The sequence below is a fragment of the Epinephelus fuscoguttatus genome, linkage group LG4 (genome assembly GCF_011397635.1).
Source record: "Epinephelus fuscoguttatus linkage group LG4, E.fuscoguttatus.final_Chr_v1".
Lineage (NCBI taxonomy): Eukaryota > Metazoa > Chordata > Actinopteri > Perciformes > Serranidae > Epinephelus > Epinephelus fuscoguttatus.
Genome location: NC_064755.1, coordinates 32280467 through 32568824, shown reverse-complemented (window position 1 = coordinate 32568824; position 288358 = coordinate 32280467). Strand labels below are relative to the sequence as shown.

Below are 288358 nucleotides of genomic sequence, written 5' to 3'. Positions count from 1 at the left end.
TTCGCTTCAAGATGCCCTTTCTCCCCATCACTCTCTTTGGTGGAGATGTGGCGAGCAGAGACATGCTGGCACCCCCTAAAAGCTCGGAGGACTCGCTGCGCTCTGGTGAGGAGTAGTACCCTGATTCCCGCTGTTGGTTGTTCTTCAAGATGCCTTTCTTTGGCAGGGAGGGCACCATCTTAGCTGGTGAACCTCCTCCCAGACTCGGCTCCTCCTCCTCTTGATCTGGGCTCGAGGCTTCCTCCCCCACTTCTGCTTGTTGAGGCAGCGCTGCTTGGCCCAACTCCACCTCGTCCAGACTGGCAGACCTCTGCTCCTCAGTAACCCTGGTCTTTAGGATCCCCTTGGGTCTCTTCAGACCTGGCTTGTCCTCTGCTCCACAGTGGGCCTGTCCTGCCTCCACATTTTCCTTCTTGGACTTTTTGGGCCTCTGGCGCAAAATCTGGGGCATGGCTGCAGCCTTGGCTCCAGAACCACGTGGCTCAGTGCGGTTCTGCCAGTCGATGAAGCGGGCCAGCATGGGCGAGCCTCCGTGGTCACGTTGGGTCTCGCAGTCACACACACTGTTCTTCCAGCCCCAGTTTACCCACCAGTGGTTGGCTATGTCCTCCACTGTGGCCCGGCGCTCAGGGTTCACCATCAGCATCCAGCGGATCAGTCCACGAGCGTCTGGCAGGAAACAGAACGAGAACAATCTGTAAGCCATCTCATACCACACACCTAGGGTTGCAGCAGTATACCGGTGATATAAAAATTGATGGTTATCATACTGTGTACATTTGCATTTCTTCGATATTGGAAAAAAATACAACTGGAGAGAGAATCTCAACTTTATTTTAGGTATTTTTTAAAGGGAGACTTTTGACACAAACGTGTGTTTTTATAAAATGGTTTCAAGTACGTTTGCTGTGGTCAGTCTCAACTTCATTTTACTTTTTACACAGACTTCCATCAAAAAACTGGTTTCAGGTTTCAATTACAGTAATAGAACATGTCGAACCAAAAATCACCCATCTCTTTTAATTCTGTTAGGAGTAATTTTGATTTAAAATAATAACTGTAAAACCGTGATATTTTCTGAGATGATTATCACACCGTACACACCACTTGGCATAAAAATCTTTATGATAACATCATATACTGTTACAGGGTTGGGCAACATATCAACATTATATTGATATCTTGACATGTGACTAGATATACCATACAATATTTTCACAATACTTTAATCACAATACAACAGTATTGCGATATATTCCTATTTATTATGGTTTTTCAACTGCAAATCATGTCACAGAAGGAAAACTTTGTCAACATCTGTATTATCTAATATAATAAAGTTTTCAATCGGTTCATCTCACTTCAGTTATTTTTATTGCATCACAAGTGGGCTGAAAAAGCAATTGAATTCATTGTTCTATTAGGCTACCAAAAGTTTCATTTGTATTTGTAAAATTAATAATTTACGCAACAAAAAATTCAATTTCAATTCAATTCAATTTATTTTGAAAGCCCACTGTCACAAATCACAATTTGCCTCAGAGATTTTTTTTACAGCATACAACATCTCTTTGTCCTTGGACCCTGACAACGGATAAGGAACAACTCCCCCCCAAAAACTCTGTAACAGGGAAAAAAGGGGTAGGTGATGGCTGTTTTTCGATACAGTACTGCCATGCAAAATATCACAACACTATGCAGTATTGTTAATTTCCCCCACCCCTTCTGGATATCGTCTTTTGGGTATCGTAACATCATGAGTGTTGTCTTTTCCTGGTTTTAAAGGCTGCTTTGCCGTAAAGTGGTGTAATTTTAACTGTTCTATTATTTGCCTTCACCCGCTTAGTCATTACATCCACATTATTTATGATTATGTATCAAAAATCTCAATGTGTAAATATTTTGAGAGAGCACCGATATAGTCACAATACTGATAGAAGTATTTGGTCCAAAATATCGTGACAGTGAATTCCCCTGTTATGAGCACTAATGAGAAATGCATTAAGAATTAAACTGTCTGGGTCTGTCCACATTCACAGATGCTTGAAGTGGCCCTGGCCCTGATGTGGTTTTTCATCAAATAATGGAATAATTAGAGATACATGTAAACATGTGGTGTTATAATTTTTTCGACATGCTACTTTTTTTTAAGCATAAGTTGCAATTATTCAATCTGGAGGCGTTTTATTTTTCTATTGTTCAATGTAAACCACAGTAATGTATCCTCAGTTAAATAACACCGCAAAAAATGACAGTGACAAAATTCACACCATGTGAGCATCTTAAGTTGACAATGAGAACTCAATAATAATGGGAATAAAAACTAATTTTTTCCAACTTCATTTCTGCATTCGATTTTTTCATTTTTAAATTGAGTCCTTAAACCAATTCGACTTCAGATTAATAAACAATGAATAGGCTGATATGTAACAAATCAGATGTATGATAGGTTTGTAGCTTAGGCGATAAAATTTACTTTCTTTAAAATGTCAAAACAAGAAGAACATCATCCGTAATGGATCGTGCAGATTCTACGATATCTGTTCACTGAGAGCACTCTGATCCATATTCCATTAAACAGTTTATGGACCAATGTCTCAAAGACTTTCGAGTATTTTCTGGAATTCAGATAAAGAAGTGAGTCCTGTACAATTTATAGACAGAGAGACAGGGGTCAATGGTTTCAGTTTCTGACAAACGGCGTACCTCGCTGACTCTATCTGCACTCCAGCTGAACGAGATTTGCCAGGTGTAGTTTATGATATAAAAGGTAGTTGGATCAGGTTTGTTTTCCTAGCGTGACAAAAAGCAGTAGAAATACAAACAGAGGTTTACAAACAGGAGTACCTGAGGACTGAGTGGGCTCTTTGTACTCGCCGTTGCTAATCTGGCGAATGAGGTTCTTGTGGTCTCCCCCATCAAATGGCATGGTTCCATAGACCAGGGTATACAGCAGCACCCCCAGAGCCCAGCTGTCCACCTGCGCAAAACAACAAAAAAAGGTTATTAACGGTTTCATTCAGTCAGCACACACACTGCCTATCAAATAAGGCATGTGGGCTGTATGCAGCTGGCCAATAAAACAAAATATCGAGGTGTGTTAGATCGGGTGTTATGTAATAGAAACACAGTCTTCCCAGTCCTGTTTTGATTAGTGATTCATGGCATTAAAATGAATGTTGTGGAATGAGCTCAGCTCTGCTCAGCATCAGGCCTGAGTTGAGTTATACTCTTTAAGTTTGACATTAAGAAGCACCATATCACTTCTTCACGCCAACATCACACAAGAACATCTCTGTTAAAGAGATTGTGATGCTGCGGTGCTTCTCTGGCGAGCTTTTCATAGAAATAATGGCAAATGCCGGCACTCTGGGAAATGGCTAGTTTCCACACAGATAAATCCTTTTCCTCCAACCTCCCCCCGAGTCGCTCCTGCTCTGTCAAGCAGAAGCAAGCACTTTCTGACCACCAACCTAATGCAATGTGGCTTCCTAAGTAAGCGGTTACATAAGATTTTGTGTCTGGGGCATGAGGAGGTGCACAGCCACGTGGGAAGTGGTGGGAGTGGAAGAGGGTAATGAGTCCAACAGAGATGGCAGAGTCGTGATATCCTGGCCCCTGATGACTCGCCGGAGACACGCTGCCATTCAGTGATCAGCAGATGACCGCTCTCAGCGTGTGTCTGCGTGTACGTGAGAGTGTGACAAAGACAAAAATGTGATGTGTGTGTGTCGACTGTGGTTAGGAAAGGATGAGATGTCCAGAGGAATGTGGCTCTGATGGCGGTGGCTGAAGCTTTGAGACACAGTCTGGGAAGAGGAAATCAGATAGGGCCAGTTAAGGAGCTAGTGTACTTCCTCAAAGGATCTGGACCCACATCAAGAATGCTTCTCTCGCCTGTTGCCATTGGTCCGTTCCCGAGGGCGAGACAGGGCACGCACTATTGTTTTGTTCTATTTTTGTTGCCTGTGTTTGCTGTAATTTGTGGCCTCACCCCAACCGGGGTTCTGTAATTTCGATTGCAATCGGACTGCTGTAGTTTTTAGCACTCTGGAGTAAATTATAGTGAATTACGCTAAATTGAACGGTTGGACTTGAATATCTAAAAATGCAAGTTTTTCCCCCTCTGTTGCTTTGTTTTATGTAACTGATGCAATTTTAGAGACGACGCCCTTCAGAGTGAGTCTGGAATTGCCAGATAAGTGGCTTTGGGGAGACATTTTCACTCTTTCTTTCACCAAAACTATTTGACTTTGACCATGAGCGTCTCTTTGAGGCTGTGGAGGCTCATTCCGATCCCATTAAGATGAAGAGAAAGTGAGGAAAAACTATCCTCCAGTTCCTCACTTCAAAGGAGCCAGACATGGTAGGCAGGGGAGGACAGGGGAGGGATGCAGACAGTATCTGAGCTGACCTACTGTGGAGTTGCAAGAGAGACCTCCCTTTGACTGGAGACTAACAGTAATCCCATCAAAGAAACAGAAATAAAGCCTATCCACTTCTTTGTGTAGGGCCTACATGGTGATGATAATCACTAGTGAGATAATAAGGATGAAAGCTATATAAGGTGAGAAATAACAGCCAGGGAGGACAATGATGATAATGATGGATACATAGAAGGAAAACATATCCTGGAAATTAAGTTCACACACAAACAGCTGGGGCTTGAGTCATTGTCATTGTTTGGTTCAGTGGGCCTCACCTCTGGGCCACGGTAAGGTCTCCCATTGACAATCTCTGGTGAAGCGTAGAGTGGACTGCCACAGAAGGTTTGCAGCAGCTTGTCCTTGTGGTAGAGGTTGGAAAGCCCGAAATCAGCAATCTGTGGAAACAGGGGTACGTGTGGAACTTACGTCAGCCATGTGACTGTTAACCCTTCACATACAGATCACTTGGGACAGGATTAGGCCTGTTTAATGGTACAAAATTTCACCTCCAAGCTCAAATCTTTAATTCAAAATTTGGCCAATAAAAACAGTCTAAGTGATGCCTCTTGCGCCTAACAGACGAGGTAAGCAAAGCTTCTAACCGCAGCTAACTCCATAATCCTGGGGATGGACAGCAAGGCAGCCAGGTGGTTTGTTGTTGGATTTACAGAGTTGAGGGTGAAGTTGTTGGGGGGTAACACTACAAATGACAGACTTTCTGGCTTGTTGCTAAGGGTTGGCAAGCTAACGCCTATCAGGACCGCGTTTCTTCCACTCCGAAAGCACAGCTGCAAGCTTCCGATAAACTACGTTGTGCCGTGTTTGAAGTGTTTTATTTTTCTTCAGACTCATGCAAGTAGGCAGGAACGGAGAGAAAAAAAAAGGAGGAATCATTGCGTCCAGGTTTTATGATGGTGGGGAAAACCCTGCTGTTTATGGCATCATGCTGACTAAAATGTTGGTGACATTCTCATGTAAACACAACAGGCAATATTAAGGTCAGCAAATTGATTGAGCTCATGTCCATATATTGTACGATAACTTGATAAAATAATTATCATGACAGGCCCAGGTGGGGTATGACAGTCCTGTGGGTTTAACAGATCAAAGGCCAGACTTACCTTAATATTACAGTTTTCATCCAGTAGCACATTTTCCAGTTTCAGATCCCTGTGCACCACTCCATTCTGAAAGACAATAAGGAAAAAAACAAACTCATGATTGATGTATCTATTGATGCATTATTTACCAGAGATGGATCCAAGTCATAAACAGCCCATTGTACTGAGAGATGATTTACTCTGACAAAGCCAGCCTGTGGCTCTCGGGGGAAATCAAGGCAGCCTGTTGGTCTAGTACTCTTTAATTGGTCCTGTCCCCTCTGGGGTCTTCACGCTGACATCTGCTGTGATTTTGCTTTTTAAATCGGCTCACATGTGTCACATAAACATGAGCCTGTAATTACCACATTGTATGACTGATGTTCTCACAACATCATAGGATTAAAAAACAACTATGCCATTAATGCTTAGGTTTAAAAAAAAAACACCCTGGAATTAACATGTGGAATGCAGACAGACAGACAGACAGACAGCTCAGATGCGGAGGAGTGACATCACCCGTCACTCCACCCCCCTCCGGGCTGCGCTCTGCGTGGCATTTCCCATTGGTTAGTGCCTGGCAGGCAGCTCATGTTCACATGATCCTGATTGGTGGATACAAGGAAGAAATGGTTGTTTGCTTGTTGTGTCAGTGACTCACACCACCCCACCCGGTGGGAGGTTGTGCTTGGTAGTGATGATTCATCATTCATGGCTGTCTGGGACTCTCCTATCTGAGGACCATGACATCATCCCCTATCTCCAGCTGGGAAGAGGATGACATGAGGGGAGCCCAATCCAAACAAGAGCTGAGACCTTGGGGTTTTGATGGGAGTTAGTGAGGTGTGGGACAGGGGGTTGACATGTCATGGGTGTGGCTGGAGCTAAATCTCCGGGGAAAAGCTTTGGGGGTATCTGGGGACATTCATCAGTGTGTCAACAGAGGAGGACCGAATTAATGCAGGGACTGTTTGGCGCACTGTAATCGGAGTGTAAGCCTGAATTAAACTGGCCTGTGTTCCATCTTCGCTCAGAAACAGATGACTCCCTTATACCGGCGCCAAGAAAAGCATACTGTGTAGGGCCTGCAGATTAACTGGCTATATGGATGACTGTGGAGGTGCATGGTTAATGTTACAATAAGCATGCTGTGGCCTGGAAAACAAAATCTGGATGCGTGTGAGAGAGGCAGAGAGAGATTTCAGGTGACCAAGAGAATGAATGTGCGTGTTTTTTCTCTCTATGTGCACAGCGTGGTATGGGTTTTCTCACCTTGTGGCAGTGGTGCACGGCGGAGACTATCTGTCTGAAGAAGTGTCGTGTCTCCCGCTCGCTCAGGCGCCGGCGCTCACTGATGTAGTCATACAGCTCGCCCTTGCTGGCATACTCCATCACGATCACGATCTTGTCCTTGTTCTCAAACACTGAGAAATGATAAGAAAACAATTGGAGTCCATTAATACTTCCAGAGATGGGAGGACAGCTTGTAAAGTCATTCCAGGTTCATTCGATCATGTTAAAATCACAAATGGACGTTGTTATGTAAAAAAGCAGAATAAACCAGTTCCCCCCCCCCTTTAGTTTTGGACCAAGTATATGAATTCCAGAGGAACACATAACATCTCTGCATTTCTCCCAGGGTTACATCACCCAAACCCCACCTCATGTGTCTGGCTCCTTCACAACATTGCAGGGAGGGGCTGTTAACTCAATCAAGCCCACTCCTCAGAGACCGGAGCGAGTGCAGAGCATCGAAAACAGAGAGGAAGCAGGAACCAAATCGGAGTTAGCTTTGCAGACAGAGAGTACACTGCAGGGTCAAACGATGCCCTTGACACATTACACTTCTACTTCACATGATGTCGACACATTTCACAACACACTCCCACATTCTTACCCCCCCGTACTGAGTGTCCATATCACATAAATTACTGCACAACAGTTTATTGCGGCAACACGGTGCAACTTCCCCTTCTCTCAGCAGAACTAGTCTCATATCTATATAAACTAATGCATGACTTAACTGTCTCATGTATTTCTGTGTTTGAATGATAATGGAAACCAAGTAATATTCATGTCAGTGTCTTCTGTTCAGTCACTTAAGTCATACACTGTAGCTACAGTTTTACATTGTTGGATTTTTATATGACCAAAACAAATCAAGATAAAAGCTAGGAAACAACGCTGGATGATTCATCTTCAATCTGACTTTTACAAGAAATGATTTAAACCTTTTTTTACATTAAAGGGAAACAACTAAATTTAGAAATCCATTAGGTTATTTCTGTGGCCAAGGAAAGTTTAATCAATACTTGTGAACATGAGCTTCTCTCTCTCAAAGCCAGTAATCAGAGAAGTGATGCTGCAATCTTCTACAAGACAGAAGTCAATAATGCCAAGTCACAAGTCTGGACTTCCAATCTAATGCGTCCCAGTGCGTCTGTTCGGGAAAACATGCAAACTAGTGGTTGTATGTCAAGTTAATGAGCTTTAAAAGCATTTACAGAGTAACTACCTCAAATACCACAGCGTCATCAGCAAAGAGAAATGGCGTATAAAATGAGTGAACTGTCTTGCTTGTCTTTGCTCATTACAATAACACATAACAGCTCAAAATTGTGTGAATGGGTGCTGAGTGTAATGGCATAAAGCTGTGTGCATTCGCTTGTGTAGACGGAGGCAGAGACACGCTTCTGGCGAAGACTTCCATCAAGTACAATTTAGCTGAATATGAGGTTGTTACAGCACGTCTCATAAAACAAACATTACATATAATACTAAGAAAAGGTAATTCTGCTTGTGCTTAACTGTGTACGCTGCCATGTTGCTGTGACTGTCAGGTTTCCGACTTTCATGACTGTCCATTGCACGTTTTGTTGTCAGAGGTTGTTTTTCTCCAAGTTCTTCCCACAATGGAGTGCAGGGTAAGCTTTAAACTTTGGATGTCATCAAGTATAAAGCCAGACAATGAATGGGAGCCTGATTTTATGGACCCAAAAAAATATTTGTTTCTTTTATATCCAAATAAGCTTTGCTCTATTGTAGTGTTCCCAGTTCTGAAATAGAAAATGCCCCCATGTACTCAGAACAATCCTCATGTGCTCTCAGTGTCATCTAGAACATCTTTCCCAATTCATTATGTAAGGAGCAGCTCCACACTTGATACTTGATGACATCACAAATTTGACTTTTAGATCTAGAAGAGAGTTAAGATAACTAATAGTCATGTATGAATTTTAAAAATGGGTGTACTTCTCCTTTAACTGACAATAACACGTGAATTAAAATGGCGACCTGTTACACATCTGGTGACCGGAGAAAGTAATGTTATTACAGTTGTACTGCTGTAATGCATTCCTGTCCAACTGGAGTCACCAAACATATCATTCTGTGTCAGTATTTAGCCTTCTGGTGTATACTTTCAACTTGGCAACATGCTTCTCTCCCAGCCAGCGCCTTGGCATGAAGGGAATGAAAATGGTTAGGGAGGGAGAAGGGGAGAGAGGGAACACTGAGTGGATGACAACAACACAGTCAACCATGTTGCTAAGTATTGTGTGGGCTGATTTTCCCACACAGCAGGGTCACCGGGGGTGAGGGCCTCTGCTTTTTGCACCCTTGAGTGAGCACCTTCATAGTTTGTCACACCACTTTCCTCACCCCCCTCCCTGGGTCCTTTTAAAGATATAATCCTCTACAAAAACACACAGTTGCTGAGTGATGGTAATGCTCCCTGATTGTGACTGTCTGGCTACTCTGGAAGTAACAGAGGGGATGGAAGCCAAGCACCCGGGAGGTCGGGATAGATCCAGCCCTCTGATGACATTCGGTGATCCGTGGTGGGGCTGTGCTTGGAGAGCCAATTCTCAGCTTGTGTTCGCATTTACCTTTGACCCCCGGTGGTGAAGTAATTACCTGGCTTACATAACTTGTGTTTGTTTCGGCCCGTTGGGTACGCCAGCCGCCACTACAGCCCTGCTGTCACTCATCAGGCTTTGTTCACAGGTCAGGCCCTCATATCTTGTCCTATTGCCTGCACTGATTATTGACAATGTTGCAAGCTTGTGGCAAGAAGAATATGATTACAAAGTGTAATACAGAAGAGAGGTGGAGTACTATTGATGCAGAAAATAAATAAGCAAGCACTCGAGACTTCACACCTCTTGATTTAGAAGGTTTTATGCGGATTACCTAACAGGTTATTTACTGAATTTGTTATTGACTGAACGGAGCTACCACAACAAAAAGATCCTCAGAGTTTAAATTACAATCTAGGCTTATGTCACCTTTAGAGAATGCAGTATAATGAATACAATAAAAAATTGTGGTTCTTCGCTCAGAGCAGGGTGAATGGTTTTATGTCTGGTCTAACTTAATATCTCCTTCTTATTTCCCTTTTTCTCCTAAAGTAAAACTTCAACATTTTAGGAAATATACTTATTCGCTTTCATGCTGAGAGTTAGATGGGGAGATGATAACACTCTCATACCTGTATGGCAAATATGATCCTGCAGCTAGCAGCCGATTTGTTTAACTTATAGGGAAACAGCTCTCCTGGCTCTATCCAGAGGCCACAAAATTTGTCTACCACCACTTCAAACACCCACTAATTAACATGTCATATGTTGTTTAGTTAATCCACAGAAAAACATGTAATAACAGCAATTTGTCTGACTATTTTTTTGCCTGGCGGTGTGAATTCTAAAAAGTCCCAGAGTTCAGCTGAGCTAACAGCTGTTGACTACAGCATCAAATTCACTTTACAGACATGAGAGTATTGTCATTTAGGTTTGGGTGACATCACAGTGTTACGGTTTGCCAGGGTATTGAGAAATCCTGACAGTGTAATTTCAATAATGTAAAAAATACAGACACTTCTATTTCTATTAAACTGATACAGAGATGCTGTATTGAGCTGATGCAGTGCACTGCGTAGGCCACCAGAGGTCAGTCTCTACTGGTAGGACAGGCAGGTGAGCTGCGAAGAACGGCGACTGGGAGTGGTGGGGTTAACGTTACAGGACTAGCAATAGCTGACCAGCTTCGTCACAGGAAGACTGTGTAGACAACAGCATATTTTCATATCTAACTCAGGGAATTGAGGGTTTATTTTGATCAAACAAGAGCTTGTGATTTTGGTGATTTTTTTTGACTAACTAAGGTGATTTTGGCAAGCTCTATTTTGTTTCTGTAAAGCTTGAATTAAGTGTGGTTTATGATGAGTTGCCATGGCAATTAATCTAGTCTTAATGTGGCAAATACTTTTCTGTTAAATAAGGAATAAATAGGTGCAAGAATATTTGTTTTCTTAACATTTGTTAGTTTATTTATTTTGTTTATTTATTAGACTTTATTTATTAGACAGCTTGTGGGACATAGGAACTTGCCTGATGTGGGGGTTGGGGTGGGTTACATCACAGGTACAGTATACTCCTGTGAAATGTCAGGAGGGTAGTATGAAGTAATGAAAAAAATTGATACGACCCAAGCCTAGCAGTAAATTTCTCTCGTAACTCTTGCAAAGGAAGCAAATGAGTGTACCTTGCGCATATACTGTGTATACTGTTTAAGTTATTGCTTTAACTTGTGTCAGTTTTGTCAGGCTTAGCTTTATAGCGTCAGTCACTTCTAACAATGTAGTTGGTTAGATGCATCATTTTTTGCACTGGCAGCATTCTTTGGGGTTGACTATTTGTTTTAAAAGGTGGGCGCTATGTTACCCAGTTAAGCCTGAGGAGTGAAGAGCGAAATCCGCTCTTAAATGCCCCGCACAGCATGCTGATGGATGCAGAATGAGAGGGAGTGGTGAAGACTCAATCTTCACACACACATCTGGTTCAGCTTTGCTTCACACAAGGCAGTTAGCAGGGGCTGTTGAAGAGGGTGTTGCCGGATACACAAATCTCGGGGCCTCCTATATATCTCTAAAGCAAGGCTGGGCGGAGGCCAGGCCACAACAGTAAACGCTGGGTTTGAGGAGAAACACCAAAGGGCGAGAGCAACGAGTCTGGTCGAGTTTGTTGGTGGAGCAGTCTGTTTTTAAAGGAAGGCGGCGCACAGAGGAACACCATACAGCCTCGTTGAAGTTTATAAAGCGGGGTGTTCTTTTAATCGCTCTCATACAAAACACTTAAAGCTTGGCTGCACTTCAGCCCTCCAGCTGACTACTGGCACGTTCCCATGACAAATAGTGATGTTTGTCACTTATTTACATTGCTGATAACAACCTGGGACTTTGACACTGAACAAAGGACAGTGGGTAAGCCAGTTTGGGCAGTGGCACACAACCGGCTGCCATTGTGCCAGAGCAGCTCTCCTGAAAAGGGCACTGAAACTGTTGCTTTGTTGACACGGGTGTAAAAATAGTCACAAGTCACAAATCATATGAACACCGCAGCGCCTTGTGACTTTAATTGCCTGCACATAGGCCCAGACTATATTATAAGAGATGATTTATTGCCAACGATATGTTGAAAGAATTCAATGGGAATTGTTTAACCTTTACACTGCCCATTAATTCTAATCTGTGTTTTCTCCCAGTAACGTTAAGGTCATTCAAAAGGACTCATATCAAAAAAAGGGGGCCATTTAAGCCTGACTTGAAGGCTTTGATAGTTAGAGTTGCTTCCTGGGGTAGATATATTGATGTTGCTCCAGGGAAGGCTTAAGGTCTTTCCTCCCTCTGCATAGAACTGGACCAGAGTCAGACACGGTGCAGGCCTGGGTCACTAGGGTCAATTCAGTGTCTCCTTGGCTACACACAATTGTGCACACAGGCTCATACATAGACACAAATATACAAAGACTCACATATGTGCAAACACACACATACACAAGTACAGTCTGGTTCCCAGCTGCAGTTCTCTCTAAGTATCAGCAGATGTCTGGCCCTGAGATCAAGACCAGAGAAGACAAGAGATGAGACCTCTTAGATGTGAGAGAGGCAATCCCTCCGAATACCACCGCTCTTACACACAAACGTTCAACGCACACACACACACGTGCACACACACATTCAGAGAGATCCAGACGCACACCGTCAAAGCCATCCAGACTTTTACTGGCCCAGGCAGCCAGACGGAGCAGAGAAGATGAATAACATCCCAGAGCTGTAGTCCAGGTCTTATTATGACATCTGCATGTCATAACATGACAATCCTGCAGCTTGGCCACAAGTGCTGAATGAGCTGAGGGAGGGGGTGGATATCGGACATGTGTGTTTTTGTTTATGTGTGTTCAAGGCGAACAAGTGTGTATGATTTGTCATGTGTGTGTTTCCAGGCATGCAGCAAACCCTCACCTTCATATATCGAGATGATGTGTGGGTGGCGGAGGGATGACATGATCTCAATCTCCCGGCGGATGTGAACCATGTCCTGCTCGTCCTTGATCTTCTCCTTCCGAATTGACTTGATAGCCACCTGGAGACAGAGGACAGAGGACGCTTTGATCAGCTGACTTATCGCAACGTAAAATTTAGATTTCACAGTCACAGATAGCTCGGGTGCATCATGTACAACAGTTCCACCTAAACTGATTACATAAATATGTTGATTTAATTTGGAGCTGTGAAATAAGACTGAGGCACATTCATGTCTCGTTCATTATCTTATCAGTGAACTTTAAAATGTGCTCGCAGAGTACATACTGCACACCATGTGACATCTGTCTGTCTCAGTTAAAACATGTGAGCCAACTCAGTGAGCATTGCTACATATCTTTCCCTAATAAACTCAGTGTACCTCATCAACCTCATTTACCTCCCCTCCGAGGGGTCTCTCTATAGCAACCTTCGACCTCCTCACCAGGCCTTCCTGTTATGACAGCCAGATGAGTCAAACAAGAAGGAGGCGTCATCTTAGTCTCACACTGTGTAATTTCCTCTCTCTCTTTTCTGTATGAAGCAAAATGAAGGTGAAAAACAACCTGACACATGATGCTATAATGGAGGCTTGCTTTGCACTCTTTCAGGGCCTGGGCCTACATTTAACCAGGTATTAGTCAGTGTTTGGGCTGAGTCTCTGACCTGGACTCTGAACCTGTCTCAAAAGGCTCTGACACACCAAACCGACATCAAAGAACTAGTGGAGATGAAGGCAGTCTGTTGTGTTGCCCCAGGTTGCTTGTGTCTCGATGAAAAGTTGCAGTTGAACACACCGCAAAGACTACAGCTAATGGCTAACTAGCGCCTGCATGAGAGGAAATACCTCTTAATACCAGCAGGGGGTGGTAATCTGTATTCGTCATTCAAAAAGGGAAACCAGAAGGCCATCAGGATTGACTCAAAATGCTAGTTAGCCCGGTTACGACACGTTTGTTTGATCTCACACCTTTTGACTTCAGCCATTTATTTGTTCTCCTTACTTCTGTTTCTCTTCTCATGCACTGAGTTCAACTGCCTATCAGAGTGATTTCCTTCACTGATGGGCTCCACCGTTTGAGACGCCGATTAAACACACTGAATCGGCTGAAAAAAAAAAGCCGACAGGGGCCGATGGTGTGGGGCACACCGCAAAAACTAGGACAACAGACGCTCATTGACAATGACCAACAGCCAGGGCCTTAACAGAGAGATCAGAAGTCAGATTCACACGGTGAAACATAGTGTTTCCATAGCAACCGTCTCTCTGGAAGCAGCTGAGGACGACGAGACTCATGATAAAGAGGTAAGCAAGGTGTTAAATGTTCACAGTCTCTGGAGGAAGACGGGGAGGTCAGAGTGTTCCTCCATTAATCATATGTCAGTATTAACCTATGCAGCCGTGTTTCCTCCCCTGTCAAAAAGTCCTCGAGGAGACACTTACATCACCGCCCGTTCTCTTATTTTTAGTCATTCTGATTAACAACAGCTAATGGCCTACTTTGAAATAGCCTGAAAAGCTGGCCTGCTGGGAGTTTTATAGAGGAATCAGGAGAATGGGCAAGGCTTGAGGAAGTGATTCAGTCTACTTGCATTTCAAACGGGCCTGCTACAGGAGGTTCAGCAGTCAACAACTACACTTGATTTGACAATTTTTCACTGTCATGGCAATGCCACCGGGGGTAAGAGTCCACCGCAACTGGATGCATTTAAACCTCTACCCTATGTGCTCCTTAAAATGAGAGGTTACTGGCCTTTTCCAAATAAAGCCATCGAGAGCACACAGTCTAGCACATGTCACTATAATTGTAGCCTAAACATTCTGGATTGAGTCCTGGGTTCGCTTTGATCAGGCCTCTATAGAGTCTGTTTCGCTCTGAATTCTGTTAGTTTAAACTTTTGTCCTCTCCTAGCTAAGCGGTAGTATTCTGAGGAGCCCAGCTTTATTCCATTCAGCACAAACCACAGGCAGTAGCGAGTGCCAAGCTAATTACCGTGTACATCAATAAAAATAACCCCAAACCGGAATAGTTCCCTTCCAGAGCGTGCCTTGATTACATAGAATTTAAAGAAATGATACCGTAATAAACAAGACGGGGTCCAGGGGGTCCACATGCTGGGCTCGTAATTGGTCAAAGTTGTTTGTGTCTTAACACTGATGTTTTCCTTTACCTCATCAGACTCATCAACATTTTATCACAGATCCCCAAACGGGAGTAACATTTCTGACTTTGGAGTCACCTCCTGGATTTAATGTAGTAATTAATTCAGGAATTCATTAATGTAGGCAACAACTGAGAAATGACCTATGCTGCAAAGGCAAGTACACTTTAACTGCTGCCTTAAAACAAATAGTCTTTTCTCCCCCCCAAAAAAAGGGTTGTAATCAATCTTTAACAGCCATGATCTTCATTCCACGCTGTAAGTTAACTCACTGAATGAGCCAGCTCTCCCACATTGGGCTTGAGACAAAGCCAGGTATCTCTTGTGTATCTCCTCATGTTCCCCTGCCCTGACCCCGATGTGGATCATTAAACAGGACTGCAGATCAGCCACTTGCCAGCTGGCGGGGCTGGCTGACACAGCTACGTTTGTCCTTAAGTGGATCCCTATTACTGTCACTCACAGTAAACAGGCGCTGCACGGCTGCCCACGCCGGCTCCTGCCAGGTATGGGGCCAGCCTTGTCTGGGACCCCCCGCCCCTCCCTCTGGTTCGCAACAGAGCTGTTTGAAGTGAAAGTCCATGTTTCGCTTCACTAGAGCCTGACATCTTCCTGCGCTTTCTCAGGCCATTAAAATAGATGAAGTATTCATCACAAGCTCACTCTTCTCTGTGTTCTCTGAAGATCATGATCATCTGCTGTGTTGAATATCTGTGTGTGTGTGTGTGTGTGTGTGTGTGTGAGTCAGAGTTAGGGGGGGAGAAAGAGAGAGTGAGTGGGAGGAAGAGGCCCGTCACTTTTCCAGAGAACTATATTCTCCAAACACAGCCAGGAATCATAATACCTCATCAGCGGCACCACATATAGCAGAGGAATGTCAGTGTTTTCCCCTCTCGCGTACCTCTCTAGTGAATCCATTGTTGGGGAATGATGTAATCTGGTGCTTTAAGCTCATATTAATATGACTCTCTAACCCCTCTCTTGTTTTGGTGGTGGGCTTCCCTGTGTCTCTGTGCTAACTACCCACCCCCCTCCCATCTGTGATGGATCCCCATACAGGATATTAACCTTCCCCTTCAATCTCATTTCCTGCTGTGGATGGCCTTTCATGTGTCACTGCCCATTGTGGGCCTGCCTGTCACCACAACCTTTTTACTACAGTCATCTAGATGGCAAATATTAAGACACACACAGTCTCTTTCTATCTCCCAGATGAGTATACAAACATGAAACCCATCTTTTTGAGCCTTGTGCACATGTCACATACCCGCACTATGATCTCTATGATCAATTGCACTCCATATAATGTTGGGTTTCCATTGAGCTGCCAAAGCACTACGACATATGGCTTTGCAGATTAAAGCAGACAGTCACTCAGTTCCACTTTCGCTGACACACTGAATGTGCCCACATCTAATCAATCTTCCTCAAGTGCCTTCAGCTCATTCCACACATGTGCATACAAACAGTCACACACATAACTTCTCTCTCAGTCTGTCTCCTCACTTTGCTCTCTCTGCTCTACTCATTTGTTTTGTGGGATGAACCAGGAAAAGGTGCAGGGATTGCATAACAGTCAACACACAGCTGCATCTGCTGCACGGACACAAGGGACTAACTTTGAGTCAGAGGTCAAGTAAACTCTGGCAACGCAGTGCCAGACACACGTGGCCCGTGAGGTGGCTGACAGTCATGCTCTGTCTGGACTCTGCTGGTACTCCATGTGCAGAGGCGTTGATTCTCAAAGGACTTCCCTAAGATATACCAACTCCCACGTGAAGCACAGCGGTGCAAGAAGTCCTATACTTTACTGAAATGCTATTTAAAGTTTCAATGCTATGCTCGGGACACTGCAGCAGATTACAGGAGAAAGGAAGCCACTGGGCCACTGAGTTTGACCTACAAAGAATTATTTGTTTACTGACAGGTGTTCCTATCATGGCAACCCTATTTATATCAGTGAAGGCGGGCTAAATAAGAGAAAGAGCTCTCTGTGTAATGCAGCACAGCTCAGTAGCACCACAAACTACATCCTACAAAAATGTCCATGCAGTTGAATTAACATCACTCTAAAAAAGTTTCAACAAAACCAATCAGTTTAACCCTTACAATGATAGGAGTTGTTGCAGGAGAGTTGTACTAGACCACATTAGTTTTAGATCTAATAAACCTGCAACTGAGTTTGGGAGTACCCCATGGAAGGATTACTTAACAGGCCTAATAGGCAAAAGAACAGGGGCCCAAAGTTGGAGGGGGACCCTCTTGCCCTAACCTGCAAAATATTCCTCAAATTAACACATACTGACCAGGAAGAGATACAAAATGACAACAAAGAGATGCAAAGGAACCGCAAAGAGACACAAAATAACTACAAAAAGGAGCAAAACAACCACAAAGAGACACTTAACGACCAAAAAAGACACTCAAAATACAAAAAAGAGACACAACATTGCCTGAAACAGACACAAAACTACAAAAACATGCATTGCAACTACAAAGAGATGCAAAGCAATGGCACAAAAACAGGCTAAACACTTATAAAGCGTGTGTATTGCACCCATGTAAGAAAGGTGAGGGGGCCTTTTGCACACCTGTGCCCGAGGGCCCATTGTCTGAATATCAGCCCCTGGTGTTCTTATGTACTTTCTTGAAGATTTTGGTTGAGAGATGTCTCAACAGAAGGGCAAGCTCTAGAGCTTTGCTTTAGAAACACTACACATGTGGAATCTTGGGTAATTGTCAAATACTCATTCAGACAATCCATTTTAGAACGAAAAAACCCATCTTCAATTAATTACCCAGAGCCAAAAATCTGAGCCAATTGCTTTGGGAAATAATATCTCAAACTCACTCTAGTCAAAGTAATTTATTCGAACCCTTCCAGACAATATGCATTGTGCAATTTTACAGTTCTAGTGAAAGTAAAACACTTCACATTAGAGCTGCTGCCATGGTAATAATAAACAGGGAAAACATACCGAAGAAAGGACAAGGAGCCAAGTGGGACAGGCCAGTAGAGAGTACCAGAGGGTTTATGGTCCCCCTATCAAGCAAGCATGCATTTGCCAGTAGCTATGAAACCACTGGGGGGACATTGTTGACCTATACTAAGTTTCCCCCTGGCATTCACAGTGCATGGAAAGTTCCTCATGGCCTGCCAGAATGGGCACAGGGGTCAAATTTTGCCACAGGAGGAAATATTTGGAGAGATTTGTTGGCCTGTAACAGCAGATGGTGAGTTTATAATGGCAGACAGCCAATGACTTTTTTATTGTTATAAAGAAACAGAAAGTGTTGGATTGACCCCTGCGAACACACCCACACAGCACAATAAAAACAAAACTGAAAGATGTGGCTTGTGTCTCAAACACTGTCTTAAAAAATGTAAGTGGTCCCTGGTAGTATCTCTGGGGGACAGTTAGTTGTTTTCCATGATGCTTTTACTGGAATCACTAGAGTCACATCAGTCAGTCAGTAGCCGGATTTGCACTCGAGCATCCGGTCGTGAGGCCCCGCATAGGACAAGGCGTGTGCAAGCCACAGCTCCCTGGCCCCATGGGCCCTTTTGAGCATGAAGGGGAATTCCCAGGGGACAGGAGATGCACACGCCTATTGGAGCAACAAAGCACTTATTTTTAAGACCAGTGCTTTACAGAATTGTGCATGTAAAACAGGCCCCACTAAAAGCATCATGACAGATGTTTACAGCTGCTTAAGTGGCTCACCTCTCTGCCGGAGTGTCGCTCAATGGCCTTCTTGACTTTGCCATAGGTGCCTCTTCCCAGCGTCTCCAGCAGCTCGTAGCGGTGTTTCAGGTTATGCTTGTGGTGGTGTTTCTTCACGCCCGAGTTCCTCCGTCCATCACTGCTTGCCGGGGTGTCTTCGGGTGAGTTGCCGGCAGGTAGGGATGGAGCTTGGGGCGGATGTGGAGGTGGAGGGGAGAGGTCACCCCCCGCCGGTTTGCCCGCTGAGGTTTGGCCCCTCTGGGCCTCGGGTCGGGTTGCCCCCCGGTGGGGCGATAAATAAGCGGTTTCCATCTCACTAGGGAAGTGTTTAAACAACCTTCCCACTGTTAAATATTTCAAACTACCTACCTAAAAAATAAATTGATAATATAATACTTATAGGTCTAATAATAGTAATAATAAATAAATAAATTACAAGGAATAACACGCAGCCTACTAGTCATATCATTACATGTGGAAACTAACATTTCCAGATTGTCTTGTTTGATCAATTGGCTTTGATCAAAGTGAACAAAGATCTCTCATCCTACCTATTCATGTTATTATCGCTATATAATCAATCTACTAATGGATTAAGCACATTATCGGTCCATAATTACCTGATACATAGTCCTGTATCACTGGATGTGAATTAATTCTAGTGCCAATATGATAATAAAATATGTATTCAGATTTCGACAGCAGGCAGCATGCCGGAAGCGGAACACACGTTGGATTTAAAGATGATATATTGGCTATAATGTATGTGCAAGCTGTATCCAAATAAAAGAAAAAAAAAGACTAAATCAATCTGTCTGCTCTCCTCACTCCTCAGTCGACTTGCATGATCTAGCTGTGGTTAATTGTAGCTCGTTCACCTCATCTATCGTCCTAAACGCTGCCAACATCACCGACTCACATCTAAAAGGCGAGAAAGCTGCGACGAAACCGGCGTTTTGGATGAAGATGACCCTCATTTTGTCCACGGCCCAGGTATAGCTCCTCATTCATCTGGACTCTGTCTATTGTGCGGCTGCATGCTCCGTGCAGTGGTCGACGGTGGTAGAGGTGCGCTGTGGTCGGACACTATCTCAGGCTGAGACGTTGTGGATATTGCCATGGTCGTTTTGCTGCTCCCCTCTCTTTTCTTCGTCCTCTTCGTCTTCGTGTGTGCCCTTCTTCTTGTTTCTCCCCTTTCTCTCTCTATCTCCAACGTGAGAGGCTGTGAATAAGACTTGCGAGAGGATCCGAGACCGGAGGCGGGGTTTACGCAGACCTCCTCCTCCCCTGTCTTTTCTCTGCCCTTCCTTCTTTGTGCTTTCACATCTCAGATATGACTGCCGCTGATCAGGGGCGTAGCTGGGAATCATGTGCACAGGAGGTGACACCCCCCCCCCCCTCCTCCTCTTCACTGTCTTATCCTCAGTCATCCATCACTGTCAAAACTGTCTAATCATTTACAGCTAAAATATGGATCCAAATATTTAGGCAATTAAACCCCTTTCCCATTGCACAAAAACCTGCTGACACTCACTAACATCTGGCTTTTTAATGCAATAGGAAAGGTTTTAATTGGTATTCACACCCAGGTCAAATGACTCCGCAGTAGTCGCGGGTATTTATGAGCTTTGGCTCCGATCAGCATCCATGGGAACACACCCAGGTGAATGTGCTAACGGACATTTCACCCCTTTGCAAAAGTCTGACAAGCTGTCGCAGTAAGCATGGAGCCCACACTGTAACTAACTGCACTCCCTGAAGAAATATTATCATATATTGGGAGAAATGAAACAGTGATTGCAGAGAGAAGCAGACAGAGGGGTCTACAGTCTGTGTTTGAAGGATATATCCAGGATGTCAAACTGACTCAGCAGCAACAACAGGTTAAAAAGACAAAGATAGTTAGAAGCTAAAGCCGAACTATAGGCTACAGATCACAGTGTAAAAGTGAACCAGCACATCGCTGCTGATCGCCACACAAGACAATGAATATAAAGGGAAACTTTGTTGATATTGAATCAGCTGTGTGGCATCACAGTGTGTGCATATGAGCGGCGTTTCGCTTCGCCCTTGTGTCATTGACAGCACCTGGATCTCTGCTGCCAGATGGGCAGGGATCTCTGAGGGAAGTCAAACAATGTTCATCTGCACACACTGCGATGACACACAGCTGGTTGAATGTCAGCAAAGTTTTCCTGCTTCCCTTCACTGGTTCCTGTACAGCAGGGTCGGTCTTTGTTTCACTGTTATAATCATAAAAAAGCAAAAGCAGCATGTGTATACATTCAGTAGGCTATATCTTCAGTAGCTAGCTAGCTAGCTAACCCTACACTTTACAGGTTTCTATTTTGGTTTTGGAACAGGAAAGAAACAACCTCTCCGATGTCAACAAAACCAGCCTGAAAATGAAGGATATCTGAAACGACTGCATTAGAGTCAATGGGGCACAGCTGTGTTGTTGTCGGACCCTGGTCTAAGCCGACCTGATGCTACGTTATATTTGGCTGGTCTGCTTCTGGGGGCGGGACTTAGCAAAGGGTCAATTAGTCTGCACTGAGTCTGAAAGAGAGACTGAGTAAGAGACATGTAAAGAGGTAACCATTGTAAGGTTTTCACAGGCCTCCATGCTCCTCTCTACTGTTTACCTGTTCTCCGGCCAGTCCATGATGTCAAACGCGACACACCAAGAAACCCACACACCCACAGAATGGCACTCTTGTTTGCTGCAGAGCCGTGTACACAGCTCCTGTCTACTGGCAATGGGAAAGGAGTCTACGGCCTATTTTTGGCAGGTTTACCCCTGTTTAAAAAAAAAAAAAAACATGTACACACATGAATTAGGGTGGATTAGGGGAATTACACACCCCTTTATACCCCATTATTTCCTTCACCAAAGAAGTGCATGTTTCTTTCACATTTGTTTAAACATTCACATCCTCAAAGGAATAGTGTGACTCTCACATGTCTGTCCAGTAGATATTAAGCCAAAGCCATCAGCTAATTAAATAAGCATATCAACTGGAAATAGCTAGCCTGGCTCTGTCTAAAGATACCACAATCTTTAAAGCTCACTAATAAAAAAAACTACATATTGTTTGCTATTCCATACAAAAACCTAAGTGAAAAAAAAACAGCATGTCGTTGTTGTGCAGGACTATTTCTTGGCATGGAGTCTTTTCTAAAAAAATTCTTAAATTAATTTGAAGTGTACTGAAAAAAATCCCACACACTGTTTTATGATCCTAAATATGTAGACAAAATTGCCAGTGGTTCCATCAAAGCAACATGATCTCATCCCAACTCATCGTATTTTGCCACTTGGGCAGAAGCCCTGGCCTTATTATAATGACACCATGCTTTTGCGTAGCATCTCGTTGCAGACAGAGTCAGCAGTAAACTATGTCAGCTGCTCTGATCGTCTAAGAGTGATGCAGGGTTTACACATAAAGCTCACTGTGTCTCACACAGATGCTAAATGGTGTCCCCCAGTGTCATTATAGTGCCTCAGAACATAATTTGATGCCCTGGGAGTAAGAAAAGACTGACTGAAGATGGTCTTTGTCAGGTAAAGTTGAGAGTGTGAGCACACCTGCACTTTTGACATTTTTTGGATGAAATTAATAGATAATTGACAATTAAGTTTCATGCCTAGTTTTCATTGTTCCACAAAAACAATTGGAAACAGCTACCCAAATGGGTCAGTAATACCACAAAGAAGAAAAGAGTTCAGACTGCTGGATGCAGAAAAATTAGAACATTTAATATGCTTAATATATGCACACAACAAACAAACACTTAACGGCATGAACACAAGAAAGCTCAGAGTGGCAGCTACTCTGGACTGCGAGGAAGGAAGTGATAAATGTTATAACAGAAAACTGCAAGGACAAAACAATAGTCGGATGCTGACACTATAGGTAGAGAGCATTGTAGGTATGACCCTCTTACATAATAATAAGTTAGACACATATATCGGTTATTTTCACCAGTGGTTCCCAAGTGGTGGGTCGCAGGTCAATTCAGAATGGACTACAAGTGACAAAAACACACTTTATTTTTAAATACAGTGGCTTTCAGGCACAAAGCTTTTATTTTGAAGTGTTGATTATTGATGTAGAGTGAGTGACCACTTGACGGGGAAAGCAAAGTAGAAGCTGAAGTATGTTGCCGAATGTATTAAAGTGGACCTGGAACTACTGACTAAGGAGAAGTCTGGACCCTGTGGCCTGACCAGTTGGGAATCACTGATTTACGCTATTCATGAGGATACTCTTCAATGCTCCACACACTAACAAATTTTGGGATTGTGTGATTATTCCTTAACTTTTTTTTTTTTTTGGTCTTTATTAATAGTTTGCAAAAATGTTATAAAAGTATAACATATTTCAACAAAATTTAGTGGAAATTTATGTAACACAAAATGTAAAAATGGTTTATTGTTGGTGCATATTCACTTAAAATAAACATTACATTTTAAACCAAATCCTAACAAAGTGGAAGTTAAATGCCAAAAACTGCAGTTCCTCAAATGGCCACTTGAGGCTTACACCAGAAGTGAGTCAATCCCCATAGACCCCCATATTAAAATGCCCAACTTTACAGCAGAAATAAACATGTTTACAGCCTGGTACCAAAACAGTTTTGGTCTCTATAGCTAATTTTAAAATTTATGACTACTGTACAGGGATTGAATTTTCATGTAACTCATCAATTTACATTTTATTAAGGCTTAAAAATATGCATATGCATAATTAAGGCCTTGGCTGCTTTGATAGGCTATCTGTAAGGCATCAGTACAGTCTGAGTCAGATCCACCACTCACTCCTCGACTGCACCACCCTCACATCCAAATATGGTCACTTCTGGCTCAGATAAAACAAGTTGGCAACAGCCAAAATGCCAAACTCAAGGCTTCAAAATGTGTGTCCAAAGGCCAATGGGTGACGTCATAGTGTCTGTGTCGATTATTTTATACAGTCTATGATCTTAACATTTTAAGACGTGGCATTTTTGAACATTTTTGCTGTCATGAGCTACTGCACATCTTCAAATGAAAAATCTAATTTCCATATTTCCCATTACTGTCAGTCTCTGTGTTTCTTTCAGTTCAGATCTGGGCTGAGATGCAGATAAAAACATCTTTATTATGAAAACAACAGAAGGGTTGTGCAACCGTGGTGAAGGAGTGGGCTCTCTGACTGCTTTAGCTGATAACACAGGACTTGGCAAATATACTGAAACCACTAACTGGATTGTTAGAGGCATCCATAGTTGCACAGTGATCTTCAGAAAAAGAATCTGCTTCCTGTCTCAAACAACAGCTGCTGTATTATACTTTAAAGGGAGCTTGCCTGCAGTTTTATCAAATCTAACCCAGGAAAAGTCAAAGCACTGTGAAACAAAAATATAAAACAAGTGAAATGTATACACTGCGAAAGACTTTGTAGGTATGTAATGCTATACGGTACACCGTTGTGCATTCATTCCATTATAATGAATAACAGACACTGACAAATATTGGCTCTGTTTGCTGTTGCAATGTTCCTACACTTCCCCTGTGTTTTATATACATGCATCATGCCAAATAAATTTCTATTTCCATCTGGTTTCCATACTGGGAGAGAACTGAGACGAATCTCAGAAGGGATTATCTAATTAATCCCATTTATTCATGTGGGCTGCACCGCAGACCACTGTAAACACAGATTTTGTTTGTTACCTGAACAAACAATATGCGTTTGATGGACTGTTAACTGAAGAAAAAAGTCCTGTTTAGAGTTTAATAACTCACAGTTAATTTTCTCTCTATACTTCTATCGGATTTATGGGGTGTCTGTGGTACTCATTTGAGTTTACAATAACCTGTCTGTACTTTAGGGCATTTTATAGTTTAAGGTGTACTATAATATAATGATAGTGTAATATAATTTGGTTGTAAGATTTTAATATCCTGTAATAATATAGGAGTAATATAAAATAATATATTTAAAATATTTAGGTTTTTTTTATCATTTAAAATTTGTCTGAAAGCACTTTATGGTGACCTGCTCATTCTCTGCAATTTGGGCAGGAAGCCAACACTTCTACAGGCATCCCAGGAAGATAACCTGCTGTGGCCAAACTCTGTCCAATAATCTAATTGTATTGATTATATTGGTACTTGTTCATATGCTTGTGTGTCTTAGCTGCTAATTACAGAGGGGGGGAGTCTAAGCTCATGTTAAGCACCTTCTGATTAAGGAGGGAATCTGTTTTTCCCGGTGCTCCTCAGAATAGCTGGCATCATTTCTGAACATTCGTGCCATTTGTTGTCATTAAACAGGGTAAGTAGAGTGTCCAGTTATAGCAACACTGACTCTGAGATTAGTTATCTGATCTGATTCCTCCCTTGGCCTCGATTGCTCTGAGCAGCAAAGACTGGAGTTGTTTAGGTGCAGAAAGAGTGCCGCCACTGCCCTCTTGTGGTGGAAGTAGCGTCACAACAACGTCAAGAAGAAAGTGTACAAAATTAAATTAAAAAAAATGTTTTTCACCCTTGTTATTAGTCATAACACACACACATGCACATGCATTGATGTGGAGCAGTGGTCCTCAACATTGTTCATGTCAAAGACCTCTAAATTGATACACATTAGGCCACGCCCCCCTGCATTTAATAAGCTTTTGCATCAGTGGCCTCCATCTGAAAAGACTTTGGTTATTAGATATGATTACAACCAGAATTCTATAGCTCTCAGTTCTGCAGTTGAGCCAGACGTTGTAAAAATTTGGGGCTCAGCCCAAACTTACAGGGGTCCAGGGGTATGCCCCCGTGGGGAGACTTTGTTCCATCCATGGCAGCTACATACACTGTTTTTCAAGCAATTTGAGATAATAAATGATGAAAAGTCTGTACATTATTTGAAAAAACAACAACATGATACTTAAATTAAAAAAATCCTATTTTGTATCTAACTGTTCTCCTACTGTCTTCATCATTCTGAGACCAAAATACAAGTGTTAAGGATGACTAATTTTCACTCCTGCCAACTATAAAAAACAGGCAAAATTGTCAGATGTACTATTTTAAAGTTACATTACATAGGTATGGTAGGAACTGGGCATAAACAGGGTATCTGTAGGTGTCAGACACTTTTTAAGATGATTTTAGCTAAATTAAATACAGATTTTTCTACAAATTATTTTTTCCTATTGAAGCACTGAATGAGGAAAAAAATACACAGTATAAAGCTAAGGAGTAGCCTATATATGTGGTCCCGTGCAGAGGTAGACAAGTTAGGTTAATCTACATTTTGCCAAAAGGTCAGCACAAGTATAAAGCTGGTTGAGTGGTATTTTTTTTTTTTTTTTTTTTTTTTTGGACTTTCAATCACACGAAAATCATGAATCATTTTGACAAATAGAAACTGAAAGATGGATAAATGAAATATATGTTTGTGGCAATTAAGACACCACAAATTAAAATTAATTAATTTTAATTCTTAATTAAAATGAGTAAGGCCGAGAATTTATAAAATTTAAGACTTTTTAAGGACCTGCAGACACCCTGATAAACAGCATTACTAATCGTGAAACATATTTTTGTTATACTATGCTGGAGTAGAGTTCACAAAATGAATGTTTAGCTGATAAATCTGCTTTATTTGAATCAATTTCCTTATAATCTGATTAACAACACCCCCAAGAATGCAAAGTAAATGTGGCCTTTAATACTCAGAGGAACATGTACATGCAGATTTTTAAGGGAATATCTTAGTAGGATTAATAGCCTCTGCAGCTGAGATCACCATGGTCAGAATAGTAACTTTTATGACTCTTACTCACATTGAGCTCACTTATATAGTGAATTAAATAGTAAAAATAAACTATTTCCCATTTTTCTCAAGGACCCCTGGGGATCCCCGGACCCATGGCTGAGAGCCACGGCTTCAGAGGGATGCGAGAGTGATGGGGCTGCCACATAGTCAGTGCTCCAAGCAGCGGTTCAGTTCCTTACTCAAGAGCACCTCAGCAGTCCATATAACATGGTCTGAGCTGGACTACAACCACCCAAATCAAGTCCCTATGGATGGAGCTACTAATGCCAAATACAAGACAATGCAAAACCAAAAGAGTCTTGATGAAGTTAAACAATGTATTGAGAGTGTCCTAAAATATATGACGAGATCATTAAGTTGTTGATTCTCTGTATAAACAGCTCTCATTCAGCACTCAGAGAGATAAACATTAAAGTGTGACTGCCTCAAGTACTCATGAATCTGGTGAATGATTCCAGGCAGCACCCGTTTAAATGGTTCAAATAGAAACTTGCAGTGATATTGTGCTATCTCTTGCCACCGTCTGCTGAAGGCACACAATTTTAAACCACCTGCATAAAATGCTTTTTGGGAACAGCAGTAAATCAACATAACTGCTCTGCCATATAGACCGTATCAGTGTTTTTGCATGTTTTACTGCTTTTGCAAGTCCATTAAGTACAAATCATACGTAGCCCTCACTTGACTGCAGCACAAGACAGATGATAAATCACAGTGAACACCGTGCCCAGGTTTGCTTTTGCCAAAGATATTGCTGCATGACAGTCAGGGCACTCATAATAGTAATATATACACTGATCAGCCACAACATTAAACACACTGACAGGTGAAGTGACTAACATCGATCATTTTGTTACAATGCAATATTCTGCAGGTACCCCAGAGCCAAGTCTGATCCACGGTGGGGGCTCCTTGGATCACACTTGGCTCTGACCTGTTGAGGCATGGACACAGGACCTCTGGGGTTGTCCTGTGGTGTCTGACACCAGGGCGTTGGTGGCAGATCCTTTGAGTCCTGTGGGTTGCAAAGTGGGGTATGGGAATGTCCCACAGATGCTGGATCAAATTGGGGTCTGGGGAAGGCCAGGCTTATAGTTGTTTATCTGTCTCTGTAGTCATTTTTGTTCCTCTGTGGTTGTTTTACCTCTTTTTGTAGTCTCTGTGAGTCTCTTTGCAGCTGTTTTGCATCTCTTTGTGGTTGTTTTGTGTGTCTTTTTGGTCATTTTGAATCTCTTCGAGTGACATTTTGCAGGTGAAGGTCAAGGGGACCCCTTCGACACCATCCTTGTTTTTAAATACAAGAGAGCACCATTCCATACAGATGTGAGGTTAATTAATAAAATGTAGAATTCTATTTTTTCTTTTATTAAAACCCTCAGAAAACTTTTGAGAGATTTTTCTGGTGTCTCGTCAATCATTTCTGAAGCTGCGCTGGGCCAATTTGGACTCAAGACCTCTGTATTTTTAAAATCCTGGCTACAGCCCTGGAGGCCGTAAAAGTTAATTCAAACATCTTAAAAATATGTGGTACAATTTGCGAGGTGGTTGGCAGTAATATAAAGTATGTGATGTGTAGTAAATAGGTACGGTCCTCAAACATACAGCATGTCTTAACTGACACTAACAGACATCACAAAGGAGCCTGTGCTTTCACTGTATGCTTGCATATCATTACATTCAGTTTAAGCTATGAAACTTAATATCAAGACACTTTTACAGCGCATGTCAACAACCCTGATGTGTATCTAAATAAGTTTTAGGAGACGTAAGTTATAACAGCTCTTAACATCTACAGAAAAGCTGCCAGGAGAAAGAATATTTAAAGTTTATAGTCAGTGATATAGTGTATGTTACACCTTGGCAGCGCTGCCCGACATAAATTTTCAAAGTCTTGAGTTCAGACACTGAAATGATTTATCCATGGAGAGTTAGAATCCCCTGGGCCATTGGCATTACTCGAAAAACCTACATATTTGGCAACCTTGGTGGGCACACTGTGAGAACCTGATGTGAAATATGGTTCTAATAACAAGACATAAGAGAGTGAAGGCTGTAGAGATCAAACTTGGCAGCAACAATATATTCAAAAGGTCAATGTGGCCAAAACTTGGTTTGATCTTACACTGGAATAATACGGAGTGGCACAAAGAGTTTTGTGTAGTTCACTTTGACAGTGTCAAAGGAGAGGAGGATAATGGTGGGGGATATTTCACACTATCAGATGAGCAGACTGATGACTCATGAGTACAGTTTGTCATAAATTCAGTAGATCAACAGGCAGGTGTGACTGTGATGGCACTAATGTGCAGTGGGGTGTTGCTGAAAAACAGTACAGTAAATGTTTTCCTTCCAGGTGTGAAATCTTCCTAAGATACACTAAGCGCCAAAATGCAGCCCATTTGAAAGAGCAGAGGGGTGAATGAGACATTTGGTGGCTACACAGATGGTGCTTTAATGCTCAAATGTGTTGAGAACATGAACTGGATAGCTGTAGTTTCTGATTAAAATTATACTGCAATGCATTCAGTAAATTTTTACAAAAGCACAAGGGTTCACAGTGGATTCTCTGTATGAATATGGATATACAGCATATGGTGTTTGCCATCTGTTAACAACTTCCAAATCTGTATGTAGGCCTGTGATTTATTTCATCTCACAGAATAAAATGTCAGACTGATTAAGCCAAAACAAACAACCGTGGAGAGTATGGCAAACTTAGAAGTTACTGATTTATACAGACATTTCAATGCCTCTCTGAATAACACTTTCAGGTGTTACAAAATATGTCCTTCAATGAAGAGACAGCAAAAGCAGACAATTTGTAAACTTTCATTTTATATTTAAAAGAGCAGTGTGTAAGATTTAGGGGGATTTAGTGGCATCCGGCGGTACGCATTGCAGATTCAGCTAAAACTAATCCCTGTTAGAATTCATTCAGGAGGTTTTTACCAGGAGCTGAATTATCTGCAGAGGCCTCTTTCTCTCCGAAACAAACAGACCAGGTGATTAAACCTGGTAAAAACACTAAGTAAAGCAGTTTCACGTTACAAATCAGTTCGCCTCGCTGGAGACAAGCCCAGCACCTGGTAACGTGTGCTCACCTTTTTTCTCTGATAACTTCAGATCCAGATGTTTAGGAGGTTTTAACCAGGAGACAGATAATCCGTAGAGGTCTCTTCCTGTCTAAAACAAACAGAGCTGGTGATTTAAAGCCTTGAAAAAAATGAACAAAGCGGTTTCAAGTTAAAGATACTCATGTTTTTCCAAGGCTGCTTGTCACAGCAGGGCTGCTGACTATGGTGGTCAACACAAGGACACTAATGGCCCTATCTTGAACCAGTGTTTGGTTTGTCCATTCTAGGCAACTGTAGAAACATGGCAGTGCAACATGGCAGACTATGATGAGGACCCCCTCTCTATGCAGATACAAACGGCTCATTGTAATGTGATGTTCAAAACACAACTATTATTATTTTCAAGTAATTATAAACTAAAGAAAACATACTACTGCCCCAAGAATTAAAACCTAGAAATGAGTTAGCATTTCAGCACCCCTGGTTCCTTCGTCTCAAAGTAAATGGGTTTTTGGTTAAATGCCTGACATAAGGTCGGTGGTTAACAGAGAGCTTTTATGTGTCTTAAAAAAGGTGGCTGCTTCCAATTTAGCCCCCTAAACCCTATAACCTGGACATTAAAATGATACCTAACATAAAAAGGGTTCTCTCACCTCATGTAGCCTACCTGGTGCGACCGAAGTGGTTTGGCGGTGAATTATAGGAAGCACAGCACACCTGTGGGAGGCTCACCAAATTCCTCTTGGCACCTGCCTTCATCATAGGCTGAACCCAGATGTCAGCACTTTACCCCACCTGCGGACTCGCGGGCTTTGCGGGCGCGTTTCCGGGAATTCCGGAAGTGCTGAGGGCTGTTAAGGGGTCTCAAGCAGACTTCCGCTCAGGGTGCAGACTTCAGCGGACTGTACCAAAGATACTGGATTACTGGTTTATCCGTCTTTGACTTTACTTATTTAATAACCCACAATTCATTGCAAGATATGTTAATACATTTTTATTTAGTCACAAAAAGGCTATATGGGATTTATGGCTTGTTATCTGCTGGGATAGATGAGTAGGCACTTTTAATCAACTCATGAAATATGAATGTGACAGCAGCGACAATTGAACGTTTCCATGGCAACGAATAAAACAGTCTTAGTGCCGTAGAAAGAAGTGCAGGTCCAGAGGGTGGACATCTGGATTCAGCAATTGGATATAGCCTAATCTATGCTGGTGATCCGTCCATAACAAATAGTGATATGCATATTTATGATAAATACATGAACAGCACTACAAAATGGCGAACTCACTATATAGTGGACTATCTAGTGAGCAGTGAGTTTGACTGTGTGACGCAGCGCTCCCGCGCACGTACGCGTACTTGTGAAGCGCTTTGCGTTCGGGTTGGTTGAAACAGTGAAGAGGTCTCCTCCCCAACACGTGAACTACAGCCTTAGTTCGGCTTATATTTGTGTTGAGAACGGCAACTCAAGAAATAACCTAACCTGCCCTTTGTTTTTAAAATAATGTTCTTCGTTACTTTCATCTTCACACTTCCTGTCGCGCTTTAGGTAAGGCAACTTGTAGCTAGCATTAGCATTCAGCTAACGTTGATTTGAGCTAACGAACTAGCGTTATGTTATGCAAGTTGAGGAACTTGATTATTTGGAGATGACTTTATCTTTTAATTAGCTATTTTCGCATCGTGGACGTGTTAGCCAGGAGGGAAACATTAGCAATGATACACAACAAGTAACTTAATCTAAATAATGTAATGTTTGTTGAAAAACTTGCTTTATTCTGTTATCCTAGTGTGGATAGCCATAGCCAGCAACTTCAGCATTTTGCAGACATGCTAACAGCTGTGAAGTGTATGCTGTCAAAGCTGGTGTCTCCATTGTGGAGGAATGTGGAGGTGGATGGAGAAGGCATTTTCTCCGGTACAGCAGGTAAATGCAACACTAAGTGTAACGTCATCTTGATAAAGTTGACTCATTTCCACATGACTGTAGCAACACACCAGCAGGACTGATGCCATGTCTTCTTTGGTCCAAATTTCTTATGCTTGTCAGACATGGAGGACATTCGCCACCTGCGGGGCAGTGTGGTAACCCAGCTGTGCCTCGATTATGGCATGATAGACGATGCAATCTACTTCACCAGTGGAGAGGTGCTGGGCGGGATGCCAGTGAAAGAAGGGGATGTGGTGAACTGCATAGCAGTACGAGGTGGTGCCCAAGGGGGATGGAAAGCTTTGAGGGTGAGAATCCTGTCTTTTGCTCCAGCATGAATTTGCAAACAATATGCAGTTTATATTCACCTTTTGTCAGTGAAGTTTGTTTTTTAGGGTTTGGTGAAACAGGAGATACAACACTTTGTATATAAGCCCTATATTTATCAAATAATCAGAGTCCAAATGTTGATACATCTCTTTAGCTGTCTTGTTATGGTACTAGGAGTTGCTAGACTGAGCAGTGACAGAGGCCTATGTTTAAATCTAACCCTGGGGTGTCAAACATATGGCCTAGGAGCCAGAACCAGCCCGCCAAGTGGTCCAATCTGACCCTCTAGATGACTTTGCATACCTAATGTTGATGCACATGTGAAGGCTGAGAGGCTTCAGGAGCAATTTAAACAGTGAGCAGATATGTCATGTAAAATACTGCTTTAGGGGCTTTTCCACTCTGACCAGAATACAGCTCTCTTTCTATGGCCATATTTAATGATATTGAACATAATATTATAACAAAATATTGTCAAGCAGCAGCTTTAGTACAAAAGAATCTGTCTCAGACTTCTGTCTTAAAACAATATTAGTGGAACCCTGCTGCTGAGGCACTGACAAAACTTGAGATTGTAAGGCAGTGGATGAATTAACCTGCTTCTTCAATAGCTTCCACCTAGTGGAAAATTATGAAGAAAGTCACATGTAATGACAGTGAGTAGTAGACTGACTGAAAGTGGAAAAACTTAGACATACTTTTGGATTTGCACATAATTTTTCTTCCTTCATTGTTTGTTAAACAGATGAACGTTTTCAGAATTTAAAAAAAATTGAAGGGGTTGATATTTTAGGTTCTTATGCAGTGGTTTCAGTGGTCTGGCCCACTTGAGATCAAATTGGGCTGTATGTGGCCCCCTGAGCTACAGTGAGATTGACACCACTGATTTAACTCATACTTGTTTATTGTTCCCTCTACTTCAGTGAATACTTAAGGAAAGTGATGAGCATTTGTCAGACATGCACCATTTAATCCTGTCATTTAGGTGGAGAAGAGCGCAGATGCCTGGGAGGAGGGAGGAAGAAACTCCCTAGAAGATGACACTATGCAGCTGCGACCACTCATTGGAACAGTCACATCATTTGATGGAGATGGCGGCTACATAAACCAGACAACATATTTCCCATGCAGCAGTCTATGGGAAGGTACTGATACTCACTCTACTTCACACACTAAAGTTGTGAGCCTCTTGACCCCATGATGCCTTGCACAGTGGTCTTTCAGTCCCAGAACTATTCAGTATTTTAGACAGATTTTACAGCTATATTTTTACAGTTGATGTTTGGTTAGCTCTCAGACTGAGTAGATTAGACAAAATAACAGCCACACTAAAATTTATGAGCACTTGGCTAAAGACTGATGTTAATGTTCCTGCCTGTTGGCACACTTTGTGTATTTTCTCTTCTTTTTTTTGTCAGGTTATGAGCCAATGAAAGGAGACTGGGTCCAAGCAAAATATTTTATCAATCCTAACCAGTGGACCACCCAGGCTTGTTCTGTGGCCCCTTTACGCTACTGCCGCCTAGACCAGGTAATTGCATCGTTGAACATTTCTGGCTGTACCAAATCATTACAACGACGTCCTTTCTTTAGTACTTAAGTTGCATTTGTGAAAGGCATTGTGCTTAATTCTGAGAAAGTGTTAATGCTTAAAAGCCTGTCAAATCCAATTGAGTAACATTAAAACCTCATTAAGTTATGAATCTAATGATTTTTTTCTCACTCCTCTGCTGTCCTCTGAATGATCTGATATCTCCAGGTGCAGGTAACTAGTGTGTATGGTAAAATTGGAGTGGTGGACGACAGTGTGTTCTTCAGCCTGGACTCTCTGCTGCTGCCTGCCCACTATCAGCCTTTACCAGGGCACCTGGTCAACCTGGTAATGGTGGAGAGCAGTCAGTCCTTCTACTGCTGGAGGGCCCTGTGCATGGCACCCTGCCTTCAGAGGTATTGGACTTAAATCTTTTATAGGGCTGCAATTAAGGATGGTTTTCAAATGACAGAAAAAGTAAAAAACAAAAAAGCTAGTCACAGCTCTGAAGAGCTGAAGAATATGTCTTGAGATGTCTTATGTAGTCTGAGTAAAGGTCCAAAACTGGCGAAGCTGGAACATGATGGATGGATGGATGGATGGATGGATGGATGGATGCAACTTTATTGATTTAACAGTGGTCAGCTGCTCTCACACACAATAAAAAACATATATTCAATAGAGATCAAAATATATGATTTATAAAACTTTTTTTCACTTTTTTAGCTTAATAAATGATCATAACCATTTCAGCTCTATTTCTTAATCAGAAGTGTAATCGTATTTTCCATATTTGTTAAAACTTTAGTGTGGGTGATACAGATCATAATGTTGATGGCTTTTTTTGTCATTATTATTGCAGTGGGAATTCTTCAGCTACATGTCTCCCAGAGGCTGAACTCCAGAGCATTTTGGAAAACAAAGGCGGTCTGGATGTAACAGACTATGGCCAGTTTGGGGATCTGATGCTTGGGGAGACACAAGAGCTGGTGCTCTGGATACAGTGAGTGACCAAAGAACCAAGAAAAAATATTCACATCCAGACTGAAGCTAAATTAAAGCACTAGTTACAAACCCCTGTAAAGTATAAGTATAGTTCTTGAGATAAGCATTGGTTATTGTCTAAGAACATTCTTTATACCTCGTCAATCTCAAGAGCTGTGGAGGCATTATGTTTTTGGGTTGTCTATCCACATGTTCCATTCTTGTGAATGCAATGTCATATGAAAGCCCTGAGGGGATTTTCAAATTTGTCACAAGTGTCCACTTGGACTCAAGGATGAACTGATAGGAATTTGGTGTTCACAGGTCACATGTTTTTGGCCAAGTCAAGAATTCATAAGCTAATTATGACAAAGTTTCACACAAATATCTAGTAGGATATAATGATGAAGTGATGACATTTTAGATTCAAAATATCAAAGGTCAACTTCACTGTGACGTCATGATGTTCTGCAAAAACCCTTTTCTGGCCATGATTCAACATCTTAACTCAGGGGCAGGAGGTTGGATACTGAAGTGGAAATACTAATCTTTGGTGTCGACCTTGAAATTGTGCTGATTGCATGGATCTCCTGTGCTGCTGGGTTGAAGATGTATGTTTAGAATTTGTAGCGTCTTTGCAGCATCATCCATATTTGAAGCATCATCTACTTTAATAGCCACAACTTGGTAATTCTAGTGTATCTTTGCAGCCTTCATTGGAATTCTAGACACTTTTTATACAAGTCTCTCAAATCAGAGAGAAAATGAGGACATGTTACAGAGCAAATCACTATTTCCCACATAGCACAATGTATTGTGTAATCTTGATCCTTTTTCTCGTCACAGAAACAAAAGTTCAGAGAGCCACAAGCTGAAGTGCTGTGACTTTGCTGGCTGGGACTCAGAGGAGCAGTTCAACCTGGTTACAGTCAAAGGCCCCACACCACTGACACGGACACGACAGCCTTCGCAAGAAAACTGCTCAGAGTCTGAAAACTGCTCTGAGTCCTCAATAAAACAAATCAGTGATGCAAAAGAGACAGACAATGAAAATGGTGAGGTGCTGAAGGAGACAATCCATCCCCCTGCTGTAAGGAGAGAGGAAAGAGAAGTGGATATTCCACCAGGAGAGAGGTTGTCTGTTGTAGTCGCCTGCCAAGCAAAGTAAGTTATTCTTTTAAAATGGTTTTAGTGATAACACAAGCAGATCAGAATAATTAGATCGATAAGAATCTTGCTATATAAAATAAGCTACAACGAGGTGGGAAGTGTAAGTGTGAAACTCGGTTTACTATGCTGTCTGTACAACTAAATTCCACGTGGGAAATTGCCCAGGAGTCTGGGAAGCTGTGCTGAGCTGCTGTTGCTGCACTTCTCCTCTTTCACCATCGGGAGGCGCCTGGATGTCACAGTGGGTAGTAAAGAGGAGGACCTGCTGCAGCCCTCAGTGCCCTACAGTCCCAGAGATGCTCGGCTGGAGCCTACAATGCCTGCTCATGTGATCACTGTCACTGCTCCAAAAGAAACAAGGTATCAAAACAACCTGTTTCATTAACACCTTAGGAACTGAATTGCTTACCAATCTACAATGCATAAATCTAACCCTAATATGAAATACCAGTATAACTTGTAGTGTCATTGTTGCTGCCATTAACAAAGATTTTTAATGTCATAGTTTGATTGACTTCTGTGTGCAATATTGTTTTGTTATCTCTAAAACAAAGAATGATATTTTATACAAAATGAATTCCTGATGTCAGCTCTTGTTTGAGAATGAGTTTCCCACCTGTAGGCTTACCAAGCGGCGGCTGCCAAACTTCCTACCTAACTACCCGTTGCCTCAGGCTCTCAGAGACTGTGTGGAGACACAGAGCGACGTGCTGGCAGTTCAGCCCTGCTTAGGAGAGGTGAGCATGCCTGTGATAAAGTTTAGTTGATTATGTAGAATAAGATAGTACAAGTTGCAGGTTAAGAATTGGATTAGGGCTACCTGCCAATATTAATTTACTCTTTAAATACACTGCTTTCTGAATCAGCAGCCTTAAAAAGCAGTGAATATCTGGGATATTTCATGAGCAGGATGATGTGTGATGTAAAAGATTATTTGGAGGACACAGATTGACAGAAAATTGGCTCAAGTGGCTGCTGTTTTGTGTCTTGTTTCCTGTAGTAATAGAGAAAAAAAAAATTGCCTCCAGGGATCAACTGAAGTAGCACATTTTCTTTCTGCTGATGTGCCTGTTTGCTCAGGTGCTGTCACCATCCAACATGCATTCGCGTTTCTCAGTCCTTCTGTGGCTGGAAGAGCTGAATGCAGAGAGGGAAATGAGAGAATTCACAATCAGCGGGGCCCTTCTCAGGAAAGGCGCGGTCTACCTGCACCTAGAGGTCCTTGGGTCGGCCGAAGGCAGACCCAGTCTCAGTATAGGTGAGGAGGCCTTAGGTGTCTTTTTTCAGCATTGTTGAATTGCAAAAGTTCTTGTTGGAAGTTTTTTGTGCAACACGAGGGGTTTTGACAAGTTTTTTTTTTCTCTGCAGGTGACAAAATAGTGTTGAAGAAACCACAAAGTAACAGTGTGGTAATGGAGTACGTTAGTTATATCACAGAGGTACGGAGATGTTTGATACTCTGAATCATCTTTTAAGCTATACGTTATCAAACAGAAACGTTATTTAGATCCAATCTAATGCTCTGCTTTGACTCAGATCAACGATGAGACTGTGAGTTTAAGGGTGAACTCAGAGTTTCAGCGCAGCTACCTTGGAGAGCCCCTTGATGTTGAGTTCTCTTACAACAGGTTAGAAAAGAGATTGTGTTTTTGATTTCATAAATGCAATTTACTCATGTTTTTCCCACAAATAATGTGTCAGACTTGTAATACAAGCATTTTGACTGCTTGCATTTCCAGATTGACCATGAGGCGCTGTCACAATGCACTTGATCAGACGAAACAGTTTGGGGAGAGTAAGTTAAGGTTTTATTCGTATTGCTTTAAATCTTTACAGAATGTGCTTCCTGTCATTTTAGACATGATAAGGAGGACAGAATGTCATTTTCATACATGATATGGCATGTTTTAATCGTTTGACAGCAACGACTTATTTAAAGGTGCAGAGACAATGACCCAAGTAGTGGTTGAAAGGTTTTTCATGATGGAGATGAGCTCACTATATAGTCCTCTATGTAAAACTATACACTATATTGAAAAATCATCCTTTAGTAGGAGAGCACACACTGCCACTGCCACAAACATGCCTCTAGAGGATGCTGTTTGTGTGTCACCTCAGTCTTTTTGTTGTCCCTAGTGAGAATGAGAGAATGTGATTGCCTCCAAGGATGAATTAATATCACATTTTACTCTTCCAGCTTCTCTGACTTCCTGCTCAGGTGCTCAGAATCATTTTGACAACCTAAAATTACATGCCTTGATAGCTACGGAGTTTAGTAGCCAAAATCCCAATTTAAAACTGACAAGGTTAATAAGTCTTTGTTTACACCTCTGTTTTTTTTAATACTGGAGAGCTTAACACAAGCTTTCATGGTGGTTAGTTTTGACAGAAGTCCATTAAGATTTAAATTGCTGTCACTTTCACATTGTCGTGCAGTTCTCTTCCCCTCCAAAGCGACTGTTCAGACCCCTCAGTGGACAGGAGAGTGGATAGACGAGCCAGACCGAGACAAAACAGTGGAGGACAATGAGGTAAAAGAAATAAAAATAAAAGGCATTAATGTCATTGAGTCTAATTTTAATTAACCCCAAAAGCCTCTGACCCATCTCTACACTGAGAGGACAAGGAGGAAAGTGAGGAGAATCCTGGCAGATAGCTCCCAGCCTCTCTTCAGCCAGTTTGAGCTCTTGAAGTCTGGGAGGCGCTACAGAGTTCCTTTGGCTAAACTCTACTAAGTGACTAAACAACAGATAATGACATGAACTGCTCTACTGTACTTTTATAGCACTGTATTTCATTTTATTTATTCATCTTTTAAAAATGTATCTATATGAATTTTTATCTTGTGTTTTGGCTTTGTTCATATTTTAGCTCTGTTATGTGTTATGTTATGCTACGTCCTGTATGTTGGTGAGCCGAAGACAATTTTCCACCCTGTTGGACAATAAAGATTTATTCTGTTCTATTCTATTCTAATTAAGTGTAATTGTATCCGAATAACAGGCTCCAGCCATGGAAAATGGACAGGCGTCAAGCATTTCCATCGACATGAAGTCAAAGGCCACACAGACGAAAGGTACGCATACAAAATGTTTGATTTGTTACAAGCTTTGTCTGCACATATCAGATAATACTGAGAGCACCAATGACAAATGTGTAATTGCTTCTAGATGGTAGAGTGCCATCCAAACCCATCCCCAGCCAAGGGCACTTTTTTAACCCGGACTTGAACCCACCTCAGAGAGAGGCAGTGAAGAGGATCCTGGCAGGGGAGTGTCGGCCCATTCCTTACGTTCTGTTTGGACCTCCAGGCACTGGAAAGACCATCACCCTCATAGAGGCCATACTACAGGTACATACAAATTCTCAAAGTTTAATTTTAAAACTCTGTTTGTGGCCACAGTTATAGGACACTGAATTCGTAAAGAAAACTTCACAACAACTTATTCGCCTGTCATGTGAATTCAAATTCTGGTCCCCTGCTTGTGTGACTTCATAAAATCTTTCCACCCTCAGGTTTACCACTTTGTGCCCAGTAGTCGGATACTCGTATGTACCCCTTCCAACAGCGCTGCTGACCTCATCTGCATCCGCCTCCATAATAGTGGTTTCCTGCATGCTGCAAGTTTGGCCCGTGTCAACGCATCCTCTCGGCAGGAAGAGGTACTTAACTGCATCAAGGAAAAGAAATTCACTGCAGTTTCTTTGGCAGCATTTACAGTGATTAATAATTTACAGTGTGTATGATCAAAGGGAAAATATGCATGCTCTTGTGTGCTGTAAGGTCGGTCCAGATGCCACTGCCATTCGGCACCGTGTTGGGTGGTACAGTTGCCAGTAATCCTTTTTAAATAATAGATGAGGTTGTGATAACATGCCTTGTCTGCATTTACCTTTCGCACATTGCTTTATCATCTAAAATTCATGTGCCATGTTGATGTTACTATTTTTATCTTAGTCTATCCCAGAAGTGCTTAGACTGTACTCGAAGGCAGGAGAGGACATCCGTCATGCCTCCTTTCACAGGATTGTGGTCAGCACCTGTTCCAGCGCCGGCATGTTCCATAATATCGGACTACAGTAAGGCCCACGCTGTAGTAGGGGAAGTTGTGCACAGTTTAAATGAGCAGCTTTTTTCTTCACCTCTATCTCCTTCTGTCTCAGTTCATTAACTGTGGATTTGTTTTTCCTCAGAGTGGGACATTTTACCCATGTGTTTCTGGATGAAGCCGGCCAGGCCACTGAACCAGAGTCCCTGATCCCCATGAGTTTTGTATCAGAGAGAGATGGACAGGTCAGCAGGAACACACATGCACTGACTACAGTCACACCTTAAAGGCTCTCTCCAGTGCCTCTGTCTTGTGTGCAGGCATGTCATCATTAGGTATCGGATGTAATTTACACCAGCCATGTTTCCGGTGTGGATCAAGTAGAGCCACGGTTGTACTTTTTAAAATTATTAAGTCTTTTCTCTAGTGAGCCATAACAGTCAGATTGTACATTTGTGTTTTCACACTTTGACTTTTTTTAGATGAAGAGTGGGTTGCAAGCCACAAACAGCTATTTCTTTGCCCCTTTCCAATCAGGCTCCTTAGATCAAATCACTGACTATATGGAGTCACCCCTAAACAAAACAACACAAAATTCATTATTGAAAACTTGCCTGAGATTTACAGATTTAATAATGACTTTTTTCCCCCTCACCTGCTTAGATAGTGTTGGCTGGAGACCCCTGCCAGTTGGGTCCAATAGTGAAGTCCAAGCTGGCAGCTGCCTTTGGCCTGGGGGTGTCTCTGTTGGAGAGGCTGATGGCCAACCCACTGTACTCCAGACACGAGTGGGGATACAACCCCAAGCTGGTTGGTGCACTGTGTCCAAAATCTATTTTTTTGGTTTGTTTTTTAAAGCTTATTTAAGGTGTTATTGGAATCAACTCATTACAGTGACATATATCAAGATAATAAAAATGTTTCACATGCATGTATAGCATTTTTACCTTTCTTAATATATTTTAGTGCCATTGTTGATAACAGTTAGTTTCCAGTGTAACAAGGTTAGCACAGTAGAAGTGCGTAGAGGAATGTTTCGGAGAATACTTGCATATACTATTTGCATAATTGTGGCTGATCAAGCTGCTCTCTTACTACCACAGGTGACAAAGCTGATCTACAACTACCGTTCCCACGAGGCCTTGATCACGCTGCCTTCCAAGCTCTTCTACAAGAATGAGCTGTGCTTTAAAGCTCAGAGGGCCGTAGTAGAGTCTCTCTGCCAGTGGACATCCCTTCCCAAAAAAGGCTTCCCGCTCCTCTTCCATGGAGTCAGGGTGAGTGGTCTTTACACTTAGAATGAATTATAAAAATTTGCATCCACACTGAGTCACCGGTTTATTAGGTAGGGCCCTATCTTACAGAAGACTTCCTAGTAAGAGGAGCTATGCAGCGTAACTTCATTGATTATTTCAGAAGCTAAAAGTTTAGCTCTTTTTCCTCTGTCAAGTTTATAACTGCACTAAGTTGTTTTTATTTTTGCTGCTTAAATGTCCCATGGTATTCACTGCAGTCACATTACTGCTCTTAAGGCAGAATCTCAGCAGAAAACTGCTTGCTACTCCAATTTGACGAATCTGCCATGTAATAGTGATGTAGGCACACTAGACTGTGTAAGCGAATGAGAGATGACAATTCATGTTACACCCTAAACACACCTATGATTAATTAAGGAACTAAATACAGCCTCTTTGCTGTGTTTAACTAGCGAAAGTAGAGTAGACGAGCCTAAACGCATGTGCGCCATGTACTTTATAGCACCATGCACTATACATAGTTTAAATAGGGCCCTAATCCTTAGGCTTATTAAATCACTTAAGTTACTTGGATATTTGGCTGCCACATTTATTCCAGTGATTTTGCTCTGCCCTAGGGCACAGAAATGAGGGAAGGTAACAACCCATCATGGTTCAACCCCATGGAGGCTGTACAGATCATGCTCTACTCCTGCCAGCTGGCCAAGAAGCTCTACAACCCTGTGGACGTCTCTGACATTGGCATCATTGCCCCCTACAAGAAACAGGTAAGACTGTACTGTACTGTGTGTTAGGTCAAGTCTCCTATTAAAGCTTTAACACACTTAGTTGCATCAGTAAGATATTCTTTATTTTTCCATCTTAGTAGAGTTAGAAAAAAGCTATTTCAGTGTCATTTCACATTCAACTCCAAGGAAGCTATAATGGCTTCAGATTTTTTAAATGCCCTTGAACATTGTAACTCAGTAGTGTCCTTGTTTTTTTTATTACTCTCCAGTGTGAGAAGATACGAGTGCTGCTGGGTAAGGTGGGCCTGTCTGACATCAAAGTGGGCACTGTGGAGGAGTTCCAAGGACAAGAGTTTCTCGTCATCATCATGTCTACGGTAGGCAACAACAGAGTTTGGTTAATACAAGTTACAAACATTAGAATGTGCTTTCTTCGAAATGAGAGATCCATTGTTTGACTTTGAGTGGCATCTACTTTATTTAAGTGCAGATTCTGTACAGCAGTACATCACTTTTTGTGATTACAAGTATCAAACTTACATCTAAATACATTTTTGGCTAAATCCAGATGTCTCAGATGTGGAGGAGATTGTGTTCTGAATGCTGTGAAAACGAATTGTGTTTAGTACAGACTTCAGGAATGGTGGTATATCGGGGCGACCTCTAGCTGGTACTGTGCACCCCAGTGTAGTCCTTTGCAGAGGCCTGGGTTCCATTCTGCCCAAGACAATGGTGGTACATTTTTAAATTGTTATAGCACCACCATGTGGTCAGTTCATGTATTTTTTTCTGGGGAGGGGATATTGAACCTACCTCTGCCAAATTTGGCCAATGTAGGTGTTGCAGTTTCTGAGATCCTGATAAATTTAGTGCAGAGGAAATGTTTTGTACTAATATCATACACAGATATCTTAGTTGTTGTGGTCAGATAAAAATCCATCTTTTGCTTTTGCCTAAATCACAGCTTGTCACTCTATTAAAAACGAGTTTGCTGAGTTTGGGAAATGAAATGACTTCAGCTATCCGTCCTGAGTGTTGGAATTTGTTGATTTGTCAGTGTTCCCCTTTTCCCTGTTTTAAACTCTCAAGAAAGATGTTAAGTGGGGTTGGGGTGTAGTGACTGTGGCGGTAGAGGGGAACAAGGCAGCACCTATCTCTGTTGCTTGTGCAGCCAAATGATGCGTAGGCTTGTTGCTTCACATACAGTACAATTTCATCCAATAATTTTTGTATATTTTCAGTATTCCTGAGAAATCACTCATCATCTTTGGCTAACTAAAACCAAAACTGTGCCTTTTTTATCATATTGGTAGTGTTTGCTTATATGCAAGATGGAAACTAATCTTGCAGGAAGTTGGTGGCTGGTGAGATGACTGAATTCCTTTATCGTGTGTTTTCTTCTTGGTCGACTTTGGTGTGGAGCAGCACACTCTGCACCATGCTGAAAACATTCAGAAAACATGTTGGGGTCAGGTTTTTCTTTTATTGACAATGCAAATGATGCCATCCATTTCAGATTTTAAAAAAAAAGTCTGTGGAGCACAAACATCAATCATAGTTTATTTCCTATTTTAGCAACTACTCAGGTCATTTCATTCTCTTATAATATAGGTGCGCTCTAACGAATCAATACAGAGCAATGATTTGCAGAGTTCGCTCGGCTTTCTGTCCAACCCCAAACGCTTCAACGTGGCCATCACTCGTCCTAAAGCCCTGCTGTTAATCGTTGGAAACCCCCACCTTCTCATCAGGGTGAGGGACAAACACTTCATTTGATCCTGCATTTTAGAGAATATATATTTTTATTGATATATGCATGTTATAAATCCAGCCTTTTAAATGTCCTAATGTCTTTTCAGGATGCATGCTTCAGGGCTCTACTGGAATACTGTTTCATCAACGGGGCCTATCTGGGCTGTGACCCCCCTCCCTCCCTAAGGGACTCTCAGATGTATGTAAACTGATCAGCCATCATAAAGTCTTTATTCATAATGGATATTTAAACTCAGAGGCTGCTTTAGTATCCCCACATGTACAAAGTAATGAAATCCAGTACAACTGTTCCACTAAAGTCTGCTACTATAATGTCCAGTCATGTTGACACTGTCACAGGTGTTAATAAATAATGTTTTAGCATTAGTTGATGTTGTACAGTACTGTACTGCATTATATCCAGAGTTTCTAATATTCTGTCCTCCTCATGTATGGACATCTGGAAGGACAACAAAGGGTAAATGTGTATCAATTTAATATAGTCCAGTATAACGCCACCTTCTAACTGTGACCTCAGTGATAAACATAATTGAATTTACACATTTCTGACAATGTCAACAAAAAAAATGAACATTAATCTTGACATTTGTAGCATTTATGGCAGAACTGTTCCAATGAATTGCAATGGATTGAAGGGGTGTTCCTAATAAAGTGGCCCCTGAATGTATGATTATAATGCTATACAGATTAGATCCTGATGTAATATTAATTGACCTTTTGCTAAGCCCCGCCCCTTTGCAATGGTCTGACAAGCTGTCACAGTAAGCATGGAGCCCACACTGTAACTAACTGCACTCCGTGAGGAAATATTATCATATTTTGGGAACAATGAAAGAGTGATTCCAGAGAGAAGCAGACAGAGGGGTCTACAGTCTGTGTTTGAAGGATATATCCAGGATGTAAAACCGACTCAGCAGCAACAACAGGTTAAAAAGCCAAAGATAGTTAGAAGCTAAAGCCGAACTATAGGCTACAGATCACAGTGTAAAAGTGAACCACCACATCACTGCTGATCACCACACAAGACAATGAATATAAAGGGAAACTTTATTGATACTGAAACAGCTGTGTGGCATCGCAGTGTGTGCAGATGAACAGCGTTTGGCTTCACCCTCGTACCGCTGCCAACACCCGGACCTCTGCTTCCGGATGGTCATACAGTGCTCATCTACGCACCCTGTGATGACACACAGCTGGTTTAATATCAGCAAAGTTTCCCTGCTTCCCTTCACTGGTTCCTGTACAGCAGGGTCGGTCTTTGTTTCACTGTTATAATCATTAAAAAGCAAAAGCAGCATGTGTATACGTTCAGTAGGCTATATCTTCAGTAGCTAGCTAGCTAACCCTACACTTTTCAGGGTCTGATTTTGGTTTTGTAACAGGGAAGAAACATATATCTTTTTCCAACCTCTCCAGGTAACAAGTATCATTAATACACGATGTGGACCAGGCACAACATTTAGCTTCAAATCCACAAAATCAGCCTGAGAGTTGCCAGCTATTTTCATAAACGGACATTTCACCGTCTCTGTTTTCAAAAAGATCTTTGTTTACACTTACCCGTGTATATATACACAAGAGCACGCCAAACCTGTAGGTGGCAGTGTAACGAGAAGCTCAAGCCTTCCATGTATCCATTGTCACCACAGCAACATAGGTCGCACTTTTGACACAGGTGCAAGTTACGGCGCATACTGTGATGTCAGCTGCCTATAACTCCGTTTATCTCCGTTTATCTCAGTTTACATGCAAACGTGCAACCGGAGTTTTCCAAAATCTCCACTCTGGCCGGAGTTTTTAGAAAGACTCGTTTTCAGAGGAGAAATCTCCGTTTGCGTGTAAACGAAGGGCACAAACGAAGGAAGATGTCTCCGTTTATCAAAATCACGGTGTATGTGTAAATGGCCTCTGAAGATGAAGGAAATTAGAGTCAATGGAGCACAGCTGTGATGTTGTCGGACCCTGGTCTGAGCCAACCCGATGCTACGTTATGATTGGCCAGTCTGTGTCTGGGGGTGGGACTTGGCAAGGGTCAATTGAAAGCATGAATTGCTGACAAACCAGTGTTTTGTAGGAACCAGGTTCCAGCCAGGTTCTGTACTTTTGGTGTTTTTAATTCCATTAACAACTAGATATACCGACTGTAAATATATTTTTGTTTCGGTGAAGTTAAATCTGCTTTAGGTTGTAAACATTTCCAAGACAAGCATTTATTTAGCATACTTTATGTGACCCAAGTAGTGATGAACCCACATCTTTATTTTCACCCACAGAGTTGCAGAGGAGCAAAGGACTGCATGAGAGGACGATGTAATCATGGATGGTGCACCCCGGCTCCGTCAGCCTGACTGTCTTATCGTGTTCTAAGTTTATTTTCCTGTCACATTTTGTTGCCTCTCTTTTGACTGTTTGCAAAGTGATCTGAAAGCTGTCTTAATCAGTGCTGACTGAACTGGTTTGAAAAGAGAAATTTCTTGTTTCAGTGAAAGCCAAACGCAGTTCCATTCGGGGGGGTGGGGTAGGAATAAAGATGACGCTCATGTACACTGCACAATTATTTCTGTGTCCTGTGATTATTAAGTTGATGTGCTTGACTGTGCGTAAGATTTTTTTCAATTAAACTGTCACAGATTATGGGTATATTATCGTGAATTGCGTCATAGCAGCTCTGCATTGTTCATCTGCCAAGGCTGCACAATAATGCTACTGAAATGATTTGAATGGCAGTGGCCTGGTTTTGAAGAGCAGCAGCAGTTTCCCAGTGCTTTAGAATGAGCTCTCTTGAGAGTTCAATATTAGTCACACAAGTCAACATTTTATGTAGATAAGAGACTTTTATTGAACCCATACTGGGGGGATTCACTTGATACAGCAGCACAAGAGACAAAAGCAAAGGAAAATGTGATTGGGTGAAATTGAAACAAGATAAAAACATGCCAGAAATAAGCTTAATATTAAAGCTACACACACTATATCCACATTTTGCTTATATAGACACTACACAGATACTATATGTCCATGATGAATGTCAGACTTATGTTCAGTGTGTTACCCAGGGTTAGCATATTGAGTCGATCCACAGATGTCTCTAGTTTCCGGGGGCAAGTTGTCTGCTCGCCTCGGCGTGGCAGCGTCTGCCCACAAGGCCCGGAGACTGGATGTGACAATTGAGTGCTACTGACAGTCTGCACAGGGACTGTCAGTCCTCCTGGAGCCCAGCAGGATGGAGAGAGGGGAGGGGGCGGGTTATAGGAGGAAGAGAAAAGAGGCAAACGGGGGTTCTACCTCTTAAGTTAATGAGTCTCTTATGTGCAAGGAGAGCTTTTATCTGAATTCACTGTGTTGTAAGGCAGGCCAGCTCAGACACCTTGTCCCCCCTCCTTTCCTTCCCAAACACACCTCTGTCTTTGATGTGTGTCTCAGGTGTTTGTTCTGCTGTCCTGCTCTGCCAGTGGAGACTACTGTAGAGGGAAAATGCTCCAAACAGAATTTATGTTATTCTTTTCAAGTGTTTTTGGCAATAACTTGCATCTCTACAGACATCCTTTTTTAGCTGGGTATTGGAGCAGTAAGAGTAGAATTGACAAGATCTTCAAGGGACATGTTTGAAGTTGGTCAAATGTCACTACTGTGGGGACTCACTCTGCGCTTTTAGAACCTTTTAATATAGCCCTTTCAAGGCTTTATTTTAATGTAAAATTACTACATGTCTCATGGTGTGCTTTTGTAGTTAAGATGACATTGTTTTGTAATTTACTATGTATGGAGCAGCCACAAGATTTCTCTCTAAATGAAAGCACCACATCTTGCCTCTCTATTTTCACCTTAAATGAAAAGTTTCTCAAAACTGAGCCATGATGGTGAATGATTAAGTCTTATTTACACCGTGCAAAAACAGACATTTTTGTTGTTGTAAATATGACCCATTTAGCAGCTATCTTTGCTAAAGATGACTGAATTTGGAAAGGATGACGTGCACCAGCAGAAAAGATCCCTGAATGTAGTGAATACATTGACTTTGCAGTTGCAGAGAGAAGCATAGACGTGTTTTGGTTCAGTGTTTGTGGCCTTAGTGTTTGCCCCGCCCTGACCTGTTCCCACTTTCCTACTGTCTTCTACCTATACCTGCCCAGTTCCTTTGTTCTTTGATCCAGATCAAACCCGAGACTGGATAATGTGATCTAACTGAATTTCAGAATCCTTTTTTTTCCCCTTCTTCTTCTTTTGAACAACCCATTTTCAGGATTTGATCCCATCCGATAGCTGAAATCCGATCAGATTGTTTCTGAACAACCATCTGCTTATGTGCACTTGTGGTTTCCCTAAATTCTTGGTTATTTCCCTGCTGATTGTTCCTGCCTGTTTGCCTGTCCATCTAATGTTCACCTCATCTACCTGTAAGCCTGCTAGCTTCACTATAAGTATCTTTTTTTTTTGCATCCACCTGCCTGTTGTTCTGCATTTGGGTCCTCCATGCCTGTGTTGCTCCAGTCAGCTGTGACAAAGATACACACCAACATGGAAATATGTTATATGATAATTAATTAATTTTAGGGTGGATTTCTTTTAAGTTAAAGTCCTGATGCAACTTCTGGCAGCGCTGAATCCAAAGAATTACTTCATATAGGGTTCCTTCCAATCATTAAGTAGTTTTAAAAAGCATTATATTAATTGATTATTATAAAAGTAAGGCCTTAATTCAGTGGTTCCCAACAAGTGGGTCACAGGCGGGCCCACTCTGAATGGACCGCAAGTGACTCACAATCGTGTCACATTTGTAAAAAACACTTTATTTTTTAAGTACAGTAAATTTCCAGCACATAGCTTTTATTTTGAAGTGCTGTTTTCTACTGTAAAGTGAGTGACTAACAGGCAGCTACTTGGCAGAGACAGCAACCTAGCTCGACAACACGGCCAAACGCAAGTATGACGCTAAATGTATTAAACCGTGGGACCATTAAAAAGTCTTAAGTCTGACTTGCCTTTAGCGGTAGCAGTCCTGTAAGTACAAAGTCTGTGAAAATTAGTGTCTTGTATGTATAGTGAAAAATGGCAGTGCAGTGTTGTGATTTCAATATAGATTTGGCCAGATTTTTAGCCCAAAATATACAGTTTTATAGCTATATGAATTGGAGCGGGATGACATTCAGTAGCAAAAAGGCCAACGCATAAATCTAATGTATATGTTGACTTTGAACCTGCAAAAACAATGTTTGATTCCGTGTTAAGTAAGATGCAGCAGTTCTGTCTGTCGTAGGGGTGAGGCATGTTTGACAGACAGGTGCCTGACCATTCATTTCATACTCCTATCACCTTCTCATTAACTGCGGCAGGGGCAGGCAACACATTACCAAGACAGACACAGTGTCTACAGGGCAGCCATTAGGCTCAACAACAGACCCCTGCTGGGCTCCTGGCAGGGGGAGCTTGTTAAATGTGTGGGCCTATTGTTCTCCTAAATTGGTCTGTGACTCTAATTGCCCAGTTAGTCCCCCACTTACAGGCTGCACTCGTCTACCCGAACTGGAACCAGCCTCCACTCATCAGATCAGGCTGTAAAAGTTGGCTTCGCTGGGGCCGATGGAGGGCTCTGGCTGGCTGCGAGAGCACAGACCCTGCTGCAGACAGGGCCGGTATACAGGCGCAGAAATGAGAGCAGGGCCAACTTGAATGGGGTTTACTTTGGCATGTCTGAATCCACAATAAGCACGGCAGGCTGGGTGGGATAGAGACCTCTGATTCATGAGGGATAGGTCTCAAAAGGCCCAGAGGCATTGGCCCCAGATACACATCTAAATCTGGAGACAGACGACATCCAAACAAATCCGATGATGCTGTAATGTAGTTCTATTGTTAAAGAGAGAGCGAGACAAACTAGCACTTAAGTCTGTGCCTCTGGTCTGCATCTCAGGACGAGATCTCTGGTGTCTTGCATGGGATGTTGGCATGTCATGACTGAGTGTGTATGCGTCTGCGTCACAGCAGACTGGCTATTTGTGGTGATAAGTACCATCCAGGTAATTGAAATCTCGTCTAAAGGACATTTATGTGTACATTACTGCATTAACTCATCACACAGATCTTTGTGTCGAGTGCCATGTGCAGTACAGTGGCTGATGATGCATCAAACAGATCAGCCTAAAAGGTAGCCTAATAGTATTTTGCATATGTTTGTGTTATTGGCAGATCAAAGCCAGGTGAGCCAAAAGAGACGCTGCTTTGCTAATGAGAACTGGAGGCTCTGCCGATAAGGTCCTCCAATTAGAAAGCAGGGACACATGAAAGAGACTAGCAATATGAAAGAGACTGCCTGTCTGTCTACAAAAACCTCAGATGCATTTTGTGACCCTCAGCAAAGCCTCTTCGTGGGATTTGGTTGTTTTTGAATGTCAGCCAATGTGAAAAAAGAATATTTCACTTATTGTGCTCAAAGCAGACATAATATAGGGAGTGGAGAAAATATCATTCACTTATGAGGTAACTGAGTCACTTTGAAAAACTGCAAAGATTGTGTGCCAAGTAGCAGCACTTAAGTTAGACACATATTATAGATACTTTGAACACCACGAGTTAGAGTTTTCAGTTTCTTTTCCATGAGGTGTTCACATTATAAGTCCTCCTGGACTTAGAAAAGCAAATGAAGCACATTCTGTGACTGTACTTCACTCAGTGAAAGCTCTGTTGTGATTGCCCATTGTCCCCCCTCCCTACCCACTCCTCACACACGCCCTCCATCTGCTTATTACCCCCCCGCTGTCTGCAGTCATCACAAAACAAGCCGTTGTCTCCAAACACATCGTCTCTGCGTCTTTGATAGGTAGTTGATAACAGACTTACAGACTGATGGGGCTGGCTGACCTTGCTGTATATAAAGCAGGGAGGGAGCTACACAGTCATTCAAGGACAGAAGACACTTCTGACAACAAGGCTCATCTGTCTACCTTGAGGACTCTGTGGATTTTGCGAACTCGTCAGCATGGCTGTGTTCTTCAGTGTGGCTCTCCTGGCTATGACATGTCCCTCGATTGCGTTCGACATGGGTCAGTCCACTCGTTGCGTCACCATCCCCAACCAGATGAAAGTCTGCAAAGATGTTGGATACTCTGAGATGAGGCTGCCTAACTTCTTGGGTCACAGCAACCTGGAAGGCGAGGTGGTGCCACGTTCGGAGGATTGGAGGCCCCTGCTGCAGACAGGCTGCCACCCTCAAGCCCAGGCCTTCCTCTGCTCCCTCATTGCTCCTGTCTGTCTCGACACGTAAGGAGATTCTACATTATATGTTCTTTTCACTCTCTTTATTTTCTGTGAACAAACTTTGCTTTTATTATTACAGAAATTTTGAGTACACTGTGTAACAGTCTGTCTTTCTTTCCTTCAGTTTCATCCAGCCATGCCGGAGTCTGTGTGTGGCAGTGAGGGACAGCTGTGCCCCGGTGCTCGCCTGCCAGGGTCACCCATGGCCCGAGGCACTTGATTGTGACCGCTTTCCTGCCGAGGAAGACATGTGCCTCTCTCCTCTTGCAAAGTTTAGCCACTTTGCCAAAGGTATGCATGGATCACAGACTAATTACTAGAACTCATTTTACTTTACTGCCTTGTCACTTCATTGCCAGAGAGAACTACCAAGTGCTTTCTCTGTTAGATTTTCTGTAATTACTCTGCCCTACAGTTTTGTTAAATTATGTTTAATTTGTTATCGCAGACTTACCCAAACCTGCCTGCCAAAACTGCCCGTCTGTGGAGGAGGCTCCGGCAATGAAAACAGTCTTGGATGCTTTTTGCCAGAATGACTTTGGTAAGTTTCTGAATTATTTCACTGTGCTGTGGTTTGGTGGTGTGGATTCTGTTTGTGCATGTTTTTTTTTTCACAATTGTATGTAATTTTCCAGGCGGATGATTAATTTGTTTTCCTCCTCTCCACAGCTGTGACTGCCAAACTTCATCGCCATCGCCTACCTGTGACAGAGCCAGAATTTGAGGTTGAGGGCCGTGTTGAGTTTATTCGCCAGGGACCTCTCCTGCCTTACGACACGCAGCACCTACTCCAGCAGTGGCTCCTCATCAACCTGCGATGCGCTAACGCCCTCGTGCGCCCTGGACGCTCACAGCTGTACGTGCTGACTGGTTCTGTGCAGCCTGATGGCACCCTCGCTATCAGCCAACTCTTCCCTTGGCACAAAAGAGACGCTAACATCGCAGTGGCCACTCGCAAGTGGAAGCACCATAGATGTTGAGTGAACTGATGCTTACATGTAAAAACTGGAGCTCTGAATCTGTGTTTGAAGTGTAGACTCGCACAAGAACAAATACGATTCCACACCTGAAACACAGTTGATTTAAGACAAAATCAAGCAGCAGTTTTGAGATGGAGAGTGTAAGCTAAATGGATATAAGAGCAGAGCTGGACATCATCATCCTTTGCCTCCCTCAGCAGCTCAACATCTCATCCCTGCTCTGACAGCACAGTAATAGAATGCACTCAAACCTGTACATAGTATTAATTAATGTAAATTGATTGCAGAATATATTTTCTATAAGAATATTGGTGTATTTATGACATCTTTGTATGTGTAAAGATGACAATAAATGTTTTTTTCTGCAAAATAATACCATTGTATGTGTCATGCTTAACAGTAACACTTTCGTTGACCCTACTGCTCAGCCCTCTATAGACCTGTGGCAACTCTGACATACTTTGTATACAGCAGACGGTAGGAGTGATGAGACTGTTATTACTCATTTCTCCACAAGGGGGCACACTAATGGAGAAGCATAGCATTGGCTCATTATAATAGTACCATGCCCCCTTTTCATTGCAGGTATTGAAAAGGTTCAGAGATAATGTATAATGCAGTATAAGAAAATTACAAAATGCATGCATTCATTCAAATGTGAATTAAACTCCCTTTTGCCTCGATACACTTTCATAATAATAGTAATACATTTTATTTATAGGCACCTTTCAAATCACTCAAGGTCACTTTACAGGCATAAACTGGTGGGACAGTGAGGGACATTTTCTGCTTTGCATTTACAAATTATTCATTCCATAATGTAGAAAGTGGCTCTGTATAAGAAGTAAACCTGTAGAGTGACTCATGACTGTATTCACTGTAGATGGCCTGTGGTCTTGGCCATTCTATGCAGCGCTAATGAGAAGATAAATCACCCACTTTACATTTGAATAGCCTCGTTTTCACTACTAGGCTGAACACTTCTACCATGGGTTGTTAAACAATGGGGTTATTCTATACCTTTGTGTGCTACTATTATTTTTATTGTTCTGTTTTGCTGCTGACGGATGAGCTGTCTTTTAGTTTACAATAAATGCTGAAGTGCTGAATGCTTTTAAGTGATTTAGATATTGTTAGTTGACCAAACTGGGCTACAGATTTCTCAGATATATGAGTTAGTAACAGCTTGATTTATCACATCCATTATGCAGGCATACTGGTAAAACAAGACAGGACTTCTATGCAAATAAATCAGGAGGTTTTTACTGGGTGCTGACACATGCGCAGATCTCTTCCTCTCCAGAAGAAACAGACCCAGTGATTTAAACCACTTTTTTTTAACACTGCTTATCATAGAGGGGCTGCTAAATACGGTGGCTGGCGTGAAAACATGAATGGGCGTATCGAGAGCCAGTGTTTGGTTGGTGTGTTTTGGGCTTCTGTAGAAACATGGCGTGCTCCATGGAGGAAGAGCAGCTCCCTGTGCAGATATAAATGGCTCATTCTGACATAACAAATCCACAATGATTCTTACTTTCAGATGACTATACACTAAAGAAAACATACATGACAACATATTCCATTCCTGCCAATACTTCTCCCTGAATCAGTGGTAGGCAATCTGCTGCTCTGGAGCTACATGCAGCTCTGAGGACCCTCTCCAGTGGCTCCCTGTGGCTTTGACATTATCTATATTTTTTAACATTCAGATTTTCATTTTTCATTGTCAAAGGCCTAAAGTGATTACTGCATTATACAGTTGTAAAAATGTGTGAATAGCCTTTACATAGAATAAAATACGTTTTAACGTTTCATCAACTAAAATGTGCATCACACCTCTACGACCTGGTGCCATTTACTCAAAAAAGGAAAAGTTGTGGATTTAATAATATGTGGACAGATTAACTTGCTTTCACCACCAATGCTGCACGGTTAAAGAACTAAATAATTATAAGTAGCTCACTGCAAAGTAGCCACCTTGTAGTAAATCGTATTAATGACTGCTCATTTAGACGTACTAGTAATATTGATGGGTTAATTTAGACTTCACAGGCTGTTACCTTTATTCAAATATGTTTTGCAGCTCCACACTGATTTTTTTCCTTCTTTTTTTTTAATCCAGTAATGGCTCTTTTAATAGTGAATGTTGAACACCCCTGCACTAAATCCTACACACTGGAGCCTGTATCTCCTTTTGTAGCAGATTTTATTACACTTAGAGAGAAGCACATTTGGACAAAGAGCTAAGCACAGTTATACAAGTTTTTGTTTATGTCATACACTGAAATGCTTATTACTTATTATTTCATTATTACCTACTACGCCTGTCTACAGTGTGTAGTATTTTTTGCGCCTGGGTTCGCTTTGACTGCTCATGACTGAGCAGTTAATTAAGCGAAGCATATGACGTACAAAGAGAAGAATTTATCCTGTATAAACCAATTTGTTTAATCAGCAACTCCTTCATTGTGTGAGTTGGCCTTGGCGATAGTACCTCTGGTGGGAAAGGAGCTCTACTCATCATCTGGTCCTCCACTGCAAGAAAGGAACCATGAAAAAAGGTAAGACATCAAAGTGACATATTAAATGCAAAGTTTTTATTTATATGTATTGCTATGATCTTAAGTGACTAAAAGTTTTTCCTTCCAGTTTGGCTTGCTGTTCTTTCGCTGGCGTACCTGGAGCTTTCCATGACTGTTGTCACTGCTCCGATCTGCGCCTACGGACAGGCTAGATGCCATGTTCCTTCCCTGGCAGATCTCTTTGACAGGGTCATACAACAGTCCTCAAGAATGCACGGCATCTCCAGTGATCTGCACTCTGAATATGTGAGTTCTTTTAATTCAGCCCTGACATTGACCATCCATCACCATCCATCAATCCTTTCGACCGCCATTCATCCATCATCATCAGTCACCCTTGTTTGTGTTTTCAAGCACTGATATCACCATGTGTGATTCGTGTGTCCGTCTTTGCAGGAGCAATATTTCTTTCCCAGGAAGAATCTCGTAGGAAAACACAAGTGCCACACATATGGCATCCTGACACCAGATGATAAGGAGAATGCTCAGAGGCTGGGGGTAAGCATTTGTCCTATTAATATTAGATATGATGATATCACTGCATGTTGTCAGAGATAATATAAACTTTACCGTCAGCTTATTCAAGCAACTCTTTCATGTGCAGCGAGAACAACTGACAGAGGTGATCCTGAGTCTGCTGGGGGCCTGGGGCGACCCCCTGTCCCAGCTCTACCGCAGCATGTCTCAGGATCAGAATCAAGACTTCAACCACCACAGCAACAACAAGGCACTGGAGATCAGTGATATGGTGCACGAGCTGAGGGAGGGAGTGGCAATAATGGCTGAAAAGGTAAGGATCCACTCATGGTTGTAGTGATTAAATGTTACATCTGCAGTTTGTAACATTTATAAAAATACACTTTTGTCATATCTAAGACAAGTGTCCCTATATCCTGACAGTATTATACGAGACAGGTAATCTGTAGAAAGAAATCATGCACCCTTGCCTCCTCCTAGTGCCTTTAACAGTATTTGTAAGTATCCACTGCAGCTGAAGGAAAACAACCAATCAGAGCTGACAAATCTCTAACCCATGTCAGTCACCTGCTGCCAAACTCTCAAACTAGGCAGTGCTGATCAAATTTGAATTAAGATTTTGTGACTGCATTGCCTATTTCTCAAATCAAATGTTTTCAGAAACTTATTTTAGTGTACTGTTTAACTGTAAAATGAGAAAGTTTGGTACCTGTAGCTAATCAGTACTAAAATACTGTATAGGCGAGAAACAGGCAATGCAGTAACAGAATCTCGATTCAAATTTGATCAGTGCTGCCTAGTTTGACAGTTTGACCGCATCTCATGTGCAGTGTCTGACGTGATTGATCGCTGGCTTAAGGATCAGGCACATTAAACTGACATCAGAGAATGAGCAGCAACTAAAGCGGGATTTATACTTCTCCCGCAAATCAACGCGAGCAATAACTCATGTAGTTACAAAACATTTCTGCTCAAGAGCTCAATGGCTTAAAAAAATCTGATAACAACTCTGTCTTGACTCAATCTGTTTGTTTAATTTCCTCACTTGATTTGTACTTATCATGCCTTGAGCTGAACTGCCAATCAAAGTGACTTCATTCACCAATGGGGTCTACCGTCTCTGGTGGGAAAAAAAAACTAACAAGGGTCGATGAGAGCCAGCAGTGCGGGACACACCTCAAAAACTACGGCGACAGGCTCTCACTGACGCCCTGACATTGATCAACAGCCGACCTTCAGCTTGGTGTGACAGGGACTGTCGGTTCTGATTGGTTGTTTTCATTCAGCTGTGTTGGGTTCTTGCAAATGCCATTAGAAGGACCAGAGGGAGGCAGAGGAGCATGATATTTTTTCACAGATTATCTGTGTCATGTACCATTGTGTGGATATAATGACAGTTTTAGCAAATATGACAAAAGCTATTTTTTATAAAAGTTACCAACTGCAGCATTAGGGCTTGTTTATTTGCAATGTATCTAATTTTAGTTGAAATATATCACTTTATTCAAGTTTGTTTTTTGTCCCACTGTGTGTCCTAATGCATTCCTTTAAAACATTAATTATGTACCTGCAATGTTTCCTCTGTCTGCCTCAGATGAAGCTATCGGGAGTGCTCAGTAACACTGTGGGATCCATCGCTCCTGAGAGTGCGGCCCCCTCCTCTGCCTTTTCCTTCTACAAACAAGGACAGCTCAACTCAGTGGACCATCATGACCTACTCCACTGCTTCCGCAGAGACTCCAACAAAATCAAAAATTATCTCCGTATCCTAAAATGCTCCATCCTTCCTGGACTGGACTGTTAATAATGATAGCAAAGCAGTCTAGTGTAGTATCTTCAAATATTAGCTGACTAGAAGAGAGGTTTTTTTTGTCATTTGCCTTTAACTACATGTCATGTTCTCACTGTCCTGTAATGTGTGCATTCATTATAGAGGATTGTCCGTGCCTCTTGCAGTATTATGTCTGTATTATATTTGTCATAGGTAATCAAACAATTTTGCATTGAAGCATTGAGCATGAAAAGGGCAAAAAATAAATTTGAAGCAAGCATTATCGTTTCTCGTCATTTTCTTTTTGATGGGGAGCACACGCTCTGTGTATTCATAGAAATGGTAGATGGTGTATACTGGAGTGTTCATCAACATGGAAATGTTTTTTTAAGCACAGTAAGAATAAGCAACATGGAAATGAGGATTCAGTGAAACACTTTATTTACAGTTGATCTAAGAATCCATGATCATGAAAAAATATATTTACAAAATATACCAAGTGAAATTTAACTTCACTTTTGGATCATGAGCAGAGCATTACTGTAAAGCTGACCATAACATGAAATAATAACATAACAGTCTGATATGCAGATGCTTGAAATGAAGTGACTCATTTGCACATTTAACTGATTGCAATTACAATCGAAGAGCGGGAATCTTTCCTGGAAAGACTTGTCAGTGTAATAACTAATAAATTGCTTACTGAAGCCAGCAAAACGCAATAAGATGATTGACCCAGCAGTTGAACCTAATTACATTTATGATGCAACAAGACGTCTACATGCATGGAAACGTTAATATCATCAGTGTTAGTCTTCATAGAAAGTGTATTCCATCCACATATTTTTAACACCCTCCCAGTATCGTAGCCTTTTTACTGGTTTTTGTGGATTTGAGGAAGTCCTTGGTTTACTTTCTGCTCATTACAGCCTCTCATGTGTCCCTGACACTCTTCTGTGATGGCGACCTCTCTGTTTTTACGTCAGCGTGATGCTGTGGTTCTTCCTCTTCCTGAGCAAGACCTCGAGCCATGAGCTCATCCATCGGGGAACGGGTGTTATGAACCTCCTTCTCCTTACAGTTCCTCCACTTCATTCGACGGTTCTGAAACCAGATCTTCACCTAAAGCAACAGGAGAATGGAAAAGCATTTAGTTCAGCTGTAAAATTAAAGGATGTATAGAGGTGTTTCTTTTTTCTGCTTAACATCTTTTAGAATCAGAGGTTAATCAGGCAAAAATGAGGTGATTCCTTCCCTCTTTGTCTAACCTGTGACTCTTTGAGACTGAGATCAGCTGCCAGTTTGTTCCGGTCTGTCTTGCTGATGTATTTCTGTCTCCGAAAAGTTCTCTCCAGCTCCTTCCGTTGTTCTTCAGAGAACACAGCCCTCCTGAGGATCCCTCTGCGTGACTTAGGACTTATATCGGCAGACCACATTCGAATATTTGCTCCCTCTGAAACATAAATCATATGTTAAAGTCATACCCTTTTCCACCAGAATTAGCAGGTGTACAAAGATTTTCTTTTTAAAATAGGAGGCTTGCTAAATATAGTCAGTAGACTGCAAGGCTCTGCAGCATACAAGCATGCCTTTCTGTTTTTTTTTTTTGTTTTGTTTTGTTTATTATTGTTTAGTAGTGTATTATGTTCAACATTTGGACAGGCCTGAAAATAGGTTAGTAAACAGCAGGAAGCAGTGTGGAGGCAGGTGAAAATGTGATAGTGGTTACTTCTTTTTATATTGTTTTCCTATTAATCTCTCTTTCAGACTTGGTCGATGTTTGAGTATTGCTTGGGGCGGAGATGGATGGTATTTTGTGGAGCAGTGTTTTGATCCAAGCTGCTATATTAATATCAGTGAGATATGGGTCTTTGATCAGAAGTTGTCATTTGTGGACTGCGCAAAGTGAAGTAATATATATAACAGGGGTACAAGTAGCAGTCAGGGGAATACAGAGGTTGTGTGTAGTGAATTGAGATGAGACAGCACATTACTGGCTAATCTGGCTATAGATCGTTTTGTCAAGGGTTTAATGATATAGACAATGTTTGACTTTGAGGCACAAATTTCAATTCTATCCACAATCAGTATGCACACTTTACCAACCATACCACATTTCCTACCTTTTCAACCCTAGATCATGCCTGTTATTGTCACACTCACTTTATCACTCACATTTGATTTCTCTTTTTCTATTTGTCCAATTTAACAAACTGGGGGTGACTAAAGAGAATAGAAAGCCTCTTCAACTGAGAAAAAGGGATTTGGTGAACTGTGAGGAGCAATCCCACGCTACTTCACTCACAGGTGCACGCACAACAAAAGTCAAGTGGAACAATTTATCTGATCCATTCAATGTTGCCTTTTTAATCTGTACGACAAATCTGCACATAGACCACCTCTGGGGAGCACATAACAGGTTTGGACATGCTTCTCACTTCTCTATTGGGACTCAATGGCTTTCACTTAAATAGCTGATTACCAGGTCATCCCTGGGCAACGTGTGTGTCTGCCCTAGTGGGCCAACCATAGAGCCCTGCAGGACACCAACAATAGAGCCGTTCAATGGAAATGCCATTACTCGATGGCTCAGTGGCCCAACACTAAATCTTTTCACTTGCAGGTATGAAGCCAGTTTGTATGTGAAGATGAGCTCGAATAAGTCTATAAAAGTCACTTTCATTGAATGCTTTATGTCCTAGTCAAGAAGTCTCCAATGGGCAGGAATGAGAGTTGAAGGACAGGAGAAAGGAGGGGGGTTGGCGGACCAAGCTCTTTAGCCACACAATGGCCAGGGGATGTTCCTGGTCCAGCCCTCTTCTGTAGAGAAATGGACAAGTTTTTTGTGCTCAGCGGAGTTCATTGCTGCAGTGAAAAATTGCAGTGAGGTCGCGTGTGGATGGTGGAGTGAAAGTGCCAATTGGTCACGGCCAGACTTGGCATTGTTGTGTTGCTGGGCACTGTGGGAAAGTGTCAGCCTACTAAGAGGACTCCAGGGACCTGGGGGATGAAGGCTTTCTGATTTGTGCTGTTTTCCACAACATTTGACAGTCATCATAGGTTGCAGAAACTAATAACTTCCAACTGCTGTGGAAGAGTGCCAAAATAAGACAGCTGCTTGTCTTAATTAATTAACACTACTAGAGTGCGATGTAGCACTCTACTCAAGTCTTGCGTTATATGAACTGAAACACTTCAAGCACAACTCAGAGGAAAATTGAAATATTTCACATGCACTTACAGGTTTTCTGAAAGTTTTCAAAATTCATGAGCCTGAAAATTAAACTTGAAGCTGTTGGGATTCTCAACCAAACTTATTAATGTGCTGAGGGAGTGAGCTTTGAAACAATCTGCCTTATTCAGCAGTAGGAATTCACACCTGGTAATTATAATCTTAATATGACAGAAGACAAGATGTTTATTAGCTCTGCATATTTGCGCTAGTAAAAGTGTGTATTTGCAAGTACAAAATAGGGGGCCCCGGGGACTCTTAAAAGCCTTGCAACCCACCCCTCTTCCCCATCCTAAACAGCCGTGAATGGTTATGAATAGAGCCGTGCAGAGTTGAGCGGAGAATTAGCTCTTTGGCATTGCATCAGTAATTAGCTGTGAAAAGCATGGGAGACCCTGCTGCTAATGCTTAGAGAGTAGCTGAGGCATTGCTGATGAGGCATAAAACACTCACTGGAGAAGACAGGAGGGGGGCTGGACCCACCGCAGCATGCCAGCAGATACTGCGGGCTCCGTAGGAAAACACTGCTCAGTACACCTGCAAAGAGAGATAGGGACAGTCGGATATGGTCGTGAAGTAACCAGGTGAGACCTTTATGATCCACAAGGGACTTGGACCTGGATCACCGCCCACTTCTGAAGACACTTGGAGTCCTGTCTTGTCTAACTTTTGTTATCTACATGTTTACAGCATGAGCTTTAAGTGATGTATACTGACACAACTATTTTTGTTTGATATTTATGTTTTTAAAACCGTGCAATCTAAAAGACAGACTCTATTTACAGATTCAGCTTGAAAATTAAATGTTTAAAAAATAACCCAACTCTGTCAATGAACACGCTATAATCTGAAAATTAATTTAATCACATAGCTTGCACAGGTTTATAGTAATTTAATTTTAAACATTTATCTTATTTTTCTTTGCAGTCATTATTTCTTATCAAGTATCATGAATAATTTTATATGTATAATCAAAGCATTTGATCTGTTATCAAATATCAAAGTTAGAAAATGTTATTTGTCACAGATTTTCTTTTATAAATTATATTTGATATATTTTACATTAAATTTCAATACATTTTGTTACATTTAGATGTACACAATCATATCAGAAGTTAGATTTCACAAAATTCTTATATCAGTGAATAAGATCTATATTCGCATTTGAAAATATAGTTCATAATGTAAGGTAAGTTTTTCTTACTTAAGTAGTACTCGGTAATATGTACAAGGAATTTTTGCAAATGCAATGGAGGGAAATTTCAGTGGTTAATCATTTTTTAAATCATCAAGTTATTTCATAAAAGTTGCAAAAATGGCAGCGTGTCTGTGACTTATGCTTATCTCTAACATCCTTTACAAAGATGCATATAATCTATCTAAATTCAGCTTTAGATCTATGAATATGAATTTCCAGCCTAAAACTGAAGAATTTATGAAATTTAACAAGTTGAACAATATTATCCTTTATATGAATATAACGAGTTAGAATGAAGAATTGTGGAAGAACAAAACCATAATTGCTATCAGCATGTCACACAGAGCAACTTTGTAACTTTTATCACATTTAAAATACCTGACATTATCTAAATATATTAGATTTAGTTTGAGGTCTGCTTGCATTAAAAAAAATTGTTTACCTGAGTGTGGCACAAGTGGTGCTCCTAAATCTTTCCCCTGCTGGGGACTGTGGGCCTGGCTTTGGTAGGCTCCATGCTCAGACACCCAGGTTCTCCTCGGACGTTCACACGCTGCTCGTCTCAGGTATCCACCTGCCGTCCCCTCTGGACGGGCTGAAGGTGTCTGTGACTGCAGCAGATTGTCAATAAGAAAACTCTTTCCAGAGTTCCCAAAGCCTGGTAAAGCAGGAGGAGAGCCAGCCATATTCCTCCTGGTACAGCTCTGAACTGAGACCATCGTGTTCACACAGTGACCCGAACACTTGAGTTCCCTCTTCAGCAGTCACAGCTCAGTGACACTAAATTCTCCTTTAATCCCTTCTTGAGTGACCAGGCCAACTTCATTAAACTCTGAGGAAAACAAAAGTTCTCTGCTCTTCCTCTTTCGGGCCTGCACTTTGCTACGGGGCTGCGTCGTGATTGGCTGAGAGGCTCTAATGTGCTTCTCAATTCAGATAAGGCTGGGGCCTTTCTGGAGTGGCAGAAGGTGGGTCTGGCTCATTCATTATGTCAACTAGCCTATTAAATGATAGACACCAGAGACAATGAACTGCTGGCCAAAGTTTAACATGCACCAAACAGTCTTCTCCAGTAGTAAATAGTTTTCTCTTTTCTCCTGCCTCCCATTGTGCCTCATTCAAACCCCTGAGCAGTTCATTTGCAATGTGCTTTTTTTCAGTTTCATTCCAGAAACATTGCTCTGTGAGGGTTTTCAAAATAATTAAAATACAGGCCGTGCTGGTGTGAATAAATATGGGGAGACAGGATAATGTAATTGAATTTCAAAACAGGACATTTTCTCCTGCATGAAGCTGATGAAAGGGAAAGTTTGACTTTCTTTTAAGAAATATGGCATTACACAGCCTTACAAGATGACTACATTATCTTTCAAGCAATTCTTCCCCCACAAAATGACCATTTGTATATCAGTTAATCACCCAGTGTTACCCTTAATTTGTAAAGAAAACTTTTTTTTCACCTGCCTCCATGGAAAACAGCACATGTATTGTATTATTGATTGATTTGGGACCATATTTAACAACAGCAAACTACATCAAACGTCCCTTTACAAAGTCTCACACAACTCGTGCAGTATAATCCAAGTATCGTTTCTCCAGTTGTGTACTCAGTACTTCCCAAACACATGCATTTTCACTTGCACTTTAGTACTTGAGTCAGGTGTTGAAGAAAACAGAGATAAGTTTCACTTTCAATTTGGTTTAAATAGTAGTGTTTAACAAAAATCTTATTTTATTTATTTATATTTAACCTTTATTTAACCAGAAAAAACCTCTTGAGATTAAAAATCTCCTTTTAAAGAGTGTCCTGGCCAAGACAGGCAGCAACATAAGACAATGTGGAAGTAAAATACAGAATAAAAATGTAAAGCTCTTAAAAAAGCAATATAAAACACAAAACCAAAAAGGGTTAATATATACTGGAAATAAACCATAAAAACGAGAGGAACCAAAGAGTGCAACTTTAAGCCCTTAGAGGATTCCACACATGAAGAGCTGCATACATAAATGCTCGCTTGCCAAACTCTGCATATACCCTCGGTACAGACAATAAAATCATGTTTTGTGAGCAGAGAGCAGCCATTTTCATTTTTTGCTTAATGTACACATAACTATGCTGGAAGTACGCCAAGAATAGCTTTGTGAACAAGAAAATGCCAATGAAAAAGTCTACGAAATTGTAAAGAGAGCCAGCCAACCTGAGCACACAGGATACAGTGATGAGTTAGGGGCTTACAGTTGGTAATGATCTCTGAGTCCAAATCATGCAAAAATTCCATAAATTTCATGCGTTTGGAAAGGACTGACCATACAATTGGATAAATTAGACTTGGATTATCCTGCAGGAGTTGTGTCAGAGTTTGTAAATGTATGTTTTGATACAGTTTTGCTGTTGTGAATGTGGTTCCCAATCAATCAATAAATCATAAGGTTCCGTGGAGGCATGCAAGAAACAGTTAAAAATTCTTCACAAATTCAAGGTAGCACAGCATGATGGATTTACAAATGGGCATTTTGTGAGTGAAGTATTCCTTGAAAGTTTAATTTCTCAATCAGTTTGGTGTAAACCTAGCATTTTTCACTTGTGTGCAATGGCCACATAGGAATGATATTTATAATTCCGTATGACATAAATTCTTTAAAATGAAAGTTATAAAATTGAACATTATATAGAAATTAAAATGTTTTTGTGGATGCAACTGTGCTTCACGTGATAGTCATAGACTCAGAGACAGTTTTGACATTTTGTGATGTTTCTATATCACAACAATATTATTGTATATTGAACAACACCATGTCACAAAAAGATCTATTTAGGAATTAAAAGCATAATTCATAATTGTGTTTCAATTTTGGAAACTTTTGGGCTACGTAGTTAAGTTTCCAGTCAGACAAAAGTTTTATTTTACCTTTACAGAGGTCTTTAAGTCCTGGTAGGATTCAGTTCTAGGTTGGCATTGAGAGATCCATGCAGCTCCACAGGCAGTGGACTCAACCACTTAGATATTCAGTGCCAGTCTTCAGTGTAGTGGGGGCATATGCTCAAGGGTGTAGGTTTTGTTTCCACTTTGGAGGGGCATATATGGAACAGGGGTTGGGGGTCCTCTGCCAGAAAAGTTTGAGCATCTTACACTTGATTTTCTGAATTCTGGTGAAATTTCATGCACTGATTTGTGCCTTTTCCCTACAGTGGCCCTGAAAGGTCACAGCACTGCAACTTAAGAAAACACATGCAAAAAGACAAAACACAAGCAAATTGAGAAAACATTTTCATCAATTTGACAACACGTGCACAGCATTTAGAAAACGCGCTGCAAAGACCACAACACAACACATTAGAAAAACGCGCTGTAAACACCACAACAAAACACATTAGAAAAACACGCTGCAAATAGACCGCAACACAACGGAAGTGTTTCCAGGGGACACTTAACCGGACAGGCTTGTTGTTGACGCGGATTTCGAGTCACAGCTCAGTCACCGTCTCTTTCTGTCAGTGGTGTTGGAAAATGAGATAAAAAGTAAGTGTTTTTTTATTTATTTTAACATCGTGATTGCATGATTCAGCCTATTGCAGTGATCTGCTGCTAAACTATCGTTAGCCTTTTGCTTGTAATTAGCCTGCCTTTATAGAATGGGTTGGTATACACCTTAAAATATTATTCCTGCTGTCAAACTGCATCTTTCGAATTTATTTTTGTCCTTGAATGTTACTTGGTGACAGTTCTGAGTAACTATAGTAAATAACTATAACCAGCTAACAGCGTGTTTCACACTATATACAGTCTGTGGTTTCACAATGAATTAACCGTGTGTATTTATTTTATCAGGTTATTAGAATTGGCAGGCTAATTACAAGCAAAAGGCTAACGATAGTTTAGTAGCAGATCACTGCAATAGGCTGAATCATGCGATCACGATGTTAAAATAAATAAAAAAACACTTAATTTTATCTCATTTTCCAACACCACTGACGGAAAGAGACGGTGACTGAGCTGTGACTTGAAATCCGCGTCAACAACAAGCCTGTCCGGACGTGTGCATCACATTTAAGTGTCCCGTGGAAACACTTCCGTTGTGTTGCGGCCTATTTCTAATGTGTTGTGTTGTGGTCTTTGCAGCGCGTTTTCTAAATGCTGCGCACGTGTTGTCAAATTGATGAAAATGTTTTCTCAATTTGCTTGTGTTTTGTCTTTTTGCATGTGTTTTCTTAAGTTGCAGTGCTGTGACCTTTCAGGGCCACCGTACTTTTCTGCATCAAATGTACTATTAATTGGGGAGAAACAAATGCACACATTCTAAATGTTGAGGAGGATGTGTCCCTGCAGGGCCCCCCGAAATCCACACATATACATATGCTGCATATTTGAGGTTTGCAACTGTAAAGTAAAACCGGTCACGTGAACTCACACACACATGCATGTAGTAATGTTTTGGTACAAACACGTCCAATGAGAGGCTTGTGTAACCTTTCACACTGCAACTAATGATCCTCAGCATCATAATAGAAAGTCCAACAAGAGGGGCGACAGACCCGGAGTTTAGGCACAGTAAACAGGCATATCCACGGTCGGGGGGGGGGGGGTGACAGGGAGCTCCAGTCTGCGCGTGTAGATACCTCATGCTGAGCATGGAAATTGGCCCAGACAGCTCGGCCTATTGTGCGATGGCCAGGGAGCCAAAGGTTGCTTGTAATCAAATTTGAGGTTTTATTCCTCAGACTGGTGGAGAAGGCATAGCACGCTGTCACATGATGAGTGTTAGCAAGACTGTGCGCTATCTACTTTTGTTTAGTGAGTGTGTGTGTGTTAACATGCTCCACATGGACCGGTGGCTGTGATAGTACCCCAGGGCTTTTTGTTTGGTGGAGAGTCATTTGTTTATATGACAGAGCAAACAGAAGGGAACCCCAGACTGCTCTCTGTGCCTTTATTTACTGTATTTGTTTACACTTTGAAAGCACCCTGATAGTGGTCAACATATGTTTTATGTGATAACACTGAGGATATTTGCTTAGTTCATTCTCACAGCCACAGTTTCTTTCCACTTCAGATAGCCTTTTAGCAACGAAAAGAATGTGTAGAAACTTTAAAAGTTGTAACAAGCACTTCAAAACCAGCTAAAAGCATAATTAATTCCTTGTAGAATCATATATTTCTCTGTGTTCATCGACAATTTAGGGAGAACCGGTCTCACACGACTTCTGTGCACATTTTAAAAGGCATCGCTAAGAGCGTATCATCATTAAGATTCACCACTTTGTAATTAGCCAGATTCCAATAGGGCTCTCCAGGAGAGGGAGGTATAATTAGGCTATTCTTAAACAGTGGGTCTTGGAAACACCCTGAAGCAAGTTCATGTGAATTTATTTGATGTCCGTCTCTTTTCAGAAATGGAGGGAAAAAAACAGGGGTCCCTTCATTCAGCATCCTCACAATGGCCCTGTTGAAAGCAAGCACTCTGCAGACCGGCTGAGATCCCTTTTCTCTCTTTTTTAACCCCACTAAAGCTCTTAAAAAGATACCGGCCCATTGCACACGCAATTGATATTCCACCACTCGAACTTAATATCGTGAATGGAGGGCCAAGCTCTATGAATCAGGAAGACAATGCGCTTAGCTTAGCAGCAAACTGGCACTTTGTGTGCGGTGTCTGTGCCTCAGAGGAGGAAGTTTCTAATGTGAGCCTCACAATTGTGTGTCTATAGAGTTCTAATGAGCTTCTGTATGCTGAGTGAATGGCTGCTGGCCATTCACCATGAGGGCCCAATGAGCCAGCTCACTGCACCCATTCACAATAGGATCCAGGGGGAATGGGAGTGGCTGTGTCGAGCAACTGCACTGCGTGGACAGTCTATAAAAGATCAACGTACGTATAACCATGCTTCGATTAAGAGTATGTCCATATTAAGACGCTTACATTTAAAAAAATCTTTTTAGCTCACTTGCAGCCCTCTGTCCGTGCTGAACTAGTGTTTTTCCTCACCCAAAAAGGGCGCCTTTCTGTAAAGTCAACCAGAGTGGGTAGTTGTTAAAATGCCAGCTTGTTCTTTTAGTGTGTGTGTGGGGAGAAAATGGAGCTTTTCCAAAACAATGACGTAAGCCTGCCCACTCACACTTTGGGGGGTTGTGCGATAGTAAAGTTGGGAAAAGTAAAAAAGTACATCAGCTTGTGGTTTTTGGAGCATGTTAACGTCAAGCTCATTAGTGATGTGAACTTTCAAGGAAATGTAACCATAATTACTGCACACATTATATTATGGGGTTATTTTTAATTACTTAAGTTACAGTACTATTAATAATGGGTACAATATTTAAGTAATACCTTCAGCATTATTGAGTTACTGGTAAATTATCATTTAATTGTCAGTGTTAAAGTGAAGTCATTGTGTTGGTTCCTACCTGCCCTTGTTTTGTGGGGACAGTTGCGAGACAGTGAAGAGAAGTTGCTATACCCCTAAGTTGGGATGTGCTAGCACTGTCTTGTCGTGTTGGTAAAAATTAAATGAAGAGGAGGAAACAAATGTTGTAGCCTCGCTAATTACCCACAGCCCGGAATAACTTGGGAACACCAACGATCAAGAAAAGAGGGTTACAGAAATATGGAGTTGATATTTTACTGGATATCTTTGGTTTATTTTCATTCATTTATTTTAAGAAAAATTGCTCCTTAACCAAGAGAAAACATTTTTAGAAAACTTCATCCATTGTCCCGGACCACAATTTTATTTTTTAAATTGAAACTGATTGATTGACAACATGAGGTTCTGCAAATTGCTCCACTGACATTTGCAAAGTGTTTGCTGTTACACAAAGACACATAACCATATATGAAAAGGCCGGTACATGGCATTCATCAGCAATGATATCCTTGTGTTCCAGCATGATACTGCACAAATGATGTCATCAGGGTAAAGGTAAACCTTCTCTTGAACCGGTCCAAGCATCATCTAACCTTTATGGGAGATCCTGGAGCACGCAGTCTAGTTCTTGTCATTCTCTCACTCTCTACCTCATCCCTGCAGTTACTTTGTGTTGCCGTATCTCAGGTCATCAAGTAGTTAGCCCTGGGATGGTCCAAGGGTGCCACTGTCTGTTTCACCTCAGTACTGCTCCACTCTGGTATCGTCACTGCAGTTCACCGCCATGCACACAAGATGGCACTGAGAGAATGAGAACCATGTGCATCTCAGTGGAGTGAATGACATGGCATAACATTGTTTTATATTGTGTATTTCTTATACTACGTCTTGTTTTAATCTTCCCACACTTATTTTAATATTATTAATGCAGTTGTTTGTATTGCATTGTTTTGTTGTTCTTGTAGTCTTGCAGTGACCACACAAAATTATATACAACTGGTGGCTGTGCAATGACATCACCCATGCTTAAAGATATACTATGCAGGATTGTCAGTCAGTGTTTGTAGACACGCTTGCCAGCAACAGTGAAGTAAAAGCCATCTTGTATTTGGCGTTTGGTCTCGCTATATTTGTGTTCTTTCGGTGCCGTGTCTCTCGTTTGCCTGCTGCTTACAGTCTGGCACCTGGTCACTACCTTTTTATAAACCCACACCTCACCTGAGCTCCATAAACGTCACACACACAGAAAATAAGGAGAAAATAAGACAATACAGGCAGAGGGGAGAGACTCTGCTGAACAATACACCGCCACAAGTGATGATTGAGAGGGATTACTGTTTGAATCTATACATTGTTCTTAGTGAAATCCAGCAAAGTATGTCTTAAACAATGAGTCGTAATGTAGTCAGTTGTTAAATGTACAGACTCTCTTTTGTCAGCAAAGTTATACTTTCATTTCCACTTAAACTGATCATAAAATGTCAAAATGGTGATGATGAATATGAAGCACTTTATTGAGCAGGCAGACGTAATGAACCATTAGAGCGTACAGTTTTTAATATGACTCATGAATGTCTGATTTGAAAGACAGGCAAGGTCAATATAACATGGAATTATGAAACCAGTGAATCCCAGGAGAGCCCTGTGGGAACAATAAGGCCAGTTTCTCTGCAGTTCATTCCAATTCTGGCACAGATACTGAAAGCAATTCCATTTTGTCTATGGCATTAGTGTGTCTATATAGCGCAGTCATGGCCAAAGTGAATAAGCCTTTGAGAGCTTTGCAATGCATCACCCATCTGGATCTTTTAGAAAAAAAAGACTTCCTCTATTCCACTGCCCTTGTCCTGGGAAATTCAGTGTGTGCGTGTCTGTGTGTGTGTGTGCGCGCACAAACAGCAGGAGAATAGGTGTGTGTTCATACTGTGTGCGTTTATTACTTTTCATTCTTGGCTGGGCACATGCTTTAATGACTCTTATTTTCCTGATGGCACTTTAGGAAATGACAACTTGTGGGTAATACAAAGTAATTACATTTCCTGTGTCTGTACCCAGAAGAAATCTAGTATTATTAATAATGAATAGAGGGTTGGAGGCCCTCTCACACACCAGATGTGACACTCTGCCACTGCAGAGCCATTGCCTGCCTTTGTTTTATTGACAACAACTGCCTATTAGCTGCACACTGTGGACCTATGAACAAGTATTGGAGACAGATAAGGGCCTATTTGTCAAAACATGTCCATTCTACATGAATCATTATTAAAACAAAACATGTTATTGGCATGAGTGAAAACCGGATCGAAGGGGAGGAAGGGAGGGGAGGACTGATATGGTGTTAATCTGGAGTCCTTGGGAAGGAGCTGAGCACCACACAGGATCTAGAGCTGTTCCTATAATCATATCTGCTGGCCTGCACTTGTTAGCCTACTTCAACAGCCCAGCACAGCCAACAAAAGACTTTCCCAGCAATCCAGGGATTGGCTGGGGTTTGTTATGGGATCGTCTCTGAACAGGCCATTACGAAGAGGCTTCGATTCATGTCCATCTGGCAGGAAATTTATTAGCATTCAGGGAAATGTAACTGTTCATCCTCCTCTTTTTTTTCTTATTTTTTTTAGGAAAAAACAAAATCATCACAAGCGTGGCATGGCCGCTGATAAAACGGTTATGTTTCAAAATGGTAATTGGTCCCTTGGATGAAGAAGATGCAAGACGCATAAACAAATATTCAAAGCACAAAGCATCTGTGCTCTATAAAAAGACATTAACAAGGCTGAGTCACACAGACAGCCAAGCACTTCATTTTAATTCATTTTCATGCCACCTGCCGAAAAGCCAAACTTCAGCTTTACTGGATGATTTAAGAAACTGAAAGAGCAAAACTGTACGCTTACAGTAGGTCATAACTCTGATCATAGGACAATTTAAATGTTCAGTGTGTAGGATTTAGAGGATATGTTGGCAGAAATGGAATATATTATAATAAGTATGTTGTTGTTTTAAGTGTATAATCACCTGAAAATAATCGTTGTGCTTTTGTTACCTCAGTATGAGCTGTTTATATCTACATAGGGAGCGGGTCCTCATCCACGTAGTCCGCATGTTGCATCGCCATGTTTTAACAGTAGCCCAAAACAGACAAACCAAACACTGGCTCTAATTAGGGCTATTTGCATTCTCACATTGGCCACTGTAGTTAGAGCACGGTCTCACTCCGAAGTCGTCGAAATCTGGCGCTTGGGCAGTGACTTGCCATGCCAGAAACCAAAGTAAAAAGGTGTCCTTTAACGTCAGCATTATACGCGGCCGGTTGCCTTTAAAGTTTAACGCTCCCCTGCATCAGGGGGAAACGCAGCAGGACAAGGACCAAAGTTAAGATGGCGAAAGTGTGGCTAGGGTGGGCGGGAGCGGTGGTGGATGGGTCCAACAAACACCGACTTTCACCCAAGAGAGCGGTGTTTGTGTCCTGTAAGATTCTAAAGCCAAATCCTGTTCTTTTTTCCTAAACCTAACCACTCGCTTTTGTTGTTGAGAAAAAAAACCCTGTCAATTTGCGGTGTTATACCAGCGTGGTGCGTTTATTTTGAAAGAGACTTTATGTAAACATTAAATTTCCTGTGAAAACGGAAGTGTATTTTAAAAAGAAGACAACGCATGTAACAGGCAGAACTTCACAGGGCGGCCCAGAAAGTCAACAACCAACGCACCCAGAGTATTTTACACGTCGTATGTGGACGTGGAAAGTCCATGACCAAACATCAATATGTGATGAGGTCGGAGTGAGAATGTGTTTGTAGTTAGCAGTTCCTCCATGACGAGCAGAACAGTCTTGAAAAAACACTGTTTTCTTAATGTGAAACTACTTTTTTGATGTTTTTACCACTTTAGATCACAAGGTCAATTTGTTTTTGGAAGGAAGAGACCTCTGTGGATATTTCGGCTTAGGGTAAAAACCTCCCGAACAGTTAACACTGGGAGAATCCTCTAAAAGGGAGTTCATGCTTGGCCCATGGGAGAAGTTTCAACTGACTGCAATCTGCAGTCCTCACCACTAGATGCCACTAAATCCTACACACTGCTCCTTTAAGCATTTATGGCACACTGGTAAACTTAATGCTTTAAGACAGTTGGTATTTTTGCTAACGATCTCTGTGCTTCATATGAAGACAGATGGTTGGAAAGATGAGTAAAGGAGGCCGTCTACATCAAGCTGGAACAACTATTCCTGAGCAGAGGAGGGGGTGCTGCAACACCACTTACCTCCTGCTCATAATACTGTCTCAACATTCCTTCCTTTTACAGCAAGTTCGAATTTCATTCATTAGACACAAGGCTATCATAATTGCCATTTGACTTTCACAACTTCCGTGACCTCATGTAACATCAATATGAACCCAACAGAGAGGTTTAAATGCTTGGCGGACTCTCCACCTGTTGGGAGAACAGGTGAAGCGTCTTGGATTAATGCTGCAACGTCTTCAAGAGACAGCAAACCCACCTATTTATCACACTGAAACATACTCCTAGAAAATAAAATGTGAATCAGAAAGACAGAACATTGTAGTGAAGGAGAACTGTGTGCTCTCCAATTAAAGGCCTTTTTGGTCTGCCTCTCCTTCAGCAACTGCACAAGGCGTTTCACATTTCTGCTTTACAAGACATGACTCCCAACCCATGTCCCCTTCAGTAGCCCGCTTTGCAGTATATTTATGCAACCCAAGAAAGCACCTCGTGGCTCGACTCTGGATAGTATTACTGTCAGGGGCATCCTTAAAACCTCATACTCCTGCAGCATAAAATAAGATTGAGCCAAGCCACTGAATCATGAAGGTTTGGAAGTGTTGAAAAAACCAAGGTCAGGGCAAAATTTAAATCAACATGCTTCCTGCTGACTCCAGTACTGCCAATTTTTTCTCTCTGGAAAGCTAATATTTTTTATTAACAACAAAATCAAGATATTTACTGAATGAATTGGTTTACTTAAAAGGCCTTGACTCCAACTGAAACAGGTGACATTTGAGCAAGTTGTTTCAGTTGCAATGCAGCAGCTGACAACTGATCTCTATGTGATAACTGTGTGGTCAGGCTAAATTTAACTCATGAACAAAAGCTTGTAACTTACACCCCTGGCTTCATAATGTTTGCCTTGTCTGTAATAAGTCTGTGCTTTTACCCCCTAAATTTATCATTTGAACTTTAAATATTGTCATGAATATTATGTTGTAGAGACATAATTCAGACTTCAAACTGTGCCAGTTGTTTTAAATACAGTACAGTGATGCCAAACAATTATTTTTAGGTCCCTACTTCCCTAATAACCTCCTAATATATATTTTTAAATATTACCCAAAAAAGGAATCTGGTACTAATGAAAGGAAAAGAGAAATTGTTATTTTAGTCACATAAAATTAGTTAGTTGTCTTGAGTTTAATAGAAATTGTTGCTATCCAGAAGATTTTATAATCGAAAGAACTTGATTTAAACCCAACTGAACGCTTTTCATAACTAATTTATTTTTGAAATGTGAGGATTTAATGGCATCTGGTGAGTTTACAGAACTGAAACCCTTCCTGTGTGCCAAGTGCAAATGTGTGAATCCTAGAATAGCAAAGGAATGACCCGCCCTACTCTCCCTCTGACTGGCTTGTACTCGTTGCCTTCATAGGTGGGATTGGTTAGGTTAAGGCCCCGTTCATTCCTATGAGAGTTGCTCAGTGGCACATGAAGCCAAAATAGTTCAACTGCAGTGTATAAAATTACCTGGATGATCGGTGCTTCTTCTGCATTGTGTGGCCCATAGAGCAGGCACACTAGAGACTTACGGTGGCCAAGTACAGCCCAGCATTATACTTTTGCTGGCTGAACAGCTAACCTCTGGTTAAGCGCTTTAGTAAGTTGAATAGGGATAGCATGATTTAATCTAAATCGACTCTTCTAGGCTTTAGAAATCTTATCGGACCAATCTGATCAAATCCTGATAGTGAAACGAGTCGAGAGAAAAAGTATTTTTGGGTCGCAGGGCATTATGTGACAGACCCCGGAAATTACAGTACCACTGTTTGGCCACAACAAAAATTGGCTTCAAAGCCCTGAAAATAGAAGCCCTGAAATTCTACACACTGGACCTTTAACTCTTCATATGTTGGATTACATTAGCTGTAGACAAATGGCACACTTATACCAGTGGCGTAAGGAGGTCACAACGGGCCTTAGTGCACACTATCATGCATCTATTGTCTTGACACAAGTAGAGACTTGACATTAGACATCATCAACATATATATTATCCAGCAGTCATTGTTGCATATCTGACAAACATATCAAAGAAAGTAGGAAATTAATCATTAAATGTAAAAGCTTTTATGGTATATTCATAGATTTTGAGCTTATATAGAAAAAGCATGTAATTTTGTTTTACTGACTTTATAAAAAAAAAAAGATCACTTGCAAGGGCCCGCTCTCTCTATGGGCCCCTCCACCCCAGGGGCCCCTGTGCAATGGCACTGACTGCACTGTCTGTCTACACCCCTGCCTACACACTCCTCTAACCTGCTGTGCACTGCATTTAACTGAAATTAATCTGTCTAGATGTTATCATTTTGCCAAATCACGTAGTTGTTTCCAGGAAACCATTAAGGAATTTATCAGGAATTTACCGACCCGAAAATTATTTTCCCCATCGGGGACTGAAGTGCCCTGTAAATATTTTCTCCTCTTGGCAACAGGCGTGGCTGCGATCAATACGAGCAGCATATTTTGGATTAATCAATGTTTTTCTCTTCTCAGGCCACAAGGGGGCTTCATTGTCCCTCTTTCTCTCTTCTTCCTCCTGTCTGACTCCTCGACAGGTTTCCCTCCCTTCCCCTCCTCCTCCCCTCCTCTCATCCTCTCCCTCCACTCCTCCTTCAGCGGCCGCAGCTCTTCATTCACGCTGCTGTAGGAGCGTCTGTTCAGCTGGTGAGGCAGCGGCAGCTCGCTTTGTGCATCCTCCGTTACCCACCTGTGCCGCGGACGGTGCTGATGGAGCAGACCCTGCGTTACATGGAATAATTTGCACACTGTTACACCTTTCTTCCTCTATCCGGATTTGCTTCCTGCATCATCGGGCATCTAAAGTTGTGATGATGCCTCCGCTCAGCATTTGGGATTGGTAATAGCCTTCTGCGCGAGGGTGATACATCATTCGCGTGTGACTGAACAATACTGTCTCTCGGAAGTGGACAAAACATGGACTAATTTTTTTTTTATACATTCACCATGGGATTATTACAGCTATTTCTGGTTCTCGGCATATTTTGCGCCTCCTCAGGTAGGACACAGGGCTGTCACTGTTTAACCATCTCTTGCAACATGTAGCTGATAAGATGAGATAATTGCATGATGTGTTGTTTTGGATAATTTGCCACCTAGGCTTCTTAGAAATAACCAGACCTACTTGATCTAGCAGCTTGTACACAGTACAGTAACCTCCCATCTCTTCCCCTGACACCACCAGGGGATCATTTTTATAGCATCACAGGTGTCCTTGCCTGCTAATAACAATGACAATCTTGTTTTTGTGTTTGCAAATTAGTTGTAGGCTTTGGGGTTGACCCTGCCCTGCGCATCAGCGTGTTTGATGAACTAACGCTTGGAGAAGGCTTTGATGGAGTTACTCAGGTCCAGGGCTTCCACAGCGAGTCTAGAGCTTTCCACTTCCAAGGTACAGTAACACACACTCCTTGTGTTTTTGTTCATAGATGGAGAGATAAAGCTATTCAGGTGAGGCAATGTGCATGTGAAGCAAAGCTGCTTTTAATGAAAAGTCACAAACACTGCTTTCCTTTTAATATGTCTGTTTAAACAACTTGTATGACTGACAGAATGCAACCCATTAATCCACAGATCAGCCCCTGTAGTGAGATGTTAAAATGTCACATCATCTGATAACACTGCAACCCTTATGCTTGTATTTAAGTCTTACTGTCTGTGGCACAACTGTGTAAGAGACTGTCAGCAGCAGCATGGATTTTCCTCTATAACGGGACTAAGCTCGGGGGCCCTCAGATTGCCACCTGCCTGAACAATAGGCAGTGTTATGTCTTCATGAAAAAGTGCGGGTGAGCAGGGCGAGCAGAGGGGGAGAGGCGGGTGAATCACGCAAAGAATCATTGACAGATTTAGCATAATCTGATTAGGCAGGGACAAAACCCTGCGTTCACGGAGACGCATGATGTGAGTGAATGGGCCCCTCGCTAGAATTTACCCACTGGTGATCTTCTGGAGTGTTAAAGCGGTCTGAACACTTACACTCTGTAACCAAAATATGAATGGGAAGAAGAGTGAGTCAGATGTCCGTGCTGTCAGTTGTAAGGCGGTGTGTAGGCTAAATATGTTATCTATGGCATTTAGTAAATGGCACTGTGCAAAATGGAGTTGTCAAAGCCGCGGTCGTGCTTGACTTTTCTATGCACTGTTTTTGCCAGTGTTACATCTCTGTCGCTTGATGTCAGAACTCTCATTACAGTCCAAATGAGACTGTTAACAGCTCCCATCACAGGGATGGAGATGTCTATCGTAACCCAGCCAAAAGTAGCGACAGAGGAAATTGCTTTTGGCTCCCCGGATCAGTGGCAAAACCAAAGACGTGGCAACATTCGAGTCTTCACAAGGAGGATCTCTCAACACGGATCACCAAAGTGACAGTGTTGTTGTGGGACAGAGAAACACCACAATCATTTGTCGACATTTTTTTTCTCCCTCCCTCCTCCTTCCTGATATCTTCTAATCTCCCCGCACAGCCGCTGAGACAGCAGCACTTCTGCATGGAGCAGCAACTCCAGCATCTCTGTGAAGGCAGGCCATTTGATGTCCTCTGTGTAGACAACACTCAGAAGTGCGCTACCCAGGCAGGTAGCAAGAGGGAGGGAGGGAGGCTACAAGGAAGAATTGGAGAAAGAGAGAAACAAAGACAGTTATAGGAAGAAGCTCCCACAGCTTTTGTCAGGAAATGGAAAAAAACACGACCGGCACCTCTCTGTCATTACGCTCTCTTATTTCCCTGCATTACCTTTGCTAAGTACATTCAGCCACCCCGTGCAGAGAAGGCGCCGTGTTATTTATGGCAGTGCTCGCCTCCATCCTTCATTTGGGATGTCTATGTTAAGTCAATGATGTTGGGTGAGGGGGAGGCGTACCGGCAAAGCAGACCTGGGCCTCTGCTTGTTTGTGATCAGAAATAGACGGGGAGAGGCATATACTGTAGAGGTGCGGAAAGAGTGAGGGAGATATATGGAAAGAGAATAAAAGGAAAAAAGAGAAATGGGGAGCAGAGCTGTCTACCAGCTGTTTGATAGACTGTGCTGATTCCACATGTATGGATGCTCGGCTGGCTGGGACCAGCAGACAGGCCCATGGTGACATTCCGACGCTCATTAGATAGCAGGCAGAACACATCCATGGCTGTCCCCTCCACTGCCTGCCTGCCTGCCTGCCTGCCCAAAGGGAAGGCTGTTATCTGTGGGTGCTGGGTGGAGGCAGGAGGAGGGGTAGCTGCTGAGAGCTGAAAGAGAAGAGGCAGGAGGAATATAGATATGTGTACATGTGCATGTGTGTGGATAAGCAATTGTGGTGTTCACGTTGCTGTATCTTTGTATCTCTGTCTGCCACAGTATGTTTTTGTGTATCTGAGAAAGAGGAGAGCAGTGAGCAGTGGGGGGATTGCTGTTTAGCGCCCCCCCTGCTGATGCTTTTGAAGGTAGCTGTCAGCGCTACATTTCATGGCATTAGGAGAGGTGGACCTCAGGGACGGGCGTAAAAGAGAGGGAGAAAAGCCCCCGGGCTATGCTCCTCTCATGTCCTGACGCCAGGTGATGCTCAGCCACACCACAGAATCATCAGATCATTAGCACTCCCCCCCTCACCTCCCACTGTTTTTAATATCTAGACATCCAGATATCTATCTGTCTCTGTATAAACAAGCACAGGGGCCACACCCAGAAGCACTCCCTTCCCCCAGCACACACACACCGATACTCTCTCCCCTCTCTGGCTACAAGCGTATGGACCAAACTCATTCGAAGTGCAAACAACACAATTGCTAGAAGCATCCTTTCAGCTGCAGAGCAAGACTCCCATGTAATTGTATCTCTGTATGTGTATGTGAGCCCTGTCAGAAGCATGTTCCCTGCTCAGACTGTTTGAACACTGCCAGCGAGGTGTTTCTGTGTATGTTGTGGTGATTATGTCCCTGGCTGCAGCGACACTGAAGTGTAACGGGATGGAAGAGACTCATTTATAATACAGCAACACTGTGTGTGCGAAGGAGGGAGGAAGACAGTGGGGAGTATGTGTGAATGTGAGTTTGTTATCCTGCATTAATGTGTGTGTAACAGATTGAATAGGAGAGACAATCGTGTGTTCCCACTGTAGGGGCTACACTTGCCAGCTGTTAGTAACTATACGATACACTGGAGTATTGGGCTGTATAGCAGGATGTAATGCAATGGGTGGGAGGGCAGCTTAGTCCTGCAGAGCCCAGATTTAAGCGTCTATATCAGAGAGAAGCTTCTGTACTCTGCTGAATTGTATTGAGCAGATACAGAGGGAGCTGTTTTGGAGCTAACTCAACACTAAAAGGAAGCACCAAAAAAAGCAGAATTAGCGTTTACGTACAGGAGTCAATAAGGTAATTAGCACTGACAAAAGCAGTTAGTGTAACATTCATGGTAAACTCTTTTTGTCCTGCAAGGTGCTTTGGATTAGAGCCACTACTGCCAAATGTCAGTGCACCTATGGTTCCCATGTTTAGTACATTTTGTCTTGTTGCAGTTCCTGTTGCACAGTGCACTTTGAATACACAGAAAAAACTCTCCTTATAGAAAGAAGCAAAACATAACTGAATGTGGATGTGTGCTAGTATCATGCAAATAAATATGTACATACAGCGAATAAGAAAAGATAAAGATAGCACAACACTCTAGGCCTTAAAACTACTGTGTTAAATGACTTACTGCTTAAGGGATTTGGTATCCAACCTCCATAAAATTGGGTGAGTTGCAACCAAGAAGTTAAAAAAAAATAGCAGGAAAGGCTGCTAGTTTGTAACAAAGGTTTTTATTTGTATTCTCCAAACCCAACTTTGACTTGTTCAAATAAACACAAGAAATTTGTGCTCTAGATAAAGGATCAGCGCTCAGGGAATAACCTCCTAAGCCCTATGATAAGCTATTATGGCAAGGCTTAACTATACAGACCAGTGAGCAGTGATAACTAACACGTCTTTGGGGTCATCAGGTGGGAACCTCCTTTCACCAGTGTTTCGCCTAGTTGGTCCCACGACACCTCCAGGAGGCTAGACAGGCTCTGGCGTCCCAGAGACACTCCCCTAATGCCAGCTGTCACTGCTCCCCGCACTGACCCAACAACCTCCTTTACTTTACTTACACATGGCTTTCTCAGCCCAAACAGCACTGCCACCTTCAACAGACCCAGGCTCCGTTTATGTGAGCTCCAGGTAGAGACAGTGCCGATACTACCTTTCCTAGCACATTCACCATACCCTATTTCACATGCTACATATCATGACTCCAATATAAGCTAAAGTTAAAGGAGATAGACACTCACAGGCTTTCTCAGGCTTTTAAACTTTCCCCTCCAAAACGACAGGCAGTGTTGTATTCACCATGACGAGTAATTGGCTTTGACTGTCGGAGATTTAGCGTCTTTTGTTCGATATGAGAAATACTCAAAACAGTACTGACATGCCCATGTTTACATCGAGGGATTGTTGATTGCTGATATTGTTCGTCCTGTCTATACTGTCTGCAAAGAGATCCATTCGATTTCAACACAGTAGATGGGAACGTCAAAACCTACAGCTGTGTGTAAAGATTCACTCCAAAGTTTAGCTGAAGATAATGTGAGGCGTCTGCACACTGCATCAGACAAATCAGTGATTTTTTTTTTCTCAAAGTTTCAGACTTCTTAGTATGAAATTCCCTCTATGTGCCTCCACAGACAGCATCTCCTTGCTGAGCTGCAGCAGAGGGATAGTAATACAAAGTGAGAATTTGCGAGTAAAAAGACGAACTTTTGAAAATACCCAACAGATTTGTGTAACTCATACTACTGAAGCCTTGCGTTAGTTTAAGCTGATCTGGAGGAATGTGGATTTTGTCCCCTATCTTTTACATTGAAATTAACTTTAATTGTTTTGTGGCTAGTATGGGCAGGACGAATGTTAATAGCGACTCATTTCTGTTTCAATGCACTTACAAGCATGTCAGTAATGTATTAAGATAGACTTGAAAAAATGGAAACAGGAGGGTCTAATGAGTGCAGAGGCTCATTGTTCCACAAATTGTAAGAATTAAATGGGACAGTGTGGCACAACTCAGTCGCCAGAATAAATGTTGGCAGTGTTTCTTTGATTAGTCGACAAATCATTTTATAGAAAAATGTGTTAAAATGTTGAAAAATGTCAGTCTGTCTCTTTCAAACCCCCAAATTATGTCATCTAATGTCTTGTTTCGTACTCACGCCAAAGGGTTTCAGTTCACCGTCATGGGAGAGTGTGTAAAGCTGCCAATATTTGAACGTAAGAAGCTGCAATAAGAGTATTTTGGGGTACCTTTATAGTACTGACAAATGACTCAAACCGATTAGTCGACTACTAAAATAGTCACTGAATATTTTAACAGTCGATAAGTCATCGATTAGTCGACTAATCGATCCAGCCCTAGTTATGTTTAGGCACAAAACCACTCGCTTGTGGTTGGGAAAAGATCGTGTTTTGGCTTAAATACCTGGTTTTGGTTACACAAGGAGGGCTAGAAATGCTGCCAGTGCCTTCCTGAAATAAATAAATAAATAATGTTTTGTTGTTTGTTGGTCCTGAACAGTGGTCTACCGTTATCTCTTCCTGTTGAGAAACTTAGCTAATATGCTTGTATTTATCGGTGAAGATTCTCAGTCATCCAGGTCATGGTAAGTGCTGTATCGTAGGCAACTCGACTTGCTTGCGTTTCTTGATGACTCACATTGTGACCTTAACGACTCTGAAGCTAAGAGCTCACGTGACCCCTATGACTCTGCAAGGGTTCCTACCCTCACAGGGTTTATAGCCTGCAATTTCATACCAGTCATTTAGAAGGGAAGAAGCTTCTTGGATGAGAGGCAAAACGTCTTCAAGAAACGCAAGCAAGTCCAGTTGCCTACGATACAGCACTTATGTTATGCTTGTATTTAGCACTACAGAACTTTAGAAACGCTGATATGATAGGTATAAAATGTAAAAATTTAACATATCTGTGGTCTGCAGCAACGTGCAATGCCTGGTGACTGGGCTGTGTAGTAATCTGCCTTACTCTGTCACCCATTTCCACAATATTCTTGTCAATTTGTCTTGGGAACATGTTGAAATAATGGCACAGCGTGGCAGATCCGTTCAATTGTTTTAGGAGAATAAGACTTTAAGGACTCAGGGGGAGACAAAATGGCTTGAGGTTTCTCTGTGTGAGCTTGTGGTGGATCTTTAGCAGACAGCACATTAATTATCTAGTTAAAAAAGATAAGGCAGGTAACATTTACCTGAATTAAATCAGGTGCTTAGTCAACACTAAATAATCCGGTCCACATGGATTTTTAAAAATCTAAATAAAGGATTATCCACCTTACTTCAATATATGCTGTAGTTTTAGCAGTGTATTCTTTTGCTTTGCCCAAAAAGTTACCCAACCTTTCCCAAACTGTTGACTGACATTATCCTCAACTCCCTGTGGTCAGAGTCTGCTTTGCTTGCTGCTTTCTGAGGCGAGCCTGATCCTACGCTCCACACAGGAGCACCGGTGACCATGGAGGGAGAGATATTTCTATCCCCCCCAGGGCAGTTATACAGTTGGGTGGCTGGAAGGCTGTCATTAGCTCTGTGTATGTGTGAATGTCAGACAGGCGGTCACTGGGGAGGTGATCTGAGAATTGGGGAGAAATTGCTGGCCAAAGCAGTCCTGGAGGTGCCCTTGGCTCGGTTTAGTATTTGTTCCAGGAGAGTGGAGACACAGTGGGGGGAGATGGTCCGCCGAATGCAGATTGACTGAGCGCGGCGGAATATTCAGGAGCTCTTAAGATCCAGCTTTTGGGGGTTGGCTTGTGTGTGTGTGTGTGTGTGCGTCCATCTTTGCGTTAGCCTATATTTCTGCATACCTTTGTAGCCGTCTCTTTGTATTGACTCAATGTTTGGAGCTGTAGGCTAGCCAAAATGTCTAGTGTCTGTGTGTGTGTCTGTCAGTGTTGCCGTCTACACCTGTTTGTGTGTGCGCATATGTTTTTGCGCGTGTGTTGACAGTAATGAAAGGTTTGGAGTTTGCTGCCGGTGGAGAGTTTATCATTACTCTAATCCCTCTGGAGAGATATTCTCTTGCCTAACCCTCCCACACATATCCTTTTCCGCGCTCAGGCCGGCAGATAAAATGTGTTGTTTGAAATATGCTCTGTCACTTTTTTTTTTTCAAATAAAAAAACATTACGCAATAAGAAAATAGTACACTTTTACTCGGTTTACCCTGGCATTGTGTTCCTTCTTCTGCTGATCGGATCACTGTGTTTATTCAGGCCCCTCTTGGCTCTGTGTGTTTAGTGCATCTCATGGCTCGCTCACTCTTAACCGGTCGTGAGATGGCTTATTTGCAAAATGTTGTTGAAGAGTTGTTGCAAAGACGTAGGAGGTGTTATTTTGTTCTGGCAATCCACTAGAGACCAAAGAATGAAAGTCTTCATTATTCATGTACAAAAGTGTCTATGATCTTCTTATCTAATATCCGTAATGCTGTTTTTAGTCACAGTTTCCTTTGGGAAATAATTAGATTAGAAGCCGAACATGTATTGAACATAGAAAATATACTTCTGCCTGTCCTTCAGAGTATGTTCTCTTTGCTGGGGGATAAAGGAGAAACTCTACCTCTTTCCAGTACAAGAACTTTCAGTAAATACAGGTAGAAGTGAAAGGAGTGTGTGAGAAAAGGATTGTTGCAAAGCTGGGTGTATCTGGACTCTCAGGCTGTGCTGCAGGGCACCTGTTCTAAATGCTGAATGTGTGAGCAAGTGATTGGTGCAGCACTGCCAATATACTTTGTGAGAATGCAGTGATGGGAGTGTGAGGGGATTACAGCTGTGTGGGTACCAGGGGTCAAACAAAATAAGACCACATTAGACAGTTTAAGATTAGAAATGAAGCCGAGGGATGGAAATCGTGGCCTGAGTGTAGCCATTAAAGCACAATGTACCCAGGAGATAAGATTAGGCTGTAGCCGAAAGCTACGCTTCCTAGGGATGCTACTGAGCCTGAGGCTTTTGGAGATCTCTAGTCAGCTGATAAAACTCTGTATGTCTCAAAAACAGTTTTCTCACAATCAGCCTCTCCTCATAGCCTGTAAACAACTAGGATGGATGACAAGAGCTGTGTTATTGTGCTGGAAAATGTGCTGATTGGAATTTTATGTGCTAGATCATCATTTTCAAGCTATTTTGTGTCAGTATCTCACATCAGAGTGGTAGTTAGGAGCAGGTGGCTGCCCCATCCAGGCGCCTGCCAATAGATAATCGACCAAAGGCCCCCACAGCAGGGCCACATTGATTTGGCAGAAGGGAAAACTGGCCCTCTCATCACAGCAAAAACTTCTCTTTCATGTATGTTTTTAGGAATGCAGAGATGTTACCGCTATAGCTGTCTCAATCTTCGTTTGAGTGCCTGTCAAGAGTGTTGGAGTCATCGTGCTTTTCGTACAGGCAACTCTACACAGACCAATCTCATCACTCCATCGAAATGAGGAGATGTCTCCTCCCTCCAATCCCCCAAAGCCCCATTTGAAGCAACCCCATTCCCCTCTAAGTATAAAGACTGGTGATGAGAGTCATCCACTCATAGATCAAAGCCTCATGGCTGCCAACATGGGGAGCAGCCCAGTGGTAGAGGTTCCACTGTCCTCACCATCCCCCCCCCTTTCCTCATCAGCCTCCTCTCAGTATGGACCCCGCCCTGACACCTGCTCCCACTGCGCTCATTTCGCTCATGATTGAGATGTCAGCGTACTCTCTGTTCAACACATGGCATGGCAGAAGACTGACCAGTGCATATTTCCATAAATGCTGTAAATCCTGCTTGGCTTGAAAATGACTAACTGCATTGAGCATTTTTCTAAAAAATAAAATAAAAGACACCCAATTCCAGTTTTAATTACTATTCAGCAATTTGGATCAAAACATCCCTAAAAACCAAACTAATTTCTGAGATTATAGTCAACAGTGGTCATTTGGATTTGGTTATTAAGTGGGATCTGTTGATGGCAGCAGATTATTGCTAGGCAGAACTCCTGTTGCAGTCATTGGACCATCTGTCCCACCTTAGCCAATGACACTGGAATGATACTCCGCTGGCAATGCAAAATGCATGAAACTGTGCCCTGTGCTTCTCCTCTGGTGAGCGTCGCATCTAGTGAGCAGTTTTGTTTAGAGAGAACTGACTCAGAATATGTTTTCCATCCGGAAAAGGCTAGCACGGCAGCAGCAGCACCGTAAGTCCACGGTGAAAGCAGACATATTAAAACATGCTCCTCTCTTCAACATGCCGTCATTGCGTCCTCTATAACCGATGAGTACACAGTGAGCGCCAGTTGTCGTCATGACATTTTGCTGTTTCACATTGCATTGTGTTAATTGGTTACTCCCACCAGCTGGAAGTAATGTTAATACACTGAGGAAAAGCTGCCACGCTAGCTTCCTGGAGCGCCTAAGTGTGCCAGGGCATCTTGCATGCATCCCGTAGCTGGAAGTGAACTCTTTGATGTGATTGCTTCTGAGAAACGTCATCATTTATTGATGCTTCCATTAAAGTAGCATAGACGTCTGTGTGGAGTTGAAGAGGGAGGAAGGGGGCACGGTGGTGCAAACAGGAGCATACGAGCTAACTACACAGAAAATGCCCTCCCATCCACACTGGCACCATTAGCCTTTCACTTCCTGTCCTCAAATCTGTAGCTCCATATCTGTAGTCCGACACCAAGCCAAGGAGAAAGTATCTGATCCACTGATCCAATTTTGGGATATCTGATACGAGTTACCACATGTTTGGTACAATGTTTGTTAGCATTAAGTTGTTATCTAATGATTTTAGCAAGTGGACGACTTCCAGTCTCATTTGAGCTGAATGATCTTGAAACCACTTAAGCTTCAAAGCAGCTCACTAGTTTCCTAATGCCTTAATTTGACAAACATCCTCATCATTATTTCAAGAAGTCTTGAGGCTACATCTACCATTTATCAAAACAAGTTGGAGATTAAAATGGTCAACCAACTTGCAAAACTGATTTTAATAACTTTAGTGCACAAAGTGTTTGGCCTGTAGCTGCCTAAAGTTTAAAGGGGACCTATATGCTCATTTTCAGGGTCAAACTTATATTTTGAGTTTCTACTCGAACATGTCTACATGCTTTAATGTTCAAAAAATACTTAATTTTCCTCTTACTGTCTGAGCTGGAACACCTGTAGCCACTCTCTTTCTCAGAGACTCCATTTTAGCACCTGTCTCTTTAAGCTCCCCGCCCAAAAAAGCTCTGTCTGCTCTGATTGGTCAGCATTTTGGGGTCTTCTGTATTTCTGCGTCTCTCCCAAGCCCCCGGGAACAGTGCCAGGCTTTAAAGCCATATTGACATAGTGGCCAAACTGTTGAATTACACCTTCAGGTAATGCCAAGGGGCCCAAAATGTTTTTTTTCCCATAGACTTACATTGTGAAAGTCACATCTGTAAATCAGTGGATACACTTTTTTGAGTACCGCCCCCCTAAAATGACTTATTTCACTATCAGAATTTGATCCATTAGGTCCCATAACATTTCTTAAGTCTAGAAAAACTGCATGATGAAATAATTGTATCCTAATTTGAAGTAGCAGAAGGCTAAAACTGAAGTTAGCTGTTCAGTCAGCGCACGTTTCTAGCGGCTTGCTCTTTGGGCCCACTGATGCGGAAGATCCAGGGATATTTATACCGGGAAGTTGAACTTGTTTGGTGTCACGTACCACTGAGCAACTTTCATAGGAATCAATGGGTCCCTGCCTCCAACACTGTGATTAAACTAAAATCTCTACAGCCCAGCATGTTGCAGCAGGATTATGATCCGAAATCAGAGAGAAATGACGTTAGCATGTAGCTACATACAGCAGTGTAGGCTACATATAGCACACTTTGCAGTAGCGTGCCTGGAGCAGATGACCATGTAAAGACATCAGTCACGATCTAACATCAGCTTATGTCCGTGTAAAAATAAAGTAGAAACAGAGTGTTCAGAACGGTCCGCAGCCTGAGGTATTTCTTACATATGTTTACCTCATTATTTGAAACTTGGGTCACGATTAATATGAACATAAGACATAATAATATTGTGGAAAAAAAGGAAAAGCATAATAGATCCCTTTTAAATGAACATTGATTCGAGTCTTATAAAATATGTCATTATATCAAATGTTCACTGAGGCTATAACATTTTTTAAAAGGACATATGAAACATTATGAAACATTAACATTGCATTTTTATGTAAGAATGTGCAGCGTCTTGTTTTATCATTCATAAATTAAATTTCATTAAGACTTTATGTGAATACATCAAATATTTACAGCCCATGGCCTGTGACATCCCAACTGAATAATTTTCTTGTTTGATCATTTGCATCCCTAAAATGTCAGCACAACATTTCACTTGATCACAACATATTTTGACATATTTCATATGCTACAACATATGCAACAGAATATTTTAAGATTGCCTAATTAAATAGCTGTCAGTTGCTATTGCTCATCAGTGTTTTCATTCCACAAATGAATGGGTTAAATAAAGAACGATCATTGGTGTATAAGTTACTGAGAGCAGGGAAGTTTAGGTTGACAACATGTGTAGATTTTGTCTCTGTAAAATAGACATCTTACTCCAATGTGTGTTATGTGACAGTTGATGTCATCCTGTCTTTATTATATTCAGTAAGTGTCTTTGTGAGAATAATAAAGCATATATATTAAGGACACATTGTTAGTTCTAGTTTTTATTGCCATAACAGTAATGTTTTGAACCCTAAATTGCTCCAGATGGTCAGGGCAGCACCTTGCATGGTAGCTGGCTGCTGCCCGTGTCTCAGTGTCTGTGTGTGAATAGGTGAATGAGAGGCGAATTGTAAAGCGCTTCTGGATAAAAGCGCTATATAAATGCAGCCATTTACATTTAGCCATTTGCATAATATCTGATATTTTCTGTCTCCACTGCAGGGTCTGCCAGGGAAGTGATGGCTCCTGTTGAAGTCTCAGAGCAAATGGTCCAGAAGCTGAGAGGCAAGAATGAGTTTACTGTGCTGGCGACCCTCAAACAAGATCACCTTAACTCTGGGGTCATCCTCTCTATTCATCACTCTGAGCACAGGTATGAATGCTTTACATTTCACATTATAATGTGGTTAAAACATGTTTTATTAAACACAGAAAAAGGCGAGCCAATGCCAGTCATTTAAATCATAACCACATCTTTTATTTGGATGTACTTGCTAATATATAACAGCAATGCATATAGATCAAATTTTCAAATCCGTGTTGTAAGCAAGGTGAAAATACTTCTTGAAAACATTAATTAAAGATGCGTATTTTAGCAGTGTGAGATGAAGCAAGAGCAGAAATGTCACATGGAATACGGTAAAGCTGTTTGTAAAGCCCCACTGATAAACCATAATTAAAGTTGTTTTCTAAATTTAGCACCACTCTCTGTTTTGTCTTATCAGCAGTCTGTAATATGTTGATTGAAACCTGAATATTTGTATTTGATGAGCATTTAGATGTTTTACACGCCAGTCGAGTAAACAAAGCAAATCACCCCGTATGCCAACGCATTATTCACAGTCCATCAACGATCCAAACATTGAGTCTGTAATCGTGGATTGAAAACTGATGAGACACTATCTGCAGTTAGCATGCTAATGTTTTCCATTAGTTTGTGGTAGCTGAGCCGTTGGATGATCAGAACGGCAATCTGAATCCCCATAATGCGTTGATTGAACAGTTTGTACATTAAAGTCAGTCCTGAGAAGAGAGCTCGCGGGGATGTTAATGACTTTCCCCGCTGCTGATTAGCTCTCCCAGCCATTCATATGCAACAAAGCAGCACTGCATGGTTTCATTTGAAAACACGGGAAACACTAACTCAGAGTCAGAAGTGTTAGCCTGTGCGTTTATGGAGCCGGGATGATCGTGCATGCATGGCTGGGGGAGAGTAAATCTATTAGATTTGGTTTGCAGATAAATCAATTCTATTGCCACACTCGCATGAGTGTCTATTTTTCTTTTGAATAATGTTTCAAGCAAATGTCTCCATTTTAAATAAATCTGTCTTTAAAGGCAGAGGGGATGAGTGTGTATCGGCAGCTCTTTCCATTAGTGTCACTATGCTGGGTGAATCTCAGTGGTGTGGAGAAGGGGATTCTGTAGGAATACTAATACGCCAATGTAAAGAGTTGAACCTCTACATGTGAGCTATTGTTGTGTGTTGCTGACGTTGCACTTAACAGCCATATAGTGCCATTATGCTTGACTAGTGATGTGATTAAATTCTAAATGGTGTTGCAAATCGGAGTGCACTGCTTGGAAATGAGTGACGTGTATCTCTCGGGACTGTGCTTAGAGGAGCCCTGACTTTGGTGATGCATGCATGTTTTTGTGTGAACAGAAATTAGAATGCGGTTCCAGTAATGAGACTTTAATGCAACGAGACGTGGTGTACAATGCAGCGACTGCAGATCCTCAGTGAAACTGTCATTCTGTGGCTGTTACTAGAAGCAGGTTGCTCGCACTTTGCAGGTTCTTGGAGCTGGAGAGCAGCGGCCAGCGCAGTGAGGTGCGTCTTCACTACCGTACCAAAGGCCAACAGCCCCACACTGAGGTGTTCCCGTACAGCCTGGCTGATGACCAGTGGCACAAGGTCTCTGTGGCTGTCAGCGCCTCTCATGTCATACTACATGTCGACTGCAACAGGTAAGATGCAGGGGATGAGTTTACATAGTAGATGTAAATTAAAATGTTGAATAAATGTGTAGTAATTTAGAAGAGTACAAATGTAGAACATGATCCAGAAAATGCAAGTGTGTTCCCAAACTAACTTTAAATTCTGGATGCACCAATCCCATATAATGCACTGGTATCAGCCCCAGTATAGATCTTACTAAGTGGATCAGGAATTGGCAGTGATGTGATCGATCCACATTATATTACGTTATTTTGTCATTACCATTATATAAAACAGTGTCTCTCCGCTATCAGTTACATTCACTGAGTCATGAAAACCCATAATGATACCTCCCCCTGTGTTACCTTAAATAAATCATTCCAGCGAGTTCTACGCAGTGAGTCAGATTTTAAATTTGGGTATCGGATTGGCACTTGTTATTGGCAGATAGCCTGAGTTGAGTTATTGGAATCAGGAGAGGGACATTTAGTTTGCTGCTACTTTAAAGGATCGTCTATAATGGCCACATAGCATCTCTGTTTTTGTTCCGAGCTTACAAATTTCCATGTCTTTGGTTAAAACGTTTTTTAAAATTGGTAAATGGAAACATTTTAGCTGAGTGCTGTGTTGCCTCATGTTGCCTGTGTCTCAACCAAAAAGTCAAACACTGCAAAGACTACAACTGATGGCAAACCAGCATATGTGCTCTGCGCCTGCGTGAGAGGAAGTAACTCTCCACACCAGCAGATGGCAGTAGTCTGTAATCGTCATTCAAAAAGGGAAACCAGAGGGCCATCTTGATGCTAGTTGGCCAGTTAGCACATTAATGACACAATCCAGTGCTGAAGGAACAGAGCATATTTACTGTGTGCCAGTAAACAACAACACAAACCATCAGGAAACATTTCTGCTAAAGAGTTCAATGGCTAATGAAAAATATTCTTACCTTATATGAGCTTGTTTCAGTTTTCACTCCCTCTTGACATTAGCTGTTTGTTTGCTTTCCTTACTAACACTTCTCTTATAGTGCGCTGAGCTGAACTGCATATCAGTGTGATTTCAATTACTGGCGGGTTCCGCCGTCTCTAACGCTGATTCAACATGCTAAAGAAGGATGAAAAAAACTGACAATGGCTGACAAGGGCCAACGCTGCAGGACACACCCCAAAGACAAGGGCGACAGACGCTCACCGATGACCCGACATTGACCAACGCTCACTCATGCAACACTCCTGTTCTACCTAAGTGGCAACCTCTGGGGCTGAAAAAATAAGTCAACATGGAAGTGCCAAAAGCTGCAGTTCTTCTAATGGCCACTTGAGGCTCATTTTGAAAGCAAAGCACAATCTCCATAGACCTCCACATTAAAATGCCAAACTTCACAGCAGAAATAAACACTGTCTACTGTTTGGTACAAGGAATGTTTTCGTTCTCTGTAGCTAAGTTCCCTCTTCATTACAACTGTACAGGGGTGATTTTTTTATATAACTCACCTGTCTGCATTTTATCAAGGCTTATATGTATGCATTATTTAAGGATATTGAGTGACAGGCTGTCTGCTGATGGTGCCCTCAGGCTCTCAGTCAGATTTACCCCTCGCTCCTCCACAGATCCAACCTCTTGTTCAAATATTGTCTCCTCTGGGTGGAGACAGCCAAAATGCCAAATGAGAATGTATGAGAATTGGAAGACTGAGAAGACTGGGAAGCCATTCACACTGTCTCAGTGACGTGGGTCAAATCACTGATCCAAAATAATGAGTCAACTCGCATCAGGCAGCTCTCCTTCACCACCCTCCTTTTCGGGGTGTAATGTCGGCTGGATGCTGCCCTGCTTTTGTGAACTGGCTTTTCTGTCAAGGATGGAAAAATAATTTAATCATGCAGAATTTTAAACATAATTTAACCAACTCCTGGAGAGGAGAGAAAGAGGGAAGAAGGAGAGAAGACAGGATATGGGTGGAAAGAGATGAAACTGAGACTTATTTGCTAATTATCCCCTGTAATTAAATGTAATTCTGTGGTTTAGCAACTACGCCACAGACTGGAGTCTTTGCTGACAGTGACACGTAGAGTGTAACCTCATTTAGCTGTCACATATAAATGGGTTCAATGCAGGTCAAACGCACCTTGAGTCGACATGCGTCGTACGTGCATCTGCTGTATGAAAGGAGTGTTGCTATTTGTGTGCTAAGAGCCTCCTTGGCACAATAAAAGAAGCAGACGGCAACACCGTGTGTATCAAGGAAAGCATGTGGCTATCTATACCCTCCTCAGGGAAAGAGTTAAAAGAAGGATTTAACAGAACAGGACCTGCAGTGCGGGAGGGACTTGTTATTCTAAATGGATGAAAATAGCTTCGAAATAAAAAGAAATATTAACAGTGATGTATCTGTTTTGCAGGATCTATGAGCGGGTGGTGGAAGCCCCCTACATGGACATACCTGAGGACGCTTCCTTCTGGCTTGGACAGAGAAACGCCGCTCATGGCTTCTTCAAGGTCGGCCCTGGCGCACAAACTTCCCTCTCAGAGTATGAATGTTGATGCCCGTCCCGATCTGCGATAAATGATTCAGAATGGCAAGAGGGAGTAATGCATCTCAGCTGTTGCATCAGCTTCTCTCCCTTCACTCAATCTTGGTTTTATACTGTATCTTCTCCCTCTTTGTTTGGCTTGTTTGGTTTTATTTATTGTAGCTGTTGGATTTAATTGCGTGCATTTCTCAAGGCTTACCATTTTAATTTGAGGGTTGTTCTGCCCACCCTAGGAATTGACTTCTTTTTTGTGTCATTGTTTGTTCCCTTTCCCTTAGTCTGCAGCTAAGCCCAGTGCAATTATCTCAGCAACCCCCACAACGCTGATTTGGGAGAAATCATTAAATAGCCTCTGGACTATGCTCATTAAGCTTAGTCTATAGTATTGTTTATCAGGCGGGGAGACATATATCGCCTCTCCCAGGCTGGACTGCACTCTAAAATTTCCTACCTGGGGAGACATACCGGGGCAAAATGTCAGCTTACCGGCGACTATAACTATTTTAATCAGTCCGCTGGTGACTGGATCTGTGTTTGATGGTGTTGGTGATGTTTGTGTGTGTGTATACCTGTGTGTATGTGTGTGTTAATGCTTCACACATTGTGTCCCGGCTGTTGAATTTCCTCTGTGTTAATTGGTAGAAGGAGGAAGCCTTGGAGGTCACCCACTAATCTTGTCACGTAGCAGCATCTCTCCTCGCCACTCTCTGAAGCCTTGATTAGTCGCTAGGAAGGCTCGTCTCCCTTTAAAACACGCTGCTTCATTAGCGCACGTGCACACACACGCACACACACACACACACACACACACACACACACACAAACAGTTCTGTACGTGGGTGTCAGCTGAAGACGAGAAAACTTCATCCCTAACAGTAATAGTAAAGACTTTAATCAGAATGAGCGAATCTGCAGTTCTGCTCCACAGCTCGATAAATATCTTCTTTACAGTCCACACACATCACAGGAGGGGCTAAATCTATTTTACCTCACTTATCTAGTGACAGAATTTTTGATTTTCATCAGTGGTGTGTCATTTGTAGTGGATTTGTATGCTGATGTAGCAAATTGTTCTACACCCTAACTTCAAAGGCTGAAAACAATTTACTTTTAATTCAGGCAAATCCCAAATGCGGCCACAAACAGAAACAGTTAAAACTTGCAAATCAGGTTTGATTTCACAGTCACATTTCATTCTGGAGTTATTTTTCAATGTTGCTGCGATGTATCGCCTCATAATTGTTTGTGTTTCGTAGAAAATGTATGCTCCTGCATCAGAAGTGATTCAGCCTTCCCTCTGCCTCTTGTTGTTTTTCACAAATTCACATTTCAGGTACAGATGGGAAAACCGTCAGCATCCCACATGTTGCAGTAAACAGAGTGTCACCGACACAGAGGAATCACTTTGGAGAGTTCAAAATGTCTCGCTTTTTTACAGTTGCCAGAAGGTGCAAAGCAAAGTCTAGCAACTGGTTGTTTTGATAGTGCTGCATTCAAACACATCCTCGGCTTAAACACACAGGGAAATGAAAAATACATTTTTTGAGTTTCTAATCCTGTATCCCTTTGTTCAAATATAAAAATAATTTATTTTAGAGTATTGCTTTCCTTCCTGTGAAACATCAAAGTATTCTTTATAATCCACTCTTAACTCAGGGGTGTATACTTACATTTATCCAATCAATGTGATCAGGGGCAACTAGCTAATGCTGCCTATCAAAGAAATCCACACGGGACCATTAGCCTAGTTGATTGTAGGATAAGAGGTGAGTTTTCAGTTGGCATTTTTTACATTTCTAAATGAACGTAACTGACTTCTAATTTATTATAAGATTAGTGACAGCTCCTTATCTCTCTTCAGCTCTGCATCATGCCGTTTTCGGCCATTAGTAAGTATTTCAGCACTGGAAAGATGGTCCTTTCATAAAAAAGGCTGTCTTTTCAGTAGAAAGACACACATTTTTGTAATTGGTGCTACTAGAGACCAGAGGAAACAGAGGAAAAAGGCTGTGGCCTACAACAACCACAAAGCACTGCACCACACTGGACCAATAAACGCTCTCACTGGTGGGTGAGGTAATGAGAGCTTGTCCGTTTTGAGATAGGAAACAGTATGGCGGCCACCTGGTGACAAGCGTTCTCAAATTACAGTTAAATGGTAACCTTAATTAAGTTTCTGAATATGTTTTAGGTGAAAAATAGGGAAAGCATAACAGAATATTTGTTTATACTTTATCAGCACTTCTTAGTTTTGCTGTTTGAGCTCACAATTTTCAGTTTTCATAATACAGGAAGCAGTTTGGTGCCCACTTTCTGTTCACAAACTCTCATATTACAGCCAAACAGTGCACTAAAATATGTTTCTGAAGACGTTTTAGGTGAGAAATAGACAACACAGTAACAGAATCTTGGTTTATATTTGATCAGCGCTGCCTAGTTTCGCAGTTTATGGAGTTTGGTCTGAGTTTTAGAGAGACAGGGTGGGTTTCTTTCTCGATCCACTTCTATACCCTTTGTGTCTATGGTGGCGGGCGAACAAAAATGAAGATGTACAGTCTGTAGTTCAAGCAACAGCCCTAGAGCCAGCGAAAATCTACCTGTTTAGCATCATCTGGTAAATTTGAGCTGGGAGATGAACGGGGGAGATCTGGGTGCTTGTAAGATGGAGGGAAGTTTACCACAGTTCATTTACATGAACTACTGACACTGTTATGATACAAAGCTGGTTGAAAATCTGCAAAGCATCCCTCTAAGTGATCCAGTCAAATTTAAAGGATCTTGCGACTTCTATATGTCACATTACTGAAGATAAAGATGCATCAAATGCTGTTTGACTTAAACATCATACTCTCCAAAAAGCCCACATGTAGGTAGCATTAATGCAGTATTAATCACAGATTACTGTAGATGCAGGATGGAAAATATGTGCGATGGCTGCAGATAAACGTAAAGTCTGATGGTTTCATTCCAAGTTTGACAGACACAACTCCAATCTGCTTCCATTTCAGCGTGTTGCCGTGAAAAATCAGCAAATCATTTCCGCAGGATTTTAAATTTATGGCCGGTAAATTGAAGTGGCAAGACAATTTAAAAAACAATTTCTCCTAAGTTGCACCGCTCCACTTCTGTAAGGGAAATAAATGCACTCAAGGAATGAAATGGCCCAGGTTGCCATGGCGACAGGGCACCCGTGTGCGTATGTGTATACGTGTATGTGTTTCGGCCACAGGACGAAAGGCTATCAATTGGGTGTTATGAACCAAATTGAATCTGTATCTCCTGTTTATGCTTATCAGAGGAGATTGGAGGGAAAAAAATAAAAAATCCATCTCCCCACTAAAAGTCCCCACATCATTGGGTCACTTAACTTCCTGCTGGTGTCCGGTTATGAGATGATTCATCCGAGCGACAACATGGGAGACATATTATCTCACAACTAACTGTCTCTCACTCCCCAGACTGAAAAATAAATTTGCACTCGCTCTCAGATTTACTGCTGTTTCACTGTGTTCAGTTTTATGATTGCAGAAGTTATCAAGGCTCTCATGTACAGGGTTGTTGGTTTTGTGTTTGCATGTCTTGTGCACGCTCTGGTTTCATGTTATCTCATGTGGAAAATACACCATAAGCACACTTAGACACCACTGCCCCTCACGGTCCTTATCCACTTACTACACATTAACATGCTTCATCACATTTTTATTGCCCGTCTGCCTTCTGTAAGGTGTTGTTCTCCTTGATTGAAATGTTGGATGTGTGTCCGCAGGGGGTGATGCAGGACGTGGAGATCCTGGTGATGCCACAGGGTTACATCTCACAGTGTCCAGACCTGAACAGAAGTGAGTGCAGCCTCTTACTTAACACACTAAAGAAGCATTTCACTGAGTGTTTAGTTTAATTTAAATTAAATTACCTCTGGCACTTATTTTGCAAGGCACTTGATTGCACTGATTTGTTTTTTTATTTAAATTTTTGAAAGGCTTTTTACTCACTGGATTAACACAGCCTTAAAACAGCTTTGCAATTGAGAAACAATTTTTCCCTCGATGAAACTTTGGTTAATAAAATGTTTTGCAAATAGTCAATCAGTCGGTATAATGGAGGATTTCCGCAGTCTGCCCTTAGGAGGTGTGAAATGTCTTTTTGTAAGACAATAGACAATGATGCAGCTTCTTTTGAGTTCATATTGCGAAAGTTCAGAGCAAAGCAAACTCTTATGTGTCCACAGCCTGAAGGTTATCTGTATAAAGAACCCATCTTACTCATTTAAGCAATTAGAATCATTAAAGAAGTGTATTACTTAATGAAAATCTCCATTCAGCATGACTTTAAGTATGTGGTAATTGGTGAATTTTTTTTAAACCTTTATTTTATGATTGTCAGTATAAAACGAACGCTCAGTACATCATCTTAACAACTCCGTCACAAATATCTTCACAGGTAGAAAAACAAAAACAAGTGCTGGGACTTCAACATTACTTGTTAAATAAAATACATATATACAGCGACAGAGGGTATACTGCTAATTAGGGCTGCAACTAACGATTATTTTCATTGTTGACTAATCTGTCGATTATTTCTTCGATTAGTTGACTAATCATTTTATAGAAAAATGTGTTAAAATGTTGAAAAATGTCGGTCTGTCTCTCACAAACCCCAAAATTATGTCATCTAATGGGTTTTAGTTCACCGTCATGGGAGAGTGTGTAAAGCTGCCAATATCTGAACGTAAGAAGCTGCAGTAAGGGAATCTTGGGGTACTTTTACAGTACTTTTCTATGAAAAATGACTCAAACCGATTAGTCAACTACTAAAATAGTCACCGATTATTTTAATAGTCGATTAGTCGACTAATCATTGCAGCCCTACTGCTAATTAGTTCGATTATTTCAATTCACTACTCTTGAGATACTCGAGTACATGACTCCAAATTCTGACAAATATTTGAGTTTTATTCTTGTTAGAGAGCCATAATCCTTCTCTCATCTGTTCATTTCATTTAAAATATGTCCCTGAGCAGCCGACTCTTAAGTCTGAGTTGTCCAAATTTCCCCCAAGTACCTAAAAGCACCAGCAGTGGGGCCTGTCCCTGTTTTGCAGCTGTGTTGTCGAGCATGTTCATGTCTCTGCAAGTTGATTTTCATACTGAACTGACAAAAACTAAAACCAAATAAATTTATTCTTATTGAAAAATGTTAACTTTTCTCAATACAATACATTCATCAGCTCTCCTATCCACATATCACATGTTGGTGCACAGTCTGACTTCCACATAAGTAGAATAAGTTTCCTTGCCACAACATACTAAAAGAAACGGCCTGAGTTTCGTGGCACTCGTGGCACTTAGGACAGCAACTAGTGGGTGCTGCCATTTTTGACACATTGCAATTACCAGAGATTGATTTCTAGTGCAGCAACGCCCGTTTTCCTGGATGTTATCATGATACTTCACAGGTGGCACTATTTCCACCACAGTAGTTGCTGCAGCTCATGCTAACTATCTAGTTGAGCAGTTTGCCACAGACAAACTGCTTCTCCCGCTGACAGGAAAGACACACAAACATCCCACGGTTTAAAATGATTTTCACACAGATTTTATGTCCCCCACGCATCCAAAAGTTGCCAGAGGACAGCGCTTAACTGCAGTTTACAGTAAATGAGGTGCTCTTGCAGAGAGGACGCCTCAGAATATGTTTCCAGTAATAGAAAGTGAAGAGAGAAATTGCAGCGAACTGCTGCTGATGTCACTTGGAGTTAATTTGTGAGTAGATAAATAAAACGAATAGCTGAGTTACATGATGTTTGTGCTGTAGGTAGTATTTATTTTTGTATTATTGAGTTTTAAATCCTATTTTTTTTATAGAAGTTAATGCTAAACCACTATGATATACGACTATGCATGCTAAATTACAGTATGCTGTCTTGCCTTTTGTATCTTAGCATGCCCAACCTGCAATGATTTCCACGGACTCGTGCAGAAAATAATGGAGCTGCAGGATATCCTCGCTAAAACATCCAGCAAGGTAATGTAATGTGATATAACGTGTCTTAATTTGACATTTAGCCCACAGATGTTGCATTATATTCAACAAACAAAACAGTAATTACAATTTAAATTGACTGTTACCATTGCAAATTGTGCTATAGCATAAAATATCCACTTGTCAGTGTGCTGCTGTCATTAACATTCATTTGCAACAGGCGGTCAGTGACATCTTACCATTAGACGTTGGCTATTGTTCAAGTATTTTCTGTTCTGATGCAGAGACTCTGTGTAAATGGGGTTAATGGTGCCTAATGACTTACCTTTGTTATGCCATTGGTTTGCTTTTGAAGCTCTGCTTTCTACATGTGAATATAGGCACACAACGAGGCTGACTCTCATCTTCTCTCCTTCTTGCCTTTGTGTCTTTTTGGGGGGGCTGGGATGGCGTGAGCAGCTGTCCAGGGCGGAGGAGAAGATGAATGGGCTGGATGGCTGCTATTGTGAGAGAACCTGCAGCGTCAAGGGGGTCGTCTACAGGGAGGACGAGGGCTGGACAGATGGCTGCAGGAACTGCACATGCACGGTGGGGTTTTACTGTGTGGATGTGTGTGTGTGTGTGTGTGTGTGTGTGTGTGCTGGGTACATGGGTGTCTATGTTGGAGTAATAAAGAGCAAGGGAGGGCATTCAATTTTAATTAAGTGTGTGTGTGTGTGTGTGTGTGTGTGTGTGTGTGTGTGTGTGTGTGTGTGTGTGTGTGTGTCAGTGTGTGTAAAGGGAATACTGGATCTGAAATTATGTGCCTGTCATCCTGTGTGTGATTGTGTGGCTGTTTCATGCATATAAACGTGTTTACAGGCATGTGTCATAAAATAAATAGTTAGGTGTGAATGTGTGGGTGAATTTCCTCGTGTGTGTACATGTGAGCCTGAGAGAATGGGAGAACATGCATTTTTCATTATGTCTGCAACAGTGTGTGTTGTTTTGTGTCTGTGTGACACATCAGTTGTGTGTGTGTGTGTGTCTGGGTGTATGTCTACATTTACACATTCGTCCCATTGTAGGTCGTGGCTTTTGTTTCGCTCCCGTGTTCATCAAGTGTGTGAAGGTGGGGGTGTGTGTGGGTGTGTTTTGGTGGGGTGGAGGTGCAGAGTGCAGGGGGCCCCATTGTCAGCAGCTTGTATTCTCATTATTTCCTTGCGTTAGAGGCGGGTTGCCCCAGTTACCCGAGAAAAGATACTGTATTGAAAACCTCCACAGTGCTCAGGATTAGACACATTAACAACAGTGCTTAGTAATGCTCAATTCTCTCAAGGGTCTACTTTGCGCTACATAAAGTGTGAATAATTGCCAAAAAAAGAGAATTAGAAGCGATGGGAGATCTGGGGCTTGTACCACATCAGCAAACAGATTTCACCCCCCGTCAGTCGAGTCAGCTTTGGAACATAAAACTCATTCGCTGTCACTGAACTCCTCCAACCAGCCAATGGGATGCCTTCGCGCACCGCTACCTCACATGCAAAAAAAAAAAAAGAAAAAAAAAAAAAGGAAATCACATATCTCTCAGTGCACCGCACCTAATTGCTCTTGACAGATGATAATTATCATCAGGGATTTGTTCTGCCCACTCATCCAATGAAATCGCTTCATTCCCCGGGAACGGTGTGTTGCCATTCCTGGGCCGCAATTAAAGAATTAGATGGGATATGTTCCTTACCTTATGTGTGGCAATTAGCTGTGACCTTTAAAATTCAAAGGTCATGCATTAAGATGTTATCAATTATGTGGATCAGGTCCATAGATGTTGCTGTCACAGAGCTTTCATCTGTGGAAGCAATGTTAATTACAGACACAGCTGGAGAAACGTAGATTGTATTAAAATATATTACATTTCCAGGTTGTGAGCAGGTTTACGACACAGGGATTCCACTGTTATAAAGAGAAAGCATGCCGTGATTTTTGCCATATACCTTGGGAATGGACTAATCTGCAAAAAGATCTAAAGGTAGAAACTTTAATATCCACTAATGAATTTAAGGGCTTCATAAAGACTGCAGTGATGGAGGCATGTGGTTGTTTTTCTTGAGAGGCCTCTGTGTTTAATAGCTTCTATTTTATTGTGCTTTTTGTGTATAATGTTGTATTTTAGTATGCTGTGATTTTGCACGGCTGCAACCTTGGCCAGGTCTCTGTTGTAAAAAAAATTTTTTTTTAATCTCAATGGGCCTTCTGATAACATAAAGGTAAAATCAAACTTTTCAAAATGCAACGCAGTGAGGGAGAAGCAGAGGGCCTGGTCAAACCAGCTCAAGTTCAAGTCCAGAAATTCAAGTACAAAAATGCCAAAGATATATTTTACGCCGGGAGCTATTATTATTTCCTGTTAGCCTATGCCTTGGGGCCTTATAATTTGATAACGAGCACCCCCAACTCGGGGCCGTTTGGTCCCGGGGGCCCAAACCTCTTTTTTTGGGATGTGTTTTCGTTGAAATTATGTAAATGCAAATATTAGGGCACTACAATGGCATTAATAGTCATACAAGTATGAAATTTGGCAAGGAGTATCTTGACACAAAGGGAAAAGTAGCAAAATAAGATTCTGGTGCTTGCTGCCATTTATTTCAAAAATATCACACACAATGTCTAAAAAAAAACAAAAAAATGTTTGTGCGTTTGACACATTCTTATTAAAAATGATTATTTTTCATCACTTTATGTTTAATATCACTGCTTCACTCATACATTGAAAACTTCCCATGTTGATAAGCCTCATTTTGAGCCCAAGTTTAAAAACAAAATGTTGATCCTTACAATAAACATTTGAGGAGCTATAACAGTGTGCGGACTTCACCTTTTTTAAAAGTCTGTTTGCTTGTTGGTCCCGCACCTGTGATACTTTGGATGTGCGTGCTCTACCCTACTTTGTGACTTCAAGTTGACCTTTCTACCTTGAAAATTAAACTTGCTTTGGCCTAATTTGTCACTATACCTCATATCGGAGGAAACTGAATATTGAGTCACTGGCCTTCCAGAGAATCTACTTGCCAGCAATGTGAACCCAGAAGTGTTGAGTTCCCCAAAGGTTTAGGTTAGAAATGTACAGAATGGGTCCCCAGCATTTGGAAACTGGCAGATACTAACTGGCATATGTTGGGAAATTTGCATAATTAGCACTGATTAGCATAATCACCTATGTAGACTATATTTCAGCAAATGCTTGGCCGATTTGCACAGCATTGGAGTGGTTAGGGAGGTTATTGAGGATGCTGAATCCATCTCTGACATTCTCAAAATTCAAAATAGCTGTATGAACCAGATGTATTCTTATTTCAACTCCCAGGGGGCTCATTTTGATTCATTTTAAGTGGATTTAGGCATTTTAGAGGTTGATTGGATTGGACAGATAACTTATGCATCTGAAATAATTAATTTTAAAATGGTTGTGTGTTACAATGAAAGCAATTCACTAAACGATGCAGAACATGTGCAGTTTTATTCACAGAACATTGCACTCTGAGGTGACTTACAGTTGGCTATCAGAGGCAACAAAGGCAAGTACCACACCAGACAAGTATAATGTGACTATGGCTATAAATACCATCAGAAAAAGACAGATAGTAGTGTAAGTTAAAAATGATAAACAGGCACTAGTGTTGTCAGAAATGCTGATTTATCGATTCATACCAATACTGAATATTTGAAAAGGTTTCATTTTCTGCAGTATTGATGCACCAGTGCCAGCTCTTATTGTTGATGTTTACTACAGTCATTTTATTTGGCATCTTTGTACATAAATGATGTCTCCTTTACATTGTGTGTCCACCACAGTGAGAAGCTATTTTTCAGTTTTAAAATGTCTCAGTTAGTGCTGTAGACAGTGTAGTCACAGCTCAGTAATTACCAGTTTTAGTATTTATCAGTCTGGATGGTTTTGGTGTGAGTTGCAGACTGTTGGAGATATCGGCTGTAGAGACGTCTGCCTTCTCTTGAATATAATGAAAGTAGATGGCACTCGGCTTGGGGTGCTCTGAGTGCCAAAAAATATATCTGAAAATCTCAACAGCAGCGTCTCTCTCATGAAATCATAAGTTAAGATAATCCACAGATCTTGTTGGTGAGCAGTTTTATATAGGAACTATTTTCTTTCCACCAAACTACACCTGCCAACCGTATCACTGTGCAGAGGGAAGCATGCATCTACTCATGGCCGAGAGGCTAGTGACAGCAAGAGATGTAACCATTAATGGCGCCCCCTTCAGCTGAGCTGTAACGTCAGCTAGCTCAGTGGTGCTAGGTGAGCTGGCAGTGGACGTGTACTACCTTCTGTGCAGTTATAAGGTTTGTGGGTGTGGTTTGGTGGAAAGAAAATAGTTCCTACAGTGTTTCCCAGATATACATTAAGATGTTGCTGTATAGAAATCTCCCCATACGCAATTAAGGCTATTTCTACTGTAAGCAGCCACCATCGGGATGAGCAGGAATTATAAACTGAGCACCCCAACCGATCGGCCACTGGTTGTTATTGTCCAATTTTTGTTCTAAATAGTTTGAAAGCCAATCAGAAGAGCCACTCAGATGAGCACAGAAGACAATAACTGCCGTTAAATTGGCTTCACTGGTCCGGCGGTTCTGATAAACTGTAGCTCACATTCATAGTTTACTGCTAACCCGACGTCCAGCTCACCTGCCGCCACGCACACACCACACTGAACGCTTCTGTAGAAGCTGCGAAACACTGCTGTTTTCTGATACAGCTTTGTTTTTACCTGTATGATGCCCACATGACCCACATGGCATCGTTTCTCCTGGATTTTGAGTCATTTTGTCCCTGGCACGCAGGGTTGATTAGGGAAGACTTGGGGTAGTTGTAACAATTTTTGGTTTTAATGTCATTACTCAAAAACCTCTCGAACTGGGGCGTCCAGTAGCTCAGTGGTTAGAGCGGCAATGTCCCTGTCACAGCTGTCGCAGGCTTGACAGCCCTCTGCTGCATGCCGTCCTGCCAAAGAAAGCAAAAGCCAAAAAATAATAATCTTTAAAAAACTATTTGAATACAGTATTTATGTAGGTAACTTGTCTTGTCTTTGTTGTACTTGTTAACAGTCATCAATTGTTTTAACAACCAATTCATTATATTGATTTAAACACTAGATGTTACATCTGCCCCCACATGTAGGAGCGACTGTAGTGTCATATATGGTATAGGAAGAATTTCATTGAATGTTTTTTGACATGTACAGCTGTATAAAAATATGCATCCAAAGCCCTTCTCACGTCAGTGGACGTGCTGAATATCCTCCGGCAGTGCCAAATAAAACTATGTGCATCAGCACCGCTGCTGGAAAAAAATCAAAGGGGAAACACTGGTTTTACCGTGAAACTGAAGGTCTGTGGATTATCTTGAGTAACCAGGTCATGGTTTCTGGAAATAGACATTGCTGTTGAGTTTTTCAAATGTATTTTTTTGGCACTTTGAGCACCACAAGCTGAGTGCCATCTAGTTCCATTATATTGGAGAGAAGGCAGACATCTCTGCTGCCGATACTTGGCAACTCACACCAAGAAATCTATGTTGGTAAATAACACTACAGGTAAGAGGAAAAATTCATATTTCTATTTTGGAGTCAACTGTCTCTGAAAGGGATTCTTGTCAGAAACATTTATGTGTCAGAAAAAAAGAGAATATCTGCAGGTGTCTTCAGATTCTTTCACTGATATTGATGTAACATCAATATCAGCCTGAAATATCCAGTATCTGTCGGCCTGTAGTAGTCACTCTTTAAACAGCGTGTTGTGTTTCTCTCTCTTCACCAGAATGGCACGGTGCAATGTGAGGCCATCTCCTGCCCTCCCCCTCAGTGCCCGTCGGGCACAGCGCCTGCCTACGTAAAGGGTGCCTGCTGCAAGGAGTGCCAGCGTGAGTGGAGTACCCTTAACCTCGTCACCCTCCTACACTCATACAATCATGGACACAATTGCAGCACAAACACGCGCACACACAACAGCAAAACAACCTCCACCACCACCACCACCAGAATTAGAGCACACATCACGCCTCCACAAGGGCTGCCTGACAATTGACCAGGCCTCTGCTGTGTTGCTAAGCTACCTCCTAACATGCCTCTTGAGATGAGTCCATCCTTTTGCATATACATGGACCAATCAATTATTCACTAGCTGGCTTCAAAACACAGATGGCCACCAGTCACACAGACATGAGCCAGTAAATCTTGGGATCACTGCATGTGATGTAAAGTAGTTCCTATTTATGGCAGACATGTTGGGGCTGGGAGAAAAGTGTAGACGTGCGTAGAAATGTTTAATACCTGGAGATGATGCGCGCTCTAAGTGGCGATGGTGTCGTCTTAAGTGACCATTTTTTAACTTTTGAGCCTTCGTGTGTTCTTGCTGGATAAATAATTCTGTTTCATCACATATCTACATAGAGGATCTGTTTTTTTTTTTTACACAAGCCTCTGAGTTCAGCAATGAACTCTTATTAGCCTCCTCACCGCAGCACTCTGCATCTCATATTCTCTCAATTCCCCTCTCAATAAAAATGGATTTTAGAGGATATTAGCTTTCCTCACCCCATTATTCTTCTGGTATTAACCCAAATGAAACTTAAAGAAACGTAATGGATTTGCTTTTAAGAGGCCCGACAGAGCTGCCTGTTAATGTATAGAACAAAGGAATTAATTAGCTTAATTCAGTATTAATAAGAGCGTTGTCACCTGCGACAGTTACAGAGCATATGAATGACAGAAAATTACAGTACGCTTTATGCATGTATATTTCCTAGTAGCTCCCGCTGCACATCTTGTGCAAGCTTACTTCACTCGATAACTTTCTCACCACACACTCCCACACACTGCTGCCGTTGCTCTCCTGCTTCCCTTGCAAAGCAAATAATAGACAAGATTTAAGTCTTTATCAGCAAGAAACCATTAGTCTTCGATTCTAATCAGCTTGCGTCGGCATCATTCCCACTGACCCATGGGTCGCAGCTGCAGCACAGGGGTTTTAAAATATGACTCCGAACCTGCTGCTGCATTACACAAATATAAACACGTAGCTGGTAATCCCCTTAAACTCAACACCCCTGTGCTCACTTATCTCAACGAGGTAGACAAACACACAGCTAATTACGCATGCTCTGGCTTTGGGAGAGAAGAGTGCCGCAAGTTTCCTCACTACAAAGACATGATTCGCTCTCCAAATTAAAGCCTTATCTGGCAGCACAAGGCCTTGCAGGGAGGAGTTCTGAGTCTGTGGGTTTTTTTTCCTGTTTTTTTTTGATGGTCTGTCAAGTAGAACGTCAAATGGCTGTTTCAGAAGTCCTCTGCTTTCATGATACACCGCTTTGTGATAGGGCCTGACCTGCGGTGTCAATCATTTCTCTTCCTCATATCAGTCTGAATCTGTCTGACCCCAGCCGCTCATCAAACACAGACGTCCTGCCCATGTGATTATTTTTGCGCCCCTCCCGCCCTGGAATTATATGAAACGGATTCTCCTCAGTGCTGCAGCGAGGAGTGCTCTCTCTCTCTCTCTCTCTCTCTCTCTCTCTCTCCACATGTTAATTATTACATTACTTCCTTAGTTGCTTAATTGGGTTTGATATGCTTGATTTGGTTTGAGTCCATTTACCTGAGGACTTTTAAGAAACTGTAAATAACAAGGACAGATTGTATCATACATGTAAAACAGTTCTGTTAGATAAGACCCCTGCTGGTCCGACAGTGATCACAAAGAGGAGGAGATCTGGGTTAAGTATGAATATATTTGGGGGGGACGGTGGGATGAAAATGTGTGTAATTTATTTGAGAAGTTGCTTATTAAATCATTTGACAAAATAGAATTGATTATGAATCTGTTAATTGGGTAATAAATCAAGTAATTTGCTGTTGTTTTGTAAATTAATACAAAGATCTCACATTGGAATCTGGAGACATGATGTATTTGTCATATTTTTTTACATTTCATAGACAAGACAATCTTTTTTTTGTTGTGAACAAAAAACAATAAAACTATATTGAATTAAACTGAGAATTTCTTCAACAACAGATTTAAATCACATAACATATATAAATCTTAAAGCAATGCTTCACCCACAAAATGATCATTTGTATATCAGTCACTCGCCCTGTGTTACTTTGAATTTGCTTCTGTTTTTCTCGCATGCCTCCACGGTGAATAAAGAAGTAGAAAAATAGTAAAAAGTAGAAAATTTGCAAGGATTTGGAGGCAGCATTTGACAAAACTATATCAAAACATCCATTTACAAACCCTCACACATCCCCTGCAGTATAATCTAAGTCTCATTTATCCATTCATATGCTCAGTACTTCCCAAACATGAAACATGCATTTTCGGAAAAACGTTGCTATTTAAAACAATTCAGCATAAACAGTCTCAAACACAGACGAGCAGTGCGCCTGGGCAAATGTGTACATTTGAACTCTGCTCAGTGGAAGGCACGAGTAGAGTTCAAATGTTATCGCTCTCCTTGTATGTGAAAGTGTTTTAAATAATAACCATGTCTGGTAAGTACTGACCATACAACTGGATGACTGAGACTTTTTGATTTTGAGATTTTACTGATCCCTTTTAAAGCACGTCTGGATCTGGCCCAAGGCTGCGTTATTAAAATGTTGACCCCATATGACCCAGTTTGCAGCCTTAGATTCTCAGGTGGGGCCCTTCTGGCTGTTCTAAAGTTGTGGCTTAAATCTAAAGGTGACTGCGTCGCCATCAGGGCCCCTCGGCTTTGGAACAACTTGCCTGAAGAGATGAGGTTTGCGGAATCAGTGACCTCCTTTAAATCAATTCTCACAACCCATTTTTATAGACTTGCTTTTATGTGATGTCTTTTTATTCTGTCTTGATTCTCATTATTATTATTGCTTTTATTCTTTTTATTGTGTTTATTTTTGTTAATTTTTTAATATTTTTTTATCTTTTTTTTCTCATTATCATCTGTCTTCTCTCTGATATGTTTTTACATCTTATCTCGTGTCTAATTTTACCTTAATTTTGTCTTGGTTTAGTTCTGCATTACTGTTTGGCTTTTTATTGTTATATTGCCCTTGAGGTATCTTGCTTCTGCTTTGCTTTGTGCATTAAAGCGCTTTGTAAACTCTTTTCTTGAAGGGGCTATGTAAATAAAGTTATTATTTGTAGTACTATTATTTTACTGCAGGAGTTTCTGTAAGTTCTCCACAAGTTCAACGTCACATGTCGATGATTAACTGATATACAAATGATTATTTGTGGATGAGGTATTCCTTTAAGCTTCTGACAGCAACATGCATTTTAAATGTATTCCATCACAACATTCTTGGAGGGGTTATTTCATGTATTGCATTCACATGCTTTAAGACAAGACAAAACAATCTATGATGTGAATGAAATGTGTTATTTTATGTGTATGTTTATCTTTGATGCGTCTGTGTGTTTATCTGCGCGTACGCTGATGATGTTTCTGTGTCTCCTACCAGCTGTCTGCTTGTTTGGTGGGAGAGAGCTGGTGGAGGGGGATCAGAAGGCTGTGCGCGACTCCTCTGGCAGGTGCCTGCTGTTTGAATGCAGGGTAAGTCATGTCAGCGCTCACACATACAGTACACCTAGAGAGAGAAAGCGCACACTTTCACGTACTTATTCAAAATGATTTTATCAATCTCCTGCAGGAAGAGACACCACAATAACTCATGTAACCAAGCACTTCAGCTCTGATCATTTCCATGTAGCGGCGCATGACAGCTCACTAAATACTCACTCCACAGTTACCTTGGCCCAACCTGAGAGGATAAATCAAGCCTCGATGAGCCAGCATGCGAGATGGTCCACTTCAGCTGAATATCATTGATCTGGCTTGTCAGCGTTTTCTTTGTCATGTAAAGAAATTGGGCAGATCCCTCTAATTAAGTATACATTTGCAGAGCAGAACAGTGTACCTGTCAATCACAGAATGCCACAGCCATTCTTCAGAACCAATCATCAGATACCACAGTGGTCCCAAATGACAGTCATTTCCCAATTATTCAGAGTATTTGCTTTTGTCTGCCTGGCGCACCAGATGGGTGGGTCGCTCACTTTTGGGAGTAATTCACTTGATGACATTATGCCAGGCAGGCCCAATCAATCACAGAAAAGTGATTTGAAGTTTTTAATCACCCAACTCAATCGTATCAACCGGCTCCTCCATGAATTCTGTAAAGCTCCATTAGAATCTGCAGTTTCAGACAGCTGTCTGGCTTGCTTGCCCACACCTGGCCCATCTGTAGTCCCAGCTAACTGACTGGCAGTCCCAGGCAGATCAAAGAAATGGGGACGGGGAGTGCTGTCAGTCAGCCCCACTGCTGCAGACTCCTGCAGGCTTCCCCTGACAGCTGCTTGTCACGCCTCTGATCTTCTGTCTGCCTGCTGGCTGCAGGAGGGGGTGCAAGTTTCGGGTGGTGGGTGGCAAGAAGTAGACGGTGCAGCTTGTTTGGAAAGTTGTTTGGGGACTTTTAGGGGAAGTTGGTCCAGAATTTCATGCGAGCATACTCTGTGTACCATATGGAGATGGTAAATGGCATTGCATTTGTATAGCGGTTTATAGTCCTGCAACCACTCAAAGCTGTTTGACAGTACATGCCATGTTCAGTCATCCACACACACATTCATAATTTGGTGGCAGAGGATACCATACTGCAGAGCCATCAGGAGCAATTTGGGGATCAGCATGGGCACTGAAACATGCAGACTGGAGGAACCAGGGATCGAACTGCCGATCTTCCAATTAGTGGAGTAGTTACACCTCCTGAGCCACAACTAGGGCTCGATATCATTTAAAAAGTCACAATACCAGGATTTGATACCCATTTTTTTTTGCCACCACCACTTCTCCCCATCAAAATGATTCTTACAGGAAGACGTTTTGAATTATTTAAACATTTATTAGCTAACTGTACTGCAACTCCATCAAATACACCACACTTGACTTCACCCGACCACAGACTGTATGGGTTGTAGCTTATGTGGTAGTGAGCCAATCATACATCACATTGAATTGAATGCTTGCAGTGATTTAGCTGCAAACAAAACCATACAACAAACATTTTTGTCTGGATGTGAGTACAAAAAGGATCAAATGCAGCTATCATTTGACTGGAGAAGTTTCAATACTACTTGGTACTACGTATTCAGTCGATATCTTAAAGGTGTCAAGTACGGATACCCAGCCTGAGCCACAGCCGCCCCAAGCACAACTTGAGGTCATGACACCTTATGGATCTGTAGACCGAGTGGCTTTAAGATTATCCTTAAGTAAAATATTTGTGCACTACCAACAGAGGGAAGAAGCCTATTGTCTTTGTCCAACTGCGTTTAGTGTTAATGACTTTAAATTAGCATCAGTCAGAGGGACACAGATGAGATCATTAGAGAGACCTGCCAAAGGCATGCTGGGAAAAGGAACCCCCTAATCAGGTTTTACACTCTGACTAAACACACATGCAGGGATAATCCAGAAGATTGATTCACTGTTTGTATAATAAAGATGCATCATGAATCATGATGTAACTCATTGAGGATAGCAGGAGGAGAGAAGAAGACAGCTTTTATTTCCTTCCTAGAAGTAGTTTGAGAAAAAACTGCTATTGACCAATGAGTAATTGGTTTGTAATGAACACACAGGGGGGGCAGACAGAGAGGGAGAGTGAAAGAGGAAACACAATAGATGAATAATTACCTTTATAATTACATCCAGGCCCTTAGCAAATGAAGGGGGGCAGAGTGGACCTGAGAGGTGGCTCATGGGGATTGTTTCTCTGTCCGTCACAGGACAGGACCATGCATCGAGTTGTCCCCAGTGAGCCTTGTCCCCAGCTCAACTGTGCAGAGTCGGAGCAGATCACTTTGAATGACAGATGCTGCAAAGTCTGCAGAGGTATGACGGAAACATCTTCCTATATAACATTAATGTTATGCCTTTTTACATTATGTTTTTATTTTGGAATATGATTATTTGTTAAACATAGAAGTTATTTTCTCATTTTACAGGTTTTGTGGCAAAAACTTAAGTCAGTGGCCTGTAAAGTAGCAGATCATTGGAAAAATATGCAATAATACAAAGCATCTGTGATTTGTTGGGAATGGACTAAAACTTGTTCCTGTTATTATTCGTATTTTTATCCAGTATTCTTATGATTTATTTCTCTTAAAGGGACCTATTATGCATTCCTTATTCCCTGTTATATATATAATGTTAAAATGTCAGATGTTCATTTTTAAATGTGGCAAAAGTTTCAAATTTTAATAGCCTGGAAATCCAGATTCAAATCTTGTGTTGCTGATGTTGTTAGTCCAGCTGTGAAGATTTTTGTTTAGAAGTTTTTATTGGTGATTTTTTTCACAGCACAAAGTGGTGGTGTTTACTGTTACAGTCATCGCCTGGCTGCAAGTACGCTGCCACATGTAGCTACACGCTAATGTCAGGAAAAAATGTTATCTTGGTTTCTCCTGGTTTCAGATCATATAACTGCTGGAAAATATCTGGCTGTGAAGATTTTCATTTGATAATTTTTTATGGTTGAAAGTGCGGCTTTATGGCGTCACAGTATTCGCCAGGCTGTAATGATAGTACAAAGAAGACAAGAGCGAGAGTGCAGATATGGAAGATCTGGAAACGCTGACCAGTCAGGGCAGACTGGGTTTTTTCTTGGGAGGGCTCAAAGAGACAGGCGCTAAAATGGTATCTCAGAGAGAGGGTGAATACAGGTGTTCCAACACAGCCAGTGTAAGGAAAATAAAGTGTTTTTTTGAGCATGCAAACATTTTCTAGTAGAAACCCAAAATACAAGTATAAACCTGAAAATGAGCATAATAGGTCCCGTTTAAAGGGAGTCTTTGCCAATTTGGATGTGTAAATGAACTGTCGCAATGGCTCTCTGGCTGTTGCTTGAACTACATTTGTACATCCACATTTTTGCATGCCTGCCATTACAGACACAAAGAGCGTACAAGTGGATCAAGTGCCCCTGCCCCTCACCCCCCTCAAACGTAGATCAAACTCCGATCAGACAGTAAAGCTAAGCAGGGTTGATCAAATATGAACCAAGATTCCGTTACTGCGTTGCCCATTTTTCACCTAAATGTCTTCAGAAACATATTTTAGTGCACTGTTTAAATGTAATTGGAGATTGTTTGTTACGAGCCACCCACCATTATTTGCTGTGGAAAACGCCCCAAGCTGGCATCCGACAACTACCAGTGGGAGCGTTTACTGGTCTGGTGCAGTGCAGTGCATTCTGGTAGTTGTATGTTTTCTACCTCTTGAGCAAAAGCAAATGCCACAGCCTTTTTCCTCTGTTTTCTCTTGACATAAAGCACCAATTTAAAAGTTTTTGTGTCTGTCAACTGTATAGGCAGTCTAGTTTTATTAAAAAAACAACTTCCCAGCAGTGAAATTCTTCTTTAAGATCATTAAGTCAGACATTTCAGAATGAAATACATCAAATTAGTGTCATTTTGTCCTAATACGCCGGAAAAAAGCCGCAGTGTGGCTGCTCAGAGAAAAGACTGTGATACTGTGACATAACCTTTCCACCAGCCCTGTATGCGTCCATCACTCCTCTCCTCTTCTCTCCTCTGGGTCTCAACCTTTTCCTTTCGGTGCCTCCTGCAGGTCATGACTTCTGCTCAGAGGGCCACGGCTGCGTGGAGCACTCCGACTGTGTGAACCTGGAGGCAGGAGACTGCTGTGTTTGTAAGGATGGCTTCCGCCCACTGCGGGACGATAATGCCTACTGTGAAGGTACAGCATGGCCCTGAATAACAAACCGTGACTTTTAGCTCAAGTTTATTTGCCCTCCCAGAGTGGATATGTGGTGTTTTTTTGTGATTGTGCCCATGCCGCATCAAAGGGGTCATAAGAGAAATCTGTTCTTTGCCTTTTAGGAGATCATGGATGTTATTTTTCAGTGTTATTTTTACACTGAAGATTTTACAGTTGTCATGGTGCTCTGCCTGCTTGGTCTCGGCTTGGTCTGATTCACTTTTATGAAATGAGCTCAGAGATATTACACATATCTTCAGCATGACAGCAGCAGGCACATTAGCCTCCATCACAAAATCATTACAGACAAGTAGAAAAACATGTTTGACCTTGAAAAACCACGGTGTACATGTGTAACATATGTATCTGTATATATAATGAGTTTATTTCCTTTAGCCATGCCCATATAAGCACAAACAACACCTTGCCCCAACCTTAAACAATAATACAAGCGATTTCTTTTAAATATTTATACCATTTTCGTTGTTTCTTTTCCTCCTGCCGGGGTCATCTCACAGTAAGCATAGGAAGACATGTGATGGCTTATTTTCCACCTTTCAGACTTAAGTGTTTTCTTCTTTTCATTCTGGAACAATATAAAGAACTTCCACAGACTTGCTTCAGGCCCGGGTTGGATAATCCAGCACAATACACTTTTAGTTATATTTCTTTGTTCTTGGATTTTTATTTTAATGAACATGTCACATTACTCTGCTGATCTGACACCTAAAAGAATTCCCTCCAAAAAACGTTATTGTCACTGTAGTGCCGTGTTTTTATATTTGGCCTACTTTTGTTAGTTTGACTGAATTTTAAATGAAACAACTGAGTGTTAAAAACAGAAATACACACACAGTGAATTGTAAATGTAGACATTTTCTAAATACCCATGAAAACACTTTGTTGAATTCATGCATTTATCGCATAATCCTTTTGTGATGGCAAACTGTAATCCCCTCATTATGTGTGTCCACGACACACAGTAACTGCTTTTCAGAACGCTTTTTGAGAGACTAATGTTTGTCCTCTCAGTCAGTTGATCAGTGTGTAATATAGAAACATGCTCAAGGCCTTCGTCTTTGCATGTACTTAGTGTCACCCTGCTAGGGGAGTGATTACTCTCATGGCATCTATCATCACTGAGGTCATTCACTACTTATTGCCAATAACACTGTGGCTACACTGAAAACAACAGATGTGGACTGTACACAGAGTGGCTGCTGCAACACTACTCTTCCACTCTAAAGGCAGGGTTACACATGCACGAAATTAACATTAGTGAATACTCACCCCATTTACTTCCATTCAATATGAGTAAAGTTCCGAATAAATCTTTTGCTTTCGGTGGCAAGCAACCTTTGACCGGCAAAGTCTCAGTCTCAACACTTAGCAAAGACGTATGTGTGGTGAAGACACACCTGCTGATATTGAATGATATTGGCAATGAAGCATACAAACTGCCCCACGTAAGAGATGCTGCCTGGCTGGCAGTAAGTTAGGAGACAGCCATGGAATGTAAGAAAATGGAAAATGTACCAATGACATCATATTTCCTGGTTTTATTTATTGTCAAGATAGCTAACATTAGCTAGCAAGCTGTCTTCCATGTGCGTCATACTCGGCACTGCCAACATTCGGCATGAAAATCGCCCCAGCAGGTGATTGTCACTCACCTGCATTCGCTCATATGTGACTGTGCAACACGTAAGTGGTGCATTTTAACCGCAAAAATCCATTCTACAAATGTAAAAATAGGCCAGTCCTCTTTTTTTACATGAGGTGTACACAGCCCTGTTACACAGAAATGGCTCTTAAAGTGTCTATATATTTTTAAATTAAAGTACCAATATACACAAAATGACTTAATAATGACAGCAACAACAAGTTGATAACATATCTTAATTTTAAATCAATATTTCCCATCAATTTATTATTATCTTATCATCAACATTTATTTTGCCAGTACCAGCTGGTGGTTGCTTAGTAACTTTATCACTTACAAAGCTTACTATAGGCTGTGTAGTATGAATGTTGACTCATCCATAGTACACAAACTTGATGAAAAAGTTCAAGTTTCCCAGCGCTGGCTCCAAAACTAAAGAGCAATCCCACACAATCCCAACGAAAACTAACTGTCTTGTTTTTCTTGTTACTCACACAATCCTACCCTGTATGTGTGCTGCAGGTGTAGTGAGCAAAAAGATACGTTCCAAGGCACATCTGCTTTACGAAAGGTGTGAATCTGTTGCGTCTTCAATGTCGCCAAAGTGTAAGGCCCAGATATCTTCAGCAGAGTCCTGCACAGGTCCATTTTTGAAAACCCCCACCCACCCATACCCGTAAAGCTCAGTACCAAAAGCAGCCGTTACCTATCATTACGTCTAAGTCAAAGCCACATCTGCCTGCACCCATTAGTAAAAGTCCTGTGGCCCGACTCGCACGTGTGATTAAACACATAAAGGCTACATTACGGAGGAAAAGTCTCTTTCACTTGTTGCACTCGATGCCGATATGGTGAACACATTCTGCACAATCACTGCCAGATTAGAAAACATTTTAGCATGCTCCTTCCACCGCCATAAAACCTCAGAAGGATCCACCTTGGGTTTCTTGAGCTCACTGTAGGCTGTAACCTCATCCGTGGGCTGCAATGTGTCATCTCTGGAGTCCTCCAAGTCGATGACAAATGTGGAGATGGGGTCAAAGGTTCAGCTTGCGTCACTGACTTTTAAAATAAAAGGAAAGGGAAAGGAAAGGTGATTTAGATGTCAAAATATTACACAAATACTGCACATCTTTTTTACTTATTCCGAAAAATCCAACTGTCCCAGATGCAGGTGCATTGGAAAATATTGCTTCAGTCCTTGAACAGAAAATCCCGCACACTGCTCTTGCTCAGCTTCACAATTTATTTGTAACACTTGAAATTGTGATGCTGAGCAAGAGCAGTGTGCGGGATTTTCTGTTTAACAGCTTTATTCTGAAAATGAAAAGATATATTTTTGTTCTCATCAGCTGCCAGCCGACATGTAGTTCATTTTTACCTGTGCCCGTACCTGTATTTTGACCTATTACACAGCTTCTGGGGGGTTACCTGACCCGGTGCAGGACTCTGATCTCCCCCATGTTGCACTTTAAAGTGAAACCAAATGTGATTGATTATATCAGCACTGTTCTCTTATAGAAACAATGTTTCACTTGATAGCCTTTAAAATGTCCCACATTACATGATTGAAAAACATGCGCTATACCTCATTGAGCAGGTCATTTCACGTTTATAGTGAAGCTCTGAAAAACCTGCACAGAGTTCAAATGTTCACACACTAAATTGACGGTGCTCCAGCCGAATTCCTCCCGTCACATCTTTACTGAATTCTACCAGATGCATCGTTAAAAAATGATAACTATCATCTCCAATGCTATCCTGCAGTAAAATATGTAGTAAACATCGTGTCATAGCTGCTACCCTCTGCATCTCTGGTATTAATGAGCAAACATGGCATCAAAGTTATTCAGATTCGTCTGCATATGACCTTGACAGCTGCCTTGTCAATATACAGCCTTCTTGATCTTCCTCCTGCATTGTTTGTGTGCGTGTGTGTGTGTGTGTGTGTGTGCAGTTTTTAGGGCATCTGTTTGTGAGTACATGCCTTGGCCTATTTTTTTTTTTATCTACAGTCCACACACACACACACACACCCTGTAATATATTTTCTGTCACCTTCATCAAGATGAGGTTTAAGTGTCAGTTGAGCTGCAGAGCATTTTGTTACTGTAACCGGGGTGCTAAATGAAAGAGTAGCAGTTCACAGCTTCTGCAGCCCTCACATGTATTAACAGATATGCGCAGTTGTCCAGGTAATTAGACGGTGTGAGGGAATCTGCATAATTGAAGATACTATCTGTGTTAAATTAATGGGAAATTATGCTGTTGGTTGTAGGTTTTGATCAAATGGCAAAATGCTGGCCCCATTTACCATAACAGTGTTAAATAATGGTCTCTCTGAACACATCATTTAGACAGTGGTGGAAAGTAATTAACATTTACCCAAGCACAGTGCTAAAGCACAACTCTGAGGCACTTGTAGTTTTTTCTATTTCATGCTAATTTAAATTTGCTATATATAGCGTATTCCACTGCATAGCAGATCTTCTTCAGATGCAATGTTTTTACTGAATTACATTCATTTGACAGCTCCACTAATTACTTTGCAGATTAAGATTTTAAAGACAAAACATCTGTGAGAAAATGCCTTGATTTTCCGAGGGTATAAGTGGTTGAAAATTAGCTACACCTCAACCAACACCTTGAAACTGTTGCTTATTTGTATAATAAAATACATATAATGATTTAACGCTTAAAAACAGGAGCAATCCCACATGTGTGCTTTTGCTTTTGCCACTTAAGTTAATTTTGCTGATAATCTAAATTTAAACTTTTCCATTTTTGAATGCAGGTATTTTGATTGTAATGCAGTTTTGTTTTTTCGCATTGCAGTGTTGTTGCTTTTATTTTAAAGCTGCACTAATCAATACCGACAGTTCATTATTGCTTCATTATCTCTCAGCTCATTGTTTCAGTTCACTTTCACCACTTTCATCAACACATTTTCCACTTTCAGCAGGCAAAGGTTTAAAGTGAAAACCCTCTGTTAAACCGACTGTACATTTCTACTGTACAACACAGCAACTAGCTGGTGAACATAAGGGATCATTAAGCAGCTGAAGAGCTAGATATTTCCCTCAGGAGTTGGTGGATCTGAAAGCAGAGCTTGAAGGAGGGAATATTGGACCTACATTTATCAGGTGTCCAGAAACACGGCTTCCAAATGGAAGCTAATGCTCTCTGTGTCTGCTGGATATGAAAATAGGCAACTGCTAAAACATACACGATAGCAACTTTATAATGTTGGCGCAATGCAATGATCGTCCGCCATAAAATACCGTCTGTCTCCATCTAAGCAGCGCTCACACATGGTTCCAAATTTAGTTGGCACCAAGTTTGGAAGAGAGACTGAGTAAGTAAGAAACATTAACATTTTCTATGGCCTCCATGCAGCTTTCCACTGTTTACTGGCCTGTTTGTGGCGTCATTATAGAAAAAAAGTGTCGCACAAACTGGCACCATATGCATTTCTTTTATTTTGATGATGATGATGATGATGATGTTTCGGCCTTTGGGCCTTCGTCAAGACCAACCATCATACTGAGATGCAGGTACACTGATTTGTTATATAGGCCACACCTTTGTCACACAGCTGATAATGATTAGATGATCATGCTACACCATGAGGTTGAGCAAATAACAAGTCAAAAGTCCGCAACAAATCACTGCAGAGCCGCGTACACAGCTCTAGTCTACTGGCAATGGGAAAGCAGCTTATCGCTTATTTTTAATGTTTTTTTCCTCCTTTAAAAAACTCATATACACCCCTTAATTTTGGTGGGAAAAGGACATGAGGTTCTGTCCATTGTTTGATTGAAAACTCTTGTTTTTGCTGTCTCCTTTTTGCTTTCTTTCGCTGTCTAGGTTTGATTGTCTGAGTAGCATCATGTGAGATGATTTAACATGTGCAATGGTTGTCTGGTCACTAACACAGTGCTACAAATGCCACGCTGGTTAGAATAGAAATGCTTATTTGAGATAGGTCTGGGTCCAGATACGATAGCATCTGGAAACTCGTGGGATGGAGAGGGATGGCTGGTTAAAAAGGAGGATGCATTTTAGTCATTTGGCTAACACTGGATGGCTTCCCCACTCAAAACACCTGCTGATTATAGGAACCCAATCTTAACACAGATAACTCCAGAGACATGCAATTGTGCAGTCAACATTATCTTCATAAAGATAAGTTAAAGCAAAAACTTTACTGTTTCCACTTTAATTGGTCCTGAGTCAAGGCTAGATTTTTGTTCCGCTCGCACATTAAAATTGCTTTGCCCTTAAAATGTGCTGAAAACAACCATTCAGCATTCTAATAGACTTCTTTCCAGCTCAGTTGCTTTTTGTTCCATCGTTATCATGTGTAATATCCAAGGTCCCAAACATTTCAAGCAATTCATTGTTGTAGAAATAAGCATAGAGCAACCCATCCCATTACCAGTGTGAAACTAAGTACAAGCAGGCAGACTTGTGCCTCCAACATCAACACTTCAGACCCACACCTATTCATCTCGAGAGCAGCCAGACTCTCGCTATGAAATTGGATGGCAGTGTTTGTGGTGAGTGTTTGCATCAGAGACCGCACAGTGAAACCTGAAATTGACTCAATTTGCTGATGGAGTTCTCTCAAAAGCAATTGATTTTATGTGTGTCTCTGTAACTTACTTACTACATGATTGTGTTTGTGTCCTGTGTGGAAAATGAAAGAAAGTGTCTTGCCAAAACACAGAGGATCCTGCAGATTGAGAGAGTGTCTTCATATAATAGGTACACTACTTTGTGGCTGCAAGGAGATGTACAGAAAGATGAGTGAAATCGGCTGCTTTCAATTCTAGATGAGCTTTGTGCCGGCGAGATGAGATGAGAAGTCCGACTTAGATGCAATTTTGTGTATTGAACACAGCAGAGATATCATAAAGCAGGATCACATAGAGGCCTGCAGGAACATAGGTTTTTATTTACACACACCCATGCCCACACAAAAACGTTTTCTGGGGTCTTGTCAGACGTAATGACAAACATCACAAAAAGCAGAGACAGATACTAGCTCTTTAAAACATTCCTAGGTCAGAGATGGGCCTAAAATAGCCGATGAGATCACTTCTGTGTAAATTTTTCATAGAAGCAGCAGTAGGGAAAACTCAGGGGGATACTAGCCCTGCCTTTGTGTAAGTCTCTGTGTGTATGTGTGCAGGTGCATGTCTGTGTGTGTTTGAGTGCCAAGTTCTCCAACAGAAAAAAAGAGCCCAGTTATTTCTCCGTCCTATCCTCCCGGTGCAGTCAGCCTGAAGGCCTATTTTGCTACATGCATGCGTGTGTTTAGGACGGAATTAGACAGAGGGGCGAGCAGTGGAGAAGTGACAGACTGTGTGATTGTCTCTAAATTGAACAATCAGTATAGTTCAACGTGTTGAGATAATACCATTATTCATCTCAGCATTGTAGAGGACTGCAGACAGAGAGACATTTCCCATTGTTGTCTGGTTCTGAAATGCCCTACTTTAGAAAGTCTCCGTCAGGATTGCTCAAAAAGAAGGGCTGCTCGGGTGTTTTGTGTTGCATCCATATGGGAAATGTGAAATACAAAATGATATCCTGTAAAATCGAGGAAATGGAAAGAGACAAAGCATGCACAGGATTTTATTTTGATAGAAAGCGTATCCTAGATAGTGTTATTTTACCAACTCAGTTTATCAGGGCTGCTGCACATTACTTGAGTTATGATTTCAGTGTACCACATTTAGATAGATAGTGTTAGACAGTTTGATAACAACATGAACATTAAAGAGTTGGTTCACCCAAATTACAACTAAGCATTTTTACGTCATGTCAAGCCATTAGGCCTTGGTACTGACCTCAGTTCTTTTAAAGGTATCAACTGAATTTCATCTGTACTACCAACTACTGACTCATGTTAAATCCGTCTGTGCCAAACACCTACTTGAAAGCGCATCTGGGTTAGAAAGTCAGGTTTACACGAGGGGTGGAAGTGCTGTGAAGTGCCCCAACACCTGGAAGCCAGCTGCGGAGCACTGCAGGCCACTCTATCGGCTTGAAAGCATACCAATGCTATTGTTGCAGAGCTGATCTGCTGCGATTATGCTGGCCTATTTTACTTTCTGTATCATTTTAGTAATAGCTAGTCACTGCTAGAAAAGCACACACACACACACACACGCACACATAAACAGACACAGAAGATTAGCTTTATGTGTAAATAGAAAAGAGCAGATTAGCAGAATTGCTTTTTAGTCTACTACGTCACCCCTGCAGCTTTTCAAAGATTACAATTTTGTTATTACAGAGACAGTAAAGTACAGAAAAAAGGACTGTTGGCTACCAGTAACCAGTTACCAGGCAATGTAACTGGTACCACTATCCATTCAAATGTCAGTGGTACCCAACCCTACTAGCGATGTTTTGAGACATATGTCCCTAAGATTTCTGCCCCCACAACGAAACAAAAGGGGTGAATGGAATTGTTTTTGTGATGTTTACAGCATTGACAACTTATGATGACCTTACACAGTTTTACTTCTATGTTGGTGCACACTCCCGTGATCTCAATCGTTTGGGGCAAGGTGGTTATAAAACTCATGCTGTGTCTCAAATCGCGCTCTTCCGTACTTACACTTACTATTTTGAGTGCATAAGTGCATTCACACTGAGAAGTATGGAAAAATACAGTGCACTATGAGTACCCAAATGGTGCGCTCAAAATGGTCAAGAAGTTGAGTGTGGAACTATGGACACTCAATGGTTGCCGTCTTGGCTACGTAGCGGAAGAGGAGGGGCCACTTTTCAAACTGGTAATAGCGGCCGAGGACTGTGCGACCGTGAACGTCGCTGTATTGTACAAATACATGTGTTTTTTGCACTAAACACCACTATACTGTTGTCGGGTATAAGCCAGCAGTATGTTTATTGGGTTAATTTAGCGGTCTGTAATTATTTGGTACCGCGAACGATAACGCGAATGCAAATGCTAGTTTGCTAACTAGCTAATTTGCTTTCGTCATTTCTGGTGAGTGCACAGCGGCCGTGTTTGGTTTGAGACAACACTACCCTGTCGAAATTTGCGCACTACGCCAATGAGTACATAGATACTCATTGGCTGGATACATAGAGTACATACATACACATACTAATGGAAGTATGTGATTTGAAACACACCGTCAGTCTGAGCTGTCTGAAGTCAGTCTGTTTCTGGTCTTGACGTTCTGATAAAATCAAACGTGTATTGTATATTATCGTAACTTTTTAGTTTTGACTCATGCAAGTAGTGAAGTTCAGTGACGTGAATATTGTTAGCAACCAATAGCTGTTCTCTCTTCAGCACCAAACAAGAACCAGCAAACTGGGTAGACAGTTAACATGGAGGGGACTCCAAGGAGGCGCAAGATTGTGGGCAAGACTCTCTTCGTATGAACTGTGGAAAAGGAGGAGAAATTGGTGGAGCTGTTGAGTGAACAAGAGTCTGTGTTTAATTCAGCAGTTATGTGTACCACCAACCAGCACTTATTTTAATGACAAATCTCAAATTTTGAAATGGCTTTCCTCTCATTCCCACAGTCTCCTCCCACTAACATAGTATAGCTAACCAATGTGGGCTGGTTGCTGAGGTGACAAAATTCAAACTAGGTTTATACATAAATACAGTTTATTTTTATGGATAATATTGATGTCAATTTGACAAGAATACCGTTGACGTGACGCCTTCTGTCTTGTGTTTCTGGAGTTATGTGTTTTTGTGGACACATAAGGAATTGTTGGTAGGTCGTATTTCTCAAAGGGAGTTTGGTGTAATATTGGCGTAATGTTTTCTACCAGGAGCCAGATGGAAATAATTTTAAAAGGAATCTAATTTTAGTCTTGCATGTAGTAATGCTGCAAAGTCTTCTAAGGCATAACATGCACAGGCTGATGATTTGCTGTATTTTTATTTCCAACAAATCACACACAGTCCGTCATTCAGTACTGCCTGACTTTCTGGACTGTGTGTCACATTCAGCTCCAAGCCCATTACTTCATACTGAAGATAATTATAAAAACAGAGCAGTTTCCATTTTATAAAAGGGTCAGTAATCTCCTGAAACAGCTGGACACCGAAGTTTAAAGCAGACGTTACTCAAACTGGACTAAAATGTGCAGTTGCTGGGGACTATTTTCAGCTGTGGATTATTAAACATTTAGTTTTCTGGTGCGTATTCAGAGCACCAGGATGATGTATGTGGGATTGACTCAACATAAACTACAGCGCCCATTTTCACCATAATGAAAGCCAGAGCATTCCTCGTGTGTGTGTGGTTCATTGAAGTGTTTTTAATAGATTTTAGGACATTAATTGAGCTCTGTGGCACGGAGCAATAAGTCATATCAGGCCTTGACTTCACAGGTGGTACTTGTTAGCAGAATCAATTAATTGTTGGTTTTGGATGAGATTAAACAGTCAGCGATAACTGGAAAAAAAGTCCAGTCTGCTTTCACACAGAGTGGTTTTACCACCTCTAAGCCACATCTGAGTGTCTTTGTGTTTTTGTGTGCGCATATCGTGTGCGAAAATGGACTGTTCCGATTGCCGCTGCTGTCTTTTGAATGTCACAAGGTGGCAGCAGGCTAATTGGCACTGACTGAAGAGCACGGCCTACTCCAAAACCCAATCACTGCCGGGATGAGCCTCAAGCCTCTGGGCTCCCCACCTGCTCAGGCCCTGACCTCCCACACACACACACAGATGAATCACACACATGTACACACAGGCAAACATATACACATTCTGACTGGCTGTGTGTGCTCATAGACACCTCACCTCTGTGACCCCGTTGAAATGTCACCCAAAACAGACAATCCCACCATCATCCAGACAGTCTCCCCCCAGTGTAAATAACAGTATCTGAGCACTGCTTCACCAATATCCTTCAAATGCCACATAGCAGAAGTCTCCTTTCTGCTCCTTTTCCAGATGGGATCACAGTTAATTCATTGAGTGCTTTATACTGAGGTGGGGGTTTCTTCATTTCACATGCAAACGTCCGTGACTGCTGGATGATTCTGTTGTACATACTTAAAGAGCGTGTTTATACCTGGTTTTAACATGCGTGTCAGGTGATCAATCACAAGTGGACAGTGCTTAATACAAGTATAACAGACCACCAAGATGTATTGTGATCCCATCAGTCAAACCACTTTTAGGTCTGGAACGCACTGACCACATATCTTATGCAGTGTAAATGCTAAAAGACGACGTCATCAAGGTGATGATGCTCTACAATTTGCAGATTTATGGCGTGTTACATGAAGTGTTGCGTGATGGTCCATTGTTTTGGCCAGTGGAAGGAGACATGTTGGCTTCTGCTGACAGCGGTATCTTCAGCTGTATTGACACACCTGCTAACATGACTGGCAAGCATGCTAACAAGCAGTTAGCAGAAGTGTTGATGCAATAATAACTGTGCATGTGGCCCTGTGACCTCCTAGCATAAGTGCTGCAGGCAATAACAAAATCTGAACACAAGTGGTGAGCTGGAGATGCATGATAAACAGGTGTGAATAGCGATGTGTCTTGGCTGTCTACCTGTGTTCAGATCACTGTAACGCATGTTAATACCAGGTGTGAACAGGCTCTCTGTCATGATTAAGGTGTCATAGGTTTTGTGTAGGAAAAATTAAATAAATGAAGTACATGAAGAAAAACCCAGAGACAAGATCAAAGTACATTTACTCATTACAGTTCTTAAATACGGTTTTCAGGTCCTTTTTTCCATAGTGGTGCTGCTATTTGTACGTCAGTGAAAGCAGTTGTTTATTGCTATATTATTGTGAAGAACTGAATATCGAAACATTTCATCAATGAATTAAGAATTATATAATGCAATTTAATCCTGACTAAAAATGGTCCTCCTCGACCAATAGTCGTCATTTAGGGCCATTAGTCGACAAGTCGTCCACATGTTTACAATATTAATTTAATTATTAAATAATATATTTTGGGCGGGGCAACACAATGGTTTGAGTTGAAGGTGTGAGAAAGAACAGTATCAGTAACATTGTTAACACTGTGCTACATTACAGAGAAATACAAAACCGTACTAATGAACCTTCATTAATATAGGCCTATATTTGATCTACAAGTGCACGTCACACACTGAGCGAGCCGCCTGTTAATGACGCTGTGGGCTAATGGGCATGTAGCTACTGACATGTTTCAGATGATACGTCATGTTTGTAGTCGACCAATGAAGATGAGTTTACATATCACCTTGGGTTCGTCCTTCACCTTCTCAAAATGATCCCACACTTTGGATTTCCTGCCCGACATGTTATTAACTAGCCTGTGGAATAACCGCAGGTACCAGCCCTGGAAATTAACCTGACTCCTGTCTGACTGCTGAGCGTGGACACTTCCTGTGTCTGTCCTTTAAAATTAAATTCCAACATGGTCCAGTCATATAGGTTTTGATTTCCTTTGACAAGGTGAAGCTTCTAATAGAGTTTCACGTTGAATTTTTTTTCCTGCAACTTGGCAACCAATGAAATCTTGCTGACTAATGACCTTTCTGGGTGACTTATGTTTGGCTGACTATTAGGGGGCAGCCCTAAATGCCATACAGTTGAATTTTAAAATGTAGTTGAGCTCCTTGGTGGAAGGGTCACCTCGCCCAGCTATTTTCTTGCATTTCACCTATTAAAGGAGCACTTCACCCACAAAATGACTCCTTGTAAATCAGGTAGTCATGCCTTGTTACCTTAAATTTGTGAAAATTGTTTTTCTTAAATGCTTCTACGGAAAAAACAACAAACATATTGATTATTGTTTCCCTGGGGACTGCATTTAACAACAGCAAAACTATATCAGAACAGCCATTTACAAACCCAAACAAGTAAGTATCTGAGTCTGGCTGTGAAGAGAACATAGATAAGTTTCAATTTCAGTTCAGTTTTGAATTTTGTAGGTGAAGTATTCCTATAATAAAAACATCTTAGTTTCATCTCAATGAATAGCCTGCTCAGATATAATCAAAAATATTCAATAAAAACTCTCTGCAAACAGTAGGCAAGGCAGTTTCATTTATAAAACACAGTTTATCACAAGTAAACCCAGTGTGCTTTACATCAATATGCATGCAGCAATGAGTAACATACACAGACACATACAGTCTCATCAAAAAAAGAAGAGGCAACAAAAACAAAAGATGAGAAAAAAAAAATACATGGCAACACATGCATTATTGAACCAAGTGTGATCTTGTCTTGGCGAGGCAAGTTCATTTGTATAGCACCTTTCAACAACAAGGCAATTTGAGGGCTTTACATAAGACATAAAGATTTTAAGAGAAGAACACAAGGCAACATAAAAAGATAAACCTAATATGATTTTAAAAAGGAAGTGTTAATGTATAAATAAGCTAAAATAGAATGAGACAGATCAAACAGAATAAAAATTACACTGCAGTTCGAGATATGAATAAATACTCCCAAGTTTACCTGTTATAAAATGCAGTGGCAAACAAATGTTCTGAGAGCTGCAGAGGACGAGCCTGTCACAGAGCTCTGATAGCTGTGTGTGCTGCATGTTACTCACTGTTTAGACCTCTGGCCCACAGTCTGCACTCAGTCACAGACTGACTAGTGATGGATGATGATGCTTCATCGATTTACGCCTGGTGGAAAATCTTCCCCAGTTAAATGCGAACCGTGATGGAGCGCAAAACCTCATTCACACCGCTGCGCGTAAATAAGGCCGTTTTGTCTATGAGATGCATCGGGCTTCATTTGAGGCATGCCAGAATCGAAGTGTGCTAAGTGCATGTTTAATGTGACATATGGACACACACACCCACAGACACTTGATGTAGTCATTCAAGGGCTTGTGGATGTTTGGAAGGATCCACGTTTGGATGGAAGTTTATGTGGAAATTATCAGGCTGTCATGTTGAATATGCAGGGACTGTGTGCATGCATTGACAAGAAAAATACATTGACACACTTGCAATTCCACCAGCAGACACACACACACCATCTTGGTTTGTCTTTCCACTGGTCCACCAATCAACAACGCTGGTTTGGTTGAATTAAACCCTTAATTCACCCAGTTAGATGAGAAAATACTGTAAGAGGAGCGAAAGGGAAGTCAGACATCAGAGAATCAGCGAGGGAAAACAGTGTGTACAGGCAGCATATTTTCACATCTTACTCTGTGAACACAAGTTTATTTATTTAATTATTATTAATATTAAGGTTATTTAGGGTTTATTTTGACCAAAATAAAGTTAGTGATTGTGAAAAGATGAACTTAGATGTTTTTTTGTGAGTTTTTGTTTCTGTCGACTTTGAATGATGTCTGTTTTACAAGGATGACATCATTGTTTATTTAAATGAAGTCTGGTGGGTTTGGCAATGGTGATTTCGGGGCTGTTTGTAGCTAAGCCAAAAGAATCTAACTCTCTAACAAAGAGGTGTATCCTTGTAGGGATACTTTCCATAATTTTGTCAGACATTCAGAAGAACAGTCTGAGCTTGTTGTGGCAAAAACAAGCACTTGTAGTGGATGTGCATTAACGGTGCATATGTTCTGAGTACTTACATTGTAGCTTGTTTTGTGGCTGCTGGCTGCAGGGCTTAAGCTCAATACTGGACCAGTTTCAAAAATTGTTGTTCCCATCTACATTGGGTCGGGTACCTGCGTTTACCCGGCAGTTGGCCTGAGAAAAAGGTGATTCAAAAGTGGTATTTTGTCTTAATTTCATTTCCAGGTTCAGTTCTGGGTTAAACAAAGAACATGTGGGTAGGGTTGTAGGTGTTGGATGATGAATTTATTAAAATAAAATGACAATAATTTTGATTTGATTGAGTGTGTTAATGTTTTAATCCTCTGACTGCTGACTTTGTGTGCCAGCTTTGTCTTTCAGCCAGCTGGAATATGAGAGCCATTTCAGTCAGGTGCATTACCACAGGCACATTAACAAGGCTTGATCGGTTCCTGTTTTTCATACCTTAATACCTTCCTGGCATTTCACCAGGGTATATGGTATATGATGGTATAACTATGTGGCGCCACAAACACCCCACCACACACACACACACACACACACACACCCCAGAATTGCTACCTTCCACTGGTCATCTTAAGAAATAACAAATGCACACTCTCAGGAATCCCAAGGGAAACCCTTTCAAAACCATGTGACGTCTGCTATGATGACCACTTAATTCACAAATTTGGACGCGTGTCAAAATGCGCTACTCACAAGCCAATCAGTGGAACAAATTGCACCCAAACAGTCACAAACAAACAGTCACATAACACATACTAAAAGTGTATATCCACAAAAACGGGCCAAAGGACGGATGAGCCCCCAGTTTGTCATGACCTGGCTCGAGAGCCATGACAAAAAAGAGGGAGACGCAGTCTGAAGGCAAAACAATGAATAATTTATTTGCATAAAAAGAATAATTTTAAACGCAGGTAACACAAAAACAAGCCAAAGTAACAATGACATGTGTTCATCAGTAGAATTAGTGGTGTCTGCATAGGTGCTGCGTGTACTGTGGGGTGTTGAAAGTGAGAAACTAACAAACAATGTGTTGAGGGAAGAAAGCGTGTCAGTCAGAGTGAAAGGGTTTTACAGTCTGAGGGCACCAGGCCCAGATGATCCTGACAGGGGCAATCACTTTGCCCACGAGGTAGCCTACCTGCTGCATGAAAGAAACAGAACACAATAGATAAAAAGGTCAGAGGGCCGTTACAATGCAGAGAACGGTATATATTAACCCTACACCTTTTGAATCCAATCACCAGTCTAAGCTCAATTGGCTTGTTGATGCTTGTTGTTGCTCAGCATGAGTCATGCTTCATTCAAGCTAGACAGAAGCAAGTTTTTGTTAGCCCTTTATTTATTTATTTAGTTCACTGTTCCAACCATCACCAGCTCTGCTTTGGTCGCAATAACCCCTTAATGCGCCAAGTTAGATGTGAAAATATGGTCATTTTCCTCTGCAGTCTCTCTGCTTTTGCGGCCAGCTGTGTACAGTCCTGTAATGTTATCCCTACCACTGGCAGTCGCTTCTTAGCTCAGTTGCCTTTTCCATGAGTAGAGACTGACCTTTGGTGCAATACATCCTCATTCAGCCTCTCAGTATTAGGGTAATAGGAAGATAAGCATCTGTATTTCTATTGAAAATCATGCTGGCTGGGTTTCTAAATACCCTGGTGCACTACAATACTGTGAAACCGCCCAAGCGTAACGTTAACTGTAGAGATGTGCTGCTCAGTATTATGCGAATAAGCAAAAAATGTTTATTGTATTTTCTGAATGACCTTCATTTTAAAATATCACTTCTTAGTTTTACTTGTAAAGAAAGTCCTAAAATGATCACTGACCAAAATAGCTGTACAATGTGTGTTTATTATAGGATTTGTGGTTTTGGGTTAGGTCGCAGATCTTGTGCTGGCGGGTCAGGTTGCAGAACTAATCGGTCATATATGTCACTGGTGGTCGGGGCAGTATTGCAAATCGCAGTGCTGGTTCAGGAGCTTGTCTTAAAAATCAGACCCTTGCAGTTCCCATAAGTCACTTAGAGACAAAAACATGGGAAAATACACTTAAAGCTAAACCTAACCTTGCTCTAACCTTTACCCAAGTCTTTATGCTACAGTTGTATGATGTATGTTAGGGGGACTTGGGTTTGGTCCCCAAAAGGAAGGTGAGTCCCCACAATGTGACTGTGTGACCAGATTTATGTCACCACAACATGAATAATACATGTAATACACGTACACTCAAACACACACAGAAGCACACACACACACACACTACACAATCCTCCTCCTCCACCTTTTCCTTATTTGATGTTCATTGTTCTAAGCCAGGTAGCAGGCTTCTAAGTGTTTACAGTGATTGATCACAGTGTGAGTGTCTGGTATTTAGACAATGACTGCGCTCTCAGTATGCAGATTTTCGCTCTTGTTGCTTCCTAATGGGATTCTTTCCACTCACTCATCTTAATTGGCTCCTGCTCCTGTTCAAATTGGCAGTGACGTTTTGCATATTTGTTTGGGGTCTTTTTACAGGCTGTTTATTTCGAAGTGATTGTCCAATTTGGTAAGTAGAAAAGATATCAAAAATAATTTGCTGTTAAAAAACTCTGTAGTACACGTTTAGATAATGGCTCGGAAAAGACACTACGCTACATTTCAAAGAAACTCATTTTGTCTGATTTTTTTTCCTCATTATTTCCATTAAAGCACGTATGAAAATGATCATTGTCCCGAAGGATTTCCTCAATAAAGGAGCAAGCTGATTAAAAAACACCCCACTCCTTTGTCAATTACAGCAATTTTCCTCTAAATGAAAGAATGAGGAGAGGTTTTAGACTAATTTCGCTTGTTGAACTGCCGTTCCAGGACACACCCTGCAATACAACTTGAGGCATCACACTGTGCTAATAGCCCTAAATACCCCCGCCCTCAGCAAATAGCATGAAAGGCGAATCTTCTCCTGCACTGTGAACAAAACAAGAAATTTCAAGATATCATTTTAGCCCTGCTAACTAAATGAATAATCAACTAATTTAAAACCCAATCAGTGGATTCACTGATATGTTGCAACCCTAATTAAAACCTGAGATTTTAGAAAAGAAAAAGAGAAAAGAGATTTCTGGAAGAAATAAATTACGTGTGCAATATCACTGTTTCAAATAAATACAGTTAAATTTTAAAGGAACAGTTCAGTGTTTTGGAAAAGAAGCTTGTGCATTCTTGATTAGAGTTCAGTGCACTCTTATATCTGTCCGTTAATATGAAGCTACTGCCTCCAGCCAGTTAACTTGGCATAAAGACTGAAAACAGGGGGAAACAGCTAACCTGACCTCTAAAGGCCCAAATGCACTGCAACCATCCAATGCACGCATTTTGAACTACACCTGTTTTTTTAAATGGCCAAAAACGCACCAAAAGCATTGAAGAAGCACGTCAAGCTGCTTTGTATCTCTGCTCTGACTTTGATTGTGCAGCGTCAAATGAGAACTCAGTGACCAGAACTGTTTGGGAAAATTAAACTAAAAGGAATAAAGAGGTCATTTTTCCTCCAGAGGACAATAAAGGCCCGTTGACCGTTTACTGTTACTATGGCAACAGCTCACAGCAGATGTTAACTCTAGCCCCTTTTACACTGCCAGATTTTCCGCGAATGTTGGGCCATTTTGCCGGCAAGCTGTGAATGTTTAGACACACAGAGCTGGATTGGCGAGTTGATCCGAGGTGCCTAATTTTCCGTCTCGTAGGGTAGACATATTGGCGGAACCCTTTAGTTTAAACAGACCGAGGCAGCCTTCCGCAACGGGAGGAGCTGTTGAAGGCTTGTGGGAGGAGCTGTTGATGACATACATGTGTGACCCACTGGTGGTGGATAAACAGGAAACAGCTGATAGCAGGAATTAGTGAGCAGCTAGTAGCAAGAGGCAAACGCAAACCTGACAGACACTGTAAAGATGAGCAACTGGGGAGACAAGGAATTGTGCGTTCTCCTTGTCCTCGCAAACGAAGAGGCCATTAACCGTCAGATGACAGGAAGGGTGAAGGACGGGCCGACTTATGAGAGAATCGCCGAAGGACTCACGTCACTGTTTGGACACATGCTGAGCTACACGTTTTGTTACTTGCTCACGCCCCCCATTGCCCTGAAAAAGGCGCATTCTGTATAAACAAAAGTAGGTAGGCAGCATTTTGCCGCACTCCCCAATTTTGTTCTTATACTGCCAATGCTGAAAAAAGACTGATTGGGTTTTCCTGCAAATTTGCACAATTCTTATCTAAAAAGGGCTTCTGTTAGCTTAAAAACGTATGAACAGTACAAATGTGATTCTGCAAGGCTAAACAGAAACAGCTACCACTGCCAACGGCTATAGATCCCAACCGTTGTGTTGTCACATTGCAGAAACTAAATATTAAAAATATATAGTTGCGTTAGCATAACAGATCCACCCTGCATCATCTTTCATTAATGTTTACAGACTTTAAGTGGTCATAAAATTAACTTGCTACATAAACCTTACAACAGCAATTATTAACATGGTATAGTTTTAGGATAAGGTGTGTTTTGTGTGACTTTCACCCCCCTGGGAAAAAAAAATAAAATGAATGTCTGGTCCACAGTGGCTTTACCAGTGTTCTGCTACCAACCAAATGACGAAAGCAGCAGCATGCATCCAGCAGTTGCCCCCCTGTTTTATGCAACATTATAGGCTCCTTAAATGAGAATGTATAGAAAATAAATTAGGGTTAGCTGTAATAATATTTTTTATCTTGATTTTAACTTTGGCCTTTCTTATTTTATCTTTTACTAGATGACATTTTATGACATTATTTGTTTTGTTGTTTGTCAATGTGTGTAGTTTTATTGTACAGCACTTTGTAACTGTGTCTGCGAAAGATGCCATATAAATAAAGCTCATTATTATTATTATAAAATAGAAACATTTTGCCAAAGTAGTGACCTTTTACTGCTGGTTCTGTGGTGTTGGCATTTCAAATCTGATGCCTGCAGTGTGCCGTAGGAGCAACAATTGACACATGTCAAAAGAAGCACATCGATTATCAAGTTCAGTGTGTTTAGGCCTTAAATTTAATTTGTCCTCCAGGAAGTCACTGTGGCTGGTCAAGCGATACTTTTTACCCACAGACAGAGCCAGGCTAGCTTTTACCCCCTGCTTCCAGTCTTTATGCTAAGTTAAGCTAACAATTTACTCGCTGTAGCTTCATATTTATATAGACATAACAATGGCATCAGTCTTCTCATCCAACTCCCAACAAGACATCAAATAATTGAATCCCAAAATGTTTAACTATTCTTTTAAAGTACTAATAAAGCTATGTGTATATTATGTATAAAATATGTATAAATTTCCACCTTTAAAATACAATTCTTGAGACACAAAAAGGGCTTAAAGCAACACCAAGCACCAATTTCCACAAATATTGTTTAATTTTATAAAAAAACATTTAAATTCAACATATAAAAATTCACCTGTCAGCCAACTATAATTCAATATTTGATCCAGTGACACTCCCCTAAAACCAATACAGGCATCCTGTAACAATCCTGCAACATCCTCTGACACCTTTCTCCACCCATGAGGAACCAAGGCCAACAGTGGAGATTATTTGCTGAGTGGGACACTGTTTGGCCAGCAGGGACAGCTCTTTGTCTCTTTGCTCTTTCCTGTGAATGCCATTTATCTGGCCACGAGGGAACTGGCTACTGAAGAATATCAGACAATGTTTTGGCAACCCTCGTCCCTGTGCCGTTTATTGAAAGCCCATCTGCTCGAGTAAGTGAGCTGGTTAGGGATGGATAGATGAGGAAAAGGCAGAATAAAAGAGAGATAAAGAGAAGGAGAAAGACCGCTGGTGGAATGGCACTGACTCGGTTGTCTTTGTGGGACATCCAGAGGCAATGCCAGTGTTATCTCCCTACTCCCAGACCTTGGTATACTGCAGTATGGAACACAGATAATGAGGACGCACCCTATTAGAAATTACATGTTATGCAAACGGAGAGGGATAAGCTGGTGTTTCCTATCTACATAGTTATGGGATGACTTGCATGAGCAATAGTGGGAATATTAAAAATGTCAATGAAAAGTTATGACTTCCAATGATATAACAGCACTTGGCATGTATGGCATACATTTTAATGTAAATACGGATGAATTGATTTATGTGCTGGGTTGTCATACACAGGCAGTTACAATAGAGTCTACAGTACTAGTCTTCGAGAGAGCAACACTTCCAGGCTAACTGTTGTCCCACTGGCTCCTGTGACTCAATGCAATCTCTCAATTAGGATTAGTTTGACTAATAGGACGAGTTATGAGTGAGTAACTACTCATGGCATGTTTGTACCATCAATTTACATCCATTAAAAGTGCTTGTTTTTGCCACTGACAGGCTCAGATTGTTGTTCTAAGTGTCTGGCAGCATGTGGAAAGCATCCCTACAGAGATAGACCTTTTTGTTAAGGAGTAAGATCCTTTATATTTAATCCTGAAACAGCCCTGAGATCACCAACTCCAAATTCACCAGACCCCATTTAAATAAACAGGACTTTTAGTGTGTATAGAGCCGTTATATTTTCACACCTAACTGGGTGAATTATGAGTATTTTTTCCACCAAACCAGAGTTGGTAATAGCTGGAACAGTGAAAAGACAAATCAAGACGGTTTTGATGAGTTTTATTTTGTTTCTGTCGACTTTGAATGCAGTGTTTTTATGGGAATAAAATTAGTGCATATTCAAATGGAGTCTGGTGGGATTGGTGAGAACAATTTTATTATAATAAATAAAATTTTATTAAAAAAACAAAGTTACAAAGTGCTTTACATTGTGGATTCTGGATTTAAAACAATGCAGGATTCAAACAAACTAAATGAGGCAATTTAAGAAACTACAAAGAACAATAAAAATAAGATAAAGGTAAAATACCATCACTGAAGCAGAGAAGCAAAGTTGGCAACTAATTGCCTTATAGATTGCACTGAGGTACAGCAAATCAAACAGTTAGAGAAAAACGAAATAGAAGAATACAATAACCAGTAATTGTATTGGCTTTTTAATTCTGTTATTCATTTTAGGCATGTTTCTGGTTTAAAAAAGGATTTTACTCTTTGCCAAAGAATTCGACCTCTGTAGGGATCCTTGCCTCAAGTCTTTAGACACTTAAAGTGAAAATCCGAGGCTGTCGGTGGCAAAACAAGCACTTTAGTTTGATGTAAATTAATGGTGCAAACATCCCCGAGTAGTTACCCTGCAACCCGTTTCCCCGTAGCTATCTGCAGCACTCTCATTAAAACTGGACCAATTTCAATATTTGTTGTTACCATTAGTCACTGAGAGTGATTTCAGACCTAGAGTTGTCTTGCTTTGGTTTGAATCAGGGACTCATTTAGTTAGAAAGTTGCATAATTGCCAAGAGTTGGTTCGTGTACTCACGGCAGCATTTACAAGTGGACCAGATCAAATGCCTTGCACAGGAAAGCAGCTCTTGATTGGTCAGAATTTCCATGCGGGAAAAATGGAAGTAAACAAAACGTTGAAGTGAAGAGTACACTTGCAAGATAAATGTGACACTTTCTAATGTCACAATGGAGGGACAACTACACAGGTTGATTTTAGTGCTGCTCATTGTGGACTATATTGCTGTCATTGTTCATTTTAGTCAAACCATACAGTTTGAAAACGAGGCGCGGCTCCAACTAGAAAACAATGTTTTGATGCATTGGATGTGCTGAATGTGCATATTAAGGCAGTACAGGAGGAGGTGCACATTAATAATCCTCCAGGACTGTAACATGCTCATGTTTAACCCAAACAATGTGTCATGTGACTGCAGTTGGTTCAGATCCAGGTCGGAACACGTTCTCACCACAAACGAACCGCACCAGAGTTCGTTTGTAACCGGACCGAGACCACCTCTTCAAGAAGGTCTTGGTCTGGTTGTTTTGGTGCACACCTGAGTGTGATTGCTGTGTTCACACCTGCCCAAACAAATCACACTTAGGGGGCAAACAAACTTGAGTTCGATTGGCAGGTGTGAAAACACCCTTGAAACACAAAAACATAGGAAAATAAGGTCCATGTTGAAAAATACCAATCTTAACCTTTAATTGTCTTTCTGAAAAAGTGAATAACGCTTGTGAAGTTTACTGTTTATATTCCAACATAACTGAGTACAGCGCTTGCTATTACAATTTGAGTCCTTGGGGATTTTGACAGAGTTAAACAATGATTAATTTGTTGGTAATTAAAAGCTACAGCTCCCATAATGTAATTTTCAGTCTGGCAGCATATTATGTTTCCTCCTTATCCTTTATTATCCTTTATTATCCTTATGCTCGTCTGTTTTTAGACTGTATTTATAGATCCACTTAACTGCAGCAGAACATCTTTTCTTCTTAGCTGAACTCCAGTACTTTGCGATGCAGAGTTTACTGCGGAGTTAGTCAGTTCGCTGTGACGTCACTGTTAGGTGTGGTTAGAGAGCACACTTCTGACCATACCAACCCATCAGTGATGCTGTGTGTGGTTAGATCTGCAGCACAGATGAGACTTAAATCTAGAATGGGCAGCGAAACACTGCGTTATAGCCTTGAATCAGGTCACTGTTTAAAAAGACATAATAGGGTTTGCTGTAGCTGTGTGGAGACGAGGTAAATTGACAAGGCCATACTCATAGCTCCCACTAGACTGGCCTGTGATGGTCTCGGCTTGTGGGACACAGAGTTTATTGAAGAGTTACTCCACACTAGCTTTTGGAAGATGAGTAGTAGTGTTAAAAAAGCACCGTCAGTTGGCAGTGCATGCAGGATAATTAGAATGGGTGCTGTTTCTATCGAGAGGTGTATGAGAACAGAAGTATTACATGAACAACAATATCACATTGCTTTGTGAAAAGCTACAATCCCCTTCTGGATAAATGGAGTGAACTGCACAGGAGTCATCCAGTTAAGCAAAATTATGCCATAGTGCTGGGTTTTTAGTAGTTGGATTATTAAAAAATGCCAGTGTGATTTTGAATGAAGGTCTTCTTACATCTGGAGCTAAACCAGTGAGTTCTGATTTCACACAGCTCTCTAAATACTGAAGTAGTAGCTTGCTGTTATTTTTTTCTGACAGCAGGAACTAGAGAAAAGCTCCCTCTTTATGCATAACAAGGACGTTTTTTGTCCTGATAATACAAAATTACCCACCCTCCTCAGGTATGACTATGATTGATTCAGTAGTTATGCAGGAATGCACAAAGGTGATGGAGAAAAAATAAAAACGACAGCTATTTTCTAGCCATCTATCGTGGCGTGGCAACAGATTGACCCCAAGCACTCCATTCAGCGATAAAAGCCGCTGCTGACTCTTAGCCAGCCTTCTTTGCTCGGCGCGTCACGTGTGTCCATGTGACAGGCCAATCAAGAAAATGGAGTGCGTTAATGGAGACGGAGATGGTCACTCTCCCCCCACGCGTTCGTGCGGCGCCCCTCATCATCTCACCTCCTAACATATTGTTTTAGCAAACGTAACTGCTGTCACCGGGGGCGGGATGGATGGTGTCTTACAGTTAATAGGCTCTAAATCAAAGCTGCAGCATGGACGGCCAATCACGAAGCTGGAAACGCTGTCACCTAAGACCTCCGCTCAAGGTTACCATTGCAATTGCGGACGGACTGAATTTGTTCTGTTGCTGTCTGTCTCTTCAGTGACAGTTAATACCTTTCACTGCTTTCTCTCCTCTTCTGTTCCTCTGCCATCTAAATCTCTTTCTCCTGCTATCTCAAATGTTCACTCTCGTACGCACACACTCCACACTTTTCACCACTTTTACTTCACACTGGCCTTTTCTCATTCTACAATCTCTCTCTGTTTAATCCACTACTTTGCCTGCCCTTTTCTCTCCACCTCCTTCTGTCCTCCCTCTGTATCTCTCTCTCACATCACTATCTCAGTCATTCGCCCTCTCCCCAGCTGTCCCATCTCCTTTTTCTGTCTAGCTCTACAGTACAGCTTGTCGTGACTCTGTCTTTGTCTCTAATTCAGTTCTGCTCCTTACCTGCCCTGCTTTCTGCCCTTCCCTCTACTTTCCATTTTCTCCCTAATCTCTCTACCTCTCTGTTTCTCTCTGTCAAAGTCAGTTGCAGGGTTTAATTAGCCTGCCTTCATTTGGTGAAGGACATGTGTACTTTCATAGGTGGTCGGCGATTGTCTGTCTGCCTCATTTATCCGTAAAGCTTTTGAATAGCTGGAGGCAGCAAGTATTGATGGAACCGTGAAAGGAGGAAGACCAAGGAAATGTGAATGCCACAGTTGTAGGCAGATGCTGTGCTCTTAGTTTGTGGGTTGGTGGGCGGTGCTCCACCCAAGGACATGCGAGCCGAGTGAATGCCAATGCAAATCTATTGAAATTCAATTTCAAGTGCACTTCGCAAAAGCACCTGCCACAGAACATATTCAGAGGTGAATGTCCTCTTGTGCTCCTACAGACCCTGAATACAGTGAATGAATAATAAATTGGTAATGTCAAGGACCATGGAGCTTGTCTCTCAAAAAGTGCCTACGTTTGACCTGTGCTATCAACAGGAACAAGGCCCCGGAGCATATCACACAGCCGGGTTTGTTTGGATCAACTTGTATTTGCATCGAATTGCATTTGGTTGCATCACATTATCAAGATTATTTTGTTTACCCTGGCAGTGTTGTGCATCTTCTGTCTGATGGTTTGGCATGCAGTTTAGAACCCAGGAATAGCTGTTGCTAAGGCAACAGCTAATATGGATCCAAATATGGAATCATGAGAGTGAGAAGGAAATACAAAAGACAATCTAATAAATGATATTCTTAAAGCTACACTAACTGAGTTTTAATTAATAGGGTGCCGAACGCCTTCAAAACAATCTCACAGAAACACAGTCCCGATACAGCAGTGATTTATCAAGCTGTCATGCTAACATGTTAGCAACCAGTTGCCCACTTATATATCCAGTGGAGACAGAGCAACATTAGCTATAGCCTGTCCCAGACGTCTGAATCACCGCCTACAGATTTGTTCTGCGATTCAAATAGCACTGGCCGTTGTGCTCATTGATGGCTGTTTCCCACGTTTAGAGAAATGATTGACTGATCAAAGTCTAAAGATTAAGAATGGGGACCATCTACATTCACGATAAAGGAGCTATATAGGTTGTTGCAGTGGTATAGTGGAGAGTATACACCTATCAGCCAAAAAGCCATTGTAATATATAGGAGAGTATACCCACTTCCTTCTCAGCAACCTACCCATCTACCTCAAATATTAACTGCTCCTTGCGACCACTAGTGCAGCTTCTGTGGCAACAGGCAGTGACACTGGCAGGACAGATATGTCACTCTACCGATTGGGTCAGGGTAAAACAGGAAATCAGTTGACAAGGACACAGTTTCAGGCTGAATGAATGAAGTGAAACAAAAGAGAAATTCAGTCTAATTATCAGGCTACATGAGTGCCCCATTGAAATCTTGAAATCACATTTCTGGCCACCTGATGCACTCATTTGTGTTTCAGCTCCACTGTTTAGCTTGCTGTACTTAACTTTCTTCACCAGTCACTCATTTCCTTCCTCCTTCTATTGTTTCATGTTAGGCAAGAGCTTTTCCGTTGGCACTTTTGGCTGCACCGAGCGAAACCATGTTGCTTTGATTTGCGTTATTACCACTTTAAGCCCAGTTCAGACCAAAGATTCATGATGAGACGAGTCCAGACTTGCAACTACTTGCAATGCGCCGTTCTGCAACGTTCTGAAAACCTGCCAGATCACACCAATGCAACTCGATGAGATGGTGTATCGTCTCTATGCAACAACTCTCTGTACTTCTGTTCTGATTTCCAGCTTTTTAGGCTTATTTTGTGGTTGAATATAATGTGTAGCTTCTTAAAATATGAATGAGGATACTGATAGTGAGATACTGGCTACAGCTGCATTTGTAGTAGTGATGAAATGGTGAAAAACAAAAAGAGCATCAGATGGACTGTCTTTATTTTAAATATGCCACAATAATTTGAATAACCAACACCAGTTAAACAGTCAATGAGAATGTGTGTGTGTGAGGGGTGGTAAAAGCACCGCCTCACACCAGCACACCGTGAGGACAGAAACAGAGGGCTTGGCGGGGACAGAGCACCTGCTGCAGCAAGCAAACATGCCGTCTGCGGTCATTTTACTCACCAGCAGACTTCACTACAAGCCGACTGACTGTTGAAATGGGCGACATGCTTTATGTTCTAAAGTCAGCCACCGGCGATTTGACCCACTGATTTGCAGGTGACACCATCAGCCGGCCTGAGATGAGCTCAGAGTGGCCACACCACTGCAATGTTTCACTGCATGCAACAAATCATTGGTCTGAACCAGGTTCAAGTCATGCCTGAGATGGAGCATCTCTGGAGTGGGGTCAAAGCGCACCCCTCTAAGCAGGTTGCGGTGGCTTTGTCATCATTCAGGGACAATGTAGCATCAGTATTCAGTGATGATTTAACTGGTTTTCAATCGATAAATGGTAGATGCTAAGCAAAATTGTAACATAAAACTGAAAGTCCATGGTAGCCGGCTACCAATAACTGTTGCACAGCACAAGAGAAAACGGTGCTGAAAAGGGCACTGCTTTTAAATGTCATCAATTCAAGACGAGTGTGTCATCAGTTTAAGACACAACTTTAAGCAGGTAGCCCTGTTGTAAAGAGATGCAGCTCCCTGCTGCACTGGGATGAAGCACGAGTGAAACTGAGTAAAACCAAGATGCATATTGTCCCACTTTAACAGGTGCAACAGGAGAGTGAGCGAGATGCTTGCAGCCACGCAAACCTCAAAACAGGTCTAATCAGGCACAATAATTAAAAACACTTGTGTGGTTTTAACATGGGTGTGTAGGGGGTTAATATGACACACTGTATATGGGCACTTCAGTACACAGGACTGTGTACTGTTAAAGAGCTCACACCATGGTGTACACACACAGGTGTTCTCACTTATTTTTCCTGATTACACCTCTTAATCAGGAGTGTGTGGACTGTGCTGATTGATCTCCTTCACTCCCCTGATGGACCTCATACACCTTTATCATTGTTTTTATATATGAAATTTGGTGACCTCACGTAAGTCCCAGCACGCCTCTGCCAGACCGAGCAGAGGTTTAATCATCTAGAATGATTAAAAACACCTGTTTGTGTGCAGAGCCCATTAGATTAACTTCTCCAGTGGCATAATTCTTGCTCTACAGTATCTACTTAAAGCATATAACATTTAAAGTATGCTCAAGCACACAGATGAACTGAATGACCAGAAGTGATCTGGAGAAAAGCAGCGGAGCCGCTGTGTTGGAGTGCTTTACTTTGAATAGATTGAAAATCGAGTGGTGCAACCTTAAGTGCTTCACTGCCCGCCTCTCATGGACCCTCTGCTTTTCGACCTCTGTCTGCCTCTGATGAAGACAAATAGCCTTTTCCCACTGGCTGCATAGAAGCTTTTAGGAAACTTCTGTAGCGAGAACCAACCAGGACAAACTGCAAAAAAGTGGTTCCCAGGATGAAACACCTGAACTAGGCCACAATATAATGATAAGGATGTCATCATAACAGTGCTGTGCTTTTTATTGAGACTCAAGTCCTCCCAAGAAGAACGATGGCATTGGTTGTCTCAGCAAGTGCCCCAAATTAACATGTTTACGCTGAAAAAGTTAAGTGGCAATGTTGAGGAGACCGTTGTTTGTTTCTTGTTTCCAACCTACAGTAACCTTACCCCCCTTTTTTTAGAAGACATGACCACCATCATTTTCTAACCTTAACTCTTTGAAACCTGAGCAAATTGGTTTGATTTCTTTCAAAAACATGAGAAGGGAGCGTCAGTGGCTTAATGGATAGAGCAGGTGCCCCATGTACAAGGCTGTTGCTGAGGAGCTCAGGCTCGACTCTAGCCTGTAGCCCCTTGCTGCATATCATTCCCTCTCTCTATCCCCCTATATGCTCAGCTTTCCTATCAATTAAAGGCAAAAATGCCTCAAAAAATATCTTTAAAAAAAAAAAAAAACATGAGAAGAAGGCAACAAAAGAAGTAATGACCCCAAAAATTTGCAGGACATTAGTAAAGAGAGGAAATTAAAAGGAAATGACCTGGAAAAAGTGTTTAAAAATAATAATAATTCTGGATTTTAATTTTAAATATGCAATAATAATAAATATAGATATAATTTTCTTTTTTCCCCTATTTTTCAAAAATAATTTTCTAAATCTATTATTTTTTTGCCATTTGTCGGGCATTTTTTTTTTACCAGGTTGCTGACTGCCTTATTTTCCATGTTGTTTTTTAAAGAAATCACACTAATTTGCGCAAAAGTTTAAATACCTGTGAAGGGCGCCTGAAAGCAGCACAAGTAATGATGTTGCTCCAGGATTCGGGCTCTATGAAAAATTTAGAGCAGAGCGATTCTTTACATGGAGGTGGCTGAGGCGGCAGCTAGCAGCTAACGGTACTAACTTCACAAACAGCGCTAAACAACAGCAACAGTGCTGACAGAGCTAACAGTGTTGACCAGGAGAAATCAGAGGGTGGGCACTATGCAGTGGTGTAGTGGAGGGTATACACAGGTATAAGGGGTATACTCACCTGTCTCTTTTGGCTATTTCTCACCTATTAGCCAAAAACCTTCCCTCTCTGTATAACCTACCCATCTATTTAGTAGTGCACCCAATTAATCAAGTACCACTACACCACTGGCGCTATGCTTCTGTTACGCTGCTGTCCCAGTATCAGCAGTAACTGCTTTATGAGCGTGGTGCAAAGTGGCAGCAATGTGGCGACCGGTGTTACTGAATTCTGTGACCCAACCCCTAAAACCAAACCACTCAGCAACTCAAAAAACTCAATGTTTTTTAAGGGAGTCTGGTACTAGGACACAGAATGATAAATAAATGTTGCATACAGAACATTTAACTACGTGTTTATTACTGTAACCTGACGACAAAGCTCCCCTTACCTTGTTTTATCCCACAATGATCTTTCCCTAAACCAAATAACCTACAGTCATTTTTGTGCTTAAATCTTACCAGACGTAATTGTGGCATTTTCATCATATCATAAGATCATAGAACAAATTTATCAACAGTGATATATGACGGTGTTGGAAGGCACAGACAAATGATGTTGCCGTGCTGCTAGAAGACTTGCTGTGAAAATCACTCACACAAAGCCGGATCTTTTTTTTTTTTCCTCTTTATACAAACCACCAGTGACTACATGTTAATGTCTTCTTATCTCTAATTAGAAATTAATGAAAGCCAAAGTCAATTATGGCCCGCTCCAACATCTTTGATGAATTCAGGAAGCTCCTAAACATCAACACCAACTTTGTAGAACCAGACAAGACAACAAGCTCGGCCAGCTAATTTATTTGTATAATCAGAAGGCGAACTGGTGGAACACCAACAAACGTGCATCAGCAAATAAGATAAGTAAGCTTAATGTTTGTGCCTGCACATCAGAATATTGTAAACAAATTAAGGCTTTTTTTCCTGTACATACACTCGCTGTCGCAGCCTTTTCAAACGTTTCTGTGCTGTCGGATGAAGTAAAAATTATTAATTTAATGGCGGCTGTCTCCCAGATGTATTCAGGCCTACACCTAAAGACAGGCCAGACTTTTCTTCCACAGCAATTCTGGTTTCCCATTCCGTTCTCCACACAACTAGGAAGCATTATACAGTCTATCATGAGATGCACTTTTCACAGATTTAGCTTGATAGTTTGGAAAACATATGTTCCACCATTGTTGAAAATGTTAACGTACGTCAGAAACAGTAATGCCTCATTATGTTAAATTAATAATGAGGTCATTTACAATGTGTTTCTGTAGGGGAGGGTGATGAAGCTGTTGAACGTCACTCAATCAACGCAAATCAGAATCGATGTCTTGCTCTTGAGGTTTGACGTATCAATGCAGACAGCATTGTTTGATCTGCACCACAAGAGAGTGTCCACAATCTGCCAGCAAATATTGTATTTTTTATATAAAGGTCTGTTGATATCTATGACATCATTAACCCTATACTTACCTTTTGAGGTGAAGAATTCAAAAGCATCACCTGGAAACGAATTACATTTGCGGACTCTGATGCACTTGATAGAAACGTTGAAAGGAAGCCACATCTAACCCAGCTTTGTTCTCCTCCCTCTCTCCTTCTCTCTCCCGTCTCCTCAGATATTGATGAGTGCGCTGAAGGAAAGCACTACTGCAGGGAGAACACCATGTGTGTTAACACCCCCGGCTCCTTCATGTGCATCTGCCATACAGGCTACATCAGGATCGATGACTATTCCTGCACAGGTGAGTTCCTCCGCTGACCTTTTGACAGGCTGGAATCACGTGGAGAAGGCACTCTGTTTTTTATTCTGGCTTTGTGAGCTTCAGCCTCCAGAGCAACCATTTTGGGTAGGGAGTTGCTAGCAGACATGAAGTAGGTACAAATAAGGAGGATGTTTTGTCTTAATGGGCGTGGAGACGCGGAGAGACAGGCAGGTATAAAGAGATTTAAAGCTTTTAAAGCATTTTATACATCTACAGTGGGTTATTGCCAGTTAGAAATGATTTTATTAGCATCTTTAGTCATACACTGGAGGATGATGTTTGATTTCATTATGATAAATGCTGCAACCAAGAGATGCACAGACTTACAGAGACAGAGAGAGGAACAGGCGTTCAGATATAAACACAGTGAGTTATCAGTGTCAGAGTGCAGCGTGAGACAGAACAAGGAAGCTGTGTGATAGAAAAACATGCTACGACAGAGAGACATAGTTATAATACAACACCTGTAAAACACACTGTTAACCTTAGCAACGTGCTACACCTCCTCTCCCTTTTTTCCTGCTCGTTGTATTCCAGACGGCGCCCGGTTAGACACACTAGTGTGTGAATCTGTCACCCTGCAATTATGCACGGTCTGTTCATTTGATATGCATAGGGATGAACATTTCAGTTTGATTTGCTCCTATTGGTTTTGCTCTGATTACTAGCACCGCATTGAAATAAAACACACGCAAATCAATACCAGCTTCACTGCTTTATGATTCAGCATAAGCTAGCAGTGGAGAAAAGATTGAACACTGAGGGAAAGTGTCGAATCAATTTGGGATTGCGTTTGCTTTGTGTAGATTACAAAGAGCATCTTAAACTCAACAATTTCACAAATTTATTCTATAAAAAAAAGTATTAATATGAATCTCTAAACTCTATTATATTGTGAGATAAGCCAGTTGTTTGCTATGTGACATATTTGTAGCTGAAATCTTTAAAAGCGATGCTGATACTTGGTGTGAAGACTTCTGTGCTTTGAAAACTTTACTTTGAAAAAGAAAAAGATTAACTTCAGGCCTCTTTGGAAATGTTAAAATGTCTGTGGTGGACTTTCTGCCTTATTTGTGTGTGCGTGTGAGGGTACAGTCTTCTTCTGGCGTGTGAAAGTACTGTGTGCGTGTGATAAGGAGAGGGAAATTCACTGAGAACCTGAGAAACAGACAGACTGTGAGTGGAGGCGGCAGACCCATTTGTTCCTGATCAAAGTTGAAGCCAAAGTCAATTTCAAAAGCAAACCAAATCAATCTGAAAAGATTGCGTGGATGATTCACAGTCTTTGTTCTCTGTCTGTGTTGTGGGTGATTGTGGTAGTAGCCCTGCTTGTTCATAATAGTGTCTTCCACTATAGGTTGCCATCAGGTTATATAAGGCACATTTTTATAGGTAGGAGAGAAAATACCTGTGTTACATCACCCTGATTGATCTAAAAAAAACCATCAGATTCAGGTGCCCACACTTTCAGTATGGTACCTTTGGAACTAAAAGTAACCCTTCAGACATGGTACCTAGATCTCAGGTCCACTTGGCGTTTCCACCAAAAACAGTGCTCTATTATGTGAGCAGGGTTGTTTTCAGTCACTGCTCTGTCCAGCACTCTGTATTTCCTCATTTATCAGTCTCCACCTGGTTTATTGTCCACAGAGCGAGATTGCACGTCAACATTTTCAGAACTAAACAGAGCGCACTTAACATAATCTGATCGATCCACTCATTGCTAAAAGTGTACATGTAAGAGTAACGTTTCACCTTAAAAGTTGCCGGCAGTCAGCCCAGTAAATGAAGTTATTTTGTCTCAGACTACAGCTGCTGCAAGAAAACATCCTTACATTTTCAATTTCAATTTTTCAGTCAATTTTGTTTATAAAGCCCAATATCACAAATCACAATTTGCCTCACAGGGCTTTACAGCATACAACATCCCTCTGTCCTTTGGACCCTCACAGCAGATAAGGAAAAACTCCCCACCAAAAAAAACCCCTTTAACAGGGGGAAAAAAGGGTAGAAACCTCAGGAAGAGCAACTGATTTTATAGTTATAATTTACTAATATATATAAAACTCTCCACAGTATGAACAGTGGTTACATGAGCCTCAAAACCAGCCACAACGCAGCCCTGAGCAGACTGACCGTCCTCTATTGACCAATCAACAGACTGCAGTGTTCACAGCTCCACCTTTTAGTACCAGATCTGTGTGCTAGGTACCCCAACAGAAGGGGGACCAAAAATGGAGACGGTACGGAACGGTCCCATTGGTACCATCCACAACTTTTCACAGTGGAAACTTACCGTACTGCTCAGTGGATACAGTTCTTTATTTACTGAGGTGTTGGAAAAAGCTAGCCATGTTTAAGGGCTGCTATGTATTCATTGCGTTGTTCTTCTGTTGTAGGATATGTAACAGATGTGCTGATAACCAGGATTAAAAATGTCTGGGTGCTTTGATTGTTTAACTATAGCCATGGTGGAAATAATCGAAATATACCTTCTTATGCAAGTTTTATTTTTTATTGGTTTATTTATTTTATATTTTCACTTTGATGGCATAAGAGATGCTTTTCAATTTTGTAGCTTATTGTGACCTGTAGCCGTTTGGGAAATTGTTTATTCAGTGTAATAGAGAAGTGTTTGAAATGTTTCCTATGGGAGCATTGTGTCTGTCTTTGACACTTGGACTACTGTCTGTTCTAAATTAAGAAAAAAAAACAAAAAACCCAGAACATATCCTTATGTATTTGGGTTTTGTTCTGCTGTACCAAACTCACACCAAACAGGAATGAATCACACAGCTTGACATTTGTGTCACACCCTTACACCCTCACCGTTACACCTCTGCCATGTTTGCATTTGGTAAATGGTAAATGGACCTGCACTTCTAAAGCACCTCTCTAGTCTAGTAGTTTTTACACTCAAGTCACATTCACCCATTCACACACACACACATTCACACACTGGTGGCCAAAGCTACCATACAAGGTGCCTACTTTCCAAAGTTTTTTTTTTAACACACTCACACACCGATGGAACAGTCATCGGGAGCAATTTGGGGTTCAGTGTCTTGCTCAAGGATACTTTGACAAGCAGGCTGGAGGAGCCCGGGGTCGAACCGCTGCTCTTCCGATTAGTGGACAACCCGCTCTACCTCTGACAGTGGACAGTTGTTGTTTCAGCAAGTGTAAAAGCAGCATATATCTGCTGCAATTGAAACACTACAATAAGAGCGTTTTATTGTGAAGTAAATTAGTAACTTTGACATAAGAAACAAAGCTATTTCTAAACAGGAAAACACATCCCACTTCCCTAAAGAGGCCCAACAGGGAAAGGTTCAAATGGCTGAACACGCCACATGCTATTGTTTTGGTATTAAAAGTCAGATAGACAGTCACAACAGTGAAACAGCTGTTGTGGATAAATGAGGCAACAGCATCTGTGGTTTTAGCCATAAAGTCAATGAGATAGTCCCAAATGGGGCCAAGCTACTTCACATAGCAGATGATAATGTATATTGTTTTTTTTAATTATTATTATTTGGGATATTTTATGCCTTGACTAGACAGTGATAGTGGAGAGATGATGGATGGATTAATACTTATTAACTCCTCCAATAATGTATATGATGAACTCAGCCAAAAACCATATGATTCTCTGCGGTTGTTCAGGTGGGGATTCCAGCACAAAGTAATTGTAACTTGAAGCAATCAAAGTTTACAAAGTTCTCGCACGCCAGAAATTCTTCAACTTAAATACATTAAGACAGTCTATAATGTTTTACCTGATGAAGGTCTGAGGAGTGCTCAGCTGTGTGCAGGATTTTTTAGTTTTTCATTGTTAAAGTTTTTGGCATTGTCACCTTATTAAATAGAAAAGTATGGAGGCAGAGAGAAAACCATCAGGACTTTGTAAGGACTGTTTTAAAGTCACCTGTCTCACAGTGTCTATTTAAAGTTATGGCTTTGTTATAATGCCAAATACAGGACCACACGTAGAGTAAAATACATAAAAATCTGAGTCAGTAATCCCTCCATAATGTAATGTCTCTGTCCTTCATCGAGAATAATGCAATGTCATTCTGCAGTGATGAGTAGCAGATCCGCCTCATTCCTTACCAGTTGTTTGCAGCTTGTGAAACACGATGCTAAGTAGCTCCCTGTGTGCATCATCTCCGAAGAGGAGGCACCGCGCTGCATTTCCTCAGTGTCAGTAATTAAAAAAGCAATTTGCACCAATGCAAACTAATTCAGCAGCAGCAGAGTGAAGGGGCTGGCTGCCGCCTGCGCTGTGCGCCGGAGGATTTAGGCCCACAGCCTCCCTCCCTGCCGTGCCATTGGAGTTTGAATTAAAGCCGTAAGACTCAGCAGCACAACGAACACCCGGCGAAGACTCCCATTTCCTGCTCCATCTGGGACCCCTGTAGAGTTTCTCTCTTCCCCTGTCAATGGAAATCAGGAAATAATAGAGCATAGTTGAGGATTTGTGACTTTGTGTCTTTTTTATGAGCAGGCTTCTGAAAAGCATAAACAAGTTAGAACTGAGATTGAGGAATAGATATTTAAGGGAGTAACAAATGCACATTCATCTCTTTCTTGTGCTCTTGTGATTTATTTAGAGAAAGAAACCTCCTTGCTTACTCAGTCCTTTTCCATATTATCTTTAGACTGTACCTTATGTGATTTCACTCACTGCGTTTTCTGTAATCTTCTGAACTGCGGGCGAGTTTTATTGTTTTACTCATTTGTCTTTCTTCCACTGTGTGCTCATTCCTCAGATTCACAATGAAGATTAATACCCTCAAACCCAGTGGATTAAACTGTGTCACTGTATTTTATGTAGTTTCCTATTAAAACGTCTTCAAGTCACTGCAGCGGAATACACAGCTATGCGTCTCCTTATAAAAGTCAATTTGTGTGATTAAACCGAGGCTTATGCAGAGGCTTGACGTAATGGCTTTTTCCCTGCTTCGGTCAAATTACCGTCGCAGCCTCCCTACAGAGTTATTGGACTATCATCTCCCACACATTCGCCATCAGAGCGAGCTTGATACTCGCCACAATCACTACTGCGGGCGCATCTCACCTCTTCGCCAATATTAGAAAGATGAATTACAGCCAAATTACATGTCAACAATAACATTCAGGGCTCTTAAATGAAAAAAATTAATAAATGCTGGAAAACACACCAGGGTGCTTGTTCTTATATGTGTTCATATGCAGGTTTAGTGTCACCACTCTTGTCCTGGTGGCAGTAATTGACAATAAAAAAAGGGAAGATGCTAAGTTTGTAGCTGCAGGAATCTGCTGCTTATTAATAGCGATTGAACATCTGCTTCTGTTTGAAAAGAGTCCAGAGGGAGTGCTGGTTCCTCTAAGTTGCCCACAGAAGAAATATTACAGCTGTGGAAGGAAACATTAAACCGCCCCCTTCAGTACCTATTGACACTGTACATTCGCATGATATACGAGCGTCTTTATCATCCTCAGTGGCTTTCACCAATTAACGAGTCGCAAACTCAGCAGAAACAATGTCCTGGTATTGATAGCCATATTTCCACATGCATTACAGTGTCGCATGAGAACCAGTCTGCCTTGTAAAGAGGATTAAGTTGACTGTAGTTCATTTCATGGCTCAGTGTTTATGTGCAGAGTAGTGGATTAAAGGACTGATCCACAGATTTAAGCCTGGACGAAACAGCATGGAGCCCTGGTTATATTTCTCCTCAGCTTGTCAGGGGGTCAGCGAGCTCAGACAGAAGTCTGTATTTTACATGAAGACCACCTGCAGCGGAGGAGGTCACAGGTTCAGATCCCAGCTGGTGGTAGACTTGAACACGTGGACTTTATGTACTTGTTTAAATGAAATATGTGCAAGTGAATGTCCTGACGTGGCCTGGGCTCCACATTCAGTGGAGCCTTTAGCAATAAAAACATCCCCCAACTTTCTTTGCCCCTTTCTTTGACTAGCACTTTATCCTTGATCTTGAAGGTCAAGATTCCTCCTCTTTCTTCCCCTCTACACTTCGTCTTTTCCCCAAAGTGCCCGAGGTGCTCCTCGCTCTGTGAGATTAGCAGCTAATCCATGAAAGGTAGCGGATTGGTTGTGCTCTCCCTTTGAATGTTATTAAAGGAGGCTGTCCTGAGGTGTGCGTATGTGCTAGGTGCACATGTGCATGCATGCGCTTGTGCCTGAGGTGTGTATGCAGGGTGTGTGTCCTTGTTCTAATCCTGTGATAACCAGACCTGGGCCCCTGAGGCAGAAGAGACGGAGGGAGGGCTGGGCCAGGAAGGGGATGAAAGGATGGACAGAGGCCAAAGGTGGAGCAGGGGGTTTGACAACAACAGAGATCAGAAAAGAAGACTTTCAGCCTGATGACTCAAAGGGTATGGCATGAGGGGGAGGATTCGGATAAACAGAGTTTTTGCCTCTTTTTTTTATGACATGTTCTGCTCGAATAACAGCATTGCATGGGCAGATGGACTCACAAGACTTTAATTGCTGCTGATTGGGATGCGGTGGTGCTAAGTATTTGGCATTTTAAAGGGAGTTTTCTTGTAAACAAACAAAAGTCATGCTGACTTTTAGTGGCTCTCAATAAAACACATTGTATGTATTCTTGTGGTCTAATTAATGTGCCAAAATAATTTTCTTATGCATAAAACATTTGCAAAGCCATTTAGAGAAAGAAATACTGTGTTTATCTATTTTTGCCAGCTTGCAGTGTTCTTATGTGCCTTTGTTGGAACCATACACGGTATAAAATAATGGGCGTAGCCATGGTGACGTCACCATTGGTTTGTGGACCCCCATTTTGAGACCTTGAGTTTAGCATTCGGCCATCTTGGATTTTTGGAGCGAGAGGTGACCAATTTTGGACGAGACGGTGACACTAACAAACTGCTAGCTTGCTTAGCATGATGCAATTACAGCAATGGTTAACTGTAATGATGCTAATGTTAATTTTCGCTAGTAAAAATTAGGCTTAGGCCAATATGGATGTACTTACTGGAAAAACTGAATATTCAATTCCTTAGAGTTTGTTTTTTAATACAACCAAGCACTTAACAAGACTTTTTTGTGCGACCAAAATGTTACAAATAACATTCATGAACTGAAAACGCACTGAAATAGCAACAGCTACAGCTCTACCTAACCAACGCTGTCGCCATGGTAGGTACTTGTCAACGGATGGTACCCACTTGTCACTTAAAGCCACCACGCCCTTCATGAAGCATAACTTTTAAGCCTTAGCGGTATTTTAATTGAGTGAGTTAAGCCCAGTTCAGACCAATGATTTGCGACAAGACAAAACCGTTTTAGAACGTTGCAGAAAAAAGTTGCAACAGTGTGAACTGGTCGTCTGAGCTCGACTCAAGCCAGTTAATGGTGTCACCTGAAGTGAAGTCTGCTGGTGAGTGCAGTAGTGTAATAAGCCTAAATATCCTAAATAACCAATAGACAAGTAACCAATACTAAACTCAAGGGTCATGGTGATAACACACACACACTCACACACACACACACACACACACACACACACACACACACACACACACACACACACACACACACAGAGCACCTGGTGGCTCTGCTGCCCTGTCTGTTCAGACTGACGGCTGGCTGTTCCCTCTGGCAGATGTGACCTTGTGAAAAAATAAAAAAAAAAACTCCACCTTATTCTCCTTCCTCTCCCCTGTGCTCCTATTACTGTTTTTATATGCCTATGAGCAGACTTTAATTCTGCCCAACAGCAGGTGAGCGTGTGTGTATGTGTGAGATGCAGCTACAAGAGCAGCAGCAGCAGGCCCTCCTAAGTGCCCTTCAATCCATCTCACACACACATGCACACATACATCATACCCTCGATGGAGGAGCTCATCACAATGTCACTTTCAATTTGGATGAGCCCACGGTCTGTTCAGGAGATATAATGGATTGGATGATGGCAGGGAAATGGATGATGCGGCTCAGGTCTCCCGCAACAAGCGTTCACATTTCTGATCCTCTCACTCTTCAGGTGCCATCTTTCAGTCCTCCAGCCTCACTGTCTTTCACAATTGCACGCATTTAAAAAGTCCCAAGTTGTGGGGAAAATAGCTATAAGTTGGTACTAGGCACACATTATTGTATCTCTGCGGCTGGGGAAGGCTCCTGAGATCTGCTAATGTCTGAACGAAATGTGCATGAGCAAACAGCTGAGAGAAATGAATGTATTTCCGTCTCCTGCCAGGCACAGCATGGCCCAGAATTCCACTAAAATAACGAGAGGCAGTCCAAACTGTTGCCCTCAGATTAGCAGCAAAGTCTTTGTGTTCGTGTTTTCGGGGAGTCTTAACCTTTTCTAAGAGATTTAGTTGACTGCGTGTCCTTTCAGCCGCCTTTGAAAGTTCTCTCTGCACTGTAAACACACGATAATACAAAATGAAAAAAAGTTGTCTGGCTAAATTACTAAATGTTTTCCAAGTACTCGTAGGAGAGAGAGCTCTCTTGCCAAAAGACTTTTCATGACTGTTTTATTTTTTTATTTTTTATTTTGCATCCTTTCGGGTCCTGACGGGATGCAGAGCTGTTAAATAAAGACGAGAAGATTTCAGAAGGTTAAAACAAGTCCATAAAGTTTTGTGCACTTCAGCTGAAGTGGTGCTCGGTAAGCAAGTACTTATCAGAGGGCAATATTTATGTGAATCTCCAGAATACAATAGACGAGTATTCTTTTGTGTGTCTCAGAGGGATAAAGATCTGCCTTTGTGTTCAGGGGCAGACGAAGGGCGTGCATTTAAGTCCCTGTTCATACAGCAGGGAAGAGGGCTTAAATGATGTACAGTTCTACAACTTAAGCTTAAACTTCAGATGAGATTTTCAGTTGCTTCTGCAGTTCGAGTATCTCGGGTGTAGCAGGGGTTTGAAATAAAAAACATAGGAGACATTTCACCATGTAAACAAACAGGGAGGCACCAGAGAGTAAGGCCAGAGGGGTTCAATAAGTCAGCACAGTGTGATGGACTCTGGTTTAAAGAGGGTAAACATTAGTCGGTAGTGCAAATGGTTTGTTTGCAACTTTGAAACACAGCAGTGGAGTCAGTGAGGCTGGTAGTAACAGAAAAATGGGAAGTTATTCAGAAAGAGTTAGCTGTGGAGTCGGGTGTAACACAGGCTATAAAACACTGACATCATGCACCTTTACAGCAGCTAAACATAATGTTATTTTAAATCAGTAAAACGTTCCAGATCCAGCAGCCTCTGCAGAAATCAAATCACATTTATCTGAGCTCACGGCTTCTTGATAATAAAATCTGAAGCAGAAACACGGGGGTCTGATCTGATTGTAAAAAAAGAAAGAAAAATTCTGCCCTGCAGCTTCAAATTGGCTGCAGCATTCAATATTTTTAAAGAGGCCTCTTAATAAATTCAGTTCCCTTCTGCAAATGATTCGACAATTAAATGTGAGAGTCCTTATCAGCCATTATATTTCTGTCTTATAAAGGTGTGGGCTCTATTATGACAAGAAGACCACTTTAAAAATTAAGTTTTATCCACCATTAGTGACCTATAGCCTTAATGCTCTACTCTTCATTATTTGGGCTGCATTATCCACCCTGCGGGATATTATGGTGACAAAATAAAGACACTAAACAATTCAGTTTGTGTGTTAGAGACACACATTAGTCTGTGGTGAAACATTAACATGTATTGTGATGACTTTATAATCCCTCATTCTGTATAATCCTTTAATGTGCCTGTATGAGTTCATAGTAGATAATATCTCGATTTATGTTGCCATTAATGTATTTAAAATCATTTTTACACACGCATAACATCACAAAAGTGATATTTAAATTTGATTTCTTTAGTAACTCATGTGTCTCTGTCACTTAATGTTGATTTTATTGTACTGAATCGCACTTTTCTCCCATTTTGCTCAAGCCCCAGCAGTTTGAACTTGTTTCCTGCTTTACTCACTACTGACTTTGACACATTTTTTCATGTGGTATCATAATAATATTTGTACTTGGATTGTTTGATTTGTAGGCAGTAAGTTTCAAATCTTTGCATTCAAGTCCAAAGTGAAGTCCCAATTCAAGACAGACAAGTCCCAAGTCAGGTATCGAGTCCTAAACTGTGAGTGAAAGGTCTTGGAGAAGTCATAATATGCTCTTTAATGAATGCAATGCCATTTTAACAAGTAATACTATATTAAATTTACAAAAATCATGAATGCTTTTAATTTACAAATCTTTTATCTGTAGAGCAAGGTTGTGTCTCCCGCATATTTTGCATATTTTTTTTATACTTTTTTTTTCTTTCTTTTTTTTTTGCTGACCATTGCATAATAATAATAATAATAATCTTTATTATGGACTCAAATGGTCCACACACACATACACACAACCATTGCATACATTTAAAATACATCATTTTAAAAATAGAAATAATATTAAAATGTATACTTTCATATAAGTAATTCATCACTGTTTGTTCAAAAAGAGGCGCAAGCTATCATGCCAATGCTTTCAAAGCCTGGATGTGAACCGATAGCCCATCATAGGGCAGGTTAAGGCCATAATAATGCTATTTTCTGACAAATCCAGTCGACACATAAAATTAAACATTAACTTTCGTAACAGTGCCTGACACGTTGGTACATTAGAGGACACAAATAACTGGCTGGCACTGTGCCACCTAGGAACATGGAGCAACAGCCTCATGGCATCATTATATGCCACTCTAAGCCTCTGCATACTTTTCACTTTGTAAGAGGACCGGAGATGAGCTGTATACAGCGGGGTGACATAAGCCCTGAACAGAACACATTTAACATCTGCAGAACACATAGAAAATTTCCTCAACAACGTATTGGCCTGTGCATATATTTTACAGCATTGACGATGGATGTCACTGTCATCCATAAGATCATCTGAGAAGACATGTCCAAGATATTTCAATTCCTTCGACATGTCTAAGGAGCCATCTGAAAAAATAGTTTCTATAAATGATTTTTGGTATCATTTTTCCCAGCTGGTGCTCAGTAACCTAACATCAGTTCTTCATGGTTCTCTCCTGCAATTTAATTGGATGCTGCTGGATTGGTTCGAACAAAGTGGATGTGAAAATGAAGTGTCAGCAAGCTGGGAATGAAAAGCAACATTAGCTGATTCAGGAAATGACTTGATTTGTGTCACACTTTTTAGATAATATACTTTTTAATCTTGCAAGTTTTTTTTCATTTTGTCAAGTCTAAAGTCATAGAATTTGTAACTCAAGTCTGACTCGAGTCCTCACCTCTGCCATTTTGTGACTTTTACATTAGTAGTTGGTTTTAGTCCGCTCTGTCTCATTCTAATTTATTTCCTGACATGATCAGAAAAGCAAAATATGGATATGTCTGTGTTTTTGCATCTCCTCTCATGTGACCTCCCTCCAGCCAGTCATCCTTGGTGTAGGCCAGGGGTAGTCAACCTGTGGCTCTGAAGCCACATGCAGCTGTTTAGCCCTTCTCCTGTGGTTCCCTATAGCTTTGACACAAAATTATATGGAAATAAAAAAATGTTATTTTTTTAACATTTTAATTTTAATTTAACCATGTTGTAAGTCTTAAGACATTCTTGCATCCTCCAACTGTAAAAATGTGAAGCCTGTATACATTTCAACAATTAAAATGTATGAAATACATCTATTGCCTGCCGAACCTTGATAGTGGTGGCTAGTTTTGAGTCCTGCTAGCTGATTAGCTCTGGATGCCAGATCCAAAAAAGTAAAAGTCTCAGTTTAAAATAGAGAATTTAGCTGTGCATGGACAGATTTGTTTGCTTTCACTGCCAGCTCTGCAAAGTTAAAGTACCAAATAATCATAAATAGTGTAATGAATGCTTATTTAGGCTATTGCTATGGGCTAATTCAGACTTAATAGGCTGTTACCTTCATTATAAGGCTTTAATATGTTTTGCAGCTCCACACATTTTTTTTTATAATTATTTTTGGTCAGAAATGGCTCTTTTGATAGTAAAGGTCGCTGGCCCCTGGTGTAGGCTATAGTGAACATGACTCATGAGTACGTTCTGGAGCTTAAAATTTCTCCCTAAGGTATGCTGTTTTGAATGCACCAGTGAGCCCAAGTATTTATTTAATTATAGCTTATCTTATGGCCTTTACTGTTACCATGTGGAATACGAACAGACTTCCAATCGTGCTTCCTTGTAATTTAATTTTGTAATAGTATGCTATAAAGACTGATGGACTAATGGACTCATACCCTCTTAGCATCATAGCTACTTCAGCTCGCTTTAAAAGAAAACATGATGTGAATATATCTGTAGGCATGTCAAAAAGTTGTTAAGTATGTGTTTCACATTTACACCTATTTGTTCTGGTGGTTATGACTCGTGCAAGATGACTTTCCTAGAAATATGATCGCTTTAAACCTCTGGTAACATAGTTTAACATTTCCCATCTGGCATCGCTCTCTGTACGGTAGATTACTGGTTACCTCCAGGCCCTCATTACATTTTTTTTTTTGCCACGTCAGTCTCCTCTCCAGATAGAGGGGAAGAGAGTTGTTTGCCAGTTAGAGACAGTATGTTGTCATGGGCTGTAGCCATTAGTCAAGCTTGTCAGTTGGATATTCATAACAAACCATATCACTAACTCCACAGCGGCAGCAGTGATGAGAGCTCGGGAGTCGCAGTCCTAAGGGGACGTTTTCTTAATGCTTGTGTGAAACTTACAGAAAACATTTCCCTTGGTTCTTAACGGCCAATTGTGCCGTTTTACAACGCTCTAACTAAAGGCCAGTGGCTCATAAACAGGAAATACAACACCTCATTAATGTATACATGTGTGTGCAAATGAGTGAGCTCATTTTCAGTAGTGATAAAACTCAGATTCATCTTTGAGATTGTTCCATCCCCCCATATTGTGCCAAAAAACAACAACAAATTACAGCAAAACATCTGAAACAATTTTTTGTGACAGATCACGGTGGGAGATAAAGAAATGGCTCGTCCTCCAGTCGGCTGTTTGTCACTGATGTCTTATTACCAGACTCACAGCTGTCTAACTATCAAGTCATTTAATCCAAGACTGAGTCACAAATCGCTTTTTCTTAATGGAAAGTAAAACAAATTACCAGCTGGGTGCGATCATTCCTCATTTTTACAAGGAAAATAAACATTCAGTTTTCTTTAATCAAGTGTTATTTTCTTGATAGTGGTCATGTGCAGATGTGAATGTAATGAGTTTTTGAACTATGGATGCAACTACAGTGGAAACAAGTTTCACTGCCACATTGTTCCAAATGTATGTGACAATAAAGAGCTTATTTGCACTGACATCTGTTGTGTGTGTGTGTGTGTTTTTTTTTTCCTCAGAGCATGACGAGTGCCTCAGCGGGCTCCACAACTGCGATGAAAACGCCCTGTGCTTTAACATGGTCGGAGGCCACAGCTGCTCCTGTAAGCCGGGCTACACTGGCAACGGGACGGTGTGCAAAGGTAAGCAACACCATGCCAGTTATGTTATTGTGTCAAGTACATATAAGTGCCCAATGCATGTGGACTAAAAATACCAGAAACGAACAATCTTTTTTACATTTCATTTACAAATCTTTCCAAATAAAATCTGCACCAAAAAAAGTTCCTTTCCAGAAACACAGCCTTTAGCATTTACAATCAAACATCCAGAAGAACGTATCAATCCTGGCATTCATGATGCCATTCGACACGCACCACTCACCCAAACACTGTTAATACCAAGCACACCTCCCATGGCAACAGCACTGGCCAATGGCAGTGACCACCTAGCAGGAAAATGCACCATGCCACACCACTAAAACTGCTCAGGAATGGCACAAGGGAGCAAAAAGCTGAAGGCGTCAACCTGGCCTCTAAACCCCCCAGATCCCAATCTGTGGGACCTGCTAGTACCCCACCTCACAACTGACAAGTCTCAAAGGAACTGCTGCCAACGCCCTGGTGCCAGACACCACAGGACACCCCCCAGAGGTCCTGTGTTCATGTCTTGACATATTACAGCCAAGTCTGGTCCAAAGAGGCCCCACTGTGGATCCCACGGATGCTGGATCAGATTGCTGTCTGGGGAATTTGGATGCCAGGTTGGCGCCTTGAGCCATTTACCCTGATGGGGGTGCTGCTGCCATCAGAGAGGGTCTTTCCCGTGAGAGGCGATAGGTGGTCTGCAGCCGTGTTTGGGTAGGTGGTGCATGTCAAGTGGCATTTACATGAATGCCAGGACCAAAAGTTTCCCAGCAGAACACTGCATTGTAACAAGATGATCAGTGTTATTCACTTCACCAGCCAGTGGTTTTAATGTTTTGGCTGGTCGGTTGTTTTTCATAAGGCAATGTGTGCGTAATATGGGTTTCATACCCAACACGAACAGACCACCTTCACTTTTACAACACGTACAATTTGCATTGAGCACAATGGCTGCATACAAAGACGGACAACATGTCTCCACTTCCTCCCACTGTACAAAAATGAAGCCAAAATATCCTGCTGCCATCTTTTGTCCTGTTGAAGTCATTTGGAGTCAGAGTTTGCACACTAGCGATTGGGAAGTAGAGCCTCAGTAACAAGTTCAAGCTACCCACGCTCCAGGCTTTGAAGCCAATTTTCATAGTGGCCAAACAGTGACATTACATCTTCTGAGTCCATCACATAATTCCACGTGGCCCAAAAAACTTTTTCACATAGACTTACATTGCGAAAGAGATGTCTGTAAATCAGTGGATATGACCCCCTGAGACATGACTAATGATTTACCATTTGGATTTGATCCATTCAGTTTGATACAATTTTAAAAGTCCAAAAGAGTCGCAGGATTAAATCATTTTATCACCATTCAAGTTAGCAGAGAGCTAGACCGGAAATAAGCCGCTTGGCCAATGGAAGTCTCTAGTGTGCTTGCTGTTTGGGCCCAACTATGCGGAAGATCCAGTTAATTTTACACCTGAGAGGTTTTTGACTTCACGTGCCACTAAGCAGCTTTTATAGGAATGAACGGGGCCCAGCCTCAAATGCTGTATCCATTTCTCCTTATACATCCATCTTTATATACAGTCTGTGGTTGAGCATCATGTTTATTACACTGTAATCTGTTTTGAAAAATAGGAGATAAATTAATAACATGAAATACTCAGGGTGTCCAGGCAGAGTCACAAATCAAGTTCCAAAGCTTATAATCCTCTGGCCTTTACAGTACAGCTGATGTGTGGAGGTTCCCAACCACATATCACCTACATATAAACAACATTATGGTGTTGAAAAACCCTCTGTGATGTGACCCAGGTTTAATAGGTGCGTCTGTGTGTGTGTGTGCCCTATGTAAGTCCATACTAATCCTTTGATTAGGCACTGATTATATACTGTACATACACATCAGTTTACTCATTATGGAGAGCACCACACACAAGGGTACTGTTTCAGCAAAAGCCATGGTATAGCAATGTAACATGACGTCAAGGACCCTCTATGATATTGCAGACTGTTTAAACAGACATACAGCTGTCTGTAATATTCACAATATTTAATGTTCAGATTTAGTAAGAGACTTATTTTTTAGAGAGCAGAAAAAACACGTTTCATTGTATCTATTTTAAGTGCATAATTCAGCACCATGGACAGAGAGCAGAGGTCTAATTATCATTCGTCATTTGTGAAAACTTAACAGAAAATAAAGGAATGAATTGACTTAGATGTAAATTTGTAATAGGCAACCAAGGGGTGTTTAAAACACAGCCAAACAAAAGGAAGAAACTAGGGATTTCAGTCTAACATGTTTGAATTCATTCGTTACTGGAAAAAACACCCACAATCATGGACATCATTTCTACAGGCTGGGGGGGCGCTTAAATAAGACAGCTTGGCAAAATGCCTTCATACTGTAACACACAAATCACAGAGGATGATGATGAGTTTAGCTATGTGATACTGTATCAGGTTTTCACGAACGCACACACATGCAACCACTCAAAATGTGCAATAATAACTGGCTGTGTATTTTTATCTACCCAGGGAGGCTTTGCTCAGTTCAAACGATCCATTTTAAGGCAATACAAGGGAAATTAGTTTCTTATTTTTGGTTATTTATTCATTTTTAAAAACAGATTCCAAACTATGGCAGCTGAGAGACGCAAATGGCGCCTACACACCCTGCGAAAACAGTTTTACAATAATACATTCTGTGGCTCATAATTTAATAAAGACCAAGGTGATGTGAAATTGCTTCTTCTCTCACAGGTCAGAGCCTAAAATTATTTAGTTCTCTATGTAATAAGATCCAAAGAGGTGAATTAAAGTCAGAATATCGCAGCCTTTTTTTGCTTCAATTTCTGTTTGTATGCGTCCCCCAACCCTGTGGAAGTCCATACTAATTTGTTGTAGTGTCCCTTTAACAGAATACGAGGCATTGTGTGGTGCTCTTTGTACTGAACGGAGCCTCTTTTGTTTTTCTTACTCTTTATTCCGAGGAAGCAGGGCATAATTTGTGTATATATTTCATTTGTTTCCATTGCATTCTGTCAACTTCAATGACTTCTCTGTGTTTTGGGGACACATTAACTAACAGTCTACCCATGGATAATGAACATTTTTGAATTAACCTTGGTGGGATGCATTAATCACTGGAAATAATATCGTGAGAGCCCCGTAATGAATCACATCACCAAATTAGCTCATATTCTGTATGCAAATACATATGCTGCTGCTGGTCTAATTACATAGTTAATGCTCGTTAATCTTTGTGAGTAATGGCTCTTCTCCTCTGGTCTACCTCTAGCTATGTGTGACGGATTGTGCCAGAACGGGGGAACCTGCGTCTCACCTAACAACTGCGTTTGCCAGCAAGGATTTACTGGAAAGAGATGCGAGACAGGTAAGAGTTCATTTCAGTTCCACTCCTACATTTCTGTCTTCAAAAATAGCTTGAGGAAGACTTTTGACTGAATGCGCATGAAGGGACGATAAGCAGAAAGAAGAGGTGACGTAAAGTGAGGGGGTGTTTTATTTTCCTGAGATCTAACAGGAAAAAGGACAGAAAGGAAACAGGAGGGGAGATTACCGTAGAAAGCTACTTAAGATCAAAGTTGTTGCTTTAGTTATCTTGGCATATCTGGGCTCTTGTTTAAAAAGGCAGTGATAATTCTTACTTTGTGGTGCTGTCTTCGCTTTGACCCTGACAAAACAGCTGATCTGTAAATGCTGCGATGTTTCCAGTGCTATATTTCACTGTGTGTGTGTGTGTGTGTGTGTGTGTGTTTGTGTGTGTCCGTGGGTGTGTCTGACTGTGTGGGTCTGCGCTCCATGGTGAATAATGAGCTTGTACCTCTTCCAATGGCCCGATGAAGGATTTGAACTGCAGTTGCAGCAGTATGGGAATTACCCCGTATCACAGCCCGTATTAATCAGCATGGCATTCCTCCTCATAGGCTCCATGCCACATCCAAATTACAACCGCACAAACTCCTGATGCACAATATCCGATAGGGCACGATAGCTTAACCGAGTATTAAGTCAGCCTGTGTTTATAGCAAAGACCATATCACCGCTTGCTCTCATGCATGGAAATATGTCAAACACGACGTTGCGATAAGACTCAGGGCTTTGGATTCTATTCAGTGTGTTTTCCCCCTGCAGTGCTGGTGATTTAAGGTAACCAAGAAAGACTGTAATCCTGGCTGTTGACGCACCGTGTGTCTAATCTATAGCAGCGACACCTTTCTCATAACCCGTTTCAACCTTTTCTTGGAGTGTCCTTGAGGAGACAAGCAGCCGAGCTAATAGAAAGTCAAGTCATGACAGGTTTCTCACTCAGTGTGTGTGCGCTTTTTTTTGTTTGAGTGAAGCAAACTGAGCCTCTCTGCTTGCTCATTGGTTCAGGTATTGATTGCACATAAAGGACCTTTTTTTTTTTTTTTTACGAGGCATCCTTTTTACTGCCTGTCTTAAAGTAAATGAATTTCCTCATGGTGCTGCTATGAGATGCTGAGGAAAGGGGAGTGTGTGTGTGTGTGTGTGTGTGTGTGTGTGTGTGTGTGTGTGTGTGTGTGTGTGTGTGGAGATACCAAGAATGTGTTAACACACCTAACCATAATGACTTATCCTCCCCATTTTGCAGCAGAGAGGGTTCTGAGGACCTCGTCCCTTAGTAATGGCACGGTCCAGGCAATCACACATTTCATTACCTTCTATAGTGTTTTAGATCCCCGCCTCTCTCTCTTTGTCTCCCTCTTTCACTCTACTTTCTTTTGTGAGTGTCCTGCGTCTCAAAACACATTCACAGAATAGTCCTTCAAAGGAGAAATCTTACAAAATGCACGCTGGCTTTGTCCAAGGTGATTCTATTCATCAGTCGCTATCTCAAAAGCTCTACAAATGAGTAAGTTTTGTAGGAAACATGTCTTTGTTGTAGAGTAAGCTTTTTATTTTTTTTTCACACTTCTGTTTTCATCAGATCAATCATATCAAGGTTAGGTTTGAGGTAGGTTTTTGTTCTTAAATAATGGATATCTCTGTCCACAAAAAAAGGGAACAAATTCTCTAGAAAGTCAAAGCACATTGCTTCGTTAAAGCGCTGGATTCAAAAAGCTTTTTATTAAAGTGTCTACTCGGAAAACAAAGAACGGGACCAACATGTGTCGATTGCAAGCCCGTCTTCCTCAGGGTCAATGTGACACACAGACGAGTCAATTAAGAAGAAATTTCAGTTGTAGCTACACATGGGAATAGTCACAAGGACACAAATGCGTTTTTTGTGGACACTGATTGCCTATCCATCCATCAGGGCATCAGCATTTCTGTTAGATCTAAAAAGTTTTTAAATCTATTTGATATCTTTAATTAAACCCCCCCCCCCCCCCAAAAAAAAAAGGAAATGGTAATGGTATCTAGTCATGCAAATTCTTTTGGTTTTATTTGTCCAGGTTTTTTAAGATATCCATCTTTGAGATTTCTGCCTTCATCCCAGTTTAATCCTTGAAAACATTATTTCCAAATTCACTGCAAAGGTAGAATGTTAAAAAAATAGTCAATTTCATGATGCCATGAATATGCAGCTACAGCCAGGAGACTGTTAGCTTAGCTTAGCATAAAGACTTAAAGCAGAGGGAAACAGCTAGCCTGGCTCCTTTCCTATGTAAGAAAAAAGACATACCAACAAGCAGCTCTGAAGTTCACTATATTAATCTTAAGTGCTGTATCGTAGGCAACTGGACTTGCTTTACATTTCACCTCTCATCCAAGAGGCTTCTTCAGTTCTTTACAACTGACATAGAGACATACTTTGCAACAACCGCCAGGATTACAGTCATCACAACTGAAGAAGCCTCTTGGATGAGAGGTGAAACGTCTTCAAGAAACTCAAGTCCAGCTGCCTACGATACAACACTTAAGATTACCATGACCTGGATGACTGAGAATCTTCACCAACATGTTCACTACATTAACACATCATGTCTTGTATCTTTATACAAAAAAACAAAATGTAAAAAGGATAAGTAGTGGCTTTAGGGGGAGTTGAGTCTTTGTGCCCGTACCAGTGAAGACACCTTGCTTTAAAAAGCGCGATACATGTTACATGTTAATTAGTGAGATCTCCCAGCCCTAGCGCCTATAAATTACATTTCTATGTTACTAAACTGCTTTCTTAATTACATTGCTGTGGCCACATAATCCCTGACTGGATTATGTTTAGATACAACGTGTGAAGTATCAGTTCAGGAAGGACCCAAATGCAGAGCAGCAGGCAGGTTTGAGGTTAAACAAAAAGCGAGCTTTAATAAAGCTGATAAAAAAAACCACCCAGAGCAGGCAGGTAACAGAAAGTCCAAATGACAGAAAAACCAAAACTAAAAAGGAGGGAAATGGGGATTGGCTTACAACAAGGGTGTGGTTGGGAACACTAGGGTGGAGCAAACAAGACTAATACAGAACAGGTGTGAAGGGAAGACTATGGGAACAGGAAAGGACTAACAAGACCGAAGGAAGACAGGTGTGATAGAAATAGACAGAGACAGGGCTGGATTTACAGGTGCTAGGAGGACATTTTTGTAACCTTTGGACAGAGCTATGCAAGCTACTTTCAGTCTCTATGCTAGCTAAGCTAACTAGCTCCTACCTACAGTGTGATATTTAACATACCGATATGAGAGAAGCATCAATCTTCTTATCTCATGCTTGGCAAGAAAGTGAACTGGCAAAAAAGTTGAACTATTCCTTTAGGTATCTTTTTTTTTTTCAGTGCTATGACACGAGCATCACAAACTAAATTCCATTCACCTCCACTGTTCTCAGATGGAGGCAGATATCTCAAAACTGTCTGCATGGATCGATACCACAAAAAGTAATTGAGAAAATATGTTTTTTTGTGATTTTGGTGAACCAGACCTTTAATTCTTTACTCCATTAAATGTGACTGATAAAAGACAACTGCTTGCAAACAATTTTCTCCATAAATACTGTTGTCTATTTGTTAATCACATCATGAGAGGAATCAGGGGATGAAAGCTGGTGGTGGTGGCTCAGGGATCAGTTTGTTTCTAGGCTCGTCTACGCTCATCATTGAGGCTGATTAGAATTCGAGGTTCAGGGACGCGAACACAAACAAGTGCTCGCATGCACGCCGCATCTCTCGCACGCTCCTCATGCCTCAGGCGACAAGATGTTTGTCACTGCAGCTGCTGCTTCAGTGTGCATGTCTACCTCTCTCCTACCTCCCACAATCCGACTCCCTCCCAACTTGTCCGAGTCAGCGCCGTGACAGCTACCATCCTCTTTTTTTTTTTATTTTTTTCATTTTAGGTTTTATAGTCCAGGACCACCGCCGGGGCCCCATGCTACGGGGCTAAAGCCTCTGGCACCGTTTAGAGACTTCACCAGTCATTCAGTGTGAAAGGGGGAGTCCGTCTTATTGTCTCCTCACAGTATGACAGGAGCTCCCAGAGAGGGAAGTGTCTACTGGAGAAGCTCACAGAGATGTATGGAGGTTAATGTACTGTTGGATATGCTGCTCTACTAGTGGGGAGGAGGGGGATGAGAACGAGGGTTTGGGGGGAAGAGATGGAGATGTACGAGGAGACTGACAGATGCAAAAATTTGTGGAGGGAGAGGGAAGAGAGGTAACGACCAGGAGGGGGGGTGAGAGGAGGTGAAGTGGAAAGGAAGATACAGAGATGTTGGGGAAAAACTGACAGATGCGGCGGTGGAATGGGAAATGCAAGGAGGGAGAGATGGGCGGTGGGAGGGCAGGGGTTAGTGAGTTTTCTCTGCATTTGGATGCGGGATGATGCCGGCGGAGTCGGTGCAGCAGGAGGAGGAGAAGCGGAGCTGGGTGGATGAACATGGAAAAGCTTTCACTAAGTCTGGGCTCCCCACCCCCAGAACCCTGTGAGCTTTTAGAGGCCTCCCCGGGGACTCCACCACTTCTGCTGCTGCAGCGGCAAACTGACGGCCTGTCATAAGACACCGAACAGGAGCTCTTCAAGGCAGTGTGGATAGACACACGCACACCTATGAGCACACACTTACGTATGAGAGGATGCTAACAGTTTGCATATTATCAACCTGCTTCCCCATTTTGGATTGCTGTACATGGGTGTGCTGTGGTGTAGTATTTTATGTACATTTCTTTCTGTCTATCTGTAATTGTACGAGCATGTGGATGCGTGTTAATGTGTTTTCAGTTTTTGTTATCATCTTTTTGGGACTGTGTGTGTGTGCGGTTGGTGGCTTGTCATTACCATTCAGGGGGAATGGATGGGGAGGGACAGGGGACACGCATTGCTGACAGACAGACACCAGCTAGTGAAGAACTCTGACACATCATGAATTATGCAGGACACAGCTGCGCCAGGGCACATACACTTCAGTCGCGGATATAAATGTACGCAGGGCCAGCCATGTAATGTGTGCCCCGAACATGCCGCATAGTCAATGTGGTAGCCTCGGGCTAGCATCATTCCTTATATGGCTCGGGTGAGAGATGGGCAAATGCTGGTATATTAGGTTTATTTTTCAGCAAAATGGACGTCCATTTTCTTCTCTGTCTTGGAGAAATCAGAGTAAAAATGTGTTGCTATACCTATTAAGGTGTTTCAGAGTAAAAACTAAAGCTGTCTGTGAAAGCCTTTGATGTTTTTTATAACCTACAAGTGCTGAAATGCCAGATAGAGAGAGAGGTCATTATTTTGCGTGATTGATCGCCTACCTGTAAATGAATTCCTCTGATGTGGTAAAACAGACACATGTTGAAGTTGTAGCCGCTGTACGATTTGGCCGTGAGTTTGTTTCCCGTTTCATTTGGCTGTATGCTGCAGGTAAATTTATTTTCCTCATAACATTCACTTAGTGCAGAGAAACACAGCTGACCCAATGTTTTGCTCCAGGCCTTATCTCCCGGTATAGATTTAAGAGGTTTTAAGACTGTTTTCTAAGAGTGTATCCACCTGTAAAAAAAATGTACATGCATTTCTGAAAACAGGATTTAAGACCAAATAGAAATGCTTTTTAACCTTTGTTGTCCATAGTGTATGGTACAATTTCAAGATATACTATGGAGGATTGTCCTATAAAAATCCCTCTCAATCATAACCCTAACCCACTAGAAGTGTGTGGTGGTGTATTTTTCTTCAGAGACTCTGCCCTTTGCCTGTATCTTCTTGTTTTCTTCTTTTTTCCATCTCTTCGGGATGTCCCTGGGCACAGTGCAGGTGAGGTTGGGACTTTATAAAGAGTAAATGCACCCCAGAGGTTTAGCTGAGGTGCTCCTGACCTGGAAATTTAAGAAAATGGCTCTACACTGTGAAAAAAGTATCAACATGGCAGGGCTGCGAGGGGGAGCGAAGACACACCCATACCCTTTTTCCATTGTCAATCCAGGCTGCACAGAGTAAAGCCGCGCCGCGCCAATTTGGTTTCCATTATCAGTTTAGACGCGCCATGCCACGCCAAGCCGTGACAGAGATGGACGTTCTCTGGAGTAAGTGAAAAAGCCAGGCCACCTGCCCTCAAGCGGGTAGCTGTGACGTCTCGCTGACTGCAGCCAACCCCCAACAACCCCTCTTCTCCCGTGTGCGTGTGTGTTGCGAGACTCTACTCACCTCTGTCTGCAGAAGACCAAAGAGAAAGATGCTTTTAAGTCTCTGTGTGTTCACCTCTCAGTACTTTTGCAGCTTCTAACTGAGTCTCTGTGGTTTGGAGTTTAGTTTCTCCACTGTTTCATGATGTGTGAAGCTGCTGCTCGAAAACTCTAGCCTGGTTCCAGACCATAGACCCCGCCCACTCAACTGAATAGGCTTGCATCTCTGGTCTGGCATACTGCAATGAATTTGTGATTTATCTCGTCCAAACGATGGACGGACCAATGAACGCTGGGGGTGGGGGCGGGTCTAGCGATTAGCCAATCAGCGCCACGCTGATGTCAAGCTGTACGCCGGTGGATAACTGGTGAGGATAGCAACAATGGCGACCGCTACAGATCCTACAGACCACATTAATGATGCTATCGAGGTATTTCGCCACTACTCGCGTTAATGGAGGATCAAATTAAGGAAGCTGCTAAACTGGATTTAACGGCGATGCAGCTGGGCGTGCACGACGATGGAGACATTTTAAACGGGCAATGCTCGCTTGTTTTCGGCACCCCGAGGCATGGATACTGATGACGTCAGATTCTGGGTGAGTCGTTGATCTCTACTGATTGGTTAGGGAAAAATCAAATTCTCTCCCCCTTGTAAATCGCCTTCAGTGGAGGCGATGTCAGACTGAAGGCTCTGAGAGCTTCAGTCTGATACTCAGGCTACGAAAACTCAACATTTCCTTAATTTTGGAGCTTCACAATATACGTTTATCCATAACAAAATAATGAGGGGCTTTTATTGTGAAGAATCTATAGGACATGAAATGCGTTTATCACTGAATTAGCGGGACTTTGTTTGCAGCTTCTCTTCAATAAAGGCAAGTCTAGGAGAGCAAAAGCAGAAACAGCCACAGTGAGATGTTGATGAAGAGCTGCAGACAACAGGCTCTTACTGCACCTTTGCAAACAGCTCAACTTCAAGACAAGCCGTTATCACTTTAAGACACACCTTCAAGAAGGTCGACATGGAAATGCAAATCCCTGCTTTGCTGGGCTGACGGCTCAAACCAAGCCAATCAAAGCCAAGCCAGCCAATGACTGTTGAAAAGAGGCACCAGTCACTCCTTAGTGCTGCTTGGAGGAGTGGAGGGGGGAGCTGCTATCCTATCAGCCAACAAGACAATTCAATTGCAATAACTCAATCTATAGAATTCAAATACTTTGCATTGAAATGTCAAGATTTGGACCTGAATCAATACACAACACTACTGAGTGACCACATACATTGGTTTTCAGCTGAAAAAAGTAGTTTGGACATTTAGTTATTTTTTAAAATCAGGTAGCAACTAGATGCCAGGCCACAAGCAGCTTGCATTCAAGAGGAAGCTATAAAAATTGCAGACACAGCGTCGAAAAGAGGCATATATAGCGAGGCGAAACGGCAAGCGGACAAAGCTCGTTCCAAAATGAGAGTTAATCCTGGGTTGGCTTTCACTTTCACTTTGAGGGCGGCAGTAGCTCAGTCCATATGAGGACTTGAGGGTCACTGGTTCAAGTCCCTGTATGGACCAAGCATGGAGCGTGGGCTGGTAGCTGGAGAGGTGCCAGTTCGACTCCAGGTCACAGCCGAGGTGCACATGAGCAAGGCACTGAACCCTAAACTGCCAACTGTCCAAGGCAACTCCCTCACTCTGATATCTCTCCATTTAATGCATGTATAGCTCCTTGAATTTCCCCACAGGATTAATAAAGTACATCTTCTTCTTCTTCTTCTTCTTCTTCTTCTGCTTCTTCTTCTTCATCTTCTTCTTCTGTAGAGAACTTTGAATCACTGGGTGCATCATGTAAATGTAGCCTAACTTAAAGTCAACAATCAGAGCTTCCAGCTTGCTGCTGTTAATATGATACGTGTTACTGGGTGGAGGTGTATGAAAGTGAACCTGGTGTACTTCAAACAAATCAGTTGCCAGACATTGCACTTAGGCCCAAATCAGGTGACTAAAAGCATCACAATAAAAGAAGAGATATTAAAAGAGAAAACAAAAAAGATCAGGAGAAGTGGCACATCTACAAGATAAAATTAAGAGAATATTAAAAGCATAGGTTTCGGCATATGTGAGCAAAAACCTCTTTACTTCAAGGATGAACTGTAAAATATAGATGTAATACATTTACTGTATATTAAGCTGGTGTTGCCAAAATCCAATGGCTTACACCTCTGTCCATCAAAGAGTAGTAATCACTGTGAAGGTTGTGCTGGATATCATTGGTCCTAGTGCTTTTGCATAACTGATGAAGAAGAAAATGGCAGTGGAGATTCACAGATGAAACCATACACAATTCATGGATATTTGATACAAACCAACAATTTTATTTTAAAGATATATTTATTTTGAAGTATATCCTTGAAAAGCAGGTTAGAGAAGTTCTTATCGCTTGCAATTTCCATTTTCCTTTTCTTAGCCCATAGGCCTATTGATTTATTTATTGTTTAAAAATCTTCAACACTTTATATACAGTGAGTATCACAGTGATCTTGATAGACGCGTAGGCTAAATGCTTGAATGATGTAAACAAAACATAAATGCTTTAAACACATCATGTCGCTCCTCCATCTGAAAGATAAGTGAACAGGAGGAACTTGACTTTATTTACGATGCTTTTACAAAATACCACGCAAATATAAGAGGGTTCATAACAAGGGCTTTATGGTTCTTAGCATAAAGATGCTCTTAGGGAAACAGGGCCCAGGACTGTAAAGACTTCCTCAGAGCTGATAGCCCCTCTGTGAAATAATTGGACATAACATCTGTGAACATCCCCTTCTGTTTTGGCCTTAGATGTGTGTTTATTGACTGAATTGCTGAACTGCTCCTATGAGATGAATGGGGAGGTAGCATTTGTATTTCTTTTATTTTCAGCTCATTATCTTCTCCTTTCAAGCCCCTCTAAGCTTGTTAGGGTGCTTTGCCACCAGTTAAAATTTTCTGTCACTGTGCTGTCAGTTCTGTAACTAATGGCCATCTCTGCTGTCCTTGGCTGGCCTCTTGCTGCCTTCTCAAAGGACGCTGCAGGCTGCTTAAGGGAGCGGAGCATTTGATCAGATGCTGTGGATGGACACCTCTCCCTTTCATCTTTCAATTCATCTGCAGTCTCAAAATCCTCACAAGCACTTTTAATCATCGGTGGCTCCGAATCACACGACGGCTACTATTGCATCAACAATGATCTTTAAGGACAAGGAGGAATAGATAAAAGATTTTTTTTTATGTTTGGTGTTAATGATGCAGTTTAGATTTTTGACTCCTACACACTCCTGGAGGGTTATGTTCAAGAGCACTATCAGGGACCCCTGGTGTATTACACCTACACAGTAAATTGATGTTTTATTGGAAGGAAAAAAACTCTCATTTTCTCAAGTCGTGATCACTTACCAGGACACTTCTTTCTCCGAAGTGATACTCTCATAAAGAGACGTGATCTAAAGAGGGGAGGGTTCTGTTTGTGTGTGTAAAAATGGCACCTTTTCATCACAGCTTCCATTTTCCATTCAATACTTTACCTTTTCTCCAACTTTACATTTTTTCAAGGAAAAGATGGAAGGAAGAGAAGGAAGTGGAGTTTGAAGAGGACATATGTAGAGAAAGACAGCTGAGAAGTGAGGAAAGGAGAGGGTATTTAATTATTGGATAATAGCAGATGAGAGGAGATAAGATGAGAGGGAAAAGGGATGAAAAAAGGAGGTGATTTATTATGAGATGTAAAAATGGAACAGGAAAAATAGCAATGAGGAAGGGGAGGCGGATCGGCCAGTGCGTTCATGAGGAAACTTTGAAGGCAGTGAGAGAAGGAGTGTGGAGCCCTGCAGGTCACGCTGGCATATTGACTAGGACAAAGAGCCGAAACGGGGCCAGACAAACAATTTGTTCCCTCAGACCTCATTTACATTGATGTCGAGCTCCAGGAAGCTTGTCAGGGTTTTAGACAAAAACACAGACTAGACGGATAAAAAAAAAGAAAAGAAAAAAAGCAGCAGATTGAAAGATGGACAAAACAACAGACAGACAAAAGAACAGACAGCCGGAGTCAAACAAGCAGCAAGATTAATAGTAAATAATGAGACGTACAGATGGCGGGGTGAATTTGAACAGGTATATTAACAGATACAAGTAGATAAGGATGGGCTACATGTGCATGACAAACAGGTCTGTCCAGGTTAAATTACACAGGACAGAGGAGTTGGCAGCAGTTGTTGATGCTTTGCTGGTGTGTAACTTTAAACAGCGAGGGCCACAGTGTGTATTACACAATGGTAAAAGAAAAAAACATCACAGCCTCATCATAGTTGAAATCTCCCCTGAGCGCCACCCACCAGACACACAGGCACAGGTAGTGAATATTTAAAACCATATTAATTTTTTCGCCCCTTGACAGCTCCCATGATGCATCGCTGCAGCTCTCCCTCTCTCCCTCCTTTGCTCCACGATTTACCCACAAGGCCCGGGGGCCTGTGACTGTTGAAGCTCAAGCGGCTTGTTTAAGCACAGTGATTATGTATTAATTATTTATTTAGAGACGGCCTTACAAAGCACTCACTCCATCACCCGTAATTAGTGTGTCTTAATTAGACCCTGCTAATGGCCGGAGCTGTCGTTTAGCTGAGCGCAACCTGCTGCTTCTACCTAAATGACACATCTCCCAGGGATAGTTTGCTGCTGTAGCTGCTGCAGTGCAGCGAACTGCACCGGCCACGGGACAGCTACATTGCTGTAAAGGCCAATTGAAAATAAATTGCATGTATTTCTCTGCTGTAGCACACAGATCAGCTCTGTTAATTACATGCCCTGTGCTCTCCTTTGGAAAAAAAAAGTCAGTATCCAGAAGTGAACTATACATTTTTTTGTTTCACGGTTGAACTGTCTATCTGTGCAGAGTACCTACCGTTGTTTCTCTGTGGATTAATTCTTTGCACGTAGACACTTGAAAGTGTATTTGCAGAAAACCGTGACAGTCTAGGTTCTGTTATTGACTGACAGTGACACTGACCAACAGCCACACAGCAGCCTGCTACACAACACAAGAAGAGCCCCAGAGACTGAACCGTAACCTGCACTAGCTTCTAACTGTGTCATTCGTATCTGCAATCATGGACACACTGACTACATTTACATGCGCAAAATATCCTCTTATCCTCTTGTACTCCACCCCCATTTTGTAGCAAAAATGCCTAAAATGACATACCCAAATTAAAATGACTGTAGCTTCTTAACCGCTCTGACTACATGTATGCATGAGGTCTTGCCAGAAAGAAAACTCCCTGAAGTTTCTTGTGAAAGTGTCAGAAACACTCCAGGTGACACAGAGACAGAGTAATGGGCCTCTGAAGTCAGTAAAAAATTGAAGATTTTGCCTAAAATAAAATAAAAAAGAATTTTCAGGATGAATAACTGTCTGTGGCTTCATCTGAGCAAATAAATGACACCGTGAGGCTGTAGGCACACTATCAATGAACACTTGTTTCAAATTTGAAGAAGACTGCTCAAAGTATGACTATTCTACAGTGTTTTTTCCATGAAAAGATCCAGGCGGAGCTCCAAATGACAAGTCGGTCACTCTGCTTCAAAACAGTACTGTCAGTGATCAAACAACGCTCAGCCAGCTTAAAACATTGTACCTTATTGAAATCAGGTGTGATTATGATAGCTGATGTTGTTTATGACACAGAAGCACCATAAAATATCACCAAATAAAGCCGTATGAAACATGAAAGTTATGATCCCACTTTCTAGACGGTATATCTCAGCCAAAAATAGTGGTAGGAGTGAGACTCTTACCTTTTGTAAATCATAATAAATAAAAGAAAAACAATATTATTTTTGAAAAGTCGAGAGCTTCCAGAATCCGGCAACACCGAACATCACATGGTTTGATGACGTAGTGCGCCTGGGAGATACCATTTAACAGAGGAGGAGGGGAGCAAGGACGTCGGCGTCCTGGCTGCCCTTATTCAGAAAAAGACTATTTCTACCAAGTTGTTTACATGGCTAATGAAACATGCAGCTGTGCATGCTCTGATTAATATGCCCAACATTACATTTATTTTATCAAAATACGGAAAAGGGAAACAGCTGGCGACACTGGTGCCATTTTGCTTATTTGCATCAAAATAGGATTACTCCAGAGTTTTCCACCAGTGGTGAACGTCTTTAACCGTGTGAACACAGACTCCCTCTTTCATTCCTTCAACCACCTTCTTGAAAAGGTCAACGTTGGGATAATGTTTAAAAGTGGAAGTTTCTCTTCTTCCTACCAGAAACATGGGCTTTTCTTTTGGGCATGCATCCCCACAGCCTTGCAAAGTGTTGGCTAGTTTGTGTACAGTGTACCCATGACAATGCATAGAGCTTACTGTAAACCGTAACTGTAAGCCGTGTATCAAAAACTGTGGTAAAATACCAATTGATATGCAAATTCTCAATGCGGTGTATACATGTCTAAAGAATGTTCCTAAGAACAAAATAATACAGGCATATCCCCCATGTTTTAATCTGAAAATGCTACATTCAGAAAAAGGCCTAATGTCCAAACAGAATATGCTGTTTACATGACACATATTGAATTCAGAATATTGTCATATTATTGTGCATGTAAATGTAGTCAGTGTGTTGCCCCTTGACTTGCTGAATGAGCTACCAAACAGCTATCAACAGTTTCAAGTGCACTGCTAACATCATCCGATTACAAGTGGACATCTCTAAGATCCTCACAGACCCTGAGGAAGACCTAGAGTTGATCCGTTTTGATCTGTTAGTTTACCTATTCTCAAAGAATAAACACATAAGGTAATTTCATCTGAAGGCATAGAGCCTGGATCTTGTTTTTTGTGGACACCTGTAAGTCTTTCTGTTCGCACCAGGCACTGGGATGCATTTCCACATGTCTCGAGCGACCACTTGTGATCGAATCTCACTTCGCCACTCTGTGTGCAAATATACAGGCACATCATTTCAGTTTACAAAGACCAAATGGGTTGTTGTCTTTTCCAAAATGTCCTCACAAATTGCCAGGTTGTGATATGATTCATCCAGGCTCTATTCTTCTGACTCCACAGCCCAAAGGGAAATCAGACAGCGTGTTTTGTTTACTCCATCCACAAGAATCCATTTTGCCTGTTGCTGTGGCTTCTTCTCCTTCTTCTTTCTCTTTTGGTGCTGTAGCTTTTTCTTGTTTTTCTCATGTTGAAATAACACAGTTGGTGCACAAATGAGTATGCACCTCTGCCTAGGCACAGGAGACCAGACCACCTCTGATCAGATTTCAAGACGCGCTGAGGATGCTTTGGATGCATTCACTTTTGTATTTAGAGCTGCCCACTTGCGATCCAGTCATCCTAGACACATGTTCACATCAGTGTAAACAGGGCCACAGTTGCACTTCAGTGTGCTACAGCTAATTAGCCAGCAACATGATGTTAGCAGTGCATTTTTCAAACTGTTGACTGATGTTTGGGAGCTCAGCTTCTTTCTGTGAGATAGATACCTGGCTCTTTAGCGGCTAAATGCTCCACTCTGCTCGGCAGCAAGAAGAGGTGCTGTTGCCGCTCCAAATGCCACTGCCTAACAAGGTGGTTTACAAGCTACAGGTAGCAGTTACCATCACAAGTTTGTCAATCAAGCACATCATCCTTCTTCTTTTTTCTTGCTTTCAAAAATAAAGCAATCGTTCTGAAATATCCATGTTTTTTTGATGGCAAAAATCAGATTACAAATTGGGATTTTGGTTGCACTTTAAAGGGTGGAGGAATTTTACAGCCATAGGTAAGTGATACAGAGTGATTGCATTGTGTATGCGCCTGCAGCTCCCGATTGTTCACAAGGCTTGTTTCCAATTTGCCATGATTACTCATCCACTCTCCCACTCAAGTGCTTGCAGATATGGATTTGCGTTTCAGTGTCTGTTTCATCTTCAGGAACCCAGTGTGTAACTCAATTTGCCTCGGGTTTCATGGTGATTGATTGATTACTTGAGTTCGCTCTCTCCCTTAATGAAGACTGAGGACCAGCGACAATCACTCAATTACACTTTACTGTACATAAAAGAGCAGGGTTCAGAAATCCATTTCTTACCTTATCGCCGTGTCACGTACATGCCGATAAAAAGCTTTGCGCATACTGTTATCGACTTAAAGGTTCTGCAGCCTTTTTCTCAGCCGTCATTGTTAACGTGATCGGACATGACAAATTCAGGTCATTTTAAAATCCATTTATGGTCAGATGGCATCTGACTTGGGAGCAGAAGGGATAGTTCAGTCGAGATCCAGAGTTGTCTCTTGAATAATTCCTCCTGGAGCCTATCAGCATTAGCAGGTGGACCTCTGTGGGAATGGAAATCAGTTTGAATTAGGTTACTGTACAGGAGATGTACGTGTGGTAGCAGTAACAGTGATGCAACACAGCAGAGCTGCACCCCCAACCCCCAGGGCTATCTGTCAGTCAAGGAAGAGAAAAGACATGGGGAAGGGAAGTGAAAGCGGTGGAAGCAAGGAAAGAAAGACGGCGTAAGAGCAAAGAACTGTACCTGTCCGGGATCAGAATAGGAAGCGAGGACGGAGTAAAGAGAGCAGGGACAATGAAAGCGAGGGATGAAGAGGAGAGGGCAGGGCAAGACTAAACTCTAAACTCTGCCTTTTGGTTTGCTGAAAGAGAGAGCAAACTGCAGGGAAGGGGGAAGGTGATGATGAGGGCACCTATGTTTTTTACCTCAGCTTTGAGACAGAGGCAGAGGATGAAGAAAGAAAGGATGGGGGTGGTCATGGCAGAGTGGCATAACAAGCCCAGGAGGGTGCGGAGGAAAAAAATCATCCGCTTGTTCCTCACTTTGTCCTCAGAGAGCTGCCTTAATAGAGCCCTTGTTTCCAGGCTGCCACTCAGGATAACGAGTAGAATAACTGCAGTCTGTCTCTCCGTCTCCTCCTTCGCTTAATCCTCCTCCATCACCTCCTTCTCTTCCTGCTTCTTCCTCCTACTCCTCTCCTCCTCCTCCTCATCCAAACCATCCTCATCCTCCTCCTGTGTAGGTTTTTCTCTGTCAGTTTTCACATCTTTCACTCAGCCCGGTAACTCCAAAATAACTGTTCTTCCATGGCCTTGACCTCTCCAGGAGATAGAGACGGAAAGCCAGATTTTATTTTATTTGTGCAGGCTTTTATTTTTCCAGAGCAGAGAGTGGAAAAACATGACATGATTTAACAAGAGAAAGTACTGCGCCATCCACATCTATGATTCTACTAAAGCCTCATGATACAGTACACTCTGAGCTTTCAGGCGGCGCCCTTGTCTGATTGTCACCGTTGATGGTTTAATTACAATGATCATCCATTACCATTTACGTGAGATGATAAAAGAGAAGGCGAGACTTTTGCGAGCGTGTTGTATCCTCGCTGTACCTCACACATTCAGTCTTGTCAAGTCCAAGGTGCAACTGCAGTGGGTTTCAGTATCCTGAAACACGGCGGCACTTTAAAAGTTGATTTGACAGCAGGCTGGGAAGCGATGGGGCGTAATTGTAGCTGACAGGTTTGACTCAGTTTAAAGCGAAAACAATGAATCTTCTGTTGAGGGTGTAACCCTCTGTTGTTACAGCCAGGCAGTCAAGTTTTTAAAACACGTGAATGAATCTGGCTGAAAATAACCCATTTGCATATTTTTAGACTAACTTCATCATCAGTGTCTGTTATAAATAGTATCTGACTGCTCAGTGGTACTTTGAACAATTTCATACAGCCTTGTTGGGGAGAAGAGGATGATTTTTTTTTCTATACTGGCAATACACCTCATGAAGCTTTTCCCTTGAAAAGCTCCCAGCGCTTTTATCACACTGAAATTCACAGGCAACAAAGAGCATTGGATATTTCTCTTCAGGAGTGGGGAGAATTTATATTAATTTTCAAAGATAGGCTAGTTATAGTATTTGCTGTAGACTCATGATTTTAAAGTAGTGTCCTTTTAACCCAGCATTGCTGTTCTGAAGGGAGAAAATGAGGTGCTCTGCTCCACCAGCCTGGTGTGATTAGAGAAATGTAAGCTTTGGCTTTAAACTCTGCCACATCGAAAGAGATGAGCTGTTTGAACCTGGCCAGTGTGGACAGGGTTCCCGTGGCTCCTTAAAGAGTCTTTAAAGGCATTGAATTCATTCATCTAAATAATAAGGCCTTAATTTGTATTAAAATGTCTTAAATACGTCTTTCAAAAGCCTTAAAAAAAATAATAAGACATGTGAAGTAGGATTTTCTTGATCGCTTTTTTCTGAAGTTACAACGTAAATGTCAAATTAATTGGTAACATCCATTTCTTGGATTGAAGAGAGATATTCACATATCCAGCTGTCTCAGATGCAGGTGCATTGGAAACTTACCTGAGTCTTTGAACAGAAAATCACGCACACTGGGGCAATTTTATGATTTAAAAAAAGAAGCCTTTTTTGTCTTGTGGCAGAGATGAAGGTAGAACAGAACTGGGTAAGACCTAGCATTTGTTGGCAAGTTTTGTGTAGACTCATGATTTTAAAGTAGTGTCCTTTTAACCCAGCATTGCTGTTCTGAAGGGAGAAAATGAGGTGCTCTGCTCCACCAGCCTGGTGTGATTAGAGAAATGTAAGCTTTGGCTTTAAACTCTGCCACATCGAAAGAGATGAGCTGTTTGAACCTGGCCAGTGTGGACAGGGTTCCCGTGGCTCCTTAAAGAGTCTTTAAAGGCATTGAATTCATTCATCTAAATAATAAGGCCTTAATTTGTATTAAAATGTCTTAAATACGTCTTTCAAAAGCCTTAAAAAAAATAATAAGACATGTGAAGTAGGATTTTCTTGATCGCTTTTTTCTGAAGTTACAACGTAAATGTCAAATTAATTGGTAACATCCATTTCTTGGATTGAAGAGAGATATTCACATATCCAGCTGTCTCAGATGCAGGTGCATTGGAAACTTACCTGAGTCTTTGAACAGAAAATCACGCACACTGGGGCAATTTTATGATTTAAAAAAAAGAAAAAACATTAGGGACAGTTTTGCCCAAAGGCTTATTAAAACATAATACATGCCTTTTTTGTCTTGTGGCAGAGATGAAGGTAGAACAGAACTGGGTAAGACCTAGCATTTGTTGGCAAGTTTTTCCCATCATGCCAGCTTTGAAAAACATATTATTAAGTTATTAAACTAAATTTATTAGTAACACTAGTAACGTTTCGGTCCTTCTAGACCTTCATTAAGAGTGTTGACCTCCTGACGAAGGTCCAGGAGGACCGAAACGTTAGTGTACTAATAAATTGTGAAGCTGAGCAAGAGCGGTTTGCAGGATTTTCTGTTCAGGAACCTCAATTTTTTAAAATAGAATTTACCAAATGCCTCTTTCATTAACGTCACACCCTCATATTTTGTTTCCAGCCGGGATGCTCAGAGCAGAAGATCCTCTGTCTCCTCGCTAGCTGTCACTGACTATGTTTACTTGCACAAAATATAAAGTTTTTGCCCTTATTCTGAAAAAGACCATATTCTTGCTAAGCTGTTTCAATCGCTGATGATACTGAATATTCCACTAATATTCCTATTTACATGCTGCTGTACAAACTCTGATTAACGTGCCCTAACTCATGTTGTTTATCACGTCAAAATATGGAAAAGTGGAACAGCTGGAGCCACTTGTGGATCGAAATAGGATTTTTTCACATTTTTCCGTCAGTGTCTGACTTGTTGCACTGTGCGAACAAAGCCTCCATCTTTCATTCCTTTAACCACCTTCTTGAAAATGTTGGCATTACAATATTTGCGCAAATCCAAAAACCTGCTGATATCCAAGTCTTTCATACTGTTTTGAAGTAGGAGTGTTTCTCCTTTCAACCAGAAATGTCTGTATCAAAATGTCTTTTTTCATCTCTACCCCAGCCCTGCAAACTGTTGGCCAGTTGGTTTGCATACAGTATATCCATGACAACACAGAGCTAACCGCAAAACAGGCAAAATGCCACGTGGCATAAATGGCAGTACAAACCCAAGTTGAAACGCATATTCTAAACGTCCAAAAAATGCTATTAAAATCCAAAAACACCAGCATATTCCACGTCTTAGTTGGAAAATCATAAATCTGGAAAATGCCTGTTTTGAAATATCCAAATGTAATATGCTGTTTACATGACCCACATCAAATTCAGAGTACTGTCATATTCAGAATAATAGTGGAATATTAGTTATCAAGTTCAATCAAAATTGACTAACCAAGATATTGCAGCATGGCTGAAACCAATATGCAAGTGCAAGTGCAAGTTTTTCAAAGCTGTCATGATGGGAATCAAAGCAGTAAAATTGCACATGCAGACCGAGACATACAAAATCACCTAGAAAACTTGCCAACAAATGTCAGGTATTTCCCAGTTCTGTTCTACCCTCGTCTCCGCCACAAGAAAAAAGTCACGTATTGTGTTTCTGTAAACATTTTGGCAATTTTGGATACCAAAATTGGTCTTAAAGGTCCGGTGTGAAGGATTTAGGGGGATGTATTAGCAGAAAGTGAATATTATATGTAAGTTTGTGTTTTTGTTACCTTACAATGAGCTGTTTATGTGTGCATAGGGAGCGGGTTCTCCTATATGCAGTCCGCCATGTTGCTCTGTCATGTTTCTACAGTAGCCCAAAATGGACGAACCAAACACTGGATTTAGACAGGGCCATTTGTGTTGTAGTGTTGGACTTTGTTAGCAGTGTTGAGAGAAAAAAAAACAGATTTTTAGCCTGAAACTGCTTTAGTCAGTGTTTTTAATGGTTTAAACCACAGGGTCTGTTTGTTCTGGAGAGGAAGAGACCTCTGTGGATAATTCGACTCCTGGCACAAATCTCTTAGCAGGTGCTGGGCTAGAGGCACCTTGTCCATTTGTTTTGGAGCAGAAGAGACCTTTAGGGATAAACCAGCTCCTGCTAAAAACCTCCTGAGCTATGAACACAGAGGGATGTCTACCAGGGAGAAGTTTAAACTGGTTGCTATCTGCAACGTCACTGCTAGATGCCACTACATCCCCCTACATTGTAAACACTGTTTCTTTAAATTTCATTTTGAGTAGCTTTTAAAAAGTCTTTAAAAGTCTTAAATCTAACTTGCCTTCAGCAGCAGGAACCCTGATTTAAAACAGGAAAAAAGGAATATGCTAAAGCTTTTTTTTTTTTTTTTTTGCAAACCTGCTACTCAGACAAACGTGGGTCATTTTTGAATAGATAAGGCCCTAATCTGTGGGACATTTCATCAACGGTTAATCTGCTGCAGAAATTCTATTAAAAGGCTGAGGGCTCATTAGCCAATAGATCTTAATCCCATTACTGCCTTGGCGGTGGGGGACCGTGAGCCCGTCTGCCTGTCGCTCTATGGGGGATACTGTTGCAGGCAGTTGTGGAGAAGGTCACACACGGCACACTGCCATTTTCATAATGAGAGCAGAGCATCATGCATCATGCACAATCATAAAAAAGCCATCACTGACTATACAGACACATTTAATCACGGTGCATGTCTGGGCCCAACATATTTAGCCCCACTGTGTAATAACAGGCTTTATTTCCTCTCTCATGCGGGCCTGGCCCTTAGTTTAATTAAATGTTAGCTGAAATATCAGAGCGATCCGTCTCTCCCTGTGTATTATGCTCATTGTTGAAAATTATATTAGATTTGTTCTTGGTTGACGTCTGCAGGAAAGTTGCAGGGTCGCTTGTTGAAATAAAAGGGTTGAATGTTGGCCTGTTGTAAACAGAAACGAGGAGTAAGAGAGGGAAAACGAGAGACAAGGAAACGCAGATGAAAAGAGCCGAGTAGAGGAAACAGGAGGGAAAAAATACAGAGAGGAGAACGTCAGAGCATGTAATCAAAGTCTTTTATTAAAGACAAGAGCTGAAAGAGGAGGCAGAGTCAAGGATATTTCTAAGTGGAGCTCTGTGAAAACAAACATCAGCTCCATCTATTGACAGCCACCCACGAGATGTGTTAGAAGGTGTGTTAAAGCCTTTTGCTGAGCCTCTTTGCACGTCACCTCATAGAAACTCCCGATGTCCAGGCGAAGTTCAACAAAAGTATGCACACACACCTCAGAATCTATTTGTTTGCCAGTGTGTGTTGGAGGATTAGACTGTGTAGGATGTTTACTGGCATTTCAAAATGCAAGCCTGTTAAATCCCTGGCTTCTAAGAATAGACTTGTTATATTAGAATCATTCATTCCCTGCTATCTTTTATTGATACAGATGTCCTTCTCTGGCTGTGCAACTACGCTTGATCAATAAAGCCTACGGACTAGATTCACCCAGAAGCTAGACACGTTGTTTTATCAATTATAAATCAGTCAATGTTAAAAAATGCCCACCAGGCAAGAATCGGGTTCAATAGTCCATTCTCTGTAAAGAGCGTACTTTGAAACTGACATGACACTCACACTGTATGTGGATGTCTTCTTGTTCCTTCACATCTCCTCAGATATTGATGAGTGTGCGGACGGCTTCGTCGAGTGTGATAGTAAATCCACTTGTGTCAACTTGCCCGGCTGGTACCACTGCGAGTGCCGTGATGGCTACCATGACAACGGCTTGTTTTCCGCCAGTGGGGAGTCATGTGTAGGTGAGTGGTCCACCTTCACTTTATTTACACATATGTAAAAGAAGAAGTAATATATTTATTTCCATTGTAGGAATGCAGCTGACTCAAAAAATGTGTCACTTGTGAATTTATCACGTGTAAAACAACATCTGATGTGTTAGGAAAAAAAAATCACATTCAGGCATGTGTGGATTTTTGGACATGAAATGAAAACAACAGACATTTCATGAATCTTTCATGCAGTGTTAATTTTGGCAGCTATTTTGGTCTTAGTCACTAGATGAAAAATGCTTATTAGATCCAGTCACGTTTTGGACATTTTTATGCTTCAACTCAAAATGTGTTAGTCCAGTTTTAGTCGACAAGAAGTCATTACATTTTAGCCAACTTTTACTTGTATTACTTTAAGTCAAAAGGTTTTCTCTCTTTAAACTAAACTAATGAGGCTAACACAGGTGTCACAAGATGGAATCAAGGTAAAAGGTTGTATCAAGTGTTGAAATCAGAGGTTGGTTTGGCTGATTAATCACTGCCAATAGGACTTTATATAAACTATCATTAATGGCGGAATGGGGCTCCGATAGTGGCAGATAGCTGTAACCTCCACTGGTCACATGAGTACGGCTGTAAGGCTTTTGAGTACCCCACATGCAAATACAAGGTAATGTGTCCTTTAGATTATTTGTATGATTTTAAATGAAAGTGAACTAATGTAAGAGAGCTTTACTTCTTTATTAGGGCCATAATAAGGTTGCTTTTCCTATATCAAGCATGGTCAGTATAATATCGCTAGAATTAAGTAGCAAGCCACTAGCAAAGTGTGTGAAATTCATTTCTGATAATCTGAACGACCACTAACTCATTATTACTTCAATACCGGGAGGGGCAGGCACTCACTGCACTCCGACCATAAATGCACAACAAACTTTGCATCTCATTTTTCACCAAACATCAGATATCATTTTCTCAGAAAGCAATTATCCCCACATTTTTCTGGCAATATAGAAATGTGACTTTGTCCCAGGGAACAGCTGATTTTACAAGACTTCAGTCAGTTTCTCCCCACAATAGTGGCTTTAATGCTGTTCTTACACTTTTCAAGTGCAGTCAGGGAATAAAGTCCCACATAGAACTATAAAATATATATACTATATACTATAAATGATATCGGCCATTAAAAATTATTATTATTTCCGAGCACAAACGTACTGATGATCATTTAAAAAGCTCAAAATCTTAATCTTTGAGAACTTAAATTAACTAATTTGAGAAAACCAGACTGCTAAACTACTTGTACTCTGTCAGAGAAAATTCCTCTAAGTTCAGACTGTTTACATGCAGCAGCTACACTCCGAGCCTCCTACCTGCAAAGTCCAGTGGCTGCCCCCTCTAACCCTAACCCTCTAACCCCCCCCAACCCTAACAGGAGAGGTAGCTAATGATAGCTGCTAACAGCCACTGCAGCAACAGACAAACTCCACAATTCCATCAAACAGCCTCATCATCCCCACACAGCTGCTTATTTACTGCTAAATTAGTGCTCGCAACTTGCACTAACAGCTGACACGGCTCCGGTGTGATTGTTTTGCAGGCTAGCAAAATATCCTGGCACAGACTATTTACTATTCTGTTCTGGGTTTCCTTGTTTTAAAGATTTTGCTGATATGTTTCATAAAAAACGTATCATTCTGTCCTCCTCTCATCTCATTTTGAACATCCAATAGCTCACCAGTAACATTTTAATCTCGCCTCTCTCGTCAACAAAAACAAAACATATATTTTGTCATAGTTTGTAGCTTGTAAACGTCTTGTCGTAGTCATGGAGAAAAAAGGGGCTTTTAACATTTTAACATTACACAAACATGGACATAAGAAATAAAGGACAGGAAAAAAGATGACTAAAACAAAATAATAAAAAATAAAGAAATAATACTAATAAGATAAAGGAAAACACACTGCCAGCTAAAGGAAAGAAAGTACAATTATATGCCAGGTTGGATTCTGGATAGGTTGTCCACAGGAAGGTTAAAGGTTGGAAGCATCCATGGGGTAAAGACCATGGGTGGTCAGGGAAGGTCCAACAGAGACATAATGTCCTGGCAGATCAAAGCACAGTGTACAGTCCAGTGCAAAGAAGCAGTCCACTGTGGTTAGTCTGCTTGACTCTTTGTGCTTTTTATATGTTCAATAAAGTGTTCTCCACATTTTAAGAACTTGATGAGAGAGTTCGACAGAGTGTACTGGATTTCTTTAAGATAAAGAACATTTAGCCATTTTGTAGAGCAAGGAGGGGAAGCTGATTTCCATTCTCGCAGAATAACCCTTTTTCCTATGACTAAAACCAAACGTAAGAGCTTACTGTAAAGCAGGGGAAAGAGTCAAAGAATAATTAGAACAGCCCAGTATCACAGCGAGACAGTCAGGGTCTAACTGTCTGCTCTATATGTTACTATACAATTGAATAATGTCTGCCCAGAAAATTCTGAGGTTGGGGCAAGACCAGAAAAGGTGACCCAAGGTCCCCACGCTCGATTTACGCTTGTCACATGCAGCAGACACAGAAGGGTATTTTCTGTTCAATTTGGCCTTGGAGAAATGCAAGCAATGGATGACTGAATAAGTTGAAGTCGGGCATTAATGGAACATATTTTAATCCTTTGTAACCCTCTTGCCTATAATTCATCTGAAATCGCTTCACCTGTATCCTTCGACCAAGCCTCTTTAATATGGAGAGAAGAGGTTGCCAAAGTAAAGAGACGAACAAAACGGGAGATCAAATGCTTGTGTGTGGGAGCTCTAGTCATGAGGTCATAAATGTGTCCAAATTAGGTAGGAGCTGTCGGAGGTAACAAAAGAAGTGACCAGGAGGGAGACTGAGATGGGCGAAAGATTACAAGTCGTTCATTGTTGTAAAGATCTTTAATTATGGATCGGCCCTTATCTACCCATTGTTTTAGTCATAGTCTAAAAACGTACATTTCTAAATGTGAATTTGAACTTTTGAGGTTGTGATGCCACTTGGACACAAAGTCTGCTCAACAGGAAGTGGCACATGTTTTATCAATACACTCTTTTACTGCATATTTTAGAGTTCTTGCACTCAAGTGAGGTTAAATCCTGTTTTTTAAACCTCTTAGTGTTGCAAGGAAACCATTCCTCCACCTTAAAGCTCCACAAATTAATGAAAAACACCCCATTCATTTTCCTTTGAATGGCCCCTGATTTTCCATATCAGTCCCATCATGGATTTAAAGGTCGCTTTGATTTCTAGCTTCAGGATTGAGGGGTACGAGTTATATGAGTAAGCACTAAAAATAGTGACTTTTCATTAAGTGCAATTTTGTTGAAATATATGAGTCACCCGCCATGAGAAACTGACTCAACTTTTGTTTCGTAAGATGTGTCGTTCCGCTCCTGTAAGTAATGGTGTGATTGGATAGGTATGTCATTATCAGTGTGTTTTCCTCCCGAAAACGTCGGTTTGCTTTTTGCAGCCTGTTCATTTTCTGGAATATTCTTTTTGATACAGCCTGTCAGGAGAAGTGTCAGCTGTCAAAATGGAAACCCTCAATCTACAGCAACATCGAAGCATTGCCTGTAACAATAGAGCTACCGCCGCTCGACTCGTTGACCCCATCTTGGCTGTCAGTTTGAGTCGGGAGAGGCAGAGGGAAGAAAGAAGCACATTAAAGGCACTCTCAAAAAGCCAAACCTGTCCGGGTTTCACAAAGCAAAGTTATAATTTTGCCAAAAGTAGGTTTCTGGGTTACATTACAGTTGTGTACTGTGTGTTTCTCACGAGATCTGAAAAATGTTGTAGTGCTGCATTTTACGGCTACATCTGAGCCGCAGCTCACAGGTGCAGAGAGCAGGTCGTAGTCTTAAGAGGGAAAAGATGTGGGTGTTCATTACTACATATTGCTCTTTGAACCGTTCTGTGACAGGGCGTGCTCCTTTACCTTGTCACCATGCTACTAAAACAAATATCATGGGCTTGTAATTAAAGAAATCCCCTTTTCCAAAAGCCATGCATAAACTGTGTTACCTGCACTGAGCATATGTATGATGTCATCTTTTTTCTGCTCCCTGCAGATATTAATGAATGCAAGACGGGGAGGAACACCTGTGCCAACGATACAGTGTGTTTCAACCTGGACGGAGGCTACGACTGCCGGTGCCCCCACGGGCACAACTGCACCGGTGACTGTATCCATGACAACAAGGTCAAGCACAGTGGGCAGATCTGGGTGCTGGACAGCGATAGGTGCTCCGTGTGCTCCTGCCAGGTAAGAAACAGAGGGAGCAGAGACTGACACAGACAAGCCAAAGCAGAGTGGACAGATTGGATCAAAGAGACACAGATAGACAAGTTGTTAGATGGATAAGATAAGGAAAGATAGAGAGGCAGATAGAAACAGAGGATATGTGCTCAGTGCCATAGATAGTTGAGTAATGATGTCCCCCCCCTCTCTGTTACTGTGTGTGCACCCAACTGGTCTATGATTGGATTTTCTGTTCTTTGTTTATTCTCCCTCCGCTATCCGAATGTCTAAACAAAGAAAAACAAAGCAACTGTAAACTTATTATTGCCTATGAATGATGACGTCCCCCACGGTGCCAATCAACAACAAACGTCACCTTTGTTTGTCCTGAAATCATACCGCTCCCCGTGAACCAGTCAGGGATATTTTGGAAACATATTGAAGCACAGTGGTGCAAAGGAAGTAGAGTTAAAGTTGTTTTTTCTTTTAAATTAGACATGACAATAGATAAAGCACCATTGTCGTGCCACCTTTGTTATAGTGCCATGATCCAATGACATCAACATTTGTGACATTGATGTTAACATTTACGGGACAGTCTTGAGTTCAAATTTAGTAACTCTGATGCACAAATTCGCCACTTTCAAATGTTATCAGCTCATTAAATGGCTGTTCTTTGTTGTCTTCACCATTATAATACTTCGCACAGGGCAATCTGCACCTACCAGTAAGCCAGAGGGTGCATATCCAATGTTGCGAAGAGGTCACAGTTTAATTTAAAGCCCAGTTCAGGCAGAGGATTTGCGACGAGATGAAACTGTTTTAGATTGTTGCAGCGGTGTGAACTGGTCGTCTGTGCTCGACTAAAGCCGGCTGACTGTGTCACTTGCAGCTCCACTGGTCAAATTGTTGGCGACTGGTTTTGGAATCTAAAGCTCGTCACCTGTTTCAACAGCCAGTCAGCTTGTAGTGAGGTCCGCTGGTCAAGTCAAAATGACTGCAGACTGCGTTTTCACTTGCTGTGGCAGGTGCTCCGTCCCAGCCGAGCCCTCTGTTTCTGTCCTCACGGTGTGCCGGTGTCGGACAGAGCGTCGCTGCTGCTGCTCGCTGTATATGCTTATGTTCCCCCCACACACACATTCTCATTGACTGACCAATTGGCGCTGCTGACTTATATTATTGTGGCGTATTCATTATGAATACAGTTCATCTGATGCTCATTTGGTTTCTGTTTTTCCAGAATCTCACCATCACTATCCTCATTCATATTTAAGAAGCTACAAATTATATTCAGCCACAAACTAAGCCTGAAAAGCTGAGTGCAGAGAGTTGTTACATAGAGATGATATACCGTCTCATCAAGTTGAGTTGGTGTGAACCGGCAGGTTTTTAGAACGCTGCAGAATGGCGCATTGCAAGTAGCTGCCTGTTTCAGCTCTTCTCGACGCGAATCTTTGTTTTGAACTGGGCTCACGGCACCAAAACCACTTACATTTAGGAAGTTAGTTCAGGAAAAGATTAAGATTTGGGTTAATACTTACATACATGACGTAAGTAAAAGATATGCTATACAGGAATTGTCGGCTACTTTTGTAAACAGTATCACTGGTGGAAGTCAAAGACGAATCCCCAATTTTAGCTTATTGTTTTGACTTTTGTCTCGACTTAGTTTGTCTAAATGCTGACTGTACTCTACCTTGTTAGCACCAAACTAGTCTGAGTGGGTGGAAGTTCGCTGCAGAGATCAGCCTCTCATTGAGCGGAACGAGCCACCCGCTGAAGTCCTGCCCTACCACCTCCGGTTGCAGTTTTCAACACATCCTTTACTAACTTTTGCGGTGTTTGATCTTGTGGGGATGTAGCCATTTTTCTGCCATAGTTCACGTCCTGTAAGCGATATTTTTGTGGGCATGTTACATCAAAACCTGTTTCCCCCTGGCAGTACTTTTGCAAGCGCACCGTTGCTGTGGCACCGCCAAGAACAGTTGTGATTGGTTGAAAGAAATACAAGCAGCCGGGGCGTTTTTTTCTCCAATCTTAAAGTGAGAGTCGGCCCAGCCAGACCTTTATTTTCTTGAGAAAGGTCTGGTGAGTGAGACTAGCACCAAACAGCAGACAAACTAAGTGACTGACAGGTTAAAGGTGGAATCTGCGATTCTAATCCAATACAGATTCCGTGAATATCTCATCATGGTCTGCGATCAGTCTGTTCTGTGTGTGCGCTGAAAAAAAGATATCAGTGTTCATACACAGCCCCGACTCTGTAAATAGGAAACGAGCCACACAACACTTTCCCAGCTTTTCTCCCACTTCAGCATCCTCTCCCATGAAGAACGGAGCTACACCATGATAATAGTGTGAAACATAAGTAACATCAGAGATATTACTGGAGCTTCTGAAGGAGCACTGACGACAGGGCTGTAGTTGTTTGAATGTTGCGATCAAATATCCAAAAATTTTCCTCAGAATCGCAGACCCCACCTTTAAATTCATGGAGCGTTTAGCAGCTGAGGAGTAGATATTTCCATCAGGAGTTGGTGGAGACCAAAACAGAGGTAAAAGGAGGGTGATACTATCAATAATATGTCAGTGTTGTGTTTATTGCTTGTTTGTGCAGCTCCCAAGTAGCCAAACAAAAAAACCCTACACTAAAAACTCAGCTCTGGACTAACTTAAAACTTCATGGTATTTAAACTTCATTTAAGCGTCGTCAGGCTTGCTTGTCTTGCACATTGTTTTTAGTTGAGCAGCAAGCTACTGCAGAGGCTAGTAATGTAGCTGGTGACCCCTTAGGGCCAAGTAATTTTGGAAATATTGGAATGCAGTGATGTGATTCATTTCCACAAGATTAATCAAATTCTGCTCAAAATGAAAGACTGTCCCCCTCTACACCCTTTCTCCTTTTTTAAACGAACAGGAAAATGTGTAGGATAATGTGTCGTCGGCACAGACAGGAGCAAAAAAACGAGTGCAGCTGGGAAACACTGGTACAGTAAACCTTGATGTTACGGTGCTGTTGACATTGATGCTGTTGTGGTGAGCAGTTTCATTAAGATGCAAGAGCCTTAAGTAGTGATTTTTAAAGGTCTAACAGAATGACTCAGGCTTTTGATGTCATTGCTTTGATTGATTCCTGACACCGCGGTGACAAGGCATCTGGGAACAGTTGGTCCTGAAAACTCATTCCATCATCCCAAACACATTTTCTCTCCGTGATTATCAGGTCACGGACCAGTCATACTTTGCATTTCAGCGTTTCACTCAACCTAATGCCAAGTGTCTGGCAGTAGTGGAAGGTGATTATAGTGGATTAGTGTCGGTAGTGAATGATCAAGCAGCAAATTATTCATTTGATTACAAAGGACCAGGGCAGAAATGGCTCCATAATTAAATGAGTCATAATAATTGATTTGAGAGATTGAAGAGCTGCCTGTCAAAATTAGTTGCATTGAGCGATTGAAGGAGCAGTGGAGTAAACATGTTATTGTTTTGGAGTTACACGGACACAGCTGGATATTAGACGGAGAGCTGCGACTAACTGGGGGGGAACCAAGGTCAAACATCACAGAAGAGACAAAGACTGGGATGTGTCCAGACTGAGGTCGTGCAATATGCAAATAGTTCATTGTTTGAGTCTGCTCGGAGCAGCAGATGGGTGGGGTTTAGTGCATGAGTGCATCTGTCTGGAGGGACGCTAATTTCTAAAACATTTCAAAAATTAAAGTGTTTTTATTTAATTGCTGGGAAAATTCAATTTACAGAAACTCAAGGTATCGCTGCAGCTCCTGGGCATTGGACTGGTCCAGAATCCTAAATGAGGCCACAATAAAGAAAAACTACACATGACTGAAATTAATATTTGGGCACCGAAGAAGCTGCAGGCGCAAATGTAAATTTTTATTAGTCATGCATTAGGTACATTTTTGTTTTCATTAATACTTATTTTGATATACAGTACAGGCCAAAAGTTTGGACACACCTTCTCATTCAATGCGTTTTCTTTATTTTCATGACTATTTACATTGTAGATTCTCACTGAAGGCATCAAAACTATGAATGAACACATGTGGAGTTATGTACTTAACAAAAAAAGGTGAAATAACTGAAAACATGTTTTATATTCTAGTTTCTTCAAAATAGCCACCCTTTGCTCTGATTACTGCTTTGCACACTCTTGGCATTCTCTCCATGAGCTTCAAGAGGTAGTCACCTGAAATGGTTTCCACTTCACAGGTGTGCCTTATCAGGGTTAATTAGTGGAATTTCTTGCTTTATCAATGGGGTTGGGACCATCAGTTGTGTTGTGCAGAAGTCAGGTTAATACACAGCCGACAGCTCTATTGGACAACTGTTAAAATTCATATTATGGCAAGAACCAATCAGCTAACTAAAGAAAAACGAGTGGCCATCATTACTTTAAGAAATGAAGGTCAGTCAGTCCGGAAAATTGCAAAAACTTTAAATATGTCCCCAAGTGGAGTCGCAAAAACCATCAAGCGCTACAACGAAACTGGCACACATGAGCACCGACCCAGGAAAGGAAGACCAAGAGTCACCTCTGCTTCTGAGGATAAGTTCATCCGAGTCACCAGCCTCAGAAATCGCAAGTTAACAGCAGCTCAGATCAGAGACCAGATGAATGCCACACAGAGTTCTAGCAGCAGACCCATCTCTAGAACAACTGTTAAGAGGAGACTGCGCCAATCAGGCCTTCATGGTCAAATAGCTGCTAGGAAACCACTGCTAAGGAGAGGCAACAAGCAGAAGAGATTTGTTTGGGCCAAGAAACACAAGGAATGGACATTAGACCAGTGGAAATCTGTGCTTTGGTCTGATGAGTCCAAATTTGAGATCTTTGGTTTCAACCGCCGTGTCTTTGTGAGACGCAGAAAAGGTGAACGGATGGATTCCACATGCCTGGTTCCCACTGTGAAGCATGGAGGAGGAGGTATGATGGTGTGGGGGTGTTTTGCTGGTGACACTGTTGGGGATTTATTCAAAATTGAAGGCACACTGAACCAGCATGGCTACCACAGCATCCTGCAGCGACATGCCATCCCATCCGGTTTGCGTTTAGTTGGACCATCATTTATTTTTCAACAGGACAATGACCCCAAACACACCTCCAGGCTGTGTAAGGGCTATTTGACCAAGAAGGAGAGTGATGGAGTGCTGCGGCAGATGACCTGGCCTCCACAGTCACCGGACCTGAACCCAATCGAGATGGTTTGGGGTGAGCTGGACCGCAGAGTGAAGGCAAAGGGGCCAACAAGTGCTAAACACCTCTGGGAACTCCTTCAAGACTGTTGGAAAACCATTTCAGGTGACTACCTCTTGAAGCTCATGGAGAGAATGCCAAGAGTGTGCAAAGCAGTAATCAGAGCAAAGGGTGGCTATTTTGAAGAAACTAGAATATAAAACATGTTTTCATGTTATTTCACCTTTTTTGTTAAGTACATAACTCCACATGTGTTCATTCATAGTTTTGATGCCTTCAGTGAGAATCTACAATGTAAATAGTCATGAAAATAAAGAAAACGCATTGAATGAGAAGGTGTGTCCAAACTTTTGGCCTGTACTGTATTTTGCACGAATATAGGTTGTTAAATTATAACTCAATTATTTAAATATATATGTATATTTTTATTTCACCAGAAAAGCCTCTTTGAGATTTAAAAAAACAGCATTAAGCAGCAAAAACTGTATAATTAATATACAAAAATATAGATGACACAAAGTATGTCACAGGATTAGAATTATACAGTGATGACATCATCCTCATGATTAAAATTGCCAATGAGAATCTAAAGATTGGGAGCACCTTGATGGCGTAGAGCGACTATGAACAGCAACATCCTTGGTTCGTGTCCAGCATTTACATGTCATTGTTCATCTCTCTCCTCTCATTTACTGTCGTATCTCTTCTTTAATGACCTAATAAAGGCATACAAATGCTGGAAATAAAGAAAAAATACAGAATCGCATTCAAAACAACCTAAAGTGGCACCGGAAGCAGATATGTAACAAAAAAAAAAAAAAAAAAAAATCATATTAAAAAAACAGACAAGACAAAAGTAACAGCATCCAAAATGGAGTCCTTTCTTAAATTTCTTCTTTTAACTCATATGTTATATCAAAATTTCCAAATTTATTTACAACTAATTTACAATTATCCCCAGTATATTTACCACCCAATTAAATAAATAAATACTAATCCTAGTTTATTCAAAGTCCAAGTACCACCCAGTGTTACAAAATAAATATGCACTTCCCTAACACAACCTCACCTCATCCATATATCTGCCAAAAATATATTTTTTGTGTATTTTTTTCCACCCCATATACTGAACTACACAGACTCCTCTTAGTTATATGAACACATTGTTTTTTTAAGATTATATTCTCCTCTTAAATTATAACCCCCTACCCAGTAGTGACTTGTTTCTCGCTAAAAACATGATTATTGCAGCTTCAAATTTGATCAGATCTAAAAATTTCAGTGCATGTGACTTTAAAAACAGCGTGTTTGTGTGTTTAAATATTCTATTTTGCTCCAAGTTAAAGAATGGATTAATCTATCTATTTTTTTCTTGATTAATTTATTAATTGTTTGGTACATAAAATAGCAGAAAACAAAAAAAAAAAATAGCCATTACATTTTCTTAAATCCTCAAACCCCAAGTTGACATATTCAAAAGTCTTAATGATATCTTTAATATCATATTAGACTAAGAAAGGTCAGGTTGAGTAAATTTCATTTATATAGCACCAAATCATATCAGAACACTTTCCATATAGAGCAGGCCTGGCACCATACCCTTTAATTGACTTTACAGAGATCCAACAATTCCCCAATGAGCAATCACTTACCCACAGTGGTGAGGAAAAACCTCCTTTTAAGAGGCAGAAACCTTGAACAGAATCAGGCTCAAGGTGGGCGGCCATCTGCCTCTAGTTGGAATTTCATTTCATTTCATTTATTAGAAACCCCATTAGCTGCAGCTGAACCAACAGCTATTCTTCCTGGGGTCCATGAGAAGTAAAGGGTAGCGTAGCAATAACAACAGTAACAAAAACAACTATGATAAGAACAGACTTATGACTAATACCAATAATAGTATATGAAAGTGTATTTACAGTGGCATGCAAAACTTTGGGCAACCCTCAGGATGATTTTCAACATTTTAAGCAAGATCAGTAAATATTTTTTGTTTTGTACAATTTGGGAGTGAAAAAAGTAAAGGAACACCATGCAAAATTTTGGGCACCCCAAGACATTTGAGCTCTCAGACAACTTCTACCACAGTCTGAGACCATGATGAGCTTGTTAGGGCTCTGGCTTGTTCCCAGTCATCGTTAGGAAAGGCCAGATGATGCAAATTTCAAAGCTTTATAAATACTCTGACTCCTGAAACCTTGTCCTGTCAATCAGCAGTCATGGGCTCCTCTAAACAGCTGACTAGCACTCTGAAAACTAAAATAACTGATGCCTACGAAGCAGGAGAAGAATATAAGAAGATTGCAAAGTGTTTCCAGGTCACTGTTTCCTCAGCTTGTAATGTCAATAAGAAATGGCAGTTAACAGGAACTGTAGAGAGCTGCTTGTAGGGTTGCAAAAGAGGCAAATTAAACAACTCTGTTAGCTGCAGAAAGATTTAGCAGACTCTGGAATGGTGGTGCACTGTTAAACTGTGCAGCGACACCTGTACAAATATGACCTTCATGGAGGAGTCATCAGAACAAAACCTTTCCTGTGTCCTCAACACAAAATTCAGCCTCAGGTGTTTGGAAAGGAACATCTTAACAAGCCTGATGTTTTTAGGAAACTTGTCCTGTGGACTGTTAAAATAGAACTTTTTGGATGCAATGGGCAAAGGATGCAGAGTTTCATGAAAAGAACACCTGTCCAACTGTTAAACACAGAGGTGGATCAATCATGCTTTGGGCTTGTGTTGCAGCCAGTGGCACGGGGAACATTTCACAGGTAGAGGGAAGAATGGATTCAGTTTAAAAGTAAGATAGTCCATACCCATTGAGTGCACAGTTGCCCATGTACAGTTTCACATGGTGTGTGTTTGGGATACAGGTCATAGGAAATTGCAGATTAAATAGTCAACTGAACCCGTTAAGAAGAGCAATGTATTCAGACAGAGTTTTTGTGAATTTGATAGTACGATTGCTTTACTGAAAGTACAGTAGTACCATTGCCAGTAGTGGGATAGTTAGTGGGTTAAACCTGTACATTAGTAGTTGAGGTAGCATGTTGAAAGGCAGATAGTTTAGGCTGACCAAACGTCCTCTTTTGCCCGGACATGTCCACTTTTCACGTCCCGTCCGGGGCGTCCGGGTGGTTTTTATAAACTGATGATAATGTCCGGTTTTCCATGTGTTTGTGTGTGTGTTAGAGTGCAGCACGGGCAGCATATTTCTGTCCGAACCCGAACCGAGCCCGACATTATTTAATGACCAAAGCACTGAGTTTGTGTCACACAGTTGTTATGGTTACAGGCTATTTAACAAGCCGGGTGTGCTCAGCGGAGAGGGAGATCTCCGTGTTTGAGACGGGAGCGGGAGGTCCGACGCTTCCAGCGAGACGAGAGGGAGAAATAAAACAAAATAAGATAAAATAGGAAAAACCTGTCTCCCTCTTTTAATTTATTTTCAGCATTTAATCAAGGCGGAGGCGGGCGGCTGGAGGTCCGGGACTTCCAGAGAGGAGAGAGGTAGAAGCAAACAGCCAATGTGTGTCTGTGTGTGTTATGTTCAGGTGTTGTCACGTAAATAACAGTACCCAAGCAATAAACAGGACAGACAATAGGATTTTATTTATTTTTACACTACATTTTCACTGAAAGCTGACCGAATCCGACCCGAGCCCAAATACAATTTATAGCTACATTTTTGACCAAACCCGGCCCGACCTGTCAGGTACCGTCAGGCTCGGATCGCCACACTCTAGTGTGTGTATGTGTCCCCTATTGGGGCCTATCTGAATTTCTGTCTTTGAGAGATATTATTTTGTAATATAACTGAATTTTCTATCCATACATATAAATTTTAAATATATTATAATTATAAGGCATCTTTGAGTAAACTGCGAGTATCATTAAAGAAGGCTATGTCGTGGCCGGCCGAGTGTCCTCTTTTTTGGAAATCAAAATATGGTCACCCTAAGATAGTTCAAGTGTTTATATGAGGGGGCGCACTGGCAGTTCACATGGGAAAGGTGCGGCTAGCCCTTGTTGTGGCGGTGGGGGTTGGAATCCGGCCTTCGTTCATTTTTCTGTTGTTATAGCGCCACCCAGTTGCCAATTAGAGTTAAATTTCTCCAGTCACCTTGAGGCGTCCTGTTCTACATATCTACCAAGTTTAGTAAAAATCAATATGGCGGTTAGGCCTAGATAAGAAATGAGCTCTCTAGCGCCCCCATTTTGTTTGATGGGGTTAATAATGGAGGGGACCCCTCAGATTATGTGTGGTCATATGCCTACAAAGTTGCGTGGTGATGGGTGAAACCCTTGAGATGTTATACACCTTTATGTGATGAGCCACGCCCTCCGCAATATTCATTGCCTTATAGAAGCTCAGTTTTAGTAAGTTTTCCAACTTTTGCCAAGAGGGAACTTTAGATATTGGTCCCTAGATTATGTTCACCCAGTTTCATGCAGATCGCTCAAACTTCCTAGGAAGAGATCGATTTGAAGTGTTTTTCAAAAAATTCAAAATGGTGGAAAATCTGTATAACCAGAAGTTATGGGTTCTTGAGGCAAATTTGTTCCTCACGAGGAGAGGCATCTCTGTGCAAAGTTTCATGTCTCTACGGCATACGGGGCATGAGATATGCCCATTCGAAGTGTGCAATTTCAGTCGGTTGCTATAGCGCCCCCCTTTGGCCAATTGATGTAATATTGCTTCATTCGCATCCTCCCATGACCCTCTACCACTGTGCCAAATTTCACATGGATTGAGTTTTCATCATTATATAGTAAGATTAAAAAGTAATCGTGCTTATAATAGTGAAGAAATGTGTCATCTTTAACTTCATGCCTTTTGGGTATCAGTTCATCGTCTACTTACTTTACTACTCAGAATTGTGTCAGTCAAATCAGATTTGGCTGTTCAATACATATTTTGACTATTATAGAGTTTGAGAGTTTAAGCTGGGTTTTGAAGGGGGTCGCTCACTCTGCATCTAAATCTGGGGACTGAAACAACCCTAGATGTACACTGCACAGTTACTGACAGGGCAGCCCTTGATGTTAAGTTTGTAAAAAAAGAATAATAAGTTAGAATATTTATATAATAATAATCTAAATATTCATTTATTCATTCATTATCTTTAACCACTTATCCTATTCAAGGTCGCAGGGGGTGAAGGGCAGGGGTCCTGGAGCCTATCCCTGCTGACCTTGGGCGAAAGGTGGGATACAACCTAGACAGGTTGCCAGACTATCACAGGGCTAACAGATAGGGTTGAACATCCATTCACGCTCAGATTCACACCTACGGCCTGTGACGCCCCTCCCACTGTCTTTGAGAACGTTTCAGCCAGTCTCATCAGGCAGCTGGCTGACATGGGAGGGTTGTTACCTTGATTAGGCTCACCTGCGCCTCCAAGCCTAATCTGTTCACTTGGTCTCTCCCTTCCTTTCAGCTGACATCCACTGAGCATCTTTGGTTTTGGTTTGCACCTTCAACACCGCCACAGAACACCTGACACTCACCCATGCATGGCTTTCATGACTGACTTTGCTGATCTACACACTCCATTGATTATTTAAGTTAACTTTAGTTTAATAAATTCAGCTTGTTTTAAGTAAATCTTTTGTGTGGACTCCCTTCTTGTCACATACTCTGAGCCAGTTTGTGACAGGCCTATTTAGAGTCACCAGTTATCTTAACCTGCATGTCTTTGGACTGTGGGAGGAAGCTGGTGCACCCAGACAAAACCCACGCTTACACAGGGAGAACATGCAAGAATATAAATATGACTGATATAAATAAGAGGAGCACATCAGCAGATATTAACATTTGAGAAGCTGGAACAAAAGATTTTTTTAAACAGTGAACAGTTAGTCAATTATCAAAATAGTTGCCAATTAATTAACCAGAATGTCAGTCGACTAATTGATGAATTAACTAATCATTTTCATGTTTCTGGAAAAAGACATTATACATTTATTTCTTTTATGGTTCAGACAGTTACTCATTGAAGTGGCAGCAGCAGATGTGGGTAGGAGAGAAGTATGTGACAAAGGTAATGAGTTGAATTCAGAGCCACAGCAGTTCTTGTTTGTGGAAGGCACCTTAAATCACTGAGACAACCAGACAGCCAAGTCGCAATTCTTCAAACAGCACACTGATGAACAGGAACTCCTGAAGAACCACTGAGCTTAAGTATTCATAAAATATATTTTTATCCATTGTGTCTTACCCGCAGTGCGAGCTGAGACTGCATAGCCATAAAATACAGCCTCAAAACGGTTGCTAGGCTACACAGCCTTTATTACAATATTTATTATCAACATGCATGTTTAATGATCCCATCACACAAATGGCCTTGTCTTTGCATGCGTGCATATGTGCGCTCAGGTGATGTATGTTTTTGTGCTCCTCGCTCAGGCTGGCCAAGTGATGTGCCGCAGGATGGTCTGCGACTGCGACAACCCCAACGCCGACCTGTTCTGCTGTCCCGAGTGCGACCCTCGCCTGAGCAGCCAGTGCCTGCACCAGAACGGCCTGCTCACCTACGGCAGCGGCGACACATGGGTGGAGAACTGCCAGCAGTGCCAGTGCCTGGTGAGTCGGGTTGGATAAATAAAACCCCCACATGTTTATAAAAGTTACATCGCAGGAATTTAGAAGAGGCTTTTATCAAGAGCAATTTACGGTGAGAGGGAAAACAACATAAGCGTTCATTGCCGTGCCACAGTGCCCACACAAGACACGGAACAAATACTCCAGTCTCCATGGAAATGCTCACGAATGAGAGAGGCGCTATGTAAAGAAAGTCAAGGAGAGAAGTTTTGTGGAAAGAGAGGGGGAGTGATTAAGAGGTGAATAGGAAGGTTGAAGAGAGGAGAAGCTGAAGATTGCTTTTCAACTCGTGGCAGAAGAAAGGGAGTGAGTGATTAGTGAAATTTTTTAAAGAATTCAAAGGACTCTCTGCACTGTTGTCTGCTGTGATGGAATTACATGTGTTATTGAAGGATACTTCCAAGGTTAAGAGAACAGGAGAAAATGTGTGTGTGTGCCTGGAGAGTGGGAGGTGTAACACTGTGTATCATCTGTGCGTGCTTTGAGAAGGTTGTGTTGATTGATGAGTATTTGCAGTATGCGTGTTTTTCTGGTGTCCTCAACATGCAATCCTATCTCTCATACAAAACACAATAACACAGTGCTCACCGCATGAATCTTTCACAGTAAGACATAGGCACTATTTTGTTTGCGGTCATGTCCTCTTCCCTGTCGACCTTTCGCCAAGGTTTACACGGTGCCGCTGTTCAAACAACAGGGAAGCATTTCGTAAGTGTTTCCCAATAAACCTGACAAAAAACACACTAAATCCTTCTACCTGCGATGCCCGCTCACCACGTAGCCACATGCATATTAAATGCAAATGTCATCCTTTGCATTCCACCACACTGCCTTGTCTCACCCACACTCAGCTGTACCACACACCCACACCAGTGTCACTCCTTCTGTTCAGTGACTCACAAATCATCTTCACTGTGGATCTCAGACAAGCACTTTACAACTCCCTTTTCTTCTTTTTTCTCTCCTGTTTGTTGCCTTTAAAGAGCAGCCGTACTTGTAGCTAATATAAGTTGGCTCCAGTCTGACAGATTTATGGTCTGAGGAGCAACAGCACCGCCGTTTCCTCCCCTCCCCTCCCCTCCCGCCATTGTAATGCTGTCCTGATGCTCGGACCTGAGGGTTGCTTTTTGAATTTCTTACAGTGAGCCATTATAGCGGAGCCTGGAAATCACTGCTCAGCTGAGAGGCAGCGGGAAATCACAGTCGGCTGAAAATGGGTTCGCTCGGCTTCACTCTCGCCGCGGCTGTGCTCACTGTTGGCACTTATATATGTTGACACAAACAGACACAAACCCGATTGAGAATGCAGGCACGCCGGTCTCAGCAGCAGAGCACACGCGTGGTATACAAACACGAGTATGTACACAGTATATACACGTGTACACACACCATGTTCTGCATGTTTGAGATGGTAGGTACACCTGTCACCACGACAACACATGCTCTTCCTGCATCCACGCAGACACACAGTCAGACATAAAACGCACTCAATTAAAGATGCAGGGAAACACACGCAGAGCAAAAGACCACCAGCCACACAGTATAAAGAGCAGCACTTGAAAGGGCGAGGGAGAGGGCTGCTGCGCGATACCGTACAGGGGCTCCAGTAGCGTGACAGGGACGTGAAATGAACCTTGAATGCTGCTACACTTAGCAGAGCCATGGCTGTCCGGGCTCAGCAGGGGCCTTAAAATACACAGTGACAGCAGCCAGATGGGCAAATCATTCTCCCGAGACCGAGATGGGAATCCTTCTCCACTCCCCGGTGCAATCATTTGAAATCAAGAATGTGGCCTTTGCAGGATGCGCGCACATGGGGCCAGTTGTGATTTGCTATCTTGTTAAATCACCAGGAGATCAAAGAAGCAGATTCCTTCGCTATAGGTTGCGCTGTAGGTCGAGGCAAATAAGAGAAGAAGCGTGATTACTGCCGGCTGAATCCCGGGCAAATATAAATGTCAGTAGTTTTAATCTCCTGGAGGCATTTTGTAACATGTACACAGTGAATCCTTACATCTGTCCATGTAAAAGCGAAGGGATTAAATCACAGGGAGATACCGTGGCCGCTGAATGCAAAGCCAGATTAAAATAATGACCTCCTGTAATGTAACAAAGAAATGAAAGATTGGTTTTAGGCTGATCAAGTTTCAGCTGCACACCGCCCCGTATGAACGGCAAATAAAAGCTGATTGTATAGCAAATCTGTCTCTCCTTTGTGATCATAGGCCACATCTGCATAAACAGACAAAGACAACAGTGTCCCTTTTCGCAGCGTGGGACAGATACCTGAGGCTACATCCAATCCCTCCCTCTGGCTACAAGCAAAGAGTGCCACTCGGGGGGATTTCCCACTTCAAATGTTTACACACTACATGGAGGCATGGAGTGGGCATTAGCACTGCGTGAGCCTGTGCTTTATAGCCAGCCTAATTTACTACAACATAGCTAAAATGCTGAGCCAGACGATTTTCAGTGATATTAAATATCCCCAGTGGGACACTTGCATCAAGCCTCTTGTAACTTAATGTGTGTGTATTCCTATTGCGTGCGTGCTTGAACATATACAGTCTGGGGCCATATTTCATATCCAGGAGTAGGTGTGGAGCAGAAACGCTCACGGATGGCAGTGTAAGCAGAAGTGGGTCAGGCCGGAATGATATAGCGTACAGTCATTAGGATGTGTAAAGTTGGCCGACATACTGTATATACGACCTGTTTTCTCAAGCCAATAGAAAATGGCAGCAGGAGAAATCCAATAAGGCTCTCTGTGCTGAGAGTTTGCTGTGAGATTAATATGGGAACAACAATGAAAGAGGGGGGCTAGAACAAGTCAATTAAAAAAGCTGGAGCATTTACTTCTACAGTCTGAAAAAAAAAACTTGCTGACTGTGTTGGAAGATTGCTCTGCTCATCTATATTTTCTAGGTACCTTAACAACTTTTTTTTTTTTCTCATCAAGTGGAGACGCTCCCTCTAGCATGCAAATACACAGCGTCAGGAGAAATATGTGTATTTGCATGAATAACTTCTTTAGGGCTGGAAAATGCAATAGTGCGTTTGCAGAGATTATTTTTGAACTGCCTGTCTTCTTCTTCTCTGTCCGTCTGTCTCACATTCTCCCTCTCCGCCTCCGCAGCAGGGGCAGGTGGACTGCTGGCCTCTGCCATGCCCGCCCGTGGACTGTGAGTTTACCGTGGTGCCTGAGGGCGAGTGCTGTCCCCGCTGTGTCACCGACCCCTGCCAGGCAGACACCATCCGCAACGACATCACCAAGACGTGCACGGACGAGCACAACATCTCACGCTTCAGTGGCTCCTCCTGGATTAAACATGGCACAGAGTGCACCCTGTGCCAGTGCAAGGTAAGGCACCAGCCCCGCCGGCTGCCTCGAAACAGCAAATTACTGTTGGCCTAGATCGGTGGCAGACAAGACACCAAAGAAAAATGGTTTAGAAACTGAGAACCCTCCTTGTTTTGTCAGACAGAGAAGAACACACTGTGGTTCAGACTTTGCATTGTGGACACATTTTTGTGCATTTGTTACACCTCATGAATGTATTTATCACACCTGGAGGTAAACATGTGTGTTGGTGTTGATGCAGCTGTTTGTGTGCTAATTCTGATCTGTACACAAACCTTTTGCACATGGAAAAGACACAGTTCACCTCATTTTAAAGAGCTGTAACAGAAAAGGACACAAATGGAGATTAATGAAATGAGTAAGTAAGAATGTGACAGCTGCTGCATCTTTGGTTCAAAAGCCCAGTAAAGCACAGAGAGTATCACAAAGAAGATGTGATGTTTCATTTAAGAATTTCACTTTCAAATGTCTACGTTTGATCTTGTCAGGGATCATAGATTGCTATGTCCAATTTGTATTTATTAACAGGAATACTATCACTTATCTTTAAAGCAATAGTTCAAATTCACTTTCTTGCCGAGAGTTACAAGAGAATATTGATGCTTGGTGTCCACTAGCTCCCCTGGTAGAGCAGGCGCCCCATGTACAAAGGCTGTGTCCTTGCTGCATGAGCCACAGGTTCAATTCCAACTCACAGTCCTTTGCTGCATGTCATGCCCCCCTCCCTCACGCCATAGCTGCCCTATCACATAAAGGCAAGAAGCCCCAAAAATATCTTAAAAAAAGAGAATATTGATGCTCCTCACATCTCTGTTCGCTAAATATGAAGCTACAACCAGCAGACAGTTAGCTTAGCTTAGCATAAAGACTGAAAACAGAGGGAAACAGCTAGCCTGTCTCTGTCCGGCCAACAAAATATGCTTGCCAGCACCTCTAAAGCTCACTTATTACTATGTTATATCTCATTGTATATGTAAAATGTGAAAATGAAGAGGTGCAGTTTTACAGGGGGGCGAACAGTTTCTTCACTGGGACCAATAACTTTGTGGGGCCAGATGCATAAAACTGTAGATTCACAACCAAAACTGCACACATACAAGGACAGTTTGTTTTATAAATCTAGATTATTGTGGCACTACACAAGCTTCATATCCACACCCACAGTTAGCCATTAAGAGATGTAGAAATGCCCCTAAACATCTGTTTGCATATTAATAGTTGTGCCCGCTCCACCACGCATTAGACCTGTCAATAAGAACTACAGTAAAGAAAGTTTGATTTCACTCACTGTGTCGTATCCAACGGTGCCAGAGCAGCTGTCAGTACGCACAGCTGGGGCCATTTGTAGCGTCCATACCACCAATTAATCAAATGTTTCTGCAAACCATCATCACGGTAAAATCTCTATCATCAATATTAAACATCAGGGGGATGGTCAGTGATTCACTCATATCTCTCATGTTGAAACTGACTTCACAAAGGGCTTCACAGGATAAAATTATACAATCATTAACAGGGAGATTGTGGCTTAAATGTAAATAAAAATAAATATTTTAAAATAAGACGCTGAATGTTGTGCAGGCTGCCTGAGTTGCGCACATTCCTCCTGTATAAATACCAGTTAATGTGTGAAAAAAAGGCGTGCGCATATGCATTGCATAGGCATTGTTTTTACATCTGGCCCCTGGAGTTATCGCTGGTTGCCTGGCAACCTCACAGTGAGGAAAGACTCACGTTTCTGCTGTCTGTCTGCTTCATATTTAATGCACAATCTTCTCATCTAACTCTCGATTGATATATTTCCCAAAATGTTGAACTTTTCCTTTAACACAAATGAACCTGGACCGAGAGAAACGCACACTGAGAAAACATATGTCAGCCCCTCATCTCCTGGCTTCTGGCTCAGCTGCAGCGGGGAATCACAGCCTGCGCTCTCCTCTGTACGGTGTTAAACAAGCAGACATGTTTGCACACGCAGCACTTACAATGTATAGAGCCTCAGATATTCTGTCCAGAAAACTGAGGCGAGCTCGCATAATTGCTTCACGTATATCGGGTGGAGGAAGCTGCTGTCCACAACTTTTGTTTTAAAACTTGTGGCAGAGAACAATCACAGAGAAAGTAAACTCATTAACAATTGTGAGCATAAATTGTTTGCCTCAGCTTTAGGGACTAATCCACAAAGACTCACTCCCTTGCCTGAGTTTCTGGGGTGGAATATTTTCTCTCTTCTTGCCTGAAAATGATTTCTACATTTTTCTGAAAATATGGCAGCCATTCTCAATAGACAAACTGATAAATATTCAAACTTGCTATGCTATCTTTAATAAATGTCAAAAACTTGCATTGGATTCAAACACATGAATGTGACTTTAATCTTTTTGAGAAGTGCTGCTCTCAGTGCAATTGGTTTTTAGCTGGAGCCAAATTATTCACCAAGGTCTCTTTCTCTCCAAAACAAACGGACATAGTTAGTTGAACCGGTAAAAACACTGAATAAAGTAGTTTCACATTAAAAAAAATTGGTGTTTCACGACACTGCTCGTCATGGAGGGGCTGCTGACTACAGAGGCTACAGTGAAAACACAAATGGCTCTATCTAGAGCCAGTGTTTGGTTTGTCTGTTCTGGGTTACTGTCAATGCAACAGCGATCTCTGTAGAGGCGGACCTGCTCCCTATGTAGATATAAACAGCTCATTCTGAGGCAGGGGTGTCAAACATACAGCTATCCTATCCGGCCCACTGGATGACTTTGCACACCTAATATTGATGCACGTGTGAAGGCGGAGAGGTTTCAAGAGCACGTTTACCAGTGAGTAGATGCTTCATGTACAATGCTGCCGCAGAGGCTTTTTCACTGCAACCAGAATGCAGCTCTCTGAAGAAACAATGACTACTTATTGAGGTCTGATTTAAAGATATTGAACATAGTGCAACATATTGAAAACCAGCAGCCTCAGTCCAAAAGAATCTGTATCAGACTTCTATCTTAAAACAATATGGGTGGAAGCTTTTGTCAGGCAGTGACAAAACTTCAGACTGTAAATGGTTTGTAAGGCAGGGGATGACTTAACCTGCTTCTTCAACAGCTTCCACTTTAATGGAAAATTTTGGGGAAAAAAATGCACATGTAATGAAAGTGAATAGTAGACTGTGTGAACGTGGAAAAACTGAGACATACTGTTGAATTTGCACATAATTTTCTTAGGCAACTGCGGGCTGATCTTACTATATAATGACGAAAACTCTGTCTGTGGGTGTGTCTGTGTGTCTGTTCCACGTTTTTCTCCTCATTGACTTGGTCAATCCATGTGAAATTTGGCACAGTGGTAGAGGGTCACGGGAGGATGCAAATGAAGCAATATTACATCAGTTGGCCAAAGGGGGGCGCTATAGTAAACGATTGAAATTGCAAACTTTGAATGGGCATATCTCATGCCCCGTATGTCGTAGAGACATGAAACTTTGCACAGAGATGCCTCTCCTCATGAGGAACAAATCTGCCTCAAGAACCCTTAACTTTGGTTATACAGATTTTCCACCATTTTGAATTTTTTGCACTTAAAATCGATCTCTTCCTAGGAAGTTTGAGCAATCTGCATGAAACTGGGTGAACATAATCTAGGGACCAATATCTAAAGTTCCCTCTTGGCAAAAGTTGGACAACTTACTAAAACTGAGCTTCTATAAGGCAATGAATATTGCGGAGGGCGTGGCTCATCACATAAAGGTGTATAACATCTCAAGGGTTTCACCCATCACCACGCAACTTTTTACTGGTCTACCTGAGATCAAATTGTGCTATGTGTGGCCCATGATCTAAAATGAGTTTGACACCCCTGTTCTAAGGTAATGAAAACACAACTGTTCTTATTTTCAGGTGATTTTTACTAAAGAAAACATACTTATTGTATTATTCTCCATTTCTGCCAGTGTATCACCTGTAATCCTGAACACTGGACCTTTAAAACAAAACGTATGTGAGATCATTCATGTTTGTATTCTCAGTAGAATAACTCTACCTTGGATCAGTTGGTGCAGAAATACCACCCAGTGGAATTCTAAATGCCAAACTGAGTCTATATGCTGCAGCGCCGCCACCTGAAAATATTAACCGTTCAGCTTCAAAAAGACTTTGAAGAGGTTAAAGTATGATGATAATCCACTCATGTGTCTCTTTGCCTTCTCTCTCCTCTCATTTCCAGAATGGACACATCTGTTGCTCAGTGGACCCCATGTGCCTTTAGTCCCGGCAGATCTGAAGGCACCTGTACAGTGTTCTCCATGTAAAAAAAAGTAACACCACCCCTTTGTCTCCTCACTGTCCTCCTCACAGGTGTGGGTCAGATAGCTTTTGCATTGTTAGGATTTTGTTTTAGTCTGCTGAACCAGATGGATGGGGGTTACCGATCAGGATAATTCATACAATTACACATTGTCAAATACAGACAGTTTAACCTTCAGGTACCTTCTGATTTCTAGCTCTTATTGTATGGTCTATAAGGTAAGCCCCGCCCATCTGGTACCTCATGTTAAGCTTAAGAGTGTTCTGCAAAGACTCTGTGACCCGCGTCTGCCTCCTCAACTCCTCTTTATACCAAATGCAAACCTATATCATACCAAACAGATGACGGACTACAGTTTCCTCAGACCCACTCTCTCTGTTCTGTCTCACCACGTAAGAGTGAACCTTTAAGGATCACGGCTCCCCACTCCGAATCATCGCTACATGAATCTGTAAGATATTACTATTACTGGCATGACTGTGCTTGATGTCCAAAACATTTTTGCTGATTTCTAAATTCTCAGTGATGATGATGATACCTTAGATAGCGTAAAGGCAGTTAGCATAAGGTTCCGTTGCCACATTTATGAATCGTCTATATTATGTGGTGCTTTGTAGCATTTTGTTCCATTTCTCTTTTTTGTAAGTTTTTTCTTTCCAAGCTTGTTATTGTGTAATAGTGAAATAAAGTATTTCCATTTACATTTAATTCTTGTCTTGGCTTATGTATGAGTGAGATTCATTGTGTTTGAAGACTACACTCAGTTGCTAGTTTATAGACCATTTGTTTACAGTGACTTCTGGGTAGAAAACTCATGTGTCACATACATAAAATGAATGGCGCTGAGCAAGTGCTGCCTCAATTTGTTACTTTTTAGACACCTAAGGAAAGGCCCACCTAAAAAAAAATAATTTCAGTTTAAGTGTATGCTTTATTTAGACTATTTTAACCGCTTTACCTCGCCATCAGACAGCTCCTTCCGACGGGGAACTAAAGCCGTTATCTCAGAGCCACCAGACTCTATTGACAGTATTTTACTTTGCAGAACACAAGCATTGCTGGTCTACCACTGCCTCAGTCAACTTCAACTTTCAACTTCTATTATTAAAGTCCCAGAGGGCAGACCAAAAATGACAATATAAACAACACAAAGAACAGTACATAAAACTCAACACTTAAAATATTAAGGCAAAGATTTACAGACATACAGGTCTGTGGCACCCTAAAACGGGTACCTGAGGGAAGAGTCTGGATTCTGTGTGAAGTGGGTGAGGTCATCACAGTGTCAGTTAGTGTGTAAGTCAAAGCCAAATTAAGTGTGCACTTAAACTGATATTGATTTTTTTTTTAAGGTGGGTCTTTTTAAGTGGCTAAAATATGTTTTTCTGCGACCGCCATCCACAGCAGTACATTGTTTAGCTACCATGCCCATAGATGTGGTTTATATGTCACAGGTGAGCTGGAGCCAATCCCAGCTGACATGAATGAAGAGAAGGAAAGCCAGTTTTTAATTATGGCTTTTTGTGGAGCAATGGCTGCTACTTCTGTACGGAGGAGTGTGCAGATGCGGACTCAGAGCTAGGAGTGGTGGGAACGTGACATGAATGGCTTCAGTGAAACAGATTTCATCCAAAATATTAGATCGTCAAGGGTATTTTTTTTACTACATCTGTCAGCACCTCTCTGCAAGACTCACATGGCAAGACACTCAGGCAACACATCTCCTGGAGAAAATGTATGGGTCTTAGGTTGTACTGGCTGGGGACAGAGGCAGGTTACCACACAAATGTCAATCTAAAGTGACACAAAAGTCCCATCAATTCCAATATGACTCTTCAAACAGTAAATCTGATTTAGACCACATATGAAAGTAGCCCAAAGCAGAATTTAAAAGATCAGATCCCATGTGATTTGTGCTGTTCACACTGTAATAAAAAACAGATCTGATTCACAGATGAGCAAAAAAAAAAAATGATTTGGGGGTGAACTCTAACTGACCTGTATGTGGGCTAATCCTTGGCAGCTGCCTGGGTTTGAGTCTGACCTGTGGCCCCTTGCTACATGTCAGTCCCTCTCTCCCTCCCCCCTCTCCTGTCACTCTCCAGTTGTTCTAAAACAAAGGCAATAAAAGCCCCTGAAAATAACTTGTATATAAAATAACTTTGCCTGCAGTCTGACCGTAGCCATCGTTTCAAAGTTTCTTCTTGATGTTGGAAACAACAGACAAAATAATCTCATATCTACCTAAGTGTGCTTACTTGTCACACTATTGTAAATTTAAACATGGTCCTTGAGGTGAGAATATTTTCTCAACACAACCATACTACCTCTGTTCAGTCACCTATATTGAGTGCTGCAGGAATGAGCCCTAAAATGGGGCAGTGAATGAGCATTTTAGCACTCCTGGTTCCCTTCTCTTGAAGTCAGTGAGTTTTTTGAATGGGTTTTTGGTTGAATGCCTGAAATAAGGTCTGTGGTTAACACAAGACAAAAAGGCATTTGCTGACAAGTGGCTAAATGAGACTACAGAACGCCATCACACCGAACACTGCTTTACAGCCTGGTTGTGGTGGCAACACTGAAGTCATGCGACAATAATGTAGATCTTTTATAGCCTGCCGTTAGCTTTTTATTTCTGGCAAATGCATTTATGCTTCAAAACTGATAATGGCGTTTGTGGTAAGCATTGTCGCCTCACAGCAAGAGGGTTCCTGGTTCGAGCCTGGGATGGAGGGTTCAAACCTTGGCATGGGGGAGCCCTTCTGTGTAGAGTTTGCATGTTCTCCCCGTGTCAGTGTGGGTTTTCTCTGGGTACTCCAGCTTCCTCCCACAGTCCAAAGACTGTTTATCTTGCTAAACAAAACATGTAGGTATTATAAACATTTGTTTGCCACAGAGTACATTTTCTGCAATAATCCAAAAAATCCAATGGAAAAAATCCCATAGGCTTTTTGTCAAAGGAACCAGAGCGATGCTAACTTCCACGTCAGCCTACAAAAAAATTCATCCCTGCAGCACTCTGTTTGTGTTTCCTTTAAATTGAACTCAGCAATCTGCAGATATCAGAACAGCAGTTGGCTCATTCAGCTGCAGAGGTGCAATAGTTTGTTGAGATGATCTTAAATACTTAATTAACTAAGCAGTCCACTCATCATTATCATATTATATTCATCAGGGTGTAAAGGTAGCGTGTGTGGCCTCATTCTTTATACAGTATGTATATGAAACCAGTCAGTTGGTAGTCACGCAACCTAAATTAAATCTGGATCAGATGGGCTAACTACATATTAATAGGTTACAGTGAACCCAATGCTTTACGTGTACCTCTGGTAATCTCATACTAGATTAAAAGTGTGTGTGTTTTTTACAGGATTATCAATATTTATTACCATCTGCTGAGACCAGAGATCTCGCCTCCCACCATCAGACACTAGCCGAGCGATACAGAGCGTTTGATTGATTCTGTAAATTGAATAAGTAAAATCAAATTTGTGGCTTTCACCGATCCAATACTAATACGGTTGTTCCATGATTGGGATTTTAAAATGAGGCCTCTTGTGTTGAATACACTTCGACATCCTCATATTTGGATGCAAAGCAAAGACTATGCGAGTTGTAGCACACAGATTCCTCTCCTCCTTACTTTGTCCTGTGCCTCTGGAGATGCTAGTAATACTTGTATCGCAGAAGAGCACTTAAAGCTCCTAATATAATTATCTATCAGTTCACAGCCACGGACAAATGAGTTCAGCCTGGAGATGGCTTTATTTCCCTGTGGAGCAGCCGCTCCCCCACCAACTGATTCCCCGACTCTACCTCGCAGCTGCTTACATTAACAAACACACAACGTAATAGGGCCCATTTATATTCCAACACTCTCTCCGCTCACTCCAGCTTTTTCTGCTCCCCTCTCCCCCTAAAAAACTTTTTACCTCAGGTTATCCTGACTCCAAACTCATTCCTGAGTTGAATGATAGGGCAGGGGACATGGGCAGTGGACAGTGGGCAGTTCGCAGCGGCTGCTCGTAGGTTGGCAAGGGCACCATCTGGCCTGCCTTGGTCCAGTGGCTTCTAGCTGGTGGTGGCACGGAGCCAGTGGGCACCTGAGTAGTGGTGGCACAGCAGGGCACACTGGTCCTCCAGCTGGCTCCTAAATGTCCAATTTTCCATGGCAGTGCTGAACCCTCTGCAACAGATGCCGGGACCCACAGGGAGTCCACTTCACTGCCTGTCCTATATTCACCGTTAATGACCACACATATCATTGTGATCGTGGCTGGCGAAGCAAGGCAACAGAAAAAAAAGTCAGTTTTACTTTAGCAGAGAGTTTAAATTGATTGTGCTTTATGACAGTTTTTTCATTACGTTTCAGTGATCTTCCATTCTTCAATTGGCTCTAATTGGTCTGTAAAATTCACTGCGCTGTTAAAGAGATCTCTGCGGAGAAAGAAAGAGAGAACAGGAGCATGCAATCACTCAAAATTATTCATATGCATATGCTTTGAATTGGCAATTATCATCTATGCAGTAAGTATAGGAGAGTGGTTTAAAGCATTTGCTCGTCGAACATTATCTCTCGTCACTGCAGTGTAAACTCTGTGCTTTTTGTTTATTTGTCACACATTCCAGAAATGTGCAGGATTGACTGAATGCACAAACATATAGAGCCTCAGCCAGAACAAGGAGAGAAGTCACCGTGTTTGTCTGTATGAAAACAAACACGCAGACAAGTACAAATGCTCTACAGTCCCACGGTGCCTATGGCTTTGTTTCCCAGATTTAACTTTGGCTGCAGCTGAAGCTGAAATAATCGGGATAGCCTCCACTTCACCAAGAACTGATTCACCCTGCTTACATTTTACAAATCCAATGACTTGCCAAAGGCTTTATTAGTCCTTTTCTATAGCTATTAAATGGATTGCACTTTAAACAGACATTGGTGGTTCACAGATGATGATGCAGTGACATATTTGGTTGTTTGGTGAAATATCTCAACAACTGTTGGATGGATTACCATGACATCTTCTTCACACATTTATGCCCCTCTTAGGAAGAACTATAATAACTTGACCTGCTGACTTTTCATTTAGCACCATCAAGAAAAAATACCCAATGAATGAATGACATTCCCATCAGCCTCAGGTGGACTTTGTGTCTCGTGCTAATTACCAAATGTCATTTCGTATGAGCTAGTTCTACCGGAGTTCACCATGACCCTTATTCCTCTTCTCCTCTGTACTGTAATTAAAAAGAGAGATATAACACAATTTAAAATATGATTATTTTCAGGTGGGGGAAACTGAGGTAATGAAAGCCACATTTAACCTCTGCCAGATTATGCTGATGATAATGCTCATAAACAAGAAAAAAATGTAGTTTGCTGAGGGAAACCATGGAATGCAAGCCCAGATTCTTAGGACAATGCAAGCAAACAAAACAAAATGTGGTTTGAAAAGTCTTTACCAACGGTCTTTAACCCATTCACCAGAATAAATGTTGGCATTATATGTTTCTGCTAACCATGTTGCATTTGTGTGTTTCATACATATGGCGTGTTGCAGTTCAGATTACATTTATATGAGCTGAGTTTCTCATTAGGAGGAGGGGAAAGTGGATGACATGACACCAAGAGGAGACTGCAGCAGAACACTGTTCAAGACCACAGAAGTGATGTTTTTCAACAAGGGGTTGGGACATTTTTCGTTGTATTTGTAGCAATAAAAGCAGGTATTTTTCAACGAGGGTTTGGGACATTTTCAGCCGTATTTATGGCAACAAAAGTAAGTCTTTTTTTTAACAAGTTAGGGACATTTCTAGCCATGTTTCTAGCAACAAAGAGCATTGTTTCATCAAGAATTCAGGGCTGTGTTTGTAATGAGAGGTTGGGACATTTTAAGCCTTTTTTTAGAAACAAAAGTGGGTATTTTTTGTTGAGAGTTCATGACATCTCTAGCCATGTTTGTAGTAACAAAGGCAAGCATTTTTTAACAAGAGTTCAGGGCACTTCCAGCTGTGTTTGTGCCAACAAAAGCAGGTCTTTTGTAATGAGAGGTTGGGACATTTTAAGCCTTTTTTTTTTTTTAGAAACAAAAGTGGGTATTTTTTTGTTGAAAGTTCAGGACATTTCTAGCCGTGTTTGTAGCAATAAAAGCAGGGATTTTTAATAAGAGTTTGAGACATTTTTGAGCTGCATTTGTAGCAACCAAAGTGAGTATATTTTAACAAGAGCAAGGTACATTGCCAGCCATGTTTGTGGTAACAAAAGCAAGCATTTTTAATGTCAGTTCTGGACATTCCCAGCCATGTTTGTAGCTTTAAAAGCAGGAATGTTTAACAGGAGTTTGGCACATTTTTGAGTCATATTTGTAGCAACAAAATCAAGTATTTCTTAACAAGAGTTCAGGACATTTCCAGCTGCATCTGTAGCAATAAAAGCACACATTTTTAACAGGAGTTTGGGACATTTAACACCATTTTAATCTAAAATATAATGTTTTCCTCACTCTAACTAAGTGGTTTTGTGTCTAAACCTAACCACACATTAACCACAGTATAAAATTGAAAGCTGAAAACATAAAGAAACGTAAGATTTTTCAAACTACAATTTGTTTCGTTGCCTTGCATTGTCCAAAGAATCTCACAACTACTTCAGATTCCTCCAGCAAGGTTTCCAAGGTCAAGAATGAACTTTCATGCTTAAAAAATGTGTTAAATACTGTTAGATATCTTTCATTATTGTGCAGCAGATCTCTACTCTGTTCAGTCCTACACATAAATACTCACCCTCTCTTTTATCGTGTGCCATGCCTTCCCATTTAGTATGGGTCAGTCCAAAGGTATTACACGCACAAAAAATATAATATATGAATATGAAATATAAACAAGATTTGCTGGCAAACGTAGCTGTATTTTTTGACAGTGGATTCTGTCACTGGCAGTGACGAAGCCTTTCAGCCACGCAACAGTTAGTCTTAATATTCATCGCTGAATTCTTCACTTGATTTGACTTGAGAACAATTAGAATAAAACCAAATCCCCTCTCCCCCACAGAGGAATAGTAAGGCAGACATCATTATCACAAACCCATGTCCTGGGATTCAGTCCTCCAAGTGAGTAGTTGGATGTGTTGAAAAATATATCTAAGCCACATGTTCCTCTGTAAGGTATCAGAAACCTGCAGAAGGACTGAGAGATGAATTCTGTTTCCCTTGTGGCCACTGGGGACAGAAACCATCTCGGGCACGGTGAAAGGACTGAGGGGGAAACCTGCTAGCTGGCTGGGACTGACTGCACTGATAAATTTCACAAGGTCTCTCAGAGTCACGGAGCTGTCAGCACAGAGTGATGGGCCATGCCAGGACATGATACACTGATCTAATTGGAGGATAGCTCAAAGACAGTAGACGAGATTCCAGTTGATCTGTAGCTGAGGCTCGACTCCTCTGGGGGAATTTTCTGGTTTATATTTAGCTGCAAATACAGCACAAGAAGTTGATTCTGTTTTCAAAACCATCTCTTGTGTCTTTTTTGATTTGGTGCTAGAAGATATGTGACTAGAGCAGCTTGTAAATAATGCGAAATGTTTCAAAAATGCCTCCAGAAAGAGCCAAAGAGATGAAAAAAAGAAACATCTTAAAAATTTGATTAAAAGCCGAATGCAATCGATCACGAACGCTGCCAACACAAATGCATCCACTGCATTGAAGAGGTAGTCAATACACTGTTAACACAACATAGGGCATCAGGCTTCAACACCCTGCAAACATTTTTGAAACTCTGGTTTTCATGTGTTCTCTCAATTATTGCATGGTCCTCCAAAAATCAATATCTCATCTCTCAGCCCGATGGCAGACTTGGAAGAGACCCCAGTCAAACAGCTAATACTCTCTGACAATGAAATATATTTTTCCAGACAAACAACAAGCAACAGTAAGACCTCAGGTGTTCATACAGCTCCTTGGTTTTCATTCAGTGGGTATTTTTTTTTTCATTTAATAACCTGAAAAGCACCTTGCTGATGCTGTTATTAGGGATAAATTACAACAACTGGTGAGGCACAGGTTCAGTGTTGTGAATGCAACCACAGGAGACATATTTGCCTATTGAGGATGGACTGCTGCAGATATTTAACCTGTGCTATCATGGTCAGGGGGTAATCTTTTTAACTGCTGCTCCATTAAGAGTCTTTCATATCTTTTTCCTTTGTGCAATCCCTTTAACCATCGGTTTTTAACCCTTAAAAGGAAGTAATAGCTACAGTAGATAGGCTGTTACTTAGGTAATAATAAGATGCATAATCTACTTTCGGCCCCTTGTTATAGATGTCATGCATGAGGGGTGTGAAGTTATACGACGAAATAATTTTCTCTTTGTCAGACTGTTTTGTTTGACTATTAAAACACAGGGTTTCATCCAACTGGGCGTGCAGGATCTAGCAGGCTCTGTGACCGTCTCAACCCCACTCAGCTCGTGCTCTGAGTACATGTTCATAAGCTTTACATGATGGAGGAATTAGAATTAGAAATACTTCATCGGTCCCTGAGGGGAAATTATGATTCGTTACAGTTGCTCCGATGTAAAGAATACAGAATTATAAGAAGAAGAAGAATTAGAGTCTGAAATAAAAGTGTGTACACATAAAGCAATAAAAAAAAAATAAAGTTGAAATGAAATGTGCATTAAAATAAAAATAAAATGTGCATGTTTAACAGTGGTGCTTAAGATACAGTAATTAAATATTAAAATAAAAAATATATCGTCACTGTGCTGAGGCTGTAAGTGTGAAAATTTAACTACAATATATAAATCAGGAGAATAAAACAACAATAGAATAAGAATAAACATAAGAAATATGAACAGAAATATGCATTGTATGTTTAATTAATGTATACATTCAAGAGGTGAGAAATATTACACAGCTAAATAATTGCACAGAATATAGCGGCAGTTGAATTACTGCACCCTTTAGATAATCATGAGTTATAAATGCAGTTGGTTAAAAAGTCCAAATGCCAGTCTACTGACTCAGAGCAGCTGAGAGTTGATGGCAATCAGCAGGAATGAGTTCCTGTGGTACATCTTGGGGGGATGTTACATAAGTTTTGTACAAATAATATAGGTTACCACCTTTAATATGACCCTATCCAGTGATGCTAATAATAAAATGTCATATCATGTGCCATGAAAACACTGGATGAGATTTATTGCCATGCTAATAATACATGCATACAATATAAGATCAGTTTATTTGATGCATGTTAAGTACGAAGGCATACAGCATATACCATCCATCCTGTAATTTGTATATTTGGTCTTGCACCTATGCACATGGAAACTAGTAGTCTTACTGTTAAGCCTGTTTGGGCTGCACATCTACTGAAGCAAGATGCTACACTGATATCAGAATACAGACACCCCACTGAGTAGATTTTTGTTCTTGGACAAAATTTATTCCATCTAAATGTCAATATATTTTAGCACTGTTTAGCTGTGCATCTTTCTCAGCATAACATTATGATGGTCAGCTGGAGAATTTATCAGCAGCCAGATAAAAGTCATTTGAAAACCAGCAGGGAAGTCTAATTAGTTTAGCCGTGCCAGCTGTACAAAAAGCAAAAATCTAAATGAATCTTTGTGAATTAATGATCACAAAAATATCTTAAAAATAAAGTTACAGTTAGGCCTGAGGGCTGCTGTAGGTTTAGTCTTAGGGTTAAGGCAAAGATTAGGTTAAGAAACTTTTAAGGGTACAATTTTGCTGGCTTATCCACACTGAGAAGTATGGAAAAATACAGTGCACTATGAGTACCCAGATGGTGCGCTCAAAACGGTCAAGAAGTTGAGTGCGGAACTATGGACACTTCTCGCCCTCAATGGTCGCCGTCTTGGCTACGTAGCGGAAGAGGAGGGACCACTTTTCAAACTGGAAATAGCAGCCGAGGACTGTGCGACCGTGAATGTCGCTGCATTGTACAAATACATGTGTTTTTTGCACTAAGCACCACTATACTGTTGTCGGGTATAAGCCAGCAGTATGTTTATTGGGTTAATTTAGCGGTCTGTCATGATTTGGTACGGTGAACGATAACGCGAATGCAAATGCTAGTTTGCTAACTAGGTAATTTGCGGTTGTCATTTCCGGTGAGTGCACAACAGCCGTGTTTGGTTTGAGGCAACACTACCCTGTCGAAATTTGCGCACTACACCAATAAGTAGGCCTAATGCACATAGTATACTACATATAAGTGTACTAACGGAAGTATGCAGTTTGAGACACAGCATTAGTTTTGCACATTAGCTTGCTAATTAGCACTACACACGACTGAGGCTTGTTAGTGTAAGGTCTACAAGTTAATTAATGTGTTGAATAATTTGCTAAAATACATACAGTGTTTGTACAGTTAACTATTTACACATTTATGTTCACAATTATTATTTACATGTCAAAATATTCGCAGCTGCATTGTTAAAAACCGTGCTACATCTGCCTCAATAATTCTCACACACAGTTACCTCAGTCTTAGTCCTTCTGGCTTCTCATTGGTTGGTTATGAGACTTGTGACCTATAACAAGGAAGTGTAACCAGGAAATGTGAAGCTGCTGAAGTGTGGAGAACAGGCTTTGGTTTTATTTGTCTGATTTGAAGGTTTATTCTGCTAACAGTCAGGAAACTGTCCAGCTTCACCTCAGCTTTTTGTCACTGTTCCCTGTTGCAGGCGCCTGATCTCGTCTACTTTCCAGGCGAGGTGCAGTTCATCTCGAACGAGCCTAATTTTAAAGTGCTGCTTAAGAAGATATCAGTCTCCATCCTGCTGTGTACTCTCAACAAGAGTGATCCAACCACCACACTGCGAACCCTCATGTTACCTTAGGGATGGGGGGCCTGTGCCATCCAGGAACATTTACCATGATTAAACTAGCTAATTTACGAAAAGGCAGTGTACGAACTTCCACGTGGCAAAACAGAGCACTTCAAATTTTTTTGTGCCTCATGTCGCGCATGGCCACAAGTGTCAACTTCAAGTTGGTGCTAGAGTAAATGTCAGGGGATTTTAGGGAATTAAATAGTTGTTGGGATACCAACACACCACACCTCTTGCATTTTCTGTAGCAGAGCAATTTTTTCCTCATTTCCCAACTTGTTAATCATCTCACGAATCCTCAGATTTATACGACAATCCCTTGGAGATGCTCCAACCCTGGTTTGAGAATCACTGCCTTAAACCAATTCTGTCTGTCCACTTCTCTTTCCTGAGACGTTTTCAATCCAATCCATAACTCATTTACACATACACAAGTTCTGTAAGCAAATCCTGCTGGGGAACAAAACACGAAACAAATTTAAATTGTTTCCCACCGGCATAAATCAAAGCACGGACAGGCCCAGAGCAGGACTCATACTAATCTGAGCCGGGTGTCATGTGTATGCAGGCTACATATTCAAGTGTTCTTGTGAAGATAGTATCATTATTTCTCATATCGCCCATATTAATTGGGTCAGCAGCTGCAAGAAGCTTGACCTGTGCTGTTGCTTGGCAACGATTTCCCAAGCATATAGGAAAAAAACGTAAGCTAGAACTTTTCTCGGTGGGAATTACATAATCAGATCAGCAACCTTCTTCAAAAACATCCTGATATTGTTGAGACTCACAAAGTGGCTGAGAGAAAACAGAGTATGTAACAAATGTATTAATTTATTGGTAACACAAGGTTCAACAGATGTACAATACACTGAGCAGACACCGAAAGGAGATTTTCTCTGCTTTAAAAGAAAAGCACAAACACACAGGGACTGAAGGAAGTGTCAGTTTTGCAACACAATTCAATGAAAAATATTAACAACAAAGAGGCAAACCCTCACTTTAAACTGAAACACAATACATTACAAACAGATTAGACCCCGTTCAAGTCCAGAGAGGTTCTGCCCTTTGGTGAGACACTAATATCTAATGTCCTCATAGAGCTGTAATGTATAAAAGGATAATTACAGAACCAAGAGCTGCAAACCAATTATGCTAAATAAATTGACCTCTTCACAGAATGGCCTTTGTCAAAAACAAGTGTAGTAGCAAACACCTACGCACTTCATAAGCCTCCAGTGCACACATTCTCACACACACACACACACACACACACACACACACACACACACACACACAACATGCACTATTAAGTATAAAACATCCTTTACAGACACAAAGAGACACCTCTGCCTCCACAATGCACACACACACACACACACACACACACACAGGGAATTCCTGTACGGTTTCTGGAGTGTGCCACCAGAGCAATCATTAAGTTTTACAGTGTTATATATAATCAACTAATGAATTAACACATTGATTACACAAAGGCAATTTTAAATGGTGTAATAATATGACATTAAACACACGTAAGCAGTGAGCCACCTAAAAATTAAATGAAATGCTCTCCACTGAGCAGCATAAGACGCTCAGACTGGGCCAGCCCCTGCTGATACATAGCAGCTGGCCAGTCAGAGCTCTCTGCGCTGCTGCTTTAGATTCAGCTTTAAGGTACTGTCACACATGAGCAACACTGTCAAATATTCACCTTCCAATCACTTCCTTTCACTGCAAGCTGAGGAGTTCAACTGTGGGTGGCCTTTGACCTGCAGAGTTGCAGCCTCGACCAATAGCAAAGGAGTATGCATGGAGGAGACACTTAATTTTGCTGTTTCATCGGACGATATTTTAGATATTGGCCTTAAAATACAAACCGTCCAACATGAGAGATGCTGCCTGGCACCTGTGGTACATACAAAAAACAAAAATGCACCAATAACATCATATTTTGCGGTATTTATTAGCAAGCTAGCTGTCCGTGCGCGTCACAACCAGGCCTCAAGGAACGAAGCTCAGCCTTGCTTCCAGTGTTTCCCAGTGGCCACTCACGGTATTGCAGTGACAAAATCCACTGTAGCTTAAAAAAGCATTTTTCCCCATTGACCACCATTATATAAGAGATATCTGAAACACTGCTGATAGGACACCTCGAACTGCAAACAAGGTTAATTATGACTGTTTTCACTGTGCATTTTTGATCCATGGAGGTTTCATATCTGTTAAACTTTCCTCAAGATGAGAAAAAAAGATATTAAAAATCTGTGACATCATCACAACTTAAAGTCTATGGGCCGAGCGGGAGAAATGCAATCCAACTGGGCATATTCAGTGGGCTGCATACTGCGGAGGTAAACCCAAAAGCCAGTAACTTTTTTTGGTGTATGCACCAGGTAGGTAGTTTTCATTGAAATTAACTAGTCTTACTCTATAAAGAATGAAATTTGGCACAGTGGTAGAGGGTCATGGGAGGATGCGAATGAATTGGCCAAAGGGGGGCGCTATAGCAACCGATTGAAATTGCAAACTTTGAATGGGCATATCTCATGCCCCGTATGTCGTAGAGACATGAAACTTTGCACAGAGATGCCTCTCCTCATGAGGAACAAATCTGCCTCAAGAACCCATAACTTCTGGTTATATAGATTTTCCGCCATTTTGAATATTTTGAAAAACACTTAAAATCGATCTCTTCCTAGGAAGTTTGACCAATCTGCATGAAACTGGGTGAACATAATCTAGGGACCAATATCTAAAGTTCCCTCTTGGCAAAAGTTGGAAAACTTACTAAAACTGAGCTTCTATAAGGCAATGACTTTAACTATCTGCCTTTCAACGTGCTACCTCAACTACTAATGTACAGTTTTAGTCCACTAACTATCCCACTACTTGCAATGGTACTACTGTATTTTCAGTAAAGCAATCGTGCTATCAAATTCACAAAAACTCTGAATACATTGCTCTTCTTAATGGGTTCAGTTGACTATTTAATCTGCAATTTCCTATGACCTGTATCCCAAACACACACCATGTGAAACTGTACGTGGGCAACTGTGCACTCAATGGGTATGGACTAGTTATTATTATATATCTATGGTAACAATCAGCACTGCCCACATTATTGTATTGGCAGCTGATTGACACTCTCCTGAATTCGCTCATGTGTGATCATACCCTTAAGAATTCCAATATGTTATTTCCATGGCCAGGAAAAGTTCAATCAATATCTGTGAACATGTGCTACTCTCTCTCAAACTTGTCATGTCATAGTGTATAAAGTCTGGAGCTGCTTCATAGAAAATGAATGGGAGCCTGATTAAGCCTGTTTTGGGAGCCCCAAATGATCTTTATTCTCTTGTAGTGTTCCCAGGTCTGAAACAGAGAATGTACCCATATACTCACAACATCCCATTAGGTGCTCTCAGTCTCATCTATAACATTTTTCCAATTCATTTTCTATGGAGCAGCTCCAAACTTAATACCCTATGATATCACACATTTGAGTTGTAGCACTCTAGTGTTTGGATGTGCGAGACAAATTTTTGTGAACATGTCTCAGACCATAGGAATAAAAATATGAATTCTGAAAATGGGCTAATTTTACTTTAAGATGCGCTCACACATCTTAAAGTTATAGAGAGACATCTTTAAATTTGAGCACGTTAAAGCAGCAGAAAAACGAATTATGAGATGCACAATGTTAGGCAGACACATAAGTAAATGGAATATAAAAAGTCAACTATAAAAGCCTTTTTAAATAAATTTTGACATATTTTAATTTAATTTATCACTTACAGACAGAATAAAAAAATGTGAATCTTTAATTGGTAAATATAATGATCTTTTAATCATCATTATTTTTACTTAAGTATATAAATATATAAATGCCAGCAAATTTAATTAAATGATTTAAAACAGCCTTTTCATCAAATGTATTAATTGATTATAATTAAACACTGCAGAAGTCTTTAACCAATCTGGTGGCACACTCCGGGCTACATCACTCATAATAATGTTGAACAAAACTCACGACTGAGTTGTTAGGGAGGAAAGAATGTGGTCATTTTTGATAGTTCCCTCTTTTTTGGGAAATAATTTTCCAGGACATTATAGTACATTTCAGTCCATTATAATGCAGAGTGATACAAAAACACTTAATATCATTCCATTCTGTCATTTATATATCTCTTTTACATTAGCATATCAACTTATGCAGCAATATTTATTCAAAATACTGAATTATTTGGTATCTTTGGTCAAATTTTATGTACTTACTGAAAAATGCCAAACTCTATGATGCAAGTCAAAGTTAGCATTTGCACTTGACCGAGAAAAAAAAAAAAAACCCTGAAGGGCATACTGTTTTGGACCAAAAACTCCAAATATATGTATTTTAAAGAGACTTTGTAGCATAGGAAAATATGTAAAAGGGCAGTGAACAGTTTCAAAGCCAGTGTAAAGATAAATGCTGCAGGTTTTAGTTGCGTTCAAACATCAGGGGTTTTTTTTTGTTGTTGTTTTTTTTTTTTTACACTTGGATAATGTTTCAAATAAATAAATAATTTTTCATGCATTTACCATGACTGCAAAACTGCTTTTAAAACTGTTAAGGTTTATCTAGACATAAAGAAGCCCTGAGCTTTGGAGCAGAAGCCTCTCCTGCACTTCAATGGCATGTTTATGCCAAGGGCAAAACCACCTTTCCAACACTGTTGGTATTCAGTCCAGGTGCAGCAGCCACATAAGCAATCATGAGGTGGCTTGTTGGTTAGATATTTGATCTTAGCTGATTGCATTTATTATCTCTGCAACTAATATTAAGTGAGGGGGATATGAACAGGTCATCAAAGTACACTGATGCTCATAATCATGTCGTTTCAACAAGGAGTGAGGGTAAGACTGACACCACATGAGAATAAATAAAAACGATTAAGTCTTAGGATCAAATGAGGTAACACTTGTCTGTATAAGATGTAAGCATATATAAGACATTAAAGGGACAGTTCACCCCAAAATTCAAAAATACATATATTTCCTCTTACCTGTGGTGCTATTTATCAGTCTAGATTGTTTTGGGGTGAGTTGCAGAGTGTTGGAGATATCGACTGTAGAGATGTCTGCCTTCTCTCCAACATAATGAGACCAGATGGTACTCGGCTTGTGGTACATGACGCACCAAAAAAATACATTTGAAAAACTCAACATCATGTCTCTTTCCAGAAATCATGACTTGGTTACTCAAGATAATCCACAGACCTTGTTGTGAGCAGTTTCATGTAGGAACTACAGACGTAAACCATATCACTGCGCAGAAGGAAGCATGCATCTACTGCTAGCTCACCTAGCACCACTGAACTAGCTAATGTTACAGCTCAGTCGTGGAAGATGCCGTTATGTTAACATGTCGTGCAATCTTGAGCATAAGCCTCTCGTCCATGGGTGGATGCACACCTCCTTTTGCGCAGTGATACTATTGGAGGGTATAGTTTGGTAGAGAGAAAATACTTCCTGTATGAAACTGCTCAAAACAAGGTCTGTGGATTCTCTTGAGGAACTGGGTCGTGATTTCTAGAACACAGACATTGCTATTGAGTTTTTCGCATATATTTTTTTGGCGCTTTGAGCACCACAAGCTGAGTGTATCTGCAATACTCAGCAACTGACACCGTAACAGTGTAAATGGATAAATAGCAGGAGTAGGGGAAAATAAATATAGCATAATACTGCAATATTTTTGTGTGGCAATATCTTATTGATGCACAGACACAAGGTATTAATTTTTCTAGTTATATATATTATTAATATTACAAATACAAATTAAACTTTCGGTAGCCTGCTAGAGCAATATAATAAATTTCTTTTTCAGTCCAGGAGATACAGTTTGCTGCAAAAAAAGACTGAAGTGAGATGAGAAAAACATAAATTTCATCTTATTAGATCAAACAGATGCTGACATAGTTTTCCTTTGCAGATAAAATTAGCACTTTAAAAAAGTTAATAAATTGCAGGTACAAGGAAAAATAAGTATTTTTGATTTGGGGTGAATTGTCCCTTTAATATAGCAGATTGTAACTAGGACATCTTCCATTTTGTTGCCTATAGTAGCAGTATAGACTGAACAGGATTCTGTCTGTATTTAAAGATATGAAATATCAAGGCACTAGTGTAGCTGTAACACTGGTGTGATCCACCTGACTGCAGTGTCACGACTGTACAAATACTCCTCTGATATAGGCACCAAAATAGTTTCCCGTGACAAAATTGAATTATGAAAATGCAAAATCCGAGTGAGCACCATGTCAGTGTAGCGTTTGCATTTTGTGTCAAAAGACGTTTGTTATCAGAATCGGTGCTGTATTAGAGGCTTTTTAAAAAGACTGTTTTACAAAAATATATTCAAACAAACGCAACTGCAGTCGCCATCAGGACTGTCTCCACTGATCTTGTAACATCACTTTGTCCTTCTCCTGAAGGAGCAGTTGTGGTCAACTCCTGTTGCAGCTTGGCTTTATCTGAAGAAAAGCGACAGTTGAAGTGCTTGACGAACTGCATCTTAAGCTCTCCTTTTCAACCTGTCCTGCAGTTACAGACTTCAAAGTGTCAGGAGTTCATAAGGTCACGGAGAGAGCTTGTGGACATCAAAAGAGACTGCTGGTTCCTCCTGCTCTACGCTGTCAATCACAATGCTTGGATGTGTCTCTTGGGTTTCCATAGAAATAGTCGAGTTCGTAGAGGGCGTTGCTCCAAAGTGCGGCCCGTCCACTGAGAGAAGCATGGGCGTCCCTGCTCGTTTCAGGCTGTCACTCATGGTAACATGCACCTCCTCTGGTGTCACGCCCATCTCCTTGCTGTACTCCGACGGCGACTTCCTCTTTATCCTCTCATACGTCTTGTCTTGGTTTTCCGTGAAGGTCTCGCTGTCCTGAAATCGCCCAAACAACCAGATGAAGAACCCGAAGAGTACAAACGCCGCCAGGCTCGGGATGAAAGCCAGGCACTTGACGTCCAGGCTGGCGCCAGTGTAGCGGCTGTGGAGGAACATGTCCCGCTGCACGTAGGTGACGTTGCTGTTGGGATCGATGTTGGTGGAGCGCCACTCGTAGGTGAGAGTGCTGTGGTTGAAGAAGCTGAGCGTTTCTGGCTCCTCTACTGTGAAGATCTTCTCGCCGGGCCCGACGTACTGGCCGTACTCATAGGGCTTGTAGAAGATCTGGTTCTTCCACATGTTCAGGTCCAAAATCAGCACAAGGAAGATGATACCGTAGTTGAACCACTTACCTGTAACGAGACACGTGACTTCTGTTAGATCACAAACAAGGCTATCTTTGACAGATAAGCAAGGAATAAACATGCACACACTGTACAGATAATTTAGCAGACAGGTAGATTGATGTACAGCACAACCCTCCCTCCAAACAAGATTTAGAGGGCAGAGTCAGGCAGATAGATATGCTGTCACCTTCATTTATCAGGAATCCCTCCCCCTCTGCATATAGCTCATGCTCTGAGACACAGATCCATTTGTAGGTGCTACTTCCTCAACAGTATCTTCTAACGAGATCACTACATTACCATGAGACAGCCATCTCCTCAGGTTGACTGATAGCAGGCAGATGTCTCCTCGGGTATACGTGACACCTCTCCCTTCCTCTCCCCGAGATATGCTGTTAATAAGCTTTTAGTTAAACCAATCACGTCGTGCCGGAGCCATTTCCATAATGCTTAATGGATATGCAATGCATTAGGGTTAACAACCTTTCGCGAATCACTGAGCGTTTGAACAGCTTAACATTTAGCACAGGAACATTGGTTTTGCCTTCTCTTTATGAGTCGCCGTGTGCACGCGGTGGAACAAAATGGAGAAACCGGATGGGACGGTTTCGAATGGGGAAATACGCTCGCTTTGCCGTTAACATTGAGACACGGAGACGTGAAAGAAGATGAGAGATGCTTCTCGCACGGCAGGGAGGGACACGAGGAACGGGAGACACAGGCGCAGCGGTGGAGCCACCTGTGTGCCACATCAGCTACACATGTATTATAAATGGCTGCTGTGGTTGAACCATCAAACTGTCTCCCACATGGAGGAAAAATGGAAAACTGGAGCAGGGAGAGAACGTTTTGTGTTTGCTACACAATTGAGAAATAGGCCAAAGTAGAAGTATGTCACCCAGGTGGACATTTTGATTTCTTTCTGCTGTTTAATCGGTTTATGAATATGGTTGTTATTTGACCCATCCTGCCAGCTGTGGTGCCCACAGACCCCAGAGGGAAACTTTTTGTCATATCTCACAGGTGCTTGAGGGTTAAGCTAAGAGCACTCAGTTCAGGTCAGTCATTTTGAAGGAGACAGACAAAGATGGAGCAGACAGATTTCCTCGTGCAGTGCTCTTTCTAAGGTAAGATGAAGTTCAAAGTCAGAAAGACATTACACAATGTCATAATAAAATGTTTAAGGGCTATCAAATTCAATTGATTAATTCAAAGCTGCTGTGGACGTCCAACACTCGGCTGGAAAATCTACTTGAAAAAGGTGCTGCCTTTGTTTCACATACACAGAGAGGAAGGCAGCAAATGTTTGCTCCTCCTGTCACATGTCAGTGTGCCATGAGGATGGGTGGATTATGAGACAATGGGCCCCTGGGCAAAGGTCTCCACTTCCCCTCCTACATAGGAGCAAGACGCAGACTTTGTGATGGTTTTGCATCTTTTTGTTGTTATTTTGGGCCTAGTTGTCGTCACATTGTGTCTCTGTGTGGTTTGTTGCTGCTTTTTGGAGTCGTTAAGGTCTCTTTGAGGTAATTTGAGGTAATTATTGAGGTAATTTTGTATATTTATTGATTGTTTTGTGTCACTTTGTGCTTGTTTTGCCCATTTTTGTAGCTATTTTGACTTTCTCTGCAGTAACTTTGCATCTCTTTATGTTTTTTTGTGTCTCTGTGATGTAATTTTGTGTCCTGCTGGGGTAATGTTGTGTAATTTGTGTTTTTTTGTGTGTCTTTGTGGTCGTTCTGCCCATTTTTTTGTTTACTTTGAGATTCTTTGCAGTTACTTTGGATCTCTTGATGGTCTTTTTGTGCGTCTTTTTAGTCATTTGGTGTAATTTGTGGTTACTTTTTTCTCTTTGAGGTAGTTTGTGTCTTATTGAGGTAATTTTGTGCATTTTTTGGTTGCTTTGTGTCTCTTTGTCGTTGTTTTGTCTCACTTTGTTTCACTTTGTGCTTGTTTTGCCCATTTCTGTACTTTTTTTTAAGTTTCTCTGCAGTTACATTGCATCTCTTTATGATCTTCTTGTGTTTCTTTGTAGTTGTTTTGTCCATTTTTGTGGTTGCTTTGGGTCTCTTTAAGGTAGTTTTGTGTCTTATTGAGGTAATTTTGTGTAATTTTAGTTGTTTTGCCCATTTTGGTAGTAATATTGAGTTTCTTACTGATTAATACTGATTAAAAAGTCTAAATTTGAATTACATTTACTCAGCTTTTATTTTTACAGGAAGAACTGTAAAAACTTCTGAGACCAAGGTCTTTTGTCTTGAAGGAAAAAGAAGTTTGAATGAATGTGAGCTTATTTCAGTTATTATTTTATATGGGGGTCAAAATGATGCTGGTTGGCTTCACCATGGAAATATAAAGCAATTTGTTTTACTTGAAATGAATGAGAAGTGAATGGCACCAGAATAAAAGGATGGTAAATAAGCTTTTAAGTACTAATGTGTTTTTGTACTTAGGATCAAAGCTGCAGTTTGTTTTTAAGAAAAGCATACATTTTCATGAATGTAAATTAATTGTAACTTTCCTAAAATAGCAATAGTAATTTGCTTTATCCCTTCAAATAACATTAACTGTATAAATAATATTGTTTAGAGAAGAAATAAATCAACATTTTGCTATGATGGTTGTTTCCCTGTTCAGTAGTCCTGTTACAGTAAAAATGTTGGTAGGATGAGGGTTAAGAACGATTTAGTAAGGCTACAGACACACACGCTCATTGACCCAACAATGAGATGACCCTGTTCTTTGTATGCAGCAGCCGTGCTCGTGTCGGCCTGTACCTGTGATATGAATGTGGTACTCCTCTTTAAAGATGCTCTTGCAGACAGGAAGCTTGACCTTCACATGCGTTGTTGACATTCCTGGTAGATTCATATCCAGGTCACCCATGAAGTGAGGGAACTCCCAGTCCTGAAATATACACACACAAACACACACGCACAGGCAGATAAATGTATCTTGTGATAACGTAGCCTTGGCTGTACAAAACTCAACACATTTGAATGTGACAAGCGTCAGCCACGTTAAGGTGCTTCACCGGGTGCTGAGCACTGAACTTACTCGTACTAGCTGATATTAAGTCTCTGTGGAGTCTCTTCATGCACTGACTGGAGGTCAAACATGGTGCCAGCTGCTGTAGGCTGGAGACTACACTGTGTGTTTACAGGCTGCTGCAGTGTACTAATGTGCATTGGGATTTCAGCATGTCAAAACACATCAACAGGCACCCCAAACTGACATTTAGAAGCTGCCCATGCCCTGTGGTGTCACTTTGCTCTTTTTGCTAGTGTGTGGTTAGAGTTGGTGGCTCGTAACAGTCACTACAAAAAGTTTTGAAGAGCACACACATCCAGATGATAAAAAAGGAGGTGCTGGACAAGAAATCATACATTTCTGTTTACCCTGCATCTCTCTCTTTCTCACTTTCTGTCTCTGTCTCTCTTTATGTATCATTTTGTCATATGGATCACTGTACATTTACTAGAAGAGAGATCCCTCCTCAGTTGCACTTCCTGAGGTTTCTACGTTATTTTTTTGGGGGGGAGTTTTTCCTTATCCGCTGTGAGGGTCCAAGGACAGGGCGATGTCGTATGCTGTATAGCCCTGTGAGGCAAATTGTGATTTGTGATATTGGGCTTTATAAATGAATTGAATTGAACATGGGACAAAAAATAGAGACTGCACACTAGACTCAGCTCCCATAAGTATTCAATTAAATGACCAATGAGGTGAGGTGAAGTCTCGAGCTACAAACTCTTCATCAGACATCAGACGGAGGAGCGTGTAGCTCAAAACGTAACCTCCAGCTACAGTCCCTACTCTTCATGAGGTCCACAGGACAGAGACATTTCTTAAAATGTCTCTGTCCTATGACCATGCACCAACCATGTCTCTCCAAAATGTCAACTTTTCATGAGCTGAGAAAACATCACTGTACTCAGCTTTGTATTTTTTCCCCCCAGTATATTCAATAAATGTTTGAAATGGTTTATTTAGCTAAGAGGGACAATCCACCCTGAAATCAAAAATACATATTTTTCCTCTTACCTGTAGTGCTGTTCGTCACTTTATATTGTTGTGGTTGCAGAGTGCATGATATCAGCTGTAGAGATGTCTGCCTTCTCTAAAACATTATGGAACTAGATGGCACGATGCTTGTAGTGCTCAAAGTGCAAAAAAAACCCCACATTTGAAAAACTGAACAGTTTCTTACAGGACCTACTCTTTCCACCAGGCGACACCCGCTAACCGGAGCACAGAAGGAAGGGTGCATCTACTGCAAGCTCACCTAGCACCACTGAGCTAGCTAACCTTACAGCTCATCTGAGGACGACGCCATTAATGTTCACATCTTGTGCCTCCTGTCCATGAGTAGATGCATGCTACCTTTTACATGGTGATATGATTGGCGGCTGTTGTTTGGAAAAGGAAGTAGTTCCTACATGAGACTGCTCACAACAATGTCTGTGGATTATCTTGAATAACCGGCTCATGAATTCTAGAAAGAGACATTGCTGTTGAGTTTCTCATATGCATTTTTTCACGCTTTGAGCACCACAAGCCGACTGCCATCTAGTTTCATTACATTGGAGAGAAGGCAGACACAAAACAACTCAAACCAAAAAAAAAAAAATCTAGACTGATAAGCAGCACTATTGCTAAGAGGAAAAATATGTATTTTTGATTTTGGGATGGACTGTCCCTTAAAGAGGTAGAAGAATCTATCTAAAATATCACCAAAATTTGGAGATACAGGATTTTTTACTGGACAGTGATAAAAGATGTTTTTGCTGTAGTCAGTGTGTGTCAAGATAAATAATAATTTGTGTATTGTCTTAAATTGTTTCCCACAATACTGACTTTCAACTTCTCTGAAGCCTGTAACTGACGTCTGATGTTTCATTAATAAAAAATGCAAATGTCTATTATTGGACATAAATACCATGACTGCTTCATTTTAGAGTTAATAAACTGCTACTGTCAGAAGTGCAATACATAATATTGTATGCACTCCAAAATCTACATTAACTAAAGTAACTTTATTAAGTTACTCTGCATTATGAAAAGCGTGTAATTAAAATAACAATCACAGATGAAACTAATGAAAATCACACAGAGACTGATGGCGAAGAAATTAGAAACATTTCTTTCCGCTGAGCTGACATAATCCTCTCACAAATTAGCTTTTATCATCTCTATTAAAGAAAGGAGAAAAAAAAAGGCACATGTAATTTCAGCCTTTTTCTTTTTTAGATTAGCTACACTTCCCCCTCGGTTCCCGTTATTTGCACACAGCGTCTTGCCGCATCACATTACCACATATCTGCGTTCACTCTATCCTCGTGTGATCCAGAGTCTCCCATGCCAATATCTATGAACAGCATAACAGCTTGGTGATGGCCCCCTGGATATTAATTAAGTCCTCCACTCCTCTTCCATATCTGCAGTATCTGTTGCTATAGCACTAACAGGCATGGCATTTAAGCCTTGCACCTCCCTCCCACAAAATAATGAGTCTCTAAGACACATATAGGGAGAGTAAACTGGTTGGGTGTATGAGCTTATCATCCATGTATGTAAATGTGTATACACAAAGGACGTAGAAATCTGAGAAATCTGAAATTTAGCTGGGAAAATACAGAGAAACAGCACAATTATACACCAAACGATGGAAAAAAAAATATCCAGCTTGGAGGCAAATCCAGACAGGGGTATTAATTAGTTTGAGAACAACAACACCAATCTTTTCTCATGGAGGTGAGAGATTAACTATGACATCCTGTGCTCCAAGATGGAGGCAAATGAAGCTGTTGGGAGGGCTGTGGCGGATGAATTTTTACTGACTGGTGGAACGTAGCAACGGCCGCCAGTGCTCAGGCCGTGTAACAGCGCAGGCGACTCATAAATAACTGTAGTAAATGTGCTTGCCGTACACTGTGCAGAAAATGAGTAGGGCCCGTCGTAAACAAATCCATGCGAGTGGGAAATGATATACCACCGAGCTAGACGGAGAGGGAGTCGCGGGTCCAGACCATCTCCGGGAGTCAAACGGAGATGTCAAAATAGGGAGCGTGCCCTTCATGCCATATCAGGTCCGTGGCTTTCTCATACAGCTTGCCTCAGCGAGATGCCAGCAGCTTTGCGAGGAAACACTCTGTTGGCTGAACTGCTTCTATATATCTGCATAATCACAATAATTGGGTAAATGAATGAGAAAAACACCACAGTGTTAAGTAATTACTGTCCAGAGCAGCCAGAAGCCCTCCTCAAAATAATGAATTGTTTCAATAAATAAGTCTAGAAATCACTTTTAATGCTGTTGTTCTAATATATATTACCATGGGAATTATAGTGGTGTCCTTGCCAGGTTTCTGAGGAGTGGTGTATTTGTTACACACTAGAAGATGTTCTCCCGTGCAATTGCAGGCTCTCAGTAATTAGCATAATCAACAGAGTAGAAACGTATATTTAGGGGATATCAAATATTAGTCTTGCAACGTGTCCTCTAATACCCACCAACAAGGCCTTGTGAAATATGTTCATTAAGCATTTGGAGGAGCCGTGTTGAATTAGGCTCGCAGTCAAAGCACATACATGATCGGCCTGCGGTTTTGGCTCCTGGCTAGTGGCGCTAAAAAAAAAAAAAAAAAAAAAGCCTTCTCCCACTCTCTTTCTCCTCAATACACAGATATGTGGTTTTTTGCCCAGACAAACACATTTGCATATTCATGAGCCACTGACACAGGCTTTATTGATGTACACTCTCCTGTGGGAGGGAGGACATCGGGTGGGAGAAAAAAAAAAAAAAAAAGAGGAGGGAAAGAGAAAGTGAGAAAAACTCCAATCTTGTGAGTCATCATTAAAGAAAATAAACTCGGCTCACAGGGGAGTGAGGAGAGGAAAGGGTGAGTTCATTGCTGAGGTCTGGGAGAGAGGGATGGAGGGACTGAAAGAGAGGAGACGCAAAGGAGTAAACAACAGTTTGTATATCTATATATTTGTGGGTGTTTATGTGTGTGTTTGTGCGTGCCAACTGAGTGTGATCAAACACCCCCCTCGCTGCTTTGTGCCGCAGTGCCCCATTGATGAACAGGGAGAGGGGGGGGGGGGGGGAACTGGCAAGATGGGTAGCAGACTAAGCCAAGAGACATCCCAGCTCCCTTCTTTTAATTGGCCACTGGGGAGCGGTCTACCTGCATGACAATGAGAAGGTCGAAGACCAAAATGAAGGAGGCCAGGAAAGCTCTGGAGACCTCGTCGCTGGGCAGGAAGCCTCGGTTCAGGTTGTCCCAGCTGATCCAGTCGGTGCTGATGACGAGAACCACCACCGACGTCAGAGAGATGAGCACTGTCCTGCAGGGAGAGGAGAAGAAGAGGAGAGGAGAGGACGCAGGGGAGAGGAGAGACAGAAGAGAGGAGAGGAGAGGAGAGGAGAGGAGAGGAGAGGAGAGGAGAGGAGAGGAGAGGAGAGGATGCAGGGGAGAGGAGAGAAAGACCCGAAGAGAGGAGAGGAGAGGAGAAAAAAGGAAGGATGGAGTGGTGAACAAGAAGAGAGATGAGGAGAAGGAAAGATGAAAAAGGAAGGATGGGAGAGGAGAGGAGAAAAGGGGAGGATGGAGTGGAGATGAAGGAGAGAGAAGAGGAGAAGGAAAATAAAGAAAAGATAAAGAGATAAAGGAAGGATGGGAGATGAGAGGAAAGAATGAGGACAGGGAAAAAAGGAAAAGGAAGGAGAAAGGAGGAGAACAAGGAAGGATGAGAGATAAGAAGGAAAGGGAAAGAAGAGGAGAAAAAGGAAGGATGGGAGTGAAGAGGAATGACAGAGAAGAAGAGAAGGGCAGAAGAGGAGAAAAAGAGAAAGAATGGGGAGGAGGAAGGAAGGAAATGGAAGGAGAGAAAAAGAGAAAAGAAATGATAAGAGAGGAGAGGAAAAGGAGAGGAGGAGGAAAGAATGAAAAGGAAGGAGAGGATGGGGAAAAGGAGGGATGGGAGAGGAGAGGAAGAAAAGAGGAGAGGAGAAGGAAAGAAAAGGAAGGAGAGAGGAGAAAAAAGAAAGCATGGGAAAGGAGAGGAAGAGGAAAGAAGGAAAAGGAAGGAAAGGAAAAAAGAAAGGATGAGAGCGGAGAGGAAGGAAATATAAAAGAGGGAGAGAATGAAAAGGAAGGAGAGGATGGGAGAGGAGAAGAAGCAAAGAGGAGAGGAGAAGAAAAGAAAGAAAAGGATGGAGAGAGGAGAAAAAAGGTAGGAGAGGAAAGGAGAGAGCAGGGAAAAGAAGAAATGCGGAGGATGAAAGGAGGGAAGATAAAGAAAGGAAAAGGAAAGAGAAGAAAGAATGGAAAGAAAGGAGGCACGAAGAGATGAGAGGAAAAGAAGGTAGGAAGAGAGGAAAGTAAAGCAAGGCAACAAAGAGGAGATGAAAGGAGGAAAGAGAAACATAAAGGAAGGAAGCAGAGGAGATGGGATGAGGAAAGGGAAGGGAACAAAGGAGGGAAAGACAGAAAAGGAGAAAGGAAAAGGACGGCGTGGAGGGAGGGGATATAAATCAATGAATGACGCACGTTAAAAAAGTACAAGACCTTGAAAAAGCGTTTAAACACCGTTTCAAACTGGATAATGTGCACATTTAATATTGTATATCTTGGAAGACAAACTGCTCCTCTTCCTCACCCACGTCAAACGCAAGAAAAGATAAATCAGATAAATTCAGTCTCTCCTTTCATGGACTCAATAATGTATTGAACAACAATTTTACCTAGATTTGAAAAATGGCAGCAGATACAGCTCCCAGGAAGATGAATGTGCACAGAGCAGGACTGTGTCTGTTTATGGATGCAGAGACAACGCAATTCAAAACCCTACTGCACACATATTTCCATGTATTTACATATTTAACATGAGCCAAAATATTTAATTTACCTGCATGCTGTGATTGCTATGTGTGTTTCTTTTTCCCTGCGATCTTTCACAGTCTCTGAATTTGTTTATGTCACATCACACTGCTGTAATTCTGCATTCACTGTTTACTGGGGAGGAAAAATTCGCAGCCATTTGAAGGGAGGCACAATGACAGAGGCTAGTATTATTCTCCACTGTGCATTATGTCTCAATGTCACCCAGTGATTGCTATGCTGTTGTGTGCATTCTCACACCACACACTGGCTGGCTGCATTGCAGATAGCGAATGCCAGCTCATATCCCATCTCGACTGTTAGGGAGATACATTTTGAGGGGTTTTATTATTCCACAGTGGGAGCCTTCTCCTCAGCTGTGGCCGATTTCTCGCACCGCCCTTTACAATTTGCCACGATCCTTCAACGCGTATTGACAAAGATATACCCCGGCAACGCATTTATCAATCATATTTCAGGCTCTGAATTTCAAACAAAGCTCGTCAAACCCGGCATTGATTGTGACAGCGCGAGTCGGGGGGCATCCGTCAATAGAACGAAGGGCTGCAGAAAAAGTCCCAGAACAATTCGGCTGCTTGCATTCTAATCGCAGGTGAATTGATTCTGCGAACGGAAATGTTAAACACCGCAGCCAAACTGTCTTTTGATGTTTAAGATGTCCATGTCCCGACCTCCCTGTGTACGTATCAAACAGATGTCAAACAGATTCGAGCGTATCCTGTTGTTCGCATGTCCTTCGCTTCTCACTGTGACCCTAAAATGAACCACCGGAGAGGCGTTCGCATGTCGTGTTTGACTGACAGCGCTGAGACACTTTGGTGAATGAACACCGCGGGGACCGTGCACTGGTGGTGGAAGACATTTAAACAGCGAATGCTTCTGCTCGGCCGTCTAGTAATGGGCATATCAGACATGGTTTGCAGCATTTGTTTAGCAGTTATTTAAGGGTCACAGCTTGTGGTGCGAGGAGTAAGAGGCAGGACTATGGTTCGCCCCGTGACCTTGCTGTGTCCATTGATTTTCACCCTGTTCTTCTAATTAAAGGTGCTGACACTGAGTGAGGGAAGATTAACACGGCTATTGACTGCGTGTAACCCTGCAACGGGCTGGAGAGACCACCTAACACACACACACACGCACACACACACACACACACACACACACACACACACACACACACACACACACACACACACACATCTCAAGCCTTGCAGGAATATATAATGCATTTAGTAAGCTAGTAGGTAGAGATAAACTGATAGGAAATCTTATCAAGTGCTTGCAGACAAAGATACACATGGTCTCACAGACAGTTTATCTCAACATACCAGAAGAGGACGATCCTGTTGTTGCCTTGTTTCCAGAACCTCCTGGCTGCTTTGCCCCAGTCTGGGTAGTGCTGATCCTGGAGCATCATATCTGTCACCTGCAGAAAGGAGAGCGCATAGAAAATGATGTAATTTTCGATGAAGCTATAGGGTGAAGAGCAGGTTCAGTTTAGCTTCACATACTATGAAGACAGATAAAAAGTTAAGCTAAGCTACATGTAGCCGTCTCCTGGATGTAGCTTCACATTTTATGGACAGACATGAGAGTGGTATCAATCTTCTCGTTCTCAGCAAGAATGCAAAAAAGTATATTCACCTTAATTCGCTTGTAGGGAAATCTTGAAGCTAGAGCATACAATCTTATTTGTAATTATGGCGCGCTTACAAATTTAAGGCAACAACAACAACAAGTCTCCACTTCCTCCCACTATACAAAAAGGAAGCCAAAATATCCCGCTTACGGCTGCAGCCATCTTGCGCTTGTGACGTCATTTGGAGCTATAGTTTGCGTAGCAGTAATCTCACGGTGTCAGATTCCCGCCCATACATCCCTCCATCCGATTGTAAGCTGTCAATCATGATGTCAAACCCCCTTTTTATAGCTGTAGAGGCTAAGCTAGAGATGCTGCACCTGGGATGACTTAATTGACGCACTGATTGAGTCTGAGTCAAATTTGCCAGTTGAACACTCCGTCCATTCAACTCTCGCAGCAACAAGCTGCATCAGCGGTCCAAAACCGTATTTCCTTCTGGGAGGAACATCTGACCAGACAAAGAAAGGTTCCTACCATTTATAGTAATGACCGCTAATTACCCTGTGAGACCTGACACCCAATACTACTTATACATCATACACAAAAAATAATTCATGCGTATTCTGCTCCTACAATAGCATTCATCAGTGATAATCAAACTTACGTCAGCGTGATAACAACTACCTAAAATGATAGAAAACATCTTAGGAGGGGGCGGAGTTTATGACTTATACTGCAGCCAGCCACCAGGGGGCGATCGTGACATTTTGGCTTCCCTTTTGAGGTGCTGTCATGTTGTCCATCTTTATACACAGTTTATATTTTGAGGCCAAGATTTGGGTGAAGCAGTTTCCTGTGATTACACTTCAATGCCTCATGCACAACACATGGTTTTTGAAGTTTGGTGTGGAAGAACTAGACTGGCCTGCACAGATTCCTGACCTCACGCTATTCAGAGCCAATGGGATAAACTGGAACGCCAACTGTGAGCCGGACATTTTTGCCAAACATCAACGCCTAGCCTCACTACTGCCAGAGCAAATCCCTGCATTAAGGTCCCAAAATCATGTGAGAAAAGTCTGTTTAAGTGGCGTATAAGTGCTAATGGTTTTAGAATTACATGTTCGGGTGTGATGTGAGTGTCCACATACCTTTGATCATGTACTACATATAAAAAAATCATGTTAAAACAGTGCCAGTGTTCACCTACTGGAATTCATTAAGCCACCTTCTGGTCCCCAGTTTTAATTATACAGTTTTAATTATACATATGCCAAACAATAAATTATTCTAAATAACGCAGGTTATACATACACATGAGACTAAATGTGGCTATTTACATTCAAACACTGAATAATTGATATTGAACAACACTTCATCTGTGATTAAACACTAATGAGCCTGTGATTACCTTCAATAATATTGACTTGTTTAATTGTTAATGTGTGTGGCTGCATCTGTCTTTCTGCCTATATGTATCGCTTGACGATAATCTTTTCACATTGCCAGTTTTACTGCTATAACTTATAATAAGTAGTGGATTTTCTCACGTGGATGCAGAGCTGCACCAGAGAGGATTTTATACACGAGTATAAAAATTTCCCCTATATTCTTTGAGTGGAGCCACTGCAGGGGCAAGGTCAGTTCATCAATAAAGCGCCTCACTGCAGATACTGTAGCTCGTGCTGAAAAATGGATCTGAATCAGGCAACGTCTGACATGTTCCTGCCGTTGCAGCATTGCAAAAACAGACACTTCCTGTTCGCTCATCTGGTGAAGACACAGTGTAAATCTGCAAGGCGGAGGAGACACAGAGGTCATCTTCAAAGTGCCTTGTTGAATTAATCGAATGTAAAAAAAAAAAACCTTGTGAGTAATTTCTGGAATCAGCACTTTGCCTTGGCACAACTTTCTCTCTGACACACACGCACACACACCTCTGTCTCACTGATTCACCTTCTCACTCGCTGATTCCCCCGTCTCCCTTCTGACCAGACTTCTACATTTCCCTTTCCCCTTCACCTCTGTTTCTTACTCCTTACCTCCCTCCTCTCTCCCCACCTCCCCCTCTCCTGTCTCTCCTTCCTCCCGCTCTCTTTCTCTGCAGTATGTACTGTAGAATACTAATGTGACCGGTGAGGGAGCTTGTCAAGTTGTCTCAGCCCCTCTCCTCCCACCACAGGTAGTCCACTCCCGCTGGAGCTCTCCTCCTCTCTTTATGTTGACAAATGAACAGAGGTAGGTTTCTCCTCCAACATACTCTGTCCCTCCCTGTGCATTCATTGTTTCCTCTGACCCTTCTAAGATCAAACTGCGTGTTACTCCAAGGATTTGGAAGCAGATTGAACTGGATCGACACAGAGGGCTTTAAGTGTGTGCCTTACAACGGCTGAGAGGATACACCTGACCTAGAAATTAGATGAGTGTGTGAGGAGCAGCTACACCGTGCATCTGCTATATGATTTTAATATACTTACTAGATTAATTGTGATCTTACAACATGGCTAAACATAATCATGCTTGTATCCCTGCCAGGCCGTAATGCTTATTACACACAAGACATGATGGATGAATAAATGCTATTCCTGCTTGTTTGCCACCAGTGGAGCAAATAATTTGAAGTTTGGCCTGAGCAGATGATGCCAGATGACTGTCATTGCTGCTAATTAGCTAATTCAAAAGGGTGTATCCATTATACTTTGGCCCTAAAAGGGAATCTCCAGTTTATCCTCTCAGACTTGGCTCTGCATTGTCAGACTTGGCTTTAATTTAATCAGCATAACGCCGTGATTCTGTCATGTGGGATGGATGGTGGTGAAGGGAAGATTTTTACGTTTATGACATATGTGGGTCATCTCATCGGACAACTCGGGATGGTTGTGTGGCTGCAGAGTTGGTCGTGTGAGGGTTAAATTCCGTGCGTAGACAATACATCATCATTTCCATTAAACTTCAGTTTCATTACTTTGAATAACAGGTTTCTAGTGATGTGAGGCATCCATGTTTGTTTGCTTCTTCGGGCACTTCTATATTATTAAAGCTGCAGGTGGTAACTTTTATATTAAAAAGTTTTTGTCATATTTGATAAAACTGTCACTATATTCTGACAGCACTGCATGAGACTGATAATCTGTGAAAGAAATCCTGTTCCGCTGCCCCCTCCTAGTGCTCCTATAGCATTTGCAAGAATCATGAACGATAACAACCTAACAGAGCCGAAGAGTCTCTAACACAGCTGTAAGTCATGTCACTCACTTTGCAAACTGCGGTCAAACTGTCAAACTTGGCAGCGCTGATCAAATATGAATAAGGACTCTGTTACTGCATTGTCTGTTTCTCGCCTAAAATGTTTTCTGAAACACTATTTTAGTGAAGTGTTTAGCTAGAAAATGAGAGAAGTCTGTGAACCTGGCCACTTTGTTGAAATCAGTCGAGCCAAAACAAAGCACTGACCTCCGGCTAAAGCAAAATTCCTCATTTTACAGCTAAACAGTAATTAAAACATGTTTATGAAAATATTTGAGGCGAGAAATAGGCAATGCAGTGGCAGAATTTTGATTCATATTTGATCAGCGCTGCCGAGTTTGACGGTTTGACTGCAGCTCACAGGCAGTGACTGACACGATTCGTGGCGTATTAGAGACTCTAGGTTCTGATTAGTTCTTTTCATCCAGACGGGGGGAATTCTTACAAATGCCATTAGAAGCAATAGATGGTAGGTGGTAAGGGAATATGATTTTTTTCCACAAATTATCTACCTCAGGTTCTACTGTCAAGATATAATGACAGTTTCAGCAAATGCAAGAAAAAGTTTTTTGTTTTTTTTTTTTAATAAAAGGTTGTGTCAACTGTAGCTTTAAATGCACCTGATGGAATAAATTGGAGCTTTTAGAAAATTTTTCAGTTTTCATTGTTATGTTTTAGATGTTTCCTTGAACGCTATTTACAAGTCAAGTGGTAAAAATGGTAAATCCAGTATTTAATGCTCAAATAATAATGTACATGCACACTCTGCGTCTTGAGCTGAATGCTAAAGACATAAACATGAACCTATAATTAGCATGCTAAAGTGCTAAGATTGGCAGTTCAACATGCTTTAAGTTAGCCAGTAGCTACTGTAACTATATATGTTACTGGATGTGAACATGCTGACGTTTTGTGCAACACTTTTGGAATGTTCGTACGCAAGTATCTGGCGAGTGAACATGCTAACATTTAGCAAGGGCTGCTGTGTTTTTGAACATCAATATTTAATTGAACTGACGGAAATTTGCCAGGACTGATATCAAAAACTGTCAGCTACTGAAAGAAAACTTAAGAATTTGGCTTTCTATTAAATAACACACAAGTGTGTAATAAAGTATAAAACTGTTTATTTTAATGTCCGAACATTGTTGTGCAAAAACTAAAGTACAAATAATGCAACATTTTTTCAACGTTTTGTAACCCTATGGGTTAGAGGTCACTGTTTTAGTCTAATACTGTTCATTTCAATGCCCGAACATGGCTGTGCAAAAACTTAACTGTGATTTGTTCATTTTATAACTCTATATGAATTTTCCTTGCTTCATACTCCAAGCTAGGAATGTCCTGGAGACGAGATGATAATAAAGTCCCAATGTCCTCAAACATATACTTCCTAATTAACAGTGTCTTAGCTTGTTACTGTTGCTAAAATTAGTCAGGTTTTGTCTTAACCCCACTGTTTTTATGCAATATCAAACTACAAACATTATAAAACACAAATAAACAAGTTTCAACCATAAAATGTGATTGGGTTTTGAACCGTGTCCACTTTTGTGTCGGGATCAGCTGCAGACTGACTTGGCAGAGATGGCTGCCATCTTGTTTTAACATGTATTGGTGTATTGTGCTCTTACTACCACTAAGACAAAAAAAACTGTCCATAAACAAGGACAACAGGTCCAAGTTAAGCAGAATGAATTACATGGTGCTGCAAAGTCAAAATCTGATGGCTTCATATGAGGACGCCGGGTGTATATGAGGATATTGTGGTACAAAAATGGTTATTATACTGTGTGTATTTGCTGATCTATGGTACTGAAAAAAATCAACAGGAAGGAGAATCTTAGCTGCACGTTTGCATCTCCTTTCCAGCTCGACTGCCTGTCCGAATTCTTTACACTAACTTCCTTTTTCATTCCTTCAAGGGCCATTGTCACTGATAATAATAACAGTAATTGTCATACCATGATACTGTGTCGTTTTTTAAGGCGGATATCACACTGCAAAAATCTCATTCTGCTGCAATCCTATTCAGGACATAAGAGTTGGAATCTCACCATCCAAGCAGTGACAAAGTCTCCCATCCACGTTCCCACCGCAGCAATCTTCATAAAGCTCTCATTCCTGATGCCCATGTACTCTGTCACCATGTGAGGCCTGCGAGGAGAAAAAGACCACGAGTGAAAAGGACATAAAAAATGTAGTATATGTTATGAGGGTAGTAAAAGGAGGGAGAAAAGTAAGGCGGCAAGATGACTGACAAAAAGAGCCAACAGAGGGAGAGTCAGAAAATGGTCACTGCCGCTAAGTATCATGATGCTAGCTGTCAGAGTCAATCAATATCAATCTGACCCTGTGAAAACAATGAGCGATGGCTTCACCTTCCATAAAGCCCTGAGGAGTGTAAACAATTTACATCAGTGCAACAGAATTTATGCAGCATCACCGCTTTCATCTGGTCCTGCAGTGTTTGGCCACTTTATTCATTTGTTTGGCAAATTTGTCTCGTGTCGGGTTGATTTCACATCAACACTGCCATCCCAAAGAGATCCCTCCTGCTAATGCGCTAGATGTGAGTGCGCTCAGTTAACATCAACTGTGGCGGCACCGAAGCAAAACATAGAGTGGGTCAAGGCACGCCATTAGAGAAACAATCTCACGTGCAATAGTATCTGATAAGAAATGACATGCTTTCTTTGGAGTCCTAGTTACGCCGTCGTCTCTGTACAGTAAGTGAAGATGAGAAGCTTTTGTTCAGCCCCGCAAACCCACCCACCCAACACACTCACACACACACACACACACCACATCACTCTGTTTTCTCCAGGTAATAACACAGGGAGGGAGGAAAAGTGGGTCAGTCGCCTCCTATATGGGACCTGTGCCGGGGAGAGAGGAGGAGAACAGAGGGGAGCGAGGAGGCCTGTTTGATCTCCTGGCAGGCAGTGTCTTAGAGGCTGAGTAGAGCAGGTGGGCACCCATCACCTCCCCCTCAAGCCCCATCTCACCCCCCACAGGTCACACTCATGAATATAATAGATGGCGATGGATAGGGCTCTGGCAGTGCTTTCAAGGGGTCGTGTTTGAAGTCAATGGCTCCATTCGTCTTTGTTTTCCCCCGGTCATTTTCTGGCCGCCAGCAAACACCAATAAAAATGTTTTCTGTTGCACAGAGGGCTCGGGAAAAACTCACCTACAACCTCGCTGGTGTGTAGTTCATTTCCTCCATATGTGTTTCCCCTTGATGGTTAATTCTCATTTCATCTTGAAGCTGATTGCATTAAGGGGTCTACATGGTGTGCGGTTAACTTTGTAAATGAGTCGTTGTCGGATAAGTCTAAACAATCTCTTGAAAAGCAATGGAGTGTAATCCTTTTAAGCTATTAGCTGATGTAGCAGCTTTAATAGGTTTTCATTTTTAATTAATGCTAATTGCGCGTGCCTTTTCACATTATGCATGAGTCCAGATCTGAAAAGCATAATAAATGCTCACAGGCAACACAGAACAATGATGAGTAATTGTGGCGAGCCGGCGACCGAAAACGCCAACTACCTGTTTACTGCAATTGTGTGAGAAATACTCTTCCCTGGAAGGAAACATTATAAATCATACGTCGTCAATGCAGCATGCATTTAGCAGATTTGACAGGATTTTATTGACGAAAACGTGCGGTACCGCAGGTGACGTATAGCCTCGCTCGAGCCCGCAAATAAAACGGCCTTGATTGGAATGGCGATTTATATCTGCATTAAGTCAGTTAGACATTCAGTGGCCTGGCACTGCTCCAGTTACCAAGGAGATCCCATTGGGAGTCATTTACCCGCAGCGAAATTCTGATCGATACTTCTGGAAATGCTGTCTGGCACCACATATGAGGCTTTAAATCTAAAAAAACTTTGCCGCCGCCAACCCCTGCCCTTCTCACATATTTAATTGAGCAAATGTTACCCCTGTGCTGAAAGAGAGGGTTTTTATTTTTTTATTTTTTTTCCGCAGAGCACCTATGATGAGTTTGGGGACTCTTCGCACTGCATGATCAGAGGCAGAACTCTCTGACTTATTCATGCTGACTGAAAATTTAATGGCCTTTAGAGCCGGATGACCTAATGAGAGAATTCAGTGTAGTGGAACATCAGTACAGTAGCACCATGAATAATCAGCCCCAAAATGGCTCCCGTGGCTTAATCGCAGAGCCAGTGGCAGTGTCAGTGCCAGCGCGGCCGGCTCAGCCAGCTCTGACCCTCTGTGGAATGTTATCAGGTTTCCCACACTTGTTCAGACAAAATATTCAAGGACATTTCAATGCCTTTCAAAGTCTTGTTCCATCGCATGCAAGAAATTACAATTTTGCGCTACAGAGGACACAGAGTTATAGAGTTAGGAGTTTGGACGTCACCCCTTTGTGACATTAACCAGTGAAAAAAGGCCTTTTGAACTGTTGCATTAAAGTGGTCGTCTGCCAGCCCAGGCGCCAGAAGAAAACGTTGGCAATGTATGTTTCTGCAAACCACGAATTCATAACATTTGCAGGTTTTATGACGTGTAAGCTGACTTTGGCTTTTAGAGATGGAGGGGCTGGTGAATGGCCTGTCACCTGGGTGAGACACCTGCCAAACTGCAGACCACTGTTCAAGACCAACAAACAACAAAACCGGTTGTGTCCCCCAGTGTTTGTGGCATCAGACCTAGGAGTTTTTCCACTGACACACAACAGCGTTTCCTAATGGCATTTTTCTCCAAAGCACTGCGGCGTATCCCAGCAGTGTTTGGGCCACACAACCTGGGAGTTTTTCACCAACACATTGCGGTGTATCCCAGCAGTGTTTGAGCCACAGAACCTGGGAGTTTTTCCCCAAAACATTGCAGCATATCCCAGAGGCGTTTGAGCCACACAACCTGGGAGTTTTTCAAAGACACATTGCGTTGTATCCCAGCAGTGTTTGAGCCACAGAACCTGGGAGTTTTTCCCCAAAACATTGCGGCATATCCCAGAGGCGTTTGAGCCACAGAGCCTGGGAGTTTTCACAAACACATTGCGGCGTGTCCCGGCAGTGTTTAAGCCCTGGAACCTGGTTGCTTTTCACAGACACATCGTTGCATTTCCCAGCAGTGTTTGAGCCACAGAGCATGAGAGTTTGTCACCAAAACATTGCGGCATATCCCAGAGGCGTTTGAGCCACACAACCTGGGAGTTTTTCAAAGACACATTGCAGCATATCCCAGTGGTGTTTGAGCAATAGAACTTGAGAGTCTTTCACAAACACATTGCGGCACTTCCAAGAGGTGTTTGAGCCACAGAACCAAGCAGTTTTTTACAGACACATCATAGCCTTTTTCCAGCAGTGTTCGAGACACTCAACCTGGGAGTTTTTAAGACACATCGCGGCATTTCCCAGAGGTGTTTGAGCCACAGAGCCTGGGAGTTTTTCACAGACACATCACAGCATTTCCAGCAGCGTTTGAGCCACAGAACCTGGGTGTTTTCACAAACACATTGCAGCGTATCCCTGCGGTGTTTGAGCCCTGGAACCTGGTTGCTTTCCACAGTCACATCGCTGCACTTCCCTGCGGTGTTTGAGCCACAGAGCATGAGAGTTTTCCACCAACACATTGTGGCATTTCCCAGCGACATTTGACCAACCTAACCTGGGGGTTTTAACCCACAACATGATCTTTTGGCAACCATACCCGAGTAGTTTTTGTGCCTAAGCTAACCACCTGATATGCATTAAGTTTCAACATATCTGCAATGAGATAACATACAAATGTAACATATCCGTGAATTGCAGTAATGTTCAGGGCAAACATTTTTTTTACAACAATTAGGCTGCATTTGCAGAATCATTTCATTTTTATTTGGCTTTAATTGTCTTTAGAGCTCAGAAGTCATTGTGATGTTTTTTTAGATCCTTTGGTACCATAATATTTATTGCATTGTATTTTATTTTGATGAAGCTCAAGTTCTGACAGTTCTCTTCTTTTCTTTGTTCAGCTATCACTGCTCAGATCATAACTCTTCCATCTATATTCACTCCAGTCAAAATGATGTTTTTATCATCATACAGTGGATCACCTACTGTGCACAAGATTGTTTTTTTATAATTATATTTAGGTTGAATATCTTTTTATATCAGGTTGTGATAGACTGGGAAGTAATTCGATACCACTGAACTGGAGCACACAGTTACAGTCAGAGCTTTGCAATAAGGTGAGGCAACAAATGATTATTTTCAGTAATTCAACCATACAAAAAAGTCATAATTTTCCATTAATTGATTTATCAATTGAGTAATTGTTCAAGCTTTAATTCAATTTACAATGATATAAGCATAGAAAAGCTTCAAATTCTCATATTTGACAAGCCGAAACCAGCAAACGTTTAACATTTTTACTTTAAAAGAAGCTTATATGGTTATTATCAAAATGGTTTGTGCTTAATTTTCTGTTTATAAATATATATTCTATTACATAAAAATGCCGCAGATTACTCTTTTTATGTGTAAGTGCTGTGGGTGCATGAAACCATGCAGCTAAGCCATGAAAGAGGCTCTCAGTAATGGAGCAGCCCTGTAAAGAAGTTTTATAAGCATAAACCTATAAAAGCATTTCCCCAGTTAAACAGTTTTGATTTTCCCATTTCATCAACAGCCCACACTGCAGCACAGAGCCAAAACTCTTCTGCAGTGTTTGCTATAAACCAAGCTCTTTCTACTACTTCATATATTCATCAATTTAAAGAAAAAAGTTTATGGTTTAATTTGATTTCTTCTTCTTCTTCTTTTTTTTTTAATCAAAGTCCCGACTCGAAGATTTCAAAAGCCCCTGGGAGCTCTGATAATTAAGCTTATAAAACAGCTGCTGAGAGGGCTTTCACTGCTCTGACTCATCAATACTCCGATTTCCATTATTTTTTTTTCACTGTCCATTTGGACGTATATGACTTCATGCCGGGGTTTCATAAACTTGTTTTCTCTGCCAGACAGCCAGTGATTTAGTGACCGCGGTAACTGGGTGACCTCTCCTGCCCTGTAAAGGCTGGACTCATTCAGAACATTAAATTGCGACCTTGGCTGGCTCCACATTGAAATGCACTGCCCGTCCCCTCCCTGTGCACAACGGTATCTAATGTCATATTTACAGTATACAACGCTGAGCAGCGGTAGTTACCAGGGAGCATAAAGCTGTCAATACACACTCTTTTCACTATCACTACAGCATCTCCCAAGGCAACTTAAAACTTCAATCTCAATTCATCACTCAGCTCCGCATCAGCCCATGTATTATATTAAACTGGCTGGAGATTGAGTCTTTTAGTCCTTATCATTCCCCTGGCTCAGGAGCAGGAGTGAATACCATCAGGCGATATCACGGACAGCCTTGTATCAGGCCCGCCACTCCCCCTATCATCTGTGGATTAGGACACAAGAGTCTGAAACAAGGTTAGTATAATATGTCATTTTAGTATGAAATATTTTCTGACCTGACACCCCTATCAGGATAACATCATTAGTCTGTACCTGTTACAAATCACTGTGGAAAAATAACTCTGTTTCATGATGTGACAATGGCTGTGGTTAAGGTCTGGTTCATACGTCAAATAACTTGTTGAGGAAAGACCATAGGTTATAGTAATATTAGGAGGCCTTGGAGGTCATGGTTACAATAATAATCAATTAAGATTAGGGAACAATTGTGGTCATGGTCAAATAAAAAAAAAAAAGAAAAAAAGATTGACGGTAGGAAAGAGAGTCCTCCACCAAGTAAAAGTCAGACATCTTGTCGACCCCTGCATCAATCCCAACTCCCTCCCTCTGCCGACTTTGTTGCTTTACAATACCATCACCTAACTTCCTCCTTTGTTAACAACCGACGAGACACATGATTCCTTTACCTCAGGGTTTTTTTCTCCAAGTATCCTGGTTATGTTAAGTACATGTAAACACCAAATTCTGGTTTTAGAAATTTGAATATTCTAGCTAGTAAATGGACCTGCACTCATATAGGGCCTTTATAGTCTTCTGACCACTTGAAGCATTTTTTTACACGACGAATCCCAATTCACCCATTCACACACTGGTGGCTGAGTGCTATTCAATTTTTAACACACTCACACACCAACGGAACAGCCAACGGGAGCAATTTGGGGTTCAGTATCTTGCTCAAGAACACTTGGATGCGTGGACTGGAGGAGCTGATCTTCCAATTAGTGGACAACCTGCTCTACCTTCTGAGCCACAGCTGCCCTTGTTAGTGAACTCCGATCCATGCCATGTTGCATGTTTTTAATCCAATGTATGTAGTAGTTAGTAAGTAAAGAAAAAACATAATGATGACCTATGTGATAATGCTCAGAGGATTAGAAGGAAGAATCAAAGACAGACCTGCACTGAGGCAGATGATCAGAAATGGGGATAATATTAGAACCATGTGAACTGGGACATGAATATAGGTTTCTCTATGTTTTAGGTCAACGGCGCATGCTGAATATGATCATCTTATCTTACTATATAATGACGAAACCTCTGTGTGTGTGTGTGTGTGTGTGTGTGTGTGTGTGTGTGTGTGTGTGTGTCTTTGTGTCTGTTCCATGTTTTTCTCCTCACTGACTTGGTCAGTCCATGTGAAATTTGGCACAGTGGTAGAGGGTCATGGGAGGATGCAAATGAAGCAATATTACATCAATTGGCCAAAGGGGGGCGCTAAAGCAGCCGATTGAAATTGCAGACTTTGAATGGGCATATCTCATGCCCCGTATGTCGTAGAGACATGAAACTTTGCACAGAGATGCCTCTCCTCATGAGGAACAAATGTGCCTCAAGAACCCATAACTTCCAGTTATACAGATCTTCCGGCATTTTGAATTTTTTGAAAAACACTTCAAATCGATCTCTCCTAGGCAGGGTCCAAAACTAACACTCGCCACTCGCCAATTACGGGTAGATTTTGTCTCTGGCTGGTAAATTTTTAAGACCACTCGCCACTCTGACGAGTTATTTTTTTACCAGCGAAAAATGCATTTTTTTGTTACTGTAGAACGGTGCTGGTATCGGCTGGTTTCCTGGCAGAGTAATGTGTATTTCAGGCAGAGAGGATCTTTGGTCACGTAACGCCAGGGCCACACCGCCCGCGGAAGCGCTGTGAATAGCCTCGAAGCGGCAAGAAGCGAAGTCAGTTTCCTTTTGGCGCCCATGTTAACCGATTGTGTCATCCACACCGGCTGCGGAGCTGCCCTGCAGTGATCGTTTCGGCGTCTGGTCTATTTTCTGCGCGAGCCGCGAGTGAATGTGTCAAGCTGGGCAGTTACCCATGATGGAAAAACAGTCCCAAATGTGACGGAGACAACAGCTGGGAGCAGAACCACTTGTCGATCGGCGTGGAGAAATGCGCGTCTGATGTGAACAGGCTTGCACGAGAATTTCGGTGCACTGCGATCGCTGCCCAAACGTACCTGAACAGCCGAGCACACAGGTAGGCTATGTGTTGTGTCAGAGGAGAAACGAGCCGTTCACATTTCTGTCTTTGTGGCAGGTAACCATCCACAAACCTCACCGCACTTTAGGGACTGTACTTTACTTATGAAGGGACTGTTCTTTACTTGTATGTTAATCAGTTGGTGCAGTTTCACTTAAGTAAAAAAAAATGACTGAACAACTTTCACTTGTATTGGAGTAATATTTGACCAAGAGTATCTTTACTTTCACTCAAGTCATGTCGTTGAATACTTTGTCCACCACTGGTCAGACATTCATGTTTATATAGGGCAGGCCCTGCTGTTGCAGTCTGGTCGAGCTAAAATCTTATGTCTCAACTGTCCAAAGGGGACTGAAGTCAGTGATTGATGTAAAGTTCCTTAATGAAAGATTCTTTTTGCACTGTAGTAAGAATACTACAGAATTTATTAACCCAAATATTACACTTAACTGTTGAAACAGTTATTCATATTTTAGCATACATTATTACTAATATTAGTGCACACTATTAAAATATTGATTGAGAATTGCATACAAGACCCAAATGACATGCTAAATAATACTGATAGCATATTACAACACTTACAAGCAATTTTTATTTGGCTGGCTGGTAAAATATCTGCCTGGCTGGTAAAAAATTTCACTTACCACACTTTCTCACCCACATGCGTGACCAATATCTAAAGTTCCCTCTTGGCAAAAGTTGGAAAACTTACTAAAACTGAGCTTCTATAAGGCAATGAATATTGTGGAGGGCGTGGCTCATCACATAAAGGTGTATAACATCTCAAGGGTTTCACCCATCACCACGCAACTTTGTAGGCATATGACCACACATAATCTGAGGGGACCCCTCCATTATTGACCCTATCAAACAAAATGGGGGCGCTAGAGAGCTAATTTCTTATCTAGGCCTAACCACCATGTTGATTTTTACTAAACTTGGTAGATATGTAGAACAGGACGCCTCAAGGTGACTGGAGAAATTTAACTCTAATTGGCAACTGGGTGGCGCTATAACAACAGAAAAATGCTTCAAAATGGCTAAAATGCGACCGATTGCTGTGGCTCCCCCTGTGGCTCAATGTTTTGGGTTTTTTTTTTTCTAATTTTTGGTATGACTAAGTCATGGCATGGTATGCTGTATAATCATGGAAACTGTCAGTGTGTCATTCTGTCAGTCAGTCATTCTGTCTGTCCCACGTTTTTCTACTCACTGACGTGGTCAATCTATGTGAAACTGCACATAGGCATTGAGGATTGGCATAGGTAGAAAGTGACAAAGCTACCAATGGGTATGGACTAGTGTAAAAGTAGTCATTAAAAGGTACTTTAACTATTTTCATCTTTACACATATTGCGACTATCCTGTGAAAACAGTGCATCTCCAGTATGCTGACTTTTGGAGAAAAGCTGTTGTTTTTGGTCTGTTTTCATGTGACAATGCCATTTTTCAGAAAACCTGGTGTGTTCTAAATTTGTATTTGTTGTTGTTGTTTTAATCTTGAGAAGTAGCAATGTGTTCTTAATCTCTGTTTATCGAAAAACATTCAACAACAGACATAAAAAAAATCAATCATTCCAGACAACCAGTAAGAAAACTAATTGCACCTAAAACTAAAAAATCTCTCACTTTTTGGTTGTTTGCCTTAAAATAACTTCTTCTGCACTGTGTGTGATATTTAGAGATGTCAATTGGTCTTTTATTGAAAAATTTACCACAGTTATTTCAACAACATGCAAAATGTTGAAAGGACATATCAGATATGAATAGTCACGGTGAGGCATGAGGCAGAGATGACTCAGTGTGGCTGTGTGGTATTACACACAATCGTGCGCACATGCACGGGCAATCCATCTGTCCTGCTACAACACCCCTCCCCACCTTCTTTTCACACATACGCACACACTACACTCATCTATAACCCATATATACAGTATCCCCGGCGGACGCACACCGCCGTCAAGGTTATGATGTTTATTGTTTACAATGTGGCTGTTTCTCTTTATGTGACAGTGAGGTATGAGGACGAGCGCGGCTGCAGCCACCGCTGACGCTCCTCCCCTCTGTCCCAGAAAACAACATGATAATGTAATCAGAGAGAAAATGACCGACTTCACCGCTTCGTATAGCCCCACAGTCTGTCAGAGGTAGTCTGAGAGGAGAGGAAGTGACTTTGGAGGGAAAGCTTTACACCAACTAAACACTCCTTAAATACGTAATGAGTCATTTTTCGAGATACCAACGTAATGTGCATGTGTAGGAGTGTGAAAGACAGCTGGAGATATGCTTAGAAAGTAGGTGTGGGTGTGTGAAAGTATGAGAGTGGCAGAGTGAGGAAGGCAAACAAAGATCAATGAATCTAAACTGTGAGACATTTACTGCAATTTACAAACAGCAACAGGTTTTTATATCAAGTCTGAATAGGGAAGCTGTTTGTGACAATGTCTCGCACGGCATTTTGGTGTTGCTCCAAATATTATGACAAGTACGACAGTTAATTTAAACATGGAAATTCCTCCAGATTATTTTATTTACAGCCGCAACTAATGATTCATTTCAATATAGATTCATTTGACAGTTATATTGTTGAGAAATTGATTAAAAACAGTAATTATCTGCTGTTTTTGTGCTACATGTGCCAAAATTGTATTAAAAAAATTTAAATATGTTGACGACACTACATTTTTATAAATCACAATATCCAGTAATAATAAATCTAGTATCTGTTATGTAGCTTCTTTTAAATAAACTGTTATTAAAGTAACCCATTACACAGGAACAGCCGCTGAACTGTGGTCGGAGAAACTTTCCAAACTCCGCTACAGAGAATTGTCGATTATTTTGTCTGGTCACACCTCAAACTCCTCCGCCATGCTAGCACATCCTGAACCAGTCTGTCCGCTGAACACAGAGTCCAAACTGATATTAACTGATAAGTAATGCGTTACTGCCAAACACTGACTATAACTATCTCTGTGTATATCTATATCTAAAACTAACAGGCAGCTTATTAGGTATACATTTCAGCATTAAAGTGTAACTGGTATTTTTTTTTTTTTACCTGGCTTCGATTTTCCTTATTTGTGTCTAAGTTACTAATGAGGACAACAATTTTTGAAAATGGTTTAGTATTGAGTAAGACAGCTGCAGACGGTAGCGGTGAGAAAGGCTGCAATTTATCGTGAAGGGGCAATTGTGCACTGTCGCTGTACGTGCACTAAAAGTGCCTGTTTTTGCCACTGACAGACTCAGATTGTTGTTGTAAGTGTGTGACAACATTACGGAAAGGATTTCTACGAAGACAGACCTTTTCCTTAAAGAGTAAGATCCTTTTTGTTTAACCAGAGACAGCCCCGAAACTGCTATCCCCAGTCCCACCAGACTCCAACAACAACAACAGTAATTTTATAATCATATATACACTTCATTCCAAGTTAAGAGAAACAAAATGAAACTCATTGGTTTGTCTCTCCACCATTCCAACAATCACCAGCTCTGGTTTGTTTTAAAAAAAACCTTAATTGACACAGTAAAATGTGAAAATATGCTGGCTCTAGACACGCTAAAATTACTGTTTATTTAAAAGGAGTCTGGTGGGTTTGACACTAGCAATTTTGAGGCTGTTACTGGCTTTACTTTATTTTTAAACAAAAAGGTCTCTCTCTGTAGTTATTTTGCTGTGAAGTTGCCGGACACTTAGAATAATAACCTGAGCCTGTTAGTGCCAAAAATAAGCACTTTAAGTGGTCGTAAATTGACAGAGCAACATGCCTTGAGTGGTTACACTGTTTCGCCCCTTCTGGATGCAGCCCCCTCACTCAATACTGGACCAATATCAAAAATTGTTGTCTCCATTAGTCACTTAAGACACAAAAACATGGGAAAATAGGGTCGAGGTTGAAAAACACCAACGTTACCCTTTAAGTAAAGGCCAGATCATTGGACCCATTGTTAGAAATATGGTGGTGTACTGTCAGCAGCAGCAAGTCCCATGAGTGATTGCATGCAACAGGAGGCATCTACATACCACAACATGCTATTTATTCAGCCCTCTAAATCCATTTGTCCATGGTATTACCCCAGCTTAGTGCCAGACAAGCAAACAGACTGACGAGGGGGACTAGCATGCATGCAGCACAAAGGATCACGGCAAACAAAGACAAATACCCTCATACGATGGGGTCTAATCCCACTCAGGGTATCACTGTAGTCAAATGCCACATCCATCCCCCTCCTGCTCCCAATCAAAGATATCCACCAGCTGCAACCCTCCCTCCACCCCTTGCTGCACTCTTCCATTGCGCAGCTTACCCCTGACATCCATCCATCTATCCATTTACTGGCTAACACACAGATGAAGTATAGAAGTCATTTTACAGCTTAACTGTCCCACTCCAGCTCCCTATTATACCCCCACCAACTCCCTGCCGCCTCCTTCCCTCCACCTTCACATACTTTACCACCCCCTTACTCTGAATTAGTCGTGATTAATGTGTACGCCACGCATTGGGCCGTCTTAATTAAATAACACCATCTAATTAGGGGCTGATTTCGGCTGGTAATGGCGCCGTAAGATGGCGGAATGGGATTGTGCGGCGTGACAAAACATTCATGAAGTCCGTCAAACTCCCTGGGCGGTCACACTCCCTTGGTTTCACACAAACAGCCCCTTCCTAATCTGACAGTTACATTAAAATGCAAATAGCCCAGATGTGAGGGTTTGGTAACAAGTGTGGCTTACAGCTCCCAGGACGCCATAATGGATGGTCTTTTATTCCCCCTCTGATATGACATAAGCCAGGTAACAGGCTGATAGCTGTTGACCTGGAAGTGGCTGTTTAAATATTGGCACTGTTGGGACACGTGTAAGATTGCACAGTCTGGAAATCTCTTTGAGCTGAGAGATAATGGCTTTGATGAATCCATTTTACATGACTAATCATCATGAATAAATACTTGTCATCCACGAAGATATACAATCTCTTATCGGTGATTGTTTACAGTCCTGGTGGCGCCGTTTATCTTCTTGCCTTGTGGATGTATCCCGGGTTTTTAATTAAATCAAGCTCAAGACCGACTGAAAGGTCAAAGAAAATTAAAGCATATTAATGAGCGAAGGGCACGGGCAGCATACAGCATCAGGTCAGGGAGACAGCAGGGAGACAGACGCCGACCCCCGCCTCGCCACACAAACTCACACGCACACTTTCTCGCCCACATGCGTGTCCAAGCTAAGTTGAGCGAGGTGAGAGACGTGAACAATATGTGGTTGTGTGTGTGGGACGCCCTGTCTAGCCACCAGAAGAGCATCCCCTGCAGTGCACCAGCATGGCTAGATGTCAAAGCCAGCTAACCCATGCCAAAATACCTACCCTTTAAAAACCCTTGGCAGTAATAATACCTCACAGCGGCTTGTTCTTTCAGTATAAATGAAAAGGAAAAACACCATTCACTCCCACAGAGGGGCAGCTGCAGCCACAAAGGGATATTGTACTTTTCCTTTGTGCCGTGGCAAAAGAGAAAACTACAACAGCCTCGCTGCGGGGTGAGGGTTGGAGTAGTGAAGGGGGGAGCGATGCAAATGGGGTTTGGACATAGATCAAAAGACTTAAGTTTCACTGCATCATCAGGGCTGGAGCACTTCCCTGACTCCCATCCTCCTTCTCAGCCACCTTTTTGCTCACTCTGCTGCATTCATGCTATCGCAGCCCGGAGACCGTCTTCCGAGGGGCATCCTGGCAGAGTGTGAACATTGCTCTTACATGTCGGTCTTGAACAGAGATGTGAACACTAATGGTTTTTGGCAGGGCCCGGGTCCTCGGTGGACACACTGCTGGAGCAGAAAGAAAACAAGCGGGAAAGAGGGACAAGGAGGGGAGGGGTGCAGGACAAGTGCAGGTGTCTTGGCAGCTGAGGGTTCACTTGCTTTACAACAGCACCATCTGTCTTTGCAGGGGGAGCTCTACAACGTTGAATAACTCATGTCGTTACTCAGCATACATCCAAATAATCATGGACGGGTTTTGGTGTTGTGTCAGCCAGTTTAATCGTCTAAAAGGCTGTTACGGCTGCTACTTTTTATATCTGGACAACTGATGCGGCTAATATGAGCAGAGTGACTTGCACATGTTAGATGGATATAAATTATACATCATTTTATAAATTATATATCACGTCTCTCAAAATGTCTGAGTAACTCATTATTTTTCCTTCAGTATCATCCGAATGTCATCTGGCGAAACACCCCTGACAGTAAAGAAATGCACTGACAGAAAAAGATCCCCTTTCCTCCACATTTGAAGGCGGAAATGAGAGGCTGTAAAAAGGAATCCTCTTTGTGACAGATGCACTCGGTGCGACTGCAAATGTAACTTTTTTTCCCTGAGCAAGCAACATTCATCGTCTCAGCGGGCCTGCCCCTCTCCGCTCAGCCGCTCGCTTCCTTTTTCTCGACCAACCAGAGAGGATGGACAAGATGGATGCCCGTGTCACAGCGCTGGCCGGAGTGACAGATGGGCTGATTATACAAACTCATCCCTCCGGCCATAGAAAAACACAACACCTTGCCTGCAAGCTAATAGCCTTCATCTGCCTGCACCTTATGGGTAGTTGACGCCTGTTGTTAATATGGAAAAGCAGCACTGTAAGGACAGATCCCATTACAGCCTTGGCCTCCCTCTTGACAGCTTGTACCTGAATAGACACCTGCCACACAGTTTTTTTTTCTACAGCCCAAACACACAAAATGGTAAATCACCTCGCAGCGACCTCGTGTCTGGCTGGCTGGCTTCAAGGGCATGTTTTCCTTCCTCTAGACGGACACATTGCAAATGCATAAACGGATTCCTGTCACCGGCTTGATGTGTGGGTGTCAAGCTCTGCAGTGTGCAGCGGTTTCTCAGCAGGTACGCCAGGGCAACAGCAGCAAAAAACCAAGGCATTAACTGAGAGAGGCATGGCAAGAACATCTTGGTTTTTGGCCAGACAGGAGTCAAAAAATAAGTCAAGATCATGGGAGAATAAGTGTGGGTGCTGAAGGTGATCTTTCAGGATTAACCACCCTCCCCTTGCCTGCTCCTACCTGTGATTTAAAGTCGGGGCTGATTAATCAGACTGCTATCGAGTCTCTGTTCAGGCGAGACGTTTAGATCAATCACGCCAGCCAAAGGGGAGCATACAGTGGCTCTTACAAATGGGAAGCGGAGAATGAGGGAAAAAGGGCAGAGAGAGGGAGGGAGAGAGAGAGAGAGAGAGAGATTGAATGGCTTACTCCATGCTCCCAGCCATCAGCAGGAAAAGGTTGTAGATGTGTGAGAAGATGAAGAGGAAGAGGATGGTGCTGAAGAACATGGTCATCCAGGAGCCATGATCCTCGCGGAACATTTTCAGGCGCAGGTATCGACCTAAAGGGAGCATGACAAGGACACTGCTGTCAGTGAAGGTTCAAACAGCATGTCAAACCTGCTAACATGTGTGGCCACGAAAATGGAGATGAAAGTAAATAAATTAGTCACACAGATCAATAACGTCCCACTCTGTCAGACACGTGGCCTTTAGGCATTGAAATGAAGATTAAAGACCCACTTTGAGGTGTCACTTTCACGGCCTTGAAGTAATTGTCTTATCCTGACCAATTCCAACCGTCACCATCTCATCATCAGCCACAACAGATAATATTCCACGTACGCATCATGTCGTGCGTCTGTTGGACCTGCTGTCAGCGGACTGGTGCGCGCTTGTGTTTCATGATGAGAGTTCTGCATGATTAGAGAAATTATTCAAACATTTGTGACCCTGTGGTGTTTTTTTAATACAATCCTGGCTTGGAATCAAATTATGGAGGAATATCTCTCTGGCAGAGCATGACATTAGTTCAGATATGCAAGCCTCTGCACTGAACACATAATCACAGGAGCTTGTCCTCTGGTGGCAGCGCTCAGCAGAGCTCATGCAGACAAGAATGGCTTTAACATGACTTATAGCTTCTTTTTGTTCCTTTACAAGACCACAGTTGGTGCTTTTAGCTCCTCCGTGGCTAGTTATGAATATAATGACAGTCATTTCTATATAAGCTGCTCCCAATGACACACAGAACAAAATATTATTTATACCTTTAATTCAAGGGCTCACCTTTTTTCTGACTAGAGTGGTATTATGAAAAAGCATTACATAAGTACAATATAAATTACTGAGAGATGTGAAAAATAATGTGTGATGCAATTAGGTGTGCATAATGTAATTGCATAATGTACTAGTCCTTGGTCTGCCGCCCACACTGCTCGTGTAACAGAACCTGCTTTGTACATTGTGTTATTCAGACCTGGGTCAAAGAGGATCTTCTGATAAAATAGATAATATATAACATTATTTAAAAAATTTTAAGGTCAAAATTTAAGATGCAGAGGCAGAGAAATCCAAATGCTTTGTGCTTTGTTTGGGTCAAGCTTCAATAGCACCAGATTTTACATTTAATAACTTAATAACAATAATAACTTTATTTGTACAGCAGAGTTTATACAGCAAGTGCAACTCATTCAGTGCTTTACGTAATAAAATGAGAAAATACAGATAAAAGACAGGACACAACCACACACACACACACACACACACACACACACACACAAAATAGGAATTAGGTTTGAATATCAATGGATTAAATAAATCAGCACCATGATGCAGTGGTTAACATTGTTGCCTCACAGCAAGAGGGTTCCTGGTTTGAACCCCAGTGTCAGGGGAGCCCTTCTGTGTGGAGTTGCATGTTCTCCCCGTGTCACTCCAGCTTCCTCCCACAGTCCAAAGACATGCAGGTTAATTGATGACTCTAGATTGGCCGTAGGTGTGAATGTGAGTGTGAATGGTTGTCTGTCTCTATGTGTCAGCCCTGTGATAGTCTGGTGACCTGTCCAGGGTGTACCCCGCCTCTCGCCCAGTGTCGATAAGCAGACGTGCCACTGCATTTGGGGATCATCTGAAAGCATCATTTTGTTTCACCTTGAGAGACTGCTAAAGGATGGTAGTAGTAGTAGTCTAGTTTTTGGTAGCCTTATACGCTTGTCTAATTGTATTGTAGAGAGAAAAGAATGGGTGAATAAGTGCATATCCATAACGCAGTACAGCTTTATTTTATAGACATGTTGCATTTATTTATTCTTCAAATTAAATCAATGATATACCATGCAGAATTTTCCTTAAAAAAAAAACAAAAAACATGCTTCTTCATACATAAGTTATTGCTCTCAGTCATCACTTATGGCCATTGACTGTAAAAATAATGGACGAAGCAACCGTGACGTCACCCACTGGTTTGTGGACTGCTGTTTTGAAGCCTCGATTGCAGCATTTCGGTCGTTGCCATCTTGTTTTTTTTGGAGCCAGAGGTGACTACATTATGGCGAAAAAACTGGTACCGTGGAGGAGCGAGAGGTGGCTCTGACTAGGAGAACCCTATCAGGAAACATTCATTCATTGAATCATTTTCCATACCTGCTTGTACTGTTAGGGGTCATGGGGGGGCTGGAGCCTGTCCCAGCTGACACTGGGCGAGAGGTGGAGTACACCCTGGACAGGTGGCCAGACTACTGCAGGGCTGACATTTAGAGACAGACGTGTTCACACCTACGGCCAATTTAGAGTAACCAATTAACGTAACCTGCATGTCTTTGGACTGTGGGAGGAAGCCGGAGTACCCAGGGAAACTTGAACTCCCACCCTGGGTTCGAATCAGGAACCCTCTTGTTGTGAGGCAATAATCAGTCGCCTAGCAGCTGAGAGATGACCCTGATGACATCACTAGGACGTCATCTGTGTTATTTTCTCAGACCTGACAAAGCTCAGTCCAGAGCCGGAGAAAACATGTGTAAAATGGGTGGACTGCCCCTTTAAATTAAACAATGATACACAGAAAACTTGACAGGATTTGACAGTCAATTTACAATTTTCTGACACAATACAAACTGCATATCTTGATAAGAGAACAAAATAAAACTTGGCTGTTGTCTAGTGTGTGTGTGTGTGTGTGTGTGTGTGTGTGTGTGTGTGTGCTCACTGACTCTACTCAGCCAAAGATTGTTTATGAGGTAAAAGAAGCTTCACTCTGTAACAATATTGTCTTCTTCCCTCCAGCAGATTGTGTCACGTCGATTTCAGTAGTCATTCTTCCACATAATCTTTCATCCTTATCATAATTACAAATTAAAGCTTATCAAATTGATTACAAAGTAAAGGTGAGCCAAATTCAGAGGGCTACAGCTGTTACTTCAACGTGCCAGATATTTAACAGAGCTGCACAAATCAGCGTTCTTTTATTGTCGTGTCGATGTCAATGTGCGAGATAAACACATTGTGAAAGACTGCAATATTGCACTCTGGATTTTTTGGGTTAGTTTAAAGAGAGAATCAGTAAAAAAAAAAAACCTAGGAAGTTATTTCCTTTAATTTCTTTAATTAAACAATGAATTTGTTGTATTTTAGCAGTATACCGACAGCAGCAAGACGGCAGAACTCAGTACACTTAATATCTATTGCAAGTAGTGTTTTTATTTTGCGATATTCAAGAATGTTATCACATATTGCATATTTTTCTCATAGTGCAGCCCTAATATTTGTTCAACATTTAGGTAACTATGAGCATCTGACTGGACTCTGTGTCGACAGATACACAATATTAAAGGACTCCGATCAGTTTCAGGCCCAAAAACTTGATCCTTCATATTAACGTAACTTATGTGGTGAACTCCAAACATCAACTGCTTCAAGGTTATTCCACTGTCTGTTAAGAAATCCTCTATGAGTATAAACTTGGATATACACCTCTATTTCCACTACTTTAAATATTGCTAACACACACACACACACACAAACACACATACACACACTCTCCCTCTGCTTCGTCTCTGCGAGCTGTGATCCAGTGCCAGAGCGGCCATCTTCCCAGGAACAACTCTTTGTTTTTCTCTCCTGCAGCTCAGTCAGCATCCCTTTGAGTTACAGCTCCTCAGAGAACTCATTGTGTTTGTGTCCGCACACACACACACACACACACACACACACACACACACATGCACAGCCAGAATGACAGCAAAGCAGAATGCTCCATTTATTTTCCCATTACAGCCTGGCTGGTTCACTCTCCAATAGTTTTACATGCTGTTCAGTCTCAGCTTGCTCACTTTTAGTTTTTTTTTTTCTCTGCCGCACACATAAAAACAAAGATGTTGAGATTCCTATGGAGATGAAGATCTTTGTTGAGTTAAAGTGCAGTTATAATGAATGAACCTCCTGTTGTAGGTTCAAATACATTATGCAGAAAAAGCCTTTGACATCTTAGTAAACAACAGATCTGCAATGTTGAATTAAAATTCTGCTTATTGTGAGCTTTACAGACGAGAATATGAACTTCAATATTCCCTTAATAACAAGAGTCAACCTTACATTTTTTGGGAGGGTTAGCAAAAGCAAAGTGGCCTAGTGTGAGGCCACACCATACGTCTTGCTCTGTGGTATTTCAGGGCTCATCACAGATGCATAATTGAATTGACTTGCATGGGTGAACTTAATTGCCTCCAGTGCCAATGAGCCCTGGCTTAGATGTAGGAGCACAGTGTGTATCGGCAGATCTGACTTTTAAAGCAGCATGCCGCGCCAGCGAGCACGGCCGCCCTCTCACTGCCTATATGGGCAGGATTTAACTAGGGGGTGATTCAAGAACTATTCAGCCAAGCCGTTTGAGTCACTGCACCTCCCGACAGTAGAGGACCCCGATAAGGTGTGATTCATGAGCACTGCCTACTGCCAGGCTCAGCCCGGCAGGGGACAACAACAACACACATGGACAAGGCGGCCACACACAAACACAGACACCACGGAAAAAAAAAACACAGGGAGGGACACATTGCTTTATCTCATTGCTACTTTCATTTGACCACACTACAAACACACTCACTCAGATGGCTCAAGCTCATAAGAATATAAACACAGTTTGAATGCTGACATACAGTATTTACAGTATCATTCCTCTCATGCTATTTATAGCACTGTGTTTGGGATGAGATCATATCCACCTCGCCTCATGTGGTTTCCAAATCAAACACGCAGCTGTGTCTCCATCTAGTGGTTGTAAACGGACAGACACCAGAGAGCGGCAAACATGAGCACCGGTGTCTTTACAGTCAACATACTGCTTCTAATTTTTTTTGGGAGGTGTCAAATAGTAAATACAATCCTTGTATTTGGGAAGAACGCGTCAGAGCATTTCATGGGGCCTCTAAATGTGTTCTCTTGTGTCATTTGAGTGCACATCAGTGTCTGAATTCGGTGCGAGTCGTCATGATTATTTACATTTGTAGAAAAACAAATCCAGCTTGGAGAATTATTTTCAAATGATGTAAATGAAGCCTGGACCACTGGGCCATTTCTGCTAAAACTAGAGACAACACTGAGCAACAACGCTGCCAGAAACCTACAAATATCTTGGAGTATTCCTCAGTTCACATCTCACTTATCAAAGCCACATTCATAAGTTAACGAAGAAGCTCAACTAGAAATTTAATGTGTATAACAAGATCAGAACAAATCTCACCCATACTGTCTCGTACACATATTTACATGCAATCATTCTTTAAACAATATCCTACCATCTCCCAGTTTGGTCCCCTGCCATCCAGGAAACTATCAAACCAACAATATCAACAGCATCCATAGCCAACGTCCCCCTTGGACACACCACTACCCAAATCATCTAGCCATTATATTTTACTTTCAGATCCAAAACAATGACTCCTCTCCTACACTTGCTGCTCTAATTCATATTAAGTCACAACACGAGACAGAAACACATCCAGATGAAATTCACATGCACTTAACCCTGTGCTACCTTACAAAAACAATTATGGTCAGAAATATTTTTACACTTAGTCCAGGCCAGTTTAACTATAACACCCCTAATTTTAGTTCAATACCTTTCCTGTATAAATAAATTAAATGAAATTTCAGTACAAATCACTTCCCCCAGTTCCTCCAAAGCACCATTAAATAACCAGTGAACAGGAAAAACCATAGAACATTATTCACACTGTCAAATTGCATATTTGGTCAGGACACACTGCAGTGGCAGCGTGGAAAAGAGTATCCAACAGGATTACACGGATTCCACAAAATCAGCAGTTAAGTCACAAATCCAGTGATACAAGCATTTGCATCGAAGTGACTGGGGTTTGAGTGTCTTATACACTCAATTACAAGTTTATTAGGTACATCAGCTAAAACTAAGGCAGTCTAATACAAAGTCCTGCAATAAATCCTGGTGTCTGTGTCACTCTGCAGTTACACCTCCAAAACACTAGTCAGCAGCGGAGGTTTCTGTGAAGTGCTGTAAAGCTGAGTTGATTCAAAAAACACACATTAAACATGGCTTAATAGAGACAATTTCAAACACAAGTACACAAATCAGCTTCACTGTAACTCGCAGCATTCACAGACAAACACTTGTCTTTATCTGGATAAATTTTCCCCACAAATACAACATGCTAACGTAACGTGGATAAATCCCACACAAGACGAAATGCTATTTTTGTGGAGGCTTTATTATCTTCATAATTTATTGTTTCTTATTTGTGAAGTTATGGTAAATAAAAGTCGATTCAACACACGGAGGAAACTCATATCAGTCGCATGAATTTGCAATAACACATCCACTAAACAGGAAATACTTTAACCTAGGAAGGACAATGGGATGTGTCACACGCTTTTAATTCCCTCACACGAAAGGTGACAAATAGGTTCCCCCTGAAGGGTTTTTTTTTTAAATTTTTTTTTTTTTTTTTAACTAAATTAAATTAAATTAATTTTTTAAGGCAGAGTTTGCCTCTTTATTTGGAAATGGGTACGTACAACATACTGATATGGTCAATTAAAAATTCATTCATAACTTTTTGTACAGGCCCAGTTGAATATTGCAGTAATAATGTGTGGTTATCACGAAATCCAATGGCACACCTGGATTTGCATCATAGCACACCATTTGAGAACTACTGGGCTAAATAACAGAAACAGCTCTCGCTATAATGTCACATCCCCTAAAAATACCACACAGTTGAATAAATACTTCTCAAAAACAATAAAAAAAAAATGAACATTATAAACTTCATGAGGGTCGGATTTAATGCAGGACTGTTGTATTAGACTGCATTCATTACAGCTACATGTAGCTAATAAACTGGCAACTGAGTGTGTGCTCAACCTTATAGTAATTTCTTTTTTTACACCGTCTTTATTTGAATTTCAAGAAATATAAACAGTAGATAACTATAGCAACACACAAAAATCCACAAAACAAATAAAATATAAAATAAAAATATAGCAAAAATGAAACTGAGAAAAAAAAAAAAATAAAAAAAAATAATCATCCCACTGTACGGTTAACACAAAGCAAGGTATACAAGGCTACCATATCTCACAGTAATTCCTAAGTGCATAATAAAGTTTTTCGGATTGCACACAGCCCAGACTGTTTCAGGCAATCAGGGGATTCAAACTGCTGACATTACGGTTACCCCTGTGATAATGAGATCACATGCAATAATTCTGGGAAGTGCTCAGGCAATAAAATCACCAGATTTATAGGAGATTTATAGGAGTAATCCACTCACGGGACATACAGAAGCCTTGGAGCCAGAGACTCAAACATAAACATCAGTTAAACACCTGCACTGGTGCACACACACAAGCAATTACTGAATGTAGCTAACGTTTTAACACTGCTTCTGTTTAATCCTCCATTTCCTGTATTGCACACACACACACACACACACACACACACACACACACACACACACACACACGCGCAGGTCTCATGGGTAAGGCAGTGCATCGACAGCTCCTGACAGATGAGAAGCACACAGCTGCTGGAGGAGGAGTGGAGGCACCCTGAGATGTGATCACTGTCTCTGTTCACCATGATATTGTTCTCCACCCACAACAAGTCGGACACGACTAAACCAGGTGAGTACAATCTAAAATATCATGATTTTAACATGTTTTAGGTCCAAACACTTAAAATAATCTATCAAACTTTCAAATAACTTATGATAATAATCTAATAACTTTTTTTGACATTCATCTAATTTCCTGACAGAAATGTTGTTAAAATAAGTTGATTATTTTCTACATTACATAGTTTCCCTATGCTTTTTTTAATTATTACTTGCAGCACGGCAGTATAAAAGAACCCTGTGTATTTTAATACTTAAATCACAGAAATGAACCTTCATCATCACAAAGTAGGACATAAAACTTTAGACTTTGCCTTTTCTCCCTTTCAGTAGGTACAGACAGGTAGACAGGATCTAGGTTGAAATGTGCCAACAGTTAATTGTTAGGATCTGCTCACCTGAACAAAATGAATATATTATCTGTGATTAAGTGCAAACAAAGGCCGACATATTGAAGGCAATAGATCAACAGTCCCCATGGTTCATTGTTCGCAGCAGACAGTCAAGTGTTCGCTTCCTGGACACGCCGGTGATGCTCAGAGACTATGGAGACAGCAACTGTAAATATAAAAGGGCCCTGGGAGAGAGTGGGTGCACACATCTTTCCTAAAGTACTCTCTGAGAGCAGGGCTTACCGGCAGAGTCAATAAAACAGACTACGACCTAAATTATTCTGGGTTATTACAGTCTTGAAAAGTACAACCAACTACAAATATGGACATCATATAATACAAAAATATCCACTGTGTTATAGAGCGTAATTCCACAAAGTAGATGGTATAAAAGCATCATGATTTATAGACCTTGCTTTTACAGAATTTAGCATAGTGGCCTTTATGCAGTAAAAGACCTGGGTCATAAAACAATAATTTGTTAATGCATGTTTTTATGTGTTGCTTACTTGATAGGATAATGCATGTAGTGCAGAAAGGTGAGTCAATTAGGTGTGATATTCTGGGACTGACAAGTGACCTGGCAGATCTTAATTGTCCCTATTTGACAGCTTAAGCAAAATCAAACAAATAACAGAAACACTTAGCAATAACTCCAAACTGGCAGTTTAGTTTGAGTTGATTTCTGGAGTATTAAAGGGGCACTCCACCTATTTTTACCTGTCAAGGTCAATTTACTTGTCACAGCATGCACTATGCAGTCTATGAAAACAGCTGTAAGTTGTTTTCCGTGGCTCTGCAGGAGCTTTGACAAGAAAATTACTGAAAAGACAATTTAACAAAAAGCTTGTGTTACAAATATGAGGTCTGAGAGATATGCATTCACCCTTCGCTGAGGGTGAATCGAAAGACACTATCGAACTGCATTATGGGAAGTCTAGAAAGCAGCATTTCTGGAGCTTGACCTGTACGAGCAACTGCAATTAAAGATTGTTTTCAGTTCAGTCTTTTGATTTTAACCATTCTTTTACAACCACATCACCAAATAAGGGGCCGTACACATGCCGCGTTTTTTGCACCCTAAAATTCGGAGTTTTTAATGTAGATGCATGGCAGGCGCGCTCAAACACGCGTGCACGCATTCCCAAGCGCCCATTTTTCAGGGTGCAACGGCTGCGACCTGAGATAAACTAAGTTCAATTTTTGGAACGCTTTAGTGCGCACCACGTTATGTGACGCGGACCAACCAATTACAGCCAACAGATATCTTTCCTTTCATCCATAAATATCAGTCTGTGATAAATACGGAGAAGAAGCTGTTCATTTTAGTGCAGAGCTGCCTGAGCTTTTCATCTGTCCCATGAACAACAGGCCTGCACACAAACAGCACCTGGAAGAAGATCAGCTCTGCACTCAGAATTGCAGGTAAACAGGCTATGATATGGTGCTGGTTAAGGTTGCTTAGCAACCTGGGCGCAACCTGCTGCTGTGCTCTTGAAAGCTGGCACAGAAAAGGCACAAGAGTGTCGCCTAGCACCTGACCTCGCGTTTTCCAAGAGGTAAAAGACGCGGCATGTGCACGACCCCTAATAACCTCAGATTATTGTCAAACACCACCATTTTCTTTCTCAAATCTGATGCCAATGTTTTGTAAAATTCTCACCATGACCAAGCTCCCAGGAACAGCGCAAGCATTGAAGCCAATTTTACATAGTGGGCAAATGTGAATTTATTACATCCAGGTCTTTCACGTGATGAGTTTTTGAGCATCACAACCTCCCCAAAATGACTCGTTTCAATATTGGGATTCGATCCATTCAGTCCAGAAACATTTTGAAAGTCAAGGGGATCTGCACAAAGCAGTAATTTTCATCCCCATTTGAGTTAGCGAAATGCTAAACCAAAAGTTACCTGCTCAGCCGATGGAAGTTAGTCGCTCAGTGGCCCTAAGTCTCTGATGGGCTTGTTCTATGAGTCCCAAGGTGCAAAAGATCTAGGTAATTCCATATTGTGTAAATCAAGCTTTTTTGGGTTTCAACACTGAGCAACTTTCATAGGAACGAGCAGGGCCCTGCCTCTATCATCCACGAATGTGACATGCAGAATCAAATATGGAGCTACCTCCTGAGGCTACATGACTGTTCTTTTTACAATCTTTCTCACAAACCTTCAAACTACAGCTTGGCAATACACTGATATTTTATTGATATCGTGATATAAGACTAGATATCGTCTGAGGTTTTGAATATCATAATATTCTAAGTAGGACTGGGCAATATGTGGAAAATCAAATATCACAGTACTTTAAACCAAACACCCCGATATCAATATTGTGATGATATTGTAGGGTTGACTATTGGTGCTTTCACAAAATAGTTTCACAGTTAGATTTTGATAAATAATCATTGGTCATGTGGATATCGAGACATTTGGTCAAAAGTATGGTGAAATTTGATTTTCTCCATTTCGCCCTCGGAGTGCATCACTAAAATGCTGGACCAAACTTTTTTTCTTTCTTTTTTTTTTTTTTATTAAAGATATATTGATAGAATAATACAGTAACCAAACTGACCCTTCCTCCTGTCCTTCAATTCCAGAGGTGCTGTTTGAGTTCTCCAACCAGTCGACATCATTCTGTCACCACTTTAAGAACAGCCAGTGGTATTGCTACATCCTGCTGGTCATCTTCACTTTCGCCCTTCCTGTGGGGATCCTGGGAAACATAGCAGCTATAATCAACTACTCCTTCAAGAAAGCTTCGAGCACCAGCCATCTCTTCCTGTTCAACTTGGCCCTGTGCGACTCGGCCTGGATCCTCACCCTCCCCTTCACCCTCTACTTCACCTTCCAGAGGCCGCACCTCAATGACATTCAGATCTTCTGCCAGTTCAAGAGGATCTCCTTCAACATCAACATATACGGCAGCATCCTCTTCCTCACTCTCATCAGTTTCGATCGCTACGTCGGGACGGTACACCCAATCAGCTCTCTCCGCTGGTGGGATGTGGGTAAAGCCAAGCTGTGCTCGGTCTGCGCATGGATCGCGCTGGTCCTGACTTCCATTCCAGACTTATTTGTGACTTTTGCTATTCAGCGACCAGAAAACGTCACTGTGTGCATGGACCACATAATGGGCCCTTTTATTTACGTCAAGACAATCACAATTATCCGAACAGTAATAGGCTTCCTGCTACCATTCGCCGTCCTGCTGGTGTTTTACATAATGACAGTTCGTGTTTTGAGGCGTCTCCCGAGGGGCAGAAGGCAAAGAGGAGCCCAGTGGACAGGAGGGAAGCCTCTGCGTCTCATCACTGCTGCCATACTGGTCTTTGTGGTTTCCTTTGTGCCGTACCACGTCATGATCATCACCCTGGTGTTCATGAGGATCCATAAGCAGATCACAATATCGAACACCGGTGTCCTCTATGCTTCCTATGAGTTCTTTGAGGCCATGTGCAGCGTTAGCAGCTGCCTGGACCCAGTGCTGTATATTGTGGCCAGTGAGCAGTTCCAGAGGAAGCTGCTGGCTTTGAAAAGACACCGATACAAGAGGCTGTGCTGCAGAGCCAACAGGAGGGTTGGAGTCATTGGGTGACTGAGTGGATCCAATGCATGACTTCTTTGGCTAGTTATCCTGCATATATGTATCATGTGGCAGGTGTTAATGGTACAACTATCATGGCCTAAAGTAGGCTGGTAAACTGCACCATTAAAGAACTGGAATGAAAAATGTAATTACTGTGCAAGATAAATTGCTGTCAGTGTAAAATCAAGGTTGTAGGCATGTTTTGCATTACAAAAACATTTTATTAAAATTTCAAACTTTTTACCTTGATGTCATAAAACTTTTTGTTGCCATGCAGCAAAATGAATCAGGAAGGTCTCTTTCACATTTGTGCTTTACAGTCATACTGCATAAAATCAGTTCATATGGTAGTCTGATTGATAGATATTGTCAAAAGACAAACAATGACTATTTTCATCATCAGTTATTCTGTTGATTATCTTCTTGACTAATGGTTTTGTCAATATAATGTCAGGAAACTAACAAATGCCCCTCATACTACATGCTTGTTTTATCTGACCAAAACCAAAAAGATTGAATCTACAAACATATAAAATGGAAGAAAGCATCAAATCCAAATCCTCCCATTTGAGAAGCTGGCATCATTGAATGTTTGCCATTTTGGCTCGATTAGAGAGTAAAATGATTGGCAGATTGTCAAAATATTTGCAGAGCCATTTTCTGTTGATGGATTATTAGCAGCCCAGTCGCCAGAAGAAAATGTTGGCATTGTACATTTCTGCAAACCAGAAATATGTCACATTTGTACATTTCATATGTATCGTATTGCTTCTAAAGTGACGAAGTACAGCAGCTGACTTTGTCATCGGGATGGCGTGACATCTAGACGAGATGCCTGCCAAGCTGCAGATCAGATCAAACAACAAAATTGGCTGTGTATTAGCGAGTCATCACTGATTCCTGCACCATTTTAGCTTCCAGACGTGGTTGTTTTTTAGCAATCTGACGCTGTTTTTCCACCGGGGACAGTGCCATAAAAACCAGTTTTATTTACCAAGACATCATTGCCTTTCCCAGCGGGATAGTGCCACGAAAAGCAGGTATTTGAAGCAAAAAACATGATATTTTCCCAACCATAACCAAGTGATTTTTGTGCCTAAATCAGTGTTTCCCATAGAATTATAATCTATGTGTGGCGGTAACTGACGACAGGCGTTGGGTTGTTGCTAATTTTCCTTTTCACTTTTCTTGCCTGTGTGCCCTTATGTATGGGTCTGTATTCCTTTTAAGTTCGGAAGTTTTTACAGGTCTGTGAACGCAGTGCAGAAGGAACTCTTCGTGAGTTTATTTTTTTCCCTCAGCAGCGGTTTGTAAAGTTTTGAGTCACGGGGTGGATAATTGATCAGTCAATCCAATCAGAGCTGATCAGATCGATGGATGAGAGGAGCAGCTGCTGCAGAGGCAAACTTTTAGACCCAGAACGCAATGAACGGTTTCATTTCACTTTCACTGTGCCTGGTGTTCTGCTGCTCCATCTATCTTATCTATCTGGTCTGTTAACAATCCAATCACCAGAAAAAACATTTTTTCTGGTAGATAGACCAGAGAGATCATTCAGATCTACGCACAAGTATAATTTGTGTTCCAAATATTGTTGTTAAATGTAGTGATATGCTTAATCACATCCAAACAGGTAACAAAGCAAAAGCCTTAAAGGGCCAGTGTGTAAAATGGGTTGAAAACAGTGACATCAGTGGTCAAATTCTAGATTGCAGGGCTCACTCGCTCACCCCTCCCGTCAGGTAAATGACGGTGGCCTCGTAGGGACAAAAAGCCTTGCGCAGACAAGAGTTTTTTAGGAGTAGGTCTATCTAGCGACAAGGTGAATGTTTATTTAGAAATCTAAACCATGTTACGATATTGTAATGAATCCCTTACGAGCAGGAGACCAGAGGAGCATTCGGGAAAAAGGCCCGTTTATTTGAGCACTCCAAAAACTCCGGTACCACTCCAGGGGGTAAAAGACTCCGTCCCAAACTCTGACTCTTCTAGCGTAACAGACACACTTCATACACACATACTCGTTTACCATACCAAGTGGGGACCCCCCTCCCCTCTCTGCTCAATCTCCAGCCCGCACACTGACAGACAGCATAGCCGGTAAACAGAGCTCAGCTGTTTATTTAGCCTAGCAATATCTCCGGACTATAGTAGCTGCAATGGACGACGCGATTTTGAAGAGTTTCTTGTAGCGGACACAGACCCAGAGCCATACCTGTTTGAGTCGGAGCATACAGATGAGGAACTCCATGTGTTTGATGCTGAGCGGGCGAGAAGAGAGGCTGAATGCACAGAATGGGATTCAGTGCTACCATCGTTGGGGAGATATATCATCAGGAGGAAAAGCGCCGCAGAGAGTGCATCACAAGGAGTGAAGATGCATCTTCTTTTCCTCGCAGACGACGGTTCGGGTTCATTCTCTCCTGTTGCATGGTAAGTGTGGTCCATTCGCAAACTTTATAACTAAAAAAACTTTTCACTACTCCCTATCGCCGAACTACTAACACTCTGCTGTTTCCTCCTCCTTCTTCCTTCCTTCCACTGTCTTCGTTGGTTCATTTATCCACGCGAAACGCGTTCTCTGGCTGGCTGGATTGTCCGCTCGGTCTGCCGTACATACATGGCGGCGCAAGATGGCGACCCTTATGCTTTTATTTATATATATATATATATATATATATATAAATAAAAGCATAATTATAAGGCTACAAAAACCAAACAAATTTTATTTTATAGTGATTATATTAATGGGTAGAATATTCAGATTCAGATTGACAATAAACCATTCCAAATATTACACACTGGCCCTTTAATAAAAAGGTGCAGAAACTTAACAAATGCACCCATCTGTATGTGCAGTTTAGATCTAACTTCAGATTCCCTCTGCACCTGTATCATAAACAGGAAAGTACGGGTGAATGAATACATCATCCAGTTATTTATTTGCAGTTGTGGTGGGATGAAGTGTTATAATCCTGTCAAAACACATCGGCAAAAACACCCACCACCGCCTCCTGTTCAAATATTTTGACTCTAGTGCATGGAACTGGAAACGACATGTGGAAAATGTGATCAGAATTAACAATGAAAGAAGTCAACACCAGGCCTTGAAGAACCAAAACATGGCTCGTGTTTGGTCACACTGTAGGCAATATCCATCATTTCCATGTTGATTCTTGAACTATTGACAGTACAGTCTTTCAATCTCAATCATTGCTCTTTGTATTCAAGTCGAGGGCTGATCCACTCTAAATGAGCATGTGCTTTCATCTATTTTAGGTTGCAGTACGCAGCTCGACTGTATCCTGTTTTGATTTGAAGCATCAGAACAACACTCCTGCCCTCCTTAGGGACCCTAATGAACATTCTCCCTCAAACACAAACCCAGAGAGCCTTTGCAATAGCACTGCCTAGATCTTAGCATGTACACACTAGCACCCCCATTCATCACACATTTGCTGGGCTGCAGCATCACAGGGTGGTTTGGGAATAGCCATGACTACGGCCACTGGCGTCCCCAGAGCTGAACTCCTCTGTAACTAAAGTGTCTGGATAATAAATCAGAGCTAGGAAGCGACAACAGAACTCCCTCCGCAGGGAGACTGCACCAAGTAGAGACGAGACATAGAGAGCCGGCTACTGGGCCACTGTACCACTGTACCACTGCACCTGTTCCTGGAAGAGGCCTGTTAGATCAGTTCGTTTTGTTATTTATGGCTTGGCTCCAGACGAAAGGAGTCATACATTTCAGGTAAATAAGCAATTTCCTTTTGGCCGGTGTCCTTTGTTTGGTAGCTCTCGTCATTATTGCCTCGTGTCTTTGTCTCCCTGTTCTCTGTGTACACACCTTTGTGTTTTACCCTTTACTGCAAGCACATGGAAATGAGCTTCATGGCACAAGTGAGGCACATTAATAATGTCTTATTGACCATGACAAATTATCTGTAGGATTATAAAATGGTACATATGTTTTTAGGGTCGTATATGTCAGTGGTTTTCATTTTGTACTCATTTTTGTTGAACTACACAAGATAAGAACCAAACTGTTCTTTAACATATGCTGAGATGTTGGCCACTTGGGGGCACCACCACACTGACACAATTTAATCCTTTAAAGTTGATATGTGTTAGCGAACACGAGCCTTTTTACTCATCTGGCAAGACAAGGAGCAACAGTAACATTTATTTGGAGTCTTGTTTCTGGATATCTCATGAATTTAAGTCCAATATTCACTCTTATTTAAGCTCACTTTTGGTGTCCACCAAATCCTGGGGAAATAATGTGATTTTGTACGTGCTAAATGCTCCACTGTGCACACACGCTAGTTGTTAACTTTACCCCTTTTCCATTCAAATTAGCACTTATATGTGAGTTTTTTGAACATGAGAATACCTAACAGTTAAAAGGAGCCCCTTATGTTCTTTAACGGATGTGTCACATTCGACGTCATAAATGAACTGGAAAACAGGGTTAGTAAACAGTAAAAAGCAGCATGGAGCCAAGTGAAAATAGGCCTGTTCAAGATGACCTGCGCCTCGCCTGGAAAGTGGATGACATCACACGGAAGCAGCAGGGAGCGGAGTCAGAAGGTTTGTTCCAAATTACATACTTCGTCTCTTTACTTTTAGTGGGTACTGCAGCTGCCCTTAAAAACTATGTACTGTTGCATGCAGTATGCACACAATCGGAACATACTACAGTCTTGCTTTTATTTCTGTTACCATGGAGATAAAACAAATGCCAGAGACAGAGGTCAACATGAAGAGCTCTGCTGTTGTTACTATGCAATGTATTTAGTTTAACTTTAAAGTTATAACTGCACAGATTGTAGATTCTAACATATATTTGCGGCGGTGAAATTGCACTGTTATTACAAAATTGGAATCGGTAATAAAAGATTGGAGGAATCAAAACAAAAAAAATGGCCAAGTTTTTCCATCTGTATTGTTCATTGCTGCCTCCGCTTTCCAATGTACTGTAACCGAGCGCCCTGGGTTTGCCTAACTGAGTGCAGCTAATGAGCAATAAACGGACAGGAGTCGAGACAGCAGGTTCAGCGGCCAACGCTTCTCTCTTTATTCTGAGCAACACAGCCACACCTAACGGCGGAACCGCACCTACTACAGCCCTACGGCATCTCTGGAGGGACAATTTGTTTACAATTCAGAATTTTTTTCTTTCTTAATGCTTTGCAAAGTATCGGATTGGACTCGGTATCGGATCGGATGCAAAAAAAAAAAGTGATCAGGAAATCCCTAGTTATTTGTATAGTTATGTACATTCGACTGGTCATCGGTTGCAGCTGTCAATAAGCTGTCAAGCTGTCATCTGTTTGCGGCTCAGTCAATGTGACATATTGTCCGCTGTGCAGAGGATTGTGGGTCAGAATAGCCAGAAAAGCATGCTGGCTTGACAACTGCAAAATCTGAGCAGATGCAGTAACACATTCTGGTGTTTTTGGCATACTGCATTTGACATACTATGTACTGGGACTTACTAGTTCTTTTTCTGGCATACTATGGGTATTGGGATGCACAGAGACACTTTCCAGCAGCCTTCGGTCTGTACAGGAAGTCACAGGAAACACAACTCACATCCTGTTAGATCTGATTTATGATCTGATCAATTTATTAAAGTATTATCAGACCCATATATCAGTTTGTTTGCAGTCATCAGTTGTAATTTTGACAGAGTAGCCTATTAAAATATTTGTGTGTTCAACCTCCATTTCACAGGAATTTTTATGTAAATCAGCATCATATCTGTTTGCTCCTGCATATAAAATCAGCTGAGCAGACGTGCCCCCCTCAAACTACACGAATAAATTGAAAACAGCCACAAACAGTCAAACACAGAGGGAAGAAATACAAGACAACAGCTTTCCTTATAGATCAGTCTGATGCAGTCACGGCTTTGAGGATCCTCACACCCTACTTACCAAGTCATATAGTTGACTCAAACACCAATCAGCAGATCAGGTGACTGCAGGTGACAAATCTAACCAGGATGCACTATGCAGCAATCGGTGATGATCAATTCTGCACCAGCCTGGCTCGCCTCGAATGAGCCTAATGTTACAGTGGCAGTGCCAACTAATTTTGTGGTGACGTACCAATGCATCACCGCGTGTTGGAGCCAATCTGAGATGGAGACGATAAATAGTGTCACTATACTGCAGGGTCATTTGTCGTGGTAATGAATGCCGATTGTGTCCTATCCCATTAAACAAAAAAAGCCATATGTCAGTGGGTGTTCATGTTTTTTTGTCCAGTTTGAAAAGGGTTATAGTTTCTGCTGTTTGGGGCTGATCAGGTAGCACATGAGAGATTTTTCCCTGGAAATAGCTGCATGTTGTTGCTGGAAACAAGGCTGATAAGAGCAGTGAGACCGATCTGAAACACACACCCTAAAAAAAACAAAATTGTTACATTGTTAATATAAAAATATTGTTTAGACCAACTTATATTCTTAACTTAATTCTCACCATTCCACTTTTGGCACAAACAGCATTAGACATCAAACACAAATATAGCCTAGTAGCAGATTCGACTGTAAAGTGGATTCCCAGACAACAATAAAACCACACACTGTTCTGAAAAGCATCAAAGACATCAACATCCAAGAGATAGCAGCATCGCACAGCGGAAGACAGAAGTATAAATTCAGACTGCAGGGGCACAGCAGTGCACAGACAGACACCAGAGCAATCATACATTATTTACAGAGGACGGGGGCAGCCTCGGAGGCCAACTAATAGAGACTAGTCTGAACTGAAGGAGGAGTGTAAAACATCAAACTCTACAGGGCGCCATCGGGTTGCTGAAGGCGGGTAATTATGCAGATAACTGCAGATCAGCCGTATAGATCAGCCCAGGTCACTTTGCCATTTGTGGATTCCTTGGCGATATCACCGTGCAGATGCCAGAACAGTGTCAAAAGTATGCAGAGAAATATATGCAGCATCAAATTCACTGCAAAAACAATTAGCATATTAATCACCAAGTCGATCCACAGAAAGTTAATCTGCAGATATTGATAACTGAGTAATCATTTAAGACATTTATAAAAGATGAAAGCTAAACATTCTGTGGTTGCAGCTTATTAAATGAGAGGATTTGTGAGGATGTGATTTTTGTCTCTTAATAATGTTGTAAATTTAATAACTTTTGGATGTTAGTTAGACTAACCAACAATTTGAAGATATCACAAGGGGCTTCTGGAGACACCGTGATGGGCATTTATCATATTTTTCGGATATTTCAAAGACTAAAGAATTAATCAGATAAATTGCTAATTCAAATATTTGGCAGTTGTAACCTTTCTTCTATCAAAAACTGCAAAGTTACAGTATATTTTATAGCAAGAAATATGTGTAAGTTTTGCAGATAGACAAAAAATGATTAAAATTCATCATTAAGATTCAAATGTTTGCTTTATAACCCTCGTTATAATGTATTACTGAAGTCTGAAAAACATTTTATTGATTTAATGATGATTTATGAATCATTTGACTTATTTTTAAGCAGTAGATTAAATCTTCAAAACATTTATTAGTGATATAATGACATAAGTGAGTGCACTGGTTTTTGCTTTTGCCTCCTTTTTATAATAAGTCTTTTATTCCCTATGCCATACAGGCAATAAGCACAGACTGACTGTATCAGGGAACAGTGCTATTTTTATAAGATGTGGTCTCTTACTATTTATATACAGTACCTTATTGCTCCTACCTGCCTATCTGCACTATTGTAGCATATATATTGTTGAACTGTATGTTTTTAATGGTGTATTGTGTTATGTGTCTGTCTGTAGCTTTGAATTCTGAGAAATGAGGCAGAGGCAACTAAACTTGCTTGAGTTTCTTAAGACAGTCTCATCCATTTCACCTCTCATCCAAGAGGCTTCTGAACTGAAGAAGCTTCTTGGATGTGCAGTGGAACGTCTTTAAGAAACTAAAGCAAGTCCAGTTTTCTACGATGTTGCACTTAAGATTACCAATACCTGGCCTGGATGACTGAGAATCTTCACCAACACACTGCCATCTTCAACCCCCCATCCAAACTCCCCCTCCCACCACACAGAGACATAAAATGACCGCAAAGAGACACAAAAAGACCACAAAGACACACAAAACGACCAGACAGAGACACAAAAAGCCCACAAAGACACACAAAACGACCACAAATAGACATAAAATGACCACAGAGACACAAAAAGACCACAAAGACACACAAAACGACCACAAATAGACATAAAATGACCACAGAGACACAAAACGACCACAAATAGACATAAAACGACCAGACAGAGACACAAAAAGACCATAAAGACACACAAAACGACCACAAATAGACATAAAATGACCAGAGACACAAAAAGACCACAAAGACACACAAAATGACCACAAAGAGACATAAAATGACAACAAAGACACACAAAATGACCACACAGAGACACAAAAAGACCACAAAGACACACAAAACGACCACAAAGAGACATAAAATGACCACAGCGACATAAAATGACCACAACGAGACACAAAACGACCACACAGAGGCATAAAACGACCATACAGTCACAAAAAGACCACAGAGACACACAAAATGACCACAAATAGACATAAAATGACCAGAGACACAAAACGACCACAAATAGACATAAAACGACCAGACAGAGACACAAAAAGACCATAAAGACACACAAAACGACCACAAATAGACATAAAATGACCAGAGACACAAAAAGACCACAAAGACACACAAAATGACCACAAAGAGACATAAAATGACAACAAAGACACACAAAATGACCACACAGAGACACAAAAAGACCACAAAGACACACAAAACGACCACAAAGAGACATAAAATGACCACAGCGACATAAAATGACCACAACGAGACACAAAACGACCACACAGAGGCATAAAACGACCATACAGTCACAAAAAGACCACAGAGACACACAAAATGACCAAATAGAGACACAAAATGACCACACAGAGACAAAAAGACCACAAAGACACACAAAATCGTCACACAGAGACACAAAATCATCACACAGAGACGTAAAACGACGAGACAGAGACACAGAAAATAAACAAAGACACAAAATGACCACAAAGAGACATGAAATGACTACAAAGAGACATAAGACCACAAAGAGACATAAAATGACCACACAGAGACACAAAAAGACCACAAAGAGACATGAAATGACCACAAAGACACATTAAATGGCCACACAGACATGAAATGACCACAAAGAGACATAAAAACGACCACCAAGAGACACAAAAAAGCATACAATAAGTGATTCTTCTTCTTGATCGATTTAAGGTTTAAATGTCAGAGAGAAGCTTAAAAATGTACCCCACAGTTTACTTTGTCGAACACTCCTAACCAAGAACATATTGAGTTTGCAATCACATAAAGCAGAATAGAGAAGTTGTAACTGTTTGCCATCTTTGTTTACCAGATTACTTCAGCAATTAAACCATTACCATAATTGCTGTTGAATAATTTCCCTGATGATAAATTGAAAGACTAATTATTTCGACACTGGTATGAATAAACGCAGAGACATGAATTCACTCTCAACAGCAACACACACACGGACAATAAAATACCTAGCAGCGACGCGCACACACACAAAGTAGCAGAGAGCCCCTACCCTGCCACCCACACACACACACACACACACACTCACTCCACTCTGACCCGCAGCCACACAGTGCCGTACATAAGCCATCTCAGCCTTTGCGTGGCACAGTAATAACATATGACAGAACCCAGATGGCATCCTGCAGGCTACACTCATCAAGATCAGGGAAAGGGGACGAGAGGCACTCCAACAACAGAGCAACCAATGACATGTCTCACATTCTGTAACACACACACACACACACACACACACACATACACGTACTACCACATTACACACACAGAGGATCCGATACTGCCAACAGCTCTGTGATTAACCGAAACAGGTTTTCACATTACTGTCACCTTTTCTTGTGCTGTTCACAGTATTCTGGAGCCTGGAACGTCTCCTGTAAGCAGAGATGAGCGGTCAGCGTTTGATTGAATGTAAGTGCCGGTAATAAGATGCAAAGGAGGGTTTAATCCAGTTAGGATGCTGCTCCACATGACTCAGAATTACCCTTCAATTTACCGTTTAGAAGTCGCAGAGGCTTGGAGAGAGATAGGTGAATATATTATGCTAATACTGAGACTGAGGCAGCATGAGAAAGAAGTTAAAAGCAGTTTCACTTTTCCAGCTACGGAGATGGGCAGTGAGATAGTCATGTGCTGCGAGGGTAGGCCCCTGATACAAAGCTTCAGTGCTGCGGTGCTGCATCACTGCATAAATAAAAGCTAGTTATGTATGAGGCAATTTGCAACTTGGACAACCTGATTGATTAGCCTTTTTTTAATCAGAAGAAAACAAAGACAGAAGATACAAGCAAAGAGAAAGAGACTACTGGTGACAACCAAACAGAAATACCAGAGTAAAGTCCAAATAATGTCACCGAAATAGGACTAATAACACAAACATGTCACCTCCACAATCCAATATTCTTTTGTTATTAAAAGAACAGATTGACATTTTGGGAAAGGCACTTATTTGCTTTCTTGCCGAGAGTCAGATGAAAAGATCGATACCACGCTTTGCCAATGCACCTGCCCCTCTGAAGTTCAACATGTTACATCTTGCTTCTTGAATCTGTACAAAAACTGCGATGCACTTCCTGGATGACTTGTCTTTTTCTAGACTCTGATGTTTGTGTGGATGAAATGAACAATAAATAACATATGAAATATTGATAGCTAGCAGTGTTATCTACTTCCTTACCCCCCCAACAGAGCCAACCCAGTTGTTTCCTCATACTTCCAGTCTTTATATACTGGTATCGACCTTCTCGGCTAACTCTCGGCAAGAATGTGGTACCAGTGTATAACTGTAATAGGTTTATATTTCACCAAATCCATCTTTTGTATTTGTCCATATTCTGTTGTTGCTTTTTTAATATGTTCATGTTGGTCAATTTGATTTTTGTTCTGTGACCTCAGGCATTTTGGTGGCCTCATTTCCTGTAGATTCGCACTATCCTCCTCACTCGTTTTCCAGACCCTGCGAGGAGAGGTGTGTTTGTGGAAAGCTGATCATTAGAAGTTCCTGTACTGACTTTAATGTGTTGCACAGAGAATATATCCCCCTGGTTAGCGAGGCAGACATTGTCCTAGTCTCCTTTCTCATCATCCACAAACACAATGCAGAACTTGTAGCGAACTGAAGTGTCAGGCCAGACTGGTTACAAATGCACTAAGTATATTTGCCATAATGTCAAATTATTCCTTTATCTTTGTAGGTTGGATAGCGGTTTGAATGTCTTGGCTGACTACATCTGCGTGCACCCTGACATTCCACTATTAGGGCTGTTTCATAGTCGACGCATGGAACGTGAGCAAGCAACGCAAGCAACGCACTTCCTCTCATAGTCAACACATTGAATGCAAGCAACGCGGGCGACACTTGAAATGCAATACATGGCTTGCACAATAGGGGGTAGCAGAGTCACTGGTACATTCTGGCTAGCTAGTACTGCTGTAGCTAGCTAGTACCGCTATTTTATTAGAGTGCAGGGAACTAGAACTGTCATATAAATGGGGATGTGCCCGTACTAGTTTGCAAAGTTTTTCCTCCTCGCCCGCCATATTTCATACCTGCTTCTTCTGTGAATAACAAAAAGTGGTTAATTTCAAGTATGTTGTTTGCATTATCACCCCCGCTGGCAACGCATGGTATTACACGCGCCGTGTATCACAAAAATGGACAACACATTTTGAGACGCAAGCACACATCATGGCGGCAAATGCGTCTGAATGAAACGGCCCTTAGTCTGAATCAGGGGCGTCGTTTCAGCAAAAGTTAAGGTATGTCAATATGACATGACGTCACGGAGCTACTGATGATGGAGTTTCAAAAATATGAACTTGTATAAAACTTCACTTTGGTCTTTGACCTGTCAGAAGTACATACTATGCTATTGAAAACTGTTTCAAAGGACATGAAGCTGTTTCTCACATTCATAATACCTCATGTCTGCATGTAATGCATGACTTGGTGAGAGCAGTGCAAACATCAGACCTATTTCAGCGCATATTTCAGCGCCACGGTCAGCGAGCGGACGTTTAATTATCATTAGTCATGTGTTTAACTTCACAGAAAATAAAAGAAAATAAATTAAATACAAGCTCATTTCTAGAAGATAACCAAGGGGTCCGGTGTATGAAACACAGTAAAACAAAGGCCAATTTGGTACAATACTGTATAGGTGAATTTATTGGAGTGTCTCCAGAGACTGAAAATACAAGCTTAACATGCCGACATGAAGAAAAAAACCCCCACATACAATCAGACAGGCTTCAAGACATCATTTAGACAGGCTGTCTACAGCAGCAGAGCAAAATGCTTTTACAACACACAGATAACTCACATAACTCATAACTCGCGGAGGAGCGAAGTGGCGAACAATTTGATTCAATAACACTCGGTATTCACTAACGCTCATATTCACTGATGAGCATATTATTGACCTATTTACAATGAAAACAACCAGCCAGTGCGCCTCGGACTATCTAACATATCACATCTGATCACTTGCAACAAATATGAAGGACACTCACAAGTAAGATGACTACAGAACCTCTCTCTCTTTTTTTTTTCTCCCGATTCCAAGGTATGGCAGCTGCCACACCTCGCCATACCTAAATGACGCCTATGGTCTGAATATGAAAATATTCTGAATTTCATACTGGTCGTGTAAACAGCAAACTCTATTTAGATATTCTGAATTAATGTAAAACTTCAATTAAAAGCCTAGTCCCAATTAAACACCCAGCCCCTTTTACAAGCCTGGTGTAGCTACACATTTTGTCAAATAAACGCCTGTCTCAATCAAACTCCTGGTCTGTTTGTCAAGCAAGTAATAAAGTTAGCTGTTAAGTTCTTGCATACAAATATAAATGTTTCAACTTTTGCCAGTGTGGAGATGCTATATACTGTGAGCTCGGTTAGATTCTCTATGATTCAATTGTTCAGCTCATTTTACTCAAACCATGAGCACCAAAGACTAATGCACTCAGAAATACAGGCACGGTAAACAGGAGACACGACAAAAAAAGGCGGTGACTCACTTCTTCTGATGCAGTCATAAAGTCAAATTATGTGTGTCTGTTATTCATATTCCTTTAGTCCGTGAGGGTGCTGACATCAAAAGAATCTCCAGCTGTTTCACTTTTCCATATTTTGCGGTGATAAACGACATCTGAAGACACTATACTTAGAGAATGCACAGCTGAATGTAAACATGAATATTACGGGAATAATCATTTTTATTAGCCACATAAACAGCTTAGTAGGAATTGGAATAGGATTGTTTTTATTGGAATAAGGGAAAAAACTGGAATATTTTGTGCCTATAAACACTGTCAGTGGATTTCATACCGTCCATCTTCACATCATTTTGACCTGTAGCGCTCTTATTTTGTTGTTCTCATGGATGTTGTCAGTTAAGGTTTAAGCATCCTTCGCTGTCACTTCCCCTCGTCTATGGAACAGACTGACATCTGCCAACTTGTATCAATAACTTTTTCTAAATCTGTCTCAAAAATCCATCCTATATTTCAGTCTTTGAGCGATGAGTGATCTTTATATGTTTGCATGTGAGTGTGTGAGAGTGCTTGTGTTTTTACTAGTCAATTATTGACTTGTCTTACGGCCTCACTTTTAGACTTGGTCAAATGAACCCTAAGTGTACTGCACTGCACATCCACTTAAAGCGACATTTTCTTAGTTATCCACTGTAAGAGGAAAAAAAAATTGCAACCTACAGTAAAGTCTTTGACCGTGAGCCCAAAGGACCCGGTTTTCAAATTTAAAAAGGTGTCTTAATCTAACTCATGGCTGAATGCAAACACACCACACTCAAATGGAAATAGACATCTTACAGACCCTGTGACCAAAGATTTTAATATAAATGCATAATGACAGCAAGTCTCCCTCTGAATGACCAGAGGTCATTGGCTACCGCCCACTCCATTAGAGAGCACACATAGCCTTGAGAGGCCGAATGGAACAGCATAGGTTGTTGCTTGAACCTCAAATGCAGTCTTAAATCACATAATCTGTCACAAGCTATTCATCACCAGGAGTTTATTCTGTTTTTCACCAGCAGAGAACAATACTGTGCACCTCTGCCTCCTTTGAATAGCAACATGACTGAAATACCGAATGTAAGGATTGCAAAGCAACGGTTATGCGACAACTGGATTAACATTTGTGTGGGTTTCTGAGGGGGTAAATCATATATTGTGCCAAACACGGGGGAAAACACTAAATCGCTAGCAGGAGGAGGTGGTGTAATTGACTGCAAAATCTTTTCTAGGCCATTATAAATGATAAATGATCCAGGCAATGCGTCAGCTTTCAAAAACAATGTCTGTTTCCAGAGTTGGTACAAATTAATTTGAAGTTAAGCATAGCTGCAAACAGAATGAGCGTGAAAATGACTCCGGTTATGAGAGGTATTATATTTGTAAAACGGCACCAGAAAAACACAGTCGCAGATTCTGATTCCAGAGTGCCTTTTCCAGGTACTCAACCCTTTGTATGGGCTGTGTTTTCTACCAGAAGTGTTCCCACTGCCTGCCTACAGAAGAGATCTGCAGGGCTTTAGTGGAGACATCATGATGTGCAGTAGGTGGGTCATGTGGGCCCCTGTGACAGATCTATAATAGATGATAGATTTTACAGTGGGCCTGGTGCTAAAGCACAGCTCTCCTGCCTTACCTGTGATTACATAACTGAAATGTTGTGCAGGACACATCTCGCCTCTCCAACTCTCAACAATCTCTTTCCCTCTCTGCCACAAATTCACTTCATCTGTCCTCAGTACACGTATACACACACACACGCACACACACACACACACAGACCTGTTCACTCACACATATACCATCACACGTTCACACACGCACACACAAAACATCACCACTCTCTCGCACTTACAAACACACACACCCACACGCAGAAACACAAACCATCTGTTGGGAGGCTTGTTGAGGCACATTAGCTGTACCTGGCTGCAGGATGAGCTGCACTACACTGTCCTCTACACCCTCCAGCCAATGCGAGTGTGTCCTGATCCACATACACTGGGCCTCAGTGTAAAATCTCACACAGAGATGCAACTGAAGTTCATGTGTTGAAGCACCTACTTAACTATTGTGAGTCATGCAAATCAGAAAATGCTGATGAAGTAATACATCGTGGCTCTTCAGCTTGCACGGTATTGACTGGAAAAAAGTGCTCTGTTTGTGCTGAGTGTGACATTTAAATGATGCACACAAATTTAAGCTCTCGCCAAGCTCCACTAGTCCCTCACGCTAGTTGTTGTGGTTTTATTTTATCAAGTTACTGGTCGTCTAAACAATAATTTCTCTTTCCAGAGATAGTGTGCGAGTTACTTTGGATAATCTACAGACTACACTAAGAAAGTTCCCATCTGAACTACACTGAACAAAAATATAAATGCAGCACTTCTGTTTTTGCTCCCATTTTTTGATGAGAATAAATAAAAGATGTAACACTTTTTCTGTGCACAGTGCACACAAAGGCTCACTCTACTTTTGCTCACAAATTTGTTTAAATCTGTGTTAGTGAGCATTTTGCCATCTAATTCCATGATCCATCCACCTGACAGGTGTGGCATATCAAGATGCTGATTAAACAGTGTGCTCATTAGTCAGGTGTGCCTCAAGCTGGTTATAACAAAAGGCTACTCTAAAATATGCTGATTTATGACACAACAAAATGCCACTAGGGATGCACAAGATTGGATTTTTTGCCAATATGCTGATATGTCACAACTCATTTGACCAATAACCGATACAGATAGATATATCTACTTTTTTCCCCTCCTAATTTTCTTGATCAAATCTCTTCTGTAGTGGAATTAATATCACATTATGCATGCAGACTCTTATCATAATGGCCCACCAGCAGAAGGAGACATGAAATACAATGCTTTTTAATGTAAGGTAAATTCATTCATTGTGCAAATTAAGAAAAAGCATGTTGGCCAATTCCGATATTTCATTTTAAGGGAAATATCGGCCGATATCTGATGACGTGCTGATATTATTGTGCGTACCTAAAAGCCACAGATGTTGTAAGTTGTGAAGGAATGTGTCATTGGCATGCTGACTGCAGGAATGTCCACCAGAGCTGTTGCACTTGAACTCAACCTTCATTTCACTAACATAAGATGTCTCCACTGTCATTGATGTGGCTTTTGGCAGTACATCCAACTGTCTTCACAACCACACATCATGTGTAACCACAGCAGCTCAGGACCCCAGCTTCTTCTTCTGCAAGATGGGCTGAATCCAGCCACCCAAACAGCTGACGCAACAGTTGGTTTGCAGACAAAATAATTTCTTTTCTTTTTTTTCTTTTAAAGATTATTTCCTGCGCGTTTTTTTTGGTTTCATCAGATAGAGCAGCTGATGATAGACAGGAAATGGGGGAGAAATAAAGAAGGGAAAACATGAGTCAAACACCGGCCCCTGCTAAGAGCTCAGCCTACATGGACTGCCAGAAACCGTCCCATGGACACTCATCTCAGTGGCTAGTCTCAGACAATCTTGCAGGTGAAGAGGCCGGACGTAGAGGTCATTAGACCAGTTGGATGTACTGCCAAATTCTTGGAAATGACTTTGGAGACAGCTTACGCTAGTGAAATGAACATCAGTTTATGGGCAACAGCTCTGGTGGACAGTCCTGCAGCCAGCATGCCAATAGCACACTCCCCCAAAACTGGGAGTGGTATCGATCTCATCGAATGCTCACCAAGACCCACATTTCCCAACATGCCAAACCAAACCAAAACTATCTCCACGGAGAAATAACACTATTACCTGGGTATTTGTTGGCACCATAGATGAGAGTTTTTCAACCATATTTGACTGGTGACACCATTTTAGGACACCAAATTTACATGGTTCTACCAATTTAAGTTGTTGACTTGTGAATTTCAATACCACATTCTTTTGCATGGGCCAACTTCAAATGCTGTATCTAAAAACATTGACATATTGCATTTCAGATCTGTTTCTATTAGGCCTGTATCAAATTAACCTCTCTATCTTAGTCATAAGAATTTACGAGGACCCACAGCATTAAGTTCCGACCCAAAGGAAGAGAAAGCTCCTAAGTAAGGAAACACTACATTCAATGAAACGATTGCAACTTGAGAAGACAGAACAGCTGGTATTATCAGATCTACTATCTGTCCATCGTGTACAGGAAAACCACAGTCCTCAAAGCCATTTTCCATTTCCCCTCTTAGTGAGGATTCTGTATTTGCAGAAAGTATCATGTCATCATGCACTCCTGGCTTTCTATTTATGCTCAGAGAAGATGATCACTCAGAGTACTACCCCTCTGCCCTCTCTCTCTTTCTCTCTCTCTCTCTCTGTGCCCTCTAATTATACTCATTAATGGTTCATCCCAAGAAGATAAGCCAGGGTGGCCAATAATATCCGGGCCTAAGTGAGTTGTGAAGTGACTGGGAAATGAAACGTGTGAGCTGAATAGGAAGCACTGAGAACTGCTGCACAGTTTAAACAAATGCCGGGTTGATGAGATTGGAGTCATAGCCTTATGAGAGGGGAGTGAAATGGAAGGAGTCAAGCTGTCAAGAGAGTGAGAAGAGAGAAAAGGTTGAGGTGACAAAGATGACAAGAGGGTGAAAAAGAGGAGGAAATGCATCAAGGAGGTGTGAGAGGTGGAGGAAGTGAGCAACAGGACTGACTTAAAAATGTGTAGCGTGTGGAAGTAATGGATGTTTTTTTTGCAGAGACTCTCAAAACCTGTCATAACATGTCTTACCAAGAAAAGTAATTAAAAACATTAATTACAGATGGCTGCATTCCATTTAGTTGTATCAGAGGCCTGCTAGAAAGCATGCTTTCTCATTGACATGGCTTCCTGGGACACTTAAATGGAACAAAGCCATCCTACTAGACTACTGACACTGCAGACATTTTGACATGTCATAAAAGGAAAAGCACAGGTGGAGTTAATAACATTAATGATGGTGCTGCTCCATCTAAGTGTCCCTGGAAGTGAGCCCAATGAGCAAGCATGCATAGTACCGGGACCCTGTGACTGACACACCTAAATGAAATGAAGCCATTATGAAAGGGGAACTCCATCTATTACACATCAGAGTCTTGATATCAAGTCACTTAAGTCAACATCTGCTGGGGCTGAAGACAACAAGTTCGAAAATAATACATTTATGGGGATGTGGAAATAAAAAGAAGTGAGCTCACTAGACCTCTTTAGCTTGTTCCTCTGTCTGAGGCTAGGAGCTACAGGCTATATTAGCCACTACTAGCATGAAGCTGAAAACACACCAGCGAGGCTCGTCATGTGACACGCATCAAGTGCCACCCCAGCACACACCGGACGCATCATGCTGCAGCCCCAGCTTAAAATCATGTGTGAATGAACAGCCCCTAATTAAACCTGACTTCTCACCTGAAGAGCCAAGGCAATATCTTGTTGGCCATTGTCTTTATAATGACGGGACCATGGGTCGCTTAGCTCGGGATATTTCTCAACCTCAATGACAAGTCTCTCTTCTTCCATTCTTCGTGACACACGAGACACAGCAACAGCTATAGAGTTCTGAGTAGAGGAGTCAAGCTGCCAAGGAAGTAGAGAAAAGGAGCTGCTACGGGAGCTGGTATGTATAAGCAGAGAGTGAGTGGGGGGAAAATGCATTTAATAGGACAGTGGCGTGAAGTGCTGTGGGACTGCGCGTCTAGCCCCCGCCGGTGTGGGGTTGTACATTGAAAATGGGTTTTGGCCTTAACACCTGAATCTCTGACCAAATTGATAGTGGTCGAGTTGCATTGTGGGTCATGTAGGCCCCAGGTTTTGACAGGGAAGACGAATGTGTGGAACAAAAATATATATATATATATATATTTCTGGTTCTGCTGCATTGTATTTGATCCCTTTTTTCATCTTTCCATCCTGAGCAATGCTACAAGGGTGTAGTTCTCTTTTAATGTTACTATTACCTCCGCTGAGGAAGTCACGGATTCAGCTCTGCTTGAGCGTCTGTCAGTTTGTCAGCAGGAATTAGTGAAAACCACTGGCCCGATTTTCATGAAACTTGGTGGCAGGGTGTGGTGGGCCATGGGCCCAGGAAGAACCCCTTACATTTTGGAGCGGATCCAAATTCAAAATGGCATTCATAGACTGGGCTAGCACTGCATATGGCTCTAAGTTTGGACGTTACAGGCCAACATGGAGGGGGCTGAGGAGAAATGGTGGCAGCTAGCAGTGCAGTGCTAACAACAGCAACAGTGCCGACAGAGTTAGTGGTGTAGTGGCAGATGATGAAGAGGGTGTACAACTAAGTAGATGTGTGTATGCTCTCCTGTAATTTCCAATGGCTTTGTGGCTTATAGGTTTATATACCCTCCAGACAGTACACCACTGGACATTGCGCTTCCGCCACAAGGCTGTCCCACCACTGTCAGTCGTGATGGTGTTATCAGTGGTGCTAAATGCCTAAATGTGCCACCAACAGCAACAGCACTGACAGAGCTAACAGTGTGATCATACAGCGGTGCTCATACCATCCCACATGAGCACTGCCACATGAGCATGGCTCTCCCGTGCACGTCCAGCCTGGTTAGTGCAGTGCAGAGTGGCGGCGATTAGCTAGCCAGAGGGGACATGAATAATAGTAGTCTGAATGTTGTATATTGCACCTTCAACACTGCGAGACAGGGTATTTGGCCTTTGCTGAAGTCTGTGCTCCCTGAGTGCCCTTCTACTTTTTCCTGTTGTGACATGCTGACCACAAAAGAGATCTGTCGGATGGCTGAGTCCCTCTGTGGCATATCAAATACAATATATATCATACGCTCTCTCTCTTCTTTTATGTAAGACTAAAATGGCTTCTCGTGTCTAAGCCTCCTCTCTTGAATAAACACAACAGACTGTAAAAAAAGTTTTTGCTTCTGTCTTTGTTTTTGTTGCTCACTCTGCACACACAGCCCACAAGGGGAGAGTGGGTGTGAGTAGGTCGTGCATCTTGATAATTGGTTACAAGCCAAAAAAAAAAGGTAGAAAGCCACTGATCCGATACAAGCACAAAGAATAGGCCATATACTATGCACCAAGATGTTTCAAACCTTACAAGCATAATGCATTGATATGTATAATACATTTAGCGGCGACAGATTGTATTGACTTTGTAACATTATCCTATAATTGTTTATACCTTGTAGTACTCTCACAGATCTACTCGAAACTAGAGCTGAAATGATTAGTTGATTAATCAGTTAAGGTTATTTTAAAACATTTTTGAGTAATTTCCTCATTTCTGCTAGAGTTTTGGCGTGTTGACCCAACCAAAAAAAGCAATTAGATGACATCGCATTGAGCTTTAAAGGAAACTTGTGATGGGAATTTTCTGATATTCTGAATTATCAGAAGAGTAATGCACAATGAAAGTAATTGTTCTTTTGAACCAGAGTTTAAGAAGAACAGAGGAGATTTGCAAATCCTGTTTGACCCAGATCTGATGGTAAGTGAGAAGAAAGACAGAAAATAGTTTAACAAGAAAAGGATGGGTGCAGGAGCGTTGCTACAAAGATGAGAGCTGATTAAAGACAAGAGCAGTGCCTTTAATTACGTTACTATTTGCAATAAAGTGGGGTATGAGCGTTAGGTGCTTTTCACTGGGTAACAGCCACAACAAAAACAACTCAGAAGGAAGGTTCCCTCCCTGAGCAGAGCCATTACTCTGCACATTCCCCTGAATTGCTGTGCGCATGACTTACCAAAGAGCTGGCGGTGGAATATAAACTTCCCGGCTACCAGGCCAGTGATAATGGCCAGTATCCAGCAGATTACTTTCAGGATGTTCCATCCGAGGCCCGGGTACTTGTTGAACAGGAAGGAGAAACAGTTGCCCACCACGATCATGTGCGCCTCCGTCTGACTGTGAGAGACGGGGTCCTCGGCGAAGATGAGGAAGTTGAAGAAGGTGACGAGGTAGGCCACGATGAGACGCGACCACGGGTGCTGGAAATAGTAGCGAAAACGGGCATCTATTTCCATCCTGCTGAGCCCCCCAGCCACTCTACACCTGGGAGTCAGAGAGACACAGACAGACAAACAGAGAGACAGAAAGTGCTTCTTTCAGTCAGATTACATTACACTCAAATCAGCAGGGGCAGATTAGAGTGAAAACATCCCTCAAACTGAGATTAGTGGTAGGACTATAACTGAGGTTTGGGATTATGCTAAATTCAGACAACTCCGAGAGTTCAGCACCGGTGCCAGCAGTGCACCTACATGGAGATTTCTTAGCAGCTCTCCCATGTACAACAAGATTATCCCACAAACATGTCAGGGAGGTCTTGATCCGTCTACGCCAAAGAATCAGCAGCACGAAAACAGGTTAAACTGCTAAAAAAAAAAAAAAAAGTTATTTAACAGTTCAACAAAAAGCTGAAAACAAGACATTTAAGCTCTAAAGACTAAATTCTTCATCAGGCAGTAAAACAGATTGAGGTGTTGAGGTGTCATACCTGGATAAGGCAGAATCTTGAAGCGCTTAGCTGCAAAGCGCCGGCTTTTAACCGGCTTATCCTCTCAGCCCTGCCTGCTCTGTGCTCCCATCAAAAAACTGTGGCAGCATTACGTCGATGCTGTGCTCGGGAACACCTGCCAAGCAGCGGCGGCACTTGAGTAACTTCCCGACAGTCCACCCCTCTGTGTTTTTAGAGCCAGCCAGCTACATTCATTCACCCATGAACTTCACTCTGAACTTCCTCTGCTTGTAGCCCCACTGTGACTTCGCTGGACTGAACTTTCCCAAACCAGTTCCCTGCTTTGACACTGTTTCCTAAAATACCCCACAGTGGGAATATGGAGTGATGTAACAGCCTCACAAATAGAGCTGCCAAAGTGAGAGACCCATGTGGCTATTAAATTTCACTGGCATCATGTTTGTCTTGTCATTAGGTGCCACCTCGGGTGACACATGATGATAGAGGTGGGATCACTTAATGAGCCTGGTGAAATGTGTTTCCTGGCTTTCTCCCATTCTGACCATTAAGAGGAGTGGCTGTGACAGGAAGGTCCCTTGACTCCCAGTGCCTTCTGGCAGGGGAGTCCCTAACATGCATGGAGAGACACTCAGCACCCAAAGGACAGCCATGAAAACAGGAAAACATGCAAACACTACACAGAAAGGACTCATCATCCTGGGATACTCAGTGTGGCATAGGGCAGTGAGATAATGATGGAAATGCATTTGCAAGATCTGTGATATCACACTTATCATCAGCTTCAGCATCCTTGTCATCCTGCTCATGGTGCATCCTCTAAACTCCCCGGCTTCCCTCTAACACGTAAAAAATGCACCAGGGCTGCCAGTATAAACAGTCTAAGTGCAACAAGAAATGGCCCCATTATTCGTGCCAGGTCTGGCAATTCCTGAATGGACTGCCGTGTTAAGAGCATAAGTCTGTGACCACACACATCCCCTCTAATGTCACAACAGCTATGACGCCAAATGTCCCATCGCCGACCCCACGTATCTCGGAGATAACACAAGCTTGACTGGAATTATCTGATTACACAACTTTAATGTCGATGCACCCAGCGACATCTGGGACGGCCGAAATTCGCGCGAGCCCTAACGTTACCTGCCTGCCTGCACATCGGTATTTTTTTTTATACCCCATGTACATGTGCGGTAAATCCCCTCCATGAACGCACCTGCTCCACGCCGTTTTGCTCTCAGTCGACAGCCAGGACGAGCAGCCCCGGTCCCGCACGGCTCTCCTGCCACATCAAGCCGACAGCGGCGCTCTAATCATCCCAAACACGAGATGATGCGGGAGGGTTGTGGAGGGGATTATCCATGCGACCTGTTGTTGGTACACAACAGAGGCACCCCCAAATCCTCTGCCATTGTGCTGGAGCGTCCATGCGCCGGGCGGGCTAGCTCAGCCGGGCGGTGCTTCGTCAGCGGGTTCCCGCCGGACGGTGCAGTTCCTGGGCTGTTAGCGGGACGCTGATGCTGTAGAGTGGATGGAGATAGCTGGGTCCACACAGCACGCATAGCATCTGTGCAACGCAATGAAGCCAACACATTGATTCACCAGCGTCAAGCCCAAACCAGTATAAACACACAACATCCGGTAACCTATTTCAAAATAAAAGCGTAGTGACTAAGGACATGCATATAAAAAATAGAAATAGATGCTGACTGTGTTAATATTCTGTTAAAACACGTCCCGTTAATACGTTAATACAGCTCGCTGACCTATGATAATAATAATATAATACATTATTATTATCATTATTATTTTAATAATTTATTTTTTATAATAATAATAATAATAATAATAATAATAATACCCAACGCATAAATACACCTTAAATATTTTATTGCAATTATTTCATGTATTTATATATATATATATATATATTCGCCTCCTGTGATACTGCTGTTTTGATTATTTCCGGTATGATATTTGTAATAGGTGCAATGTCTTTATGTTGTTAAAATGTAAAAATTCCATTACTAAATTACTGATCCGCAAACCTTAAGTATTTGTTTATTTGTTGTTTTGTACTGTCATCTTCTAAAATTGACATAAGGACATTTAAAGATGACTTATTTTTCCAATAAAGTTATTACTTTACATATTTAAATACATATATACATACAGTATTTAATAGATTTTAGCCATTGCAACGTTCTTCTTTCTTAAAGTAGCTATTGTTTTTTAAATACTTCAAATAAAATATCAATTTTCCATGAGAAGTAATATAACATCTGTCTGACAAGACTCGATCAAAACGCATAATATCGGCTAAATGTAGGTTTTTCAACGTATAATTATTACATTAAAAGGTCGTTTGAACGTTAAATGCCAGTTTAAGCTGTAGCACTGAGCTTATACTTGTTTTTTTTTTTGTTAGTGACTCGATACGTGCTCTTATTTTGAAGACGGGTTCACATTGTTCCGGTGTGTCTGTGTCTGCGTCTGCCGTGACACAGAGCTGAGATTCCCTCTGGTGACAGGATGATTTTGCTGCTGTAAAAATCTATTCATTCATTTATTTATTTATTTAAAGGAGGAGTAGGAGGGGCAGAGAGCAGAGACAGGAAGCCCGGTGGCTTCCAGATGTTTCAGGATTTCACGCCAAATAAGATCTGCTGCCACGAGAGGCGGAAATCTCCCGTTATTACAGATCAGAGACCTAAATCAACGCGGAAAAATGAAAATCACTGACTTGCTTTAATCGTGGTCCAACCGGAAACCTGTGGTTGAATTTATAAAAAAAACAATGTAATAATTTTAGTACACCATTGTGGGCTATAGTGTGGAAATACCAGTGACATCCTAGAAATAATGTGTTTTAATAGCCTAAATGACATTAAAAACAGATTGCCTTTTGTTTATAGAGAGTTTCAAAAACAAATAAATAAAATTAAAACCCACAAATGTTCACAATAGTATTTCATTAGGCTATTGTAACCTAATCATAAATGTCCCATCATTAAAGAAAAACTGCCTTTACTGCTGACCTCATTTTCTGAGCATCTCTGCAGCACATATTATCATAGCTAGTAGCAGTGGGTCCCTAGCAAAAAAGTTTGTGGGGCCCTATTTATTCCCCCTGTCACCTTACACAGTTAAGTTTCCATCAGGCAAAGGCTACAGTTCTCTGCAGCCTTTGCCTGATGGAAACTTAACTGTGACAGGAAACAAACCACCACTCCTATGATGGATCAGGCTGCTGCTGCAGAGCCTGGCCTTTTCTGTCTGTCAGTTAGTTTGAGATTATTTGATTTAACACAGCTTTTTGATTAATTTGCCCCATGTGAGCACAAGCTAAAATAAAGTATTAAAAAAGTTTTTGATCCAGGCCCCTTTTAAAAGACAGGGCCACAAGATTAGGTAATACAGCACAACCCACCCTACAATTGTTACTTAAGTAAAGCAAACTAGTGTACAAATTCATAAACTAATTTTACCTTGATTCAAATATGTACAACCAGTTGAAACACAGTGAAACAGGGGCTGATGGTGTTCCTGGCTTCTGGGCTGCAGGGCGCTTTCCTGCTTTGCCTATTTGTTGGTGCAGCATGGGTAGTAGTAGTTGTAGTATGTTGTAGTAAATTTCAGTGGTGGAATGTAAATATATTTACTGGAGTGTTGTTTTTCAGTAACCTACAATGCTGAGGTACATAAACTTGAGTATTTCTATTCCACTCCACTCCACTTCATTTCAA

General features: G+C 41.5%; 8 protein-coding genes across 11 annotated transcripts in view; 5 read left to right on the top strand and 3 right to left on the bottom strand.

Annotated features, from left to right (window-relative positions):
- nuak1b (NUAK family, SNF1-like kinase, 1b) overlaps positions 1–20092 on the bottom strand; it is a 23811-nt gene extending 3719 nt beyond the window's left edge. Inside the window, exons 1-7 of the mRNA XM_049573266.1 lie at positions 18776–20092; positions 12828–12948; positions 6800–6951; positions 5549–5614; positions 4703–4822; positions 2848–2980; positions 1–669 (exon numbers count right to left, since the gene is read on the bottom strand). The exon at positions 1–669 is cut by the window's left edge and continues 3719 nt beyond it. Coding sequence (XP_049429223.1) covers positions 1–669; positions 2848–2980; positions 4703–4822; positions 5549–5614; positions 6800–6951; positions 12828–12948; positions 18776–19087 — 1573 coding nt within the window. The 5' untranslated portion in view covers positions 19088–20092. The remainder of the gene's footprint in view (positions 670–2847; positions 2981–4702; positions 4823–5548; positions 5615–6799; positions 6952–12827; positions 12949–18775) is intronic.
- Positions 20093–31019: 10927 nt separating this feature from the next.
- On the top strand, positions 31020–45925 carry mov10l1 (Mov10 like RISC complex RNA helicase 1). Its single transcript, XM_049573260.1, has 27 exons — positions 31020–31219; positions 31461–31597; positions 31721–31908; positions 32916–33075; positions 33349–33461; positions 33690–33877; positions 34324–34464; positions 35292–35609; positions 35781–35975; positions 36238–36352; positions 36696–36873; positions 36984–37054; positions 37152–37243; positions 37355–37410; positions 38052–38146; positions 38619–38691; positions 38786–38967; positions 39132–39278; positions 39574–39695; positions 39810–39909; positions 40328–40474; positions 40768–40941; positions 41538–41687; positions 41918–42025; positions 43260–43400; positions 43508–43599; positions 45695–45925. Exons 2-27 carry the CDS (start codon positions 31501–31503, stop codon positions 45720–45722), a joined length of 3471 nt encoding a protein of 1156 aa, XP_049429217.1. The 5' UTR covers positions 31020–31219; positions 31461–31500; the 3' UTR covers positions 45723–45925.
- A 4424-nt stretch (positions 45926–50349) lies between these two features.
- Positions 50350–51772, top strand: szl (sizzled). Its single transcript, XM_049573290.1, has 4 exons — positions 50350–50678; positions 50800–50966; positions 51124–51216; positions 51345–51772. The coding sequence occupies exons 1-4, from the start codon at positions 50398–50400 to the stop codon at positions 51653–51655; spliced, it is 852 nt and encodes a 283-aa protein (XP_049429247.1). The 5' UTR covers positions 50350–50397; the 3' UTR covers positions 51656–51772.
- Positions 51773–54135: 2363 nt separating this feature from the next.
- Positions 54136–56535, top strand: LOC125886918 (prolactin-like). The gene is made up of 5 exons (XM_049573291.1): positions 54136–54216; positions 54305–54483; positions 54634–54735; positions 54842–55027; positions 56309–56535. The coding sequence occupies exons 1-5, from the start codon at positions 54207–54209 to the stop codon at positions 56516–56518; spliced, it is 687 nt and encodes a 228-aa protein (XP_049429248.1). The 5' UTR covers positions 54136–54206; the 3' UTR covers positions 56519–56535.
- Positions 56536–57418: 883 nt separating this feature from the next.
- dbx2 (developing brain homeobox 2) lies at positions 57419–61634 on the bottom strand. Its single transcript, XM_049573292.1, has 4 exons — positions 61358–61634; positions 60171–60254; positions 57754–57938; positions 57419–57607 (listed from the first exon to the last, which is right to left on the bottom strand). The coding sequence occupies exons 1-4, from the start codon at positions 61632–61634 to the stop codon at positions 57419–57421; spliced, it is 735 nt and encodes a 244-aa protein (XP_049429249.1).
- Positions 61635–74157: 12523 nt separating this feature from the next.
- On the top strand, positions 74158–203325 carry nell2a (neural EGFL like 2a). Its single transcript, XM_049573261.1, has 20 exons — positions 74158–74588; positions 74853–74981; positions 86566–86716; positions 88141–88314; positions 90688–90784; positions 94586–94658; positions 96760–96842; positions 97260–97388; positions 102618–102720; positions 106304–106395; positions 108630–108735; positions 110473–110601; positions 141055–141180; positions 154564–154686; positions 157991–158086; positions 178788–178928; positions 183000–183193; positions 194792–194968; positions 198123–198347; positions 202554–203325. The coding sequence occupies exons 1-20, from the start codon at positions 74537–74539 to the stop codon at positions 202593–202595; spliced, it is 2442 nt and encodes an 813-aa protein (XP_049429218.1). The 5' UTR covers positions 74158–74536; the 3' UTR covers positions 202596–203325.
- Positions 203326–217359: 14034 nt separating this feature from the next.
- Positions 217360–286178, bottom strand: tmem117 (transmembrane protein 117). 4 transcript variants are annotated; one of them, XM_049573271.1, is made up of 9 exons: positions 284634–284894; positions 284398–284511; positions 283881–284188; positions 251249–251381; positions 236561–236660; positions 231004–231101; positions 227960–228119; positions 223547–223676; positions 217360–220775 (listed from the first exon to the last, which is right to left on the bottom strand). In XM_049573271.1, coding segments are annotated over exons 2-9 (1593 nt in total). In that variant the 5' UTR covers positions 284400–284511; positions 284634–284894; the 3' UTR covers positions 217360–220113. The 4 variants fall into 4 exon arrangements, with proteins under 4 accessions (XP_049429228.1, XP_049429229.1, XP_049429230.1 ...); XM_049573272.1 differs by having other exon boundaries at positions 284398–284508; XM_049573273.1 differs by lacking the exons at positions 284398–284511; positions 284634–284894 and adding an exon at positions 285829–286178.
- Positions 258874–263116, top strand: LOC125886912 (P2Y purinoceptor 1-like). Its single transcript, XM_049573286.1, has 2 exons — positions 258874–258978; positions 261958–263116. Exons 1-2 carry the CDS (start codon positions 258933–258935, stop codon positions 262953–262955), a joined length of 1044 nt encoding a protein of 347 aa, XP_049429243.1. The 5' UTR covers positions 258874–258932; the 3' UTR covers positions 262956–263116.
- Positions 286179–288358: the final 2180 nt, after the last annotated feature.

What these genes read in the sequence shown, in the direction of transcription:
- tmem117 (XM_049573271.1), bottom strand. An exon ending in ACTTTGTCACTGCTTGGATG is followed by an intron (nt 231,102 to 236,560) that starts GTGAGATTCCAA and finishes TCCTTTCTGCAG; the next exon opens with GTGACAGATATGATGCTCCA. An exon ending in GTACCACATTCATATCACAG is followed by an intron (nt 220,776 to 223,546) that starts GTACAGGCCGAC and finishes GTCTCGTTACAG; the next exon opens with GTAAGTGGTTCAACTACGGT.
- mov10l1 (XM_049573260.1), top strand. Translation starts at nt 31,501, where the DNA reads ATGCTAACAGCTGTGAAGTGTATGCTGTCAAAGCTGGTGTCTCCATTG. An exon ending in GGGGATGGAAAGCTTTGAGG is followed by an intron (nt 31,909 to 32,915) that starts GTGAGAATCCTG and finishes CCTGTCATTTAG; the next exon opens with GTGGAGAAGAGCGCAGATGC. An exon ending in GTAGTCGCCTGCCAAGCAAA is followed by an intron (nt 35,610 to 35,780) that starts GTAAGTTATTCT and finishes GAAATTGCCCAG; the next exon opens with GAGTCTGGGAAGCTGTGCTG.
- LOC125886912 (XM_049573286.1), top strand. Translation starts at nt 258,933, where the DNA reads ATGATATTGTTCTCCACCCACAACAAGTCGGACACGACTAAACCAG. An exon ending in GTCGGACACGACTAAACCAG is followed by an intron (nt 258,979 to 261,957) that starts GTGAGTACAATC and finishes CTTCAATTCCAG; the next exon opens with AGGTGCTGTTTGAGTTCTCC.
- LOC125886918 (XM_049573291.1), top strand. An exon ending in AGAATGCTCAGAGGCTGGGG is followed by an intron (nt 54,736 to 54,841) that starts GTAAGCATTTGT and finishes TTTCATGTGCAG; the next exon opens with CGAGAACAACTGACAGAGGT. An exon ending in TGGCAATAATGGCTGAAAAG is followed by an intron (nt 55,028 to 56,308) that starts GTAAGGATCCAC and finishes TGTCTGCCTCAG; the next exon opens with ATGAAGCTATCGGGAGTGCT.
- szl (XM_049573290.1), top strand. Translation starts at nt 50,398, where the DNA reads ATGGCTGTGTTCTTCAGTGTGGCTCTCCTGGCTATGACATGTCCCTCG. An exon ending in GCTCCTGTCTGTCTCGACAC is followed by an intron (nt 50,679 to 50,799) that starts GTAAGGAGATTC and finishes TCTTTCCTTCAG; the next exon opens with TTTCATCCAGCCATGCCGGA. An exon ending in GTTTAGCCACTTTGCCAAAG is followed by an intron (nt 50,967 to 51,123) that starts GTATGCATGGAT and finishes TTGTTATCGCAG; the next exon opens with ACTTACCCAAACCTGCCTGC.
- dbx2 (XM_049573292.1), bottom strand. Translation starts at nt 61,634, where the DNA reads ATGGTCTCAGTTCAGAGCTGTACCAGGAGGAATATGGCTGGCTCTCCT. An exon ending in ACCACTTGTGCCACACTCAG is followed by an intron (nt 60,255 to 61,357) that starts GTAAACAATTTT and finishes CTCTCTTTGCAG; the next exon opens with GTGTACTGAGCAGTGTTTTC. An exon ending in CCCCCCTCCTGTCTTCTCCA is followed by an intron (nt 57,939 to 60,170) that starts GTGAGTGTTTTA and finishes TTTATGTTTCAG; the next exon opens with AGGGAGCAAATATTCGAATG.
- nell2a (XM_049573261.1), top strand. Translation starts at nt 74,537, where the DNA reads ATGGGATTATTACAGCTATTTCTGGTTCTCGGCATATTTTGCGCCTCC. An exon ending in CGATGACTATTCCTGCACAG is followed by an intron (nt 141,181 to 154,563) that starts GTGAGTTCCTCC and finishes TTTTTTCCTCAG; the next exon opens with AGCATGACGAGTGCCTCAGC. An exon ending in GCACCCTGTGCCAGTGCAAG is followed by an intron (nt 198,348 to 202,553) that starts GTAAGGCACCAG and finishes TCTCATTTCCAG; the next exon opens with AATGGACACATCTGTTGCTC.